Genomic DNA, 281483 nt, shown 5'->3' with positions numbered 1-281483 from the left:
GACAGACTTATTTTTCTTACTGGACATTCAGGAGATCATACCTCCCAGCCCTCTTGCAGTTAGAAGGGGCCACATGACTGGTTCTGGCCAATAAAATGTGAGAAGTGACTTGCGTCAATTAAAGGCCAAGGCAGTGACAAGACTCTGCAATTCTTCAGCCTCTCTCTGCGCTCTCTTGTGCTGCTGAGACAGACAGCTGAGCTGCTGGCAGGCTGGTCCCTGAGCTCCACCAGCACCCGACCCCACGCTCCCTGCCCCACCACTGCCCACTCAAATCGGATGTGCACCTTGAGCAGGAAAGACAGCGTCACGGGGTGGGCCGCTGAGATCTGGGAGCTGTGTGTCACCTCAGCGAGGTGTAGTCTATCCTGACTAACATGGCGTCAGCTGTCTCAGCGAAGTGACATCTGTCTCGGGGGACTTCCTTCCGCGTGTGACTCCTACATCAATGTGTCTCTCAATCCTCCTGGGAAAAGTCTCCTTCACTTACTTATTCCCTCACACTCAAGACTTGAGTTTGACTTTCAAGGATAGATAGGATTTGGGAAGGTGAAGAAAAGGGAGAGAGCATGCCACACCAGAGAAGCACGCTGAGTTATTCTGACTATCGCAGGAAACAGTACGACTTAATAAGCACATTCCTTTGATAAAAAGGAAAGATGCTCAATTTCAGCTCGACCCTGCCGTCGCAGGTGGGGGAGTGAACAGTCACAAACCACAGGCTGAGGTGCTCCACGGAATTACTCATTAGAAGGAATTTCTTCCTTCCCACACTTGACTACATCAACCCAGCTTCTTGAGGATTTGTGCGAATGCCTATCCCCCAAAAGGGACTTGGACTGGACCAAAAGCATCCCCTTCCCGCTTGCATGGACCTATCCCTGTGCCCCACCACAAAGATGCCTGACAACTGTGAAGGTGGAGTACAGACTTTTCAAGGCTGATAGCCTCAGTAACAGTCGCGGGGGAGGGTAGCGTGTTTTTGTGATGCGTGTGTAAGCGGTGGGTGAGTGTGAGCGCGTGTGTCATGAGAAACATCACAGGACAGAGGTGAGAAAGACTGTGTAACTTCTGAATTCTCTTAGGGAAAAAAATTACTCAATATAAGATTTGTTTAAGTGGAAACAGCACTAGATCACATAAAGACAAATATATATATAAAGAAATACAACATCTTTGAGCACTTAGTCTGTGTCTGACACTTTCTAAGCACCTTATATGCATTGGCTCATGGATTCGCTCGTAACACCCGTGTGAGGTGGGAGTTACTATCCTTCTTTTATAAATTTCTACAACTGAGGCACAGAGTGGTTAAATAAGCCACCAAGACCTCACAGTCTCCAAGTGGTGGAGCCAGGACTGGAATACAGCAGTCTGACTCCGGAGCCCACACTGGTGTGGGGCTGAGACAGACAGCATCTGAGTCTGATTGACAGCTACAACAACGGAGTTTCCCTCTGGCAACATCCCAACTCTGGAAACCATCCTACTTGGGCTACAGACAGCTTTTCTCCATCAGGCAAAGGCTGAGTCTTCTGCTTACCAAGGACTTCTGCTATTTCTACCATGTGTATATTTTGGAGGAAAAGTAACATATTTTTTGTAATAAATGGTCTCTAAGCCCTTTTTAAAAAATCTTTATTATGAGATCTTCGAATATCCAAAAAAAAAGAGGAACAGTCAATGAACTCCCACGAAACCACCATCATCTACTTCTTCACAATCCACTGTCCCCCTCCAGTCCCCTCCCCGACTCATTCCAGCTTCCGCCTCCATCAGGCCGTTGAAATGCATCAAGGTCCCCAAAGGCCTCCTTGAACCACAGTCCAGTGGATGTTTCGCAGCCTTTTTCAGTGGCATTCTTCTGATCTGTCTGAATCTCCACTCTTGAGAGGATACTTCTAATATCCTATCAGCAGGTCAGCTACCATTCTCTGAGAACTTCCTCTGTGCCAGGCACAGTCCTGAGCACCTTTTACACATCATTTCATTTAATCTTTAAAACGATATTGAGGTAGGTACTATTATGATCTCCATCTTCAAAATGTAAACAGACTGGTTAAACCTTCCTCACTTTGAGGAAATGAAAGGAGGCACAGACAGATGGAATAAACTTGACTGAGAGGCACAATGACACCACACCAGACCCTGAACCTCTCCCCTCACCGGCTGCCAGGACATCACTCTCCCCTGGAGCCACCTGTCTCTCTCCCCCACCTTCCTTCCGTCTCTTCTGTGGGCTTATCTCCTTCTATCCATCTTCTAAATGCCAGTGTGCCCTGCGGTTCTGCCCTTCAGGCTCTTCTTTCTCACACTCACGCCATCTGAAGGACCTCACCCATGCTCGAGGCTTCAAACGCCGCCTGTATGTCAGTGACCTCCAACTATGATTCCAGCTCAAATATCTTGCAACGTTCTCACTGCCTACTGGACATCACCTCTTGACTGTCCCGTAGGAGCCTCCACGTCAGCATGTCCATCATCTTACCCTCAAAGTCTATTCCTCCTCTTGTGTTGCTGGATTAGAGAAATTGCATCACACGGATGTCCACCAAGTCCTATCAGTTCTGTCCCCCAGATGCGTCTTGAATCAGTCCCTTTCTCTCCACCCTTTTTAGTTCAACTCCACACCACCTTTCCCTTGGATTACGGCAAGTGCTTGATGATTGCCAGCCTGGAGTCCTTTAATCCTGTCTCCAAAGTTTTTCAGATTGATTTTTTAACACAGATTTTTATCACATGTCCTGTCTGTTTAAAATACTTCAACAATGTCACATAACCTTCCAGATAAAACCCAAATTCCTCACTATGACCCTTTGTCGTCTAGACTGATTCCAGAGTACCTGCCAGACGTGCACCTCACCACTACCCGTTTGCACTCAGTTCTCTAGCTATGCTGTCTCTCTCTGAAATTCTTAAGTGCTTATAATATTCCTTATTTTCACGTTCTTCCACATAATGTCACAGTCACACAGTCAGAGCGCCCAGAAGTAGAAGCACCACCCTGCATCCATGAGAATGAAAGCCAGACCCTGAGGATGGAAGAGCAGGAAGTCGGATGGAGCCTGGTGCCCTACGTCTTCCTTCAGCATGTGCCCCAGCCCTGGACTGCCTTCCTCTGGACTTCTTATAACATAAGAAAAGTAAACTTCCATCGGATTAAACCACTCCTGTGGAGTTTCTGTGATACGTAGCCCCACACAGTTCTAGCCGATAAACTCTCCTTTTTTCTTACTACTTATCACATCGTACTGCTTGTAGTTGCCTACGGTCTGCGTCTACCGCTAGACAAACAGATCCACGAGCCCACGGGCTGCTTTACCAGACTCCTCTTCTGCTTCATCTCACACCCCCTTGGCCTACTTTTTGGTTCAGCCCAGGCCACGGCCACCAGCAGATGAAAACTGACGGTGCATCTTCATCGGCCCCTGTATCTCTAGCTTCCTGCCGGGAGCCCTCTGCCTCTGCTAGGGGCCCGCAGGAGCCACTCAGCCGTTCTGAGTCTTACACAGACGTGGACACGGAGGGAGCTGACTTCCCCAAGGACAAGCCTTACCTGAGGGGCTGGACCTTGCCCACTTTCACATCTCGAGTGGGCGATTCGGAGGGGCCTCCTACACGGTTTCTTAGAGGGTCCCCAGGGGAGCTGAACCCTTGCTGCCCACAGTGGTAAGTCAGCTGAGTCACACTTTGCTTCCTTCCTGTTTCATTGTTTCCAGTTTCCACTCTTGTTTATTTTCCAGAACACTCCCTACCAGCAAGCCTCTGCTTTGGGGGGAACCTGAGCCAACACAGCTGTGACTTAGAGTGATACCCAGTTCTTAACAAACATTCGCTTGTTGATACATAACTGAATGAGTGGACTTCTTTTCCAATTACACCATTTCTTTGTGAGAATTGCTTTTTACTTCATCAAAACGTTATAATCATTTGAAAAGACAGGCGTGCTCACAGCGGGGGAGTTTAATAGCTGCTAACTTCCACATAAAATACTGGCCACAGAGGAGACAGAGAATTGCAACAGCAGCGTCTACCCAGATTTCAATCAGTGACATTCCACAATTTATTATTATCAACTAGATGGGGATCCCTGAGATATCAACACGAAATGTATCGTCCTAAATACTATGACACTTAAGCGCTAAGCCTTGGCTTATTGATGATTTGAACATTTACATAAATAAGAGAATTAAAATATTATTTTAAAATTTAAAGATTCAGTTAGGAAATCAATAACATCTATGAATATAAAATCATGTTTTTCTGAAAGATGTGACTCCAGCCCCAAAATAAATCATCAAATCTAAAACAGCTATAATGTTTCAGCCAATAATTTTATATCATCATAAAATCAGAAGTAAGTAGTTTTTAGGATAGTAAGAAAATGCCAGCAATAAAGCATCATGAGAAAGTATGGGACAACATTCTGCTACCACGGGTTTTATTTTTAGATTGATGATTTGATCAAAAATCATGTGTCCCTTTCTATTTATTTTTTTAAAAAGAGATAAAAACGAACCACAGTAAAATGCCTCTAGGTCTGTGCACAGTGCCTTAGAAACAAAAATTTATTATCAAAGGATGGCTACGGCCTCAGACCAGCCAAAGAACTCCTCCTACTGTTTTTTCAAATTATAAAAGGAGTCTGAAGAGAGGCACCTTCACTGAAGAACAAGAGGAGGACAAAATCACGGAGCAGGAGCCAAGAGCGTCAAAGCTCCCGAGGCAGAGACGGTCTCTGACCCCCTGGGCAGGGCAAGTCAGGGGCCAGACTCTGACACGGACGGAGCGTCCCCGGGTCCTCGGGGCCCTCCCTCCCCACGAGCCGCCGTGTCTAGAAACAGGGCTGACCTGCAACTTCACAGGGGCTCTCTGGCAATGATACCTTAACTCTGAGGAATTCAGCTCTAATAAGAAAATAGCATAGGACAGAGTACTGGGAGAGAACTTTTGAACAAGGCACCCCTTTTCAGTGTCTTGAAACACTCCTTCAAGGGCAATCTCTACTCTGCACACAGATCATGTTGAAGAGGAAACAAAAGGTTTAATTCTGGCATAAAGCAATTATTTCTAAAACCATGGTTCGTAATAAGTTTCTAACTTAACTTAGAATTAATTTCTAATTAATTTTAATTGCTTAATTAATCTCTGACATTTTTGGTAAATGAGTAGTCGATTTTGTTTTCCAACCTGTGGGCATGAGGACTCACACCTGGACCATGAAGAGTAAACCATAAATTTGGAAAATAATACAGGAAGGCAGGGCACTGGGGAAGAGAAAGACTAAGAATAGAGATGTTTCTCAACAGAATTCTTCATTTTTTGAATTTTTTACAATAAGAATGTTTTTATGTGTAACTTCTGAAATTTTATTCTGTAAAGGATCATCTAAAATCATATTATCTGTGGCCTGCCTGCCTGTCCAGGTAGTGACCCACGTTCTCTGTTTAGTCACTTCACTCAGTCACTCCACACACTTGAGGCTTTAGGGCAACCATCCCCAGGGGCTTCAAAGAGCACCCGCAATAAGCAAGCGTTTACGGAGCGCTGACGAAGCGCCAGGCACTGTCTCAAGAACTTTATCAGAACTGTTCCATTTAATCCTCACCCAAGTATGTCAGTGCTAGGATACAGCCAGTCCCCAAATGAGGAAACCAGGCACAGAGAGATTAAGGAAATTGCCAAGACTAGTCAGCCGACAAGGATGCAGCTGGAATTCAAACTCAAGCAATCTGGCTTCAAGCTGCACCCCTAATCACTACGCTAGCTCTCCTCCCTAAAAATGAAGACACTTCCCAGTCTCAGGGGGCTTACCATCTAGTTGGGAAGAGATGAACGATGCTATGTGCTAAATAGTACACATGAAGAAAAAAAGGAAGAAAACTTGACTGAGCGTGGTTGGGAGACGTGGGGAGGTTTCCCAGTGGAAGCCCCCGGGGGAGGCTCACCGGGGAGCTAAGGGAGGGGCAGGACGGACACCTGCTGACACCTGCCTCTAACCAGGCACCTGCTGAGTGAGTGACACATCATCTCACTCTACCCCCTTAACAGCCCCATGACACACGTCGTGTGGGCCCCGCTTTACTCATCAAGAGACTGATACCCAAAAAGTAAAACAACTCGCCTAAAATAGGACAGTTAGCAGGTGCCAGAGCCAAGACATCAACCCAGAAAATGCTCTTTCCAGTCCCCACCCTGCCACCCACACACACACACACACAGGAGGAGAAAAGAGAGAAATCATACGTATAGACAATATACAGACATACGTTAAAACATCCTGACACAAGCAAAATGGAGGAAAGGGGTTAACCGCATGGTGATGGAGGGTAACTAGACTCGTGGTGAGGATCACTCTGTGGTGTATACAGATGTCAAATTATATACCTGAAACTTAAATAAAATTTAAAATCCTGGCACAATAAATCACCATGTTCTCAAAAAGACCAAAGCCATGCAACTACAGAATGGACTCTCTTGTAAGATGAATGTCATGAAAGTCTATGCCCAGAAACGTCTGTGCAGATGCTGACATCTGTCCGCTGGTCACGGAAGGCCGAAGGTGAAAATGCAGACTACCGGACCTCCAGGGAGCCTTAAATCTAGAGATGATATTATTCTATAAAGTAATCCGGGTTTCCCTGGTACACAGGTCCTCTGAGAAGTTACACGTAGCCACAAAATGAAGTGCTGCTTACGACGGGCTTTCTCTCCGTGGCTGCACGGTCAGTTCTCTTGGAAGACAAAGATGGAGTCTCATCCTCTTTTTCATCCTGGTCAAGGGCCTCATTCTTCCCAGGGTCACCCAGAACCTGTAAGAGACAACTCTGTGACCATCTCTCTTGCTCTCATCTTACTGTATCTCTCAGCAGCACAGACGCTTCCTCTCTAAAGCACTGTTTTATTTTGGTTTTCCAGCTTTCCACCTGCAGTGCTGGCTCTTCCTTCTCCATTTCTTTTGCTGATTCCTCCTCCTCTTCCCAACCTCTGTGTTGGTGTGACCTAGGATGCAGTTCTGGGACATCTACTCCTGGTTCCATACTCTCTCCTGAGATCAGCTGATCCAGTTCTTGGTCTTCAAACAGCGTCTATATGTAAATTATGCCCAAATTTATATCTGCAGCGCTGACTTATCTGGTCTCAGTGTTTTGATGCCAAATAAACAACTGAAATGAACTACGCTGAAATCAAATTGTTCTTTCCCATCTCAGGAGATTGCTCGGGACAAATACCTTTCCTTCATCACCACATCTACTTTCACCAATATACCCTATAGTTTCTCTCTCCAAAATGTATTTCATTATCAACCACTTCTATTTCCACTATTTCCACTCGAATCCACTTACCTGAAATAGCCCGAGGTGTCTTCCCACTCCCATTCTCGCCACCACAGTCATTCCTCTAGCTAGAACGATTTTTTTTAAGCAGTTAGGCCATTTATTGGCATTACCAGAGCATTCCTTTCAACAAGGGAGGGGACTCTTAACACTAAAATCTCACCTATTTTGTGAAAACTTGAGACTAAACTCTCCATCATCCGTACACAGCTTAATCACGAACGGGAGCAAGAATTCCAGTTAAATAAATTGAGCCGAACTGCCCCGCTACAAAATGATGAAAGGAAAGCTGGGTGCCCCCGAAAAGTTCTTGCTTTCACACTACGGTGTTTCAGGTGCAGGAATCCAACAATTCCCCAGCGCAGCACAAAGTGCTTCCCGCTGCATCTTAAAGCAGTCATTCCATGGTCAGGTGTCCAAAGGCTAAGACAGTTTCGTGCAAAATGGGCACAGCCTTCGGCTCCGTGCGCGGCCTGCAGCTGAGAAGCCAGGTTCTTAAGACCTGAAGGCTGGCTGCCACGCTCTCGGGGAGGGCGCCTCCACAGAGTCTCCGGCTTCAGGTCTCAGCCGCCCCGTCTACTAACTGCAGTCCTGGCGAGGGAAGACCCGCCAGGCTTCCACACTGAAGTCACCAGGCTCCTCACTGCCCTCCAGGACGTGCCGCTTGATCTCGGACGGGTCACTCCAGGTGACCAAGTCCCCAAGCTGCGCGTGACGAGGAAGGCAGGGTCGGCGGCCGCGTCCGGGCCCCCGCGCACGTGGCCCTTGTCCACGAAAGCCACGGCGACCGGGAGGGCGGCGGCGGCGAGGACGAGGCCGAGACGAAGTGGCAGAGCTCCAGCGACCCGCGCGGGCCCTGGGCCGACAGCACGGGGCTGGTCCGGCAGCGCGGCCCGGACGCCGCGGCGCCCGTCTGGCCGGCCAGGTCCGCGCAGGCGCCGTGGTGTCCGTCTGGCCCTGCGGGTCCACGCAGGCGCCGCGGAGCCGTCTCGCCCGGTGGGTCCGCGCAGGCGCCGTGGAGCCCGTCTGGCCCGCCAGGTCCGCGCAGGCGCCGCACCAGCTAACGCAGCGCACAGCTCGGCCCAGCGTTGTGCGCGCGGTCCTCACGCAGCCGCAGCACGCGCACCTCGCGCAGGTCGTGGTCAGTGACCTCCCAGAATTATTTTCGTAACTATTCAACGGCTTCTGACTACACGTAGGATAAAATCCAAACTCCTCAGCAGGCCTTACGAGAACCTCATAGCCGAGTCCCTGCCTGCCTCTCCCTCCCTGTCTTGCTTTCTCCCTCCCTTGCTCGCTAGGCTCTGGCTACAAGGGGTCCTTCCAGAGCCTTGAACTTGCCAGATATGCTGCTGCCTCAGGCCCTTTGCCCTTGCTGTTTCCAATGCTTGGGATGCTCTTCTCCCTCCCTAGCTGACTCCATATCCTTAAAGAGGCCTTTTCTCATTCCTCACCCATCACTCTCAACTACATTCATCCTATTTTATTTTCTCTATAGATTCTATGTTAATTTGATTATTGCCCTTATTCCCACTGGAGAGTAAGCTTTAAGAAAGCTAGGACTTCATCCAACATTTTCACAGTATCTGAGTACCCAGAATGATGCCTGGCCTAAATAGATATTTGTTAAAGAAATGAATAAAAGTATCAAAGAGAGGTTTGGGGTTAACTGAAAGGGTTTGGTTAAGTGATTTCATGTCACAGTTGGAGTCATAGAGGTTAAAAAGCATTGATCTCTGTTATAAACAAGTTCCCCTAACAAGTTTACATCAGGTCTGGGACGGGGAAGTGGTGCTGGCAGAGACTGCAACCAGTGCCTCTCAGGCTCAACTCCTTTTGTTTTGCATTCTCAATTTCTCCAATGTAGGAAACACAGTTTAAATGATGAATTGGCCTGTTTCTTCCAGAACCCCACAGTGTACTGGCATGAAACAAAGAGATACCAAGGCAGAAAGCCTGCTAATGGTGCCAGTTCAGACCAAGACAGGAATCAACCCATTTATACCGTCAGATATGTCTTCTTCCTCTAGGAAACCATCCAAAGTAATGTTATGAGCCACTTCCGATATCATATGAAAAAGGTCCATGAGGACATGATGAGCTTGTAGTGCCATTGCAAGTGCCACTTCCGTTTTCAGGAATGTCCATTATTTTTAGATATTAAAGCAAATCTCATAAGGGGGATTAAGGATTACAGGGTATCAATGTAAAGAGAAAATAATCATTCTAAATCATGACTGCATTATGTGAAAAAATGACTTCCTTTCATTGGATTTGGGTTTAAACTATAATACTGAAGTTGGCTTCTCACAGTTGTCTCAGGTGACTTATTTGTAGTCATGATGTGGAAAAACACAATTTGCCATCAGTATCCTATTATTTCTACATTGCTCAGTGATTTGTGACCTGAATAAATAGGCCTGGTGGTTTAACAGGGTAAGAAGGCTGCTAAGACATGTGGAGGCAAAGATAAAACCTCGTGTCCATTCTCTCCAAGAAGGTGAACTTGATTCAGTGGAGATGCAAGTCATGACACTTCCAAAAGCCTGGCCATCCACTGAGAGCCCTTCCACACGGAGCCTTCTTCCAAGGGACATCCAGGGGACGTGATGGCGCTGGCTGAAATAAGGTGATCCAAGAGGGGAAATCATTTTTGTTGTTATAGGCTTCTGAAGTTCTTAGGAAAACATATTTCAAGATAGAATTATCCGGATAATTTTTCCTCATTTTCCCATTTCCCTTTGCAGGTTTAATCACAGCCGAATATTTCATTGCCAACTCCTCTGTGACTGGTGCAGCCATGAATGGATTTCTTCCCAGTTGGTAGGGTGCCACGTTGCCTGATGAGGCCTTAAAAGAGTCTTCGAGAAAAGGTGCCAGAATCGTGTGAAATAGCACACCTCTGGAGAAGAAAGGCTAGAGATCTCTGGGTTACTGACAACTTGCCAGCCATCAAAATTATTTTAAAACACCCGATTTTTTTTTTTTTTTTTTTTTTTTTTTTTTTTTTTGCTGTTGTTCTTTAAACTCCAAGTCCTTTGGCCAGTCCCCTGATGTCGGTATCTACATCCTTCGTTGGCTTTTGTTCCTCTAACAAATAACATGAAGATGTGATGCACTGAGGAGATGAAATTGAGTGTGTGCGTGTGTGTGCACTTGCATGTGAAAAGGAGAACATCTGTTTTCCCAGGGTGTGTCAAAGATGCATGGTTCTTAATGACTTCTGCCTGGATTTACTCGTAATCAAAGGTTTAAATGTCTCATGCTCCAAACATCTGAGCCATACTAAATTAATGGAAGAGAATGGTAATTGTTCACTTGGGGAACAAAACAGAATGCCACATTAAGAAATCATTGGAAACTCTGTTTTCCCTTAACACTGTCCTACCCTACAAATTGGAGAAATATGATCACAGAAATTCAAGCTACATTCCCAAACTAAAGGCATTTTTGCCTCCTCATCTAAACAAAGTCCTCCATAACAGGGTCTGCGTAGTATCTCTGGGTCCTAACTGAATGCCCTACAAACAGAAGGGGCTGAATACATGTTTTTTGATGATGATGATGATGATGATGATGATGATGATGATGATGATGATGATGATGATGATGATAATGAACCAACTCCCGTTAATTCTTACCACGAGTAATAGTCCATATATTTACTCCTTAGACCCATGCTTCTCAAAACATGTTCCACAAAATGTACCTGTCTTGCAATATTGGTGATTGTTCTATTAAAAATGGAGGGAGAGGAAAGCCTTCTTAGTTCAATTAAGATTGCAAAACCTGAGTTGTACGAAATTAAAGATATTTTCTTGCCACAGAATTTCTTTTAAAACTTTGTAACATTTTTGTGCATTGTGAAACTCTGAGAGAGGGTTAAAGTTTGCAACATTTTCCAAAATTGTTTAAAAAGGGAAACTTAAGAAACCTTGAAGGGCACCAGTGTCTTTCAGAACAAAGTTTGAGAAATGCTACATTAGACAAATGTTAAATGAGTACCCATTGTATGCAAGAAGAGTGTCCATGGAAACACATCCTTTCTGTCAGGCTTGTCTGTTGTTGTTTTGTAATCTGTTAACAGATGATGGTAACACCCACTGCACAGGGCTGTCATGAGAATGAAATGAAATCAAATCTACAAAATGTCAAGCCTAGCACAAAACAGGCACAGAATATATGTGCCTTCTCTGCCTCCATAGACAGTACTTGGGGGCGGTGGTGATGAAATTCGCCTGAATTTAACTAGACCTCAACACACCTTTGAGGTGTGTACATGTGAGGACAGAATTGCAGCATATGACTCATTCTCTGGTTCAGGGAATTCTGACTAGTCAGGCTAGCCATTTCCCACTTCAAACAGATCCTCACGTCCTTCACCTGATAAACCCCAACCTCCATTGCCTTGATTAATTAGAACCATGATCACTCACACAGTCACACACACTTGCAGGGACACGAGCGTTCAAGCCTAAACTAAGGACAAGTGCTTCAAATTGCAAGGATCTTGGCCTAAAGAAATACATTATTTAGGGCAATGGAAGTCTGAACGGTGCACCAGAACTGCATTTAGTTTCTAATCTGTGTTAGCAACACTGCACGGCAAAGTAACCAAAATAAATATTTAAATAAAATGGAAGTAACACAAAGCATTGCAAAAATGAGCCTTTTGTGACTGGAAATTCATCTGTGATACACTGGCGCCCTCTGCTGGCTAGATTTTTCCAACAGCTCAGATTGTTCAGTACTGCTTTTTCTTTAAGACATGTTCAATTTTGGTTCAAATTTTTACACAGATTAGTAAAAAGTATTAGCAGAATGGTACTTATTATAGAATCACAATGCATAGAATTATTTAAAATTATTATCTCAACATTTCAATCCCCACCTCAAGATGTGTCTTGGTCAAAAACAGATTTCCTATTAAGCTGTAACACATGGAGTATATGTATTGCTCTGTAACTTGCACCCTGGTGGCCTATCATATAGGTTTCAATTTTTATTAATTACAGGTATAATTTTTACCTCATTTTATGTGGCCTATTGCTTAGGGCTGCCAAATTTGACAAATAAAAATATGTTCCATGTACCTGAATGACATACTAAAAAACACTAAATTACTGAGTAAAAAAGAATTCATTGTTTAACTGAAATTCAAATTTAATTGGGTTGCCTGTATCTTATCTGGAGACCTTACCTATTTTCATGTGTGCTCTGAATTTTATAATTGAAATTGTTTTCTCTTGTGATATTCAGTGCTTATCCTACCATAATAATAAAAGCAAAACATCTCTCTCTCTGTCTTTTATTTCTTCCCTCACATTTCCTGAGACACTGAACAGGTTTCAACATATCAAAGCTTAAAGCAAAAGACTGAATTAGCAGGGTCAGCTAGGCATGAGATTGAAAACATTTGTTCTTTAAAAAAAAAGTTATTTAACTAATGAATGGACTGAATGAGAGAAATCCTGAATTCTTAGTCTTCTTTTATGTAGCAAGAAAAAATACTATATAAAACATATAAAATGTTTTGTTTTGCTTTGTCTTCAGAATAGTAAATTTGAAAATAAGGGCACCTAGATGCAACATGATTCTAAGGCAGGGGATCTCAAGCCTGCAGAGCAGAAACACCTGTGGAAGCTTTAAAACTCAAGGATACCTGGGCCTTGCCTGCAGACCAATTAAATCAGAGGCTGGGATCCCTAGGAACCATATGGTTTCAAAGCAGCCCAGGCAATTTTAATATGCAGCCAGGGTGGCAAACCACGTCTCCTAGGGCCATCAAGTCGCTTCAGAGGGTGTTTATTACCTTTGATTTGCATGTGAATCAATGCAGATTGATTTAGTAGAATTTGGACGTTTCTAGTTTCCAGCTGATGTAGTTGCTGCCTGGCCAAGGACCACACTTTGAGGAGCAAGATTTTAAGAGAGGCCACAAAAGAAAAGGCAACTTGTTTCAATACAGTATTACAGAAATACCTGTGTGAACTGAAAATGCAGATAACTTACAACCACATTACTGTAATGGTAACTGCCCTAGAAATGAAGGAGGGAGGGAAGCTGAGAGAAAAACTTACCTTAACAGTTCCACATTGGGTTACTGCATCATCTTCAGTCATCTTCCTGTTTTCTGTCACAGTATCTCTTACTGGCCAAAAGGAGTTAATATTTGCTCCCAGGCTACTTTTGCAGAAATGGTATGAGAATTTGCATTAGCTCATTTTATATGCAGCATCACAAATATGCAGTAATTTAAAGCATACAAGTTTAGATCATATTAGAATTTAGTTCATAGTTCACTTCCATCAGACCTTTTTTAACCATTTTAGCCTGTTGGAGCTTAAAGCAATACGCAGATTGTACAACCGTGTGAAGCTGATCAACTCAACCCTTAAAAGTAATTGGTAAAGCTCCTCATATGCTTTTGAAAAATTAATAAAGATAGGTTTGGTGAACCTTGCTGAGAAAGTCTCTTTAGGACACATGACTTGGTTCCCACCGTATTGTCATAAAGGAAAATCAGCTGCAAATCCCAAGGTGACCCATTTACCTCTCTTGGGTGGAGCATAATGACTTCTTAAACACTGCAAATAATTCTGCTGGTTTAGAAATCAATTTGGTGAATACAATTAAATGAAACTATTTGATCCTTCAGGTTCATAAACCTATCCATTTGACTGACACAGTAACATTTTAATATGGAAACAGCTACCGTCATCTTCTAATGCCTTCAAACAATGTTCTAGGGGGATATGCTGTAGAAAGCAGTGCATACAGTGTTGCCTTTAAATCTCTCCAGGATTAGTCATGAGAATTGGTATTAAAATATTTCTTCCTCAAGCACTTATATTTTGCCTTTGACAATGCCTTTATAAGGTCTTCTGCAGGATTCAGCAGAGAAGGCAGAGGCATTACAAATGGTGCCTCCAGTTTCACTGGACAACCAGTCTCCCCCACCCACCGCCTTCAAAGTTGCAGGGCCTGCTTGGAGCACAGGTATGGTCAGTGATGTTTTCAGCTCTCATTTCTTCAGATAAATGCCCAGAAATGGAACTTCTGGCTCATATGGTAGTTCTATTTTTAATTTTTAAAAGAACCTCCATACTGTTTTCCAAAGTGACTGCACCAATTTCCATTCCCACCAACGGTGCACCAAGTTTCCTTTTTCTCCACACTCACCAACATTATTTCTTGTCTTTTTTATAATAGTCATTCTAACAGGTGTGAGGTGATAATTTCACTGTGGTTTTGATTTGCATTTCTGTGATGATTAGTGATGTTGAGCATCTTTTCATGTAGCTGTTGGCCATCCCTATGTCTTTTTTGGAAAAATGTTTTTTCAGATCCTCCTCCCATTTTTTTAATCAGGTTGTTTGGCAAGTTTTTTTGCTATTGAGTTGTATGAGTTCTTGGTATATTTTGGATATTAACCCCTTATCAGATACACGATATTCAGATATTTTCTCCCGTTCGCTAGGTCGCCTTTCATTTTGTTAATGGCTCCCTTTGCTGGCAGAAGCTCTCTAGTTTGACGTATAACACATTTTTGACCTCTGTAAAATTCTTAGGTGAAAACAGTAAGTCACAGTTTACACACTTCTTATTATGAGTAAGGTCACAAGTCATGCTTTCAAAGGCACCTATTTGTATTTTCTGTTCACATTATTTGCTCATTTTTCTGTTATTTTTTATATAGATGTAAAAAAGTCATCACTTCATTATGAATAACATCGTCTTTCATGATACAGTGTTGAAAATAGTTATCTTTTATTTAACTTTTGAAGATTAAAAATGCTGTTAGGTGTATCAATATCATCTTTTATGATTTTGTAATTTTCATGTTACTTTAGGCTATCCCATTCTAAGATTATTTTTAAAAATTCTCCCATGCACTGGTACTTTTATGGCTTTTTCTATTAACATCTTTTATATCTCTGAGACTAACTTTGGTATAGAAATGAGTTAGGGATTCAACTTAATTTTTTCCAGATGTCTCCAGTTTTCTCCAAATCAATTACAGACTATTGTATTCTTTCCCACTGTTTCCCTTTTTCATTTGACCCTCAGCCACAGAGCTCCTCCCCTCCCTGGGAATTGGGTACCAGTTTCCTTGGGAACCAGGTACATTGTTCCACACTGTCCCTGCTCCCTTCTAAGGCCTTCGCACAAAGGGTCTCCTCTTGTCTGGAAGCCTCCTTCTCTACCCCCTTGACTTGCTGGCTCCTCCTCATACTCAGGCCTCAGTTTAAATGTCACTTCCTCTAGGTTGGGTGTGAAATTACATGTCCCCAAATCACCCTCACTTCTTCCTCTTGGTGCAATTATAGCCCACAATAAAGCTCCAGCGCTTGATGGTCATTTCAGTATCCCTAGTGACCGCATCAGTACGTGACAGACAGTATGTGCTTAATAAATATGTATTGAGTTAATGCAGTCTACTTTTTCCCTCAGATTGGTTCTCCGCCTCACGCAGTGGTTGGGAGAATGAGAGGGACCGGTGGTTCCCTAAGTGAGCCCTGAGTCCAGCCACGTGACTATAATAAGGGCCACTCCCGTGGCCAGCCTGGCCCTCCAGACATGACTGGCTTTGACCCTGAAGATCCAGATTTGGAAGGTACATACATACATCTTTGGCCTTTGCTCTGGGACTCTGTAACTTACTAATTTTCAGAAAAAGAAGCATTATGTTAGGGGAGTTTACTTGACCCAGTTTGATTTTTTTTCCCCCTTACTTTACCACCTTGGATGTGAGACAGTATGAATACAGTTAGTACTCAGAGAAGCTGCCACTTGCCACTTAGGATGTCGCATGATTAATTTTTTCAACTTGGCCTTGGTACCTGTTGAATAAATAGTATCCTTGGTAATTTCTGTAGAACCAAATTCTACTCTTGGGAACTCTAACACTGGCGTTAGAATAGTTGGAGGTAAAAATCAGCTGGGAAGAGAAAAAAGGAAGAAAATAATGTGAAAAAATGCAGGTTATTAGCAGAATGCTTAGCTCTTGGTTCTCAAATATTTTAAATTCAGAAAAAGTTTCAAAATTCAAGTGCAATATTATCATCAACATAAATTAACATTTAATTAATTATGCACTCAGGGTATTGCTCTGAAGTGAGTTTAATTAACAAATAACTAGGTTTGGTAATATCTTGGCTGGATATCTCTATCCCCTTGAGAAGAGGAAGTTGAATAGTTGAAATAGCATGGTCTGATTGCAGCAGACCAAGATTATTCTGCTTCGTTCTTCAGTCTGCCCTTCCTTCTCTTTCCCAAGGGCAGATATGAACAAAACAGTAACTTTCTAATTGTTTAGCACTCAATTTTCTGCCTAGCAAAGAATGTGTGGTTATACCAGTCCTCATAAAAACAAGATTATAGCATTTAGAATTCAGTGCATATTAATGTTTACCTCATTTCCCTCAGTTTAAAAAAAAAAAAGATTGTGAAAAATTTCAAACATTTACAAAGTACAGAGTAGTACAATGAATATCCTTGTATCCACCAATCCGTTTTGACAGTTGTCAACACTCTGCCATCTTGTTTAATCTGCACCTCCACCCACTCGCCACCCACCATTCAATTATTTTTTAAGATAGATTTTATATATATTGAGATGCATAAATATTGACTGTACCACTTTGACAATGGATACATGTGTGTAACTCAAATCACAAAGACATACAAATGGACAACAAGCAAGTGAAGAATGCTCAACATCACTGATCATCACAGAAATCCAAATCAAAGCCACAGTGAGACATCACCTCACACCTGTCAGAGTGGCTATCATTCAAAAAACAACAAATGACTAGTGTTGGCAAGGATGTGGAGAAAAGGAACCCTTGTGCACTGGTGGTAGGACTGTCAGCTCAGAGAAACAAGTCAGATGGGGAAAGACAAACACTGTGTGACTTCACTTATATGTGGAATCTAAAAACCAAATGAACAAACATCAAAACAGAGTCATAAATACAGAGAACAAATAGGTGGTTTCCAGGGGGGAGGGAGGAGAGAAATGATGTGGTATGACAGGAACTAACATAATGTTGCAGGTCAACCACAACATTTCAATAAATGTCCTCTCATGAGATCGGTCCATCTGTCTTTACGTGTAAGGTAAACAGTGGTCACCTTGACATCGTACAAAGGGCACACTTCACAGGTTTCAGAATCAAACTTTAAAAGAACCATATGTAATAAAAACAAATCACGATAATAAAAAATAAAACACAAATAAAAAACAAGTACATTGTAGAAAATATTGAAATGCAATTTATTTGCCTTATTTACCAAATGGTTAACTACAAAGATATAATTTTTGCCTTGGAGTTCAAGGCGGTTTCATTTTTCAGCACAGTTACTTTTTCTGATCATGTGCTACAGTCAGCATCTTCTGTGTCTCCTCAGTATTTAACTGACCGTTTACGTTTTACACGTTTGTCCACCGGGGAGCCGTACCTTCCTCATGCTCGCTGAAGCTCTGTGATATAACACGTCGTTGTCTTCATATGTTTGCGTAGTACCGATCCCGGTTCTGAAAGTCTCTGTGAGCGTGTCTTGCATACGTCTTGTTATGTGGGATCCTTCCGAAAGGTTCATGGTCATTGAAACAAGACTCAAAAACTTCATCAACAGCCTTCTGAGCGACTTCTTTGCTGATGTTCCGAACAGCTAGAATAGAAAGAATGGCTCTGTCTCGCACACAAGTCTAAGGAGAAAGAGGAGTGTGTGGCTTTAATTTGATATAAAAACTTAATCATAAAATATAACATTGTATATAATGTCTAAACCACAGTCAAAATTAATTTCCTCTCACACTGTTTTATTAATTTCTGTCATTCCAAAGAAGCAACATTAAATTATGGAGCATGTTCAGCTCAACCTAAAAGTATTTATGTGTAAGGATGACCTCCTCCCTCTCCTCATCTTTCCCAATAATATAAGCGGACGTCATTCTTGGAAGTTCTAGACGCTGTCTGCCAAACAGTAACTCCAAATTTACAAAATTATTTTTTTAAGTCTATAAATAAAGTTCTGGTTGAATTCTTTTTAATTTCAATAAATCTGAAATACACTTTACTCTGTGCCTCTCTCCCCTAACTCTGCGCTGACCAATGCTAGGTAGCTTTTCCTGGGAGGGGAACAGGAAACCACACATACATACACACAAAATTTGAAGGTGTCCTCATTTTTCAGGGAAAAAAAGAAAATCAAACAACTTTTTTCGTCCTGATTGTTCTTTGCATGGGCATTTAATTCTCTACCTAAGAAAATAATTTACTTAATGTTACATAGTGATAGACTAGAAGTTCTCAGTATTCTAATATTTTAAGAAATGTAAGGTTGGCCATTCTAATTCTTGAAGAGCTTTAAATCTGCTTCCTTCTCCACAGGCCCAAACTAAAAATCAAAATGGCATTCAACCTGTTCCTGAAAAACCACCAGACATGGGTTCTGATGGCTGTGCACCCCGTCCATCACGGAGTTTTCTCTGTATGTGCCCAGTTTTACTCCAGCCTGATCAGCACGTTCATGAATACAGGAATATAAATCAGTGCTTCTCAGCCTGAAATCAAATGCCAATTTAAAAAATAAACCCGAGGTTTAGAGGAATAAGAAGGAGAGGAAGAACCGCCTAGAGCCATGACAGCAACTGCCGGAGAGAAGAAAGGTCTCCCCTCCAGGCATTAACACAGTAGTAAACATTTGTCTGCCTGCTGAGCCTCCAAGGTCAGGAGGCACAAGAGTAGATCACAATTCAGATTAACTTATTTCCAGATGAAATAGATTTCTGCTAAAAGTGTGCAGTTTTACAGTGAGTCACTGTAACTGACGTTTGCATTTCTTGGGTACATGCTGCATAAACCCAGGGCCTCTTCTCCCCGCACTGGCTCCCGTCACCCCCATAGATGTTCCATCCAGCGCTAGTTCTGACCGTTTTCTGCTGCTCTATCCAATGTAAGGAGCACAGACTTCTCTTTCAGACTCTGGGCCTCGGACCTCATGCTTTACCTGCCTCAGCCTCTTCTCTGGGATGTGCTGATGGGCACGCTACTTCCACCCTGCCCACTGACAGCCAGAACACACAGCTCATTCAAATGCCGCCCGGGCTGAATTTACCAGATGAGCAGGGACTCGAGGGCACAGAAGACACGCGGCACAAGACAAGCCAGTGACCCTCCGCTGACTTGGCACAGCCTGAACGCCTCACAGCCCAGTCCAAGTAGCCGCCCCTCCCAGGCCCAGGTCTGCCTTCCAGCTCCCATTCGGTAAGCTCACAGTTTCTCCCAATGGTTCGCTGTGGCTGTCAGCCTTCCTTCCCAGAGCTGAGTTCCTTTCTCCTCTAGAGAACCCAGGGCCTCCCTGCTGTTGTTCCAAGCTTGTCCTTTTTGCATCTGGCTGCACCTGCGATCCTGAGGCCCATGCACCTCACAAACTGGCCCGGCAACCTCTGGCCATAGACAGCCTCCGACCAGCCTCTCTCCACGTGTGAACACAGAGCCCCTGGGCTGCTGTGGGCAGGACCGCCCACATTCTCTATCAGTCCATCCATTCTAAACCCCCTCTCCCCCGTCCATCCATCGATCATGGACCTTAAAAGCTTTCTAGCAGGATGATCTTGCCTCTAGTTTTCTTTTGTGTTTCTGTTCTGTGTTGTTTACAAAATGTCTCTCAGCTCAGCTCATTATCAAGTCTGCGCCGAGCCAAAGCTCTGCCGTCACGTCACACAGCCGTAGGAGGCGTGCTACGACACAGCCACAGGCGGAGCTGAGTGCGGTCTGTTCTCAAAGGCATCGCTCTCCTGTCTCGAGAGCGCTGTGCTGGTTTCATGTGTAAGCCCAGGTCTGCTGGGATAAAAGTAAGACCGGCTGTGACTTCACTTCTGTCCTTCATCTGCCCCACCCAGAAGTGTCCCAAGAGCGAGCCCACGCTCTCGTCACTATAAAACCCTCTCACTCAGTCATGGGGCCATGGCCTCGCCTACAATTTGATGGTGGAACTGAACTTCATCTACTTGGCTTAAGCGGTATATATTTTGTACTCCTTTCATAGAAGCAGTTTTGTCAAATTTCAAATACTAAATGTACTTCTCATTTCTCTATTTGTTATTTCTACTCATAGCACTCTTGAGGGGAAATGATTTCAGGTGTTAGGTTTTACCTGGTGGTGTTGTTTTAATCCAAAATGTAACCTGAATATTTCATTGACAAGTGAGCAGTCTCCACTGAGGTTAGCAGCTCGAACCTACCACAAAGACAGAAGAAAAACAAAAAGAAAACAAGCACTTGTTTAATTGTAAAAGAATAAAAAATCGGCATGTTCTTCTGAGAGCAGAGTATCTGTAAGACTTAAATTTTTAACTCTACTGCCTTAAGTAGTTCTTAAGTTAAAAAAAAAAAAAAAGAGCAAATATCCACGAGCTATGCTAGACAACATCAAACATACGAGGGGCAATCACCTACCAAAAGGAATTTTCAGACCTTTACGCTGGAGCCTTACTTCTGGAACCTCAGCTGGACCTCTGAGTCAAAGACTGTGCTCTCTATATGATACAAGCACTTCTAGAAATTACCATGAGGACTTCAAGAAAGTATTCTTCCAAAGATCTACAAATTGAGTTTCAATATGGGCGTAAAACTGAATACAGCAGTGGGGAAGGTATAGCTCAGTGGTAGAGCGTGTGCTTAGCATGCATGAGGTCCTGGGTTCAATCCCCAGTACCTCCATTACAAATAAATAAGTAAGCCCAATTACCACCCCTCACCCCCTAAAAAACTTGAATATATCAGTATCTAAGACACTTTTTAAGCACATGAACCTCCCAGGCCTCCTAGCCCAAATCACTGAAACTGTCTTGGACCTTCCCTTAAACCTGTGTAACTCTGTGACCTTCCGCCAAGGCCTTGATTGGCCTGTGAGAAATTAAGTGGTTCAAAGCACCAAGAACATTCCAGACGGGTCATGCTATGAACACAACAGCCTGAGGTTAGGACATATTTTCTAATTTGATGTATCTTTAAGATAAAAAGCAGCTTTAACTATCACCACTCCTGTTCAACATAGTCTTGGAAGTCCTAGCCACAGCAATCAGGCAAGAGAGAGAAATAAAAGGGATCCACATTTGAAAAGAAGAGGTAAAAGTGTCACTATTTGCAGATGACATGATACTATATATAGAAAACCCTAAAAGGTCCACACAAAAACTACTAGAAATAATTAAAGAATTCAGCAAGGTAGCAGGTTACAAGAATAATGGTCAAAAGTCAGTTGCATTTCTTTACACTAACGATGAATCAACAGGAAACAAAAGTAAAGAAACAATCCCCTTTAAAATAGCACCCAAAGTAATAAAATACCTAGGAGTAAATCTAAGTAAGGAGGTGAAAGACTTATACATGGAAAACTATAAAACACTGATTAAAGAAATTAAAGAAGACTTAAAAATATGGAAAGATATCCCATGCTCCTGGATTGGAAGAATCAATATTGTTAAAATGGTCACACTGCCCAAGGCAATCTACAGATTTAATGCAACCCCTATCAAATTACCCAGGACATATTTCACAGAACTAGAACAAATCATAATAAAATTTATATGGAACCATCAAAGACCTAGAATTGCCGAAGCATTACTGAAGAGAAAGAAACAGGCTGGAGGAATAACTCTCCCAGACTTCAGACAATACTATAGAGCTACAGTCATCAAGACAGCATGGTATTGGTACAAAACCAGGCATATAGACCAAAGGAACACAACAGAGAGCCCAGAAATGAACCCACAAACTTTTGGTCAACTAATCTTTGACAAAGGAGGCAAGAATATACAATGGAATAAAGACAGTCTCTTCAGCAAATGGTGTTGGGAAAACTGGACAGCAGCATGCAAAGCAATGAAGCTAGAACACTCCCTTACACCATATACAAAAATCAACTCAAAATGGATCAAAGACTTAAAAATAAGACAAGATAAAATAAACCTCCTAGAAGAAAACATAGACAAAACATTATCTGACATACGTCTCAAAAATGTTCTCCTAAGGCAGTCTACCCAAGCAATAGAAATAAAAGCAAGAATAAACAAATGGGACCTAATGAAACTTACAAGCTTCTGCACAGCAAAGGAAACCATAAGAAAAACAAAATGACAACCTATGGAATGGGAGAACATTTTTGGAAATGAAACTGACAAAGGCTTGATCTCCAGAATATATAAGCAGCTCATACGACTTAATAAGAAGAAAACAAACAACCCAATCCAAAAATGGGCAGAAGACCTAAACAAGCAATTCTCCAAGGAAGAAATACAAACGATCAAAAGGCACATGAAAAAATGCTCCATGTCACTAATTATCAGAGAAATGCAAATCAAAACTACGATGAGGTATCACCAACACCAGTCAGAATGGCCGTCATTCAAAAGTCCACAAATGACAAATGCTGGAGAGGCTGTGGAGAAAAGGGAAGTCTCCTACACTGCTGGTGGGAATGCAGTTTGGTGCAGCCACTGTGGAAAACAGTATGGAGATTCCTCAAAAGACTAGGAATAGAGAGAAGCAAGATGGTGGAGTAGAAAGACACTTGTAGCTCACCCTCTCCCACAAATACACCAAAACTCACATCTATGGACCCACTCAGCCAACCAGAGCACCTGCCAAACTCCGACAGAACATCGCCCTCTTCAAAAGGCAAAGACGCCAAAAATCTGGTAGGAGAAAAGGAAAAAAGAAAGAAGAAAAAACAAAACAGTGTGGGACCGGTCCCACGGGGAGGGAGTGGCAAAGGAGGAATAGTGCTCATTCGCTGGGTCTCCCCTCTCCAATGGAGAGGCCAAGAGGACAGAGGGGGAGCCTCCAAGGCTCAGATCTGCTCCGAGCACCCCTTGACCAACAGAACTAAGTTAAATGGGCACAGAGGGTCCCCACGACACCCAGCCCAAGACACAAGCCAGCAGCTGGGGGCTGGGACAGGCCACCTGAGCCGGGCGGAGAACTGGGGCGGCTGCACTGAGGCAGCCCTGGGGGACTGCAGGGGGCTGCGTGCCATGGTTGGGAGGAGATACAGAGCTGAACTACCACGGTCCCCCATAAATTGCGAAAAAAGCAAAGCAACAAGGCTAGTGTGCCCTGGGGGGAAGAGCACCGTAGCCTTTGTGTCCTCAGACCTGTGATGCTGTTACTGGAGCTTCGCGTGAGAAGAGAGGTGGGGTGCAGCCACAGCCACCATCTCCTCCCTGTGTGCAATGCCCAGGCAGGGTCGGGGCCGCACCCAGGGGCTCCGCAACCTCCCAGGCAGGACTGAGACTTGTTTACAGCCCAAGGCAGATAGGATCTTTCTGCCCTGGCACCTCAGAGAACTCGTGCCGCCAAGGCAAACAAGGAGCTGAGATTTGGCACAGAGCTGGGGCGGGGCTGTTCCGCGGTCTTCCCCGAGCCCGCCTACGGAGCGCTGACCCGAGGCAGAGCAGGCAGCTGCACAGAGCAGCGGAGCAACAGGTGCCAGGAGAGGGCAGGCAGCCACCCGCCTTCCTGGCAGGAACGCAGCACCTTACCACGGTGCTGGGCAGAGTGCAGCATCTGACTGCAGCATCGGGAGGGGGAGTGACCCGCTTGCCCATCGGCCACAGTGCCAGAGAGATAGGAGCAATATGAAAAAGCAGAGGAACCACTCCCAACCAAAAGATCAAGAGAAATCCCCTGAAAGCACGAGCAAGGAAATAGACATTGATGGTCCACTAGATCAAGATTTCAAAAAAGGAGTGATCAAAGTACTGAAGGAACTAAAAGAAATAGTCTTTAGAGTATAAAATATGTCAAAAATGAAATAGAAGCTATAAAGAAGAACCAAGCAGAATTAGTAAACTCATTTGCTGAGATGAGAGCTGACCTAAAGGCTGTGCAAAGCAGACTACATAATGCAGAGGAACGAATAAGTGACCTAGAAGACAGGACAACAGAAAGCACCCAATCAGAACAGCTGAGAGAAAAACAAATAAAAAAACAATGAAAACAATATAAGAGACCTATGGGATAATATAAAGCGTGCCCATCTATGCATAATAGGGGTTCCAGAAGGGGAAGAAAGAACAAAGGGGATTGAAAAGGTATTTGAAGAAATCGTGACTGCAAACTTCCCAAAGTTAAAGAAGGAATCAGATATCCTAGTACAGGAGGCTCAGAGGGTCCCAAACAGGAAGAACCCAAACAGACCCACACCAAGACACACCATAATCCAGATGGCCAGAGTCAAGGATAAAGAAATGATCCTAAAGGCAGCAAAAGAAAAACAAAGAATGAGTTACAAGGGAACCCCCATAACGCTCTCAGCTGATTTCTCTACACAAACTCTTCAGGCCAGAAGGGAGTGGCAAGATATATTCAAAGTCCTGAATGAAAAAAAGATGCAGCCTAGGATAGTCTATTCAGCAAGGCTGTCCTTTAGAATAGAAGGAGAGATAAAGAACTTCCCAGACAAGCAAAAACTAAGAGTTTAGCAACACTAAACTCATGCTAAAAGAAATATTTCTAAATAGAAAAGAAACAAGATGCTACAAAAATGAGAAACTCGTAACTGGAAAAGAGATAACTACCATGAATTACAAATAGAATAAACACAAAATTGTAAAAGAAGACATCTAAATTATTAAGAGTGGGAGAGGGAAGCAAGGAAAGCCACTGTGGAAAACAGTATGGAGATTTCTCAAAAGCCTAGGAATAGACTTACCATGTGACCCAGGAATCCCGCTCCTGGGCATATATCCAGAAGGAACCCTACTTCAAAAAGACACCTGCACCCCAATGTTCATAGCAGCACAATTTACAATAGCCGAGACATGGAAACAGCCTAAATTTCCATCAACAGATGACTGAATGAAGATGTGGTATATTTATACAATGGAATACTATTCAGCCATAAAAACCAACAACATAACGCCATTTGCAGCAACATGGATGTCCCTGGAGAAATGTCATTCTAAGTGAAGTAAGCCAGAAAGAGAAAGAAAAATACCATATGAGATCACTCATATGTGGAATCTTAAAAAAAAAAAAAAAAAAAAAGAACATAAATACAAAACAGAAACAGACTCATAGACATAGAATACAAACTTATGGTTGCCAAGGGGGCGGGGGGTGGGAAGGGACAGACTAGGAGTTCAAAATCTGTAGGTACTGATAGGCATATGTAGAATAGATAAAGAAGATTATACTGTATAGCACAGGGAAATATATACAAGATCTTGTAGCTCACTGCGCAAAAAAATGTGACAATGAATATATGTATGTTAATGTATAACTGAAAAATTGTGCTCTACACTGGAATTTGACACAACATTGTAAAATGACTATAACTCAATAAAAAAAGTTAAAAAAAAAAAGCAGCTTTAATTGGTAAAAATGTTGTGGAATTACCCACACAGATTCTATAACCAACCCAGCCACGTTTTCACTCATTGACTGCAATCAGAATGGCCCATTTCTTGTTACCTCTATAATAACATGGCTGTGTTCCTCTGAGGAGCTCGAAGGACTTAACACACTTTACCTAGCTAACTGGCATTAATTCTCCTAATACTCAAGAGAGATAAATATTTAAAAAGTCAGGTTTCAGGCTTCTCTACAAATAATGAGTTATAATTAGATGTAGTGGGGCTGCTTATTAATTTCAAGGGAAAGAGAAAATAATCTTAAGTTATAAAATATAAGCCTGGAATTTATATTAGTTTTTTTAACTTCTCAGGACACTGTACTCTTGAATCAATGAAATGCAAATATGAAACACAAATGTCTCTCTAGGAGGATATACACATGTGCACTTTGAGAGCAATCCAAAATGCTTAGTAATGAATAGCTTTCTATGCTGTGTTTTTTGAGACTAAATGTTTTACTCCAGGGAAGGCAAGAAGCTTTACCTACGGAAGGCAGCACAGCAAACCAGTCAAGAACCAGTGGTTGTAATCCTGCCTCTGCCACTTACTGCCTACGGGGAATCGAAACCACCTCACTTGCACATATAACACGGGGATCACAGTGGCCACCTCAATGGGCCATTGTGAGGGTTACATAAAATCCACAAACAGAACAGGTTTGGCACACAGCCCTCAGTAAATGTTAACTATATTTTTTACATTATATGGTTTATTCCATAGGAAAAATAGTTTATTGTTATAATTAAAGTCATCACTACAATTAGGATTTAAAGGTTACATTTAAGACAATCCTAAAGATACTTAAAATGTCTCTTATATCTAAAAAATTGTATGCAATAGTTAAAATGGTTAAAATAGTAAAAATGGAAATTCAAGACTAATGTGGAATTATGACAAGAAAAGGAATGCGTTTAAATGAATCACACTTGAATAAAAAGTTCAAACACACAATGTTCCGGGGGAAAGAAGGTATCTTCCACCACAGAACTTACCTCAGAGCAGGCCAAATGTCGGACGTTGGTGAACCAGTCGACGTGCGCGCGACAATGATCAAACGCGTGAACGAGCTCGTGGGTGACCACTCTGCTCATGTGGGCCTGGTTACGGATATTATTCTGGCACAAAACAATCTAAGAGGCACCAAAACAAGAGAGGTTCCATTATCTCTAAAGTCTCCTCTCATCTCGTGGATTCCACCTTCTCTCTCACCTGAGGGGCTCCTCCACTTGGAGTGCCTCCACCCTCTTGTCTGCAAACCCCACACCAATCCATCCAGCCGGGCCTGGTCCTAACCAAACGGGCCCCGTTGAGCCTTCCCCAGTGCCTCACTTCCCCTTCTCCGCTCTCTGGACTTCCACAGCACTTGGATTAGGGACATTTATTCACATACCATCTTCACTGGGTTCACCGTACCGGTCTGTCCTGGGCTCCACAGCCTTACAATTAAGAGAGTGGACTTTGGAATAAAGCAGGGAGGTTCAGATTCCAGCCCTACCCTTCTCTAATTCAGCGACCTTGGGCAAGTTTCTTAGGCTTTCTGTGCCTCAGTTTCCTCAACTATAAAAAGGAGACAATTAAAGCACCTACCTTATAGAATTATGAGAATTAAATGAGAATACATGTAAAATGCTCCTTATCAAGTATCTGAATGAGGAATGAATCAACAATGAATGACCACTACTGTCCCATTCTACTAGAATCGCCAGGAAAAGTCCTCGGAAAGACCTTCAGAAAGAAGTGCAAAAAGCCAACAGCACATGGGGCAGGACCCTATAAGAATAATACAGACGTGAGGGATCCTAATGATAATAGTTTCCACTTACTGTGAATTTACTGTGTGAAGATGCTAGGATATGTGCCAGATACTTTATAAACATTCATTCAACATTCATTTACTCAACTAATATTTACCCAGACCTATTAGATTTATAATCTGCTAATGGAGATAGACATTAATCAAATGTGTAAACACATGCAATGACAGCTGTCATAAAGAAAAAGCCAGCCTGTCAGGAGTACATACAGTGAGAGTGCCCAACCCGCTCTGGAGGGTTGGGAAAGGTTTCTCTGCAGAAGGAATGTTGGAACTGGGCTCTAGCGGATGAATAGGAGTTACATTTGAGGAGAGGGGAAGAGAACATTCCAGACAGACAGAACAACATGTGCAACAGGGAGGGGGACGGCCGAGGGAACAGAGCATTTGACGAGCTGAAAGCAGGCCTGTAGCGCTGAAGCACAGAGTTGGAGGCGACAGGCAAGACATTAGGCTGGTGAGGTCAGCAGGAGCCAACTCATTCTTCTGACAACAGTGGGAAGTCACTGAAAGGAAGTGGTGAAATGCGGGTGTTTTTGTTTCATTTTGTTTTTACCCTTTTGACCACAGTTGGAAAAATAAGCAAAAGATGATCAAAACTGGATGCAGAGAGACTAGTTGAAGGCAAAGGAACTATTCTAGGCAAGAGATGACAGTACACGAGCTAGGATGGTGGGAGCCTAAAAAGGTATGTAGGAGACAGACTGGACAAAATGTGGTGATGGACAGAATATGGGAAGGGAATCAGAGGTATCAAGGATGACCCCTAAATTTCTGGCTTGGGTTATAAGACGAAGAGTGGCACCATTCACAGAGATACACAAAACTAAAAGACCGGGTTGGGTGGGGATGGAGGATGGTAAAAATCACCAATGTGGACTTGGATATGTCAGGTCTGAGGTGCCTCTAAGACATCCAAGTGTAGGTGTTCAGTGAACACCCTGGCTATGTGGATGCGGCATTCCAGACAGCTCTGACCTAGAAAAGTGACAGAGGTCCCCTTGGCAGAGCACAGAGCAAGAGAAGGGGGTCTAATAGCAAGGGTTACGGGACTTCGACATGTAAGGGCTGGCAGAGGAAGGTGAGCTAGCAGAGGAGCAACCCCGAGAGTGTTGTACACAGGAAACCAAGGCAAGAAACTGGCATCAGCTGTTAAAGTCAGGGGTACGCATGTGATGTGACCCCACAACTCCACTCCAGGTGGACTCCGAGGAGCAGCTCTCACCCACGTGCACCAGGGAAGAAGGTGAAGAACGCTCATGGCAGCGCTGTTCACAATCACAAAGTTGGAAGCAGTTGGTATTAGGCGGGCTAACCTCTAGTACAGACATAGCACGGAATAATACACAACAGTGAAACTAAATAAACCAGAGGGACACACAGTGCAGAAGAACCTCACAATGTTGAACAAAAGAATTAAGCTGAAGACTATATCTTCTGGGATTTCATAAAATGACAAAGTATTATGTATGACTCTAAGTATAAAGCTGAAAAGCAGGCAACTAAATAACACGTTGCCGGACTGTATACAGAGATGCTAAGACCACAGGGAGGCAGGGGATGATTATCACGGAGGTCAGAATCAGGAAGGGAGGACGAATGTGATCCAAGCAGGCAACACAGGCTTCTGAAGTCCTGGCAATGTTCCATTTCTCAAATCTGGGTGGCGCTTACACAGATGTTCATTTTATTATTATGACCGGGAGCGCACATCTAGGTTTTTTTTTACTCTTCTATATGAATGAGATACTTCACAAAATTTTTAATTTAAAAGAGAAGAACAGAGTGTCCAACTGTGTGTAACACTGCTGAGAAGTAAGCTGAAGATTCAAAGCGTCCACTCTATTTAAGCCCAGAAGGGGATGAAGCTACCACGACTCACCCTGGGAGCGGCAGGTGCTGTGATTATCGACTGACAAATGAGGAAGCTGAGAATAAGACAAACCACTTGCCCGAGCCCCACCGCTAACAAGCAGGGGAACCAGGATTTGAACTCACAGTCTGCCTGACTCCAGCACTCAGATGTCCCAGCCCTCTGCTGTAGCGCTCTCTCCCATGCTCACTGGGAAACAGCTACGCACAACCAAAGTGCACATAAAATCCCCCAGCGCGGAGCAGTTAGGTGCAGTCAAACGTCTGTTACATATTCATAACGGAAACAGTTCCTTATAACACTTTCATCTACCCTCATCACGTGACACATCCATCTACCCCTCAAGACTCAATCAAAACCCTCCAGGGACTTAAGACTAGTAATAACATTTATTGAATGCTCACTCTGCTTACTATGGTAAGCACTTTACAAGAGAAATCTCATTTAATTCTCATAACCATTCTGTAAGATAGATACAATTATTACCCACATTTTACGGATGAGAAAACACCCTCCCCTCATCAATAGTCTTCAAAGGTGTATCACTTCTCACCAGGCAAAGGTGAAACTCTTTAGCTTAGCCTTCAGAGCCTCCCAGCATACAGCTATCTTTCTTTCCAATCCTGTCTCTCCCCGCTCCCCTGCATCCCTGCCCTCCAGCTGGACTACACCACACGCCACTCCCCACATACACCCTGTGCGCTCCCAGCACGTCACCTGTGTTCATGCTACCCCTGCTTTGGGCAACAGTCTCTGCCCTCTTTGCCCCTGAAGAGGCTTTACATCCTCTAGCCGAATCTGCTGGCATCTTTCAGTCAATCACGTCACTGTCCCAGATTGGTAACCACACCCATCTAAAAGAGTTTAACCTGCCTCGATTTTTATCACTGTCTGCATTTATGTCTTGGCTCCCCCGTAAGAATGCAAGCGCCTTAAGAGTAAGGATCACAACGACCTCATTTTTTGAATCCCACACAGTCCACTGAACAGAATGCCCAGCTTGTGGAAGGCGCTCAGCAAATATCAGGAGGGAGAACCGGAGGAAAGAAAGCAACTCAAGTAAAGTGCCTACCTGAGACACTGAAGCGTCAAAGCCTCCACTGACATTCCCATTACAATCTTCACAAGAAAAGTGCCTTTCTTTGTTAACAGCACTAGAAGGCAAGAATGGATTAGAGAGACAAAGTCCAGAAGTGGGGTGCACGGGGCACAGGGGACCCGGATCCTACATCCCTCCACCGCTGCCACATATGACACCTTGGGAAAGCAACTTAACACCTTCAGGACTCAGGTCTCTCGTCTGTAAAATGAGGTAACTGTCTCTGCAAACTCTATCCCAGTTCAAATTCTATGCCATGATTCCATAAAGCATTTGGTCGACTAATTAAGACTGTACTGGAAATACACTGGAGTATCTGCCCTCGGGCCAGAATGTTAAGTAGTGGACCTCAGAAGTCACTCTTCTGATGCCCTCGAAGTTAAACACACCTGGAAGGCTCCTGCACATATAACAAACTGAGATTTCTTCCCCACTAAGGACAGTGCTGGGGGTGGCGTGGTGGAAGAGCCAGGTTTGGTAATTACTTACAAGGAAATGTTAAGTCCTGTCTTTCCTAGATACCCGAGGTGAATGGTAGAGCCAGAGACATGGAGTTAGGGCACAAGAGGTCTAGAAAGAACAGGCCTGCCTGGAGAGAGTGCAGCCACTCACTACCACCTACCATATGGCAAGGGCCTGGGGTCTGAAGTAGTTTTAGTTTTTTATTTTTTGTTTTTAGCAGCCAGAATATAGAGCAGTACCTCAAAAAGATTTACTTACCAACCCGAATACTTCATGGCATCAAGCAGAAGTTTGACATATGGATCTAGAAAGATATTGTTTCAATTACATATGCTATTTAGAACAAATAGCACCAATCAAGTTACTCAAATAGCAGTAAAAGATATTATCAAAATGTATCTCACAAATCTTAGTGAAGTAATACTATCTTAAAATTGACAAAAATGAATGTAAAAAGACAAACTTAAATTAACATAAAAGCAAGTCTTTAATGAAATGAGACACTAATACAAATACCAAGATGGGTACCACCGAACATCTTAGATAATATCAAATATACCTTCCAGTTAAATGATCAAACACAATGTATTAAAGTATACACCAAAAGACTAAGGGAATCTGGGCCACAGCCATAGAAATAAGCAGCAGCATAGAATCCAGGTTGTCTGTCCTGGTCCATATGCAGCGTCCCATTCTGAGTACAGTACCACACTCTAAACAGGACCTGCCAACTGCAGCTCTTCCCGGGGGGGAAAGTGACTGGAAGAGCACAGGACTATACTGGAAGCAAGAAAGGGATCTGTGGATTTGGAAAAGAGAAAGAACTAGGAATGGTAGCTTTAAGTATTTGAAAGGGTGCCATAGGGGAACAGAGTCAGTCAGCATTTCTTCAGAGGACAGAACAAGGACCAAAGTGTAGAAGTTACATGGGGCAGATTTCAACTCAGCGTGAGAAAGGGTTTTTCCAACAATTAAAGCTGTCGGTACAACAGCCGGGTAGCCCCAAAGAACCTCAGAGAACAGAACACCTGTTCCAGCAGAGGTGTGCAAACACTCTGGTCAGTGGTGGGGGTGGAAAGGCCTGGACAACTCCCGAGGGTCCTCCATTTCTAAGAGTCTATGAGCCTGGGACAATTACAGCAAACTACGACAAACCCAAATGTCTCTAGTACCAACTTTCATACAGAAGTCTTGTCTGAGAGTACAAATGCACAGCAACTTAAATGACACAAGGGAAAAAATAGGAAAAGAAAGAAATCAAGTTTGTTCGCTTTTTTAAAGTGCTGAAAAGCAACAACAGACGAGGAAAAGGCAGTGCGGGATGAGAAAGCCAGGCATAGTTACTGCTTTACTAGTCTGCCCCCTCTTAAATGATAGTGTTAACAGTAAAACAGGTAGTAGTGGTAAGTATTTTTAGTGTATATGGGGTGTTAGGCACCATATCAAGCACATTATTATTCAAGGAACAAAGTTTTACAAAGTTGAAGTGGCTCCAAAAGTCTACAGTTCCCCGACTCTAAAAAAAAATTTTTTTTCCTCAGGGAGCACAGTCGTTTGGTACTTCAAAAAGGACCTGCAGTATTTAGAACTGATTTGATTTTGAGAAAAAGAAAACAAAGATCTCCCATGAGGCCTGGGTTCTCCCACCATACCCGCCCCAGGGATAGGATTTTAAAGCTGCAGGTTGATGCTTTAATACCAACAGGTTCTCCCAGCAGCCCTCCTCTTGAGAGGATAAGGTGGGTTAATTCCTCCTGAGGCTCAAGTTCAGCCCCTCACCCTCCTCACATCCTGTCTCAGCTCTTCCTCCACTTTGCGGCTCCTCCGCTGTAAGAACAGCTACCCTTTCTTTACGCAGCTCCTGATATGCTGGCACCTAACACTTGTAAATTCTATTCCTCATGACAAGGCTTAAAGAGATATTTTTAGCCTCCCTCCTTCTCCCTTTTTTTGTTTTGTTTTTTGTTTGTTCTGCAGATGAGGATAGAGGAGATCATGGAGTTAAATCACTCTTTCAAACCTAACAAGGAAAGGGACCAGAATTTGAACCCATGTCTAATTCTGCAGCCCATGTTTTCCACTGCATTTCACTTTGAAACATCTTAAAGGCAAGGTCCTAACTCATCTCTGTATTCTCCCATACCAGAACCTACGAGGCGTTCAATACATCCTTCCAAAGTAAATACAATGTCACCATTCCGCTATTTCCTTTCCTCCTCCCACCTCCCTTGATTCCCTAGATGCACAGAGTCGCAGCAAGGCTGGAAAATCTTTGGGTGGTTGATTCTTGAATTGCGACTGGCCCCAGCTATGAAATAGTAACCCTGCTTTGGGACAAATAAGTTTAAGTCTTTGATTTTCTAAATGTATCGAAAGTAAACTTAGGACGTCTATGGCAACGTAAGAGTGTTAAGGAATCTCTGGGACAACGTCCCTGGGACTGGAGAGAAGTTGGTCAGCAGGTGGTATTCCTATTTAACCCACAGCAGTGGTTCTTAACCTTTGGGGGGTCGTGGGCCTCCTTGAGAGTATTACGGAGCTATGGACTCTCTCCCCAGAAAAACGCATTCAGGAGCATACACACACGGTTTTGTAGTCCACGTCAGGAGTTTCTACACTCTGAAGTCCATCCATGTGTGAAGGTTAAGAACTCTTTCCAAGAAGACCACAATTGTAAAACTGTTGCTTTTGCACTGCCGGCAGTCAGTATGCCTTAATGAACGTGGCTCTCTAAAACTCTGCTTCACCTGCACTCAAGTCCCCACACTGCTGCATAATTTACCTAAGAAATCAGAGGATCTGTCAGACCAATGAGTGTCCTCGTTCATTCCACAAACAAGTGTAGTGCTGAAAGGGCCCTCTGCAACTCTTCTGTTAGGGAAACTGAGGCCCAGACGCCCATTCCCGCCCTCACGTGCCCAATCTGCCTAGACTCTACGCCGAGGGGCCCGAACTCAGCCCCCGCCACCCCTGGGGCCGAACCCAGAGCCCCTGGCCGAGGGGCGCCCAGGCCCCTCCCTGCCCACCCGGTCTCAGACACCACCTCCCCAGACGCCCCGCCTCCCGGTCACGGCTCCTACTTGTCTCCAGCGTCTTCAGGAGCATAAGCTGACACTTTTGGTTACTGGTGAAGAAACTGGAGAGGAACCCTTGCTGGGGCATCCCCTGAGCCGGCGGCTCGGAGAAGACTCGGCACCCGACGTGTTGCTGCTGCAGCTGCTCCCTCGCCGCGGGGCCCGGCCCGCGCTCATCTGGAGCTCCTGCCATGCCGCCCGCGGACCTTGCCGCTGCTTCCTCTCGCGTCGGGGGGCTGGGAGTGAAACAGGGAAGGTAACCTCCCTCCAGCCTACCCTCTGCCCATGCCTCCCCTCCGCCGGGCCGACCTGGCGCCAAGGACGTACGGCCGGAAGGGGCTTCAAGCCGGGAGAGGGACTGTGAACAGGGCAAGAGGCGCTGGGCGGAGTGACGGCAACGGGGCGGGGCGACGTCTATGGGGCGGGGTGAAAGGCGCGGGGCGGGGTGAAAGGCGCGGAGCGGGGTGGGGGAAAGAGGCGCGGGGGGCGGGGCGAGACGCGCAGGCGCGGGGCGGGGCGGGACTGAGAGGAGGCGTGGGGCGGGACGCGAGGCGCGGCGTGGGACGAGACGAGAGCGGGGAAGGCGGGAAGGAACGCGTGGGCGAGGCGGGGCGCGCGGGCTGGGCGGGAGGCATGGGGCGAGGCGCGGGGCAGGGCGGGGAGGAACGCGTGGGCGGGGCGGGGCGGGAGGCGTGGAGCGAGGCGGGACGTGAGAGGAGGCGCGGGGCGGGGCGCGCCGAGAGCGGGGCAGGGCGGGAAGGAACGCGTGGGCGGGGCGGGAGGCGTGGGGCGAGGAGCGGGGCGGGGCAGGGCGGGGAGGAACGCGTGGGCGGGGCGAGGTAGGCGTGGAGCGAGGCGGGACGTGAGAGGAGGCGCGGGGTGGGGCGAGACGAGAGCGGGGAAGGCGGGAAGGAACGCGTGGGCGGGGCGGGAGGCGTGGGGCGAGGCGGGACGTGAGAGGAGGCGTGGGGCGAGGCGCGGGGCGGGGCGAGACGAGAGCGGGGAAGGCGGGAAGGAACGCGTGGGCGGGGCGGGCGGGGCGGGAGGCGCGGGGCGGGCCAGGGCGGGGAGGAACGCGTGGGGCGAGGCGCGGGGCGGGGCGAGACGAGAGCGGGGCAGGGTGGGAAGGAGCGCCTGGGCGGGGCGGGAGGCGTGGGGCGAGGCGCGGGGCGGGGCGAGACGAGAGCGGGGCAGGGTGGAAGGAGCACCTGGGCGGGGCGGGAGGCGTGGGGCGAGGCGCGGGGCGGGGCGAGACGAGAGCGGGCCAGGGCGGGGAGGAACGCGTGGGCGGGGCGGGCCGGAGGCGTGGAGCGAGGCGGGGCGGGAGGCGTGGGGCGAGGCGCGGGGCGGGGCGAGACGAGAGCGGGGCGGGGCGAGACGAGAGCGGGGCAGGGCGGGAAGGAACGCGTGGGCGGGGCGCGGCGGGCGGGATGGGAGGCGTGGAGCGAGGCGGGACGTGAGAGGAGGCGTGGGGCGGGGCGCGCGGGCGGGGCGGGGCGGGAGGAGTGGAGCGAGGCGGGACGTGAGAGGAGGCGTGGGGCGAGGCGCGGGGCGGGGCGAGACGAGAGCGGGGCAGGGCGGGAAGGAGCGCCTGGGCGGGGCGGGAGGCGTGGGGCGAGGCGCGGGGCGGGGCGAGACGAGAGCGGGGCAGGGCGGGAAGGAACGCGCGGGTGGGGCGGGGCGGGCCGCGCGGCGTTGAGCGGGGCGAGAGGTCCAGACCCGTAGAGGACTCTGGGTCAGGTGCAGGCTGGCAGAGGTGGGGTTGGCAAGTGCCTTCGCAGGCTACAACCGTCCTGCTGTGGGCTTCGTCCCTCAATGTGGTTGTGTGGTCCCCAAAAGTCTCGTTCCGCAGTCCCGCCTCGTCATGGATACTCCTTCCTTACCTCCTGGCCAATAATGCCTGTTAAATACCCTTCTTCTACTGATGGTTTCCGCCATCTTCCCAGTCCCTACCTTGTCCACCAGCTGGTTAAATGCAGTCTCTGATCCACCTCTCTACTGATGTCCCAAGCCGTATGGGAAAAAATGCTTTTCAGAAACGTTTGAAAGCAACAATTATAAAAACTGGTTATATCAAAAATCTGAGCCCCCAACTACTTTTTTTATGCCTCATCTAGGCCCATTTGCCCACTCTACTCTTTTGCCACCCCCAAATAACTCTCTGATAATTGATGAAATAAAACTCATATTTTATGGCAAGATAATGAAAATTTAAACAAAATTTTTCTCTGCCAGTTTGGGTCTCTTCCCTCCCCCTTAGAGTGTATTGCTCATCTGCATTAATCAGACCTCCCTAGGAGAAAACATTCCTCCTTAATCTCGTAAAGGATCAGGATAATTTACTACTTGCTTTAACCCTGCAGACCTGGTACTTACTGTGTAAGCTGTCAATAAGTCATTTGACTGTATAACCCTTTGTCTCAAAAACATAACTGCGCTATGACCTCTAACCGGTGGAACAGTCCTCAGAGCTTTCTGAAAGACTGCCTCCCAGGTTATAATCCTCAAATTGGCTCAAATAATATTTTCCATTTCTTTCTTAGATAGGCTATGGATTAGCTTTTTTGTCAACGTAACAAAACACAACCTGTTTACTTATACCTCCAACTTTAACTCATACTTCCATCTTTAAGCCCCTTTCCTCAGTCCTTATGATCCAGGTCCTGATTTAATCTGCCTCATCCATAAGGCATTCCAAGACACCTAAATCAAAATTAATCTCTCCTGACCTCCCCCATGTATAAAGTACTCTTTACCTATTATGGCTTCATCACTGCCTGACAGGTTTTAAATAATTTGTGGTCTCTTTGCCCACTAAATTACTCAATTCAGCTCACACATAGCACCTACTATGATGGGCCAGATAGTGGTGGCAGAAACAGGATAATAAGAGAACTGCTGAGGTTGAGAGGAGCGTACGATTTATGTGAGAAATGTGTCTAAATCAGAAAGGCTCAAGAGACGTTGAGGATTAAAGACAGTACCTATATGTCATAGGTGCTCAGTAAATATTGAAATTGAGTGGGATACTAGGATTATTCATTCATTTGAAATATGATAAAATTATGAATATTTCCTATGTACATAGACTGCTAAAGCTATAAGTTTAAAAAAAGCTACTTTTTATTGAGCTCATCTGAGATACATTATTTCTAATCCCTACCACAATGTGCATAGTAAGTATTATTACCACTATATTTTGCAGATAAAGATAGTGGGCTCAGCAAAATTGAATCATTTATCCAGGACCACACAACTAGCTCTCAATCTAGTTAGGGAACCAAAATATACACATATGGAAAGACTAGACCATTACAAATTAGTATAATTAGTCTGGAATTCTCAGAGAAGCCTATTTAGAGAAGATGGGGCCTGAAATGGATCATAGACTGTAAACATTCTTAATATTATTCAGCTACATGAATAAGCAAAGAAATGCAAATTAAAAGCTGTCATTTTCCTCCAACCAAATTAGCAAACATTTTTTCAATGTTCATTGCTTTCATTCAAGGCAACAGAGACAGAAAACTGTACGCCAAAATATGATCAGTAGTTGTCTAGATATTAGAATATTTTTATTATTTTCCTAATGTTCTATAATAAGTATGTATTATCTTTATAATCAAAAAGGTAAACGTTAAAAAATTGAGTAGGCTTTGGATGCCGTATGTTTAACTTCATTTACAGTATAAAAAATAGGAGTGGGATGGGAAGACAGGGGAGAGATAAGGAAGTGCAAATACAAGTGACTACGTTAAAAAGAGAAAAACAATCACCACAAAGAAATGAGAGCATGGTCAAAGATTTTGCTAGAAAGATTTTCATCTCTCCATTGCAGTACTAATTAAGAACAAAAGAGATAGAAACTGTTTAAATGTCCAACAAAAAGTACAATGGAAAACATGCAATCATGTTGGTTTTTTCTTAATGAAACATGTTCATTAAAGTTTTTTAGGTTACAAAACAGCATATGCAACGTGATTACAGTTTGAAATTTGTTATATGCCTAGAGAGGGTCTCGAAGACTGCTTCAAAGTGTTTTCAGTGATTGTTTCTTGGTGGATGAAATTTGGGGTTTCTGTTGTGTAGGTGTGCTCGCCTTCATTTTCTAAAGCAAAAATAGTTGCTTTTTTATAGGAAGTTAAGTTGTTTGAAGTCGCTTAAATATATCACATCAACAAATGAAGTTGCATATAATTGCTTTCTTTGTTTTGTCGCAACTAACCTCTAATCCACTTATAGAGGGCCACCAAAAATTTGGTGAGATTACAGCCTTTCCTTAGGGAGCCAATCATTCTGAATGTTGGAAAAGAAGAAAACAGTCTCCACCGCTCTCCGCAGGAATATGCCACACTCGGTCCAGTAATCCCACACCGCTGGGAATCGCAGCCCGAACCACAGGCATCTACTTCCGGTAGGAGTCAGCCCTCCAAGCCCGGAAGTGAATGAGAGAAGGCGCGAAGCATTCTGGGAAGACTTACGGGAGTGGGGTTGGTTGGGTCGCCGCCTGTTACCAGGGCAACCGGAGGCAGTTGACGGTTATCAGCAGCTTGGCGCCGTTAGCCTGAGCTGAGACGCTCAGAAGTCATTTGGGATGAGCGAAACGGGAAGGAGGGCCTTCTTAAGAGAAAACTGTCCTACCAGGTATCCAGTCGTGGCGGCGGGAGCGCTTGCCCTAGGGAATCTGGGTTACGCCCTCCAGTTCTTTGAGCCTTTCGGTGAAATGAAATGGCCCTGGGGCTCGTGACTGTCATTTCTTAACTTTCCTTCCTCCTCTTAGAAAATGTAAGTTGAGAATTTCTAATTAACGTTGTAATGTGTTCTAATATCAACGTAAATTCTTGTTAAAATTGAAGACATTTTTTAAAAAAGAAACAAGAAAATAAAACTCACCAGTCATCCAACTACCTAGAAGTAACTTAAAATTTTCTTGTATTACAAGTTTTTTTCTCTGCATAAAAATTTCTTACATAGTTGAGTTTACTTGGGGGAAAACTATTTTATGTCCTGCTTTCTCACATAAGTATACATATATAAGATATAATTCTGTTACTAAAATCTTGGCAACAAAGAAGACATTGAAGACCTTAATGTAAATCTGTTTATAGTGAGTTGAAGAAACAGAGAGGAAGTGGACGCAGCATGTGAAGACAATTCTTTCAAGAAGTTTGGCTGTAAAGGGAAAGAGAAAGGTCAGTAGCCAGAGGAGAATGAACTGAAAGAAAAAAGAGCTTCTCTGTAAGGAGAGGAGACTTAGTGATGTATATTAGTACAAGAGAAAAAAAAAAAAAACTGGTGATCAGGAGTTAAAGATACTGCCAAGAAAGAGGATAACTGATTGAATGATTCCCTAAAGAAATAGGAGGAGATGACATCCATAGATTAGGTATATAAATTAGCTTAAATAGGAAGCAGAACTGGGAAGGAGGATGTCAAGGTAGGTATGCATGTTCATAGTTTTAAAACTACTGAAAACCACATTAGTGAAAAATGTAAATCGCATATTAAATGCCTATTAAATTGGTAAAGGTTAAAAAGAAAATAGTACATGTGCTGGGCAAGTGTTCAGTGAAACAGACATTGCAGGTGGGAAAAGAAATGCTACATCTCTCCCTTCCCCAGGCATTTTAGAAACTTCTATCAAAATCCTTAAAGTATACACTCTGAATAAGCCAGGTATACTTCTATGCTGTTCTAAAAAAGGAAATAATCAAAACTGCATATATATGTTAAGCTGAGTGGAGTACATTTCAGTTTGGCCACCAAAAAATATAGGTTAAATATATTACACCTGTACTTCTTAGACATGGATTATATGGTTCACTCATATTAGTGTAAGAGCATCCACAGGATTTCTAGAAAGGGAATGTAGAGCTGCAGTCTGATTGACTACCCTGATGCACAATCAGTGGGATCCTTTGAACCATTTAAAATGACGATGTAGAAGACTATTTAATAATAAGGAAAGATTATGAGAGAAAGTGGGTTATGAAAGCAGCAGTCTGTGATTCTAACCACATGGTGTTTTTGTTTGGTTGTTAGCTATTCTACTTTTTGCTTATCTTTATTCTACATGTTAAATATGTTTTGTAAGGACAAATAAAATGTTGCTCTTTTAAAGATGGGAGTCAGTTTATAAGTGGGGTAGGATGACCTTGGAGGAGATGATAGCTCTCTGTGAAGTAGGAGATCAAAAGAAATAAGATGCTTCAATGAGATTTAAGAATTATTCTTTAAATGTATTTTATAGATGCATATTATATACTGATACCCCACCTCTCACAAAAGACTGTGTGCTCAGAAAGACATATACACTATAATGAGAGAAAGTGATTAGAAGAGGAAACAGGCAAAAGGTAACTGGAAAACAAAGTAAAGGCAGGAGTATGTTAATACCAAAAAAATTTCATACCAAAGGTGCTGTGTAATTGCTAGAGGGGTGCTACCACAAATTAGGCTTAGGGTTACTAGCAACTAAGGCAAAGGAAAACATAGTTAAAAGTTTCACATGGTCTATAAGATTTTTTTAAGTTGCTTAAGTATAGTTTTGGTATAGAAGCCTGAGAAAAATTTCTCCCAAGGTCCTTATAAGGGAATAATATGAGATTCAGCTCTTACTATTGTGTTTATTCTATTTGTAACATCTCAGAAAGGGCTGATTCCCAACTCCCCACCTGCCCCGATTCCTGCGCTTGATCCAGATCTGGCCAATAACATCCATTATCAGTACTTTCACCTACACAGTAAGAAAAAAAGACTCTCCTTCCTCTGCTGTTGCAGGTGCTGAAGACCATATAAGTAAGCATGGAGAGGACAGGCCACCTTTGCTACCACATGGAGTCTTGCCTAAAACTGAAACTGAAAAAGCCAACCTGGGAGACAGAAACCAAGTCCTGGTGACATTATTTGAGCCCAGAGATCCAGACATGCCTAAAGAGAAGCTTTACCACTGAACTTTTTAGTTAAATGAGTCAATAAACTCTCTTTTATGCTTAAATTTGAGTTTTGTCTGGATTTTCATAATTTACTACTCAAAACATCCTAATACAGGTATACGTCATTAAATCAACATTATTTCTGTTTCTATGCCCTTATTTCAAATGTGTTACTCTATAAGGTATTCTACAGTTTCCACTGAATCAATCCAAATTTAGTACAAACCCAATAGCATTTTAAGAGCTTTTTTTTAAATTGATGTTTACTTGTTTTAGAACTAAGCAAAATTACTCCCAAATTCACTAAGAGAAAAAAATTACAATATCAAGAAAATAGAAGGAGAATTCATAAAAGGAATTGAATAATCAGACATTAAAACATAAAGCAAGAATAATAAGCTTAGGATGGTAATGGGGTAGGAATAAACAGTCATGGAACAAAATTCAAAGCCTGAGTAAATATAGGCATATTACCATACTTAATATATGGCAAATCAAGGAAAGACTTGTTCAATAAAGGATTTAAGGACAATGAGTTAGATTTGGAAGAGAAAAATCATTAGATCTTTACCTTATTCACCATCCCAGGATAAATTCCAAGTGGATTTATGATTTAAATGTAAAAATGAAGCCAGGTTTTCAGTATAAATTTGTTGGCATGTAATTGAAAAATCTTGAGCAATATCTGCTAAATTTTTAAGTGTTAATACCTTTTTTAAAATTGAAGTACAGTCAGTTTACAATGTGTCAATTTCTGGTGTACAGCATAATGTTTCAGTCACACATATTCATACATAAACTCCTTTTCCTATTCTTTTTCATTACAGGTTACTACAAGATACTGAATATAGTTCCCTGTGCTCTACAGTATAAACTTGTTTATTAATACCTTTTGACACAGCTTTTTAATTCTAGAAACTTATCCTATAGAAATAAAATATATGTATAAAAATAAATATGGATAATGTAGCATTAGAATATAAAAAATGGTATTCACATGTAGAATAAATCAGAGATGGAATATCTATATCATGCATTTTCAAAGGGTGATATCACAGCCAAGGAGATGAAAATTGGTTCTTGAGGAGACAAAAAAAAATTTATGTATAAAGCACAAATATGCATAAGGTACATATATACATAGTATATATGTGGCATTGAAATTTTATGGGGGTACGATTAAGAAAAAAAATGTCTTAGGAGGATAGTAATGGAAAAAAGACTGCAAAAGATTGATCTATACAATTTGTTACCATGCAGCTGTTGAAAAGAATGAGGTAAATGTGTGTATATTGACAATACAGGACACCCAAGATGCATGAAGTTTTAAATATACATAAAGCATAATATATTTTGATATGCTTATATTTTTATATATATTTTACATATTATATATAAAGTAATGATGGTGTTTATCTTTGGGGTAGAAATTATAAGAAATATTCAATTCTATGTTAAGCATTATGTTTACATTTTCACAACAGCATTTTAATAAAAAGATAAGGTGTAAAAATAAATGACTATCAGAGTGAGTAGTTTTATAATCTTGTGATGATAAAGGACTTTTTAAACATGACTCCAAAGCCCAAAACCATTAAAGCTTAAACTACATGAAATAAAAAACTATTACAGGAAAAAAACCACTGACCCCCCACACACACATACAACCATAATCAAAGTTGAAGCACAACCCAAGATAAAATATTTGCAACATATATGACAAAAGTATGCCATTAATATAAAAAGAGCTCTTACATGTCAATAAAAAGGTTCAACACCCTGACACATAAACCTGATAAAGAACATGAACAAGTAACTCTTCCTCTCCTTCCCTCCCTCTCCCTCTCTCTCCCCAAATGACTAATAAGCATAGGAAAATATTTTTATTCTTACTAGTGAAACACAATCCCAACAACAAGATAATATGTTTTCACTGGATTAGCAAAACTACAAAGGTTGGCGTTAGCAGGGAAGTGAGAGGGTACTGTCAGAATATAAACAGGCTCAGCCTTTCTGAAGAGCAGTTTGGCAACGTGTATCAAAATGTTACATGTGTCTAATCTGAACCAGCAGTGATGCTTCTAGGAATGTATTCAAAGGTGATAATCAGACAAATCAGAAAATGATTTGTTACAATATTAGTTAAAAAGGAAACAAATGCTTTACAAGCAAGAGACCAAATACACTTTTGAATGAAAAGAGCTTGTTACAAAACATGTTCACTGAGATCCTGTTCATATAAATAGGTAAGTAAGTATACATAGAAGTAATATTTAACAAAATGTTAGTAATGGAAATCTCTGGTGGGACTGCAGGTGAATTTCAAGATTATGCAACAAAGAGACCAGAATGAACTCCTGTGTACCGGCATCACTCAGCTTCATCTCATACCCAATCTTGTTTCATCTATTTTCCAACCCACTCCCTCTCCCACCCCAGTTTTTGAAGTGAATAAAAGACATCTTATCTGTAAATATTTTTAAATGTACTTCTAAAAGATAAGGATGCTTTTAAAATAATCTCAATACCATTATCATACCAAAAAACAAACCCTAACAATTTATTCATAAAACCAGTTACATCCAATCAGTGTTCCAGCTTTTTTATTGTCTTATACATTGTTTTATAGTTAGATTGAGGTCCATACACTCCAATTGACTCATGTATTTCCTAATCTATAGATTCTCCCTTCTTCCTCTTTTTTTTTTTTTTCCTGTAATTTATTTGGGGAAGTAACTGGGTTGTTTGACCTTAATTAAGAGTTTGGAGAGCAGGCCTGACCCTAGCATTTACAGACCTGGGACAATAGTACAGATGGAGCCCCAAATACCATATATCTAAATATTTAAATGCTATAACTCCAGCTAACAGTTAAATATGTTCTAAGATCCTTCTTTGACAAAAAACCCTCTTAAGGACCTGGAAGGCCAAGTTAGAATTTAGAATTTTCAGACTTCTTAGAGTTCCTCACTGGACTGTGGTTGTACAGAGGAGCTGGCACACAGTTCACAAGCTTGTCCCATTCTCTTCCCACCCCTGGCTCCATCCCCTGCTCAAGGACACCGAGCCCACATCTCCAAGCTGAATCTACACCTTCTGCAAATAGCCACCACTGGCTGCACAGTCCAACCTCGGGAGGATGAACTAAAGAACAGGCCCAAGCAGGCCCTGAAAACAGGCATGGGTTGCACACACTGGAAGTCCAGGTGCTAGGAAGCCAGGCCATAGGTGGAAGGGGAGGTGGCATATCCCCTTGGCTCCATGGACTTCGCACCCCATCTGGAAGGACACAGCTAGAGAAAGCCCCTTGCCTGAGTCAAAGGATAGCACTGCAGTAAAGCTCCCCATAGTCTGAATTCTGTGGGTCACATCCCTAGGATGTTATTAAATAAGTTGATTTGTTCCCTCTATTTCCTATAAAGTGATACTTAGATCTAGGAGCTTGATCAGACTCAATGTTTTTGTCAAGAATATTTTATAGATGAGTCTTGCATACACTCATTAGGAGGCACATAAAATCTGATTGCCTTTCCTTTCAAGTCGGTTACAATTAAGATAAAATGCAATTAGTTTTAGCAACAGTGTACACTGTCCAATTCGTTTAAGCAACTGTGTACACTCATGTAGTTTACTCCCAAAACAAGATATAGAATATTTCCACCACCCCAGAAAGTTATCCTGTGAATCTTTGCAGTCAATTCCCCTCCACTCACAGAGCCAACCACTTCTCACTTCCATCCCCACAGACAGTTTTGCCTGTTCTCGAACTCCATGTAAATGGAATTGTACTGATGTACTCTTTTCTGTCTTTCTTTAACATTTTAAAAAATTGTATCCATGCTGTGGATGTATCAGCGCACTGGTTCATCCTTTTTACTGCTGAGTAGTATTCCACTATATTAATGTGCCATAAGTTATTCTCCTGTTTGTAGATATTAGGGTTGTTTCCAGCTTGGAGCTATTATGAATAAGGCTGCCATTAATGAATTCTTATACATATTGTCTCGTGGTCATTTCATTTCTTCTGGGCAAATTCTTAGGAGTGAAAATGGTTGTTTACCTTTAAAAGAGACTGCCAAATAGCTCTTAAAAGTGGTTGTGCTATTTTACATTTCCAGCAGCAGTGAATGAGAGTTCCAGTTGCTTCACATCCTCCCCAACATCTGGTGTTAGCAATCTTTTTGGTTCATGGTTGTCTCTCTTTTTGTGTTGTTAGCAACTCTCGATAATCATTACCTTGACACATTAATGTATTGGGGTTTACAAAATGGTGTTACTCTAATTCTATCATTTATTTGTTCGCTGAAATGCTTCTATAAAGAGGAGCTTTCAAAGACAAAGAAATTTCCCTTCAAATCTAATTGGTTTCCCTGAAATGCAGTTCATACAGGAAAGGCAGGATTAGCACAATGCTTTGTTTACCAGTTTTCAGAATTGTGAGTTGGGTTCTCTCACATCCAACAAAGATCAAGTGAGAGGGCTTTTTTTTTTTTTTTTTTTTTAGTATCATTTTAGTATCATTATTTATTTATTTAAACTCATGTATTTAAATAGTTGATGTGTTTAATCCTTCTCAATTATCATCCTTATTGACACTCAAATTGTCCTGTCTTCAGCTGGTGGGATCTCTTCTGATTAGCTCCTGAGTTGACACAACTCTCTAAGTCTCTGATGTCTTCCGTGCCTTCTAAATGACAGGAAGTTCCAGGCTTATCTTCAGCATTTCCTGCCCCAGACATGAAACCAGCCATTTCTCCAAGGAACCCTGGTTCTTTTTAGTAGGAAATGGTAATTTAGAGACCACAATCTTCTAAAGATGTTTATTGCTACCTGGTGGTTCATTATTTCTAGACCTTTCCAGTGGGTGGAGCTAGGAAATGTGTCTAGTTATTTAAATAAATAACACAACATGAGTTTATACTAATATGTTCAATTCAAAATCAGGACTACCCACACCAACCTCACGTCTGTATCTCCTTTTACTCCTGCCTAAAATTCACCATAATTACTCATTTGCTTTAACCCACCAAGTACAAACAGCAGTCTCGGAACAACAGTCTTGGCACTACCAACACATTGTGATTACTGAAAACTGCTGCTGCTGTTTGTCAGCGCGGGGAGGGCCTTTTTGCAGCTCCTTTTGTCATTAGGGTATATTCCAGTAGGGGTGTATAGTCAATTATTGTGCTTTCAAGTCACTTGGAAAGATTCCTCATGTGTGATTATGTCACCAACTCAATACATAGTTAGGTTAATTTGTTTATTCATGATTTTAATTTTTAGGGATGATATTTTTAAATTTAACTTTGTTTTATAACCACATAAAATATTTACATGGTTCTCAAGTCAAGTCTATAAGACAAGTGATATTAGAAAAGTCTAGCTTCTACCCCTGTCCTCTGTGCATATCCCTCCCTTGCTAGATAAATAACCATTCATTGTATTGTTTATCCTTCTATTTTTTACATATATTAGCAATTATATCCTTTCTTATAAAATTAATGATATGCTACTATGCAGTCAATTCACCCACTTAAAATGTACAATTTAATGGTTTTTAGTATATTCACAAAGTTATGCAACCATCACCACAATTTTAAAACACTTTAATTATCCCAAAATGATACCCTGCCTGATGTAGAGCATCTTTTTATGTGCTTATTGGCCATTTGTATATCTGCTTCGGAGAAATGTCTGTTCAAATCCTTCACCCAATTATCTGTTGGGTTATTTGTCTTTCTATTGCTGTTTACAAGAGCTCTTTATCAGGTCTCTTATCAATATGTGATTTGCAAATATTCTCTCCCATTCTGTTGTCTTTTTATTTTCTTGATGATGTCTTTTGAAGCACAAAAGTTTTTTTTTAATTGTTGTTATTTTGATGAAGCCTAATTATCTACTTGTCCTTTTGTTGCTTCGCCTTTGGCATCGTGTCTAGAAAGCTTTGCCTAATCCAAGGTCACAAGATTTACTCTGCTGTTTTATTCTAAGAGATCTATAGTTTTAGTTATTACAATTAGATCTATGATTCATATTTATCAATTAATTTTTATGTATGGTATGAGGTAGGGGTCCAACTTCATTCTTTTGCATGTGAATATTCAATTTTCCTAGTACCACTTATTGAAAAGACTCTTCCATTCTTTCCCCAATTTAATTGTGTTGGCACCATTGTTGAAAGTCAGTGACCATAGATATAATAATGGTTTATTTCTAGTCTGTCAATTTTATTCCACTAATCTACATATCTACCCTCATGCCAGTGCCAAACTGTCTTGATTCCTGTAACTCTGTGGTAAGTTTGAACTCAGGAACTGTGAGTCCTCCAACTGTGTTCTTCTTTTTCAAGATTGTTTAGTTATTCTTGATTCATTGCATTTCCACATAAATTGTCAATTTCTGAAACAATCCCAACTGGGATTTTGATATGCATTGCGTTAAATCTGTAGGTCAATTTGGGGAGTACTGCCATCCATCTTAGCAGTATTAACTCTTCCATTCCACGAATATTGGATGTTGCTCCATTTAGCTGTGTCTTCTTTAATTTCTTTTAAATATTTTATAAATTTCAGAGTACAAGTTTTACACTTTTTCTCAAATTTATTCCTAAATATATTTTATTCTTTTTGGTGCTATTGTGAAGGGAATTGTTTTCTTAATTTCAAATTCCTCCTTGCTTTTTTCTTTCTCTTTGCTTTTTAAACTTACCAGTAGACCTGAAAAATCACTCTATTGTAGTAAATAAACATACTCCTCATTCATCTTTACAACTGCAAATTATTTTCTTAGTTAATGGCTTAAATTTTTCACAAGGGTTATGTATTTGTATAATTTAACAAAAAGTTGTTATTTATTCTGGAATATGTTTTTTAAAACGTACCCATCAGATAATCACCTTCATCACTAGTTAGTAGATGTAGCAAATATTAATGTATGAGAGATACCACTAATTGCCTACCAGCTCACATCTTCCTCTAAGGGAGCTTTTTTCTTGCACAGATTTTCTTTCTCTAAAGGACCATTTACTGCATCATATGGCTACCTACCATCACCATCACTGATTGGGCCAAGGGTTGTGGCACTATATCCAGTATCAGTCCCCCTTTCCCCTTCTTCCATTGTAATGGAAAATTTTTATTTGTGTTAGGTATTTGTTTTATTCATTCAGGCATCTGTGTCCAAATGCATTATGGCATAGTCCTCCTCAGCCTAAGAGAATTAATCTTAATTAGTCTAAATCAGTCATGAGAACTGTCATTTCCCTTGCCAACTCTGCCAATGAGATGCCAAGGGGAAGTCTGCTGCAGGCCTTCTGGGAAAGTTGCTCTTAAAAAGGAATACATGATGGGGGGAGGGTCTAGCTCAGTGGTAGGGGACATGCTTAGCATGCACGAGGTCCTGGGTTCATTCCCCAGTACCTCCATTTAAATAAATAAATAAACCTCATTACCTCCCCCCCCAAAAAACAAACAAACAAAGAATACATGATAGGCACCATTCATTTCCCGTCTCCTGGTGTTGTCAGCCCCTGAAGCTGTGCCGAAAAAAGACTTAGAATCATGAAAAAAGCCAACTTCAGGGGAAAAGCCAACATGCCAAGGAGGACAAAACAGAAAGGTAGAAGGAACCTGGGTCCTTGATGGGTCACGGAGGACAGGCACTATCTCCATGTTATCCTTACATAAGATAATACACGTTTAAACAGCTTGTCATTGGATTTGCTAGTACTTTCAGCCAAGAGCATCACAACTGATAAAAGCATATTTCTGACCCAAGAGCAGCCAATCCCTAGGTTACTGGGACCAGGTGGACACAGAAAAGTACAAGGTGTCACTTAACCACATTAATGACAAGAATGGAGTTAAGCTCCCCACATTTCTGCTTAAATCTTGACCCACTCTTCAGCTCCCGTCTCTCTGAGGCCTAATCCCAGTCTGTGCCCTATTCGTAGCATGCCAGAAGTTTTCCCCCTCAGTGTATTACCACCTTTAGCTCAAGTGTCTACTTCTTGTAACCAGGTGAGTCTGACTAAAGCCATTTGGGAAAATTAGTGCCTTAGAAAATACCCCACTTCCTTAAAGGAAGATATAGACCTTGTCACCTTCAGCCTAAACAGCATAATAGATGCATTACATCGCATTTTACCTGTCTAGCTACCTCTATGACAAACTAAAGAAGGAGTCAAAAAATATACATGTATGGTTCTCAAGTCAAAACGATACGCAATGCTTACCCAGAGAAGTGTCATTTCCTCTTGTATCCCTTCCATCTAATCCCATCCTCCTCCTATAGATAAATTTCATTCGTTTCTGGTTTATTCTTTCAATGTATCTTTTTGTAAAAAAAAAAATGAGCAGATAGATGTATGTTATTTCCCTTTATTTCTTACCCCAAATGTAGCATACTATTTATTCTTTTTCACTCTTGGGTTTTTCCACTGAACAGTAAATCCTGAAAATCACTCCATCAAAGCTGCCTGGCACTGTGCTGTGGGTAGAGTACTCTAAATGTGTATTCAGTCTGCCTCCTGTGTACACACCTTTAGGTTATCTCCAACATTTTGCAATTACAAATACACTGCAACATACACTCTTACGCATGTGTGCTTCTGTATTGTTGGAGATGTTTCTTCAGGATAAATCCCTGCAGAACTGGGCCAGAGAGTAAATTCACATGTAGTTGTCTTAGATACTGCCAAATTCCCTTCTAAAAGACAAGTACTGTGTGATTTCACTTATATGTGGAATCTAAAGAACAAAACAAATGAACAAACATAATAAAACAGAAACAGAGTTACAAAGAGAACAAACAGATGGTTACCGGAGGAGAAGAGGGTGGAGGGAAGAAAGAAATAGGCGAGGGAGCACACAGTTGCAAAATAAATGAGTCACAAGTATGAAATGTACAGTGTGGGGAATATCGTTAATAAATAGGAATTATCTTTGTATATTGTAACCAGACTTACTGTGGTGATCGTTTTGAAATATATAGAAAAAATCACTATGTTGTCTAACAGGAAATAACATGGTGTTGTAGGTCAATTATAGTTCAAAAATAAACATACAAACTTACAGAAAAAGAGATCAGATTCGTGGTTATCGGAGGCAGGAGAAGGGGGAGGGGGAATTGGATGAAGGACATCAAAATGTACTACAAACTTCCAGTTCTAAGCCAAAGAAGAACCAGGGATGTAATGTACAATATGGTAAATATAATTAACACTGCTGAATGTTCATGTGAAAGTTGTTAAGCGAGTACATCCTACAAGTTCTCACAACAACATTTTTTTCCTTTTTTCTATTTCTTTAATTTTGTACCTGTATAAGATGATGGGTGTTCACAAAAATCATTGTGATCATCATCTCATGATATATGTGAGTCAACTCATTAAACTTATATAGTACTGTATGTCAATTATATCTCAATGAAACTGGAAGAAAAAAATTAAAGGTAAAAATAATAACTGATGATTTTTATAAATATTAAAACTTTATAAATACAACAACCACAAACATCATTCATATCTATCTTTATATCCTAAAACTGATACTTTTCCCAAAAGAATTTTAGGTGGAAGTCTGTAGAACTTTAAGCACCTCTTGCATTCATGGTTTTCATTATATAGATTTAAACTGTGTTTGGTTTTCTATTTGGATTTTTCCCTTTTTATTATTTTTTTTTCTTTTGGCAGTTATGCTTTGGAACAGTGTGGTTGAGAACCTGGAAAAAGGCCTGGTGCAGGTCCAAAACTTGCAGTCAGTCTGGCTGTCACTGCAGCAGGCGACAGCAGAAATATGCCCTGAGAATAACCACTCACATTTACACCCACACGTTCACTCCCGTCATTACCATTGTCTCAAAGACGGGGTGTTGTGTTTATTTTCCCTGCAAAGTGTGTCTTAGTTTCATTCACATATTTTCATCCTGTAAGAAAATAATTTTCCACTTTTGGAAACTTTGGCACAAAGAAACAAGGAAATGCTAAGCCTATGGGTGTGAAACTAAATGTCACCAAGAGATACATGCAAGGAGAAGACAGCAGCCAGCAGGCAGCAGCCGTTTCTTGGGTCTGACTGAACGCCTGCTCCAAATCCCAAGCCCAAGCATGCTGAGCGAACAGAATAAGCAGAAGGTACGTTCCTTTAACCCTCGCTGGGTTCTTACCATCCGCAGAATCCCAGGCAGGAAAAACCACATCTGTTAATGCACAAAGACTGTGGAACCAACCGTAAGGCACAGCTCCTCTCTGAAGGAGTCAAGCAAGTCACGAATGTGTCCCTCTTCCATCTCATCAAAGCCCACCTGCCCGGCTGGTGTCAAGGAAGGACCTCCAAGCCACCGACATACGAATAGTGGAAGAAAGCACCCTGCTAACTCCAACCCTTCACAGCCACCTCTCCTCACGTGTACCACATCTCTTCTGTCTGTCCTTTCCTCTTTCTCTCTTACCTTTCACCCCTCCTTCCCTTGGCCGCCTCACCATCCATCCACTGGTACTTCACCAAGCCTACTGTGGTCCCCTCCTTCCCCGGCGGGACAGAGGCTGCGTGGCATACGCAAACAACATAGGCTCTGAACTAAAAAAAAAAAATGGAGGTAGGTTTGACTCTTGGCTCTGCACTTATGATCTTTATGACCTTGGACACATTATAGGAGTCCCTCTAGGTCTCAGCTTCATCATCTGTAAATGGGGATAATAAGATCTACTTTGTAGAGTTGCTGTAGGATTAATAATGATGGTTTTGGTGTCTGACACATTAGTTGCTCCATAAATAACAGCCGATAGTGGTAGTGGTCATGGCAGGAAGGAAGAACTTCAGCTTCCTGCATGAAAGCACCATGGAAGGAAGGCCGGCGAGGTGCCCTTAGACTTCATATGCTTTCCGTCTTTTATCTGTGCTTCTTCACTTTGAACAGGAAATAATTTTAAAGATCTTTTCCAATATTAAAATTATATTTTAATGGCAAACATTGAAATAGATGTATATTTAAGGCCTATTATGTGTAGAGGTCACATAAGATTTCCTTAGGTGAACCAGGTTAAATTAAAATCTGCTGAAAAGCGAATCTTTAGACTTTCATTTTCTTCCTTCCCTCACACATCCTTGCAATGTATCGCTGGGTATACGATCAAAAGGAGCAGCAATGACAGTCATTCCTCTACATAACAAATACTCCAGGCTCTGAGGCTCTTTTCATCTATGTGAACATACAAGGTTCTTTATTTTTATTTTTTTATCGAAGTACAGTTGATTTACAATGTTTCAGGTATACAACAAAGTGATTCAGTTACACATATATATGTAATCTATTCTTTTTAATATTCTTTTTCATTATAGGTTATTACAAGATATTGAATATCATTCCCTGTGCTTTACAAGGGGATCTTGTTGTTTATCTGTTTTATACATAGTAGTCAGTATCTACTCGTCCCAAACTCCTAATTTATCCCTCCCCCACCCCCTTCCCCTTTGGTAACCATAAGTTTGTTTTCTATGTCTGTGAGTCCATTTCTGTTTTGTAAGTTCATTTGTATCATTTTTTTTAGAGTCCACATATAAGTGATATGATATTTGTCTTTCTCTTTCTGATTTACTTCACCTAGTATGATAATTTCTAGGTTCATCCGTGTGGCTGCAAATGGTATTATTTCATTCTTATTTTGTGGCTGAGTAATATTATATATATTACTCACATCTTCTTTATGCAATCATTTGTCATTGGACATTTGAGTTGCTTCCATGTCTTGGCTATGTAAATAGTGCTACTGTGAACACTGGAGTGCATGTATCTTTTCAAGTTAGAGTTTTCTCTGGATACGTGCCCAGGAGTGGGATTGCTGGATCATATGGTAACTCTATTTTTAGTTTTTTAAAGAATCTCCATACTGTCTCCATAGTGGCTGTACAAAATTACATTCCCACCCACAGTGTAGGAGGGCTCCCCTCCCTTTTCTCCACACCCTCTCCAGCATTTACTATTTGTGGACTTTTTGATGATGGCCATTCCAATCAGTGCGAGGTGATACCTCATTGTACTTCTGATTTGCATTTCTCTAATAATTAGCAATGTTGATCATCTTTCCATGTGCCTGTTGGCCAACTGTATGTCTTCTTTGGAGCAATGTCTACTTAGGTCTTCTGCCCATTTTTTGATTGAGTTGTTTGTTTTTTTTGAAACTATTTGAGCTGTTTGTATATTTTGGAAATTAATCCCTTGTTGGTTGCATCATTTGCAAATATCTTCTCCTGGTTTGTAGATTGTCTTTTCATTTTGTTGATGGTTTTCTTAGCTGTGCAAAAGTTTTTAAGTTTAATTAGGTCCCATTTGTTCATTTTTGCTTTTGTTTCCATTACCCTAAGAGACAAATCCAAAAAAATATTGCTGTGAGTTATTGTCAAAGAGTGTCCTGCCTGTGTTTTCCTCTAGTTTTACAGCATTTGGTCTTACATTTAGGTCTTTAATCCATTCTGAGTTTCTTTTTGTACATGGTATTAGAGAATATTCTAATTTCATTCTTTTACAGGTAGCTGTCCAGTTTTCCCAGCACCACTTATTGAAGAGCCTGTCTTTTCTTAGTTGTACATTCTTACCTCCTTTGTCATAGATTAATTGACCATAAGTGCGTGGGTTCATTTCTGGGCTTTCTATCCTGTTTCATGGATATATGTGTCTGTTTTTGTGCCAGTACCATGATGTTTTGATTACTGCAGTTTTGTAGTATAGTCTGAAGTCAGAGATTGTGATTCCTCCAACTCTGTTCTTTCTCGAGATTATTTTGCCTATTCGGGGTCTTTTGTGTTTCCATACAAAATTTAAAATTTTTTTGTTCCAGTTCTGTGAAAACTGTCACTTGTAATTTGATAGGTATAGCATTGGATCCGTAGATTGCCTTGGTTAGTATGGTCATTTTAACAATATTGATTCTTCCAGTTCAAGAACATGATGTATCTTTCCATCTGTCTGTTATCTTCAATTTCTTTCATCAGCATCTTATGGTTTTCAGAGTACAGGTCTTTTTCCTCCTGAGGTAGGTTTATTCTGAGGTATTTTATTTTTGATGTGATGATAAATGGGACTGTTTCCTTAATTTCTCTTTCTGATATTTTGTTGGTGGTACATAGAAATGGAACAGATTTTCATATATTAATTTTGTATCCAGCAACTTTACTGAATTCACTGGAGCTCAAGTAGTTTTCTGGTCGTGCCTTTAGGATTTTCTATGTATAGTATCATGTCATCTGCAAACAGTGACAGTTTTACTTCTTCCTTTCTGATTTGGATTCCTTTTATCTCCCTTTTTTCTCTGATTGCTGTGGCGAGGACTTCCAAAACTATGTTGAATAATAGTGGTGAGAGTGGGCAGCCTTGTCTTGTTCCTTATCTTAGAGGGAGTGCTTTCAGCTTTTGACCTCTGCATATGAGATGTTAGCTGTGGGTTTGTCATACATGGCCTTTATTATGTCGAGGTATGTATGAGTTATTAAATAATGTTGATGCTTCAAAAATTTGATTTTAATGCCTCCTTATTCTGTAACCTTTGGATGGTCCTCAGATCACTAGATGTCAGTGGCTATCTGATGAAGACTGACTGTCACACTCAACAGTGTGGTCTCATTTCCAAGAAGCTCGTCAGTAAAAGATCAGGGCAAGATGGTTTCCTTTTAGCTTCAGTATCTAGGAAATTCATTTCACTGAAACTGAATTAGTTCAGTGCAACCCAGCTAGGCACCCTCCTGGGTGCTGTGACAGCCTACGGTGGGAGTAACAAGGCCATCACTAGGAAGCCTCCTTCTGCCCTGCTTGTCTGCACAGAACACCACCATCTGCAAAGATTTCTAACCTGTTCTATTCGATGTGCTTTGGTGGGTTCATGAGCCTCTTGAAATTGTATTCGTTTCTGTGTGCATATGAATTCTTCTAGAAAGAAGATTCATAGCTATCATCACATTCCCAAGGGTGTCTGTGACCCTCAAAAAAATGGAGGCCCATTGACATAAGAAATTAAGTAGTACCCTGCCTTCTGCACTAGTTCTCTACTGCTTCAGTGACGAATCACCATAGGTTTAGAAACTTAAAACTAATTTATTATCCTACAGTTCTGTAGGTAAGGAGTCTGATACGGTCTTTTCAGGCTAAAAACGAGGTGTGGCCGGGCTGTATTCCTTTCTGGGAGCTCTAGGGGAGAATCTGCTTGCTTGCTCAGTCAGGTTGTTGGCGGATTCCAGCTCCTTGTGGTTGCAGGAACTAAGGTCCCCACTTCCTTGCTGGCTCTCGTCTGGGTGCTGTTCCCAGCTTCCAGAGCCTGCCCTCCACCTTCAAAGGCAGGGTGTGAGTCCTTCCCGGGCTCTGGGTCTCTCCTGCCTCTTCTTCGGTCTCGTCTCTCTGACTTGTTTCCCTGCCTTTCTCTTCCTTTTTTAAAGGCTCATGTGATTACAGTGTGATTACATTGGGCCCATCTGGATAACCCAGGATAATCTCCCTATTTCAGGTTCGTAAACTTAATTCCCTCCTCAAAGTCTCTTTTACCAAATAATTTAACATATTCACAGACACCAGGGATTAGGGAGCCATTATTCTGTCTACCACATCTTTCCACCCACACTTGTGCTGCTTGCTACATTCCAAACACCGGGAAAGAGGCTGGTGACTAGCCCCTGTGCAAGGTGTCCTTCAGCAAGAAGTGTGTGAGGCAACGTTTGTCCTCAACAGCTTCCACGGTCTTCTTTTAGTTACTAGTTGGCGAAGTACCACCCAAGTCCCCCCTTAAAGAATCAATGCGCTGAGGCCCCAACAGCACCCAACTCCTCTTGCTCCTCAGATCAGGCTGTGACCACCATCTCTCTACCTTTCCTCCTTTAAAAAAGTTCCACATTTACTGTCCAGAAGGGATATAATAAAACGTTACTCTAAATTGTTGAAGACTAATAGGCAGTAACCCTTCCCTAATACTCTTACAGCGCAAAAAAAAAAAAAAATTTTTTTAATCACGTAGAAAATGTATCACTAAATATTGGTAAATTGCAATTAAGCTGTGTCCAATGCTTGTTAAGTACTTCTGCTCACCCACATCCTCTTTGCTTTCTTCCTATGATCAGCAGTCAACCCCGTTCACTTGGTTGGCTGCTGGGGGACTAGCATTCATCCCTCTCCTGTCTGGGAGGCGCCTTGCGCACCAGCCCTTCAGCCCCAGCTCAGCCCACAGGTCTCCAAGAGAACGCTGCGGGTCTGCCTATTTATTGTTAAGCTCACAGACAGGCGGGGAAGGCGGCTGCACTGCAGAGGGAAGCAGGTTTCTCGGCCGAGACCACATGCAGCTGTCTCCTTTGTAAAGGAGATCTGCCCTAGATGTTTCCTCATAGCATCCTTGTTTTTCAGAAATCATCAGTGTAAAAAGGTGTTGGGAATAACTGTCTTCATCAGTATAAATGGTCTTTTTTTTTTGATGGTCTTTCTAACATTTAGTTTAAAACAAGATTTAGCAGCCAATCTAAAAAGTTATAAAGGAAAAAAGAAATATTGAGATTGAAGCCTGGTTTGCTTAAAAACTCTCTCCTCTCCTCTCCTCTCCTCTCCCTCGCCCTCACCCTTTCCCTCTCCCACAAGTGCGCGCACACACACACACACCTAAAACATTAAAAATGTTAGGTTGCTGATAGACCATTTCGCTTTCAAAACGTAAAGTTTCCAGCTGTCCCTTTCATTAAACCACGTCCCTGACATGACAGACAAGATAGCGGGCCTCTCCAGCACCACACCTGCTCATCTACGTGGAGCAATTTTTTTTTCAGGGTCTTTAAGACAAAACCTTTCTCCTCACACTGTCTTCCCACCCCCTTCAATTTTTTAACTGGAAACACGTAGTATCCGCCTCCTTCTCCTGATCCCTATAGCCCATCTCTGCTCTCTACCTCGTTTCTCACCCCACACCCCGGTCACCTCCAAAGGTGAGTTATGGTGCGGCTCAGGGAGCTTCAGCCTCAGGGCCCCTCACCCGCAGGTCTCTGGGGGTGCTGGGCACTGCCCAGGGGTCCAGGTGTGGAGGCAAAGCCATCAGAGAGCATTTCGATGTGAGCAATTCCACCAAACTGCCTGAAAAGAAGCAAAAGAAAGCATTCTGAGTCTCCAAAACATCGATAATCTGTTGCAATTTATTTTTTCATCCTAAATAAACATCTAAATAGGCAATTTTATACATACTTTTATATATTTTTTTCTTACGAGCCCCCCCCCCATTGTAAAACCTTCAGACCTTCAGCCTCACAGAACCTGGTTGTGCCGCTGCCCACCTCACCACCATCCCTCACTGCATCCCCAGGTCTCAACCACTCTTCCTTCTTTCCGAGCCCCTATCCCCACCCCCCCTCGACTGTGGGAACTACAAGGGTGAGAAATCAATTTAAATACTGTTTCCAGCACTTAGCTCTGTGGCCCTGAGTGAGATGTCTAAACTCCTTGAGCTTCATATTCCTCACCTGCAAAAGGTGGGTAACAATAATCCCTGTCTTGAAGGGTTATTTTTGAGAGTCAAAAATAATGGATTGAGAGTGTGTGTCATGTTTTGGGGGTGGGCAGGCACTGAATTTATATCACTGAAGACTCTCAACTGTGTGGAGCTGAGGAACACGAACCACTCTCGAGCCAGCTGATTCCATGAATAGCTCTAGTCCTGACACCTGCTTGTTGTGACTTTTACATCCTCACACTCTTAACAGAATGTTGCTTTAGGTTTGGCCCTTGTGTTAACCACCTTGGGGCCCAATCCCGGGTGCCTCCTCCTTTCACAGTCCGCAGACATCAGACTCTCCCTCAGAGGACTGCTCCTCCTCTGCCCCAACCCTTTCTTTCTACAGCTTGGAACACACATTAATTTTGCTGCTCCCTCCACGTCTTAGTTTGTTAGGGCTGCTGTAACAAAATGTCACAGACTGAGCAGATTATTAACAACAGAAACGTGTTGCTCACAGTTCTGGGTGCCGGGAAGCCCAAAGTTAAGGCGCCAGCACGGCTCGCCGAGGGCCCCTCCCTGGCTCACCGTGTCCTCACACGGTGGTAGGGGCTGGGAGCTCCCTGGGGCCCCTGGGCTCCACACCCTCATGGCTTTGGGGCCTCCCAAAGGTCCCACCTACTCGAACCATCACATCAGGCAGTAGAATTTCAACATACGAATTTTGAGGCTGCATTCAGACCATAGCACCTCCCCTTAAGCTACTTCCCAAGGATGTCTATGTGATCCATTATTCCTCTAATAGTCACTGAGAATACAGGCAAACATTTTGTTAGGCTCTTGGGAGAAAACAAGGGAAATAAGACTTTTCTACCTTAATAGGCTTAGAGGAAATAAAATGAATTTGAAGTTACTATGAAAGAATAGAGTATGAAAAAAAAAAAAAAAAACCTGACAGTCAAAGGGACTGAACTGACAATATTTAATGCACCTATGAAAATGTTAAAATAACTCAAGTATACCACCCCTGGAAGATCTCATTTTGAAATAGGATTTTTAATTCCTGGAGGTGAAAATAACTCTAAAGAATCGACTCAAATTTGTAAAGATTGATTTAAAACATGAAATTGTTAAAAAAAAAAAAAAAAAGAACAGAGTCTGTGTTAAGTGCTATAGAAAAGGGGGAGCTGGAAGAATCAAGGAATATGTTGAATGAAAGATTGTTTCATCCTGATCTTACAGGATGGAAGGACTTTTGGCGGCAATACAGACGGAGGGGAGACGTGCTCCAGCGTGTCTAAGGGTCTGGCTTGGTGGAAGCGAGCAGAAGAGGTCTGAGAGACAAAGACGAAAGAGAAGCCGGTCAGAGTTTAGGTGTCCTGAGTGCCAGGCTAGAAAGTTTTTACGTGGGCAGTGGGGAGCCCTGGAGAAGGGGGTGAAGAAAGGGACAATGTGCGCTTGTGATGGGGAAAAGTCGCCAGCCCTGTGCGTTTAACAAGCCAGAGAGATCGCGGCGGCGGCGAGACCGACCGGAAGCGGGTAGGGAACCCATCTCCCCTACAACTGCAGCCCGTCTCTGCTTCTGGAACAGAAACTCTGGGAATCTAGCTCTTGGAAGAAAAATCTTTACTAAATACTAGGATGAGCATTGAATAAATAAATACACAGGCAAGAAAACGCCCGAGTTGTTTTTTTTTTTTTTTTAAATCCAGCCAGCCCAGGCTTCTGATCCTGTAGAGCAGACTCCAGCCCAGAGTTCATCGGCCCTTCCCTTACCCTCCGGGCTGTCTCCTCTCTCTGCTGGTTTCCTTCTGCTTCTCTCCTGCTCCCCTTCCACCCGCTCCCCGCCACTCCTTTGCTAGCACAGTTCTTCCTCAGCTCTCTCCTCCCATCACACACTCCTCCACACACTCTGGGTTACTTTCATTCAGTCTTGTGATCCTAAACCCAGACCCACGCATCTAGGTGTCCACTAGACAACCACCTGGACATCCACAGACACCAGTACGTTCTTACCTTCCTCTCAAAATCTGCTCCTCCCAGAACCCAAGCCATCCTAGGCTCTTCCCTCCCTCTCGTTCCTTCTACCAATTCTATATCCTAAATAGTAAAGAATCGTAAGTGACCACTATGGGCAAAAAAGTCGACAACCTGGAAGAAATGGATAAATTCCTAGAACCAGACAACCTACCAAGACTGCATCATAAAGAAATAGAAAATTTGAACAGACCAATTACTAGTAAGGAGATAAAGTCGGTAATCCAAAACCCCCCAACAAACAGAAGTCCAGGATCAGATGGATTCACTGGTGAACTCGACCAAACATTTAAAGAAGAATTAATACCAATCTTTCTCAAACTCTCTCAAAAAATAAAAGACGAGGGAACACTTCCAAACTCATTTTACGAGGCCAGCATTACCCTGATACCAAAACCAGACAAGGGCATTACAAGAAAACAAAATTACAACCAATATCCCTGATGAACATAGGTGCAAAAATCCTCAACAAAATATTAGCAAAGCAAATCCAACAGCACATTAAAAGGACCGCACTCCGTGATCAAGTGGGATTTATCCCAGGGCTGCGAGGATTGTTTAACATCCACAAGGCAATCAATGTGATACACCACATTAACAGAATGAAGGATAAAGTCATATGATTGTTTCAATAGATAAACAAAAAGCACTTGACAAATTCAAATGCTTTATTCATTGTAAAACTCTCAACCAAACGGGTACAGAGGGAATGAGCGTCGGCCTGTGAAGACCATACACGGTAAGCCCGCAGCTGACATCAGGCTCCACGGCGAGAAGCTGAGAGCTTTTCCTCTGAGATCAGGAATGAGGACATGGATGCCCACACTCTCCACTTTGTTTGTTTTGTTTTGGCGGGGAGGTAGTTAGGTTTATTTATTTTTAATGGAGGGCCTGGGGATTGAACCCAGGACCTTGTGCATGCTAGGCATGCATTTTACCACTGACTTAGACGCTCCCCACAACACCTTCCACTTTGTTTCAACATAGGACGGGAAGTCCCAGCCAGAGCAATTAGGCAGGAAAAAGACTGTAAAAGACATCCAGATCAGAAGGGAAGAAGTAAAACTGCTTCTATTTGAAAATGACATGACATTATATGTAGAAAATCCCAAAGACCCCACCAAAATACTGTTAGAATAAATGAATTAGGTAAAGTTGCAGGATAAAAACATCAATACACAAAAATCAGTTGTGTTTCTATACACTAATAACAAACTATCAGAAAGAGAAATTAAGAAAACAATCCCATTTACAATTGCATCAAAGAGAGTAACACACCTACGAATAAATTTAAGGAGGTGAAGGATCTGTACGCTGAAGACTATAAGACATACAAGACTCAAATAAATGGAAAGATATTCTGTGATCATGGATTGGAAGAATTAATATTGTTAAAATATCTATACTACCCAAAGCAACCTAGAGATTCAATGTAATCCCTATCAAAATTCCAACGGCATTTTTCACAGAAATAGAAAAACAACCCTAAAATTTGTAGGAAACCACAAAAGACCCAAATAGCCAAAGCAATCCTGGGAAAGAATAACAAAGCTGGGCATCACACTTCTTGATTTCAAGCTATGTTATGAAGCTACAATGATCACAACAGTATGGTAACAGCCTAAAAACAGATACATAGATCAATGGACCAGAATAGAGAGCCCAGAAATAAACCCATGCACATACGGCCAATTAATTACAACAAAGGAGCCAAGAATATACAATGGGGAAAGGATAGTCTCTTCGATAAATGGTGTTGGGAAAACAGGACAGCCACATGCCAAAGAATGAAACTGAACCCTCATCTTATACCACACACAAAAATCAATTCAAAATGGATTGATTTTTGATTGATTGATTGATGTTCAAAAGACCTGGCCGTAACACCTGAAACCACAAAAATCCTAGAAGAAAACACAGAGATAAGCTTCTTGACATCAATCTTCACAATGATTTTTTTTGGATAAGACAACAAAAGCAAAACTAAGTGGAACTACATCAAACTAAAGAGTTTCAGCAAAGGAAACCATCACTAAAATCAAAAGGTAACCTATGGAAGGGGAGAAAATATTTGCAACCCATATATCTGATAAGGGATTAATATCCAAAATATACAAAGAACTCATACAACTCAACAGCAAAAAGCAATTCGATTAAAAAATGGGCAGATGAACTGAATACTAAATAGTTTTCCATAGTTCTTGTACATGTACATGAAAAGGTGCTCAACATCATTAATCATCAGAGAAATGCAAATCAAATCCATCAAATCCACAGTGAGATATCACCTCACACCTGTCAGAATGGCAATCATCAAAAAGACGAGATAGCAAGTGGTGGGGAGGATGTGGAGAAAAGGGAACCCTCGTGCACTGTCAGTAGGAGTGTAAAATGGTGCAGCCACTCTGGAGAGCAGTATGGAGGTTCCTTAAAAAAACTGGGAACAGAATTACCATATGACCCAGCAATTCCACTTTTAGGTATGTATATTAAAGGAAACAAAATCGTTATCTAAAAGAGATATATGCACCCCCATGTTCATTGCAGTATTATTTACAATAGCCAAGGCATGGAAACAGCCTACGTGTTCATGGACAATGAATAAAGAAAATGTGGTATACATATACAATGGACTATTATGTAGCTATAAAAAAGAAGGAAATCCTGTTATTCGTGACAACATGGATGAATCTTGAGGGCATTACACTAAGTGAAATAACTCAGATGAAGGCAGATAAACACTACACGATCTCACTTATATGTGAAATCTTAAAAAACCAAACCCATAGAAACAGTAGTCAGATGGATAGTTAGCAGAGATGGGGGTGGTAGGAGGTGGGGGAATTAGGTGAACGTGGTCAAAAGGTACAAACTTCCAGCTGTAACATAAATAAGTCCTGGGGATGTAAGGTACAGCATGGTGACTGTAGTTAACAACACTTTATTATATATTTGAAAGTTGCTAAGAGAGTGAATCTTAGAAGTTCTCGTCACAAGAAAAAAAATTTGTAACTATTGGTGGTGATGGATGTTAACTAAATATATTGTGGCAATCATTTTGAATATACACATATTATCAAATCATTATGTTTATGCTTTAAGCTAATACAAAATTATATGTCAACTGTATTTCAAACTGGAATAAAATTAAAATTAATAAATAGTACTTAAATCTGTTCCTTCCACAATTCCATTTCCACTGTCTTAGGCCCATGTCATTCACTAAATTATTACAGTAGCCTGCTAATTCATTCTCTGCTTCTTACTCACTGCTATCCAAATTATTTTTAAAACATAAACCTGATCCTGTAACTCTGCCGCTTAACAACTTCAATGGTCCTCCACCTCACCCTCCCTCACCTCTTCCAGCATAATGTTCATATCCCTTAGTGTTATGATCTGTCCCCCACATAACCTTTCTTCAACCTCCTCTCCCACCACTCCCACCATCATCCATTCATTCATTCATTCACTCACTCAGCAAGGATTTATGGAGCACCTACAGTGTACCTCCCACCATATGCTACCGCCACATTTGCAGCTCCTGGACGCCCAATGCAATGTCGGCCTCCCTGCACGCGCTTTCCAACTGCCTGGGCCTCACTCTTCTCTCACCCAGCCCACCTGGAGAACTCCCTACTCTGCAAGACACAAATCAGGTGCTACCTCCTCTCTTTCAAGCCTCCCCTGACCTCCAGACAGAGGTGGCCATTCTGCACCCCCGTCCGACAGCACGCATGCTCTTCCACCGTCACCACATACTACATGGCATTTGCTTGCTGGTTTATCTGACTTTACCCCTACACTTTTAACTCTTTAAGGACAGGGCTTATGCGTACCTAATTTATCTCAGGCCCCTAATAGCTCTTAGTACAGAGGTTAATAGTAAAAGTTGAATAAAATTTTGTCTACTAACTTCTAAACTTCTTTTCCAGCGCTAAAATTCTGGCACAGGATTAAGATGAAAAAATAATAATTGAGAATATGTCATATATTCACACCACAGCCACACACAACTGTAAATTTGGATTTTCACATTTGGGATTTTTTTTTTTAATATTCTTTGGACAGCAGGCAGCAACTGCAGGTGCCAAGCCAGTGTTGGCACTCTCCTGGCTCATCACGGAGTCCTATCTGCTTTATGCGTGTTAAGCAAACCTTAGCTGATAATTCACTTCCTTCCTGATCTGTATCTTTACTTCTGTCATCCTACGCAAGGCAGGGAAAGGATTCCTATGGTGTCATACTGCCTTTTGCCACAAGAGGGCAAGAGTCCAGGTTTGTGTCAAAACCTTTCTGGCCACTAGATGGACCCCAAACACCAGTTTAACGGAGGTAAGGATTTCATTTCCTCAGGTGCGTGTCAGAAGCAGCGTTCCTTTATTCCCTCGCCCTGAAAAGTGAGATCTCTCCCACAGGTGACCAGGCAAATACCTGGAAATTGCCCAGAGCTACATACTACTTTGCTTAGGAAGAGGGCAGGTAGGAAGAAAGAGGAGCAACGCTAAGAACTTTATAAAAATTGGTTAGAAAGAGAGGCCCTCTTCAAGGTCAAAAAAAAGACCCAGAAATTCGACTTTGGACTGAGGACATAGGTGAACCCAAAGGATTATCATTCATCTGTTTAGATGTGGTATGTGTTTTGCTCCTGAGGGCAGACTGGGTCTCTAGTCACCATTCTCTCAGTTCTTAGCAAAATTGCACAAAATGTGCATTTAATAAACAGTTGTTGAGCAAACATATGAAAAGAAAGTTTAATGTCATACAGATTCTACATAGACATAACTACAGGCAAAACAAACTAAAAGTCTCCCAGAAAGTCCTGGAAGATGGGTGGTGAATCCTAACCACAACCATCAAATCATACTCTTGGGAGCTTAGTGCTCTTAGCAGGGCTCAAACGACCAACAGGGAAGTGTGTGTGAACTGAGGAAGCGCCTCACTTTGGCAGGGGGTCGAGGGGAGGCAAGAAAACGGTTAAGCCACCACCTGGCCCTTCATAGGCTGGCAGGTAGGCAGGGGTGTGGGACAGAGTGCAGAAAGCAAACCTTCCACACCTCCTGGGAGGAGCTGCTTTCTTGAAGGGCAGCAAACCCAGGAGAGGAAGTTGTCGTGTTGGTTCTGGACAGACCTTCGGAATTTATATTCTCCTTCAATGCCTTCAGGTCCTCCCATTAAGGACGAGTGGGAGTTATTTACCTCAAGTAAGACATTTCCATTAAAAATCATGATTCACACCCAGTTATTAAGAAAAAAAAAGACTGCACCCCCCTAGTGCAGGGGGCTTCCCTTCAGAACTGAGCAGGAGAGGCTGTTGGGGAGCCTGGTCACTCTCAGTCTCGAAGCCCCCAGAAGTGTGCTGAAAGAACACTGTTTATAGGGAGGCTGAATATAGGCGATATTTTTACCCCAAACATAAATGTTAGTACCCGGTCACCCTGTGTATGCGACATTTCCTGACTCCCTGTCGAAAGGCGGCCCCATGTTATTCTGTCACAGCACCTGCACGTGCCCTGCATGGCACTGATGACAGCCGTGAAGTATTTTATTTCTTTTGTTTATTTACTTGTTTTTTGATTATCGTCTCCTCTAGGCTCCAAGAGGGCAGGACCTGAGTCAGTTCGCCACTTCCTCAGCTCTCAGCAAAATGGCACAAAGTGTGCGTTTCGTAAACAGTCGTGCAATGAAAACATGAGTAAAGAGAAAGTTTAGTGTCATCCAAATTCTGCTAAATGCAGGAGGGGAAACGGGTTCCGGGCTGGTTTCGAACATCCTTTCAGGAGTGAACAGGACTATTAAGACTACTACTCTTTTCAGTCGAGTCCAATTATAATTACTGTTCATTTACCTGTGTTCTCCTGGAAGCACTACTTAAGCCAATTGCTACCATTAAAACTCAGAAATGTGAAATTTCACTGTTGAGATGGCAATCTATTTAAACTATGTCCTAATTTTACTCTCTTGTTGGAAGGTTCTTCTGACAAATCTCTTTATAAAAGCTGAGTCCTCCCCTAATTGAGCCTAATCGTGGTGGAACCATTAGCATGCTGCAAAGAGCTCGCCTGGGGAGTGAGCTAGTCCCAGCTGAGACCCAGCTTGGCCACTTATGGCCGTTTGACCTGGAGCAAAGCAGCTTTCTTGAGCTTCCACTTCCCCACCTAGCAACGCCTCCTCTCAGGCTGTGTGCCTGGCACATCCTGGACCCTCAGAAGCATTCGATTCCCCACTCCCGCCGCCAGCCAAGAGGAGTCAAGCACCCCAGGACACCTCAGACTTCCTCCTCTGGGCGTTAGTAACACTCAGCTTAAGAAGTAAGAATGCAGGCCACGTCACCACTGTCCCAACTCAAACTCTCCCTCCAGCCTCCATTTTTAAATCCGTGTCAATATGGGCCCCACAGGACACACACACAATCTGCCAGGCGCCCCCTCCTTACACAGAACCACGCTGCTCCCCCTGCCGCCCCCACAAAGCCTCCAATTCTAACTTTTTTCTTTATCACTCAATACGGCCACGTGGTCAAGGGCCAAAGAGGGTAAATGTGTAATGGGGGCTGTTTCCCTTTCCACACCGTCAGGGGCCGGCAGTGAAGGGCTGTGTACAACACGGAGCCACACTCGTGCCCGAGCAGGACAAATCTCCTTAACATCCAGAAGCCCTTACAGATCAATCAGGACAATCAACTAAGACAAAGCAAACTTCCCAAAAGAAAAATGAAGAATAAAAACAGAAAAAGAATGCAAATGACCAGTAATCCTGTGAAAACATGTTCAGGCTTACTCACAATTAAGACAAATCAAAACCAGGAGGCGACAATTTTCACCTATCAAGATTAATAAAAATTAAAACCAACAGTGCCCAGTGTTGGCAGGACTGTGGAGAAACAGGCACTCTTACTCTATTGACAGACATCTAACCTGGGCAATTAACAAAATCAAAAATTTAAATACAAAACAACTACATTAATTCAGCTTCTGTTCATCAAAAGTCACCCTTTAAAAGGTGAAAAGAATCAACAGATTGGGAAAAGATACTATGGAACCTGTAACAGACCAGCAAGCACAAAATATAATGAAATTCTATAAATCAATAAGGAAAAGACAAAGACTCCAACAGAAAAAAAAAAATGGGCAAAGGCAACTCACATGCACAGAAACACGCATGGCCACAAAATACGTAAAAAGATGCCCAGTCTCACTAGCTATCCGAGAACTAAGAACGGAAACCACAGGTATTTCACATCAAACTGGCAAAATTAGAAGTTGGACAACACCAAGTGTTGGCGAGGATCTGGAGTAACTGACTACAGGTAAGAGTGTAAAACCACTTTGGAGAACAATTTATAATATCATTGAAGATGCTCATATTCCACGAACCAGCCATTCCCTCCCAGGCAAATACCCGAGGGAAATCCCCACACAGGGACAATCAGGAGATGTACACAAGAATGTTCACCATGGCATTTTTCATAGCAGGAAAAAAAAAAAACAACTAGTACAACTTTAATGTTCATTAACCAGGAAATGAATACATAATTTGTGGCATATTCATACAACCTGAAGTTATTCAGTACTGCAGATAAATTAGTTCAAAAATAATTATCAGCATAGAAGAATCTCAGGAATATAATATTGAGGAAAAGATGGAAGTCTCACAAGAGCATATACAGCCAGTACCATTTATGTAAAATGTAACAATGTTCAAGGCATTGCCTGGGGACGATAAATACCAAATTCAGGATCCTGGCATCCTCGGGGTGACACAAGAGAGATGGTGATCAGGGTTGTACAAAGAACACTTACCTGTGCTGACAATGTTTCCTAAGCTGTTTTTATTCTTTATATCTTGTCCTATGTCTTAAGTAGTGCAGGATAAAAGATTTTTAATTTATGTACGTATACACTCACCTCATTCTACTGCTAAGAATTTATCTCACATACGTATTAGCATGTACACAAGTATGCAACAATATATACAAAGATGCTTATTGTAGCAGTTTATAAGGGGAAAAACCAGGAAACAACCTAAATGTGGGAATATTGTATAAAATATTATATAAATACCAGAGCTAGGCAATCATTTAAAAGACTGAGATAGACCTGTATGCCAAGATATATACTTAAGTGGGGGGAAGAAGTCACAGAACTAGACCATTTGTGGAAAAATATTAGATTAGATGTGTACACACACACACACACACACCCCCCGCATGCAACAAAAACTTTCTCGATCATAAGATGGGGGGAAGGTATAGCTCAAGTGGTAGAGTGCATGCTTAGCATGCATGAGGTCCTAGGTTCAATCCCCAGTATTTCTTCTAAGAATAAATAAATAAGCAAAACCTAATTACCTCCCACCACCAAAAAAAAAAAGAAAGAAAGAAACCATTAACTTCCATCATCTCAGGGGAGTAAACTTGGGTAATAAGAGGGGACTTCCACTTTTCATTTTACACCCTTCAGAATGATCTGTGTTTCTGCTTTTATCATTAGTGTGTATTACCTTTCTAATGCAAATAAATACATAGATAGATCAGTGGAAGAATAAATGATAGCATAGGATTAGGATGCTGGTTTACCAAGACTTTATTTTAAAAGCAAAACTCACACGGAATTCTTTTAATCATTTTCTCATACTCATCTCTTTGGGGAATTGATACCACTCAAAGAAACGACTCGTAAACGCGGCTGCCTTGAACAGGATGATAAATAGTACTGCAGATAGAGTATATTACGTGTGGCTCCTTCACAGCTTTATAGAACTATCCACAGGACATGTTACAATATGTGTTTTTATTTCAAAGCACTGTTCTGAAAACTATAAACTGTTTTCTGACCTCAGAGGGTTTGTTTTTCAAGAAACATATTCAAAGAGGAAATAAGAGCCCAAAGCACGTGAGCAGAGCAGGCCAGCACACCCCAGCCTGGGGGGCTCCTGGGACCAGTGACATCAGATGTTACTGTCCATCCGGTCTGCCCTGAGACAGCGCCCCCTAGCCTTCTGCCTGGGAGCCGCGCTGGTTCACACCCCAGGCAGCGGCATCGCCAGAGACAACACTCAGCCCGCACAACGGGTACACCCAGGGGTCTGCGGAGCCTTCGAAGTGAGGAAGTTTGTGGCTGAAAAGGAGAAAGAAGCTGAGTGTAGAAACTGAGACTCTGGCTGCGGGGTTACCCCAGAAGCACAGCCCCACTGCCCAGCCTGGCCTGGGGGCCGGCAGTAGGAGCGGATCCCAGAAATTGAGACTCAGAACCTCCCAGCTCCACTGAAACCAGAACTCCTGCCTGTATCTGACTCCCTGGTAAAATTAATTTCCAAAAATAAAGGGCTAAAAATAAAAGTTTGGAAATCTTTGAACTAGAGGGTACCGACAGACATGTGATTCTCAAACATAATAATCAAACTTTTTACAAACCTTCTTCCATTTTTTCAGCTGTAGTGGGGGGAAGGCCTGATCATACCTGCCCTCCACCCCCAACCTCCGAACCTTGCAGGGCCCCTTTAAGGATCAAATGAGGTAATCGCCATCTCCAACTAAGAGGCCCTTAGGAAACAAATTTATTATTTCCTCCCTTTATAATGGAGGCTATATCCGGTTCAAATAATTAGTCATGCAAGCCAGACTGTGTTTCTTCTAGAAGACGAAGAGGTGGGGTAGGGGGTGGTAAGAAGAAGAAAAGCACCACCAGCAACTGCTCGGTTACAATTTAAGAAGGGAGAAACTGATCCAGTGCCTGTCACTTACATGAAATAGGGGTGGGGGGCGGGAAGGGAGTGTGGAGAGGGAGGACACTGGAATTCAGCACTTGCTTTGTGCCAGGCGCTGTGCAGTGTGCACGATGCTTCAGGTACTTCCCTTCATCCGCACAGAATATGATACAAGTGTGCTTTCCCATTTTACAGATTAGAGAAAATAAACCACCCAGCCGAAGTCGGGCAGGCACTGCTCACCCAGGCCACACATTCCCTCCACAGCCTCGCTGCTGGCTCCTCCCCTAAATGTGAGTGTTCCCAGGCCCTGTGTCTCCTTCTCCCTTTCTGCTGTCTCCCTGTAAATTGGTGGTGTCTTTTTCATCCCTTGGGCTGTTTCCTCCGTGCAGATCCTCTGTTCTGATTTCCAGCCCCCTGGACAGTGCCCAGTTAGGATTCCACAGTCCTTACAAACACCATTATCTCTAAAAGGAACCCTTAACCTCACCACTCACACACACCCTCCTCCTGCCTCCCAAGCTCAAAAATCACCACCCCTTTTGGTCATTTCTCCTCCTTCCCCATACACACACTCACTCAACGATCTCAAGTCTTCCTTCAAAATCTCTCTTACCCCTGGCTTTTTGTTTCTACTTTTTCTCTTCACATCCTAGCACTGTGAACCTCAGGTCTGCCTGGTCCCTGCAGAAGCCTCCAGCCAGTTCCCTAAGGACTTCCAGCTCATGGCTGTACACCGCTGCCAGATACATCACACCACACACGTACCTGCCCTGCACCTCCACTGGCTGGCACCCTGCCTTCATCAAATCAAGTCCACGTTCAGCCCTGTACTCTAGGCTGCCTGCATCTGGCCCCGTGGCTTTCCAGCCTCGCACCCCATCCTCCACTCCTCGGTTCCTCAGTTTAGCAAAAGGACTGCTCGCTGCACACATCCCTCCCAACACCAAGCTCCTTTCCCTCCCTCTCCTACCTACTTGTGGCTCCCAGTGCCCCCAGGAGGCTGTCCCCTCCTCCCTCCTGCCAGCCCTCCCCTCAAAGCCTGCAGGATTCATTATCTGTGCTGTTCATCAGGCAGTAATTATGCACTGCCTTGTAACTCTTCTGTTTAGCCTAGAACAAGCTTTGACACACGCTAGTGCTGTGTAATCTCTCCCAAGTCTGTATCTCATCACTGCAAACAGCATAAACCACTGGAAGGAGAAGACTGTCTCATGGGTCTTAGTTTCTCCCTGCACTAATACTCAGATAGTAGGTGCTTAATATACATGTTGATTTTCTTTTTCTTCCCAGATAGGTTGGCCTCAAACATACAGCCAGACCTGGTCGCAATAGTAAGCATCAGCCTTGGAAGCCTGATTTTGGCCACTACAGATCTCCCACAGGACAAATTCATCTTGAGCTCCACGGCTCTCGGGGGCAGCTGGTCTCCGGAGAGGTCTCTGACACCGACACCAACACCAATACCACCAACCCGGTTGGCTCTGTCTGCTCATCTGGTGATCCTATCTCCATGTTCTTCCCTGGTCTCAAGCTAAAAAGAAAACATTCCCAACTATGAGGGGCAGAGGGCTCCCTAAATTCTGAACCCTGAATCTTGAACCCTGACACTCTCATTGTCCAAGCCACCTCCAGCCAGCTGGCAGGGGAGGTGCGTCAGAAGCACCCCGGGGCACCCCTGCCCTTGGGAGAGAAAGAAGACACTGCACCTTTAAGTCTGCAGCTAGTTGAGAAAAACAAGCTGTGATTTATATAAGCGGGAAAATCATGTGATTTGCAGGAACGCTCCCGCCTCCCCCTCCCCGACCCCCACCCCTCGTCGCCTCCAGTCTTTCCCAGAGGGGCCCCGGCCGCCGGGCTGGGTTGCAGGGGAGGGGGCCCGGCAGGCGGGCCAGGGGTGCCCCGAGCCACCCTTCCCTGAGCGCCAGCGCCGAGCGCCCGAACCCCGCGAGCCGGAGCGCGGCGGGGACGGAGAGGGGCCTCGCTCCACGGTGCCTCATTCCTGCGGCGCTGCCCAGTGGCCCCAGACGCCGGTGGAGGGGAGGCGTTCGGCCTCGGGGCGCTGCGGACTGTTCCTCAGCCGTCTGGCGGGGGGGGGGGGGTCACGTTCAGGAGCGCAGGAGGCGCCCCTGCCTGGCCCCCGCGGTCTGCGCCCCCCCCCACCCCGCTGCTGCCCGCGCTGCTCAAGCATCCCCTCCCCGGGGCCCATCCCCTCCCCTCCCTCCCCTCCCCGGGGCCGCGTCCCCTCCCCGGGGCCAGGGCGCCTGACCTCTTCGGGTCAAAGTGTGCGACGGAGAAACTGAGGCCCTCCTACAACTCCTCGGGGAGAAAAAGCCAGGGACCCCCGCGGACTGGTTTCTGTGTCCTGGAACACCCAACCACCCAACACGGGGAGAGCAATTTAAGAAATAATTTGGTCGAGAAAGGGCATGATGAAAACCAGCCATTTCTAAAGCTTAGGGGCGGTTCTGTTTAGCCCAAAGGACCTAGCTTTCAGGGAAAAAAAGAAAAAAAAAAAAAAAAAAAAACCGATGTGGCCTTTTCAGCCAGAGCCAAGGAAAATAAATACATGATCTGGAGGCCCTAAGAGCCAGCACAGACCTTTCAAATATTGGAGGGAAGGTGTAGCTACAAGGAGCCCACACCCACGCGGAGTTAACTGACAACTTCTGAAGGAGAGGAAGTGCTTAGATCCTCCGGAGACGCAGGAACTGTAGAGTGGGCAAGACTTGGAGAGGTCATCTCAGCCATCCCCCGTCTCTGGGGGAATACTGTACCAAACCCTTACAGGAAGTCCCTACAGCAAAAGAGGATTAACCGTTGCTTCCAAAACCAAGCCCAAAAGAAGTTAGGGGGCTTCCTCAGGGCAAAGAGCTGGGAGGAGAGGAAAGACCTCTCCCAGTGGCATGTCTTTCCATAAACCACAGTGATGGGTCCTGAGATGGTCCAGGAAAGGAAACCCATGGCTTCACAGAGTTACACTTCCAGGAGATAAGGCTTGTCAGAGAGAAGGTTTGAGTTCCATTTTATTTTCCTCCGCCGGTCATCTGCTGGGGCTGAGGCATAAGCCCAGGGCTGTCACGTGGAGAAAAGCATGATGCAATTAACGAAGTTGCTAATGCATCATCTTGCGGTGACCTCGGCCATCTCCAGCACAGCTTGGCGAATTCCGGTCCGCCCTCTGCATCCCACAGAGCCAGCTGGACCCTGAGAGGTCATTCTGGCCCTCTTCCCATTTCCCCTCCACCCCAGATGGAGGGCCTGTATGCTGAGATAGTTTTCAGAACAGCGCTTCAGTGCCCCCTGCCACACCGATGGTAAGAAGACCCTTCCTGAAGGAGGAAGCTCAAGTTAGGCAAATATCCTCAATTATTCTTTAAACCTTGAAGGAGACAAATAGAAGTTAATATAGGGATTCAAGAGAATAGCACTGCATGCATTCGGACAGATAGCGACTTCACTCAGTCAGTCACTCAGTGAGCAACTTGTGTGTGCCTGGTCCTGAGCTGGGCCCTGGGGGGACCGTAGGAACAGGACAGAACAACACTGCTGCCCTGAGCCCCAACTTTCTGCTTCTTCACTCTGCCTCCCAGGACAGGAGACTGTGAGACTTTCCTCCACCAGCATATGTATGTCCCCTCCCCAGCCCACACCCAGCATGTGGGGCCCCCAATTCCAGCCGCGTATGTCCCATTTGTCTGCCAAGAGCTGCTTCGATCAGAAGGCGATAGCTCTCTGGTGATTGGGTGGTGGGTGTAAGAAGTAACCGAAAGGCCTTTCCAGAGAGTGAGCTCAAAGTTGGCAGCCTCTTGGGCCCCACCCAAAACTTGTAATTCAGCTCGGGTCCCTCTTCACTCTGTGCCCCTTGCTTTCTCTCTTTGCTCTTTTTCTGAGGTGCCTGGCTGCCCTCATCCAGGTCTCTTTCCTAAGCTTCCTGGGCCAGGGGCGTGCCCGTTCTCAGAGTCCTCCCTGATGAATCTGGGCACCATCTTTCTCAGGCAGCCCCTGCTCTCCCACAGGGGGGCCAAGCGGCCAGCCCTGCACAGATGTCTCGCCAAGGCATCTTCTGTTGCTGTAAGGCTCCTCACTGAGGGTGCTCAGATGTCTATAGCAAGAGGATGGGCCTGTGGACCTCCACCTCCCAACCCTCCCAGACCACGCCAGCCCCTGCTTCCTTCCAGTCTCTTCCTGAGCTGGATCCTGGCCTCGCTCGGCCATTCACAAGCACAGCCCAGTAACATGCAAAGGAAGACCTGGCAAGAAGCCTGTGGTGAACAAACACTTTTAATGAACAAACAGAAATGATGGCTCCAAACTGAAAACACCCTGGAAGCCACAAACTCTATTACTTTCAAAGAAGCCAGATCTGGACCTCTGAGGGTTTAAAAAAAATTTTCTTTAATGCACCAAGGAGGGCAACGAGTGAGTGGGTGAAATCAGCTCATCTCGGACACTGCTCTTTCAGGTAACGGGGCCTCAGAAGGAAAAAGGCATCGCGGCCCCTGCCAGACTCCACTCTGTTTCAAATTAGCCTCCCAGCAAATGAGGGGTCTGTGCTAGCTGGTCTTCCAGACCCTCCCAGCACCCAGTCTCTGAAGCTCTGCCGTTCCCCGCAACAGCCTGTTTTACAACGCGCCACGTTCTCGGAACGGAGTCGAGAAACGCTTCTGCGCTGTGGGCCTGGGTCCGCAGCTGAGGCTCAGAATTAGGCCTTCACTACAGTGTGTTCAGGCCTGTTTCTCTCTCTCTCCTTTCCCTGAAAGGGCCTCTGGTCTTTCCCAAGCTGCCAGAGTCGAAGGAAACACACAGCTCCCCCAGAGCAGAGGGGCCCGCCAGAGGGAAATCTTGGCCCAGCCCCAGAACAGGCTTGTCTGTGATTCTGCAGGGACATTCCTCCCTCCCAACCTGCAGGGAACTTCTAAACAGCACATCCTCAGGCCAGCCCAGACCCCTTAGCATCCTGCACCCCAGTTTACAAGATTTTAGTGGCAACTAACACATTTGGCAAACCTCCTCACAGTGTGAGCCAAGCCAGGCCCTTTTCCCCAGGACCCAGCTGACGAAGGGATGCTGGGCTGGGATCAAAATGGGGTCCAGCCAGACAAGCCCTGAGTCTTGGTTCTCTGAGCCAAGGCTGGAGAGGACCAGAGGGAAATGTCCTCGGTCGGCCCCACCGCCACCACACAGGCTAGTCCCGAGACCTCAGGATGCATCAGTAATTCCAGGCAGGGCTCCATCCCCAGCCCACACTGGGACCTGATCAGGGAATCTCCAAGCATTCCCAGTAACACACAGCTCGCGTTCCATGCCAGGCTTCTTGGGGGTCTCTGCGTGGGAGCAGCCAGACCCTCTTGCTGGGCTCCTGCTAAGTCTGGGAGGTCCAGAAACATCTGTCTCCGTCAGAGACAGTCACAGCCCCAGGGCTCTGCTTTCAGACGATTTTAAAAAGAGGGATGTTTTGAAAGCTCAAGACGTGTTCTGGGCTTGGCTTTGGTTCTAGCTCCATCTCCATCTCTCAAAAAACAGTTCTCTTCCCTGTGAATCTGGGCCTCTTGGAGGCAGTGAGCTAAGCTGATGGGACCGCAGGGAGCCTCTGCTCCCTAAGTGACCCAGGCTGCATCCTGTCTAGATTTTGCCAGGTCTCTGTGAAGAGAAATCCACATCCACTCCCTCCTTCAGGCTGTCTGACAGGAATGCCTGCCCCTAATATTCAAGAAAAGACTTGAGCCCCATCCCAACTGTGGGGACCCCATATCCGTGTCCCCCCAGCCTCACAGTCCCTCTTGCCCCAACCACCAACTGTGTGCCCAAGACTCTCAGAGGGTTTATGCTTCCTCAGGTGACCTCTGGCTCGATTGCCTGCGTTTCTCCCTCTGCCCTGCTTCTGCATCTCACCTCTCACCTCTCACCTCCTGGAGCTGCCCTCCTCTCCAGCACCCCCATCACCCTCCCTACTGCTCCATTCCTGCATTTCCCCCCAGCCGCCCCCAACTCGCACAAGGCCAGCAGGCACAGTAGCAGACTTTTCCTCAATGTTTGGGGTGATGGAGGGGAATCACAGTAAGCCCTTTACAATCTGCTAACAGATACTACTCTCCTAAACATCCGTCAGCCATTCCCCCGTCTTGAAAAGTCTCTCATTATTTCCTAAGTCCTAGCTTAGACTATCTTCTCCAGCCTCTCTCTTCTCCTCCAGACCCTCCTATCCAAGTTCCTGTGCATGGATTTCTCTTGCGGGACAATCCGTCTAGACTTCAGCATGTCCAGAGGGTCACTCTGTTCTCACTAGACAGAGCAGCTTCCCCATCAGAGGTCATCACAGCTCAGTCCTCAGAATAGAGGCATCTACGTCCAGGGGGGATGCGCCCCTCCCCTGGAATGAGAGCACACAGCAGTTTTTTTCTATGTAACACTTTCTTCCTTTCCACCCCCCACCGCCGCCCCCTTACATCTGGTACCCCTGACAGCTGAGAAATCTACCCCGAATCACTCCTGTTCCCTGTCTCTTTCACTCCTTTTTGGGCATGAAGCAATGCTAATCAGTGTCCCTGTTGTGGTTGAAAATGATGATCCAATTAAAAATAAGTCAGCATAAGACAGACTCCAAAGGACAAATACCGGATGGTTCCATTTCCATGAGGTACCCAAAGTCATCCAGTTCCTAGAGAAAGAAAGTAGAATAGAGGCTGCCAGGGGCTGGGGAGAGGAGAGAATGGGGAGTTGTTGTTCAGCAGGTACGGAGTATTGGTTTGGGAAGATGAACAAGTTTTGGAAGATGGTGGTGATGGTTGCACAACAGTGTGAACAGACTTGAGGCCACTGAACTACACACTTAAAAACGGTTAAAGTGGTAAATTGTATGTAATGGATATCTTACCACGGTAAGAAGTAAAGTCAGTGACATTCACTCTGACCCCAAGAATTGCCGGCAGTTAATTCAACATGAGGGCTGTTCCCGCTGCCACCTGGGATCCCAGCAGCTCTGTGAACACCTGTCATAAGTCCTGGGGCCAAGGAGGGCGCCCTCACCTGCCCCCGGTCATCTCTCTGCTGACCCCGCCCGCCCGCGGGCTGCAGGCTTCTGCTCCCTTCTCAAACTGGCAGAAAGCACAGCCACAGAGAAGCCAGCCTCCAGACCCCGGGTCTAAGCCGAGTCAGTGATGCGCTGTGCACTCTTGGGCAAGTTATTTAATCTCTCTCTGTCAGTATCCTTAAAAGAAAGTAGAGAGGATAATAGCCCGCCCCAAATGAGATAATGGACGTGAACACAGTTTGAGGAGTGTGTGCGAGCTGATTTCATCATCTGATTCCACTTCGTCAAGCTAAAAACATCTCGAACATAAGAAGGAAGTTGGTACCTGAAAATAAGGAGGTAGACAGCAAATCACCCCATAAATACAACCGAAAAATAATACTTTGATCTTCCGTCAACATCCCTAAACCATGATCCTCATCAAAGGTGGAATGAAGCCAAGTCCTTCATAGTCTGTTCTCCACCACAAAAACTCATTTTGTCAAGACACTTATTTTCTCCATGATTAGCTCTTATTCAGAGCCAGGATCCAGCTTTGCCCACAGGCTGCCCATTGATCGCATTGCCTCCAAGAGGCGTGGAGTGGGGCTCCAAGCAGAGGTGCAGGAGGGGGTACGGGCAAGGCCAGGGAGAGGAGCTGTATCCCACAAGCACACATTCACACAGCACCCATGCTACCCATGTTCAAGGCCTCTGATACGCTGACATGGCAAAGGACGGGTGAAAAGGTGCCAACGCAAGTTGAGCAGCTGCAGGACCACAAACCCCATAAGGAAGGTTGTCCAAAGGTAGCTTCAGCAGCCAGAGTTGGCTGCCCCTCAGTCTGACCACTAGCCGGGTTTGCTGCGGTGTGAAGCCCGCCAGCCCTGGCTCCACACAGGAAGTGGAAGGCCACACTTCTCCCCAACAAGCGTCTCTCTGTCCCTTGGCCTATGGAGGATGTTCAGGGCACCCCTGCCCAGGTAAGTCCATACCTGGCCCTCCCCTTTCCTCCCTTTCGCCACCCCTACCTCACCAAGCCCCCTCTGGTCCTCCTCTCAGCTTTCCCTTCCCTCTGACAAGGGACTTGTCGAGGCCCTACCCCACCATGGAACACCCCAGAGGGTGGCGGGGTCCCAGGGTTCCAAGCCCAGGGCCCCCCAGGCCATACCCCTGGCCGCCTCACACACCTCACAGGGGCCCACTTGGCCCAGGCGGAAGTCATCTGGTTAAGGCTTCACACTGATTTCACCAATAATTACGTTATGCTCGTCCACACCCATTCCCACATCCCCTCCTCCCGCGTCCCCTTCCCACTCACTCGGGCCGTGCCAAGAAGTAAAAATGGATGCAAACCTGAAGGAGCCCGGGCAGGCGAGCTGGGGACACAACAGGAGCCCCAGGCTTAGCTCACAAACGCCGCCTCCGGCCCAGGCTCCCGCGCAGCAGCCACTGCAACACCGAGGAGCCAGCTCTGCCCTCAGAGCACAGGCAGGGGTCTGCAGACACATCCCAGGAAGCCGGCTCCCTCTGGGGTGGCCTGTTCCCTTCCCTCCTCTGGGCCTTCTGGGCGCCCGGGGCGGCCCATCCTGACCCCAGAGTCCTCACCCCACAGCCAGCCACATGCGTCCACAGGTCACCACCCCCCAAGTCCAAGGACCCTGAGGGGCAGGAGTGGTTGCAAGGCTCTGAGAATGTCACTGTGAGTTCCAGAATGTCCTTCTTTCCCATTCTGTGGGCTTTTAACTTTACTCAGTGCCCAGGAGGGCAGACCAACGGGACTTTGATCCCATGGGCACCTGACAGTTACTGCAAATGGGGCCTCCTTGCTACCCTCCACCTCCAAGGTGGCCGGTTTAAGAGACCACACTTTCCTAGGAGCTGGGGGGGTGGCCAGGGCAGGAGGGTAGGTGGAGGAGCTCCCTGGAAGGGGGAGGGAGCTTGAGACCCACCCCCCAGCCCCGACGATTCCTTAAAGCGCCAGGGTGGTTCCTCAGAAGAAACAGTGACGTGTCACTAACCAGACACTAGCACAACCTGAAATGTCTGCGCGCCACCTCCCCCACCAGCCAGCTCTCAACTCCTCAATGGAGGCTGGGGGAGGAGGAGGAGGATGGGGGGAGGGGGCTCACCGACCTTGGCCCGCCCACCCCGGCCTCCTCACAGGAGGCTTTGAGGAACTGCAGCTCCAGCTCCAACAGCCTCTGCCCTCACAAAGGCACCCTCTGTCACAGCCTCCCCGGGAACAGGCCTCCCCCTCCCCCTGCCCACTCCCCCCCCACTCCCCCCACCACACACATGCACTTCCTACGGGAGCGGATTCCAAGCCGAGTTCCCGACGACGTGCTGGAACAAAGGCTGCACATGACTCAGTGTGCTGGAGTGCCTGTCAGGGCTCAGGCGAACGTAATTACAGGGGGCAAAGCCACTCTCAGCGGCCACACCTGGCCGTACAGTAAACAGCTCTTCTTCCTGTCGAGGTGGGGGGAGTTGAGAGACAGGGAGGCGACAAAGCACAATTTGAATCATTTGGAGAGAAGCTATAAATATAATAATGAGTCATTTGTAAAATATAATTTCATCCAAAAGCCTGGAAAAAATGGGAAAGAAGTTCTTACGCTATTTCAGGCTAAATCGTTCAAGGGTGTGGGGAGGGGACCCAGCTCCCCACCGAGGGCGCCTGTGGGCGGGGCCTCCCATCTCCTGACACAGCGCATCTTGGACACCCCTTCCCCAGTTCCCTCCTCACATCCTGGGCTCAGAATGTCAGGATCAGAGTTCGCTCTTGGAGAGCTGGTAAGAGTCACCGACCAGCAGCCTGGGTCCCGGCTGTGCAGCTGAGAACGGTTTAGGGCAGGCACGCTGTTGTTTTTGGCAAACACTTCCCCAGCCTTGGGGCCCCCTCAGCCTGTCCGGCACGGGGTGGCCTGTCCAGTGTGGCTCCAGGTTCTCCTCCAGAGCCCTGGGAAGCCTTCATTCCAGCCTTGGGCTGCTCTGGGAGGGAAGGAGGAGCCAGGATGAGCCCCTGCCTAGGGGAGTGCACTGAGGTCACCACCACTGTCAGAGGTGGGAGGGTGGGGAGGGTGTGTGAAGTGCATGGAGTCCTGAACTAGGTTTTTCCAAAGTTCAGTTACAGCAGGGCCACTTACTGTCTGTGTGACCTTAAGTAAGTCACTTAATCTCTCTGAGCCCAGTGACAATCTATCAGATGGGTTTAATAACAGTACCTTCCTCAAAGGGTTGTTGAGAAGATGAAATGAATATGTAAAGCACTTAGAACAGGGTCTGGCCGGGTGAGCACCCAATAATGTTCGCTAATAAGATTCCTGTTATCATTTCTCACTGGGCACTTGGTGCAGCAAGGAACCACAGGACAGAGGCACCAGGCCCTGAGCAATCCTCGATAAACCAGGATCAGCCATTTTCATCATCTCAACTTGCCCGCTGACCTGAGCAAACTCCTTAATCTCTGTGGCCGGAGTGTGCCCTTTATCCCTCCTTACATGCAGCTTTGCTCTCTTCCAGCCTCTCCCACTCTCTTCCCTTTTCTCCACCTTTTCTTCTCTGTCTCTCCTCCCTCTTTTCCTTCCTCTCTTTCAAGCTAGGTCTCTCCTCCCTCCTGGGTCTCTACCCCAGGCAGAGCTGAGAGGATGGATAAGCCTCCGTCTCCCCTACGCTGCTGGGGTCCTTGTCCTCTGTTGCTGAGTGGCCTTGAAAGCCCTCAACAAGACTTCTTCCCCGAGTTGGCCCCTACACCGCAGGAGGCCAGAAGAGGTCAACAGTGGTGTGTGTGTCAGTATTCTGCATTTTCCCTTCTCAGAAACCGGAGTGAGTACCCGAGCAGCCCTAACCACCCTGGCTCCAATGAGGGCACGCCTCTGCCAGTGCTGTCCCCACCCGCCCTGTGACCCTCCTCCTCGCTTGGCCTGGCCGACAATTTGTCCCCAGTAATTCCTTAATATACCTGTCTCTGTTCACATTTCCCCAAATGTCTTATTTTTTTCCCTTTTAATTGTTTGAATTAGTGATCTAAAGATCTGTACATTGTGATCGATTGATACGGCTCTTAAAAGTCTCTTACAGTTTGTAGTTCCCCATCCAGGTAAAGGTCAGTCTTTTCCCTTCTCTCTTACCTCACATTTTTTTTTTAATTTGATGAAAACAATCTGGTTGTGTATCTTACAAAATTTCCCAAGTCTGGATGTTTTTTAAATTAAAACGCAGTGGTGGTGTCGTTTAACATGCTTCTCTGTCCCTTCTATATTCCACAAACTGGTGGTTAGATCTGGAGGCCAGATTCAGGTTTGACTGCTGTTCTCTTTCTGTTTGTTTTCTGTGTCTCTTTTTGTTTCTGTTTGTTCTGTTTCTGTTTCTTCACGCAGATGGTGAAGTCCGCCTCTGCCGTTGTGCATAAGGCCTGGTTGTCTTTGTCGACTGTCAGCCATTGTTCCTCACTGCCTAGATCCATTAACACAGGAGGGGTTTCACAACTGTGATGTGCTAGTTATATTATTCCTTCTTCCTTTATTAGTGGGAACACCTCATTTCTACTGCGCTTAATTGTCTTGTATAGATCCACGCTTCTATCGAGTATAATTTTCCTTCTGTTTGAAGGACTTCTGTCAACATGTCTTGTAGTGACGGTCTGCTGGTGATGAATTTTTTCATATTTTGTCTGAAAAAGTTTTCATTTCACCATAACTTTTGAAAGATGTTTTTGCTGAGTGTCGAATTCAAGGGTGGCAGTTTTTCTCTTTCAGAACTTTAAAGAGGTTGCTCCACTGACTTCTGGCTTTCATTATTTTAAAAAACAAGTCTGCTGTCATTTTTATCTTTGTTCCTTTGTACATTAAATGCCTTTTTTTCCCCCTTCTATATTCTATTTAGCACTGGTTTTAAGCAGTTTAATTATGCTGTCCCTTGGTATAGTTCAGTTTCTTGTACTATGGTTTCATTGAGGTTTTTGGATCTGTGAGTTTATAGCTTTCACCAAATTTGGATATATTTGGCCATTTTTTTCTTCAAATATATTTTCTGCCCTCTCCCTCCTTCTGGGACCCCAGTTGCACATATATTAGGCCCCAAGAAGTTTTCTCACAAATCACTGATACTCTGTTCTTTTTTAATTTGCTCAGTCTTTTTTCTCTGTGTTTTGTTTTGAATAGTCTCAATAATTATATTTTCAAGTTCACTAATGTTTTTCTTCCTCACTGTCTAACCTGATATTAATCCCATCAGGGTATTTTTTTTTATTTCACATTATAATTTTCATCTCTAGAAGACTGATTTGGATCTTTCTTATATCTTCCATGCCTTGACTTGACATACTTAATTTTTTTTCTACTTTCTTGAACATATAGTAACTGTTGTAATGTCTGTCTACTAATATCTTTGTTCTAACATCTGTGTTATTTCTGGGCCTGCTGACATTGATTGATTTCTTTTCCTTGTTACAGGCATATTTTCTTGATTATTTGCATGTCTGGTGATTTTTTTTTAAATTGAAGTATATAGTTGATTTATAATGTTGTGTTAATTTCGAGTATACAGCACGGTGATTCAGTTATACATATGTATTTATATATTCCTTTTCATATTCTTTTTCATTAGAGGCTATTACAAGGTATTGAATATACCTGTGCTATACAGCAGGACCTTCCTGCTTATCTACTTTACGTATAGTAGTATCTGCAAATCCCCAAACTCCCAATTTATCCCTCCACCCCACCCCTTGCCTCCCAGTAACCACAAGTTTGTTTTCTATGTCTCTGAGTCTGTTTCTGTCTTGTAAAAAAAAAGTTCATTTGTCTCATTTTTTTAGATTCCCCATATAAGTGATGCCACATGATATTTTTCTTTCTTTCTGGCTTATTTCACTTAGTATGACAATCTCCAGGTTTCTCCATGTTGCTGTGAATGGCACTATTTTATTCTCTTTATGGCAGAGTAGTATTCCATTGTATATATGTACCACATCTTCATCCAGTCATCTGTTGATGGACATTTAGATTGCTTCCACATCTTGGCTATTGTAAATAGTGCTATGAACATCAGGGTGCATGGATCTTTTCAAATTAAAATTCCCTCCAGATATATAGCCAGAAGTGGAATTGCTGGATCATATGGTAAGTCTATTTTCAGTTTTTTAAAGAAATCTTCATACTGTTTTCCATAATGGCTGCACTGTCTGGTGATTTTGAGCTGAATAGCATACATTATGAATTTTACCTTGTTAGGTGCTGGATGTTTTTATATTTCTATAAATATTCTTGAGCTTTGTTCTGGGACACAGTTAAGTTACTTGGGAACAGTGTCATCCTTTTGAGGCTTGCTTTTAAGCTTTGTTAGTTGGGACCAGAATATCCATTAGCCTAGAGCTAATTTTCCCCCAGTACTGAGGTGATCCCCTCCTGAGCACTCTATCTGATGCCTTGTGATATATGAGGTTTGCCATTCTGGCTAGTGGGAACATAAACTATTCTTTGCCTTGTGTGACCTCCAGGGGTTGCTTCCTCTGCTCCTTTTGAGGGTTGCTTCTCTAGACTCAGCTAGCTTCCTCACACACATGCTCTGATCAGGGCTCAGTTGAAGACTTGGAGGAACCCTCTACAGATTTCTGGCTCTCTCTCCTCCCTCCTCCTTCCTCTTTCCACATCTCACTCCTCTCTGGTACTTGGACCCAAAACTCTGCTGCCTTGGCCTCCCTGGACTCCCTGGCCCAACTCCCCAACTCAGAGAGACCACCGACTCCACCTGTGGCCCTCCTCTTTGTGCCACAGCCTGGAGACTCTCTCAGGGAAGGGGCTGAAGCAATCACAGGGCTCACCTCGTTTGTTCTCCCTCTCTCAAGGATCACTTCCTGTGCTATCTGATGTCCCAAACCATTGCTTCATATTTTTTGTACAACTCTTCCATTGCCTCAGGTGGGAGGGCAAATTCCATCCCTGTTGGTCCATCTAGGCCAGAAGCTGAAACTGACCCCGCTCCCAGAAGATTTCCCCACACCCCACCGTCATCTCCATCTCTCCAAGCTGTATGCCCTTCCTTAGTGAGCTTATAATAAACACCCCGCCTGTAAATATGGTCCCTGTTCATGAGTCTCTCTGCTGGGCCACGGTGTCGCTTCCCAGCCTTTGAGCTCATTTGGGGCAGGGTTGTGTCTATTTATCTTGTATCCTCCCTGGTTTCTGGCACACAGTAGGTACTGAATTAAATATTTAGGAGAATGAATAAAGAGAAATCTGTGATCGCTCGGCCACAACCAACCAGAACAATATGGCCATACTCACGACTGGTATGTGCTACAGACTTGCTGTAAACAGTGGGCACTAACTCTGACAGCTGTCCTCTGGGCACTTCCCTCTTTCTGAGCTGAGCTGGCAGTGTCCAGAACACTCCCAAGAATGTGGCTTTAAATATCCTGACCTTGACAATTCCAAGGCCTTTGATGGAGGGTGTGTGGAGCTGGGACACATGAGTCACCCAAGGTGCCATAAAAGTGTAGCTGCTTCGCAGAGGCTCTCGGGGAGAACACTCCCTGCCCGGAGGTGTGGTGGAGGGAGAAAATAAACACCGGGAAGCCTAGTAAACACCCTCTGACGCTGGGCGCATTCCTCACCCCCACAGAGGTGGCCAGAGTTCTCTGCCTGTACAAGGGCACTGACAGAGAATCCAGGCATATTCGTTGCCAGCTCAGTGTCTGGATAAGGCAGCCCCATAGGTGCAAAGCAGGAAAAGCAGGACCAAGGAGCAGGGGAACGGGGACTCAGGGCAGATCAGCCCCTGGAATCACAGTCTGCATACTTCCTAAATCCACCTTGGCTCTGGAAGCCCATGCTTTTCAGGTCCAGTAGGCAAGGCTCTGCCAGCTCCCATTCTGTGCCCTACACAGTGCTAGATGCTCTGAGGACAAACGAAATCCTCCTGTCCTTAAGGAATTTAATAATTTCCCTAAATGCAGTGTCTCCCAAAGTAGGGTTCCTTAGTCACCTGTGTGTGAACAATCAGGGACATTTATTAGTAATGCAGATGCTTGAGCTCAGTCCCAGACAGAAGGAATCAAATTCTTTAGGAACAAAGACCCCAAATCGATACTTTTAATAAAAATACTTCTTAGGGACAAAAAAGTGTAAGAAATGCTGCTTTAATGTTTGGTCCCTGTGAAGGCTGATTCACTGTGCTTGGAGACCTAAGAAATTGCGTTAGGAGTTGAAAAGTCTGGCTATCGTCATCTGTGCTTCGGGTTCCTTTGGCACTGGAACCCCTCGGTGGGCTTCCAGTCTGCTTGCTTCTGGTGCATTCTGTGAGCTGGTATGCAAAACCAGAGATCTTGCTGACACGACTCTTTGGATCTGGAGTCTGGTTTGGGCACTTCTTTCTCTAAGCCACAGGGTTTAGTGTTCTCCCAGACACTCAGCCTTACATTTAATCTCAAGCTACACCTTAGGACAACTGAGGAGGCACCCCAAGTCTGATCCTTGCCTACAGGCCACATCCCACCTATATATGTCATGGGCCAGATGGCTCCCTTTGTCTTGGAGGGAGTGAAAACCAGGAGGTACTTAGGAAGGTGCTGGGGACCAGGCTGCATGCACACCCCAGTCTTGTCTCGTAATGTACTCCCCCAGCCCTACTTCTGCTTATACTCACATTCCTCGGAGCAAAGTTTTGGGGGTTTTCTGTCCTGCCTGTTTCCAGAACCTCAACCATTTTTTGACCATAGGCAGAAAGAGCTTCTCTTAGCAAAGCTCTGTTTTCTTCCTTTTCAGTTTTTGGAGTTCAAACTTAGTTTGAACATAGGTTTAACTTTGTATAGCACCTCACTAAAAGCAACAAGAAGGAGCCAACCCATCCCAACAGTCTAAATGTCTCTACTAAGCAATGCACTGCTGTAACCACGGCCGCACAGGAGCTGCATCCTGAGATGCGACAGGAAACTGTGTAACCACCTATGTCAGGTCGCCAATTTCCCTACCCACAGGGGTCACTGCTGCCATTCATCTTACCTCCTCGGTTGAATCAGGTCCATTTGGGGGGCCTCCCTCTTGAACCCCGCCCCAACTCATGGTACTAATTTTTATTCTAACTTGGATTCTTCAGGTTGGAAAAAAACAAAAATCCAACTCAACAGGCTTAAACAATAAAGGGAATTTATTGGCTCACATGACTCTAAAGTCCAGAGGAAGAGCTGGCTCTGAGCAAGGCTTGATCTAAGAGTTCATAGAATGTCACCAGCCAAATGTAGAAGGGAGCAGACACCTAAATGGTATAGCCAGAAGGAGGTCAGGACTGTAACAGAACTGAGGACAACGTGAACCAGGGGAATAAAAAAGGGTACACCTAAGTCTTCCTGGGGAAATTTAGAAAGGCTTCTCAAAGGAGTAGAAGCTTTCCAGGTAGATAAGGAGGTGAAAGATGAAGGAGGACATATGAGGTAGAGAAAAAAAGAATGCCTAAGGGCGTGGAGGCTGAGAAAGTCGGGCAAACTCAGGGCACTCTGAGTCCTGCTGGAGAATAAAGAGGATGGGAGAGGCTAGGAGAGAAGGTCCACCAGCAGACGGAACTGGACAGGGAGGTGAGTGCCAAGCCAGGAGAGGCTCCACAGCCACACTGTGGATTCACGAAGCTATCAGGTAGGTGACGGGGAGCTTCTAAAGAGAATGTGAACAGAGGGATGACATGAGACTTTTGTATCAGAATAAGCATTCTGGCCACAGAGGGCAGTGTTGAAGGGGGTGCGAGATCCCAGGCCTGGTCCTACCCATTTCCCCATCTCAGCGATTGGCATTGTCAGTCTCTGTTAGTGCTGTTCACCTAACAGAGTTCTCCCCCCTGCCAGGTCCATGGCAGGGTGGCACTTCCCTGCTCCCTGGAAGTAAGGGGAGGCCACGAAACTTGTTTTGGCTAAAGAACACTGAGTGTTCATTTTCAAGGGTCTGCCGCATCCCCTTTCCCTGCCTCGACTGATGATGGAGGCGTGTACCAAGATGCAGCCTCTATCACACTGGTTCTTGATGACCAGAGGCCCTCCTAATGATCTGTGACAGGCGTCCAGCAAGGATGAGAAGTAAACGCTCGCTGTATTAAGCCACCGAGACGTGGAGCTTGTTTGTTGCTGCAGCATAACATGAGCCATCCTAACTCATGCTTCAGCCATTTGGCGTGCTAGAACCTGGGTTTCATCGCAGACTCCTCCTTTGCTCCCACTCCCCACCTCCATGTCCTTCTGAATCTGCCTCTAAATGTCTCTCCAGTTCATTCATGTCTCTCCATCCCAGCCGCCACTGCCCTCGTCCAGGACGTTATCCTCTCTTGCCTGGTCAGCTGTGACCCCTCAGCTGCTCTCTCTTCCTCTAGCTGCACGTGATCCATTAATTTTTTTTCACGCTTAAGCCAAAGTGATCTTACCACAACTTAGAGTCAGCCCCATCACTTTAGAATGACCCCTGTGGTTCAGGCCTGGGTGACAGAGGGACACCAGAGTCACACAGGAGTTTAGATTCTAAGCAGCTGATGGGAGCGCAGCTGAACTACATGCCCTCGGCCCACGTCCAGTGCGGCTGCAGCAGCCCTCCTTGGTGGCCACCACATCGTTTTCTGAAGCCCGGGGAGCTCCCTCAGCCAGCGTCAGTGCACCCAGGAGTACAGGGAGGTTCATATTCCCAGCACAACCTGCAGAAATGGGGATGGGAGACCCCTGAACAGATGCTCTCACCTCCTGTGCTTCTCAGTGACAATGTGGGGTACATTCTCCCCAGCTCCTCAAGGGCCCAGCCAGATCGAGCCCCACTTGCCCACAGTGGCAACTGGCTCAGTAACTCACTCTTCATGGCTTTTCCTCCTTCCCTGCCTCATTCTCCTTGTCCCCTTCTCCTGTTTCCCAGGATCACCTCCCAGAGAAGCTCCCTGAACTCACATCTGAGTCTCAGCCTCTGCTTTCAGCCCATCCAGAAGCTAATGAAGACAGTCTGACAGAGGAAACAAGAGGAGAAGCAGGTTGAAGGGAAGCTGTTGGGTGAAGCCAGAACCTTAACCACTGTGTTTACGGTGAGGCACCCATGGGACCACACAGACATGACCTCTGCTAAACCTACAGGAAAAGTCTACCAATAATAAATGTTAGAGAGGATGTGGAGAAAGGGGAGCCCTCCTACACTGTTGGAGGATGTAAACCGGTGCAGTCACTATGGAAAACAGTATGGAAATACCTTAAAAACCTATAAATAGAGTTACCATATGATCCAACAATCCTACTCCTGGGCATACATCTGGAAAATATGAAAACTCTAATTCAAAAAGATATACGCATCCCAAAGTTGAGAGCAGCATGATCTATAATGGCCAAGACATGGAAGCAACCCAAGTGCCCATCAACAGACGACTGGATTAAAAAGATACAGTATATATACAATGGAATACTACTCAGCCATAAAAAAGAACAAGATATTGCCATCTGCAGCAACAAGGATGGACCTGGAGAATATTATGCTTAGTGAAATGTCAGACAAAGAACGACAAATACTGTATGATTTCACTTATAAATGGAATCTAAAAAATAATACAAATGAGTGTATGCAAACAGAAAGAGACTCACAGATATAGAAAACAAACCTGTGGTTACAAAGGGGAAAGGGAAGTGGGGAGGGACAAAGTAGGGGTATGGGATTAACAGATACAAATTACTGTGCATAAAATAGATAAGCAACAAGGATACACTGTACAGCAAAGGGAATCATACCCATTATCTTGTAATACCGAGAATGGAGTATAATCTGCAAAGATACTGAGTCACTATGCTACACACCTGAAACTAACACATTATTGTAAGTCAACAATACTTCAATAAAAAGGTCAAAGTAAAAATGAACCTAGAGGACCATGTTACTTTTATTTGTCACTGTTGACCTTTCCCTTGGACATGCCTCATGGGCACAGCGCTTCCCTGGGTTTCCTCCTACGTTCCTGGCCACTACTTTCAGTTTCCTTTCTTACGTTAATGGTGTTGAAGCTGGCGAGGGGCCCTTGGGAGGGTGTGGTCGTGTTATATACTTTCGTGTGTTCTACACTTTCCAAAATACTTTTTAAGAATAACTTGTACGTGAAGGCTCTCTTCTCATCTCTTCCCTTTTCCATCAGCCCCATCTGTTCTCAAAAGCAGGCAAAAGTGCATGTGAGCATCACCTGAGGATCTGGTTAAAGCCTTGCTCGCCCCGGTCTGCTGTCTTCCTGACCTTATCTCATGCCACACTGCCTTGTGCTGACATCGTTCCAGCCACACTGGCCTTCCTGTTTGTCCTCAAACACACTGGTAAGTTCTCTATGACCTTTGCACTTGCACAGCCACAAACAACATGATCCCTGCTCAGATGCCACCTCCTTCAAGCAGTCGCTCTAAAATAGTGCGCACACGCACACAAAGCTCAATCACACAGACCTGGTTTATTGTCTGCATAGCGCATGTCACTATCTAAAATTATCTGGTTAACTTGGATTTCGTCCACTTGCTCCTTATTGTCCAGCACTGCTGGGAGGTGAATTCCTGTTTACTGCTTTATCCCACTTTTTGGCATATTCAAGCTGCTCTATAAATATATGTTCGTTGGCTGAATAGGTATATGCCTGCAGAACTCAGGAGAGAGAGCTGGCGGGGGCGGGGCATGTAGCTTTGGGAGCTGACATCACAACAGTAGCAGTTGGAAGCCGGCATGAATTGGTTTGCCCAGTGAGCGTGGGGAGAAGTAAGGAGGACCAGAAGAGAATGTAGGAGATGTCTACAGAGGGGAAAAAGGGAAAGGAGCCTGGGAAGGAAACCAAGAAGTGGCCAGCGAGGCTGCAGAGATACACTGGAGGGAGACTTGTCCTGGAAACCAAGGCAGAAGAGAGCTCAGGAGCAGGCTGGTGGACAGGCGCAGAAAAGAATCAACTGAACAGAGAGGTGCCCACTGGAGCCCAGTCACCAGGAAGTTATCCGTGAACATCCAGTTCCTGTAAAAAGAAGGGCAACCAGCAACCAACGAATGTTGTTAGTTAAGTGCGTCAGCCTCCCGCCATGTGGAGGGACAATTCTGACGTCCCTCAGAAGGTCTCAAGCAGGACTGAGCCCCAGTGTAACAAGCTGAAAAGAACATCCTTTATTGATCGGTCTTCCTTTCCAGTTTCATTCTCCCTGCTCGACCCTCCCTCTCCTCTGCTTCCTGGGATCCTCTCCCACATAAACCATTAGCATTTGAATCCTTTCTCAGGCTCTGCTTTTAGTGGAATCCAAACTCATACAGACTAGTCGCATTTCTCATCTCTCTTCCTGTTTTTCAAGGAGAGAATGAGATTTTCCTTTACATCTGATTGTCCAGAACTGGTCCACGTGCCCATATGTAAACTAACCATAAGCACAAGGGAAGGGGATGATTATGATCGGCTTAGTCCAGTCGTGACCCATTCCCTGGGACTCAGCGCAGCATCCACTGAGAACATCCAGCTAGATCCTGGCTGTCTCTGAACCATCACAATTCCCATGACTAATTAGTGTGAGGGCCCCTCACAAGGATGGCACATCTTAGCCCCCGTACTTCCCCCCAACCTGCACCAACCACAGCTACAGACCGCTGGGCGTTCAGTTCACACCTCTGCTCTGCAGGGCACCATGCTAAGTGCTGGGGGCCAGAATATAAGCACCACGAAACAGAATTCCAGGTCTGAAAGGCTGACTCATCTAGACATATTACACACACAGGACTGTAATGCAAACATGCAGAGAACAGCACAGTTGGTTCTAAATCAGAGACAGAAGAATTATCAGTCAGAATAGACTGAGTTATGCTGAAGAAACAAACACCCCCTCTGATTTATTTATCCCACACGACGCAGCCCTCCCGGGGACAGCAGGCTCTACTCCGTAGCATCATAGCATCATGCTCACACCAGAACCCAGCCTGACAAAGCAGCCGATGTCTGGATGTTGCTGAGCCAGAGGGAAAGGGAGCTTGGGAGGGGTTTGAATTAGCAATTGAATTCTTGGCCCAGAAGTGAAATGTGTGACTTCCACTTACAACTCATTGGCTAAAACCAGTCACATGGCCCCATCCAACCTCAGAGAGCCAAGGAAGTGAGAGCTTACCATATGCCAGAAGGCAGAGAGGCAGAGATATTTGGTGAACAGTGTAAAGACTTCCAGAAAGCATGAAGGAGGAAAGGCATTTGAACTGAGTTTTGAAAAATAATTTAGTCTTTAATAGATGAAGTTAAGGGGGAGTGGGGAGGACCTGCCAAACAGAGAGCGACATAGGAGAAGGCATGGAGGTCTGAAAGTGCCTGGCTAGTAAGACCAAGGCCAGGCTTCATGAGAGGACGAGGATCTGGCTGGGACTGGGTCTGGACAAGAAGGCTGAGGTTAGACTGTGAAGGACTTTGAGTATCATAATAAGGGTTTTATACTCCTATAGGTTATTGGCAATAGGGAGCTACAGAAAGATTTTTAAGCAGGTAAGTAACATGATCTGATTTGTGCTCTAGGAGGGTAACTTTGGCAGCCGAACGAGAAGGAGATTGGGAGAAAGACCAAAGGCTGAGAGACTGGAGGAGGCTGCTGTGACAGTCCAGGCGAGGGAGGAGGTGGAGCCGAAGCAGAGGCGGGGCTAGGAAGGACGCACAGGGCAGACAGACGGAAGAGACACCTCCCATCTAGAGAGGATCGCTGCCTTTTTTATACAAAAGCAGAGAAAATAACTTAACAACCCCCCCATATACCATCAGCCAGCTTTAATTGTTATCCACACGTGGCCGATTTTGCTTCATCTGTGCCCCAGTCCCCACTCAACCCACTAAATATTGTCTTAAAACAGATCCCAATTACCGTATTATTTAATCTGTAATTTCTTCAATATATGTCCTAAAAGGTAAAGACTTCTTATAAGAGTTGAGGAGCTCATTGGTAGAGCGCGTGCTTAGCATCTACAAGGTCTGGGGCTCGATCCCAGCACCTCCATCAAAATAAGTAAGTAAGCCTAATTGCCTACCCCCTCAAAAAGGACTCTTTATGAGAGTAACCACAATACCATTACCACACCTAAGATATTAGCAATCACTACTTAGCATTATCAAAATCCAGCCAATAGCAAAATGTCCCTGATGATTGCTCTTATTTTTTTCCCAGTCGGTTTGTCCAAATCAGAATCCAAACCAAGTCCACACATTTGGTTCTCCCTCTCTCTCTCTCGTCATTTAGCAATTGAGGATTCTGGGTCATCTGTCCCACAGAATTTCCCAAATTCTGGATTTTGCCAACAGAATCCCCCTGCTGTCATTTAACACGCTTGTCTTCTTCCTGCATTTCCTGTGAGCTGGTGGCCGGATCTAAAACTTCTCCTCTTTGAACAGAAGCAGAGGGAGGAGAAGAGGGTAGGGAAGGGAGCCACGATTTACACAAGCACCTGCTGTGAGCCAGGTGCGGGGCGGACTCTTTATGAAGATGATCTCAGTTAAGCTGCACATGAACACTTCGAGGTGAGCACTCATCATCGCTGCTTTGATAGATGAGGAAACTGGGACTCAGGGAGGTTAAACAACCTGCCCAGCTCACAAAGCCAGAAAACAAAGGAGCCAGGTTAGAACCTGCTTCCGTCTAACTCCAAACCCCTTCTCTTCCCACTGCCCCGGAGTGGGGAAGAGACTCGGCCCGTGAGTGGCAGGCAGGAAGGAAGCCCAGCGATCCTGACTCCTGAGACAACTTTCATATTAACAGTAGACATTGTGGCTTGAGATGTGCCAGGTACCTTACATACATCACAAGGATCTAAATGATAGGTGCATCATTATCTCCATTTTACAGGTGAGGAGACTGAGGCCCAAAAGGGTAGGTGGCTTGCCCGTGGCACTGCAGTTAGTGAGCAGAGCCAGAATTCACCCCCAGGTTGGTCTGACAACCAAAAGAGCCCCCACTTTGCACCCCTGCCTTCCATGACCTCTCCTCCTGGATGGCTCCAGCCATCCTGGTGGCCGTGGCGGGATGGGGCTGCGTGCCAAGACAGAGATCAGCAGGCCGGCTTTCCTGGCTGGAGTCTGGAGAGTGGGCTCTCACTGTTGGCCCAGAGTGGGTCTACTCCTGTCTGCCACATGTCCCGTAGGCTCAGCTCACAGCGATGAGGGGTGGGAAGGGCTGGTGGCGCCCGGCCCCACCAATCTTGCCGGCAGGGATTCCCTCCTAGAGATTTCTCCCGAGGCCCCGCTTCCTGCTGTGGCGGAGCAAGGATCCAGGAGCGGTCCACTCAAAGGGGAGATGGAGGCAATGCTGGGAGGCCCTGGGAGCCCTCTTCTTCCCCAGAGCTGTCACGGACAATTGAGAGAAAAACCGGGACATTCTCCCCCACCAGGATATTTTGTATGCTTTGCACTTGCTGCTGCGTTTCCTTCATCTAAAAGCTCTAAAATTTCAAATAAAAAGGTACAATGAAAGCAGCAGCAGGATAAATAGCCACAGTGATCTGAGCTGAAACCCTGCAAGCTTTATTCACATCTTTAGAAAAACTCTGAAGGCGCCTAGTAGCAGCTGCAGTACAAAGCCTCACACTTTAATTCTAAGGCTGCCAGAAATAGGTCTGTCAGGCCTGAAATATCACTGCATTTCATTACTCTTAAATGTGCATTACCATCTCTGCCTCATTACCAGCTGGGGGGGGATTCTTCAGACCAACTCCGGAGAGAACCGGGAACCTGGGACTTGCGAGGAAGGGGAGGACCGAGCTGGGGCTGGAACATGGGGATGGGAGGGGAGACCCACAGGCTTAAAGCCCCACGAGGACAGAGATCAGACAGAGACCTACAGAAGCGGAGGATCCTGTTATTAACGTGTCCCCATCAGGCAGGCACTTGGGAGAGACTGATGTCACCAACCTGGGCGGTGAAGCCTGGAGGAGACAGGGAAGGGGCAGGACTGCTGGGGTGGCAGTGAGGACAACTGTTGAGCAAAGAATGAGGCCTGGGGAAGTGGTGGGTAAAGGGCAAGGAGGCCCTCATGTCTGGCGGCAGGTAGGAACTAGTCAAAGGCAGATTAGGCCATCACAACCTGGGGAACGTGAAATCACAGGCACAAAGCAGCCAATGAAAACTCCTGGAGGGAGGTGGCTGCTGGAGGTTTGGGAGTTTGCAGCCTGGAGAAATCTGCATGTTTATAATAACACTGACACTCAGGGCGGCTCTGAATAATTCAGTAGGCACTGTGATCTCGTTACAGTGCGTGTCCCTGGGGTACAAAGGGAGAGGGGCTGGCTCGGCCCAGGCCGGCTGCCGACGCCTGGCTCTCTGAAAGGGCATGACAGATGGGCCAGCGCTGGCCACCACCCAGTCACGCTTTGCACAGTGATTGGTTTTCAAAGGAGGACAGGGTTTGTGAATGAAGCCAGCTTGTTGCTTGCTGCCTTCAAATGGACGCTGCTGGGTCGCGTGGCCAGCCGGGCCCCCTTGTGAATGGGGCATCACCGGTGGATGGTGAACAAGCCAGAGGTGACTCCCCATCCCTTCCCCCTGTCCCTGCTGAGGCTGAGGCAGGAGGAAGGGGGGATGTGCCCCAATCTTTCTCTCTGCTTACAAGTTTAACCCTCCATTCGTCCTCCTTTGTGCTAGGCCTGTATCAGTTAGAATCAAGTTCAGATGGACATACAAAAAAAGTTAAGATGGATGTTTCTTTTTCTCTCATGTAAAGAAGTCCAAAGATAATCAAGAGACCCAGGCCCCTTGCAACTGAGGTTCTGCCATCCTTAGTTCTTACATGCCACTCCTGGCCCAACATAGCTGCTCACACTCCAACATCACATCCACATTCCAACCATCAGGAGAAAAGATGGGAAGAAGGGGCTTAGGGCACATGCCAGCCTTTTATTCTTTTCTTTTTGTTTTTTCAATTTCACACAAAAGCTTACGCTTAATAGACCACAACTCAGTTAGATGGTTACATCTAGCTGCAAGAGAGGCTGGGAAATGTTTTCTATGGCCATGTGTTTCCTGGCAGACAATTCTTCATGGTTCTATTCCATTTCTGCACATCTTGCAAGTGAAGCAGTAACTGTCACTTGTTCCAGATTATCATCAGGATATAGTGAACATCCATGGAAGGTATATAGTACCCTCCTCCAGAGCAAAGAGCAGGCAAACTGCCCGTTATAAAAGATCTGGGTTCCCCAAGTTCCAGTTCATCTCCTGAAATGCAACCCACTGTGTGTTCAGGCATCATCACCCAGTCGTCTTTGTAAAGCCCTGTGGGAAGCAGGGCTGATACTCTTCTATTACTATTGCTGTGAGTAATGAACTGTCCATCTCTGACCCAGGAGTCTCAGCTCCCAGCAGCTATCACAGGGAGTAAGTAGAATAAAGTCTCAGACCTTCACAGTTCTTGACAGCGTTCAGCTAAGTGTTCAGCTAAGAATAAGGGTTTCTGCAGGGGTGTTTACTAGAAATCTACCACAGGTCCCTTCCAGCTACATAAACTGTCCACACAGGTGTTTTCAGGTGCCTCTGCCCCTCCCACAACCAAACAAAGGGCACAGCCTTCAGGTGGAACTCCAGCTACTTCCAGACTTCTAGCAGGGCCTGAAATGCCCAAAGACAGGGGTGCTAAGACACCTTTTCGCCTCCTCACCTCTGAGCATTCTCTCAGGGCCCCGTGGACTTCCTTCTTCCCATGTAGTCAGTTCGAAGATTCCAGAAGGGTGTTAAATGCTCTGGCTTCTGCATCTTGAATGACTTGGTGACCTTCTCTCAGTTCCCTGAACCAAACTGCCCCTCTTTCTCCATCCCCCACTCCATCTCCTCCAGCGCGCCCCTCCTCCCCACGCCCCCACCCTCCCACCAACATCTCCCAGGTCAGGTTCCCCTGGAGCTACAACCCTCATTCAGCCTGTTCTGCAGCTGCCTGCCCTGCCTAAGCCAGGTCTCCTCTGGGCAGTGAAGCTGGGGGCCCAGCCAGCCCATCTAAGCACCACTCCGGCCCCAGCCCCGACTCAAGATGCTCACATGTATGAGAAGAGGATCACCTTCAGTTCATTCTGCAGCCCCCTCAGTCTCCCTTCCCTTCCTCCTGCAAGCCAGGAATCCAAAGTCACCCTGAACTCCTCTCACCTCCCCATGACCATCCAGTCACCAAGCCCTGCCTCCTAAGTTTCTCTGGTGTCTGTCCCCTCTGCCCCAAACCTACCTACTGCCCTGGTTCAGACCCCACTGCCTCTGTTCTGGTTTCTCACTGCAGCCGCCCACCAGGTGCCCCGACCTCCTATCCAGGCTCCACAGAGTGCCCAAGTGACCATTCCAAGAAGTAAACTGACCAGCAGCCCTCACCTGCTGCTGAACAAGGTTCGAATGCCTTATCCTGGCACCTAAGACCTGACTGTTCCACCTGTCCCATTCATCTCTCTAGTCACCCTCTCCCAAACCCTCTCACATCAAGCCGCACTGGACTAGCCTGAAAGTCCCCAAAGGTGCCCTGTTCTCAAATGCCCCTGCGCTGTCACACCTGTTCTGAATCCTGCAAATGCCCTTCTCCCCTCTCCCTGCCCTGCTTCCTGGGCACCTACTTCCTGTCCATCTTTCAAGACCCAGCTTAAGCATGCCCTCATTTGAGAAGTGGTCTCCATGCTCCTCCACAACCCCAGCTGGGCTCTGCCCCTTGTGCTGCCACACAACTGTGTACACACATTATCTCCATCAGGACATGTCCCCCATTTATGCAGTTATCTGTTCACATTTTCTCTTCCTCCAGATGGTAAAATCCTGGCAAGCAGGGATCAGCTGTGTTCATCTTTGTGACCCGCCATGCTCAGTAAATCCTGGTTGACCGAATAAATGGATTGTCCCTCACTTTGCTCATCTCCAATTCCAAGGTTCACTCAATGGTGAGCTGTGACCGAAGTAACATAGCTCAAGAGAAAGGTCTCCCCTGAGGGTTTCAGGCTGGAAGATGATTCCGGGATGGAGAAAGAGGAACAGTGAGGCTGGGGAGGGGCAAATGGGAGGTTGCCCCTCATGGAGACCAAGGAATGGCAGCCAAGTGATGAGGGGCACAGAGAAGTCAGCTCCCAAAGGAAAAGCAGAACTGGGGGGGCATAGCCATATTCCTCTGGCAGGTATGTGCACAGTAGAGGGACAGGGACAAGGAGGGGAGACCCAGTAGGGCCAGAATTTAAAACAGATGCTACCAGAGCCAGCAGACAGACCTGGAAGGAACATCTTAAAAGCACTCTCAGGCAATCCAGGGCTCAAGGTGTTTCCTTGGCCCCCAGGACAAGGAGCTCAGTCCAGGGCCAGGGACACTGCCTGCTGCCTCTCTGCCAAGGAGTGAGACCTTATACAGTGAGGTCCACATTGCATACTTAAAGGCTTCACACCCTGAATGCAACGTGAGATCCCTGACTGGGTCTTAGAACAGTAAGAGGACATGAGTGGAAAACATGAATCCAAAAGAAGTCAATCATTCGGTTAATAGTATTGCAGCAATGTTCATTTCTTCATTTTGGCAAACGTACCATGGTTAGGGAAGATGTTAACTTTAGGTGAAGAGAAGTGAAGAGTATTTGGGAACACGCCATATTATCTTGCAACTTTTCTGTAAGTCTAAATTCAGAGAGAAAGCAAAAGTTTAAACGGAAGGTAAAGGAGCAAAAAGAAGGACATACGTTTAATTCTTAGTTAGAAATCTGAAGCCCTTTGCTGTATTCATTTATCCACGCAACAAATATTTACTGAGTATCTACTATGTGCCAAGTGTTGTTTTCAGAGCCAACCCCTGCCACCCTGGAGCTTACATTTTAGTGAGTCTAGAGCTTAATCTGTCTGCCTAGCACCACTCCATCCTACACACTCAGCTCCCAGGCCTGGAAAGCTGGGTCATCTCCTCCCCGGGTCACGTCAGGATCCAGGAAGGGGCTGTGCTTGATCTGCAAGTCAGGAGGCCTGAGGTGGCTCCAGGCTGCGAGCTGAGTTAGACACTGCCTCCAGGCTTCCGAGCGGTCATGGAAGCCCTCGTGCCCGGGCTTTCTCAGTTGTAAAATGAGCAAAGTAGTAAGAAACCAACTTTGGCCCAGAGACATTCTGAAGTTCAGTGGGCATGAGAGTGTGTTCAAAGGATAAAAGTGCTTGTATTAATAGGACGGTTGTAAATATTTAGATTCAGACGAGGAAGTGGTTTAGGACCGCTCTTCTGTAGTTGCTACAAACCCTCCTCTTTCCGTTGTCAAAGAACTGAAGGAAAAAACCGAGGCAAACGTTGTGCGCTCACCCCGTGCAGGGGTCCAGGCTGGGCAGGCAGCCTGGACCAGCTAGATGACCAAGGCCAGGGGCAGGCCCACGCAGCGACTTGGTCCTCCGGGAGCCCCGCCGCCGCCGCCGCCGCGGGCAGGAAGCTCGGAGCGGTCTCCGCCCGCGCCAGCCTCGCTCCCAGGGGAGGGGTCGGCGGCGGTGGCGCCGCGCCCCGGACGGGGACCCGCGGCGAGGCGGGGGAGGGGGGCCGGGCCAGGTACCGGAGGCCCGACCGCACCCCTTAGGAGGCCCACGCTGGCGACGCGGGCCGCGCCCCGCGAGGGGCCCGGCACAGGCGGCCCCGGCTGGCGCGGGCCCAGCCGCCTTCGGAGGGAAAGTTGTTGTTCAACCCTGAGGAATGCGGAGCCACCGCGGCGGCGGGCGGAAGCGGCGGGAGACCACAGCGGCCGCCGGCCGGGGCCGCGCTGGGGCGGCGCGCGGCGCGCTCGGCCCCGACGTAACGCGCGGGTGCGGCGCAGGGAGGGCGGCGGCCCGAGGGCCCGGCCGGCCCACGGCCCGGAGGCGACGGCCACGCTGCCCGCTGCTGCCGCGCAGGCCCCCCGCCTCTGGGCCTCTGGGAAGAGGCAGGGCCAAGGGCAGAGGCAAGAACCGCTCACCGAGAACCCCAGGAAGGCGGGGGGGGGGGTGTCTTTTCTGTCCCACGCCTGCAGAGTGCCTTGAACATAGTAGGCACTCAATAAGCAGTTTTGAAAGCGTGATCTAACGCCTCTTGACCTCAGTTTCCTCCTCGGTGCAACGAACGGTTTGATCTCTGAGGCCCCTAGCAACTCAGAAATTCTAGGATGCTGAGATTAAATCCCATGTGTACTGCTGTGGTTTTGCTTTTAGTTTTTCAGGGACATTTTTAGTGCTACCCTTTATGATGTGCCAGGAGTGAATCTGACACCAGATGGCTTTTTTTTTTTTTTTAAATAAGAAAGAAGACAAAGGGAGGGAGAAAAATATTTTCCAACTGGCAGTGCTGACAGCATTTTGGAAGAGAATCCAGGGAGGCAAAGAGGAGCTGTTTCAGCCTGATTCTTCCTCTTCCCGCACACTCTGCCACGCTGGCCTCCACCAGAAATGGGGTAGATCATATTGGAGCTTTTTATAGATGAGGCGAAGGGAGCATCATCACAGGAAACTCCACCCGGAGTTGGTGTTCCCTTTGTCCTCTCCCGCTCTCACGGAGGACTGGCCCCTTAGCCTCAGGGTTACGGATGCCAGCTATAGGCAGGGCTCTGGCTAAAGGCTGACACTGGTGTTAATTAGAAGAACAGAGACACCTCGCAAGTCAAAAGCTAGCGCTCGCTGCCTGGGGAACATCAAGGAAAAATAGCCAAAATGGCAGTGTGTCGTCTGGAATTCCTCTTCTCCTGGATCCAACTCCCTCTCCTTACACAGGGAGGAAGGGAACTGGTCCTTGCTCAGAATGGCCTCTAGCTCGGTTCGGAGCGTTGTGGCAAGGAGAAGGGAAATTCCTAGAATGAGCCAATTTGGCAGCGTGTACAGTGGTGTCAAAGGGGATGCTCGCAGTCAGGCTGCTTGGGTTCAAGTCCTGACTGCACCACTTACTAGTCATTTGACTAGGACGGCGACTTTACCTCTCTGTGCCTTAGTTTCTTCCACTGTAAAATGGAATAAAGTCCCACACTCCCCCCACCCCTTGTGGTCTGCATCTTCAACAGACCGAAAAGGTAAGCATTTAATATTTTTCTCATTTGTTCAGCTACAGGATCCTCCAAACTAGGACCTCTTGCTTGGGTACAGGATCCTTGAAGAGCCCCACTGTGGCACTGGCACCTCTGGGCAAACGGATCTCAATCCAGCTAACTGGTTCCTCCCTCGTCCTCCTTCACATCCCCAGGAGACTGGAGGAAGGCAGCACAGGATGAGCAGGAATCATGCATCAGGCTCCAACTTGATGAATCACCCAGAAGGAATCTGGGGGTCTCAGTAAGAAAGGGGCCACCCTTAACCCTTGGGGAAGAAGGGAGCAGTGGGTGAGGAGAGGGGTCTGTTGGTGCTAGGTTGGGAAGTTGTGGTCAGTGCAGTAGACAACGAGGAACTTGTGACGGCCACCAAGGTAAATGATCCTATTGCATGTCCTTTTTTCTGCTGATAAACTGTTTTCTAATTGTTTAAGATGCAGAGTTCTTAATCCTTTACCAGCAAGCTCCTTGAGACCAGGTTGTCTTTACACACACACACACACACACACACGCCCAGGAGAGGCTACACAAAAAGTAAGCACTCTGGAAATGCTTATTGATTTGGCTGAGCTGTTTGTTACATAATGAATGTGTGTGTCCCACCCCAAATTCATTTGTTGAGCTCCTACCCCAGTGTTATGGTGTTAGGAGGTGGGACCTCTGGGTGATCAGGTCATGAGCCCTCATGAATGGAATCAGTGCTCTCTTAAAAGACACTGCGTAGAGCTCTCCTGCCTCTTCTGCCGCGTGGGCACCCTGCTAGAAAGCAGCCATCTATGAACTGGGAAGCAGGCCCTCAACAGACACGGACTCTTCCTGCACCTTGATCTGGAAACGGGAACGTGACAAATTTCTGTTGTTTATGACCCACCCGGTCTATGGTATCATGTTGTAGCAGTCTGAACCAAGACATGTTAGAACAGAGGAAAGGGCTAGAACTCCAGACTGGTTGGACAAAGGGAGACAGGAGGTAGCTGGGCACTCAGGGACCAGAGGGTCATCTGCTTGCCCCACGTGTCTTTCCTTCAACCCACAGGCTCTCCCTCCAAATACTCCATTCAAACTTTCCCACCTTCTAGAAAGTCACTGACATCTCAGTTCCCAACCTGTCCTCACAAAGGAGCTAATGTCCATGGCAGACCTGGGAAAATACATGTCTTCAGCTACTCTGTCACTCCTGGCCTGTGTGAGCCCCCAAGGCAAGCTTTGCTGCCACGTCTTTCCCTTCCTGGCACGGGCACTGGACTCCAAGCCAGGACAGAGCCAACTGCTGCTGCCCTGAGGCACTTCCTGGAATCTCCATATGGTTCTTTGGGTGGCTGGCTCACTCCCACCCTTTGGGTCTCCTCTTCAGAGCGGGCTTTCTTGACCACCATCTATCACAATTAACGGCACCCCTAAGACTACCTTCCATTACTTTACCCTGTGACTTTTGTTCACTGTGTCTCCACTCCACCCAGACTGAAAGTTCCCTAAGAGCAGGGGTCTTGGCTCCTGCTCATCACCATATCCTAGCCCCTTTCACAGTGCCTGGTATACAGTCAGTCTCTGCTTAATGGCTGGTGGCCTCCTCCCAGAGTTATTCCCCTTCCTCTAGCATTTTTAGTCAGTTCTTACCTATAAGGTAATTCTTGTATCTCCAAATTATGCATCAGCCTCCTTTATTTTGAAAACTTACTAATCCCACTCTTCAGCTGTCAGCTTATTTTCCCCTCCTTTACCCCACCAGCTATCAAGGAAAGATATCTGGCAGTGTCTTATGTGTTAGGCTCTTTTGGTTGAAAGCAACAGAAGACCAACTAAAAGCGGCTCAAACAATGAACAAGTATATCATTGTTCAGAGGCAGAAAAAGTTAATTCCACCTTCGAAGAAGGCAGGCCTCCAGGTAGCTCCTCATTCTGTGGCGACCCACTGGCCTGGTGGGCTTCCCCTTGCGTCTCATTGGCCAGGGTTGCACCACGTGCCTAGGTCTAAGCCAATCACTGGCAAGGAGGCAGAAGCACCCTGATTGGCTGCTTAGACTTACCAACTTTCATCTCCTGCAGCTGAGGGGGGTTCCCTTCCCTGAGTTCAGGGCAGGTAAATTCTGGAACAAAATCAAGGCTCACCAGCACAGGAAAAAGGTAGGGAGTGGCAGCAGAATCTATGAGCTGCCCAATAAGCTTTCAATAAATTGTTTTTCTGTTTAAGTTAGCCAGAGTTGGTTTCTGTGGCCTGTAACCACAGAATTCTGGCTGATGCAGCTCTGGGGCTGCACAGTGAGGAGTGACAGGAGCGGCATTCATGGCCAGGAGGAGTGAGGTCAGCACACAGCCGTGAGATGGAACAGAAGGGCCACACAAGGAGCAGACGTGAAAGAGCCCCGAGACCCCGGAAACAGTTCGTGAGGCTTTGAGAGCTGGGTTATTAGGGCTTAGAGCCAGAGGCTGTGTATTTCAAGTGACTGTACTGTGATTACACCCCCAGGCTATGTAACCTGGGGAAGGAGGTCATATGGATGTTCAGTAAATACTGAAGTGGACTGAAGTGGCCAGCCTCTCTTTTAAAATCTCTATCCTTCCTTGGTGTCCAAGAGGCCATCCATGTAGATGACTGGCCTTTCCCACCCACTGCCTTTCCTGCAGTAGACGTGAGCAATCACATAGCCATTTCCCCCATGTCTCACCCACCTCAGGGACGTGCTGCTTTGTGGTTCTGCACTTGAGTGGCTCTCCCATCTCTGACCCAAGACTCCACCGTCTCTCAGACCTGCCCCATCCTCAAACCTGCGACTCACACCTTCTGTCTCTGACCTTAAACTCCTTTCCTTCCTCACCTCTTCTCGGCTGCCCACTCCCACTGAGCCTGCTTTGAAGAACTTGGTCCAGTCCCTGGCACGTAATGGACATCCCGTTAGTGGTTACCAGTATTGCCTCATTCTCTTCTGCCTTGTGGCAAATGTGCTGCTCCAAAGCCAGCCACTTTAGCCCTGCCCCATTCTAGAATGTCCCCCACCTGTCTCGCTCTCTCCAAGCTGGGGGTTACTCTCTGCCTCTCAGTACCTCCCACCCGGTTCCCTGTGTCCTCACCACGGATTCTGACTGTCTCACCTCAGCTTGGCCTCACTGGTGCCCAGCAATCCTTGTTATCTCTGGGAGGCGCCAATCACGCCCCCCCAACAGCTCTTCTAAGCTCCTGAAGCTCCTCTCCTCCCCTGCTCACCTTCCTCCTACAGGTGATCCCCCCCCCCCTTTGTCAGCAGGAGCAGGAGTTTCAGGCGCAGACGGCACTTCTGTCCACCTCAGGAGGACATCTCAGACTTCTGGTCACGAGATAGTGGAGTACAGCCCTTTCTGTCCCCTTTTTCTCTCAAAAAATCACTTCCAAAATGACAAGAAGAAGAATCAGAAACAGAAGCCCAAATCCCATCTTCAACTAAACTTGGAGACATTAAGAATCTTGAACCACGTCATACGAAAACAGAGAGTGGATGGGAGAGTGGCAAGTGGCTAGGAAAGGCAGGCCCAGAACATCCAGAGGCATGTGCCCAGGAGAAGCAAGCTGACCCCTCCCTGAGAACCCCAGCAAAGCTAGGAATTAGAAGCAGCAAGGAAACTAGAAGGCGAGGGTCTAAAAACTGGGGGCTTATTTGAAGATCTACTGAAAGAGCAATTTGACAGTCAGGAAACTCAGAGGCCCCAGTGCAATCAAGTGACTTATTGTGTCCCCTTCCCTACTCATGCAGGAGACAGGAAGATCGCTTCTGGAGATACAGCTTTGAAACAGAGAGATGCTGGTCTTTGGGGGTGGGGGGAGGGGGGAATGGAGAAGAGGTGGGATCAAAAGCTCAGTGAGGGGGGAGGGTACAGTCCTAGTGGTAGAGTGGTTGCTTAGCATGCATGAAGTCCTGGGTTCAATCCCCAGTACCTCTATTAAAATAAATCAACAAATCCAATTACTTCCCCCCTAAAAAAAATTTTTTTAAAAAGCAGCTGAGTGAAAGTTGGCATTCTGATTGTGTAACTCGTCCTACTTGCCACATACCTCTCCCCACCCCCCACACTCCACCCACTTGGAGGACCCTGGGCAGTTGGGCTTATAACCTTCAAGCAGGAGGCTAGACTAGAAGATCCTATTCTGGAAAAACAGAACTGTGCCAATGATACTGACAATCAGGGCTCCCCAAGGAAAGAGTCCAGCCAGCTACCCAGTTGCCCTAACTTGAGTCCACAGTGAGTGCTTCCAACTGGCTCTCCAGTGCCTCCTTCTCAAGCGTGAACAGACAGCCAAGGAAGACCAGACAACTAAGGAAATTCTCCTAACTGATACAAATCAAAACAACAGAAAACACAAAATCAGAGGAAACAGAGACAATAAAGGGAGAAGAACATTTCAAATGAATGTCCTCGAAGAGATGACACTGCATGCATCCAGAGATGGAGAACATGAAATCGTTCAGAACAGAAAGAACAAGGAACATGAAAGCACTTCTGAAATTTTTTAAGAAAGAAAGAAAGAAAGAGAAAAAGGGTCGTATTACATACTTAATAAATGGATTGGGATATAACACTGGGGATATCAGAATATAGAAGAAAGAGATGGTTAATAAAAGAGAAATAATAATAAAATTAGAGGATCAGTTCTCTTGTATTGTATCCTTTTATCCAGCATTCTAATAATAAGAGTGATAAAAATTTGAAAGAAATAATAAAGAAATTCCCAGAATTAAAGGACATAAAATGTTATAACAGATTTTAATAGATGTTAAGCTTTAGCATTCATCAGAATATGTGGAGGGCTTGTTAAAGCACAGATTGTTAAAATACACATCCACAAACACACACGGAATATTATTCAGCCGTTAAAATACAGAAGGTAATCTTGCCATTTGTGACATGAATGGACCTCAGAGGCTTTCTGCCAAGTGAAGTAAGTCAGACAGAGAAAGACAAATACCATGATCTCACTTATATGTGGAATTTAAAAAACAAAAACAAAACAATAAAACCAGGCTTATTGCCAGAGGCCGGCAGTGGGGTTGAGAGAAATGGGTGACCAGGGTCAAAAGGTACAAACTTACATTTATAAAATAAGGAAGTCACAAGGATACAATGTACACACGGTGACTATAGTTAACAATACTATATTGCATATCTGAAAGTTGCTGAGGTCAATCTTAAAAGTTCTCATCACAAGAAAAAAGTGTAACTATATATGGTGACTGAAGTGAACTCGACTTATTGTGATCATTTCACAATGTATACAAATATTGAATTACTATGTTGTGCACCTGAAACTAATATAATGTTTTGTGTCAATTACACCTCAATAAAAACAACAACAACAAAGCACAGATTGCTGGGACCTCTCACCAGAGTTTCTGATTCAGTAGATGTGAGGTAGTTGCCCCCTAGGCAGAGGATAAAAATTTGCATTTCTAACATATTCAGGTGATGCTGATGGTGCTGGTTGAGGACCACACTTCGAAAACCACTGTTAGATTAAAAAGACCTATCAAGGACCATGAAAAATGACCCGTGCTGATAAACTGTGACGTTTTAATATATCAGGGATAACAGAGAGTCCTAAAAGGGGCGGGGAGGGGAATTCAAAGTCTCAGGAATCAAAATAGCATGAGATAAATACAAAACAGAAATAGACTCACAGACATAGAATATAAACTTGTGGTTGCCAAGGGGGCGAGGGGTGGGAAGAGATAGACTGGGATTTCAAAATTGTAGAATAGATATACAAGATTATACTGTATAGCATGGGGAAATATACACAAGATCTTATGGTAGCTTACAGAGAAAAAAATGTGACAATGAATTTATACATGTTCATGTATAACTGAAAAATTGTGTTGTACACTGGAATTTGACACAACATTGTAAAATGATTATAAATCAATAAAAAAAAAGTTTAAAAAAAATAGCATGAGACTTCTCAATTCCAATCAGAGTCTGCAAGATAAGGAGGCAATATCTTCAAACTTCTGAAGGAAAATGATATTCAACCTAAAATTCTATACCCAGCCAAAACTAGTCATCAAGAGTGAGGGTAGGATAAAGCAATTTTAGGCAGGTAAAAGTCGCTAAATCTTACCTCCCAGGCATTCTTTCTCAGGAAGCTACTGGAGGATGTGCTTCATCCCAACAAGGAAGTAAACTGAAGAAGAGGAAGATACTGGGTCCCTGAAAGAGGAAAAGGGCAAAGAGAATTCTTAATGATTGGCCATGGAAGTCCAAGGGTGACAGGTGTGCTACAGGCAACACATACAGAGAAAACCGGAAGGATGGAGTGCCCCAGGACAAATGTTTCCTAGGAAAAATAACACAGAACCGATAAGATTATATGACAGGTTTGGTCATATGCAAAACTGTACTGAGAAGGCGTTTTACAGAACTGTTGACGGGTGTGGGAAGACGCCGAGCCAGAGATTCAAAGAAAACCAAGCAAATAAAAAATGAGGCAGTTAACTCCAGGAAAAACAAAAAAAGTTGTACAAGAAAGGAAATGTAAACAGAGCATACAGCAACTAAGTTATATTAGAAGAGGAAATGTAACCAGCATACTTGCCTCAAAAGTAAACACTATTTTCAAAGTCAATAATGAGATCACTGAACATGGATTTGACCATAAATTATGATATAAACATAATGGGGGTGAGGAGAGGGGGAAGAGGCAAGTAAAAGAATCAAAATCCTTATCTACCAAGATGAGAAGTCAACAAATTGGACGGATGAACCCAGAAAAGCAGTACATACACCATTTAGAAATAAGGAAGGAAATACCAGAAGAAACAGCCAAACTGAGTTGAAAGCAGTTGCCCCTGCGGCCTAGGATAAAGGTTGGGAGAAAGGCCAGTGGGACTTCTGTTTTTGTTACAGGCCCTTTATAACTATTTGATTTTTCAGCTATGTGTATGTATTTTCTTGATAAAAATAAATATTAATTTTGTAAAGCAACTATGAAAGAACGTGTCACATCCTCCACTACAGAATGCCTGTGGGGCCTCCTGTGTCCTCAAAGGAGCAGGGGTCTCCCTGCGTTCATCCTCTCCCGGGTGGGCATTACTCATCAGCTCAGCCCATTTCTTCTCCCAAATGCACTCTCTCTGTCTCCTCTTGTTCTGTCAGCCATCAGCAGGGTGGCTGTACTCCAGCCCTACTGAGCTGTCAGTCCCCAGAACGTGCTTCTGGGACTTTGCACGCACTGTGCCCTCTACCCAGAAGACTATTCTTTCCTATTCCACTCTCACCCCAACCCATTAAGGATAGGTTATACTTCAGGCCTCAGCTTAGATAACGCATCCTCCTTCCCAACCTACTCTGGGCTAAGGGCCCCTCCTCTGTGTTTCCTGCGGCTGCGCTTCCCGGCTGTGGCTCTCAGCACACGGTACTGCAAATGCCCCTCACCTGTCTAGCTTTCCCACTAGCCTGTAAGCTCTATGAAGACAGGCATGCTGTCTTAATCACTGTAGCCCCGGGACAAGGCCTGGAGCCTGGTAAAACAGTCAGTACTGGTGCAAATGGCTGAATGCATGACTCATATTAGGAAAGGCTCAAAAAATATTTGAATGAGTAATAAATAGTCTAATGTAGACCTCCCGCTCCATCCAAAATAGGCCTCCTTTCTGTCAGTCTCCATCCTACCCTCTACACTCTCTCTGTCCTACAAGGTCATACTTCCCAGGCAAGTTGGCTGTGGCCAGTGCCTCAACTTCCAATCTACTCACTCCTGCCTTGACCCTACAAAGAAGCCAAAAGGCCCCTTCCTGTGACCAAGTTCAGCTCCAGTACAGGGATTTCTGAGTTCACACTAGACTAGAGTGAGCAGCTTAGGGACTGTCTGCCCAGCCGGGAAGGCAATCAAGCCCCTTTTGGTGCCTTGTCTCCACGCCCAAAGTACAGCTCTCAGAGGTTTGGGGTCCAGGCTAAGCAGCGGGGACACGGCTGGCTCTTGACTTTGGCCTCACAAGGATCCGTCTAGGCATAAACGAAGCTGACTGGCTCTCCCCAGTCTTCTCACCTCCCTGTCCATTTTGCAGAGAGTCTAGCCCTTCGAGCCGGCACGCCTTGGCGACTCCCGGCCGGCGTCTTCCAGTGAGAACGGTATGGCGGGCCCTGCCCGAGGGCCAGGGAGGATGCGAGGTGAGAGACCCGAGTGCTCCGCGGGGGCCAAGCACGCAGTAGGCGCTGAAGGGTAAAACCCTGCCGCGCATCACTCCCAAAATGAAGCTGGCCTCCTCGAGGTCTGAGGAGAAGGCTCCAGAATCTGCAGGACTGGAAAGCCTCTAGGTCGCCAGCCTGGGGCAGGGGCGTCCTGCCGCCCCACCCCCAGCGCGCCACGTGACCTCAAAGGGCCGCCAGGGGGTTGGAATGCGGCGACCTAAGCGGTGCCCCCGGAGGGGCCGGCGGCGCGGCGGCGCGGGGCGGGGGGGTGGGGGAGGAAGGGGCCGCACCCGGGGCCGCGAGGCCGGGAGGGCTGGGGGCGGGGCGCCGAGGGGGCCCTTCTTCCCTTTCCCCACCGCGCGCGCTGGGGGAAGCGAGGGTAGGAGATGGTTTGGCTTCGTCCAGGAAGCCTGTAAATACGGGCCGAGAAACTCGATCTGCTCCTGTCGCTTCCCTATTTAGGAGAAGGGAGGGAGCCAGGCGATTAGTGGCTCCTGGGGGCGCAGGTCACGTGGATGCCCAGGCCTAGCTGGGGGGGAGGGAGAGGCTGTGCTCCTGAGGAACCCGGATCGAGGTAGGCTCGGCGGCTCCCGCCCCATATAGATCCATTTGTCCTCATCTTACAGGCTCGCGCAGTGACCATGGGGTGGGAAAGTCGAGGGTCTGCGCTACTGCGGGTTCGTCCACCCCACCCTCCCTTTCCAAATGCCTGGGCGACGGTGTCCGTCTGTTCCACCAAGCCTCAGTCGGCTCGGCCTCGTTTCCAAAGCCCGGGTGAGAAGTGAAGGACTCCTGAGTCCCACACTCCTGCACCTGTGGTGGCCAGCAGGCGCCGAAGCTCTGCTCCGGGTCTGGGACTCCCCTGTCCTGGGTGGTGGAGAAAGTGTCTAGGAGGCTGGCATCCTGCCTCCCAGCTTCACTGGCTCAGTGGCCCAGGAGATCAGCAGTGCCCAGGAAGGAAAGTGCCTACGGGGACTAGCTTCCAACAGAGCCTACTGTGTGCCAAGCTCTGTGAGGGCACCGGAGTGTGGTGAAAAACAGATTGTGCCTGCCCTCAAGCAGCTTACACTGGAGTGGTGGGAACAGTCAAGCAAACGAGAATGAAAATACAGGAGCAAAGAGGAGCATCTGAGTCAGGCTGGGACCTGGGAGGATCTGAGGAAGAGGTGGCACTTGAATTGTATTTTAAAGGATGAGGAGTCATCACACAGGGGTTGGGGAAGAGGCATCCAGGCAGAAAGAACCGCCTGTGCAGAAGTGTGGAAGCACACACAGTGCCAAAGAATCACAGGTGCCTACTTTCACAGGACAGAAGCCCGGGCGATATGGGGAAGGTGTGTGAGATGGTGCGGGTAAATCACCACGAGCCAGAGCGAGGCATCTGAGCTTGTCCTGCAAGTCATGGGGAACTGCTGAATCATTCTATATAGACAGGATCAGATTTGCATCTTCTAGGAGAGCTGGGGATGGATTTGGATTGGGGCCCTAGAGAAGGAGAGATTAGGTGATTAGGTGCCTGTTGCCAGCCTCCCCTGAGACAGCAGTAGTGGGAATCAGAAGAATGAAAAGGCCTGACAAATACTGGTGAGGCAAAGAGCCACTTGGCTTCAGGATGGATTGGGGATGGGTATGAGTGGGAAGGAAGATTCTTGGGTGACCTCAGGTTTCTGGCTTGGAGAACCAGGCAGATGATGGGTGCAGAAGGCAGGGTTGATGATAATGAGAGTAATATTTATTGAGCATCTCCAGTGTTTCAGGTACTCAGTGCTTCACATATTATCTCATTTAATCCTCATAATAACCTATGAAATAGGTACTATTGTTATCCCCATTTTAGGGTGAAGAAACTAAATCAGGAGGTCCAATAACTAAGTACTAGGGTTGGGATGATGCACATGCCTGCGCCCTGCAGAATTCCTCATCTCCAATCTGAAGCCCCAGGGAGCTTCCCAGGCTACTCTACGAAGAAGCTATAGCCACTGCCACTAACCCTCCCTTCCTCCCCAGCCCCCTGGCATCTGGTAGTCCCCACAACTGTTCAGTCACTGTCACTGGGTCTTTTTCAACCCACCTCATCTCACCCCTAGGACCTTGCCCTGAACAGCCAGGACAGGACCCCACAAGCCTTGTGACAGGAGGGCAGAGGGCTCCGGAACTGCGGTGCTGAGACCCCACCTTCCCAGTTACAATGCGAAACGGAACTGAGACTCTGCAGGAACAATCAGAGAAAGCAAGAAAATGGATGTGTTCCATTTGTAATAAAAAATTGTTTTTAATTTAATGGAAAATTTCAGTGACATCAGAGGGTCATGAAAGGGTCTCCTTGGGCTCAACCCTGTATTTATTTTCTGTGGGGGAAGGGGCAGGGTTCTGGAGCAAGTGTGCACCTCCTGTAAAGGAAGCTCCTCCAGCTCCGTTTCCCTTTCCCAAACCTTGGCTCAGAAACACCCAGTCCAACCCAAGTAACCATGGGAGACAGGCACAGACGGCACTCCTTTGAGCCCCACCCTCACTACCCCACTACTTGACTTGGGGTGGGAGTCGGGGAGAGAAGGTGTGTTGTTTCCAAACTGCCTCTCATCAACCTTCAGGTGGAGGTAAAGTTGAGATAATGGGATGGAACAGGTAGGTGACCAGAGATAGTCCATAAGCTTTCTCTTGGGAGAGTTGTTAGGCCTAGAGAGCCCTGGCCTCAGCTACCACCCTTGAACATAATTAAACAGAGCCTACCCAAAGTCACACAGCCAGCAGCTGGCCCAGGGCCTGGAGGCAGAAGGTTATTTACCAGGCTGCTTGAGGTAGAAGTTAGCCGTTTCACCTCCCCCACCCCCTTAATTGTAGGATAGAGGTCCATCATGACCCCAGAGAGCTTTCTAGGGCAGAGATCTGTAATCTGGGGACAGAGCAGGGAGAAGCCCGTGGCATCATGAGTCCAGGCCCTGCCAGTCTGTGTTCCAGGCTCCAATAAAGCTGCCACTGCCTTTGTAGTTTCTGGAGGCACAAAGGCCCTCACCAGGCCTCTCTGGGACCTTTCTCTCATCTGACCTCTCCACCCTGGGTTATATGTGCACCCTTGTGCCTCTGGCCTTAGAAGGGCTTCTCTATGTTTCCCTGTAAATGAACCTTTCTTTGACATCAGAGCAAGAGGTACTTGAGGGCTATCTCCCGCGTGTCTTTCAGGGATAGCTGGAGCCCTACGCACAGAAGACGTCCACAGCATGCAGAGATGAAAGCAGTATGGTTCCAACGATGGGGTCACAACCTGGTGGTGAGTCGTGAAATCCATTTAGAGAGTCATGGCCAGCATTTAAAACAAATGAAATAGGATGCAATAAATAGAAAGCATCAGAATGCACACACATAGCAGGATAAGTATTGTCCCATGAAACTTGCTTTAGCCATCTCACAATACAAAACGTGTTCCTTTTTTCCTTTAAATTGAAGTATAGTTGATTTACAATGTGTTAGTTTCTAGTGTACAGTAAAGTGATTCAGTTATATGCATATATCTATTCTTTTTTGTATTATTTTCCATTATGGATTATTACAGGATATTGAATATATTTCCCCATGCTACCAAAATTTGTTTATTGCTGTGGGTCACCGAACCCCTCGTTCAGAACACTGGTTAAGACATAGAGTCAAGACTAGTATAGCAAATAGATAAAGAAAGCTTACCTGCTCTGTGTTAGGCATTATGCTAGATTCAAAATGAATTTAATACAGTCTCAATTCATCTTCTGGTTGGGAAGTCAGTAAGCAAACTGTCTGCAAAACATGATGCTAAGTGTTCTGAGAGGAGTATGTAGGAGGCTAGAAAGCTCTGATGTGAGAGTGGGTATCTGGGAGGGCTTCCCAGAGGAGGTGAGGCAGTCAGCCATTCTTAGCAAGAAGTCAATGACTGGGTTCTAATATCTCTTCCATCCTATAGATAAGAAAGGAACTATGGTAAGGTGTCAGATTCAAGTCTTAAAGTTTAAAGACAACTTCTAGCCCTGCCTCCTCTTCTTAACAAGCTGTGAGACCTTAGGTGAGTCAGTTAACCTTTCCAGACCCTGTTTCCTCACCTACAAAATGGGTATATCTGCTCTGTCAACCTCAAAGCAGTAAGAGATCAAATGAGACAGAAAATGTATGTGAAAGTACTTTGTAAGCTATAAAAGGGGGAGGGATTTTCTCTATGGACAAGAAAATGGAAGTGCAGAGAGGTCAAGAGGTTAAGTGCCCAACACTCCAGAGCTGGGAGTAGCAGGCATCCCTCAATCCTCAATCCTCAGTTCCTGCCTTCACTCCTCCTTCTCCCACTGCAGCTGAACTACCCCGCAAGAGGGTGGGGGCAGGGCCCAAAAGGCCCCCTAGCAACCTGCCTATTGAAGATTAACCTTAAGAATCCTTTTGTTTTAATGATTTTTAGATAATGATGGAAGGTAAAGATGTGAGAACTCTTCCTTTTCCCTTCTGTTAATGAATTAGTATCTACCCAAACTCAATGTTTAAAGTTACATAAGCATCATTCAGATCTTCTGTAACAGCTACTTTCATTTTGGAGAAATTAAAGTGGTGTTATATAAAAAGGTTTTGTGTATGTATATGTAGGAACAGAAGGAACAGGTACACATGAGCACTGTTAGGGCACACAGGCACATACACATCACCACCTCACCTGTCCCCATGGGGAGAAGGTATTTGACAGTATCTGTAGAGTTTAGCTGTGACCTGCTTGTCTTCCAACCCCCAGTGAGACCTGGTGCAGGTGGGGCAATGGGAACTATAGTAGGAAGGTCGTCAGCTGCCCCGACCCTCCCAGGGACCAGAGAAGTCCTGACCTTCCTTAAAGTTCCTTCCTTGGCAGGGTTAGTACAGTTGAATCATAGACTATTGGGGTTGGAAGTAGCTCATAAGTCACCCAGTACAATCTCACTGTACATCCCTCTTACCAGCCTTGACTTGAACAAGTCATGGCAGCCTATGGCAGCCCATGTCACCTGTGGACAGCTGTAGCTCACTGGAAAAGACCTGATATTGGGCTGAAAGTTGACTTTCTGGAGCTTCCACTTCTTGGGAACAAATGTATATCCCTCACCTACAATCCTGAGCAGGAGGTTTGTGAGACTCCAGGAGTCAAAGCCAGCGGAGGGTGCCTGGGGCCTAAAAGCAAGGAGGGAGGGCAGCGAGAGTCCACAGAGCGGAAGCTCTACCCTTAGAGACCTCTATCCATCTAAACTGAGGCTGGGACTGTGGGGGAGGGGGGAGGCCTGGATTGGGAGGAGGAGAAGAGGGAAAGCCCTGAACGGGAATAAGTGAGTGGCTTTGAGCAAAGCCTGGCTCTTCATGTCTCATTTCAACTGTGGGGATCAGACCATCCCGACGTCAGTTCTAATTCTGATACTCTGCAGTCCTGAGTCCTTCTACACACACACATCTCTTTCAGGTTTCGATGGTTGTACTCTTATCTGAAACAGTGGGTCGACGATTCGAGAGCCAAGCAGGAAGTAAGGCAACTGCCCAAACCCTCTCTCTCATCCTGGCCAGACCTGGGTTAGGCTTCGCGGCTTGCCCTGGTTACGGAAGGGCGGAACCATTCCACCTTACCCGAGTACTGACGCACGGACGGGAACACTCCTGCACGGAGTAAAGAAACGTGAGCTTTGGAGTGTCCTTTTAAGTAGTTGGGAAGGAGGTGTGGCCGAGGGGACTGGGAGGCCGGAGCCTGGCGAGGGGGGAGTGGCCAGGGGGCGTGGCCGTAGCGTCTGGAATGTTGTTGGGTCCTCGCACCGCATAGTAAGGAGGGGCCACGCCCCCTTTCTCGGAGAGGGCCAATCGGAGCGCCGGAGCAGTTTCAAGTCTCCCCCTCCAGCCTGCCCGCCCGCCACCCCACCCCCATCGGGGATTCGCTTTTTCCGTAACAAAATAGCAAAGCTCCGGATGTTCCACAGCCCGGGCTGCTCACAGGTGGAGGGGCCCAGGGCCTAGGACGGTGCTTCGAGGCGGCAGGCGCCGGCGGGCTATAGAGAGGCCGGGTCCAGAGCCCGGAGGCGCGCGGGGGTGGGCTCTGCAGCCGCGGGTTGTTTATCTGGAGTACGGAGGGGAGGGGGGAGCCTGGAAACCGCCCCGTGTCCCATTTCCTCCTCTTGTTTTCGCTCCGGATTCTCCATGTTGGACCCAAACTGAGGAGCCCGGAGCTGCCGCCGGGGGATCGGGTCCGGGGGCACCCGAGGGAGCCACTGCCCGGGCCGCCCGCTCACCGTACAGGCCGCCTCCCTTCCCGGCCCAGGGAGGGAACAAGAGCAGGGATGTGAACAGCAGTAGGAGTCGGAGTCTCGGGAGCTAGAGCCGGAGCCGGAGCGGGCCCCCGCCCAGGCCCCCCAGCCCAGCCCAGCCCAGCCTGTGCGCCCGCGCGTCCTCCCGCCCAGCCAGCCCGGGCCCGCGGGATTGTTAGATGGAACACGGCTCCATCATCACCCAGGCGCGGAGGGAAGACGCCCTGGTGCTCACCAAGCAAGGTAGGGGCAGCAACTTCCCAAAACTTTGCGTCGCCCCCGGGCGGGGAGGGGGCTAGCACAGCCCCGAACCCGAGTTCCGACTTCTGACCTCCCGAGGCTCAGAGCAGGCGATTCCGACCAGACCCCCTACTCCATCCACCCCTGCGTCCCGGTCCGCACTCAGACCTGGTGAGGGTTGCGCGGGCCCCCGGTTCCCAGCGCGCGAGGGGGAGGGGCATCATCCGCGCAGCTGTCACCGAGTCCTGCACCCCCCCACCCCCGGGCTGAGAGACAGAGGGGTAGGGCTCGAAGTGAGAGTCGCTTCAGTCCCCTCCAGAGTTGGGGGGGTTGGTTCGTCACTTTATCGCACCACATCGCGCAGCTGCCGGACAACGGCGAGGAGAGGGGTGGGGAGGGAAGGGGGACAGAGGGGTCCCGAGCGGTCCTGATCTGGAATGGAGCCGGGACTGGAGTCCATCACTTCCCGGGCTCCCCCAAGCCCGAGGTCGCTCAGGCCGCGGGCGGTGACGGGGTCCGGCGGGACTTGGGACCAAGTTCACCGCCCGGAGGCGGGGGCGGCCGCGGTGGGGGAGGGGCCGAGCCCTGGCGGACCCGACCTGGCCAGCCCGCGGCCCTGCGCTGGGCCCGGGACCTTGGCGCGCGGGGCTCTCGCTGGGCCGCCTCCTGCCGCTGTCGCTGAACAAACAAGCGCGACCCCGAGGCCCGGCCGGAGCCCCTCCCTGTCCCGGTGCGCTTCCCCGGGGCCGCCGCCGCACACACAGAGCCGCGTTTGTTTAGCCCGGGAGCGGTGTCCCTGGTTACATAATTCGCCGGATGGCATCAGACCCGGCGTGTTTCTGAATCGCGCAGCGAAAAAGTGCGAGTTCTCCGTGGGCAGCGGCTCGTGGCCCCCGCCTTCTTGCGAGTCAGGTGGAGACACGAGGGGGGTCTCGGGCCCTCTCTGGGGTGGGCTTGGGGGCGGGAGCGGGAGGAGGCGGAGGCCTCTCCTGGGGACGGGGGGAAGGTTGGGCCCTGAGGGTGGGATCTCTGAGTTTGGTCCGGGTGAAGGCCCCGAAACTCTGTCCCCCTCCCCTATGTTCCTCTTAGGGCCTTGAGGAATGTGTCTAAAATAGCGGACAGAATTTCCGCGGGGAGTAAGGACTAGCGTCTTTTTTTTTTTTTTCTTGGAGAACTTCCAGGACTGGGGCCACCTGGCCCTGAGGCTGAGGAGAGCATGCTATTGGGACCAAATTCAGAGCGTTACTGCCCTCCCCCCGACCCCCTTAGAACGGGGCATGAAAGGCCAGTGCTCAGTAATTGAACATATTGAGGCCTAGAGCCTGGTGGGAGGCCAGCTCTGGGGCTTGCTGTAGCCCCACATGTCCCTATTTGGCATCATTAGTCAGCAGATCACTTATTTCTGGGGTTCGTGGTCCCAAGGAGCTCCCCCAACTTGCCTAGAGATGAAGAAGCTTGGCTGGTGGTTTCAGCCTTTCCCTAATTCTGCTGGTGGAATAGCCGGGAAGGGTAGTGTGTGCTTCCTGCATCACTGGCTTTTCTTTAAATAAGCCTTGCCTGCTCAGATCCCAAACCTTTAAAAAGCCCCTGACTTCCTGCTCTCCTGGCTGCATCACTAACCAGGCTGCAACTTCACCTGTCTGCTGGCTGCTCAGCTGTGCTGAGGTCTTAAGAGAATAGGCTTTCTGTGCTTATAACCTCATTCCTGACTCTTCTCACTCTCTTCCCAACCTCATCCCAGGAAAGGACTCCAAGAGCTAGCCTGAAATGAGCAAATGTGGATGTGGAAGGATTCCAGAGGGAGCACTGTGATGAAAAGAGGAAAGAGCAGCCCTGAGTGTCCCCACTCTGGTCCTCTCTTCCTGTAGGGGCTCAGGAGGGTGCCTTCCTGGACAGGGGGCTACACCAGGACTGAGGGGAAGCTGGACTGCTGAAGGGGCAACTTACAAATCAGGGCTGGAAGTTTCACCCACTAGGGCCGGTGGCGGGGAGCAGAATAGATGACAGCAGAAAGCAAGCAGCTGGCTTGTTGACAGTGCTCAGCTGCTGATGTTGGTTGAATTTTCTTGGAGTTACGGTTTTTTTGTGTATGGTTTGTCCTTCAGACTTATCCCTGGAGGAATCTGAATTCTGAAGCCAATAGCCATGGGACTCTCTCTCCCGCCATGTAATTTGACTGCATTCCAGAGAAGACATACTTTCTTCCTAGGCTGCTTGGGTACCCAGCAACCAGCAGGCCAACTTTCAGAGTCCCTCATCACTTAACAAACAAATCCCACCTCTTAAAAAAAAAAAGAAAAGAAAAGTGGGGGTGGGGAGCAGATGTTTTATTTATCTCCTTAAGAAGCTAATAAATTGCTCCTTGCCCTCCCCACTCTCCACCATGTCCCATCTCTAGGCTTTGCCTCCTTTTAGAAAAAGGGGAGAAAGTATTGAGGCAGTTTATTAAAAAGTAAATTTCTAGAGAGAAAAAAAATTGCCTCTAGCTTGGGTGGTTTTTAGTGAAGTTATTTACCATTGCAAGTTTTTTGGTACTTTTTTATTCTTTTCTTTTTTAGTATTCTATTCTCGGAGCTTTAAGGCTGGCTGGGTGTGTTGATGATTCAAAAGTAATTACAGTAGGGGAAGTAGAGCAAAGTTGCTGAAAGCATTGATGATAAAAGGACCAAAATTGGATCATCTTCCCAGACAGATGAGTGAAATGGCTTCCTGGTACAGCAGGGACAGGGTTATGTGTAATATCAAAAGTTAAAAAAGCTAATGTGGCCCCAAAACGGCCACTTTTTGGAGCCTCGTACAAGGGTGTCACGTCCACAGATGAGAGATTGCGCCCTGGGCTTTGGGGTTAGGTGGGAAGAAGCCAAAGAAACAAACCCACCCTGTCACTTCCCAGTGTGAAGCAAGGTGGAAAGCGGCCTCTTCTAGAGGTTTAGTGAGCCACAGCCCCTCTGGGGGAGCCGGGGCCTTCCTTGTTTTGTGACACCCCTTCCTTTCAGGGAGACAATGCTGATGGCCTGGATTGTCTTCTCGCATGGAGAAATGAACAACAGGTTCCTGTAACTGCCATCCCTAAGAATTAGGGTGGTGACTGGTTTTTCTAGCTCTTGCTTTCTCCCCATAAGGGAGGAATTCTGCATATTCTGCCTGAAAAAGCTCAAACACCTTTCACTGTAGTTGTAACTAGGCCTTTACCATGAGAATCCTAGACTGAGTCTCTCTGGGGCTTTCTTCCCTAGCTTGCTCTGTGGGTGCAGGGTGCACGTCATCGCTCGCTCCTCCTGCCCCACTAGTGCCTCTTCCTTCCTTGCCCAGTCTCAGCCTTGGCCCCTTCATGGCTGCTGAGACTTGCTCCTGTGTCTCCTTTGCAATTGTTCCCCCACCTTCGAGTCAGATAGGGGCCTGTGTGGTGACTTAAGCTTGTGTCTCCTTCCTCTTGAAGGAACCCAAGGGAGCCCCACTAACTGGGCTGCATCGTCTGTGAAATGCCCCCAGTCCGGGCCTGGGAGCGGGCAGTTCTGCTGCTGAGCTTGACTTACTGAGCTCACAGTGGAGCAGGACCTAGGAGTGGCCATGAGAACTCCTCCAGAGACGGCAGAGGCAGGGGTGGCCCTGACTCCTGTCTCCAGGGGTCTTAAACTGGGTGGAAGAGAGGTCCCGTTTCATCCTCTTGGTGGGACCTTCCAAATCCCCAAATCCCTTATGATCACGGACTTTGTTAAAATGGTAAATACAATGGAAGTCACATTTCTGGCCAAGGTGAGTGGATGCTCCCAGCCTTTCTGTGGAGAGTTAATACATGTGTTTGTAACTAAGTATGGGGAAGAAAAGACAATATGGATTTACATACATGTATACATACATACATACATACGTGTGTGTGTGTGTATCCCTTCCTCTTTTTCTCAACTTTTTTCCTCCTAGCTTTCCGGTAAGTTGAGTTACTATCTTTTATTCCCATCTTGGGAAGTTTGGCCCTTGTGATGAAGAAGGGATGACAAGGAGGCAGGGGCAGCAGTTAAAAGTGTTCAGAAAAATTGCTCCAGGAGCAAAATTGGTTGCTTCAGGCCTGGGTGCAAATCCCTGCTTTCCCTGTTCACAGCGAGACTTGAAGAATCACTTTGGTGTGCTGAGTGGCATGTCTGTAAAGTAGGAGTATTGGTCTCTACACTTCTGCAATGCTTGGTACTTGGTAGATAATTGATTAATGTTAACGTCTTTCTTTTTTAGACAGCTAGACCACCGCTGCGGTCCTCTTCCATTCCCCCAAGGACACAGTGCAGACAGCACACTGTCTTGGGGGTTTTATTGTTAAAGACAGGTGGCCAGGGGTCAGAAGGGACACTGATGTGGGGGCTTGGGCCTTCTGGAAGGGTCAGCCTCTGAGGCTTGCAAACAGCCTTGCTGCACAGACCCCTTCTTTGTGTCCCTGTGACTTGGGATGGGGTTTTCTCTGCACTAATGCAAGTAGCACATGCCTTGGGGCTTTTGCCTCTCTGCCCAGCGCCTAGGCATTGGGGGTGGGAGGAGGCCAGGCAGCCACGCGCCTCCTGTGAGGAGTCTGTGAAGTCTAAACCTCTTGCGCAGTTGCTCGGCCCCTCGGAAGTGGGTACAGTGAAGACCTGAGACAACTGCGCTACGTTCTCTGCATTTGCTTTGAGAGTTAATGAACCCGGTGAGAGTCAGTTTTTTTTTTTTAGGGAATTCCAGTAACAAAGAGAAAATGAAACTGGGGTATTGAAGAGAAATAGATGTTCTTAATCTATGTCTTTGCTTCTGTGGTTTTGGGGTACAACCTTGAGAAAGTACAGAAGCAGCATTAAACTGCTTTTCACCCAGTCTCCAGCCAGCCAGTTGGAGAAGCACAGGATTAACTCACTTCTCCTGGGGACATGGGGTTGGGTGTGGCCCTGTCATGATTCCCTCCCTCTTCTGAAATGGAGGAGTAGTTTCCAACTGGAATGCAGAGGAGCTTAGTAACATGCATATCTTATGAAGGAACTAGTAGAAATCAAAATAGAGAAGTTGACTTAGAACTGGAAGCCTCTCTGGACCAGAAGCCAGCTAGAACAGGGCTGCTTTGTCTGCCAAAGTGCCCAGGCCTTCGGGTCTGAGAGTGCCTGCACCAGGTCTGTCATAACGGGATGGGTACTCCGGTGAGCGCACAGCCTCCTGGGTGGGAGGTGCACGTATGTCCTGTTTTACTCGTCAGCTATTCTAGGAGTTAACCTTGAACCTGATCTCTCAGTGGACCTGCTGACATTTCCTTTCCCTTCCCTGGTGCTCCTGGTCCTTCCCTGCCACCCCACCCCCCTACCCCAAACCAGACTTTGCTCTTATTCTCTTTTTATTCAATATCTTCTTTATCTTTTGACATGTAAATAGCTTTGGCATCCTGTAGAATTTGTTCTCTCCCACCTGCACAGTCCTTGGGGAACAAATGTGGCCCCAACCCCAATGAGACCTGGATCTTTTGGCTCGATGATAGAATAGAGCAAGTACCCCTAGAAAGGAAAACCAGACCCTGAGGCGCAAGTCCTTTCCGAGACCTGCGGAGACACTGAGCTGGGGAGATGAGATGGGGAAAAGGGCCAAGGGGATGCTGGCTGACTCACCCTCCAGTCCTGGAAGGGTTAGTCAGGGACCACTGGCAACCTTTAGACATTGGCTTTCAGCCAGGGACACACATCAGAATCTCCTGTGACACTTTCTAAAAATACAGACCCCACCTGGGTCCTACTGAATCAGAGCATGAGCAGGTGGGCCAGGCATACGTGTGTTCCAAATGCTCCCCGTGATTCTGACAGGTGTCCCTGGAGAAGAGCCAGGTGAGTGCAGCAGTGGCCCCAGCTGCCTGTTTAGCCCTGAGCAGGAGGAGTTCCTGGAGGGATCCAGTTTTGCTGTTTAAAGATCCTGTGGTTCCTAAAGGGGAGTCCAAAAGTTTGCTGAACGTGAACGGACAGAGTAATGATTGCCACTTCCCAGTCATGACCACAGACGGTATTGTAGAGCACTTACCGTGGGGCAGGCACTGCCCGAGCGCTTCGTGTCTAGTATCTCACTTAAGCCTCACAGTGACTTTGTGAGATAGGAATGATCCCCACCTGATAGGTAAGGAAACCCCAAGCACCTTATCAGTGGGAACGTGGCTGGTTCCTGTCAGCCAGGCCTGGCTCAGGGTCCCCCTAACCCTGACCTGAACTGCCTCATTTGCATTGTGCATTCCACTTTTTAAAAGTCCTGTTCAGGCTTCAGGTGATCTGAAATCACCTTGTGAGACACCCTGCAGTGTAGACCTTTCCCAGTTGGCCTGTAGGGAAACTGAACCCAGAGTGGTGGTGCCTTAGGCAAGAATACAGGGCTGTTTGAGAGGCTGAAGTGGGGCCAGAGCCAGGCTTCCTGACGTTCAGTCCAGTGCTCTCTCAGTGGACACACCTGTACTGGCTGGCTGGTCCCAGGTGCAGCTGGGATGTGGGCCAAGCTGGTGAGAGACTCTGCAGGCAGGACAGACTCCCGGGCAGACTCCAGTCCTTCTGCAGAGGCCAGCCACGAGAGGAAGGAAGGAAGGAACTGGTTGGCCAACCTCAATGAGAGAAGGAGAGACTGTGTATGTGTGAGAGAGAGACTGTGATTGCTTTTTGTGGAATCCCGGAAACGGCCATTTCCCTGGGTTGGCCCTCCCACTACCTCTGTGTGACCTCTGGGATGAGAAGGAATTTCTATGGTCTGTTTCAATGTGAACATTTTGAGATTGAGACTGAGATAAGGGTAGGAAAGTGCTTTGTACTGAATGACTAGCAGCTGAGACTTACTGAGCATTTGCTAGGGCCAGGACACACCCTGAGCACCTTATAATTCTCACAGCTCTTTGAAACAGGTAATGTTAGTCTTCCCATTTTATGGGTGGTGAAACTAAGGCCCAAGGCTACACTCCTTATATGTGGCTGATTCAGGGTTTAAACCCAAGTCCATGGCACCTGTGTGACCACTGTTCAGTGGTCAGGGGAGAGATGGTTGAGGGTCCCTTGCTTTGTTCTGTGCCTTTGTTCCTCTTGCTCCGTCTCACTCTCACACATGTCACCTAAAGCAGGCTGCATAGCTGGAAGGGAAAGAGGCACTGGATTCTTCAGATCTTTCACCAAATCCAGGCATTCCAGAAATTGGGCAGAAAGCCAAGACAGGGGCTGAAACAGCCACTAAGAGGGTGTTGTGTCCTGCTGGCAGGTTTCTTTTAGCTCCCAGCCTCCCACAGGGGTCTTCTCAGCACCTCCTTGAGGGGAGAGAGGCTCAAGTTGGGCAAGTTTGGCTTCCAGTTCCCCAGGATGACGTCTCTGCCCTAGTGGGAGCTACATAAAATAAAACGGGCAGGGTCCAGTCCTTTGGGTTTCCCTGGATGGCACCTCGGGTCCGTCCCTGCTGCTGCTATAGGGCATCAGATCGCTTCCTGACATCCACCAGGAACATTCTGGCATCGGGCTAGGGGCTGAGCCTGCCGCTAGTGCAGGACCTGCTGCTTTTTCTGGGGGCCCCACCCCTACCCAAGCATGCTTCTAAGGCACGTTAGAGCTGCGCAGGAGGGCGTCCGCCAAAAGGCTGATTCTGAAATCGACAGGTCGTGTTTTAGAAGTTGCCACGAATCCTCTGCTCCCAAAACTGAGTCCTTCTTGAGGGAAGGTCCTTAAAGTTGAGGTCCTATGTTGAGATCAGTGGCAAGATTGCTGAAGAGGGCCCGGAAAAGGCAGGTAGGGTAGTGAGTGGCCTGGGTTCCCCGCCCCCACCCCCCAGGTGGCATTAAGGACACAGAACTGAAGGAAGTCCTCCTTTCTTAGAAGAGAGAGGCAGGGAGCCCTTCTGCCTGGGAAGGGGGACTAATGGAGGTGGCTGCGTAGGTAGGACGACCTGGCCGCGAGGAGGGCACTAGTGTAGAACATGCTGGTGTGAGCCAAACAGCAGGGCTAAAATGACTTTTTAGAAGTCCATGCTTGTCAGCTTCACAGCTGCTCTTTGGGACTTTAGGAACTGGTGGTGAGCGGGGTAAGGCCCCGCCTGCCTTGTCACCTAAAGAGCAGTGTCAGCAGTTAAGCACTGTGGCAGCCGGTGCACCCTCCCTATTGTTTCCAGTCTTTTCGGTGTGGGAGATGTCTAGGCATCTCTCACCTTCTTGTTCCCCTGCCGACTCACCTGCTGGTCCAAGAGCCCTTCCGTCCACCTGGCACTTTAGGGCCTGTCCTTAGCCAAGGCACGGATGCCCCTTGCTGAGGACCTGGGAGGACTCCTCTCCATGGGGAGCCCCAATCAGATGCGTCTTGGCTGCAAGGCCCAGGCAGCTGGCCAAGAAAGGCCGGAAATGCTCCAAATACTCTCCTTCCTCCAATAGCTAAGGGGAGGGAGGCCCCTCCGAGAGGCCATTTTATAGTGATAGCCAGACTAAAGCCTTTGCTGTGGGGGATGGGAGATGGTGGAGAAGGAAGTACTTCTGAGGGCTGAACCAAGAAAGCATCCTTCTACGTGAATGGGCTTGTTGAAACCCGACAGCCATAGATAGAGCTTACCTTCTGCTGAATCCCAGGCGGATGTGTGGAGTTCCTTTGCTGGGACACGAAGCTGTGTTCTTGGCAACAGTGATATCTGAACCTGACCTTCAGAAGAAGGTTAAAAATAGTGTTGTCCTGGCAAAGCCAGTCTTCTTCATCTGTGTGTGTGTGTGTGTGTGCGCGCGTGCGCGCACATATGTGCATGTGTACACACATTCATGTGTGTGCACAAGCTTCTTAAGGGGCAGAGGCAAACGGTGTCCCCACTGGTGCTTCTTGGGGCGGGTGGTGGCGGGGCAAGGGGAGAGGGCACTGTTTATCGCAAATGGAACGGCCTCATTTGCTTTCCTGGTATTTGCAGAATACCAGCTGGGGAGTTTGCAACAGGAAAACAACTTTTGTAGTAAATTTGGGAGAGGGTATAGGGGTGGTTTTGACTTTTTGAAACCTGCTCATGATCAGAGTCCCTGGCACCTTTCTCATCTTCTGTTTTTGAGCTTCAACAACATGCTGGGTACAGGACGGCCCCTGATCTCCTGCTCCTTGCTTCCTGGAACGAGGCCCACAGGGTTGCCAGGCAGTGGTCATCTCCCCTTAGATAGTTCATTAAAGCCAGCACAGCATTTGGCTTTAGTCTGCCCAGCACTGTTACTGTGCAACAGTAAGTTTTGTTTACCCTCTGAGTTAGGAGAGCGAGCGGTCTTGCTGGTATTCACAATTAATGGATGAGGAAACTAAAGCTGTAAGAGGCTGTGTGCCGAGTCAGTAACTGGCAGGGCCTGGACCTCGGCCCAGGTGACCCGTGGAGTGGGGGAGGGGCGGATGCCTCCCACAGGCCCCCTTCTCTGCACACCCTGCCTCGGGAGGAAGCCTCAAGGCAGTGAGCTAGAGGGGTGGCCTGGCTCCCCTGTTCTCGGCTCCCAGTGCACTTTCTCCTTAAGCCAGAGCTCCCCTCATTAGGTGTGCGCTGCTCCTCTCTGACATCCAGCCCCAAACCAGATGTTTGGAGCAGGAAGAGCAGATGCACATCAGCAGCTGAGCAGGAGAGGAGGGCTGAGTGTCCACAAAGCAGGCAGCAGGAGGATGACGGAGCAGGAAGAGCAGTTGACTCTGGGGCCGCATGGCACCCACTGGAATCCTGCCCTCCCTCACTGGGGAAACTGTGCAGTGAAATCCTCACCCGCCTGCAAATCCTCTTGTGCCGGTGTTCCTCTCCTGGGGAGGCGGGGCTGGTGCCCCTTCCCATCACACTCAGAGGGGTGGGGGTGACCTGCACCTGGCTGTCAGGGACACAATGCCAAGCGCTGGCTGAAAGGAGTCCTTTGAAAGGCTTTGACACAAGTCTCAGATCCCATCCCGCTCTGCTGTGTGTTTCCCCTCACCCTTAAACCCACTCTACAAAGTGGATCTTGAACCAAGGCTCCGGGCTTCAGCTCCTCCCCCTCCCCTCCTCCATTGTCCTCTTGGTCTCCCAGAGGTGTGTGCCGGCCAGAGCAGGTGCAGGGCAGGGCTTGGAGGTGGGGGGAAGCCAGCCCCGAGTGCAGTCCCGTCGCCTTGTACTGTTCTACCCTCGCACCTTTCTGGACTGCCTGAGAGGGCAGCACAGGAATGGGGGCTGGACCCGAGCTGATTCTTCACCAGCCCAGCCTAGAGAGGAGTAGAGGAAATGCTCTGAGGGAACTTGAGAGGCCCCGCCATCTCCCAGTTGTTGTAGGAGTAAAGGTACCCGGTGCCCGAGCTGTACTTGTGAAGGGCCCTGGCTCTGGGTTCAGGGAGATCTGGGCTCAAATCCTGGCTCTGCTGTCCTGCTACCTGTGTAGCCTCGAGCAGGTTACTTACCCTTCTGTGCTTCAGTTTCCCGTCTGTAAAATGGGGGATTGGTGCCTGCACATGGGTTTGTAGTGAGGATTAAACGAAGTGATGATGTCAGGTATTTTAACACAGGCTTGGCCCATTATCAGTGCTCAGTTAACAAGCCCAAGGCCCAGAAAGACCAAGTGGCCTTGCCTCAGGTGCTCCGCTCCTCAGAGCCCACCTCCCTCTCATCACAGAGAGGAGCCCTTTCTAACCCTTCTAGGCAGTTGCAAATCTATGAAGGCTTCCATAGGCCCCCGCTCTGTGGAAGTGACAGTTACCGAGCACCTGCTGCTCAGAAGACCAGAAGCCGATTAATGTCCCCAGCTGAGGCCGCTGCAGGCTCTGTCAGGAGGGCGCCGTGTTGGGGGGGAGGCCAGAGAGGCCCTGATGGGTTCTCAGTGGCAGTGTTTGTAAAAGGTAAGGAGGACGGGCAGCCCAGAGAAGGGCTGAGGGCAGCAGGCTCCAATGGCAGGGGCAGTGAGGGACGTCAGGTACCCACCCTGACGTTACAGCTCTGGAGCGCCCTCCCCCATCGCCTGCCCCCGAGGTTAAGGCATTCTTGGTCTCTGAGGCCCAGGGGCTGCCTGGTCACATTGTGTTTTTGAGAAGACCCTCCTCCCCTGCAGAGTCCAAAGCGCGCTGAGGAGCCTGCGCCCCGTCTGCGGCTGAAGTGGGGCCTCCCGCGGTGGGCACTGGCGGGGCCTCTCCGTGGCCCCAGGCAGCTGCCCCTTAACCCTCCTGCCTCTCAGGATTACTCAGCCTTCACAGCGTCTGTCACTAAGATGCTGAGTGCATCTTGATGGCCTCTCTTCAGGAAAGGCTTGGGCTGTGTGGCCTTTTAAGAAAGGCTCGGTGCCTGGGTTAAGCCTCTGATTGTGGTTCTGCGTGAAGAAACCATAAACCAAAGGAAAAGCGATGGTTCAGCTTTGGTCTTGGAGCTTTGTGTCAGCTTCTGCTTGAGTCCCTGAGCTTGGAATTGAATATGGGCTGTACAGGCAGGTGGAGAAGCTGTCCTTTCCCTCCAGTTTCCGCATAGATTATTCAGAGTAGGAAAAAGTCCAAGGAACCGCTCATCTTGCTGTCTCTAAGTGTGGGGCTCTGCTCTCAAGTTTGTCTCCTTGATGTGGAGGCCTGGGGCAGGGTCTCCAATGCAACGTCCTCCTTCAGGACAAACTCCCCAGTCCCTGGAAATCTTGGTTCTACCACCAGGGCCAAGAGCTCCAGAGTGGTATCTAGGTTTTTAGGTTAATTCCTGGAGAAGCCTGATCATTTTCTAAAAGATTTCTGACGGTCATACCAGTGTCGAGGAATCTGGTCTGACCCTAGGAGTGGGGGGAGAGAGCTCTGGACCGAACCGGCCCGGGGTGCCTGGCCTGCACCTGGAGTCAGAGCTGAGTCGGTTGTCCTGGGGCCGTGCTGACTGCCACTTGACTGGATGGTCACTGGCCATTTCCTCACCCTCAGCCAAGGGGAATCGAGTTTGGTTTTCTCTCCTCTCCAGGGGCTCAGGCAGCCAGCAGCTGGGTGTTAAACGGACCCTCCCATCACCTCTTCCACGGGGGCTGCCTCCAGGCGCAGATGCAGCGCATGTTCTGAGGACTGAGCCGAGGGAGCTCAGCCCTGCTCCTGAGGGCCCACCGCGTTGCCTCCCTCTTCCCTTCTCAAACCTAGCAACACAGGGAAGGTTGTCCTCAGCAGGTACGTTGTTTGTCTTACCCCGCCCCGCAAAGACAGAGGCACTTCCGGTGCTGATTTTCCCGCACAGTAGTTCGCCCTGTGCTCTAAGTTGAGCGGGCGGATTTCATCCTTAGGCCTTGCGCCCGCCCTAGCCGGGGCAGAATGAGGACCATCTGGCGGCGGTTGTGCAGCGCCACCTCCTGGCCGCAGTACCCATCCTGTCTTCCTAGTCTTGCTCAACAGATGCCAGAACAGCTCATCTGAAATAAAAGGAACTTGGAAAAGTTATTCCAAAGTCCATTTCTGGTTGATCCTGTAATGCCCATAGCTTTTTGTATCAGCTTGACCTTTCGGGGGCTGCCTTGCTGAGCCTCCCGTTGCAATGGCTTTGTATCTCCAAAGCCCGAATTGTCAAGGCAGGACTTAGCAGCTGTAGTCTAGAAGCAGGGACATCAGCCTAGAACCCAGCGCTGGATGTGTGTGTCCCAAGAGGGTAATCTGCCTGTGGTCTTTGAGGGGAGGGAGTGTTAAGGAAAGTAGCTGGACTGTGGAAAGGAGACAAGGGTGTGGACAAAGCTTGTTGCTTCTTGTTGGGGCCACAGCTGTTCTGTTTTCTAGTCTGTTGTAGTCTGGGCTCAGTGCTGCCACTGACCTGGAGTTGAAGGAAGCTGTCGCAGACGAGGACCGCCCTAACGTGAGGGCTGTTGCTTACTCCCTTCTCCAGGACGGGTAGTCTTCTGGGAACTGGAGTTGGGGAGGATTTTTGTTTCTGTGAATTGATTTTGAGGGTTCCCTCAGTGTGCTGCTTACCAGAGTGGATTCTATACCTCTCCCCATATTTCAGTGCCCCTCCCTGCCATGGAATGCAGAGCAAATTCCCTGCGGCTCATTTCCCAAGCCAGGGACTGGGGGTTCCTGCTGTTTCTGCTTTACAGAGAAGCTGTTGGAATAAGCATGTACATTTCACTCTTGACTATATTTGGTTGTTTGCCAAGCACGTGCCAGGTGCCCTGGCGGAGCTGACAGACCAGAGGGGATATGGTATGGGGGTACATGGGGACCAGTGCCCTGCGGCTGATGCCTTCTGTCTTTCCCTCCACTCTAGGCCTGGTCTCCAGGTCCTCTCCTAAGAAACCTCGTGGACGTAACATCTTCAAGGCCCTTTTCTGCTGTTTTCGTGCCCAGCATGTTGGCCAGTCAAGCTCCTCCACTGAGCTCGCCACGTACAAGGAGGAAGCCAACACCATTGCTAAGGTAGCTGGAGCACAGTGGTGTGATGCCAGCAAGGATGGGACTGCTGGGGGGTGGGGGTGGGGTCCCTGCAACCATGGCAAGTGGGCAAGGCAGCCTTGCCTGAGTCAGATCTTTGGCCCAGAGGAGGCCCTTTTTCCTTCCAGTAGTGGTCCATCCTCTTCCTGTTGATTCGCACTTGTGGTGTGGGCCATCGGATGTCCCTGTGGTTTCTGCGGGTTTCTGCGGGTCCCTGCAGTCCAGATCCTTCCAGCTTCCAGGAATGGTGCAGGCACTTTGCATATATTATCTCCTGAGACCCACAGCAGCCCTGCAGGGAGAGTCAGGATTCCTGCTCACAGACCTGGAAACGGACTCAGAGGGTTTATGCAGCCTCTGAAGGGCTAATGGGTAATAAATGAGTGTCAGGGTTTGAACTCAGATCTCTCTGGCTGTAAGTCCTGTGACTTGTTTTTTCACTTTGCAAAGATACCTTCCAAGTTACTCAACTTTCAGGGAACCAAGGAGTTGAAATTCCGTCACACTCCATAACCCTTTCCGGCATTCTCACCTGTACCTGTGAGGGACATTTGAAAATGTGTGGGTATTTTTGATTCTCATAAAGGCCAGAAGATATGTCTGGCATTTCAAAGGTGGGGACAGAAATCATTCTGCCCCCAGTGCCATTGGTACTTCTTTCCAAAACACAGGTCTAGCTGTCCTTTCTCTGTTTCAAAACCAAGCTAAAGACATATACATTGATGAAAATCACTTCCTTATTCAGTAGGGAAAAATGGTTAAACAAAGTACAACAGTACAGTACTACTAAACGAGTAATTTTACAGAGTTCACAGTAATGTGGAAAAGTATTGAATTATAACATTGAGTCAAAAAGCAGAATGCAAAATTATATATCACGAGGAAAAAAGACTACCAGAATAAGCCTGAAGGAAAGGCACTAAAATGCCAGCATTAAGTTTTTCTAAGTGCCAAGAGTTTAATTTTTCTTCAGGGTTTCCATTAAGATCACTTACTACTTTTTACAACCATAACATTTTTATTATTGGCAAAAGACGAGAAAAGCCTTTCTCTGCACTCCACCTCCCCTCAGACTCCGGGACCCGCAGTGTGGGTTCGGGTTGGCTTACTTAGGTTTTGTAGGGGCCCCACACCCACCCTTCCCCCAGGAAACCCCCCAAAGTAGGACGTAGAAAACACATGTTCTCAAAGAGAAGACTGAGGACTAAGCAAGAGGCTACACCCCCGAGATGAGGAGTTGTGATTTTGGCTCTGCCTCTCCCTCCAGCGCCTCATCAGCTGCCCGAGTTCCCTGTTCCTCAGAGGAACTAGGCGGTGGCAGCTGAGAACATGGGCACTGCCTTCTCCATCCTCCATCAGGCCTCTTGTGGAAAAGAGGCTCTGGTCTTTCCCCTTTCATACCCAGCTCTTAAGGAAAGTCACTTCTGTCATGTCAGGACCTTCCCAGGGGCTGGGGTTTTGGGGAGAAAATTCCCCTCCAGGCCTGAGGCCAACGCAGTGGGCTTTAGACAGACGGGGAAGGTGCTGGCGGGCCGGCGCTGACCCCCCCCCCTCTCTCCCACAGTCGGATCTGCTCCAGTGTCTCCAGTACCAGTTTTACCAGGTATGTGAATCTGACAGGGTATGTGCTCAGAAGCCCCCAAATCCTGTGGTCCCTGCTAACCCCGTTGGTGATGCCCTCATTCCTCGGTGCCTTGTTGGCTACCTCCCAGCCCTGGGAAGCTATTTGTCCCAGATACTTGCTGAGGGCCCGCTGTGTGCAAGGCGTTAGATTGTGGGGGGACAGCTGGTCTCTACCCCAGGACAGCCCCGGCTTCCATCCCCCATCTCCAGATCACTTCACAGTCCCCGAGGGAGGCGGGAGCATGGGGCCAGCTCAGTCTCTTCCCTCTCTACTCTTGGCATTTGAGTGGCCCCTTTCCTGGGCTGAAGTGGGGGTCTTCCTTCTCCTTGGTGAGCCCAGGTCTTCCCAGAGTTCTGCTGAGGGAAATAATTAGTCTTTCTTGGTGGCAGATCTCAGTAGCCTGGCTCTGGTTTTAGATCCCAGGGACCTGTCTGCTTCCAGAGGTGACAGAGGAAGATCAAGGAAGAATCTGCGTGGTCATTGACTTGGATGAAACCCTTGTGCACAGCTCCTTTAAGGTAACTCCACATCTGGAACACTGCCTACACCCATCTTGGGCTGAACTGTGAGCCCGACTCCAGGTGCCGTGAGGCAGCCTGAAGCTGATGGAAGAGTGGTCCGAAGGGGGAGAGCCGGACCCTGGCATCTGGCCACACTGGCATCGCGGATACCTGGAGGCCCCACCAGGCAGTGTTGAGTGGGAGCCCCTACTCTCCCCGGTCTCTGCCAGTAGGCTGCAGCTGACCCTGTCACGCAGCACAGGAGCCACCAGGCTCTGTGCGGGGCAGGCCTCAAAGAGAGGTTAAGTCAGCCTTGGACCTTGCACTTTTATCAGGATGTTTGTTAACTCAGAAAGGCCTGGAAACTCTCAGCTCAGGTAGAATTTGTGGGTGTGGGAAGTAGGGAAAAACCGCAAGGGGTATTGCACCCTGTCCTGGGGTGAGGACCACTTAGTGAGGCGCAGGAGCTTCCTGGAGCCTCTGAGATCTGTCCCTCCCTGCCTTTCCCAGGGGACGGGGTAGTGGATGTGACAGGGACTAGGGTGTGGCCAGGCTTCTTGTCCCTTCCCATGTGCTGACTGACTCCTCTGCCTTCCAGCCGATCAACAACGCTGACTTCATAGTGCCTGTGGAGATCGAGGGGACCACGCACCAGGTGAGCCCCTGGCCGGCGCGCCCAGCCCAGTGGCCCGGGGTCCTCCGCCCCTTGGGCTTGTGTTCCATTGGTTGATTATTTCCTGCAACTTCAGCCTCTCCATTTTTATTGGTACTTTTCGTACTGGAGGCTTTCTCATCTTAAAAAATTCAGCCTCTTATCCCTCGCTAGCTGTCACCTTCTTTCTCTTTGCAGCCAAGCTGTTTAAAATTAAATATTACCTAATAATATTAATAGTTATCGTTCAGTTATCTCCCCTGCCCTGTATGTGGCCAGCACTGTTACATGATGTATTACATTTTCTCTAATCCTAAAAAGTCGGTATCTCTGCCTGCTACAGACAAGGAGGCCAGTGCTAGCGGTCTCCTCTCCTCCCCTGTCCACCCCTGCCATCGAGCTGGTGGATTTGTTCCTCTCGAGCTCAGACATCTCCTTCTCTGTAAAGCTTTCTCCAGTTCCCCTGCCTTGGGGTCCCTACACTGGATTTTGCCCTAGTAGATGGTCAGTTCACATCTATCAAAGAGCACTTGAATCTAAGTAAGAACAGGCATAACCTGCTTGGTCCGGGGTTAAGGATCCTGTGGTGTTGGTAATGAAAAACCATTTCCTCAGACGCTTGCTCAGAAGGCCTGCCAGCTGGCCTGAGAGTCAGGGACCATCAGGAACAATGCCCTGGTAACCCCAATGCTTATTTTCTTGGCCTGATCAAATAGAAGGGTTACTTGTAGGGAAATGGGGTTTGAGGTGTCCATGGGTGGTCATCACTGTCCTGTGTCCATTAGAAGCTTTTTTACATCCCTCCACCCTCCTCCCAGCTCAGGTGCTCCACCATGCGCAGCGCCGGACTCTGCCCAGCAGCCCTTACAGTCTAGGTGAGGGCGTAGAGATGTACAAATCCCACAGGGAAAAGACAAAGGCGTATCTTCGACCAGGCAGATACACACTGTGAGCTCATGTTAACGAGGTGTGAGTGATGGAAAAGGGATGAGATTAAAATAGGGGTGGGGGGCCATCTACCTACTGAAGGTGGGTTTTCAGCAGTGAGTGGTGGGAGGGTGCCAAGCTTGATGAACAGCCAGGCAGAGGGAAGGACTTGTTGAAGGTTGAAGAAATGGCAAGCGAAAGGAGGCCCAGTTGTGGTACCTGGAGCAGAGGGTTCCTGCCTTAGAGCTGGGGGTTCCGGCGGGGCCAGTCCGGGCCACCTCCAGGAGGGAGAGTCACGGCAGGCACGTGCTCTCCGGGCAAGGAGTGGCGGGGGGAAGAGGAACTTTGCGGGGATGGTTCTGGCAGCCGTTGTGTAGGCTGGAAGAGAGGGAAACATGGATGGAGGCAGGGAAGCAATAGACAGCAGACCTGTGAGGGACAGGCAGCCAGGGAACCTTTTAGGCTAAAATGTACAAGATTATGAAAGGTGGACTCGAGTGTTAGGGGTGGCTGCTGGCAGGAGCAAGCACAGAATAGGTGGGGGTCACCAGAGCAAGATACTGCAGGGTGTCTGATCTGTGGTCACTGAGGAAAAAGTCACTTCCCTTGGTGCATTTCAGAGAAGCTCTGTGAGGGTGTGAGGTTTCGGGAAGTATCTGCAACTTTGCCTGATGGGGACCTGGACTGCCTGTCCTGCCAGAGCCAAGGACAGGAAACTCCCACAGAGGCTGTGGCTGGATTCAAGTAATCCAGGATAGGCTGTGTCCATCTGTGAGGCCTATTCTTGATTACTTGTTTCTGGAGGCAGCTGATGGTCCGCCGCCGGAAGCAGAGATGGCTCCTGGGACATAGGCGTTTGCGTTTCCTCCTGCGCTGGGTCGGGGTTGGGCCACGGAGCCGGCAGAGGCCTGGTGAGGAGGCGACGCCCACGCCCCAGTCTAGGGCAGAAGGCTTCCAGCCAGGTGGCCGCAGAGGCTTGGGCTGGGGGGTCTGGACAGAGTAAGGTTAAACCACCTGTTGCTCTTGGTGGTGACAGTGACCGAAGCTGTGGCGCTTCCCCCTCCCAGGGATGAGCAAGCCTCTCTGCTTTTCCTCAGGTGTATGTGCTCAAGAGGCCTTATGTGGATGAGTTCCTGAGACGAATGGGGGAACTCTTTGAATGCGTTCTCTTCACTGCCAGCCTGGCCAAGGTACCTGGGGGCAGGAGGGGAGTAAAGAACCAGGAGCAGGTGTGGCAGCTCCATGCATGGTCCAGCAGCTCCTCGCTGGTCCACAGGATGCCACGGGGAAACCAGGACTGCACCCAAACAAAAAGCATCTTCTCTTCTCCCAGTACGCCGACCCTGTGACAGATCTGCTGGACAGGTGTGGGGTATTCCGGGCCCGCCTGTTCCGTGAGTCCTGTGTGTTCCACCAAGGGTGTTACGTCAAGGACCTCAGCCGCCTAGGAAGGGACCTGAGGAAAACCCTCATTCTGGACAACTCACCTGCTTCTTACATTTTCCACCCAGAGAATGCTGTGAGTGTTGCAGACAAGCCCACCCTGCAGGGGGTGGGAGAGCCACTGCCCTAGGAGGGTGGGGGGTGGGGGAACCGTGGGCTTGATGGCGGAGCGCACCACCCCGGGGGGCGCAGCCGCCCGCCAGGGGCTTGGGGCAGGGGCGGGAAGGAATGGCCGCCAGGAGACGCAGGCCGCCTTCTGCCTGCCCCAGGTGCCAGTGCAGTCTTGGTTTGACGACATGGCGGACACTGAGTTGCTGAACCTGATCCCCATCTTTGAGGAGCTGAGCGGAGCAGAGGATGTCTACACCAGCCTTGGGCAGCTGCGGGCCCCTTAGCCTTCCCTGCTGCCAAGCAACGGCCATCCCAGTAGGGGACTTTCCTACACTGTGCCTTTATGATCAGCCTGACAGAGCGGAAGCTGGAGCATCTCACCAGATGAGGCCTGGAAACAGAAGTGATTGGAAAGAGCTTTAGGACAGGTTAGATGCCAAGTGGGCAGATAATCAGACCAGCGTTACCCAGAGCTGCCGGCTCCCCGAGTTGGGTTTCTGAGATGTAAGAGTGAGAGAGAGACAGAGAGAGTGAGAGTGACAGAGAGAGAGTGTGTGTGTGTGTGTGTGTGTGTGTGTGTGTGTGTGTGTGGCCTTGAACTGTGGCCCCGGGATATAAATGTTTCAGGTTGGGGGAGAAGCTGAGTGATCAAGACTTCCCTAGTCAATCTGTCTCCTCTCTGGTCACCCTGAGAGCCACTGAGCTCAGTGGGGATGAAGACTATTGAAGGCTTCGTTGCCAAACCCACGGCCTTTCCTCAGCGTTGTAAGGCTTACGCCAAGGAGAAAGGAAGGGTCAGAGGCTGCCCCGGGTGTCCACTAGACACCTTCCTGAAACCTTTCTCCGGCCAGCTGCTGCAGACAAAGAGGATGTTTCTGGGAAGATGAAAGCTTGTTTCCAGCCCGCAGGGCCGTCAGGTCCTGTGGCCCGAGGGCTTCCCTCGCCTCTGGCCGAGCGCCTGGCACAGGCCCCTTCCATGTCTCCCCAGGGCTTGGGTGCTGGGCCTGCCTTCCTCAGCACCTGGCCATAGTCTTGAACCTGTGGGGAAGGAGGTCTTCACCCTGCCCTGGAAGAGGACAGATAACTGATTTCCGTTCTTTTGACTCTTTTAAAAATTCTTTCTAGACATGGAGTGTTGGGCCTGTTTTGTTTCTGACAGAGCTTCAGTCCTGGGCCCAAGATGAATGTGGGAAGCCCTGGGGGTGCAGGGACACAGAAAATCCCCAAAGCATGAATGTCTGTGTCCCCTCAGCTTACAGAGCGACTGAGCTCGGGACTGCGTCCCTAAGTCTGCTCTTCAGGGATCCTGCTGGTGCTGGTGCAAGGACTTTGTTCCCAGGTTGGGGAAGGGCGCTGTGTGTCCCACCCTCCTGTTTCTCGGACAGGGCTCTTTCTCTTGCGTCTTCCCGCAGGGCCTGGCCTGTGCCGATCGCGCTCCTCTTCACCCTTCCTGGCTGTGGCTCTTGCGCTCCGGGGCCTCAGGCACTCCTGCGTTTCCTGGCCGAGGGGATGGGTGTTCTCTCCGTTTAGTTTGCCAACCTAACGTGCGTGCCTCTTGCCAATGGTAACAGGTGTGAGTGAGCCCTTCACACACCTGCGCTTTGCGTGTCTCTTTGCTTTCAAAGTTTCTTAATAGTGAATGCTTTAAAAAATAGTCAAAATGGATGTTTCCCCAGGATGGAAAACGAAAGGGGAAGTGCTGCTGTAATTGGGAGCACAAGGGGCCCCCAGAAGGGAGCCCCACCTCAGCATCACTGCCTTAACCGTGGCCTCCCCAGGGCTGGGGGGGGTTGTCTCCTCCCCGCCTTCCCTCTGGGCAGGAGGGAGTTCCTGTCCTCGTCTCTGCTCTCCCTGGAGGCAGGTGTCACAGAGCATTTGCAAATCGCTTCAGGTGCAAGAACACTGCCCACTCAGGACTCATCCCCGTTACCCTTTTCCATTTCCACACACAGGGGCCAGTCTGAGGAACTCGCCGGCTTCATGAAAACCAGGTGTTGGACCGGCAGCAGGTTCTGACTGGCTAGCCTCTCTCTCTAGCTTTGTGGTGTCACCTCCCCACCTTGTCCCAAGGTTGTGAGGCCTTGTCTTTCCCTTTGGTGTCACATGAGCAGAGCAGGGTCCCCAAAGTCCGTGTGGTTGTTTCCTAGCATCATTTCCTGGTGCCTGTGGGATTCTGCTGCTGCGGGCGGAGGAAGAGGGCCCCAGGCCTGGCCAGGAGCGATGTCCCTGGGGGAAAACGGGAGCTTCGGATTCTAAGGCCCTGGCCTAGACCTCTATCCTAATGTCGCGGGAGAGTCCTCTCTCCCAAGCCCCATCCTAAGGGGATAGCTCTTGGGCCAAATCTTTGCCATGGGGTCCAGCCAAGCTTTTCTGACTGAATAAGCAATAAGAGGCTCTAAGCTTACCCAGTTCCTAGGAGCCTTTCTGCCCTCCTTTGGTCTCCACGTTTCTGGATGAAGGAAGAGCCTGTGCCTCCTGCTTCCCTAGCAGGCTTGTCCACGTGCTCTGAGTGACTCGTAGCCAGAGCCCAGGTTAGCTTGGTGGGTGTCCCCGCTGCTTCTGCATGAAGCCCCAGCTCTACAGGCCTCGTTCCCATCAGAACCTGCCCTGCCCACCTGCAGTTCCTCACCAGAAATGCCACATTCTCATTTACCCCCTCCTTCCTCCCCTGGAGAAGCAGCTCGGCCAAATAAGTCTAAACAGGGTCCATCCTATGGACCAGAGCCATCCTGAAGTCATTATTTGCATTCTGGTTTCCAGTTTCACAGTGTGTTAGGGGCAAGTGATGATTGCAAAACTTGCTCTGTAGAGGAATCAGGCCAGACTCATATGGAGGAGGGCAAGACTGGGAGAGAGCTAGTGCACCCAGGATCTGTTCCCGGGTTTCCCACCAACCCTTCCTGTTTGAGGCTGGTCTTCAGGAAGTAATAAGCCAGCGCACCTGGTCAGCCCCAGTTCAAGCCATGCCAGGAATCTGCCCACCTGCCAGGTTCAGTTCTTTAAGGTGCCTCTTCAGGGACACAGTGTGTCTCTCTGATTGGGCTTCTAAATCAAAAGCCTGATGTTCGTGTCCCTCTCATAGGGGGAGCTTTGGACACAGGACCAGTTTGGAAAGGGTCAGGTAAGAGTTTCTACTCTGCACATTGTAGAGGGGACACTCTGTAGGCCCATGGGTCCCTTACTATAGAGATTGAATAAATTTGCTTTCAGTTAACCTGGGACCTTGTCTTTAATTCCCTCCTTCCTCCCAAAGCTTTTGACCATTTTGTAAGTGTATAAATTCACCTCTGAACAGCGGCCCAGAAGCTTCTCTGTGCTAAAAGCATGGGAAGTCTAAAGGCAGTCATTCCTTAGGAGATGGATCCTGTTCTGTTTTGCTGCCCCTGCCCTGTTCCTGAGGCCTCGTTCAGGAAGGCAGCCCCCCCCCACCCCCCCCCGTCAGGCTGTGCCCACATCCCGTGTCCCAGCCAGGTCAACTGTCCGAGGAAGGTCAGCCTGTTTTCCCTTCAGGTCTTCAGGTCTTCAACTTACCACTGTTGTCCCTCAGTCGCCTTTTTTGTAAAATGGAGTTTTATTTTTGTCCTTTGTATTTGTTCAATGCCAGTAAATACTCGCATTCAAGCAGGGGAAGGGAGGCGGAGGTCTGCCACGCTGCCCGTTCCTTTAATGCTGTCGGGCCCGCCCCTGGGGCAGACCCTCCTCTCGGGTGTGAGCTTCTGTGCTCGTCCTTATCTCCAGTTTGACACGTTTCCACGTCGTGCCACTTAACCCCCTTCAAGATGCCGTTCGGAGGGGTGGGGGAGATCTGCTTCCCACTGGGCTGGGCTGTGGGGTTCTGACTACCTTGCTTACAGATTCATGGTTTGATAAATCTGTTGTATTCAAAAACTTGAAATGTAGGACGCCATTAAGTGTCTGTTTATATTTTTGGAATATTTGTATTACTTACAATTAATAAAAGTGGGTTTAAAAAACCCATCTGTGAATGGGAGCTGACCCTTCAGTTGTTCATTCGGGCACTACCCCCTCCTTCCCTCAAAACCCCTTCTGTCAAGACGAAGCTGGAGCGCCTGGGCTGGGAGACCAGCTGCGCACTCAGCACTGGGGTTTTGCTCAGGTAACAGAAGTCGGGCTACGTTAGCCCTTCCCGGCCCCCCTGTGGAATCAAGGCCACTGTCATCCAGGTGCTTAATAAGCATATGCTTGGTGTCCTATTGACTTCTGGGGGCGAACCAGAAGCCCCAAGGGACTTGGAGGCTTCATTCCCCTGTGCCCCTTACTGACTTTCCCAAACCAGGAGGACCCTTGAAACACAGAGCCCAGCATGGTTCTTGGCACATAGTAGGCACTCAGGTACTGATTGGACTGACCTCTTGACTCCAAGAGAGACCCAAAGGGGCAAAACAAGGATGACCTACTAACATGCTCCTAGCATCTCTCAGACTTCCCCTTTGAGAAATGCCCAGAAGCTTCTCAGGGAGGCCCTCGCCAGCCTGGACATGGCAGGCGCTGAGCGGGCAGCCCCTGCCTCCAGTCATCAGTGTAATGCATCCATATCTACAATATGGCAAATTTCATATCCTCCCTCTTTCCTGCATTATTGATGGGCTGTGCACTTTAAAAAAATCAATTAGATCAGGGCGTGGAGCGGGAGTTAAAAGAACAGAAGCTTTTAAAAGTCTGCTCTTACTGTTTTTGCTGTTTTGAATAGGAACAGACAAAGCTTTCCCTCTGGTTTGAATAAGTCAAGCCCAGGGCTAGGTTGGCCGTGATTGGCCAGGACTCGGAAAATGCGGTTAAGATGCAAATCCAAGCAAATATAACCTGGTGTCCATGCAGCCATTACTAAGCTAAGGCAGCAGGGCCTGGAGCCTCCCACCTTGGCGTGGTTCCTCGTCAGCACTGCTGCTTCCCTGCCAGAGAACTGGGACTGCTGGTGAGAGAGAAGGCAAGGTAAGGTCTTTCTGGCTTATGGGTTCACGTCAGTAGAGCAAGTTTACTGAATGAGAAAGAAAAGGAAGAGGAGATGGAAATTTCCTTGACTTTGTCTTCTTGGATGAGGCTTTTAAAGGGTTAAACCAGGACTTTGTGACCAGTTTTGCAGACTTCCTGCTGAGTAGTTGAGGTGTCTTTTAGAGACCACTAAACATAAGGCACATTTTCAAAAGCTGGGGAAGACTCCATTTACCCATCTCAGAAGGAATGGAATGGGGCAAGGCAGAAGTTAAAAGCAGCTTCCTCTGCTTAGGGTCCATTTATAGGACTGTCAGTAGGAATTAAAGGCCACTGGACCCACCCAGGGGCTTGTGCGGTGGTCTCAGGGTGCTGAGTTAAGTTAGGACTTGGGGACTAGGGAGAGACCAAGCTTGGAGGGCTTTGCTGTCACAGATGGAACCGCATTTTCTGGGTGTTCCAGTGTGGCAGTAAGGCCCTTCTTTGAGCATGTCCTCTCCTGCATTTTGGGGGCCCTGGCCCTGCTGGGAAACGGGACTGCTTCTGGCCCCTGGACTCACAGTCCTAGTCAGTGCCTTTGGTTTGGCCATTACCAGGCTGACACTTCTCTGTCTCCAAGGAATGAATTCACTGCCCCTTGGCCCCTTCCCTTAGCTGGGTCACAGCATTTACCTTTAATGACTGAAATCTAGGGTCTGAAGAAAACCTGAACGAATATTTCCTAGCAATTCTGAGCAGCATAGGGCGGGGCAGGGCCAGCTATCAAATTAAGTCCTCAAATACTGGCTGTTACGCGTCACTGCTCAGCTTTAGGCCTACTATGGCAGCGAGTAGACAAAGGGAGGTTTTTGTTTGTCTTTGGTTGTTTTGCCAATGTCCATACTAGGTAATGGCACATATTCTCCAACCCTGGGCTCCCCCACCAAGGCTCAGGGAAAGAATGGCTAGACGTGCCCCTCTTAATAAGCACAGCGTGCCTCCAAACTGCAAAACCTCAGCTAGTCCTTTCTGAGTGTTTTTTCGTCCTATGTAAATCCATCAAATGAATCCTTTTTCCTTTGCCTCTCGGGAGCATTCACAGTACACACTGATGTGTATTATCATCGGACTGCAAGCCCCTTGAGAGCAAGGACCAGGCCAGCATTTTCATTGTCTACAGCCCGTGTGACCACAGATGCGTGTCGGTGCTTGATAACCCTAGACGCACGTTGACTAGAGACCGCACACAGCCCGCAGGGCTTCCCTTCACCTCTCCCCATCCCCGCAGCACCACTGGCTCGGTCAGGGTGGGGTGGCGAGGAGGGCGTCTGCCCACGGGCCTCGCCCGCCTTCCCCTGCTGGCGCCCTGTGCTCTGTGTCCCAGGCCCAGCCTTGCCATTTTACTTTTTCTTCTGTGAGGCACAGGGAACGCGTTAGTCATATGACAAAAGCAAGATGGGTTGAGTTTTAGGATAGTTTACTTAAAAGAAAATAGTCTGGAAAGGAAAAGTCCAAAGAGTTGAGTGTGGAGAGGACCTGGCAAAGCAGGGGATCTGGGAAGAGTTAGAGGGAACGAGAACGAGAAGGAAACCCAGTTTGGAAAGTACATATTCTGACATCAGCTTTTCAGTCCCGTGTGCCACTGACTTTAGATAAATTAGGAAGGGTTGCAGTACATCAAAGTGACTAAAAAAAAGAGCACAGGTTTTAGGATCAGATACGGATTTCAGTCCTAGTGTGTGAACTTGAATAAATTATTTAACCTCTCTGAATCTCGATTTTCCCACAATATAAGGTGAAGAAAATATACTCAGCTTAGGAGAATTAAATGAGACGACATAAAGTGAATCAACACAGGGCTTAACATATTTGTCGTCCCTTCGGTAAATAACTGTGGCTGTTACTAGAGCTCCTAACTAGGGAAGGGGCAAGTGGGGAGCAGAACTTCCGGTGGGGATCCCCGAGCCAGCCAGGCTTGAGACGTGATCTTGGACAAGTCATTTCCCTCAGCTGTGAGACAGTGCAGGGATGCACCACAAGGACGTGGCCGGATGGCTGATAAGCAATTGGGAAGTGACTTAGGAGGAAAGCTGGCTGGATGCCTGCTGTCATCTCCCCGCTTGCTCTGTGATGTTCCAGGCCCAGGAAGACAGCAGCATGTCTCTGAGCAGCGCCTTCAGGGCTGTGGGCAATGACCCCGGGATCATCACCTGGAGAATAGAGGTGAGCTGAGCTGGGTGGGGCATCTCTGGTCTGCTGGATGACGGCCCGCCCACCCTCCTTAGTTTCCTGCCTGCGTTTTGGCAACATTGAGCCAGCACCAGGGTGCATATTTTCCTATCCTTGACCCCTCCCGGGTGCTCAGGAGCAGGTAGGTGACAGGTGGAGGAAATGTCCTTCACTTGCAGTAAATGCCCTGGAGAGATGGCAGGGGCCTGGCCCACCCAGGAGACCCGAGACTCCTGGCCGCTTCTGTTAGGGCAGTGGAACCTGTCTTCCACAGGGCGCTCTGACTCCTGCAAAGTAGTAGGGAGGCCAAGGCCATTGCGGAGACCGGGCCTGCTCATCCGTTCCCGCTCTGGGGCTTAAGCCCCGCTGGCTGACCTCCAGCCCCAGCAGTCTAGCCTCCGGCAGTCTATTGCTGGGAACCACCCAGCCTGGGCAGCTCCACCTGCCAGATGTGAGGTCCCCCCAGCCCCACCCCGACCTCCCTGCTCTGAACCCATGAGCGGCTGCCGCACAGAACGCAGAGGTGACGCCCCACTTCACCACCCTCCGTCAGGAGTGGGAGCCTCAGCTCTCTAGCCAGCTCAGAGCCAGTGAGAGCCCAGCTTACTCCCACTGTTTCAAGGCTCCCAGTTTATTTAAAAATTAATAGGCACTAAGTTACACAAAGTGTGGGCTATTTAACACTTCACATTTAACACACTGTGTTTTACATAGAATACATGCAAATATGACTGCAGGTTTGCTTACTTGGGGAAAGTCCACATTTGCTGCCAGGTGAATGGCCCTCCTGGGACAAGCCAGACATGCGGGTGACAGACACATCGGGGCTCCAACCTAGATTCCAAATATGAAGCCCCACGTACTGCTGACACTCAACCCCCAGAGCTCCTCAGAACCCTGCATCCTGTTCTCTTGGGCCTTGGCCAGCTCTGGGTGGTCGGGGTCAGGAGCAGCGCCGGAGGCGCCCGCGCAGCAGCTCAGAGGCAGCTTTCACTTGATGGCTGGCACCAGCTCTCTTCTCTGCAGAGGACTGAGTGTGAGGTTCACAGCAGTAGCAAGAGGAGACCAAGCAGGCAGTAGGAGGAGGATGGGGGGAGGACAGGCACCCAGACTCAGAGGGAGTTCAGCAGAGGCCAGAGGGGTGGCCCGGCTAATCCTGTGGCTGGCTGCCACACCCTGTGGGGACAGCTCCTGACCTCTCCCTGCAGCCTGTGCCAAATGATGGAGGGAAAGGGGAGGCGTGGGGTCCAAGGCGAGGGGGGGAGAGAATGCAGCCGATACACACCCCTTGTCCTTCCAGAAAATGGAGCTGGCGCTGGTGCCCCTGAGTGCCCACGGCAGCTTCTACGAGGGGGACTGTTACATCATCCTCTCGGTGAGCGCCACCCTCCACTCCCGGAGTCCCTCCTGGAGGGCCGGTCCCGGGGCTCCGCTGTGAGGTCTGTGGATGAGGTTCACCAGGCCCCGGTACACAGCCTGAGCTTCCTCGGTGTTACACCCGACAGGCCTCCAGGTTGACTCTCAGAGGCCACTCTTAGGGGGGGTTTTACACTTTGCACAGAGGGTGGGGGTGCGGCCTGCAGCCTGAACCTCAGCAAGCGGCCCACGGCGGCACTTCCCCGCCTTGGGCCCAGACCCCAGGCGAAAGTGCGACGACGGGGAGAGGCCAGGTAGACCCAAGGCCGTCTCTGGCCTCAGGGCGCCCATTCTCGTGGAGGGAACCACCTCCCACGTGGACAGTGCTGACGGAGCCCCGGCGGACGGACAGCAGACCTGCGCCGGCTGTGTGAGTGCAGGCGCTGAGTCTGCGGTCCAACCTGGAAAAGATCCCCACTGGCCGCCATTTATTTTGAGAAAATAAGCTGTCAACTTTCCCCAAATATGGGGTGGGGGGGGGCGGGATTTGGGCTGCTAGGGCTTGAGTGACATAGCAGGTCTGCATAGGGGCCATTGCAGGGAGGCAGAGGGCCCAGGCCTGCCAAGGGCAGGACACGAGCCACCGTAGGCTGCATCCTTCCCACACCACAGGGGCCGGCAGCGAAGGGGGGGCAAGCTGGCCCCTGACCTGATCTCTCTGGCTACATCCCAGACCCGGAGAGTGGGCAGTCTCCTCTCCCAGGACATCCACTTCTGGATCGGAAAGGACTCCTCCCAGGATGAGCAGAGCTGCGCAGCCATCTACACTACGCAGCTGGATGACTACCTGGGGGGCAGCCCCGTGCAGCACCGGGAGGTCCAGTACCATGAATCCGACACCTTCCGTGGCTACTTCAAGCAGGGCATCATGTGAGTAGCTATGCACAGAGCAAGGACGTAAACGCAGTTTACCAAAGAGGAAACCCAAAGGGCCAGTGAGTACGTGAAGAAAGTAATCAGAAAATGCACATCAAAGCAAAGCTCTCATTTCCACCTATTAGAGCAGCACAAATTAGAGAGCTGGGTGGTGCCAAGTGTTGGCCAGGCGGTGGGAAAATAGGAGCCCTGGTGCCCTGCTGGTGGGAGTGAGGACGGCCGGCATTCTGGGGAGTAGTCTGCTGCCGCTGAGGCAGCTCCCACCTCTGGGTTGTAACCCAAAGGAATTCTCCCGTTCCCAGGTCCACAAGGGCATGTGAACCTGAATGTGCACAGCAGTATCGTTAGTGGTGGTGGGCAGCTGCAGGCAACGCAGAGTGCCCCCTGGAGGGAGACTGGACAGGAAAAACACTCCATGACACCAAGCAGCACTGTGTTACAGCTGGAAGCATCGGATCAGATACACACCAGACACGTGGACGGATCTTAAAAACATGGGGCTTAGTGAACACAGGAAGAAATAGACTTGAGATATAGAACAGAGTGAAAATAAAAAGATAGGTGCTAAACTGTTAGAATGGACGCCTCTGGAGAGAGGAAGGGGGGCAGGGTGTGCAGATAAAAGGGAATACATGAATACAACAGGAGAGGGGTCTCATAGAGGCCAATGATGGAAACGTTCCACGAACTGAGGACTTCGGTCACCTCAAAACTTTGCATGTGAGGAATTCCTCTGGATGAGCTCGAGAGTTCTGAGGCTGGTCCAAAGCCAGCTTCTTGAAGGTCAGCAGTCCCCACTGACTGTGGACCTACTGGGTACACACTGAGTCTCCAGCAAATGCAGGGACAAAGGCCCTCTGTTCCCAGTGGCTGTCTGGGTGCCCGGCACGCGGGATGCCTGGGATGGAGGCTGGGTTGGGTGAGTGCCAGGGGCAGGAGAGCTGACTCCTGGAGGGAGTTCGTCTTAAGGCCATGGTGTCATTAATGCTTCTGCTGCCTTGTGCCCCTCTCCCTGTCACCCGCAATGTTCAGACAATTTATAGTACAAAACAAGCCCTTCCGTGCTGCAGACTTTATCACTGGCGTAGGCTCTGTCTGGAGAACTGGTCCTCTGTTGGTTGGTTCCTACTCTTAATACGTTAGCTCAAATGTCATCCCTTTGGAGCCTGCCCTGACCACTCTGTCAGAAAGCCCATCGCTCAGTCCGCTTCTGTGGCAGTGGCGACCACCATCTATATCTACTTTGCTCATTTACTGTCATCACCCACGTGGGCAGAGGCTACATCTGTGTAATTCATAGCTGTCTCCCCAGTACCCAGCACATAGCAGATGCTCAGTAAATAACCGAATGGTGTTCCCTCAGCTACAAGAAGGGGGGTGTGGCCTCTGGGATGAAGCACGTGGAGACCAACACTTACGACGTGAAGCGGCTGCTACATGTGAAGGGGAAGAGAAACATTAGGGCCACCGAGGTAAGTCCTGACCCTGTCTGTCCTGGTCCCAGGGCCTCTCCACCCAGCACCTCAGAACTCCTCCTAGTAACGTCTCCGTCTCCTCTGCAGGTGGAAATGAGCTGGGACAGTTTTAACCAAGGTGACGTCTTCTTGCTGGACCTCGGGAAGGTCATCATCCAGTGGAACGGCCCAGAGAGCAACAGTGGGGAGCGCCTGAAGGTGCAGCTCACTCCTCCTCCGGGCTCCCCTCTCTTCCTCGGTGCCCTTTCCTTCTTCCTTCCTCACCGGCTCTTCCCTGCCCTTCAAGCCGGGACCCCTGCCTCTGAGTAGCATCTGCTTCAGAGACAAGCCAAGTGCACCAGTCTGGGACTCGCCCGGGCTCCTCAGCATCAGATAATTCCTGTGTCTGGGATCCAGGCTGCTCCTCCAGAAGCTGAGTGCTTCCTCGGTCTTCTTTACAGGCTATGCTTCTGGCAAAGGATATTCGGGACAGGGAGCGAGGAGGCCGAGCTGAAATAGGAGTGATCGAGGGAGACAAGGAGGCAGCCAGCCCGGAGCTGATGAAGGTCCTTCAGGATACCCTCGGCCAACGCTCCGTTATCAAGCCTGCTGTCCCCGACGAGATCATAGATCAGCAGCAGAAATCAAACATCACATTGTATCAGTGAGTAGCTTCTAGCTGCTGGCTAGAAGCTGGAGTAGGGGGATGGGGTCCCCCAGAAACCAGGCACTTCTACTGGGCTCCTCATTTGGGGTGCAGGTGCCTGGCTTCTTTCAGTCTTTTTAAAATGCAGCTTCTGCAAGGAGCTCGGTGTTCCCCACTCAAGGAGGCAGCTACCATCTATTCTTGTTAGCAACTCTTCCTGGTCTCTGGACCTTCCTTTACTTGGGTCTCTACATGCCCAGGGATATGGATGGGATAATGTTCAGGAGAGAGAGACACAAAAGTCTCCTCCAGAGAACGGAGTCCATCACATTTCTGTCTGCATTCAAGCCATGCCCGTCGTAAGATGTCAAGCTCTACCCTGACACGCCATACAAAGACAAAGCTAGGGAAATACCCAGCTGACGACGAGAAGCTTTGTAGAAGAGTTGAGGTAAGCCTGGCGATTCACGTCTCAGGCTAACCTCTCCCCTCTCCAGTGTCTCAGACTCAGCCGGGCAGCTGGCGGCCGTGGAGGTAGCAGCGAGGCCTCTGGCGCAGGACTTACTGAACCACGACGTAAGTAGAGCTTGGGTGGGCGGGGCTTGGTGGGGCCGGACCACGCCTCAGAGGCGGGCCTTGGGGAAGGGCCTTCCTTATGGTCTTGGACAGCTAACCACTTCTCTCCCTGACTGACTGCTTCAGGACTGCTACATCCTGGACCAAAGTGGAACCAAGATCTATGTGTGGAAAGGAAGAGGAGCCTCGAAGGCTGAGAAACAGACAGCCATGTCTAAAGCCCTGGTAGGAGCTACAGATGTGTAGTACTGTCCCCAAAATTGTCAGTAACACTTCACACGTGCTCAGAGGGCCACAAGGCACTAGTGTGTATAACATCGCAGTGACATATGTGGACTTCGAAGTCAGACAGACAAGCTGGGATTCAAGTCCAGGTTTGATGCCATCTCCTGGGGCTCTTGTGAGGATCAAATAACACTTGCAAAGTGCTCTGCACAGTGCCTGGCACACACATCTGCTCGATAAAGGTGGCTTTACTATTGAAGGGGATAGCCCACGTCAAGGTCACTGGCCCTGTCCTCAAGGAGCTTATGCTGTTGTGCAAACCCAGGCAGACGAACAAGCAGGATGCACGTGCAAAGCAAAAATTAGGAAATGAGGGTGATACAAAGTCCGTAGGGAACAGGATTGATGAAGGAACATAGTATAGAGGATCTTGCAAAAAAAAAAAAAATCAGTAACAATCATGACAGGACAACAAAAAGATGCCAAAATGTTCTGCTCAGTCCCTTCCTTGAGCAGGTAACTTGGTCCCTGGACAGAGGTGAGTCAGGATTTGACTCTGACTCCTAGAAGGGAGCAATCCTACCAGCTGGCTTCAAAGGGGTGAGTCAGCAGCCAAGCAAAGAACCCAGTGCGTTCCCTGACTGACCTGCCTCTCGGCGGTGGGGGGGGGGGGTGTCCACAGAACTTCATCAAGATGAAGGGCTACCCTAGCAGCACCAACGTGGAGACCGTCAGCGACGGTGCCGAGTCAGCCATGTTCAAGCAGCTGTTTCAGAAGTGGTCGGTGAAGGACCAGACCGTGGGCCTGGGGAAAACGTTTAGCATCGGTAAAATCGGTACAGTTGCCCCCAGATCGCCTTCTCACTGCTGGGACTCTCCAGAAAGGCAGGCAGACATGCTTTTCACTCACTTGGCTTCTCCTAACCCCTTCTCTGCAGCTAAAGTTTTCCAGGATAAATTTGATGTGACCCTGCTGCACAGCAAACCAGAGGTAGCAGCCCAGGAAAGAATGGTCGACGATGGCCACGGAAAAGCTGAGGTAAGCCCGGTGATTCACTCTCAGGGCAGGCAGGGGGCACTGGCCCTCCTGGCTGCTCCGCCACAGAGGAGGCGGCAGGTGATTCTGTGTCTGCTTTGTCTTCCTTTTCACCCCTGGCACCTCATTCTCTAGGAGTCTGCAGGGTTTCCCCACAATTCTTCAGGGAAGTGAAAGGTAGGTACCCAGTGTGCTACCAGTGACTCACCTGGCAGATATATTCAAATAGTCTCTGAGCCATGATGGGGATGCACCTGACCAGGGACAATCCAGTGCTCAGGATTCAAATCACGCAAATGTGATAAAGCCCTCACCACTGGGAACGCAGCACCAGAGCAGGGGAGGGTACTCTGAGTGGATGTTAGCGCCTCACCCACCTGGATTCTCTGCTAATCATGGCCCAGTTCCCTTCAGGTGCTTCTCTCAGCTCTTGGAAATTGTGTCTCCTTCTATGCTCAGGTGTGGAGGATTGAAAACCTGGAGCTGGTCCCCGTGGAGTGCAAGTGGTACGGCTTCTTTTATGGGGGAGACTGCTATCTGGTTCTCTACACGTACGAGATGAACGGGAAGCCACATTACATCTTGTACATCTGGCAGGTAGGCCTGGGGCAGGCTCTCAGCTTTGGGTCCTGGCGCTTCCTCTGGCCACTGAGCTTGGGCCAGGGATAGCAGGGACCCACGGCACCCCTCTCACCACTGCAGGGCCGCCACGCCTCACAGGATGAGCTGGCAGCCTCGGCATACCAGGCGGTGGAGGTGGATCGGCAGTTTGACGGGGCCCCTGTACAGGTTCGGGTTACCATGGGGAAGGAGCCACGTCACTTCATGGCCATCTTCAAAGGAAAGCTGGTTATCTTTGAGGTGAGAGCCCGTCAGCTAAAATTACAGTAGGGGGCTACAGGAGAGGAGAGGAGGGGTGGGAGCGGGGCTGGGGTAGACGCAGATAAGAAGGGGAATCTCTCTAAGACACTGAAGTGAATCCCAACTGCCTAGGGCTTCAAGTCCAAACTACTGCCTAATTCGTGTTCAAGGTCTTTTATAATCTGATCCATATTACCTGTACAGGGGCATTCCCCTCAGCTCCCTAACCTACACTCACTGCAGTCAGGTGGGTTTCCTCATCAGACCTCACATTTGCCATTTCGTTCCCTGTCCACTGCCCCGACCGAATGTGCCCCTCCAAACTCGAGTCCCACTTCTCCCAGGAAGCCCTGGAGAAGCACTACCAGGGATGTATGATGTCACGTGTTTGATATACACAAGTCTGTGGTCAAGTCCTAGCCTTGTCATTTACCAGCCAGCTTTCTAAGCCTCAGTTTCTCCATCTATACTGTGGGACAATAATACCCACTTCACAGAATAATTGTGAGGGTCCATAGAATGATGTAGGTAAGGCGCCAGCACCCGAGGTCTCAGAATGAAAGCTAATATTGGCACCAGAACTCCAGCTCAGCTCGGCCTCTCCCAGGTAGCCCAGAAGCTCCTCCAGGGCAAAGACGGTGTCAGGCACATCCCTGTTCCCCACAAGGGCTAGCCCAGTGCTCCGCGCACACGGTGCACCTTAGATCCAGGCTCTGCTTTTCTCCCTCTCTCTAGGGCGGGACTTCCAGGAAGGGAAGTGCCGAGCCTGATCCTCCAGTGAGGCTCTTCCAGATTCACGGATATGACAAATCTAACACCAAAGCGGTGGAGGTTCCAGCCTTCACCTCCTCCCTAAACTCCAACGATGTCTTTCTGCTGCGGACCCAGACAGAGCACTACCTGTGGTACGGCAAGGTAGGACAGTGGGGCCCAGCAGTCACACCAGCCCCTCAGAGCCCAGCCCTGAGCCCACCCTCCTGTCAGCAAAGGCAATGGAACTAAGGAGGAAGCTGGAGCAGTCTTCAAAAAGAGCAGCTGTTCCCCAAGGGCCTTCAGAGGGACGGACAGCGCTCCCCACGATCAGGCCTCCACCTAGAAACTCACTAACAGCACCGCTCACACCCAGGAGACACTCCATAAACTTCTAAACGGATGGAGGCTGGACAAGTCCATCTTTCCACACCAGTTTGGTGGATTGCAATAGGATAGGCATTAATAGTGAACAGAAACACTACAAATGTGATTTTTGTCAATTCAAAGTGCATCTGCATTAAAAAGCACTAAAATTGTTTTTACAAAAGAGGTTTGAACAGGAAAAGATACTCAACATCATTAGTCATTAGGGAAATGCAAATGAAAACCACAATGAGATACCACTACACACCTATTAGAATGACTAAACGAAAACTGATCATGTCAAGTGAGGGAGACAGGAGGAACAACGGGAATTCTCACACACTGCTGGTGGGAAAGCAAGTGTGGCCTTTGGGAAACGACTTGACAGTTTCTTACGTGACATACACTTACCGCATGACCCAGCAACCCCACTGCTGGCTATTTACCCATGTGAAATCAAAAACTATCTTCACACAAAACTCTGTACATGAATGTTCATACCACCTTTATTCGTAATCACCAAAAACCGGAAGCAGCTCACTGGGAGAATGGGAAACCAGACAGTGGCGTATCCAGGCAGTGGGATACGACCCAGCCTCACAGAGGAACAAGCTGGGGATGCCCGCGACTGCAAGGGTGAATCTCAGACGCACTATGTTTGGGGAAAGAAGCCAGACTCAAAGGCCACATAGCGTATGACTCCACTAATGGCATTCTGGAAAAGGCAAAGCTATCCTGATGGAGAGCAGATCAGTGGTCGCCAGATGTTAAGGATTCGAGGAGGGTCTGACTACAAAGGGGCAGCCTGAGGGAACTCTTTCCAGGGGTGAGGCAACTGTCCCGTATTTTTGTCGTGGTTGGTGGTAGCATGATTCTGTGCATTTGTCAAGAGTCATAGAACTTATATGGCAAAAAGAGTGACTTTTCCTGTATATAATTTACAAAATAAATTTAAATTTTTTTCTCTAAAAAAAAATAATCAAAAGTAGGTGTTAAAATTCCAACTGAAGGCAGAACAACATCCACTGTGAGTTTCAGAGTCTAGTCCTGTCCTTCGCCACCACGCTGTGTTCTCCCCCGCCTCTCCCTCCGCCCAGCCCTCCCAGCACTAAAACAAACCTATCTGTCTCCTGGTCTTGAGGTACCGTGGCTTGGTAACTGAGCCTGGCAACACTGAGCTGTTAGTTCCAGAAGCTTTTCCCCTACATCATCATGCCTGTGTGTGAGTAACATCTGTGTTCTCCCTGCCCCACGTGCAGGGGTCTGGTGGGGATGAGCGGGCAGCGGCTAAGGCGCTGGCCGGGTTTCTCTGTGATGGCACCGAGAGCACGGTGGCTGAGGGCCAGGAGCCGGCTGAGTTCTGGGACCTGCTGGGAGGGAAAACTCCCTACGCCAATGACAAAAGGTACAGGACCACAGCATCCCTCCTGGCTCCCCCTGCCTCCCAGACTTGTGAACTGCATGTGATTTCTCAACAGCTCGCTTCCTCTAAATGGACTGTATTGCAGACTACAGCAGGAAATCCTAGATGTCCAGCCCCGTCTCTTTGAATGTTCCAATAAGACTGGCCGGTTCATTGTCACTGAGATCACAGACTTCACCCAGGACGACCTGAACCCAGGTGATGTAATGCTCCTGGATACGTGGGACCAGGTAAGACATAGCCAGAAGCTTGGAACAAATGACAAAGACCCTCTTAGTCTATTTTTTGTGTAGTACCCCCACACACCCCGGATAAACCCAGGGTAGCCCCAGACCACCCCCAAGCCAACCAAACGCTTGTCAGTGGTGACTAAAGGAAGGGTCTGCGTTTTGCCAGGGTTGGAGGGAATACAATGTTTTTAAAACTCACCATCCTGGGAATTTTCCCACTCTGCTCTGGGAAAATCAGAGCATCCTGTCTGCATGCACTCCATTCTCCCAGGACCAACCTGCAGCAGGCTCCACACCCAGAGATGTGGGCCTTTTAGGGAACAAAAGGATGTGAAAGAGACGTCTTCAAGGCAACCCCTCTGCCGCGTCCCATTTTCTTCAATTTGGCTCAGCAAGCATACTCAGCACCTCCCCTGTTCTAATCACTGTGCTGGGCGTGGTGTCACCAAGGGAGAGGGCCTTGTCCTATCTCAGAGTTGGGGGTGGGGGGCAGACGCAGATACATCATTTTTTCTATGATGGAGGTACATACAAGGTGCCGTGCAAGCACAAATTAGGGGCACTCAACACAGGTTAGGAACTCAGAGAAGACTTTCTGGAGGAGAGGGCTCCCAGGCTGAATCTCAGAGGATAAGCAGGCATTAATCAGGTAAAGCGGGCATTCTGTGCAAAGGAAAAGCAAGGCCGGAAATAGTCTAGTACACAGGGACTACAAATAATATTTTCAGAGCATAAGACAGAGTTAAAGAGCACCCTAGAGGTGAAGCTACAGAATTGTGTGTGGGCCTTACCTGCCATGTCAAGAAGTTTGAAACTTATCCTGGGAAGCTGCTGAAATTTGAGCAGGTGAGTGACATGGTCAGACTGTGCTTTAGATAGATGACTCCAGCAAGTGTAGGAGAGTGAGATGGGGTGAGAAAAAAGAGAAGACTGTAGGCAGACCATCGTCACAGTCCAGTAAGAGCAGCTGCAGGACCACACAGGGGCAGTGGAGCAAGGATGCAGGGAAGGTGGCAGATTTGATAAAAGCATAGGAGGTAAACTGGCCAAGGGTTGGTGTGTGGAAGGCATGTCGGATGACTCCAACGTTACTGCCTTAGGTAATTAGATAGACACCAAGAATGGGGACACAGACACAAGTTTAGAAAAGAAGAGCTACACTTTGGGGGTGCTGTATTTGTGGTGCTTTGAGGCAGCAAAGGGAAGGTGTTTTGCAAGAAGTTGGATTCGGGAGGCTGATGTTCAGAGAGAGAGAGATCTGTACTGGAGATGCAGATTTGGGAGATCATGTGGATAATGTGGCAATTAAAATCACAAATCAAGATGATTCTGAGAAAACCTTTCTGTGCTGAGGCTGTGAACTGCTGAGGGGGAAGACAGGGCAGCACGTATGATCTACTACTTGGTCCTTGGCCTGAGCGCATTAACAGCATTCAACCTCTCCCACAACAGGTGTTCTTATGGATTGGGGCTGAGGCCAACGCCACAGAGAAGGAGCGAGCGCTCGCTACAGCCCAGGAGTACCTGCTCACTCACCCCGGTGGCCGAGATGCTGGCACGCCAATCCTCATCGTTAAACAGGGCTTCGAGCCTCCCACCTTCACAGGCTGGTTCTTGGCCTGGGACTCTCACATTTGGAGCGTAAGAACCGAGAACGGGGTGGGGGGCGTTCTTACTGCCAGCGCACTCAGCACAAAGCGCTCCGTGGGAAGGCAGGGTACTCTGGGGCTGAGTCAACCCAGGACCACATTGCCCTGCTCCGTCTCCCCTCCCTACTTTTTACTTTCCTTCTCTTTCCCACCCACTACACCACTAAGTCCAGTTAAAGAATTCTCAGCTTGTCTCAGGAACAAGCAGTGGGTAAAGTAACGAAGTTCATGAAGTACATCCACACACATTATTTTGAACTTTACATCCTGATAACTACTGCAAACGTTGTTTCCTGGGTCACAGATGAGGAAGCTTAGAGAAGTTCTTTGTCTAAAGTCACAATTAACCCAGTAGGAAGAAGACGGTTTTTCTGATCCCTAGTCAACTGCTATGTCTTCAGTATGGAGGACTGAGGGGCCACTAGCAAAGAATGAAGATCGTGTTTAAGCAACTTCCAACCCTGCACAGACCCAGAAGGGGGGTTTTCTTGTTTGTTTGCTTGTTTATTGTGGGGGAGGTAGCTAGGTTTGCTTATTTATTTTTTTGATGGAGGTGGTGGGGATTGAACCCAGGACCTCATTCATGCTAGGCATGCACTGTACTACTGAGCTATATACCTTCCCCCTGATTTTCATTTTTGCTTATCCCTGAAATGTCTTCTGATTCCCTGGCTCTTTTGCTTCTCTCGAGACTAGGCTGGAGATGTCCCTCCTCTGTAAGCACCATCTCATCCTGTGTCTTCTATCTCTTCTTCTCAGGCAGGGAAATCATACGAACAGTTAAAAGAAGAGCTGGGAGACGCTGCTGCTATCATAAGAATCACTGCTGTGAGTTTCTTGGAGGAGCAAGTCACTCAGACAACCAGAGCCAGAAAGGAACCGCAAATGCTACCAATGCCACATGGGCGAAGCCCTCTCATGTCCTTCTCAGTATCTCCCTGGTTGTCTAATTTGATATGAAGATTGTTTTAATCAGTAGAAAAGCAGGTCTCAGAGCCAAGTTCCTTATTTTACTGCCTTCCAGAATTTAGAACGCTCTTGCTGTTTAAAAAGAAAACAGCAGAAACAAAAACAAATTTTATTACTCAACTCTGTCATTCAGAGCAGATTAAATTTACTGGCAGTATTTTCAGAAATAAGCTTCTAACCCAAATAATATATTTATCAGTTTCTGACAGTGGCATCCCCAGAAACTCAGGCCGTAACCCCTATTTTAATGGCTAAAAGAACTGGAGCGTCTGGCCAGGAACCTTTAACATCAGGACAAGTGCCTGGTACCACTGTCCAAACCATCAGGCAGTTTTGTCCTTTCTGTTCTACAAACTCAAGATTCCAAAGCTTAAAAAAAAAAATCCGAAGCTAATGGCAATGTAGCATCTTTAAAATGCACTCAAGAGAGTATGACTTCAATTTGAAGTCATTTGAAGGCTGGAAATGTAGAGCCTAAGTACCAAGAGAAAGGATGTGATCACAGTATTTAAATGAGGTTTAAGCACAGCATTTATGCCAAACTGGCTATACAGGATTTACCTTAGACTTGCTGAATCAGCTTCCCAAGAAAGACCCCCATATCTGAGTCATCTAGATTCCCTAGATGATTCTGACATGCAGCCAGTTTTGGGGACTCTTGTTCTAAAAGATGATTATAAAGTGTGAAGTGGTAAAAACCATAATGTTAAATATTATACACACAGAACTTCAACTGCACACACTTAAACAGTCTTTTTTCCTGTGTTTATGCTCTTATCTTCCCTAGGGCATGAAGGACACAACCCTCTCCCTGAATTCTGAGCCAAAATATTACCCCATAGAAGTTCTGCTGAAAAATCAGAATCAGGAGCTGCCTGAGGATGTGAACCCTGCCAAAAAGGAGGTGAGTGACTGAGGGAACTGTCTGATGTAAGTGGAGCTCTCCATGAGCAAAACACCATCCCTGTAAATGGCCAGGACAGACCTGGAACACAGTAAGCACTCAGGAGGTATCTGAACTACCCAGGAGCTCAAGCCCCACACCCAGAGCTCCTTCTTGATCCTTTTTCCTCACCTCTGGCATCAGCCCATCAGCCAGCCTCCATCCACTGCTCTCCATCTTTCTGCTGCCAGCGTGGTCCAGCCGTCATGGACCACTTCAACAGTCTCCCAGCTGGTTTCCACCCCGGTCCCTACAGTCTGTTCCCCATATAACAACCAGTGGGCTTCTAAAACAGAAGACGTTTCTCTATTTAAAACTGCTCAACTGGCTTCCCACTGTACTTAGAAAAGAATCCAAAGGCTTTTTGGTGGCCATCAAAGCCCTGTAGTCTGGCCCTGCCCACCTCTGATTGCACCTCACAGACCACTACACTCTTCACTTACCATCTGCCAGCCAGAGGCTGCCTTTCTGTTCCTTGACCATGCCTGTTTCAGCCTCTGAGCCTTTATACTTCCTATTGCTTCTGCCTGAAAAAACATTTTTCTCCCAGATCATCAGAGAGCCAGTTCCTCCTCATTAGTTAGGTCTCAGCTGCCATGTCACCCCCCTCCCCCAGGAAGGCTTCCCCTGACCACCCTGATACTGCTCCCCTCACCCCTCCAGTCTCTATACTTGGTCACCAGCTACCTGCCCCACTCCAGTGATATCCTTAAAAGCAAGGACCTTGTCTGTTTTGTTCACCATCACAGTCTCAGCTTTTCAGCACCAAAAATGGTGCCTGGTAGATCACAGGCACTCATTAAGTTTTGGTTGATTGAATTAATATATTCATGTTGACTAACTTTTTTCCACCTGGAAGGGGAAGGGTCTCTGGATTTTCCACAATGTCTTATCTAACCAAGTCTTAAGTATCTGGACTACAGCTTTCCTGAAAACAGAGGCCATATCTTAATAATTTTACTTGGACAGAAAATATTCACTAATCAATAAATAAACGTTAGAGTTTATGCTCTCAACAAGATCTACCTGATCTTGCATTTGAAAATGTCTGGATAAGAGTGGCTGATAAGCAAGGAAAACCATCACTCGATTTAGTTCTCCATTCAGCCAAAGTCTAACGTTTAGAATTCATACATAATGTATAACCCATTCCTTGTCCTTCTGGCAAGAAATGGGCACCAGGTGGGACTGTGAGAACAGAGAATCCAGTCAGCGCTTCCACAGGCCAAGGTGGGAGTCCACAGGCTAAGTAATCCTCTAATGAATAATTTAAGTCTATTACAGACTTTCTGGAAAATTCATTCTACTTCGCCTCAAGAAACTCCCTGGGACTCTCTCAGCCCCACTTTCCCCACTCCTTTAGCATTGACAGGTGCCATGTCTCCCTTCTAACTAGAAACTTTGTTTTCGCTCTTAGAATTACCTCTCTGAACAGGACTTTGTTTCTGTGTTTGGCATCACAAGAGGGCAATTTGCTGCTCTGCCTGGCTGGAAGCAGCTCCAGATGAAGAAAGAAAAGGGGCTTTTCTGAGGCAAGAAGGCATCTGCCCATTACAAGACCATAGAAGACAGCAGATAGTGCCAGTATCAGGAAAGAATTTATCTACTAATTTTTCCCTAACATCCAGCTGCTTAATGTAGATGTAGTAGGGTCTGCAAATCACAGCATGGTCTGCATTTCTCTCATTCCTGCAGTCCTTAGTTGTTATATGCCTAGAATGTTAACTACTGACTTTGTGGTTTTTGTGGCCTTCTGGCTCAAGCCTCAGCAGAAAGCACTAAAACTGCATGAATCTGAAGAAGTCAAAAGTAAGAGAACAAAAAAACTAAGTTTTAAGTGTTTAATATTGGGGCAAGAACCTAAGTTTGCTTTAACTTTTAAGATCGATATATTGCCTATTTAACCCACAAATCACTGAAGTTATTCACATATATACCCAAAGTCAAAATCTAAATGCTCAGATCTAAATGTGCCAGAGAGTTTTAAATTTTCAAATAAAAATGCCTGTATTAGCAAATGGAAGTCCTTTCAGTATTTTGGGTCTGCCTGTTATGGTAACTATTTTGTTATGTTGGGAGAAATGTCTCAAACAGGGAAGCAAAGAGGCACTGCTGAATGAGCTCTCTGGATAACTGGAATTCCTGTTTCTGGAACAATAATGCTGAAATCTGCCTTACAGCTGTCCAGGAAACCTCAGACCCCACCCATCCACACCCCACTATCCAGAAGAGAAACAGGGCTATGTGTTATTAATTTCAGTAATGAGGCCAGAACCCGTGTGTGTACCACTACAGAGAGCCCTCAGAGCACGCTACAGACATCAACACATGGACATTTTCCAGGCAACTCCAAGTTTAAGTCAACAATTCCAAAGGAATCCATGTGGCACAAGTAATGTAACCAGGGAAGCTCCAGGATGGAAGCACAGCCCAAAGCATCACAAAGCCAAAGCTGAAGAAGAGAGTTCTATGTCACAGGAGGAGCAGGCTAGAAGGGGCTAGATTGTGTTAGGGGCACGGTCATAAATCTGGGTTGAAGCAGCAGCAGGCAGCTGGTAATGCCCGTTCTCCCAGACGCTCAGGCACTTCAATAAGGCCCACCTGTTGTTTTCTAAAACCCGTCACAAGTCTAGCACAAAAGAGCTGGACCGGCATTACGCAAACAAGGAAAACATGCTACTTTCTTTATTGTATAACAATTCTATTTAATGACTTTACCCACGAAGTATATAATTTCATTACGAACTCAAATGAAAAACAAATTCTGGGTGTGAAGAGGCTTAGGAAATAACTTCTGCTTATAATGATGTCCAGAGTTAAGAATAAACATTTCCTCCTGGGCCTAACATCTCTGGAACCTACTCGGCCTCCGCTGCCTCTTCACCTTCTCCACATTCAAACCGCACAAAGTCTACCACAGACACTCCTTGGGGCTGCACATACTGACCCAGTGTGATGGAGGGGTCCAGCAAGTACGGCTGGGACAGCATCTTGGTTTCTGCCTCTCCCCCAGGCTCATCGTCCAGGGAGCCCACAGAGAGAGGGGCCATGCCCACCACGTGCTGCCCAAGGCGGCGGCCAAGGTCTTCAAGGTTTGCTTTCCGCTCGGACGTCTCACAGACGACCAGGGCCCCGTACTTCCCCAGCACCAGGTTGTGGAGCGAGGGGCTTTGCATTGCCCCATGGACATAAGAGCCAACATAGAACCCAGCTGGCACCTTCACCCATGCAGCTCGTTTAAGAGTCATGTTTTCTCCCAGTTTCCCTATAAAAGAGCAAAAACAAAAAACATGCTTCTAGAATATGATGCTGGCAAGTAGTACCAAAATATGCACAGAGACGGCCAAGTTTGGGACACAGTCCTCCGCACTGACACTGTGGATATGCTATAAGATGGAGAGAGACCATTTTCAGTTTAAAGAGGAAAAGGGGTTTGGGGGAAATGGCAAGTGCTTTATAGAGCACCAACCACGTGCCACGCTGGTACTTAAAAACACAGGCTCCAGGCTCGCACGGACCGTGGACTGCAGTCTCACCAGCCATATGACCTCACGCAAGGAACTTAAGCACATAACCCCATTTACTAATTTATTAAGCCCTCATTTCCTCATCTGTAAAATGGAGATGATACACTTAAAACAACCTGAAAGCAGGATAATTGAGAGAAATAAATAAGGTAAGATATATAAAAGCACTTACTACAGTATCTGGCACATGGGGAGCACTGCCATCTGGCTATCATTACTACATTAAACTCAGGCTTAGAGAGCTTAAGTAACCCGCCCAAGTCTACAGAGCTAATATATGGCAGAGCTGGAATTAAAACTCAGATCTGACTCCAAACCAACTTGTCTTTTCCCACCAAATTACCATCCCTCCCAAAATACCACCATCACTGACACAGGCAACTCCTGATCATCCACTGTATCAGGAAAAAGTTTACCACTAAAAGCCCCAGAAAATCCAAAACCCTACGTCATCTGATGGTTTCAACTTCCCCTCATTAAAAATAAAGATAACATTTAACCAAAAGTGGCTTCCAGCTTCCCGCTTTCTCTCAGGATGCTATCCCCTCTACAGAAGTCCAAATAAGCCAAAACGTAGGGAGGGGTAGGAGAAGAAACAAAGGGTCTGGGTGACGATCCCAGCATTAGCCACGGTTAGCTCTAACAGTCATAAAAGGGGAGTATCAAGGAATCTTGAAACAGCTCAAAGCATCTACGCAGTAGTTAATTCCCAGAAATTCATAAGTTTGAAACACCCAGTTCTTCCAGAATTTCTTAATAAGTCCCATACACAGCTGTCTGCCTGGTTTCTCAACGATGACTCACTGAAACATCATACATACTTCAGATGACCTGATAAACACAGGACTGATGCGGTGACTGGAAGTGCCAGATGAGCAGTTAAGTTCCCAGCAAGCCCCCAGCCCAGCCCTGCTCCCCTCCTTCCATCAGGGACATATACAAAGAAGGCAAAATCCCTGCTACTCCCACCACGATGACCCAGATACGGTTTCTGTAGCCAGCAGGTTCTGAAATGGACTTTCACAAATTTAGGATCAGATTTTTTTATGAGGTCAAAGTCCTAAACGTGATGCCCCAAAATATTCCTGGATCCCTTCATAAAGAAGGTGAAATGACCTGAAATGGACTATTTCCTCCATAGCATATACAGCAGTGGTCAACCAGAAGTCAAAAGGCCAGCGCTGCCTAAAGACATGCTTTTTTTGGTCAGCACAGTGATGCCTGCTAATTTTAGTTAGTTGAAAACGGCTAAAAACTAAGATCTTTCATACAAAGCTAAATTATTTTAAAGGAATTTTAAAATTCTGATGAGCCTGGGATTTTCCGCCAAGGTAACAGGTAGCTTGGTTAACAGTTTCCTTCAGCAGAGTGTGAGCTTCTCAGGGTGCCCACAACTCACTGATATCTGACATACTACCCACTTCTCACATTCATATTATCTGACCCTTAAAGGAACATGAACTTGCAATTCTTGATCTAGTTTGGAGGAACACCAAAGATACCAGGAGATCCAGTTCTTAATTTCCAGTCTCCATATCCTTACAAATACTCACCAATTGCTAAGGCCAGCTGATCCTTGAGAGCACCTTCTCTCTCAGGCCCAGCTGGAAGCTCAGAGAGCTCAGAGGAACTCAAGAAGCCCTAAGTGCACAAAGAAAATGAACATAAGTCAGTTCTGTCTAACTCAAATTATTGAGACTAAGCAAAAATATAGCCTATTTCTCAGAAAATGATTTAAGACAACTAAGTATAAATAGATAATGTTTTCATTAAGCCAAGAACATTAAAAATTGATAACAGTTCCATTTTTATAAATGTTTTATTCCATTACCACACCACCCCCAATTCCATCCCAACCCCAGCCTCCAGCCTAACTTCTTAGAATGCAGTTTCCTAGAAATCAGGAACAATATTTTCACACAATCATAAAATATTAAAGCAAAAGGTCTGTAGATTGTTGGTAGCAAGAACAATGGTGCAAATCCAACGTCAGGGAATTGGACAACAGCTAACAAAACTGCACACACTCTTATCCTTTGACCCTGCAATTCTATTTCTAGGAACTAACCCCAGTACACTTCCAACAATATAAAAGTACACATGCACAAAATTATTCCTTGGGCAATTATTTCTAATCATAGAAAGTATTAGAAAGTCTAAATGCCCAAACATAGGCAGACCGGTTGAAGAAACTATGGTACAGAAACACAATGGAATACCATGCAGCTGGAAGGAAAGAAAAAGATGAGCTCCATGAGCTGCTATGGGGTATTTCCAAGACACATTAAGTGAAAAAAGCAAATTAAAAGGATACATACAGGGAGGTGGGTAGGTAGCACACACTTAGCATGCGCAAGGTCCTGGGTTCAATTCCCAGTACCTCCTCTAAACATAAATAAATCAATCAAATTACCAACCCCCCCCCCAAACAAAAACAATCAAAGAAAAAAAATGGGATACATGCTTATTTTTTTACCACCATTTGGGTAATAAGTATTTGTGTATGTGTACACACACACACACACACACATATATATACTAATTTCTGCAAAAAGGATAACCAGAAACCAATAAAGCTGGTTACCTACAGGGGTGACTAGGAATGGGGCAGAAGGGAGAGAAGAGGAAGTGAGACTTCTGTGTGTGTGTATTAGCTTTAACTTTCAGAACCTTGTGATGTTTTACATATTCAAAAATAAAATTAACAAGGATTTGGGGTGAAAATGAACACTGACTAAACAGAAACAAAGATTCTAATTGTATTTCAAAGAAATAATATAACCTGAGAAGGGAGAAAAAACTAATCCAAGTTACTTTTGATACTGTCCTTTGACCACATAGCTTCTACATACAGACAAAAAGGACATCAAGGAAATCTTAACTCCTTAGCAGGTTTGTTGTTTGCAGTGGTCAGGGACAGCAGCTCTGAAACAAACTGCGTACTATATAGCAAGTAAATAAGTAAACATACTGAAATTGCTAGGAGCCAGTGCACTCACTGTGAGAAGAGGAGAGAAGGAAGATACAAATACAGGATGGGGGAAGGAAAGGAAGAAGGCAGTGGTAGAGGATTAGAACTGAAACACACACACACACAATTTCCCAGCTCTGCTGGAAGAGCAGGCCCCAGTGATATCACAATAGAATCAAGCACACCTAATGCCCAGATCTTGGTTTCTAAAAACCATTCCCTCACTGAAAACAATCAGGACTCCTTGGAGAAGTGACAAATTCCATGATTGGGGCAAGGGAAGTACGACATAAGCCCAGAATATCTTGTTATGCCAAAAAGTAAGGAAATACTCCAAAAATAATGAGGCTGTATCAAAAGGATAATGGAGCCAGCTTGCATAGGCTTGGCTTGTATTGGCCAAATCCAGGGATAATTTAAGCATTACAATGACTAATGGATTACATAATGATTTATAACCTATTGTATAAAATAAGAATCTATGAGTCAATGCAATGCTGCTAGTAAGTAAATCCCTAAATAAAGGGAGAGAAAAAGAGAAGTGTCCTTCTTACAACAGAATGCCAACTAACAGAACGCATGTGAAAGAAACTTCTAAGGGCTAGAAAAACAACCATCATGCAGCTGTCACAGTAAGAACTGATCTGACAAGAAGCATCAAAGGATGCTAACACTTTAAGGGAAAAGTTTCTTGGGGAACTGGATGTCTACATGGTCTCAAAAAAATCTCCTATACAGATAACTTATTAATTACAAAAAGGAATATAGCAAGTTTACAGTGGAGAAACCTGGCAGATACTACCTAAACCGAGAGATCAAAATTAACACTATCAATAACAGGACCAACAGTCCCATCCTCCTCTGCCTCCTGATGGGATGTTCTGAGAAAAATACAGGATAATTTATTTAATATTCCTACGAAAGTCCACATTCTGAATCTAAGTATGAAGAAACATCAAACTCAGAGTGAAGGACATTCTGCAAAACTGTCCTGTACTCTTCAAAAATGTCAATGTAATAACAGACAAAGGCTCAGGAGCAAAGAAAGGAGACTAAACAGACATGACAACTCACTGTATCACATGATACTGGACTAGATCCTGGATCAGAAGAAAAATTGCTAGTTGGCAAAATATGTATATTATATACTATATAAATAAAAATATATCAAGGTAAAAATGTGATCACTGTACTGTGGCTACACAGGAAAATGTCCTTGTTTTTAGGAGAGACATGCTGAAGGGATAAAGGGTCCTAATGTCTGACATATTAACAAAAGAATTTTTAAAAAGTGGTAACAATAATATGTATATAAAAAGTGATAAAGTCAATAAAGCAAAATGTTAACAAATGGTGAATCTAGATAAAAGTACACTGTGGTGCATTATAAAATACTGGCAACTTTTCTGCAAATTTGAATTTTTTTTTCAAAATAAAAGTTAAAAAAAAAAAACAAAAAAAAACTAAAGACCAAAAGGGAAAAAAATTAGTAAAGCTAAAAGGGGCCGATGTCTCTTGTTACAGATAATGAAACAGAGGTACAGTAAAGTAAGTGAATAGCTCAGGATTACAAGTACTAAACACACAAAAAAATTGTAAATAGTTGATTCATTTCTGCCTTGACAATAAGGATGAATCAAAGGCATACTGATATAACTCCTTCCTTGATCCCTCTACGGACAAGAATATGCTTACTCTCCTAAACTGTGCCTTCACTAGTATCTGTATTTAGAAATCTTTTCCCACAGCAAAAAAAAAAAAAAAGTTACAATAAATATATGTATGTTCATGTATAACTGAAAAATTGTGCTCTACACTGGAATTTGACACAACTTTGTAAAATGACTATAACTCAATAAAAAAAAGTTTAGAAAAATTTAAAATTTTTAAAAATTAAAAAAAAAAAAACAAATCTTTTCCTCAGGCCAGTCCAGATTTCTGAATACAAGGCTTCACCTGATTTGATGGACTCTGTCCCACTGGCATTCATTCATTCATGCAACACAGATTTAATGAGACCCAACCAAGTGCTGGATGCACTCCTCTTTCACCAGAGACACACTAGTGAAAAGACAAATTTCCTGCATCACGAAGCTTACATTCTACTGGGGAAGGCAGACAAGACATAAATAAATAAGAATATAATCTATAAATACTGTAACAAAATTTTTTAAATGAAGTAAAATAAGGGGATAGAGCAACAGGAGGAAAGGTACCCCTCTCCAGAGAGATAACACTTAAGCAGAGACACGAAGTAAGGAAGTGAGACATGAGAATGTCTGAAAAAAAGGGAACAGCAAGGACCCTGAAGGGGCGGAACAAACCCAGCATGTTGGAGATAACCCCAAAACTCACTTTACTGTACGTGGAGAGTTGATCCTTTAGGCTCTGACAATGCAAAAGGGTCCCCAGCGCTACTTGCTGGACCAACTGTTGAAATTTTAAATTTCTTGAAACAAAATCTGTCTCACAGTTTACCTGTGGGAACAAATTGATGTTGCTGTAGAAGCTGTTTACTGACAGTTCCAAAAGTGCCTTAAACTAAGGTATTGACAGAAGAAGCAGACTTAACAAAACAGAAATTAAGTGTCTCTAGGATTTTAAAGCTACAGTTCCTCTACTAGCTTGAGGCCAGAAACTGAATGAAGTGATTCCTTCTGTGCAAATGAGTTAACAATGTCCTGCACGTTCAGAGGATGGTTCACTAATGTCCCCAAAGGATGGCTACAAGTTTGCCACTTGCCTGTGGCCGCATGCCATAGCCACCTCATTCTCCAGGCTCCTCCAATGCTTGTTTTGTTACCAGCTTGTTTATCTCCTCTCTCGCTCTCAACTAATCCACATCTGATTCTTCATCAAAAGGGGCCCCTAAACCTCCTCTAAAACAGCTACTCGCTGTCCGTCAACTAATTAGTGTAATTCCTAGCTTTAAAATCTGTTTCAGGAAAGAATCAGTGACAAAGTATAAGGCCACACCAGACTCACATTTAGCAGTAATGTTCTAGGCTACCAGGCCTTTTCTCATCAACAACCTGTGCGTTTCCACATTTAAATGAATCCATAGCTAATACTCGGGGTCTCACGGGTTTAATTCTAACTTCCTTTTATGGTCCTCAAACACTCTTCTTTGCAAAGCACCTACCACAAAGCCTTCCACCCCAGGGACAGCTATTCCTGGTATCTGCAATTCTGACAACTCACCTCTACTAACACACTCGTGTTTCCTTCCTGCAGCAACCCAATCAGGCCTTCTTTAGTCTTCCTCCCACGGAGCTTGGCAGCTTTACTCCAGCCCTCCTTCTGGGCCTGCTTGTGGAGCCAGCTCTCAGCCTATAAATTAAAAAGAAAAAGGGCAGACAACAAAGGCACAGAATTTAGAACTAAACAGGGCTCTAAAATATGCTCAGGTTCCCCAATTCTTTCTCCTTCTCCTCAACCCTACAACAGAAACTAAAGTAATCTATAATTTATTGGCTGGCCTACTACTAAACGCCAAATACAAGACATCGTGCCTGGTGCTTTGGATATGTTTAATCTTCACAACCACCCTCTGGGGCAGACAGCAGATACAAAAAAGAACAATGCAGCTCTGAAAGATTAAGGTGTCCAAGGTCACAGGATCCCTCTGTGGGCACCAAGATCTAAGTCTTGGTGGGTCTGACTCCAAAGCTCCCACAAGCCCTTCCAGCCCCAAGCAGCAGGAAACAGCACAGTGGTCCTGCGTGGAATAGTTAGTTAACCCTGGGATCCTCAGTCAATTACTTCCAAATAGGTCAGAGTCAAAGGATGAGACTGTCACTTAAGTCAGAATAGGATTCTGTCGTTATGGGTCACTGGTCAGCAGGTCTGACTTCTATGCGCCCCAGAGCGACCTCCCGCAGAGACAGGTCGTCGGGCCCTAGGACCCCGCCCCGCTCCCCTGCTCTCCCTTCCCCACACCTGTTTGAGATCCCCGCCACAAGTCTCCAGAGCTTTCTTGCAGTTTACAAAGGAGTAGCCAGTTTTCCGCCGCAGCTTCATGAGGAGCTCCTTGCTGGAGGCCGAGGACGACAGCCAGGGCCCAGCGTGAAACGTGTGCCATGGCTGCGGCGACTGAAGCAGAAGGGGCCCCGCCTGCAGGGGGTAAGAAGAGGGGTGAGAAGCAGGAGGCATCCAGGCGGGGCACGTCGGCCGGGAGGCGACCTTCGGAGAGACTGGGGCTCAGAGAGCGGGGGGAAGGCAGCGGGACCGCGAAGAGATACCGAAGTCGGGGAAAGTGGGGGGAGAGGGTGGGATGGAGCACAACGGACGCGAGGGAAGGGAAGGGCGCGTGCCCGGCGCACGGGAGACCCGCAACAAAGGCAGGACGGGGCCGGGGCCGAGAGCCCTCACCGGGCAGCTCCCGGTCCGCGCGGCCAGGCAGAGGCGCAGCGACCGCAGAAGCGACATCTCTCTGGTGGCGGCACACTGTCGCCGGCCGGCGCGCCGGTGAGGCCAGGGGCCTACGGCGTGGCGGCGAGGCCAAAATTCCCCGCCGGACCGCGCCAAGCGGGGACGGCGCCACCTGCTGACCGGAGGCGGGGCGCGTTTGCCTCCCCAACGTGGTTTATAAGGTGAAATAACACAAACCACTAGACAGAGTTGTCATCAAATAAGCATACAAAACACGTGGTAACACTTTATGTTTATTTCTAATGCGCTTTCGTATTCATTATCCATTTATGACTCACGAAAAACTTGTGAGGTAGGAGGGTGGGTTCAGAAGTTTGGCCAAGCTCACCTAGAAAGGCTGGGGGAGTCCCTCCAACAAACCAAGCAAATATTTGTTGAATGAACAGAAATATTTGTTGAACACCAATTGTGTGCCAGGAACTGTGCTAGGCTTCAGAGAATGAGAGAGAAGTAAACCGTAGCCCTATCCTCCAAGGTCATCTAATGGTGAGAAAATAGGGAGCAGGCACATGATCACACAAGGCAAGTCCCACAAGATGAACAGTTAAAGGATCTCAAGGGAGAAAGAAATCATATTCAAACAGGAGGCTCAGGAAAAGCTTTTTTTCAGGAAAGAGGCTAAGAGTAATAAAGATTTTGACAGGTAGAAATTGCACTTCCAGGCAGGGAATCACCAAAAAGAATGAAGGAAGAAGTCAGGGAATTTTGGTCTGGATTTAGGGAACAAAGAGTAGACCTTTTGTAATTTGGCCAGAGGTTGCAATACATGTAGGAAACCAGTAGGAAATGAAGTCGAAGGGTAATTTGGGATCACATGGGATAGACTGAGTACTAAGCAGGAGAGCTTATTCTTGCTTCTCTTGGCAGCAGCAGAAACTAATCAGAGCTGATTTTGGAAGATCACAAGAATTTATAAAATGGTTTGAAGGGTAGTGAATGGAGGCCAGGAGGCCAGAGGAGGTGATGTGTGGCTCAGGAGCAGGTAAAGAGAGCCCTATCCAGAGGTCCCACAGTGGGAGGAGAAAAGAGGTGCAGGCAAAACACATTAGGAAGGAAGGACTGGTGGAGCTTGGAAACTTAAAGAAAAATCAAAGAGGAGAACCTGGTACTTAGTGATCAGGGCTCCAACTCCAAAAAAAGATGATGGAGCTACTGTTCAAAGGACAGCTCTGCTGTCTATCCCCAACTTCAGGGCTGGGAGGACTTGACCCAGTTAGAGCATGGTCCCACCAGAGTCTACCTCTAGGAGCAAGAGGTTGGCGGCTTGAGGTTTCTTGCTTCAGCCACCCAGCAAAAGCCTGAGTTCTTCGGATGCAGAAGGGATCTTTAATGCTCATTTCTTTCCCTTTAAAAAAAAAAAGTCCAGTACAATCTGGGGGGAAAAAATCCATTCTGTATAAAAAGACAATAGCAGAACTAGAAGGGACTGTGACCATCTTTCTGCAGCCACTGCTCTCACATCCCATTTACCTTCCCCCCTAAAGTCTTGGCTATCATCTCACCTTCCTCCGCTGAGAACAGGAACTGGGAACTTCCTCTGCACTCTAAGCCAGTACAGCTAGGGCTCTCGTATTCCTAGCAAGCAGCTCCTCTCTGCACCTGCCTAAGAGTATCTTGAGAAACAAAGAGGGCAGGAGAAAAGACTGAGGCAAGGGAAATCCATCCTTTTTGATCCTTATGTTTATGGCTTTGGAGATACGGCAGTTCCTTCATTAGAAGAAGGGGTTCAGAGGAATGGAAGGGTGACGTCAGGCAGGCCTTGGTTCCCTGTGCCTGGCCCTATAGATGTTGACATTCTCATCCTCATCCCGCTGGACCAGCTCCAGTTGGAAATGCTGGGGCAGGAGGTGCTGAAAGAAGCTCTCTGTCCCGTGTTCCTCTCTCATCTTGGAAGCCAGATAGATGGTACCGTGGGGCCCGCACAGGTGTTGGAGGGTCCCCAGCAGCAGCGGGAAGGTGGACTCCAGATACACGATATCAGCCCCCAGCACCAGGTCATAGTCTCCAGGGAACATATGCTGGTCAATCCCCCAGGACAAGGCGCGGACCTGGGCCCGGCCTCCAGCTGGCACATTGGCCTGGACGTTGCCCTGGATCTGTTCTAGGGCCTGGGGCAGGTCAGTGATGGTAACATCCCCCCCTGAGAGAGAGGAAGGAGGAGAAATGCAAGTCAGAGGGACAAACCAAGGGTTTTCGGCTCCTTCCCAGAAGGTCCAGAGAACTCGGGACCTACGGGATAATGTTTTGACAGCCCAAAGTCCGCACTTTAGATTTTAGTTGCCCTAACCTCAACCTCATCCACTGCCATCTCATTACTCTACATTCTACAACATCAACATTCTCTCTGAGCTAATCTTCAACCTCTCTGCCCAACACACAACAATCAGATGTCAGCAGAAGCCTGGGCAGGACTAAGCTGGAGTGGGCTGTGCACCCACCCCCTACTGACACTAGCCAGCCTTCATGGGTCTGGAAAGCTTCCCAGAAGACATGACCTCAGCAAGCTGTAAAGGACAAGGAGGAGTTAGTCAGGTGGAGCTTTCCAGGCAGAGAACAGAGAGTACAAAGTCCCGGTGGTGAGAGAGCCCGGCATATTGAAGGAAGGCTGGATCTCAGAGGATGTGGAAGGGAAGAGAGAAGTGTCAAGACAAGAGAAGTAAAGAGGAAAATGACTATGACATGCTAAGGAGACTCAGGCTTGTCCCTGAGGGGGACAATAGGTTTTGCAGGTAGAAGCGGAGAGTGAAAGTGGTTAGATGAGGACCTCAGAAAGCTTCATTCATGCAATAAACATATGTACTGAGCATCAACCAAGTTCTGGGGATACAGTGGTGAGCAAAACAGAACTTTAGCTTTCCTTGAGTTTTTTTTTTAAACAGGTGAAACAGATTTTAATTATTTACTTAACTTAATATATCACAAATAGTATCATTAACATTAAATCAATATAAAAATATAGTCATGATATTAACCCCTGATCAGATACAGGGTTTGCAAAAATGGGAGAAACATTTTGTAGGTTGCCTTTTCTTTTTGTTGATGATTTTCTTTGCTTTGTATATACTTTTTAATTTGACGTAGTCCCACTTGTCTATTTTTGCTTTTGTCGCCTGTGCTCTTCGTGTCATATCTAAGAAATAATTGCCAAGACCAATGTCAAAAAGCTTTCCCTCTTTTTTTCTGGGAGTTTTAGGTCTCACGTATAAGTCTTTGATCCACTTTGAGTTGATTGTGTGTATGGTATAAGGGTCCAATTTCATTTGTTTGCATGTGGATCTAGTTAGCCCAACATCATTTGTTGGAGAGACTATCTTTTCTCACTGTGTGTTCTTGGCATCTTTGTTGAAGACCAGTTACGTGTGAATTTATTTCTAGGCTCTCTAGTCTGTTCCATGGGTCTATACGTCTTTCTTAATGACAGTACCATAGTATTCACTGAGTTTTGTCATAGAGGTAGAGATATACTAGATACTACAAAACTATTTAATCATAATCATGATGATTATTACAGAAATGGAAAATACTAAGAATTCATTCATTTATTAGTATTCATTATGTGCCTGGATGCCAGGTGCTGAGAATACAGCAATGAGCCAATGAGACAAGACTCCCTCCACTCCTGGGGCTTACAGTCTAGTGGCAAGAAACAGACAACAGCAAGTCAGGCGGCAGTAGGTGCTGCGCTGAAGCATTAAGCAGGGAAGGAGAGTGAGAATCGCCTGAGGGACAGGGCCGGGAATGCCATTGTAAATGGGGTGGTTAAGGAAAGCTTCAGAGAGCAGATTACGCCTGGGCAAACACCTGAAGGAAGTGACGGAGCAAACTAAGTGGCTCTCTCAGGTGAAAATGTACCAAATAAGGGACTAGCAACTGTGAAGACCTTGAGGCAGTGCCTGACAGGTCTGAGGACTTGCGGTAAGGCCAGCGGCCAGAGCAGAGTAAGTGAGGGTGACGACAGTCGGAGCCAGATCCTAGCCAGGGCCTTGTCAAGGGACTCTGAGAAATCTGGGACACTATTGGAGAATTTTAAGTGGAAGAATGGCATAAACCCTATGGCTTTGGGAATTTAAGAAAAATGGCTTTAAAGAGATCACTCTGGCTCCTGTGATGGGAAAATACTGCAGAGGGGCAAGGTCAGTTAGGAGGTGGCTACAATGGCCCAGGTGAGCGAAGATGGTGGTTTGAACCAGGGCAGCAGCACTGTCTAAGATGTAGTCAGATCCTGAATCTATTTTGAAAGTAGAAACACTAGGACATGCTGGCAGCTTAGATATGAAATAGGAGATAGAGAGAGCGAGAGAAGTTGAGGATGGATCCAAGATATTTGGCCTGCCCAACTAGAAGACCAAACTGTCATTCACTGAGATGAAAAAGGCTGCAGGAGGAGCAGATTTGGACAGGAAGTTCATGAGTTCGTTTCTGGACACACTGAGTTTGAGATGTCCATCAGAAAACCCCAGGAGGATAGCAAGTAGGTGGCAGATTATATAAACAAGTCTGGAGAGTCATAGAGTCATCAGCATGGAAAGGGCCATTTAAAGCCACGAGGTGATAGGATTGCTTGGGAGTGCAAGTGGACAGAGGGGAGGGATCAAAGGACTGCTCCTGAGCCCTGGTGCACTCAGACCTTTCAGTTGTGAAGCAAGGAACCAACAAAGGAGAAGGGAGAACTGTCACGAGGTGAGTGAAACCCAGAGGTGTGTTGCCCTCGAAGCCAAAGGAAGCGTTTCAAGGAGGAGAGAGTGACGAATGGTACGAAGTCAAGAAAGGTGGGCTCATAACTGACTCCTGTACTTAGCAACAGCATGGAGTCAGAAACGAAGCTCACAACCTTGACTGGAGCGGAGTCTGGAATCGACTGAGGAAAGAATAGGAAGACAGAAATGACCGTATTTACTCTTCTGAGTTTTGTTGTAAAGTGGAGCAGAGAAATGGAGTGGTAACTGGAGGGATATGTAGGATCAAGGATTTTTTTCCAAGATAGGAGAAATTACAGCATATTTATGTGCATAATATACGTGCACACAGAATGATCCAGACAGAAGGGAAAACTGATAATGCAGGAGAGACGGGGGAGCGCGGTGTTTGCTGGAACAGTGTCTTTCAGTAGATGAGAAGGTTTGGAGTCTTCTGATAAGTGCAGGGCTTGACCTTAACTAGGAGCACAGCGCGTTCATTCGTGGTATCAGGAGAGAAGGCAGCACAGACAGACAGACACAGGTGGGTGTGTAGACGTTGTGATCGGAAACTGTGGATGTTTTTCTGTGAGAAGACAGAAGTGATCAGAAGAGACAGGAAACAAAGTCATCAGCTGAGGAGACATTTAGAATTTTGAAGGGCAAAAAGGTAAGAAACAAGATGTCCAGGAGAGCAGAAGATTGTACAGATGAGGGAAGTGTAATAAGCCAGCTGGGCAGCACTTAAGGATGCATCTGAGGTTAGTGACAACAAATTTAAAATGGACAGCAGTCAGCAGTGTATATACTAGGAGGGCCTAAGACAACCTGGGGTTGGGAGTGTCAAGGAGGCCTTTCCGTGCAAGCGATGTTTGAGCTGAGACCTGAAGAAGGCTTAGGCATTAAGCAGGTGGTACAAGGATTTCAGACATGGAGTGCAGCCCATGTGAAGGCAGCAAGGAAGGGGACGTCCACATGGGCTTGAGGACCTGACAGGAGGGCACTAGGGAGCACAGGAGTACAAGAGAGGGAGAAGCACAGAAGGAGCTGGAGGGGGCCTTGGAGAGAGTTCTATCCTGAAGGCAACAGGAAGCCACTGAAAGATGGAGCAGGGGGATTGAAAAGATCCCTCTGACTGCCGGGTGGAGTGGGCAGAGGCCTAGGCAGGGGCAAGGAGAGGAAGCAGGGAGACCAGTTTGACTGTTGTAGCTGTCCAGGCAAGTGATGGTGACAAGGACTGGGGAGCCATCAGTGTGGCTGGAAAAACAGGAGATTCGAAAGATTCTTAGGAGATAAATCAGTAGCACTTGGGTAATGGAGATGGGGGTGAGAAAAAGGGATGTGTCAAAGGTGGGTCCAGATTTCTCACTGGGGGAATGCTGGTTTATTTCACAGAAATGGGGAAACCTAAGGGAAAAGGAGGTTTGGTGGAGGAAGATCACAGATCTAGTTTGAGCATGTCAAACTTCCCCACAGGGAGTGCGAAGACACTTGTGAAAACCCAGGGAAAAGATGGCAGTGGCCTGAACTGATGGAGGGAAGAGGAACAGACAACTGAGGAAGCATTAAGGACACATGACTCACAGGACCCTGCTGATTGCCAGGATGTGAGGGGAGAGGGCAATGGACGAGAATGACACCCAGATTTCTCACTTGGCAGCAGAATAGGGAGCAAAAGAAGGAAAAGCCAGTCTGGGAGCAAGTGAAAGGTGTTTCTGTCCGTATTACATGCCCTTTCTCCCATTTTAGCATAGCTGCCCATTTGTCATCCACCCATCCTTTACAGAAAACTGATGTTGACACTCCCTCACTTCTTTCTAAGCCTGGTGTGTTCACGCTTGTCATCTGACAGAGCTTCTCCTTGATGGAGTCCCAGGGAGTCAGGGCAGACATGGCCAGAGTATGTCCACTGGCTCTGCACATACCTCACCATAGTTCTCATACTGTAACATCCCCCCCCCCCCAGTCTTCGCCACTAGACCATAAGCTCCTGGGGGAGAGGAAATCTGTCTTACTCATTGTTGTATCCCAATACCTAGAATTATTCTTGGCACATATGGGACTCCAAATACGTGTTGATCGAATGAACAGAAGAATGCACGCCTGCCTCTGGGAAGACTTCCCTGAATGTGTTTGCGCTGTGTCCCTACAAACAAGGATGTGTTAATTTGCATTCCTAGGGCAATGGCATCGTAAGTGTTTTTAGAGGAATGCTGTCCAGATGAAGTTTTGTATTACCATTAGATTAAAAAAAAAATTGGGGGGTGGGTGGTATTAGGTTTACTTACTTATTCATTTATTTTTGATGGAGCTATTTGGGATTGAACCCAGGGCCCTAGCCATAGCTAAGCATGCACTCTACCACTTGAGCTATACCTTCCCCTCTATCTTCCCATTAGATTATGAACTAAGGAACTGCTTACTTTGTAGTTTTTGGTTCTTGACAAAAGTGAATCAAAATTTTCCTTCCCTTTTCCTTTCCCAAGTCTGCATTGCCTAACTCCTACCCCACTTCCTACAAAACACACTGTAACCCCCAGAAATGCATAAGCTTGTTCCTCCCAAGCAATCAAAACCTAAAGAATAAAAAATATATTCACAATGAAGTTATAAAGTACTCATGAGGTTTAATACCTGCAGATTGCACCCCCACATGCATCTTGACAGACAATCATATCCAAAGCAAAGGAGATTTTAAGTGACAGCATTTTGCATGAAATCACAAAGAGCAAAAAGGTAGGGAAAAGCTCCTTCTACTAAGGTCTGCTCAGTTTGTATTTCCTGCTCCCAGATCAACCACCTTGGGTGCTCTGACAGCCAGTGAGCGCTGTCTGGCACACAGGAGCAAACAGGGGCCAAAACAAAAAGTTGGTTAAAAAGAAGGGACTGGTCTGATCCCAAACCACTCTCCTCTCCCAAGAATCCTGGAAGTGACAACTTCTCCACATCCCCGTTCTCCCTCCCCCTCCCACTACAAAGCTCACGCACCCTGCAGCGCTGCCAAGATACCCGCGATGCCCGTGCCCGCGCCCAGTTCGATCACTTTCTTGCCTCGGAAATCCACATTTTGTCTCTCGAAATAGTTGCACAAGCTCAGAGCCTATGGGAAAAGAAAAAAGAGACAGAAGACAGACTGTAGCAGGGATGGCTCCATATGGGAGAGCAGGAGTCCGGGGTCTGGACCTCCCGTGGACCCTAGCCCAGAGTCTCCCACTCCTCACCGCGTCCCACACGCGCCCTGCCACCCCGAGGCAGGACCCGAAGTTCTCCGTGATACTCAGCTCGTGCCCACAGAAGCAGAACCGGCTCTTCTCCGAGTAAGAGTCGGCAAAGAGCCCGACCTCCCGCGGGAACACAGACTGGAGCTCTGATTCAGGATCTGGGCGGGGGTCTGCCATCTGGCCGAGAAAGTGCCCGAACGCCAGGGCCAGCGCTCGGATCCCGGATCGCTGCGGGGTGGGGGGCTGGGGGACCGCGGGCCGTCTCTACTGCCCCGTGGCACCGAGCCCCGCCTCTCCGAGTTTGCCCTCCTTCCTCCAGTTTGACTTCCTGGAGGTGGAAAGGGGAACTGCCTCTCCCTCTCACGTCCCCAGAGCACACCCGACGGGACTCACGCTGGACCACGGGGGTCAGACCGAGACGATCGCTCCGAGACCAGGAGAGGGGAGTGGGGCGAGGATTAATTCACGGTAGAAAGCGGGGTCCCTGGGCCCCTAGCACCTGCGGGGTGCACAGGGGCCTGCAACCGTAGTGGTAATCCAGACCAAGCAGAAGCAGGCTAAGGAAAGAGGCTGGCTGAGGGTCTGGCCTTGCCAGCCCAGTTAAAGCGGAGCCGCACGGAGGCGCACTCCCGCGCTGGCCCCCGGTGGTCCTCCCAGCGCAGCCCAGTTCACTCCTGGGGCTTTAAGGGGCGGGCTCTGTTCACAACGTTCCTGACTGCGTCACTATCGTGCGCCCCGAGCCCTCGGTCTCCACGTGGGTTCGGTAGAGGAACCCGGGCTGGGGATCATGGCGGGAGCTGAGACTGGGGACGCGGCTGGAGCCGAGGCCCCGCAGCCCCAGAAGCGCTACTATCGGCAGCGGGCTCACTCCAACCCCATGGCGGACCATACGCTGCGCTAGTGAGTGAGCCAGGCGGCGGGGCAGGAGCAGGGGGAGGGAAAGGAGGGCAGAATTCCCGCAACTGTCCCGAGCAGCCCAGAAGAGCGATTGCGCTTGGGACGGTTGGCGGATTTAGGGTAGACTCGGAAGGACCAGCTGGGTGACGTCAGTTTTGTGGGTGGGTCGGGGAAATTTGGCAGAGGGCGGAGTTGGCGGGTTGGGAGGGGGCGTGGCGTTCTGGATCAAATCTGGGTAGCGGTGCAAGTCTGGGAAGAGAAAGAAATTGTTACTGACACTAGAGTGATGGAGGCAGAATGTCTTTTCCATCTTTCGACTCATTTGTGGGATTTAACAAGAAGACGAACATACACAATCCTGCCCACACCGTACTCCATCCTCTTCCCACAGAGCGCTTGAACAAAGTTCCCAGTGCTTTGGCAGCCAGTCTCTGGGACAAGGGGAACTTGTGCCCCAGAAAGGAGAGCTGCCCAGCCAGAGTCACATCAACCCCTGGAAATGGAGCTGAGCAGAACAGCAATCATGGGCCTCATGATGGGCCTATGATTCACACTGGGGGCTAAGGGTGGTTTCCATTGTGCTTCCTAGAGGTCACAAGGCCCACTCTTACAGGATTTTTGAGAAACTCTCCTCTCACAGACCTCCCACCCTCACCCATCCACCCACACACATGTAGTACCACTTCTGCAATTGTTTGACCAACCTTCTCATGTTTCTCTTGTCTTCTCTCCAATAGCCCTGTGAAGCCAGAGGACATGGACTGGTCTGAGCTATACCCAGAGTTCTTCACTCCACTGACTCAAAATCAGAGCCATGATGATCCAAAAGATAAGAAAGAAAAGAGAGCTCAGGCCCAAGTGGAGTTTGCAGACATAGGCTGTGGCTATGGTGGCCTGTTAGGTAACACTCTGGCCCTTTCTCTGGGGAAAGGAGAGGCAACACCTAGGTTCTGCCACCTCAGCAGATTTGTTGGGGGCCGTAGTTGGCCTTTCCCCTTCAGACCAGACGCTGGTGCTGTGACATCAGTGTGGAGAATCTCCACCTTCCCTCTACTCTGGGTCTCTGGCCTTTGCCCTGGAGAAGGGAGGGGGCTGCCTCAAAGCCTCTTAAAACTGGAATGTCTAGTCTGGCCCACCCCTTGCCCCAGTCCCTACGTGAGCCATTTCACCTGCCAGGTGCCGGGTCAGTGAGCCGGTCAGCACAGCTTCAGAGGTTAGTCCCTGTGGCCACTGATCCTGAACTGTCTTTCTCAGGGATTCCACCCCCTCTCCTTCCTCACCAGAACTCATTCCTTCTCCACACTCATATTTTTGAATTTCCTTTGTATTGTCTGTATTTTCCCAGCCATGCATGCATGCTGGACCCACTTCTCTGTTTTTGGATCTTCCATAGAAATAACAGCATGACAGAGAGGAAGAGCACGGTACTTGGTGGCGGGAAGCCTTGGTTCAAGTTCCGTGTCTGCCTCTTCTTAGCTCTGTGACTTTGGGCATTTCGGATCCTCAGTTTTCTCATCTTTGCAATTTACCACAGAGTGTTAGGAGGATTAGATGAGACAATGTGTGAAAATACTGAAAACTTTAAAGCCCTTGCAAATATACACGTAGTCCCAGGCCCTCCCACTTTCAGCCCTAGTGACAATTTTCAGGTCTCCCCTAGCCTGCTTCTCCAGCACAGAGCCATCCATACAGGTATCTGTCTCTCTGGCCACACTTGCCAGTCCTGATTTTGGTCATTGCAGGTTGAGGTTTCCTTTACTGTGTTGATGCCTTTGCACTTCCTGCAAGTATGAGGTTGATGATTCCATTCCTGTTTCTGTGTCCAGTGGAACTGTCACCGCTGTTCCCAGACACCCTGATTCTGGGTCTGGAGATCCGAGTGAAGGTCTCAGACTATGTACAAGACCGGATTCGGGCCCTACGATCAGCTCCTGGAGGTGGCTTCCAGAACATCGCCTGTCTCCGCAGCAATGCCATGAAACACCTTCCTAACTTCTTCCACAAGGGCCAGGTGGGGAGGGGCTCTGGTGGGTTAGGCTGGCAGGCAGGTGAGGCATGGAGGCCAGGCTCTTACAGCCCTGTTGGTTCACGTCTGTCTCACAGCTGACAAAGATGTTCTTCCTCTTCCCTGACCCACATTTCAAGCGGACCAAGCACAAGTGGCGAATCATCAGTCCCACACTGCTGGCAGAATATGCCTACGTGCTGAGAGTTGGGGTGAGCTGGGAGTGGGAAGGAGAAGGGAGTGAGTGGCCTATTCAGGAACCTTCCACTGAGAATTCAGTGGGGGTGCATTTAGGACTCACATCACCAATCCCATCATCCCACTGCTCAGTTGCATGCAGCCCCCTATCTAGGGTGACTTTGCCTCTGCAGGGGCTGGTATACACCATAACTGATGTGCTGGAGCTACATGACTGGATGTGCACCCATTTTGAAGGGCACCCCCTGTTTGAGCGTGTGCCTCTGGAGGAACTGGTAAGTAGGGGGCCTAAGGGAGGTTAAAAGATTTCTGGAAAGACCCTTTCCAGAGTGGTTCTGTATTCTTGGAGTCCAGCTTAGTGCCCGGAGGATGGGATGGGGCCAGGGACAGTCTGAAAGGTGGGCAAGGACTTATTGGACTCTTCCTTCTCCCAGAGTGAAGACCCCATTGTGGGACATCTTGGCACCTCAACAGAGGAGGGAAAGAAAGTTCTACGCAATGGAGGAAAAAATTTCCCAGCCATCTTCCGAAGAATACAGGATCCCACCCTGCAGGCAGTGACCCCCAGTCCCACCCCTCCTGGTCACTGACTTTGCCTCTGCTGACCTTGCCTTAGCTGGACCCCATCTTCCAAAGACTGGAAAGAAGATCAGGTCCCAGGACCTTCCCAGCTGAACCTGCTAGGGCTGGGAGGCAACAAACCTCTCAGAAATTGAGGAACTGCCCAGGGCAGAACGACTGTCCCTGAGTCCTCTCACCTTCTTGCCCTTTCAGTGCCAGCAGAAAGCAAAAGAAGCTGACTGGAAAAGTCAAAAGACCTTGGACCAGAAGGGATCTTTGGAAGAGCATGGGGTTTTACTCCCCTTAGCACTCCCTTCTTCTGGGATCTCTCCTCAGCTGGAGTGAGGAATGCAGTTCACTGTCCATCTAAACTGCCTGCTAGACTTGAGTCACCTGCCCACTTGTGTTTACTTTGCAGTTCTGGGGTAACATGTCTACGTGTGCACATGCCCATGCTGCTGTTTTGCAGGAAAGGCCAGAATGTGCGTCACTCCTGTCCTCTCCCTGGCTAAGATGTGACCTGGGGAATCTGTAGTGTCTTTATTGTAGTTGTCTCTGGAGAGTCCCTGGGGGGGTGTGGTGGTGGAGACCCTCTCCTTTTTCATGTTGACCTTTGATTCCAGAACTCCAGAGCTGACTGGCTGGCACAGAGCCTAACCTGGGGGTGGGGGTCGGGGTCGGGGGTGAGGATCACAGAGCTGAACTGGGGAGGATTCTGAGGCTAACAGTAGAAAGGGGCTGCTGGCTAGAAAGCCCCCAAAAGGGGACTGAGTCAGCTGGAGATTCAGAGCACTCACTTATCCCTTGCTTTGTCCAGGAGCCCAGATTAATCTCTGAACTTTTCTAATTTGCAAAAAGTTCCTTCATCTTTCTCAAGTTCCAAATTCTCATGGCCAGGTCTTGTGGACCTAAAAGGAAAGAAGATGAAAGCTCCCAGAGCCATTGTAACCCATTAATCCGCCTGCCTGTCTGCCCAGTGTCAGGTGCAGATGGGGAGACGTGGTAGTGCAGGAGAATTCTGCTCACACACAGAAAAGGTGCAGCCAGATGAGCCAGGAGTCAGAGGACAGCTATAGCTTCCTTCCCTGCCTCCCTCCCCGAGGAGCTGGCAGATGGGGAATTCCTGAGGATGGGCCCCAGGGGGCCGAGCTCCTGGGGAAGTGGTGGGAATGCCACGGACCCACTCTGTATCTTGGTCACCTAAGCCTCACCAAATAGCCTTTCCCAGGAAGAGATCTTCAGGCTGCTGGACTAGGGCACCAGCCCAGAAGGGGAAACCGAGGCAAGCCTCCCCTCCCAAGGGGGTCGTTGCAACATGACACCCAAGGGAGCCGCATTGGCAGCTCTGGCTCCGCCTACTGTTCCTGGGTGCTAATCCCCAGCACGGACCACTAAGGAGAGGGGATTGGCTGGGCAGCTTGAAAAGGGGGCGTCGCCACTACTTTGCCCAAGGGTTAAAATAGGGGCTCAGTCAAGCAGGCAAGATGCTCCGGAGAAGCGTGCTTTCGCGGTTTCCCGAGGGAGACCATGGCCCAGACCCTCAAGCTCGCTTCCAGAGTGTTCCACCATATCCGCTGTGCTGCTGGTGTGGACGCCACACTGGGCTCCAAAGTCTCCAAATCAGCGCCGCGAGACTTGGCAGACATCCCGGGCCCCTCCAAGCCCGGCTTCCTTGCCGAACTTTTCTGCAAGGGGGGGCTGTCACGGTTACACGAGCTGCAGGTAGAGGTGGACGCAGTTCCTGGGACTGAATGCTGGGGAAACTGGCTTTCACAACACTAGTGCAGAACGTAGGAGGGAGGGCCAGTGGGAATGGATGCCCATGAATTATGGAAAAGACAAGTTGGGACTGGGGGCAGTGGCTCGCAGAGTTTGTCCAATGGAGGAGTGCGTTCAAAAGCGCCTTCTGGCTGTGTAGAAGTTTGGAGGCCAGGTAGGTCCAGCACAAGTGCACTGGAGGCGGAATACCTTTCCAGAGGGTTGGGTGCATTTGGCTTAAAGCTAGTGCGCTCCTATATATTTAATGGGGGGGGGGGGGTCGTCCTGAGACGGACGGTCCACGTGAGGAACTTTTAGAGATTTCTCCCCCTCAGCCTCCGCCCAGGTGACCAAAGAGAGATCCTGGATGTTGGCTTTCTGCAAAATGCCTACGTTTTGCCCACCACACTCAAACTTCCTAGGGATGGGAAGTGGAGGAAAGAAAAGGAGGGGTTTGCAGCATCAGGGCCATACACTGATTGGGAGCAGAAGTTTCCCCCGTTAAGGGCGTTGGCACGCACCGAGCTGGGAGCCCCCGGCCCGGGTCTCCAGTGTCCTCTGCTTCCATTCTCCCAGGTGCAGGGCGCGGCGCGCTTCGGGCCAGTGTGGTTGGCCAGCTTCGGGACGGTGCGCACGGTGTACGTGGCGGCCCCTACGCTCGTGGAGCAGCTGCTACGACAGGAAGGACCCCTGCCCGAGCGCTGCAGCTTCTCACCCTGGGCGGAGCACCGCCGCCGCCGCCAGCGGGCTTGTGGACTGCTCACCGCGTGAGTCCTCCGGCACGAGCCCCGACGCCCTGCTGCGTTCCTCTCTGGTGGCCAGTCCGGAGACAATCTGGCTGAGGGTGTAGAGGGAGGTCGTTCGTTTCCCTCAAGCTTCTGGAAAATTGGGGTTCCCACCCGTCTCTTTTGCCCACGCCCAGGTAGATCCTGGCTCTCGCCCTCATTCACCTCTTTATCTTTGAAAACCAGAATCCTGGGAACCCGCGGAAAGGGCTAAGGTACCAGAATCTAGATGTAATGTAAGATTCTGTGACTCAGGTTACCCAGGAACCCGGAGCAGGAAATGAGTAACGTGGAAGGGGGATGGAAGGCGGGCTCAAGTAGGGGCAGGTTTCTGTACCCCAGGGGAGCATACGCAATCCCTCTCCTGGCCACCCCAGCCTAACACGCTCCTTCTCCAACGCAACCAGCCCCGTCGGGCCGTCTCTACACTCCACCATCTGCCCTGATGCGCCCCTTCTCCCCACCCCCGCAGGGAAGGCGAAGAATGGCAGAGACTCCGCAGCCTCCTGGCCCCGCTCCTCCTTCGGCCTCAAGCGGCCGCCCGCTATGCCGGGACCCTGCACAACGTGGTCTGTGACCTTGTGCGGCGACTGCGGCGCCAGCGGGGACTGGGCGCTGGGCCGCCTGCCCTGGTTCGGGACGTAGCAGGAGAGTTTTACAAGTTTGGACTGGAAGGTGAGTCCCAAGACGGGCAAGCGTAGGAGGCACCCAGCCGGGGTCTCCTGGTGCCCTGACAGCGCCCCCTCCCGGCTAGGCATTGCGGCGGTGCTCCTGGGTTCCCGCCTGGGCTGCCTGGAGGCCGAGGTGCCACCAGACACAGAGACGTTCATCCGCGCGGTGGGGTCCGTGTTTGTGTCCACGCTGTTGACCATGGCGATGCCCAATTGGCTACATCGCTTCGTGCCCGGACCCTGGGGCCGCCTCTGCCGAGACTGGGACCAAATGTTTGCATTTGGTAAGGCACAGAAATGAAGTGGGGATGGGGAAACAGAAAACAGTTAAGGGTCAGTGGGACATCCCTGTACCTTGTCCCCACAGCCCAGCACCACGTGGAGCGGCGAGAGGCCGAGGTAGCCATGAAGAGGCAGGGAAAGCCTGAGGAAGACAGGGGATCTGGGGCGCACCTGACCTACTTCCTGTTCCAGGAAGAGTTGCCTGCCGCGTCCATCCTGGGGAATGTGACGGAGCTGCTACTGGCTGGAGTGGACACGGTGAGGTTCTCCCTTCGTGTTGTGAGCCCGACTTCCACAGCTTAACCTCCCCAATCTCAGGGGCCATTTTCCTGCTGCAGGGGATCCTCTATGGTTCTCTAGGTCAGCTTGGCTTAGCACCTCCTGGATTCCACACTGCCTCATATGCTGCCCCCTATGCTGATCCCCACTCTCAGCACCTCTGATGCCCTCACCTGTCTCCTCAGGTGTCCAACACGCTCTCCTGGGCTTTGTATGAACTCTCTCGGCACCCGGAAGTCCAGACGGCACTTCACTCCGAGATTATAGCTGCCTTGGGCCCTGGCCCCAGTACCCACCCCTCAGCCACTGCTCTGTCCCAGCTGCCCCTGCTGAAGGCTGTGGTCAAGGAAGTGCTAAGGTGAGGAGACAGGAGAGGAGGAGCCAGAGAAAATGCTGGGGAAGGGCTGGGGAAGCAAACAGTGGATGGGAGCAGGGAGAGACAGCAGAGGAAAATGGTACTTTATGCCTGGCCAAGAATGAGTTTGGAAGATGACAGGCAAGCTACAGCCCCAGCCTCACCTTGTTGTCTCCCTCTTATGCTCTGCAATCCAGACTATACCCTGTGGTACCTGGAAATTCCCGTGTCCCAGACAAAGACATCTGTGTAGGTGACTATGTTATCCCCAAAAATGTGAGTAGAGCCTATGAGCCCCTTTTGCTAAGCCATCCCTCACTATCTTGGGACAGGTCCTATTCTCAAACACTCTCCATAAGCCCTTCAAACCCTCTCCTTGACCTGAATGCCTCTCTAGGATACAATGGGGCAGTGGGAAAATTATTACAAAAATAGCCCCCCAAAACTTCCCCATCACAACCAACCTGCCAACCAGCCTGCCTTCATCCCAGTCCATATACCCTGTTTTCCATGTCTCTCCCTGCATTCCTGGGCTTAAATTTACAAGTGTGTGTTCCTTCCTCACCAGACGCTGGTCACTCTGTGTCACTATGCCACTTCAAGGGACCCTGCCCAGTTCCCAGAGCCAAATTCTTTCCGTCCAGCTCGCTGGCTGGAGAAGGGGACAGCCCCTCATCCATTTGCATCTCTCCCCTTTGGCTTTGGCAAGCGCAGCTGCATGGGGAGACGCCTGGCAGAGCTTGAGCTACAAATGGCTTTGGCCCAGGTGAGTGATCTAGATCTTCTACCTTCCCCACAAGGGAGAGCTCTGAAGGCATGAGCTCCTCTCCTGATAAGCCTAGGAAAACATACAAGACTTGGGAGACGTAATCCTCTGAAATACGTCAGTCCCATCACAGGCCTGGAAGGTGAGCGAGGGTATTTGGACTATCTTTCTCCCCACAGTAATCCCTTACCCTCACTAACCAAGATTTGCCTACTAGCCCCAGGTGCCATTCCAACATTGACTTTCCTATCACTGATAATGCCTGTTATCAATCAGGCCCAGCATTGTAGACCCCTCCATAATGATAGCCTTCTTCCTCCCTTTTTAGCCAGATTTTTTTTAATTATTATTTTTTTATTTGTGGGGGGTAATCAAGTTTTTATTTATTAATCTTCAGTAGACGTACTGTGGATTGAACCCAGGTACTGTGGAGTGCATGCTAGGCGTGCACTCTGCCACTGAGCTATACCCTCCCCACTTCTTTCCAGATCTTGATCCACTTTGAGGTGCAGCCTGAGCCAGGTGCTGCCCCAGTCAAACCCATGACCCGGACTGTCCTGGTACCTGAGAGGAGCATCAACCTACAGTTTGTGGACAGATAGTCTTGTGGAAGGAGGCTGTCATTATCACTGTTTCTTTCATCATAGGGGTTTATTAGGCACAAGACCAAAAGATGTGTATTACCCCCGAGGCCTGTCTGTCTGACCCAACTGGTTAGAATGACCATAGCAAAGTGCTAAGAAGCAGCCTGACCCAAGCATGCACTGGGCCTGAACCAGCAGGCCCAGAGAAAACCATGGTCCCTTTGCCTGCTTAGCCCTTCTGGTCATATCATGGGTTTCCTCCAAGGGCCAGCTCAGATTTTAACTAATAATGCTGGGTGGCCTGAGGAAGAATTCAGCCACTGCCCCTTCAGGAATTCAGTGTTCAACTGCTGCTGGCTAAGCCCTGGTCACGGCATGAGCTAAGTAACTGCATAGGGTCTGCAGCTGGTTGATCCTCACTTCTGGCATGTGAGCTCTTTGAGAGGAAGGATGAAGACTTATTCTGTCTTACATCCGCTGCCAGCACCTCTCCCTGACGGGGTGACACCATACAGGTTCTCAGATTGTATGTGGACCATGTGGCAGAAGGGATAAGCAGCTTACCAGGCTCTGTCTTCCTCACTCCCTTCCCATCTTGCCCCTAGGAAGGTGAGTCTACCCCTGCCTGCTTTATGATTTCTTAAAAACTCTCCTTGGCTCTCTGGTCACTATGAGGTTGGCTTGCCCCACTTGAGTCCTAAGCAGAGACATCTTTGGATCTGTCCCTGCCCAAGCCTTCTTTTTATGTATTGAAGTTTTAAAATATTCGGTTTTTAAATTAAAAATAGTTTGAATGTTCCATCCTTGACTTCTGACTTACTTCTTTCCCACTCTCACTCTCACTTCCTATAAGACCTGGAGGCAAGACCCTCATCCAAATCCTCCACCTTGGTTCCTCAGGTCCTGACAGTGACCTCCATAATGATGAGAGGTCTACACTCATGGAAGAATGGTTTGCATCACAAACCCAGACACACTTCTGTCTGTAGTGGGAACAGCCAAGTCTGGCTCCCTGTAAGAGACTAAGGGGGTGGTGGTGAAAAGTAACTGCCAGGACTAGGCTGTAAAAACGGTGGGGGGGGGGAGCTAGGTTTTGCAGAGCTGGCCAGAGGTGGCTGAGCCTTCAATACGAGAGTGCTTTTAGAACCTGGACTGCCAGGACCGAAGGATGCCACTCTGCCCTCTCTGGAAAAGTTGTTTCAACTAATTTCCTTCAGAGGAAGGCAGGGATACAGGCAGAGAGGTGGAATCAGACAGACAGGATGAAAGCTAAGTGTGGGGGTGGCCAGAAGCCCTGGAGCACCAAGGCAGAAGAGAGGTGGGCAGCGGGAGCCTGTTTCCCTGAGTCAGCACTCTCTGGCCCCCCAGAGGCTGGGCTCAGTTCTCCCCGTGTGATGTATATAGATTAACTCATCTTCCATACGAATAAATCTCTCAGCACACTCCCCGCAGCTCCCTTGTAGCCTAGATTACCCTCCCCATGTCAGGACTTGCCCCCTTCCGTCTGCTTCCCTCCATTCCAATTAGCGGGTAGAGACGGGGATTTCACTTCACACTTCCTCCTCCTCCCACCACCTCAGCCCCTGCCCTAGACATGGCTCCCTGGCCACAGAAACTCCATTAGCCACTAGCCTTCTGGGGTATCTATTTATGCAGGAACCAAGGTTTGCATGCTTTTATTCGCCCCTCCTCTCAACTCCTTCTCTGCTAGATTCTCAGTCTCCACCCCACTCCCCTATCACTAAACTCAACTTGAACCTAAGTGACCTGATTTTTTAGCAGTTTTGAGCTTTGAGAGAGAGTAAAGCCCAGCTTCCTCTCAGACCCTTTCCCCTGGAATCAGTGGTGAGAATTTTGTTTACCCGCATTCCTCACTGGGCAAGTAGGACTGCTCACTGGAGGAGGGCTGCAGTTCCTGTGACCCCGTTTCCTGGACAAGAATCCCTTAAAGGTGGAAAAGGGGAAGGAGAGAGGACCTTGGCTGTCACAACCTCCATACCAAGACCTCCAATGGCTCTGAAGGGGAGGGGGGCTGTACTGTCTCACTTGGCCTGGTTCTAGGACACAGAGTAGAAATGAAGATCATGTGTTTGTGTGCAAGTGTGCCTATGACCTTGAGTATGTCTAAGCCTCCATGTGGGGCCATCATGGGGGACAGCCCAGGCTTGGCACAGGAAACCCTGCCTGTGTCATATCTACCTAAATCCTATCTGCCAGGATAGGTATTACTAGTCACTTGGATTTGCTCTCTCCCTTCTGGTCCCCATCAGCTATTCTTTGAATTGCAAATCAGTGAAGTCTGGCCCTTCTGTCTCCCCATGTGGGGATGGGGAAGGTTCTCTCTCTGGGGAACCAGTTTTCCATGGAAAAGTAGGGGGCTCAGCCTCATGCTCTCTCCACTTTGATCCCCTTTGAGGTTGAAACTGATGCACTTTAACACTTCAAGGTAACTCAAACCCAAGTACAGATTTGGTTCCTATATTCCCAGGCGAGTCTGGGTGCCAGCACCATGGACAGCGGCTGAGACCCTCTTTTGGAGAGGGGCAGAGGAAGACCATTTCCTGGGCAAGGATGTGTGACCGTTAATAAAGAAGCATTGTCCTCAAAATATCCCCAGGGAGGAGGAAGAGCAGACCCTTCCCTAAGAGAAGGACCAATAATAGGAAAGGCCTCTGGGTCTGATTTTAGCAATGTTATGAAGTAATCATTTTAATTACTAATGAATAGTTCACGTAAAAGACGCCATCATTCATATAATACATAGCCCCAAGGCCTCAGGAGAAAGGCACCAGGTTTTAGGCTGACATTTTAACCAGTCCTTCTCAAACCTTTTCTCTATAAACAACAGCCCTATATGCTGTTGCCTCCAAGCACAATATTTTCCAGTTAATATCCCTAGCTTGGTCACACCAGGATCAGACCTGTGACCCTGAACTGCCATAGGAGTAGCTTAAACTGGAGTTGGAGTCTCATAACCCTGGGAGATTCTGTCTGTCTCATTCTAAATAAGTCCAAATTCACTTCATATCACTACTCCAGAACACGTTACCTAGTAGGGATTAAGAGAATCCACAAGATCCCCAGAGCAAGAAAGGTAGCTCCAGCTTTCCCCAGCCCCCAAAGTTTAGGGGGCTGGAGGAGCTCTCATTCTTGCAAATAACCACTCTCCTTCACATTTGCAATGTCTATTTCCCTTCATATTTTCCATATCTATTATGACACTCAACACAAATTTCCAAGACTCTGTGCAACTCCAAATGAAAAACACATTTTGGAATTTGTTAACCAGCTATTTGAAATAAATGGACCATCAACTAGTATAGAAATCTTTTTTATGCCATCACTGATTTTCTTTGCAATGGCATTCAACCTGTCCCTCATTTATCCTCAATCCAACCCTATGAGGTAGACAGGAAAACCACGGTGGAAAGATTTGTTTCTAAATCACACAACACGCAGGTGTCAGGTCCACCCCTCAGATATCTCTGAGCACTGCCACCTAGCAGCCAATGTGAATTATTCACCACCAAGTGTGAGTTACACCTCCAACTCAGAACCCACTGCTGCATTTGGGATTTGCAACCTCTGCAGAGAAACCTCCCCACACCTCCCAACCCTACAGCAAAGCCCCAGATGAGAAAGGAGTCTCCATGTGCATATAAATGATTCTTTATGCCCTCCCCCCATGCAGTGGGGGGCGGAGCAGGGGGAAGTACCCCCGCCCTCATGCAGGGAACGGGAGGTCAATGTATATTAGTCTTATTGCCAGCTGCCCTGTGGCCATGGAGTGGGGAATGGGGGGTCTACAGCCCCTTTCTTCTGGCATTGGTCCCCCTTCACCAAGTCACCGTGGTGGAGCTGGGGGCCTGGAGGCCCTAGGAGCTGAGGTAAGGACGGTTCTCATGGGAAGAAAAGATGCTCTCCCCACAGCCCACTGGCTGCCCCAGGATGACTGTGAGGAGCTGTCAGTGGGGGCTGGAATTTTATCCAGGTGTCTCTACCCAGTGGGCAGTAGAGGCCAATGTCTCCAGGTTGAGGCTGCCCACAGAGATCCTCAGCAGTGAGGGCCGTGAGCCCAAAACACCCTGTCCAGGTGGTACCTCCAGCAGCCATGACAGCGTATCTCTGGCCGATGCACTGACTCAAGATCCCTGCTCCTGGAGTTCACTTCAGACCGTAGTGACCCTCATGACAACCTCGCGGCCAGAATGGGAACTGGAACGGGCATCTGGTGGCCGCAGCTGTCCAAGGAGATGCAGGATTGTGTAACCACAGCGCTGAGGCAAGAGCGTCCGCATGCGCTGGGCAGCCGGGGGGCGGCTGGTGGCCCCAGAGGGGGGGCCCGTCCGTGAGGTCCTGGGGCCCGGCTTCCCTGCCGTCCCTCCCCCTGCATCTCCTCCTATGTCCTTGGTTTTGTCATAATTCAGGACCTTCCACTGCTGGTTCACTGCCTGCCAACGCTTGAAGATACGGTAGACAGAAGAGCCTTCGTGGACGATCAGGCCTGAGCAGAGGAATAAGAAATTCAGGGTCAACTGCTGCCCAGACCTAGGCCAGAGGTACTCAAGAAAGCATTTCTCCAGGGCGAGGGGAGAGGGTTGCAAAGGGCCTAAAGAAGCAGGGAAAGGAGGGGCACCAAGATAGCCCTAAAGGCTCTCAGTGGGAGAGCGTGTGGCCATGAAACTGAAGGAATGGGTAGGGAAAGTTAGGTGTGTGAGCTGGAGGAAGATGCTGAGCAGGGAAGGGGGAGAGAGAGACCCTCACCTATGCAGACGACATCCATGAAGCCGTACATGCCGTAGCAGATCTGAAAGAGCAGATCTTGCCGTTGCCACTTGGCTGAAGGGCTGAGTGAAGACCAGATGAGCCAGGAGATGCTGGCAACGAGGAACAGAGAGCCCAGGACTATGGCTGCAATCTGGACCTTCTCAATGACCGTCAGAGAGATGGCCTGCCACTGTGTGGGAGACAAGGTTCCAAAAAGTCACAGAAAGAGATGGAGGGCCGGGTTATGGGTGACCTTGAATAGGAGGATGCTCCAGGAGCCTTCCTGAAACCCTTCAGGCACGATTGACAATGTCTTCACTGTGCCTTGATCAAACTTAGAATGTGGTACTTCTCACACTGTTTGAGATCACTTTCTGTCTTATTTTAGGAAGGCAGGATCAGGCAAGTGCTCTGAAGCCACCATCTAGGTTGGGATTCCAAATCCTTACTTTTTCACTTACTGACTGAGTAACTTTGGGCAAGTTTTTGAATCTCTTTGTGTATCAATGTCCTCATCTTTAAAATGGGGATAATAATGGTACATAACTGTTAAGATTGTTATGAAGATTACAAGAGCTAATACACACCAAGAGCCTGACACATAGAAAACTCTACATGTTTGTTATCAGCAGTAGCAGCGGCATTACCACTTTTGCTCTTTTGTTGTCCTAGTGCCTGGAACACAGGTGGCACCCAATGAATGTCTTTGTGAACAAATAAAGGAAGGGAGGATTTACAGACAGACAGGAGATTATGGTAATGGAATGGAGAGTGACTTTGAAGCAAGAGTAAATAAATGAAATAGGCTCCCTGGAGGGTCCCTAATTCTGATTGCTGAAGGGTCTTGCCCCAGTCTCAGAGTTCTCCCATTGCACCTCACCTGCAGGGGGTTCTTGGTGCTGATCGCCAGGACCTGGTACTTGAAGTAGCAGAGCTCACAGCTCCAGGAGCCCCTCTCGCTGATCCAGCGGATGAGGCAGGGCTGATGTGTGCAGCGCACTGAGCCGTCACAGCGGCAGGGGCTCAGGAGCTCCCCCTGGAGGAAGAGTGAGGAGAGTCCCTGTCAGCTGTCGCCACCCGAACCCACTCCTCTCGATTCTGGGGAGAGGGAAACTTCCTCTCTAGGTCAGCCTCCTACCTTAGAAACAAAAACAAAAACAAAAACAAAAGAAAACCTGGGGCCTTTCAACCAAGACAGGGCAAGAGTCTAAGGCTGTTACAGCCTAAAAGAAAAAATTCAGAGCTCAACGTAAACTTCCTTGACCAAATAGAAGAAAGATGTAAAGGGACAGGGGGTGGGGGGTTGCTGGGGAGTACTGGGTCTTCTCTGTTCCTAGAATTTGGGGGAGGCTCCTCTTTAAGACCTCCCAAACAGAAGGCTACCCCTTAGGATCTGGAGAGACAGATGGGGAGGGTCAGAGCTTCTGAGCCATGCCTTCCCAACCCACTCCATCACTGTAAAGTATTTCACAGTGGTGCAGACTGGGTTGGTTTACTGTCCTCAGTTTCCACCCAAAAGGTGGGAAAATCCTATGGTTGGGAGTGGAGGGTGTTCCCATTTAATCAAAGAGTAATTTCTCACGACACAGAAACATCCCCCTGGCACTATCCCGGGACAACTTTGTCCATAACATTTAACAAAGAATACTCTTTGGAATGAGAAAGAAAGTTGTGGAATGCGAAGTGAAGAAAAGTGCCCCACGGAGAGGAATACTGAGTAAGGCGAGAGCGGCGGCTGGGCCCCTCCCTTCAAGGTGGGAACAGAAGCATTCTCTTCTCTGCCCAGCTCCTAGAGAATAGGCCCTCTCAGGTTACAGAGACCCTGGGGTGAGAGAAGTGGGGAGAAAGACTGTCCCGGTTAAGGGGTGAGAGGGATTTTGAGCCCTCCCAGGAGAAAGCCGCACCCCTTCTTGGGGAACCCGATCCCCCTCCAGCCCAAACCTACCCGCCGGGAGTCTCCAGACAAGCCCCCCAACCTCACCCTATTTCCACCCCGGGTCCTGAGTCCCGCCCAGCCTTCTCAGGCCCCGCCCCCTGTTCCTGGTCTCCCCGGGCGCCCCAGGTGCGCGCCCCCATCCCTCCCCGCCCCGCCGCGTGCCCAGGCCTGACCTGCTCCGGTCCCTGGAAGCAGATTCTGCACTGGGGAGTTCGGAGCCCGCTGTCCAGGCTGCTGCTGAGAGACAGGGCGTCCAGGGCGCCCGGGGGCGGCAGCGGCGGCGCGGGCGGCGGCGGGGGTCCGGCCCGCGGCTCCTTGTCGCCGGCCAGGCCCCGGACCCGCGGCTCCGACCCGTAGTACTCCTCTTCGTCGCCGTCGCCGTCCCGGGTCGAGCAGCCGGCGAAGGGCGCCCAGCCGCAGCCGCCTCCCCCGCCCCCCCGGGGCTGCGGCTCGGCCCGGGGCCGCCCCCCGCCCGTCAGCACCAGCAGCTTCAGCTCGTTCAGGAACATGCGGAGCCGAGACTTGAGCATCGTCCGGGCGCTGGGGGCAGGGGGCGGCGTGCACGGGGAACTCTCGGGAGGCGGGGGGAAGGGAGAGGACAAGGCCGGGAAGGGGTCGCGCGCTCGAGAGCCAAGCCCAGTCGGGGTCTTCGGGGCCTGCAAGAGCCGTTCACTGCTGCCACCGCCGGAGCTCCGGGGCTTGCGGGGCCGAAAGGGCTGGCGGCCCGGGGGCGGCGGGGCGGGCAGCCATGGTCGGGGCAGGGGGCGGGGAGGGGGGCTTAGGGTGCCGCGCCCCTCGGGTCCGGGTCCGGAGCGGGCCGGGCCCCCGGGGTTACGCGCCCCGGTCCTCCTGCGGCGGGGCCGCCCCCCATCGTCGTCCTCCTGGCCCCAGTCCCGCTCCGGCTCCCGGCTCCGGCTCGGCTCGGCCCGTGCGCTCGGAGGTGGCAAATGGCGGCTCCTTCCGGCGGCGGCGGCGGCGGCGGCGGAGACCCCCCCGGAGCGGCGGGCGGGCGGGCGGGGCGGGAGCCGGGGAGCCGGTGAGGGATGGAGGGATGGGCGGGGCGGGGAGGGGGAAAGGAGGAGAAGTGGCCGCGGCTGCGCATCCCCGCCCTGCCCCGCACGAGCAGGTGTCCCCAGAGGCGGGGGCGAGTGTGCCAGCCCGGGGGACGGTGGGGGGAGGGGAGTGGCCAAGGAAGGGGAGTGTGCACACGGGTAGGAGAATAGGTGTGTCAATGGGGGTGTGGAGGGGTGAGCTCGTGGGGATGGAAGGTGAGTGGTCAAAGACGCAGGTGCACCAGGGAGGGAGAGGCTGTGCAAAATGGGAATGTGAAAGACAGAGCTATGCAACGGTCCGAGGTGATGGAGGTGAGTGAGCAAGAGATGGACTCAAGCAATAAGCATTTTTACACAAAAGATTGAAAAGTGTGCATGGTGTGGGACTGTGGAAAATAGATGAGTATGTAAGGGATGGAACTGGATTGTATGAGAAACAAAAGTGTGTAATGGTCATATGTGAGTAAAGTGAGTGAGCAAGAGAGACTGGAGTGCTAAAGGGATGAGGGTCTTTCCTGGTACTCTCACTGCACTGAAGTGAACAAAACACACACACACACACACACACACGCTTAGCTCTTTGCTTTTACGGGGGGGGGGGGTCTTGACCCTGAGAACCACCTGTACCTCCTCATCACATTATTTCTACCTTACACTTAACATCCTCCCTCACCTTCCCTTTCCAGTGCTGAGGGAAAAAGAATTCCAAGGGAGCCCATTGGGTCAAATACACTGGGAAAAAAATAATTAGTAAAAGAGTAATTAACAGGAGAAGGGAGGATATGGAATCACGGACAGACTGCCAAACTAAGGCTCCTCACTAGAAAGTAATTAGGGAGAGTAATGCTCTTATGAAGCATTCATAAGATACGAAATATCCAAAATATTTTGGATGGGTGAATGAATGAATCAGAAAAAGGGGCTGGAACCCAAGCCAACATAGAGAATGACTTCTATTTTAAATAGATACTGAGTTGTAGTGGGCTTATGTGAATGGTAAGGCTAAAGTGGACCCTGCTGGTTTAAGAAGGAAGTTTGACACACTCAGAAACACAGCCATCCAGAAGGTTTACAAATCAAACAATCCTAGCAAGACAGACAATGAAACATTCTCCTCACAAGCCTCTTAGCCAGTTCAGACCTTAAGATCTTTGTTGCTAGTGTCCCAGCTGCCCTTGCCAGCAAGGGCCCAGAGCTACAACTATCAATCAGAATGCAAAGAGGGGGAATCTGTACTGACATGTCTTCCATTTTGCTCTGGAGCATGGTTCATATCCATCTGAAGCCTGAACTCTTATATTCTCTGCCAGATCGTTAAGGAGAATACAAGTTAGGGTGCAAGGAGAGCAAATAGAGTAATAGCACGATTTCAGATTTTAGATAATTTCTCACAAATGAGACACTGATCCTTTACTCCCATCCCCCAAAGTGTTGGAAGATAAAGTTGGAGCCAGTAAGACAAAGGAAGCCAGCGAAACCTGTCTGTTGTCTACTTAGGTGTCTGTGAGCAGAAACGATTTGGCAAAAGTCTGCATTTCAAGCAAGGGCAAGGGCTAAGAAAGCTTGCACTGGGGGGAAAGAGGGAAGCACAAAGACCCCATATAAGGAGTTACAAGTTTTGTGGAAGGGCACAAGTCATTCTCATGCAATGTTGCAATGTGGTGGTAACCTCCTTGCATATGCTCACTCCTATATCTATTTATCTATATGTGATGTATATAATATCATACCCACATATACATATACGCACACATGTGTATTATAGTATCTTAGTGCTGAAAAGAATCTTAAAGGTCAAGTATTCCTGTTTCTGGCTCGTCAATAACTTCTCTGTCAGAAGGCATCTGGTCTCTGCTTTAAGGCTCCCAAGAAGTGGAAGCTGGGAGGAGGGGGGGCATTACCTTGCCCCTCTTTCCGTTGGATTACTATATTAATCTGTCTTCCATCAGTCCTTGAATCCTACTTTTGCCCTCAGATGCCTACTGTCTACTCTCTATTTTACACGACCACACAGTCAGCTATATCTTTACAGATAGCCTTAATCACTGCTTTAAAGGGCTAGTGCCTGAGACACCAAAAAACCTCACAAAACCCCCACATGCGCACAGGAAGCAAGTACTCAGTAAAAATTTGTTGAATGAGTGAAAGAAACAAAGACACAAATGAGACTGTCTTCCGATTCGGTGAAGCAGAAAGCCACCAGCACCACCTCTCGTCCCCGGACCCCATCACCGCATACTGAGAGTGAGAGACGTGTAGCGAGACTGGAGATGTGCTCAGGCTCAGCCTGAAGCCTAGAGTTGGGATCTGGGTGGCCTTGGTTGCCATGGCACCGCAAAGGTCTCCACCCTCTCTCTTCTTTCTCCCCACCCCCCCGCCAAAGTTACGGCAGCCAGTCACATGCCCTGCCGCGTAACCACACCTCTGCTCCTCCGAGCAAAGTCAAGTGGTCACGTGTGATAGCAACAGATCACGTGGCTGCCATCGCCCCTCCGCCCCTTTCCCCTCCCCGCCCCGTTCCTAGTCAAAGCCGCTCCCGGCTGCCCCTCTGCGCATGAGTAGTCTGGTCACGTGCTCCGAACGTCCGGCGTTCGCCCCGCCCCCCCGGTTTCCGCGCGCCTCTTTGGCAGCTGGTCACATGGTGAGGGTGGGGGAACAGGGGGCCGCTCTAGCCTGCGGCCTGTGTCTATGGTCGGGCCCGTAGCGTCCAGCTGCCCCGGACAGAGCGCGAGTGTATGGCGCCACAAGAACCGGCTCCGGGGCCCCGATAACGGGCCGCCCCCGCAGCTCCTGGAACGGGGCGAGGTAAGTGTAACCCCTTTCTAGGAATGGGGACCATTCTCGTCCTCCACGGTGTCTTGCGCGGGCTGGTTATGAAGGGTCGCTCGAGGGCGGGAAGTGGGGCAGGGCGTAATCTGTCCCTTTGTGGTCGTAGGGAGGTGTAATTTCAGAGGCTGGATGTAGGGTCTTCGATGCAGGGGGTGTGTCGTGTGGGATTTCCTTTGTGCGGGGCTCGATGGTCCCCAAGGAAAAGACACTTTATTCTAGGGTCTCACGTGGCTGGAGGGGTTGGGGTTAGTGTCATTGTGTTACCTGGTGGGGGCCGGCCTCATGGAAGCTCGGGGAAGGGACGAGATGCTGTTGCTGTTGTCTTTGTAATGTCTTTTGTGGGAGTTACTTTGTTGCTGCAGGCTCATACCATCTGAACTCTGAAAGGGAATTTCGATGGTAGGAGTCTCTTGTGATTGTAGGGTCTCCTCTGGTCTGAGAATGACTACCCCTCGATATGAGCCAGTGGCTGAGATTGGTGTTGGTGCCTATGGGACGGTGTACAAAGCCCGTGATCCCCACAGTGGCCACTTTGTGGCCCTCAAGAGCGTTAGAGTTCCCAATGGAGGAGGCTCTGGAGGGGGCCTGCCCATCAGCACAGTTCGTGAGGTGGCCTTACTGCGGCGCCTGGAGGCTTTTGAGCATCCCAATGTTGTACGGTGAGAAGAAGGTGGAGGGTTGGGAGCGGGAGGTAAAAGGGAAAAGACAACCTAGACAAGTGGGCACCCTGAGAAAACGGAGGAGGCCTTGTTGGGTCAAAGATAATAGATCAATGAGTGATCATTTGTTCTGGCCAGGCTGATGGACGTCTGTGCCACAGCCCGAACTGACCGGGAAACCAAAGTGACCCTGGTATTTGAGCATGTGGACCAAGACCTAAGGACATATCTGGACAAGGCACCCCCACCAGGCTTGCCAGTGGAGACCATCAAGGTGAGTAGGGTGGATAGACACTGAGAGGTGGACTGGGACCTTTGTAGTAGCATCTGATGTGATTTTAGGGTTGGTGCCTAGTTTCCAGTTTCTCTGTACCCCCCCTTCCAAACCAGGATCTGATGCGCCAGTTCCTAAGAGGCCTAGATTTCCTTCATGCCAACTGCATTGTTCACCGAGACCTGAAGCCAGAGAACATTCTGGTGACGAGTGGTGGGACAGTCAAGCTGGCTGACTTTGGCCTGGCCAGGATCTACAGCTACCAGATGGCACTTACACCTGTGGTCAGTAGAAAGATGATAGCCAAAATGGGTTCGGATTGCAGGGAGGAGAGTGATGGTGCATAGCAGTTGAGAAGTCACATGTTTTTCATGTGCTTCATGGTAACCCATAGGGCCCTCATCCATTCTTTCTTGTTACAGGTGGTTACACTCTGGTACCGTGCTCCGGAAGTTCTTCTGCAGTCTACGTATGCAACACCTGTGGACATGTGGAGCGTTGGCTGTATCTTTGCAGAGATGTTTCGTCGAAAGTATGGGGCCCGAGTATCCTAAACATTTTTGAATTTCCCCAATCTTATTCATAAACCATATCCATACCCTGCCTGCTCTCCCACTTGAATGCTACTGACCACCTTGTCCATAACTAGAAGCTCTGAAGTGTTCTGGAATTAGGAATTTCATAGCCCTTCATTTTTCATACTCTTAACGTTTTGAGCCACTAAAGCAGTAATCATTCTACCACCGTAACTTTGAAAATGACTGCTACCTTGTGTCTCTCTTCACCTTAGGCCTCTGTTCTGTGGAAACTCTGAAGCTGACCAGTTAGGCAAAATCTTTGAGTAAGTGGCTGGCAAAGGGGAAAAGGGTTTTCCTTTCTGAGTCCTTCTGTTTCTCCTGAGCCCTGGACGGCAATGGGCTCTGCCCCCGGGGATGGGGGCTGGAGAAGGGCCATCCTGACCAGAGTTCTCCTGTTCCCCATAGCCTGATTGGGCTGCCCCCAGAGGATGACTGGCCCCGAGATGTGTCTCTGCCCCGAGGAGCCTTTTCCCCCAGAGGACCGCGCCCAGTGCAGTCAGTGGTTCCTGAGATGGAGGAGTCTGGAGCACAGCTGCTGCTGGTACTGGACTTGGGTGTGGGTATGGGGGTGAGATAGGGGTGAAAATGGAGCAGTATAAAAGGGACCCAAACCAATCGTGGTTACTGAGACTTGATGGATAGGCTAGTTTTTATCCCTGCTTTGAATGACCGTCTGCAAAGAGGGTTGTAGAAAGTAGCCCATTCAAGGTATTGTTGGGGTGAGCAGAAGTCTTTTTTGTTTTCTGACCTTTGCCTCCTTTCTCAGGAGATGCTGACTTTTAACCCACACAAGCGAATCTCTGCCTTCCGAGCCCTGCAGCACTCTTATCTACATAAGGCAGAAGGTAACCCAGAGTGAGCCAAGAAATGGTTGCAACAGAACGAAGAAGAGAAGCCGACATTTCCCTTTGAACACTTGAGTGCAGAGCCCCCCACTGAGAAGGCGACCTCTGCCCTCATCTCGGAGGCTGTGGAGATTCCTCCTCCAACTTTTTACCAAGAATATTTTGCTGCCTTAACGACATTCCCTTCCCACCCCTCCTTTCGAGGCTTATCCTTCTCCTGCCGCCCATTTCCCTACACCAAGGGGTATATCCCCTTCTCTCCCATTTTATACAGGAAAAAACAAAACAAAGAAATACGGTCTTTTTTTTTTTTTAATGTTTCTTCCTCTGATTGGCTTTACCATTTGGGGATCTGACACACCATTTGGAAGATGGAACTTCCCTGCAGAATCTTACAGATTTTCCTTAGATCGCAAGGCCTACACAGTCAGTGGAGCCCCTCAGTTGGCAAAAGGGAAAAAGAGGCACTTAGATTGCTTCCTTGGATGTGGAGTTCAAATGGCTTTTATTTTTATAGTCACTGAGCTTCCCCCAACTGGGTCTTGCTTATTATAAGAGTTCTTGGTGGCTTTCTCTCTGGCTCTGTCCCCGATTTACCCTTGGAGCCAGGATGTGTTGAGGTGGTCCAGCGTGTGGAAGAGAGAAGAGGGAGAAGAGCCAGGGATGATTCCAACCCCCATCCCATCCCATGGACTCCCAGGAGCTTCCCATGTCCACTTAGGGAGAGAGGAAGGAAGGTTTTCTTTACTCTTTATAATCTTGCTCCCACCAAAACATGTCAAGGCATAAAACCTAGCTAGTTATCTTTAGGGAACATGGCGTAGGGCCTTTCCTTTTTCTCAAAAAGGGCTTTAGATCCCAGGTTTTCCCTAAGGGAGAGAGAAAAAGCTTAGGGAGAACAGACAGCAGGAGAGAAGTCAGAAGGATCCAGAGTCTCATAGAAAGGCACTGGGGTTGGCTCGAGGATCTTTCTGATTCCGAAATCTCATCGCTAGCCAAACACCAAGGATCTGTAGAAGCAAAGGAAAAGAGATAAGCACCAACTCTGAATCTCTGGGGCTAAGGCCTGAAGACAGAGGGTATGTATTAGGGAACTGGAGAATGTTACCTCTGTGAAGCTGAAGAAGAGTCCAACACCCCCCAGAATTTTCAGGGCTTCATCTGAGTGCTTAAGAAGCTTTTCGCCACACATCTGGCATGTGGGGCTCCTGCTCTTGCAGATCTGAGGAAAAGATGAACGCGTCTGTTTGGAGGATGCAGGGTTGCTAAGCTACTCTATCCTAATACTTAAGGGGATGGCCCTAGAAATTGTTTTTCCAGTTTCTGATCAGTATGCTACAGACTGGAATCCCACTTGGCTAAATCTCCAGCTTTTGTATCCATCCTCCAACCCCCACCAGCACACCCACCCAAGATAAGTGTGCTGCTGGAGAGAGGCATTCACATTCAAACTCAAACCTGCCAATTTGGGCATTGTCCTTACCCAGTTTTCCTAACCCTCCCCCAGTTTCCCAAATCAACTCACTGCAGTGCAGAAAGCGTAATCTTGTTGATCCAGGGCTGTGAGGTTGAACAAGCCACAGCAATCAAAACTTCTTTCCAGTTCATCCCGGGTCTTATTGCTCATGACCCACCAAGAAGCATTAATGACATCTGTCTGGAGGATACAAGCAGAGGGAAATTATTTGATGCTGCTAACCTTAAGAATCTCCCCTACAAATCCTCCCTAAGAATCCTGATCCCAGGTCAAGTGCCTCAATTTCCCTGTTGGAGCAAAGGGAGTTAACGTCCTTTAGAAGCGAAGGTGCAGGCACTACAACTATCCACCTCCTTCTGGATCATCCTCATGGATGATTAGCCAGACCTCCCAGAGAAGCAAATGGCTCAAGTCTGGACGTAGTGGACCTAAGAATGATCTTTAGGGTCAGACTGAGAGTAAGGAGTTGGGGGGGGGGGGTGGAGTGGGGGGAGAAGCAAGTATTTGAAAGGGCACCTTCTTACCTGTTTACTTAGGTTAATAGCCAGACATGAGCAAGAGATTACAAACTGGAAGACGAAGACCAAACCAAGGATGATCATGTACTGAGAGGAAGAGTTACGGGAAAAAAAATTCCTAGATTCCTTTGTTCCACCTGCAAAAACCATCAGAACTCATCTATTCATACAATTTGTACAACCATGTCCGTTGAAAACAATAAAATCGTCAATTTTTGTTTCATAGACTATAGGGGAGGGCAAGGAGACACCCCCAAGATCCCTGAGGTTTCCTAGCCTCTCTTAATTTCTTCCTCGTTGACTCAGCCCTCCCAAAAGCCCCCATCACTTCAGGTCAGGATACAAAGAATAGCAGTACTTGGTGGTGGTTGATAGCACCCACCAGTCCAGCTACCGCGATGAGAAGAAGGAAGACTCCCACAGCAATGACTCCTCCGACGATGTGTATGCTGGATACGAGACCAAGGCCCTTAGCCCAGGCAGCCACTCCAATGAGCAACAAGCCTACCAGCTAGGGGAAACAAAGAGCAAGATACATCTCAAAGAATTCTATTGTGCAGCACAGCTAAAAATCATGCGCGGGGGGAGTGGGGGAGAGCTTGGGCAAAAATGGAGAACTAGGTTGTGTGTGAATGAGGGAGAGGAGGTGATTTCAGGGCCAGGAGCATCCCTGGGCACCCCCATTGGAGGTCATAATGGCTGGAGTGGGGTGGGAGGTGGCAAAGATAGTGGAGTCTGGGAATATAAAACGGAACATTTGCCTTCATCCATCACTTCTATTTTGGGAGAAACCGAAGTTCACAGGAGGGAGGGCTGGGCCTTTATACCTCAGTTTATTACTGCCACCCCCAGACAAACCCTCTGATCACCGGAAGTCTCCCCTCTTCCCACGGAAGTCCCCAGGAATTCCCTCTTCGCCGGAAGTCCCCAGGAATTTTCCCGGAACCCCCAGTACACCCCTCTCCCCACCGGAAGTCCCCTAGAGATTCTTCCCATTTGCCTTTCGGCCCTGAAGCTTCCCCCACCTCCAAAACCTCACCATGTAGACCACGTTGAGCGCGCACAGCGCATTCTTGGAGCAGGCAAATCCTCCGCAAACCATCTCCCCAGCTTTGGGGACCCAAGTGGTCCCAAGGACTTGGGGGGAGGGTCTTGGGGACTGTCTTCTTGGACCGCGGCAGCTTCTGTCTCTTTAAATCGAGTCCAGCCAAACCTAATCCTCTGCGCCTGCACCGTCCCACCCCTGCTTTTGGATTGGCGAAACTCAGGGCTAATCCAGGACTTCGATGGCTTGAATGCCAATCAATCTGTACTGTGTCACTGACCCGCCTACCGGCTCCTCCTAAAGGTTTTTTTACTGGATGAAACTTAAAACTGGAGGCAGGCCCTCCAGAGATTCTCATAGGGGCCAGAGCCTAAACTTCAAAACCCCAGGTTGAAAACGGAGCTTTCTGTGATCGCAGATGGAGGAAAGCTAATCCGAGGGGAAGAGTCTGGTGAAGAGACAAGGTGTTACTTCGAGAGCAGGGTGAAAGGGCTCCTCTCAAGGGAGCACCCTCCCCGCCCCTTTCCCATTGTCTTGCAGTGACCTCATGATGACGCCCCTGTTTGTTGCTATTGCGTCACACCCGGGAACACCCAGAGAGGCAAAATATTGAACTATTTAGCCCGACCGCAGAGGCCCCGAGTTGGGCACAGCCAACACCCAGCAAATCCTCACGTGTTTGCAAGTGTGTCCACTAGTACACGTAGTTTGTTCCACATCCCCTCCTAACGGGGTCTGGATATGCTAGAAATTCAATGTGAAAAGCAGCAGCCTCGGGCCGGCGCATTGCTGTATGTGACAAAGCCACAGGTACAGACATGAGTGTGCTGGCATCTTTGGAGCACATGCCTGATCCTGGGTTCATAAAAAAAAAAAAAATGACAAAGGGAGGGGTCTTGACTACGTATAAATGTGAGAGGAAGGAGGAGTCTCCACATTTTCACTCTGGGGGCGGGCATTGTGGCTGATCAATATACGTTTATTATTGAATGCTTTGACACACTGCGGATAGGAAAACATACAGTTCCTCTTTCCTCCAGGAAAGAGGCAGTCATAGTAGAAACACAAATGAAAAACCTCCCTTCAATTCCACAGAATGATTTACATTAATGTGTACTTAGATTCCACGACTGCATAAGTGGCATTGTCTTAACTGCGAGAGTCAGACTGCATGGGTTCCAACTTTGCCACTTACTAGCCGTGTAAACTTCAGACAGTTATTTAAGCTCCCTGTGCCTATTTCCTCATCTGTAAAATAGGGATAAATAACAACACACCTACCTTCTGGGTTGCTGTGAAAATTGAATGAGTTAATGCACATAGAATGCTTAGAACAGTCCCTGGCACATAGTAAACACTCATTGTTAGTATTGTTTCGGCTGTTTTCAGGTTCCAATGGGTAATCCCAACCCTAATTCTCTTATCTCCCCTAATTCTCTTATTGCCAACTACACACTCACATATTATAATCCTCTATCCTTTATAAATTTATATCAATAAGATACGCAGGAGAAGAGACATTTGGCAGGGTCAGAAAGGTTTGAGTCCTGAAACAAAGTGATTAGATCAAACTGTCCACTCTTTTCCCCTTCAACTGATCCTGCATCTTCATTCTTTCCCTCAATTCCTCATCCACCCTCTTCTTCCCATTTCCTAAATCAAGGGCAAGACAGTGGTATTAAGGATAAGGGGAACTGGTTGGCAAGCATCTTGGCTGTGTGGTGTAGTGAGAAGGGCATCAGAATTATGATCAGAAAACCTAGATCAATATCTTTGTTTCACCTCTTATTGGCCTCTCTGAGCTTCAGTTTCCTTTTCTGCAGAATAGGGATAAAAATACTGCCCCTTTGGGCCTGTCATGAAGATGATGTACATGAAAATATGTTGTAAACTATTAAGTGTTATAGACAAGTTAATTATTATGAAAGCAATTGAACATGGAGCATAGTGGTTTTGTCTGGTTATAGGTTACTGTCTTCTATAACCTGTTCTCCCTGTAACTACTTGACCCTTTTAAGCAGGAGGCGGTTACAGTGGGTTAGTCAACCAAAGGAGGGTTACCTTGCAAGGTGTAAGTATGCAAGCTCTTTGGATATACAGAGTGGGTGGCGAGTACAACTAAGCTGGAATGCAGGATGTTAAAGGTGCCAGACCAAGTGTGTATGGATTCCTGTAAGAGTTTGAGACTGAACATAAACCCTGGTAGGTCACCAAGAGTTTAGGATTGCACCTGGGACCAGACATGCCACGTTCTCCCAGCAGCAACACCCGTCTTAATTAGCCACCTCCCACAGGAGGCCCTAGGATGCTTGTTAAGGTATCTCCATCCACCTGTCTGGGGAATCGTAGCAGGGGCAGGCTGGCAGAGCCGATAAGCCAACGCTAGAGGGGGTGGGTGGTGCAGGAGGTAGTGCTGACCCAGGCTGTGGGTTTGAAACTCACCAGTCAGGAAGTGAAGTCGACAGACGGAAGGGCGGGCAGGGGCGGGGAGTTCTGGGGCACAGCAGAAGGGGCCTTTTGGAGTTTGGGGGCTGCAGGGACATGGGCCTCGGGACCAGAGGTTGCTGTTAGCCCCCCAGGACAAGTCTGGGCAACATGCATGCCCAGAGGCAGTTGGCCGTAGCTGCAGTGAGAGCAGAAGTCAGACGACATGAGGTGGCCAGGCGGGCTCTAAGCCGCCTCAGGAAGCTGGCAGAGAGGGTGAGCGACTCTGAACTTCGGGACAGCATTCAGGCCTCACTGGAAGTCGTACAAGGTAAGATAAGGGTTAGCTCCCAACTTGGGTGTATTGGGGACCAGTAGGGACATAGAAGGGCTTGCTGGTCATACATCACTTTCCAATCAGCCACTTTCTAGTCTCCAAGATGGAGCTGGGAATCTGGGGAAGAATACATTTGGAAAGGATGGAAACAGACATGGGAGGTGTCATTCTTCCTCTTTTCCCAACTCTGATCCTTCTCTTTTCTCAGAGGATCAAAATACAGGTCATTGCTGAGCTGACCTTGGCAATGGAGAAGTGGGTGAGCATGGGGAGAGCAGGCCATGGCAGACCCATGGTAGTCTTGGACCCTGCTTGGAAAGTCCAGGGTGGGAAGAAGTCTAGGGCAGGAGGTTCTGGGACTGGATAATGTGGTCATTCCCAGGACCCATGAAGGATCAGTGACCTCTTGTTCTCCAGCTGTTCTCCAGAAAACACACAACACACACACACACACACCACATTGAAATACACCACGCAAAGAATCTCAGGCTCCCAGGGACACACCAACACTCAACACATCATGCTCTGTGCAGCCAAAGTGCAGAGAAGTCCCCAGAATTCTTCTTGGCCTCCTTTTGTCCCCGTGCTCCTGTTCCTGTCTTCCCCCCGACACACACCTTCCGCTCTACCTCCTTAGTGCCATTAGAGCAAGTGATGACAACACAGGGAGGAAGTGCTGCCATGGCAACACCATCCGCCACATCCTCCTACCCACCCCTGCCTTCAGTCTTGTGGTGGGGCCCTGGCAGAAACAGCTTCTCTCTATCCACAAGGCCCCACCACTAAGGAACTGGTGGAGCTGGAGGTCTTCTCCAGTCTGCTCTCATCTCATTTGCCTCTGAGGCTATAAAGAGCTATAAAAGCTGGCTACTTTGTTCAGGAAAGGTGTCTGGGAGAAACACATCCTCCATCATATCCTGGTCTCTTCCAGCCTCTCCATTCTTAGTTGCCTACCTGGGGGTGGGGGTGGGGCAAGAAGGCAAGAGACCATTCTTTTCATCAAGGATACCTCCTGATGGCAGAGGCCATCAGAGCATAACTTGAAGGAACAGTTTAGCTCAGGTTCCTAAGGGAACAGCCTGATCCCTTCCTATTGCCCTTCTGTGGCTGGTGCCCCTCTCATCTCCCGTCCCCCACCCTTTGTCAGGAACTACAGCTGATACTTTCCCTGCAGTCTTAGCAGCTGGAACTGCAGACCTGGGGGAGTGGCCCCATGAGGCCTCCCAGAGAGGAACTCCAAGCCCCACCTCTGTGGGGGAAAAAAAAGAGGGGGTAGGAGAGAAGTTCAGGCCAGGTAGAGGAATTCAGCTTAGCTCTGGAGAGGAGCAAGTGAGGAGGGGTGGAGGCTGAGCTCTCTGAAAAGACCACTCTTCATAAGTGATTTGTTCCACTCCTTCCCCAAGAGTCAGCATTCTGTTCCCATTGAACATAAAGGAAAACTGAGGCCACCAAAGGAAGGAAGGAAAATTAAGAAACAACAAATCGTCACCCTCTCTTTTGGAAAAGGTTGCTGAAAGGTCTCCTGTTCTGGGGATGGTGTCATCCTACTGCTGGGGGTGGGGGTGGGGGGCGGGTGGTAGGAGGGGCGCAGCACTGGGGAGGGCTGCTGACCTCCAGACAGGACTGCGGAGGGATTGGGTACGGGTCTCAGGGAGAACAAACGGCATCCAGCATCCTGGTACCACCCCCTTACCCCCTGCCAGGCGGAGCACGCTGCCGCCGGCTCCTGCCTCTGAGAGCCGCCCACGACAGCACTTATTATAGTCTCCGCTGCGTCAGGAGGGTGGAACGCCAAATTAGGGGAACGCTGAGACTCCCCGAGTGTCGGGGAGGGGTCTCCAAGTCTGAGGGGAGGCCTCCTCCAACTCCCGCCCCACAGCGGTTGGTCTCAGTCTCTGCTCCTCATTGCCCTAACCCCTTCAACCTTCGCCTGGGCTGGAGGACAGTGAGCCTTCAACTCCAGGGTCTCTACAGAGGTGGAGGACACAGAGCAGACGTTTCTCGTTCTCTGTCTATCTCCTTTTTAACCTTCTAAAAGAGCCCCACCCCAAAAGCCTCAGGAGACTGAATGGAAACCAGAAGAGGCCTGTTAGCGCTGCCTCAATTGAGAGGGTCTTTATATTCGGGGAGCTAAATACCCCACACGTGGGTAATCAGGTGTGAAGGTGATGCCTTCTTTAACCCCAAATCCCCTGGCAGGTGCCCCCACCCACCATACCCACCGATCCTCCTCTCTGCTTATCCCCGCTGTTTCCGAGGCACTCTTGGAGCTGCGGTTGCTATGGAGACAGGATGCATTTTGGTATTGGGGGGGGGGGGAGTGGCGTCAATCTGTAGACGTATTCCTTCTCCTTCTACCCCGAGCTGGAACATTTTGATTCACTTTTCGGCCTGGGCTCCTCGACCTTGCAGATCTCTCCCCTCCTGAAGCACCCCCCTCCTTTCACCCACCCTGCTAAGTTCCATATTTGTCCCCATCCCTAGGGAACACTTTCCAAGTTCACTTTGGGACAGTTAGGCTCAAGTCGAGGCCGGGTCAATCTGTTGCGTGTGGAGGGTGGAGGTGGTCGAAGGGGCTGGGTCTTGGGGAAAGGAACTGCGTGAGAGTACTTGGAAGAAACAAGGGGTCCTGGGAAAGGGATTTCAGGGCTCCCCACTTTCTCACGTCAGCTTCCCCAGGATTGGCAGTAAACCCGTGTTTGCTCCGTTTTCGCTCAGGACTGTCCACCCATAAATCGATTTTTACTCTTGTCCCTAAATGCCACACCTAACAGTAGATCTCCCTAACCGTGGTGTGCCAGGGGAAGGGGCTAGAGTTTTGGAGGAGGTGAGTCCAGGTTCCAAGAAATCCAGCCCAGGATTTGGGAGGGAAATCCAGTCCTGGATTTTGCACCGCCTTCGCAGACAGCCGTGCTGGTGGAGAGAAGGTGGGGGGGAGGTAGGGTGGGGGGGGGCGGGGGGCCGCCTCCTCCTCACTGTGAGGGGAGCGCCCGGACACAGCGCGCATCCGGACCGAGCCGAGCCCTGGCGAGCCCCCGGACCCTGCGCCCGGATCTCACGCCCCTCCCCTCCCAGACCCCAGACCCGTGGGCTCCCATCCCCTCTGGCTTCCCTCCTTCCTCCCCCGCCGGCGCCTGTATCTCCATCCCCAGCATCCTCCTGGCGCCCCAGCGAATCCCCCGCACGACCAGCTCCATTAGCTTCCTACCTTCCTAAAGACCCCCCTCTCCGACCCCTATCCGCAGCCCCTGTCCCTTGAGTCCCCATTCCCCGCCCCTGCCTCCCCCGCACCAGTTCTTCTCCCTTAGCTTCGGGTTCCTCTTTTCTGCCCCCTTTTCCTCCCTCTCCCCTATTTGCCCCCACTACAGTCCTCCCCGCCCTCCCCCGCCCATCTCAGCGCTCCTACCCAGGCCGGGGTGCAGGGTCCGGCGCGCCTCCCCGGAGCAGCACCAAGGTCCCAGGGCTCCAACGGGGTGGGGGCGCAGGGCGGGGAGCATGGGGAGGGGGCGCCCCGTGTGATGGGAGGGGGGCGCAAGCGGAGGCGGCGGAGGCGGCGGCGACAGCGGAGCCGGGCCGGGGGCTCAGCGGGGTCCAGGGGCTGGGGGCAGCGAGCAGGGCGGCCCCATGGCTGGGCCCCCCTGAGGCAGTCCGGGGGAGTCCCCTCCCCTCCCCAGCTCGGGGGTCTCGGGGCCCCATGAGCCGGGGCGCGGGCGCGCTTCAGCGCCGGACAACGACCTACCTCATCTCGCTGACCCTGGTCAAGCTCGAGTCGGTGCCTCCGCCGCCGCCTTCTCCGTCTGCGGCCGCAGCCAGCGCCCCAGGGACCAGAGGTGCGGAGACCGGGGATCCTGGCAGCCCCCGAGGCGCGGAGGAGCCGGGCAAGAAGCGGCACGAGCGTCTCTTCCACCGGCAGGATGCGCTGTGGATCAGCACGAGCAGCGCGGGCGCCGGGGGCGCGGAGCCCCCCGCCCTGTCCCCGGCTCCGGCCAGTCCGGCCCGCCCCGTCTCTCCCGCTCCCGGCCGCCGCCTCTCCCTTTGGGCCGCCCCTCCGGGGCCCCCTCTCTCCGGGGGGCTGAGTCCAGACCCCAAGCCTGGGGGCGCCCCCACCTCCTCCCGGCGCCCCCTGCTCAGCAGCCCGAGCTGGGGGGGCCCGGAACCCGAAGGCCGGGCGGGCGGCGGCGTCCCCGGCTCGTCCTCCCCGCACCCCGGCACCGGCAGCCGGAGGCTCAAGGTGGCTCCTCCTCCGCCGGCTCCCAAGCCTTGCAAGACCGTGACCACGAGTGGCGCCAAAGCCGGCGGGGGCAAGGGCGCCGGTAGCCGCTTGTCATGGCCGGAAAGCGAGGGCAAGCCCAGGGTCAAGGTGTCAAAGAGCAGCGCGGGGACTGGAGCTTCTGCCGCTGCCGCTGCCGCTGCCGCTGCTGCCACAGCCGCCGCCGGGGGAGGGGGAGCGGCAGCCACGACCTCTGGCGGGGTCGGGGCTGGGCCTGGAGCCCGAGGGAAGCTGTCCCCTCGGAAAGGCAAAAGTAAGACCTTGGACAACAGTGACTTGCACCCAGGACCGCCTGCCGGCTCTCCTCCTCCGCTAACAGTCCCAGCAACCCTGGCTCCAGCCGCTGCTGTCACCGCCACCTCCGGGCTGCCCACTGGGCCTGCACCTCCAATCACTCTGGAGCCTCCAGCTCCGGGGCTGAAGCGGGGCCGGGAGGGGGGCCGAGCATCCACTCGAGATCGCAAGATGCTCAAGTTTATCAGCGGCATCTTTACCAAGAGCACAGGGGGGCCTCCTGGCTCTGGGCCTCCTCCTGGACCCCCGGTCCTGTCTTCTGGCAGTGGGTCCAGGGAGCTGCTGGGTGCAGAGCTCCGCGCCTCCCCTAGTGAGTAGGACGAGGGTCTGAGATAGAGGAGGGGAGGGTACCTGGAATGCTCAGCTTGGGATAGGGGAACGGTGTGCTGGATAGAATCAGAGAAGCTTCTTTCTTGGGTGGGCCAATGAACTAGGCTCCCTCTTCCTTCAAGGATTGGGGCAAAGGATCAGAAGTCTTGGTGTCAGTGAATAGACATTGTGCGACATAAGAGATGACTTGATTTCAGAGGCACTCAGAAAGCCTCAGAGCTTTCTGGAGAAATAATGCCCTTGGTCAGAGTGACTGTAGGAAATTGCTCCCAGAGAAGCCCCAGACCCCTCTTCCAACCTCAGCTGGACTCTGGGAGCATGAAACAGGACTTTGCCTTGCCCAGAGGAACACTGAAGGTGAAAGGGATAAGGAAGCCTCAATTTCTCCTGAGCACTTGGGGTCGGTGGCATGAGAGTGACCTTGCAGGCAGTTCCTCGCCAGGGACAGGTCTTCCCCTGAACTGAGAGCAGGCTAGTGAGGCAACAGGGAGGGGCTGTGTTTCTTTCCAAGCGGTGAAGGCGGACTGGGCCCAACAGGAGTGCGTGGGGGCTGGAACGTGCTGAATACTTGAATGTGAAGTGAGAGGGGGCGGATAGGAAGCCTCACTTCCCCCACAGCCCACCCCGGCCCCAGTGCAGCATTGAAACCCCCAGGCGGCTGACCGGGAGTGACTGGGGGGGGGGGGGCGCAGAATTGCAGCAAAGGCAATTCTTACCCCTGGAGACTTGGGAGGGGGTATGGAGAAAGTAGTGTTTTTTTCCGGGGGATGTCTTTATTTATTATTTATTTTCTGGAAAAGAGAGCCGAGGGACTCTTGGTTGGGCTCACACTCCTGGGAAAGGAGGCGGGTCCAGGAGCGGGGGCGGCCCCCAGGGTTTGGCTCTGGAGCGGGTGGGAGCAGATGGCTCCGGATCCCAGAGTTCCCGCCGCAGCTGCGGCGCCCCGGGAACGTCCGGCCAGTGTCAGGCGCGGGGGATGGACCCGGCGGCGGGCGGAAAGAGCATCCTTCCCTCTCCCGCCCCCCTATCCTTCCCCAGGCTTGTGGCTTCTCTCGGCCAGGGAATGAAGCCCTTCCCCACAGTTCTTTTGGAGGGTGCTTATTGGAAGGGTATGGGAGAGAGAGGCATAGAAAAATCCAAGCTCCATTCCTCAGGCTGTGGGGAGGGGTCACGGCCACTATGCCTTTGACCTTGAATAGAGGGAAGGATATCCCTCACCTCAGTTTCTCACCTGTGAAATGGAGATTGAGGAAGACCCACTCCCTTCTTTGTCCCAGCCACTCTTCTTGGGATCTGCCCTGGGAATCAGGCCAGTGGGGAGGAAACCTTCTATTCTTCCAGAGGGAAGAACCTGCCACTGTTAGAGCCCCGGTCCCCCGGTCTGGGGCAGGGACCTACGTTTTGGGATGTGCTTTAAGGGAGATGCCAACTGAAGTATTTTTGTCTTGCTGGCTCTGTTGCTAAGCAACCACTGAGCGGCAGCAACAACTGTGGGAAGAGCAGCTAGGATGGGAGGCCTGGGGACCACTCTCCAACCTAGCCTTTCCACGCAGCTTTCCAGCCCAGGCAAGGCAGCTGCAAAAGGAGGAGAGGTAGTTGAGGGCTGGAGCCCTTCTGGGCCTGGAGCAGCTCTTCTTCTGACTCTCTTCCCATTACAGAGGCTGTGGTCAATAGCCAAGAATGGACATTGAGCCGCTCCATTCCTGAACTGCGCCTGGTATGTACCCAGTCCCCTCGTCTGTGTGAAGGCTGACCTCCTACCCACTGCACACTCAGCTCTCTCCCCTTCACCTCTTTCCTTTCTCTGTCAGAATGGGCAACAGTTTTCTAGGTCTGAGATTCTACCTTCATAGCACCTTCCTGGGACTTGATACATCCTTACAAGTTTGTCTTCTCTAGTGTCCCTTTTCCTGCTTGTCCATGGTCCTCTTCCAGGCTTCTCCTCATTTCTAACATCTCCCCATTAGCCCTTCATGTTCTGTTGCCTAGAATTGGGTAAAACTTTTCCCTAGAATTCTGACATGCCCCCCACCACACATACATCTAGTATGTTTCCTAAATAACACAACACCGAAAAATGGAACTGAATTGCTCACATTCTTCAGCTTGTGGGCCACTTCAGGATTATTTTTTTTACCACATTCATGGCCTGATCCTCCTGAATGCTCTCTCCTGACTGTCATCCAGGCCGTGTAGGGCCCTGTTTGGATGACTTAACATTGTCAGTCCCTTTGAGTTCTCTGGAGGGTCCAGATCCAAGCATCCTACCTCCCCTTAATTCCCACAATCTCTGCTCTACAACCTTGTCCTCAGGGTGTGCTGGGTGATGCCAGGAGTGGGAAGTCATCGCTCATCCATCGATTCCTGACCGGTTCATACCAGGTGCTGGAGAAGACAGAGAGTGAGTTCTCAGGAGCCATAAATGCTAAGGATTGGGGTCAGGGATCTGGGATCAAGGACTAGGCAGTGTGATCAATGACCATGCAGGTGTGGAGGCCAGAGGGAAGGATGAGGCCATGATAGCTAAAGTACAAGGAACAAGGGGAGGTTTCCTAACCTGTGACCTCTGACCTCCTACCACTTCCAACTCTTCTGGTGGACAGGTGAGCAACACAAGAAAGAAATGTTGGTAGATGGACAGACTCATCTGGTACTGATCCGAGAGGAAGCTGGAGCGCCTGATGCCAAGGTGAGGGGTGAGATGATAGGGTAGGCAGGTGGGCTGGCGTCAGTACTGGCCAAAAGAGAGGGCTCTGGTTTCCCAGGTCTCCCTGGTTATAGCATCCAGAGGAGTGGACTTGTCTGACTGTCCATTTGCTCCCTCACCCTCCGCAAGTTCTCAGGCTGGGCAGATGCTGTGATCTTGGTCTTCAGCCTGGAGGATGAGAGCAGTTTCCAAGCTGTGAGCCGTCTCCATGGGCAGCTGAGCTCGCTTCGCGGGGAGGGACGAGGAGGCCTGGCCCTGGCGCTGGTGGGGACACAAGGTAAGGAGGGGCTGGGGAAGCCATGTTTTCAGGGGAGTCGCGCTGGGTGCTGCCCAGCCTAGGTGAGAGCTTGGTAAGGTGTAGACATGGCCACTTGGGTTTCAGCAGCCTTTTAGAAGAAGACTGATTTCCGAATAAGGGAGTCATTAAACCAAACTTCCCAAGGTCTGAGAGAGAAAAGGGGACTCTCCAGGAAGAAAAGGAGAGTACAGTAGCAATTTTCATTCCTCTGAGATGTCATCTACCGGGTGTTCACACACAGCCCCTCCTTGCCATTTCCCGATGCCACCACCATGGGAAATGCAGAAAGTCTCAGGCCCTAGTGTGGTTAGAAAGCCTTTCCCAGCTTCCCCCTGCTCCAGCAGGGTGAGGCCGACACCTTTCAAAAGAACTTACTTGAAAACAAAGAGAAAACATGAACGAAATGATGGAGAAAATGGGAGTCACTAGGCCCTCTTTTCCACCGGAGCCAAGAAAAGCTTCTCCAGTGCCTGCCTGCATGCAGCTGGCAGGACTTTCTGTCTGGATGCCTGTCCTGCAGGTGCCTGCCTCCACCTGTCGCTGGCCTCCTGGTTTCTTGCTGCAGATGAACAGTCCACCTGTTACCCACGGACATTCAACCTCTTCTTAGTTTATGTGCCAGGTGTCCTCCCACTCAGTTTGGGGTTCATTATTTGCAGGGCAGAGTGATTGTTACTGGTGATTCTCCGCCATTTCAGACCTTAGCAGGAAGCTTTGTTCACCTCTGAAGTATGCTTTGAAGACACACACACACAGAGCTCACCTAGTACTCGTGTGGCAGCTGGGCACGTGAGCTGGGCCCCGCGTTCACAAAAGCGTTACACACTCCCGCTCCAGTGGGTCACAGGACGGATGCTCTCACACACTGTCCCGAGTGAGCCCAGCCTGAGCCTGGAGCCTGAGGGAGAGGAAAGCAGCAGAGTGGGGACGGGACCCCCCTGTCCAATCCTGCTCCTCTCTTGTCCCCTCAGACAGGATCAGTGCTTCCTCCCCTCGGGTTGTGGGCGACGCTCGTGCCAGGGCTCTGTGTGCCGATATGAAGCGCTGCAGCTACTATGAGACTTGTGCCACCTATGGGCTCAACGTGGACCGGGTCTTCCAGGAGGGTGAGTGTGGTGATTCCCTGCATATGTGGGAGTCAGGGAGCTGAGGACAGGCTTTTCTCTGTGAGTGACAGGAAATTAGCCTGCGTGGGAGGGAGGAGGGATCAGGAAGGACAGAGAAGGTTTGCTTAAAAACCACAAGGTCCTTCTGGCAGGAGGAGCTGGCAAGGCCACAGGTGGCATGAAGTCCACAGTGACAAGGAAGTAGGGGCCTATGTTATCTCCTGGGGATTTCTCAGAGCTGGGCATTAAAGGGCGCTCTTGTGTATCTGCTCTGCTCACACCTCCTTCCCCTTCCCCTCCCTCAGTGGCCCAGAAGGTGGTGACCTTGCGCAAACAGCAACAGCTTCTGGCTGCCTGCAAGTCCCTCCCCAGCTCCCCAAGCCACTCAGCTGCTTCCACTCCTGTAGCTGGGCAGGTGAGTTAGGGTTTCAGAGTCCACTGCGGGGGACAGGTAGGAATCAGAGGAGGGGTTGGGGATCCAAGGACAGGTACAGAGAACCCTAGGAGGTTGGGGGTGGGGGCAGATGGAAATAGCAGTGACACCATTTGTAGAAAATGCGTTGGACTAGAAATCAACCAGGTTTAAAACACCATTTGCAGTGTCCTTGAGTAACTCACCTAAAGCTCCCAAGGTTGTCAGGAAAATTGTATGGCATAATACTTGTGAAGTCAACCTTTGCAAAATCTAAAGCACTGTGACAACGCTAGTGAGGAGTTTTATTATTGCTAGTACAAACAAATCGTGATGAGATGAAGGAATGTCTCAAATTCCACATCACTAGGTCTAACTAGCTTGGTAGGGTGGGGGCATCTCAGCTGTTCTGACGCCTCCATCCACCAGCAGGCTAGTAACGGGGGACACACTAGCGACTACTCTTCTTCCCTCCCATCCTCACCCAATGTTGGTCACCGGGAGCTCCGAGCCGAGGCAGCTGCAGTGGCTGGATTGAGCACTCCGGGGTCCCTGCACCGGGCAGCCAAGCGTAGGACCAGCCTTTTTGCGGTATTGGACATTGTGACCACCATCTGCTTGTTCCCTGTTACCTGCCCATCTTCCCTGGCCCCTAGACCTCTTTGTCAGGCCCTTCTTCATCTGTCTTCCCTGTCCCATCCACCAGTATATCCCTCCATCCATCCTCTAACTGATGCTGATAATTATTCCAGAATCGTCGGGGCAGTGACTCTGAGAAGCGGAGCTTGGACAGTCGGGGAGAGACAACGGGGAGTGGACGAGCCATTCCCATCAAACAGGTGGGTGGACCGGGGGCCAAGGGCAGGCTGGAGGTACCTGGTCTTACTGTTTTTTCCCACGTGTCTCTTTCCATTCTCCAGAGCTTCCTACTAAAGCGAAGTGGCAACTCCTTGAACAAAGAATGGAAAAAGAAATATGTGACCCTCTCCAGTAATGGCTTCCTCCTCTACCACCCCAGCATTAACGTGAGTGGCAGAGACTGGCTGGGCCACACTGGCTCTTCCAGTCTGTGCCTCTGACAAACACTAACATTGTTTCTGGGAAGCACTAGTCTTATTCTCTTCAGTCTAGCAAACATCTGTTAGGCACCTACCACATGCCCATACTGGAGATAGGAATGTGAATACACATCCCAAGGACTTACAGTCTAGTGGGAAAGAATGGAGGAAGGACCTCCACCTGGCCTGCCATCCAGGGATGCTTTCTGGAGGAGACAGTGCTGGGCCCAGTCTGTTGGCTCATCCCAACCCAGTCAGCTCCCAGGGCCCCCTCTCCAGTCCTTCTCTAGCCTCTATTGTTCAGTGCTTCCCAGCACCACTGAGCACCCTAACCTTCCCTACACTCTCAACCCTTATACTCCTGCAGGATTACATCCACAGTACACACGGCAAGGAGATGGACTTGCTACGAACAACAGTCAAAGTTCCTGGCAAGCGGCCTCCACGGGCCATCTCTGCTTTTGGTCCCTCAGCCAGCATCAATGGCCTGGTCAAGGACATGAGCACTGTCCAGATGGGGGAAGGCACTGGTGAGTGAGGCTGATGACAAAGGGGCAGGAGAGGGGCCAGGGCTAGGATAAAGGAGGGGTATAAGGGAAGTTGGGGCTAGGACCAGTTAAGCAGGAAGATGGGTGATAAAGAGGGACCACATAAGGAATGGGGCCCAGAGACTGTGTGGCTCACTGAGGATTTATCTTCTTCCCCTCTGACAGAAGCCACCACTCCCACCCCAAGCCCAAGCCCCAGCCCCAGTTCCCTGCAGCCACCACCAGACCAGACATCTAAGCACCTGCTGAAGCCAGACCGGAATTTGGCCCGAGCCCTCAGTACTGGTCAGTGAGGACCCACCCTCTGTCCACTGTCTTCCAGATCCAGATGGGGTGTGGTGGGAAATGAAACTTGGGTGGGAGATTCAAGGTTGGACTCAGTGCATGAGTGGACACCCTGAGCATCAGCTGGGTGCCAGGCACCAAGCTCTGTGTTTAGCATAATGGTTAAGACAAGTGGGTTCTAGAGCTAAGCTGCCTGAACTTGAATCCTGGCTTGCCACTTGGGCAAGTTACTTGACCTCTCCATGCCTCAGTTTCCTCATCTGTAAAGCAGAGATAATAGTTTCTACCTCAGAGGGTTGCTTTGAGGCTTAAACTGAGAACATTGTCCAGCACATAGTCAGCCATCAATGTTTGGAATGTTTGGAAATATGTACTTTTTGAAAAAAGCAAGTAACATTGTAACGAGTGATCCTCACAACAACCTTGTCAGGTCAAGATTATTATCCCCATTTTAGGGATGAAGAAACTGAGGCTCAGAAGATTAAGTGACTTGCTCAAGGTCTCAAGGCCAGTAAGTGGCAGAGCCAGGATCTGAGAGCAGGTCTGACTCTAAACCACTCATCTGCCCTCCTCCCCAGGAATGATCAAGGGGGACCCCCTAGAGAGGGTTGGCTGAGGAGGGGGACCCTAAAATGCCAAAGCTAGTTCAGGGGAGACAGGCTTTGGAGAAATCAGGAAATCTGTGGAGGGGACAACTGAGACAGCTGTGTCCCCCTCCCCAAGACTGTACCCCATCTGGAGACCTGAGCCCACTGAGTCGGGAACCCCCTCCTTCTCCCATGGTGAAGAAGCAGAGGAGGAAAAAGTTGACAACACCGTCTAAGACTGAAGGCTCAGCTGGGCAGGCTGAAGGTGAGGCCCTGGTGGGCAGTTCCACTCCTACCCTGGACCCTCACCCCCAACTCCAGATCCCTGGCCTTACTCCTGCAGGAGGAGGAAAAGTGCCTGAGCTGAGTGCTTGACTATCATTATCACTCCGCACAAAATTTAGCCCCTGTGCTTCCTCCCATCCCCTTGCCAATGCCTTTTACCCCCGTAGTCCCCAGCCCCTGTTCTCAGTGACCTCCATAAGTCTGTAGCTCCTGCTCCCTCTCCTAATGACTCTCCAGTTCCTGTTACTGCCCTCAACTCTGCTTACCACCCTCAGCTCCTGCACCCAGAATGCCCCATGACCCCCAGGGACTCAGCCTCTGGCCTCAATGTCCCCTGCTGACTCTTCAGCTACTGGGCTCTGACCACTCAGCCTCTGTTCCCAATAACTTGCTGTGATTGCCAAGCTCCCCCAACAGCCTTTGACTACAGTGTTTCCCATTCCCTTCCCAGTGACTCTCCCCAGACCCTTGAGACTTTTGAACTCCAGCGACCCCTCACCCCAGGCCTGTTAACTCCTCCTGTCCCCTTTCCCCATGTTCAGTCAGATCCTGACCATCCCTTCCCCTCCCAGAGATCCGGCTCCTCACCGGTCATGATAACTGGCGCCCACTGCCCCTGTTCTCTGCCGGGTGCTCAGACCCAGGTTCCAGATCTGCCTACTCTCATGGCTCTTGGCTTCCGCTCTACTCTGCTCTGGGGCCACTGACTTTAGTTCTGCTTTCTCTCCCCATCTGTCTGTCCTGCTTTGTCTCTGGCACTCTCTGTCACTTTCTGTCTCCATCTCTCCATCTCTCCACCTGCCTCTCCTTTTTCTCCTTTCTTGGTCTCTTTCTCTGTTCTGCTCTCCATTCTATCTCTATCTCCTTCGCTTCGGGAAACCAGCCAAGCGCAAAATGTGGAAACTAAAATCCTTTGGTAGTTTAAGAAATATTTATAAAGCAGGTAACAAGCGGGGGAGCTGGGTGGGGCGCTCAGCTGGGGTGCAGAGGGGTGGGGGTTCCCCTGCCTTCCACTGCATGTGCTCGGGCTTCCTGCTCTCCCCCACCCTCTGCTTTCCCAACCCCTCTGCCCCACTCCTGGGGGCTTGGGATGGATTCCAGGGAGGAATGGTTTGGGAAAGGCAGCTCCTGTTTGAATTCTGTCCCTCATGACCCCATCCCATCCCCCCACCCAGAGGAAAACTTCGAGTTCCTGATCGTGTCCAGCACTGGTCAGACGTGGCACTTTGAGGCAGCCAGTTTTGAGGAGCGGGACGCCTGGGTTCAGGCTATCGAAAGTCAAATCCTAGCCAGCCTGCAATGCTGTGAGAGCAGCAAGGTCAAGGTAATGGGTCGGGGGTGGGCAGAGAGCAGAGGTGAGTGTCTGAGGAGTACGGAGAAGGGCTCACAGGGAGAGTCAACACTAAACCCAACCATTTCTGCAGCTGCGCACAGACAGCCAAAGCGAAGCCGTGGCCATCCAGGCGATCCGGAACGCCAAGGGGAACTCTATCTGCGTGGACTGCGGGGCCCCCAGTGAGCGCAAGGGGGCAGTGGAGGGGCCCGAGAGGGAGCGTGGTTCGCTGGAGTTGGTGAATGCTGGGGCGCCCGTGCGGCTGGGTTGCCATGCTGCTAGGCCAGGAGCTGACCCCTGCACTTCGTCCCCAGATCCCACGTGGGCCAGCCTGAATCTGGGCGCACTCATCTGCATCGAGTGTTCTGGTATTCACCGGAACCTGGGCACACACCTGTCCCGCGTTCGCTCGCTCGACTTGGACGACTGGCCGCGGGAGCTGACCCTGGTGCTGACAGCCATTGGCAACGACATGGCCAATCGCGTGTGGGAGAGCGACACGCGGGGCCGCGCCAAACCCACGCGGGACTCTTCGCGGTACGCGTGAAGGGGAAGAGGGGTGGGCTTAGGCTGTGCGGCTTCCGAGAGGATTCCCTGGGTAGGGAGCTGAGGTCCTAGGTGGGGGTCCCTAGAGCCCTTCCGGTTGATCCCTGGTCCTGCAGGGAGGAGCGCGAGTCATGGATTCGCGCCAAATACGAGCAGCTGCTGTTCCTGGCGCCGCTGGGCACTCCCGAGGAGCCGCTGGGCCTTCAGCTGTGGGCCGCGGTGCAGGCCCAGGACGTGGCAGCCGTTCTCCTGCTTCTGGCCCATGCGCGACACGGGCCGCTGGACACCAGCGTAGAGGACCCGCAGCTTCGCTCCCCACTTCATCTGGCGGCCGAGCTCGCCCACGTCGTCATCACGCAACTGCTGCTGTGGGTACGTGAGAGGGGGATGGTAAAGGGGCCTCCGAGGACTCCGTCTAGTCTGGGAAACAGCCAGGCGCAGAGGAGCCCGAGATCTCCAAAGGGACCCCGGAGGTGGGCCGGGCGACCCCGGGGAACCTGCGGGCGAGGGCAGGTCCGGGGACGTACGGTTACGCGGCTGTCTCCGCCCTCTAGTACGGCGCCGACGTTTCCGCCCGCGACGCGCAGGGCCGCACCGCGCTGTTCTACGCCCGCCAGGCTGGAAGCCAGCTGTGCGCAGACATCCTTCTCCAGCATGGCTGCCCGGGTGAGGGCGGCAGCACAGCCACCACCCCCAGCGCGGCCACCACCCCCAGCATTACCGCCACGCCCAGCCCCCGCCGCCGGAGCAGCGCCGCCAGCGTGGGCCGCGCCGACGCCCCTGTCGCGCTGGTATAGTTGCGCCGCGGGAAAGACACCCCCACCCCACACGGGCCGGGCACGACCACACCGGGTGGACCGCTGGACAGATGCACCCACTCACCTCTCCAATCCGCACCCCGCCCCACGGGAGCACTTCTTCCCCCCATGAGGGCACAGCCCCCACGCCTCCCGGAAGACACAAACTCACTTCCCTCTCCCCAACGAGGCATGGAGACCCCAGCTCGACACGCCCCCTCTCCACCGTTTCCACACTCGGATTGCTCTGGGTCTACCCAGTGGGTGTTTCCGGGAGGGGACACCCCCACCGCAGTCCCTGCCCCTGGCCGTTTGGGTGTGCTCGCTCGCGCCCCCTAGGGGCGAGGGGAGGACATATTCCTGCTTGTGCTCGACAATCCCACGGCAGGAGCATTTACCCAGGCTGGCTCCTGGGGCGACGCCATGCCACAGGGAGGAATTAGTATGTGGGAGGGCTAGCTCTGGGTCTTGGGGCCAATAAGGGGGACCCTACCCCTTCCATGCTAATCTCACTGCCCAGTGAAGGGGGAAGGGCAGCGAGGGGCAGGACCCCTGCTGCCCATGGGGGTAGGGGGTCCCCAACCCTTTCCGTGAAAGGGACCATGAGGAGTGGAAATCAGGACGTCCCCCTACATCCACCCATGGATGGAAGCTAAAGGGTCGGGGGAGCCAAAAGCCTGGATCCCTCCTCACTACTATCTTGGGAGGGAGAAGGGAAGGAGCAGGAGCGGGCTAAGGGGACTGGGGAGGGGCCTTGTAATTTATTGCTTTGTTCCCCTACAAGGGGGCGGGGGGCGGGCAGGGGCTTGGGGAGGGCGGTTCAGGGTAGGGGAAGCCAGGGGTGGGCAGGGGGTGGGGTGGGGGTGCTCTCGGGTTGTGAGTGTCTGTGACCGTGACTGCGTACCTGTGACTGTGCAGCGCCCGTGGTGATCTGGGGTAGGGGGCACCCCTGCAATGGGACCCCTCCCCCACTGTTCTTCCTGTCCAGCCCCTCCCTTCCGCTGGAGCAGCTCAAGACCCATCCCTCAACCCCCTGATCCCTCCCAGCCAGGTTAAGAAGGAGGATATGAGGTGGCTGGGAGGGTTTCCAGGCCCCCGTCTCATCCCTAGAAAGGATATGGTGGGGTGGATTTACCTGGCCCAGCCCCATCTTCCTCAGCCAACCCAGACCTTGGGCCTTCTGTGTCAGTTGTTTCCGGTCTTTTTTTTTTTTTTTTTTTCTGGCTAAATATTTTGCAAAGGACCAGGTAATTGGGGAGAGGTGAAGGGTGGGGGTAGGGGGGCAATACCCCCCTCATCTCCTCCAAGGCAGGTGGTGTGAATCTTCTTCAACAGCAATTAAAGAGGAAGTGATTTTGTCTAGGGGGTGAGCTGCTGGTCTGTTCTTGAAGAGGCGGGTCAGGGAATGGCCTTGGTCAATGTGGGGAACTGGAGGTGGGAGAGGGCCAGGGAGGGTGCCTCCCACTGGGGCTGATGGCAGGGCAGTATCCAAGGATGTGAAGATGGTAGGTCAGATACTCTATCATGTACAACAGTTCTGGGTTCATTTAGTGGAAGGAGACAGGCAGGTCAGAACAACAGTGGGGACCCAAGGAGCAGAGAAGTCACTGACTTCCAGGATGACTCCTATTCTGGGAAGGAGTTGGGGTGTGGGGCTTAGAGGACAAGGACAGGGGAGGGGCCCGCTTGGAGTAAGTGGTGTAGCTTCGGTTAAGAGCAGGAACTTTGGAGTCAGATCTGATTTCAAAACCAGCTAGGCGGTGTTGGGCAGGTTACCTTGGGTACCTCTGTTTATTTGTAATCTGAACAGTGTCTGTTCAGAGGTCACCTGGTAAGGGCTCTCGCGTCAGCCCTGGAGGGCTGCCCCGGGCCAGCCTGCTCACTCTGAGCACCTAGTACCAGAAGTAGATCTTACACTACTCTCCTGGCCTGGAGGGAAGAGGTGAAAGGTCTGGCTGCAGAGGTCCCTGGTGTCACAAACTCCGTGCCCAGCTGACGCAGACAGCTGAAAGCGTTTGACCTGGCAGAGGGGCCAAGTGGGGTGGTGTTGGGCCAGCAGCCTGTGTAGGGTGGGAAAAGCCACATACATATTGTTAGCCACCTTGACACACCAGTTTATGGCCCATTGTCTCCTGGTAGAGTTAGTTCTGGCCCTCTGCACCCCTCAGCCCCACAAAGGATATTCAGTGAAGGTGCGCCACTGAGCTGACAAGCAGTGGTTGCAGGAATGGGCCCAGGTCCCACTCACATGGGAGGCCCTGGTTCTCCAGGGTCCTAGGCTGGGTGACCACCTAACACAGCGGTCTGACCCAGAAAAAGGTGTGGATTCAGGGGTGTGGGTGCAGTGACAGGTGCAGATGCAGGTGTGTGGTCTGGGAAGGCAAAGCTAGAGGAAAAGAGAGAAGTAGCAAAGAAGACTCAACTGGAAGACCCCACCACCTCTCCTCCCTTTCATCGGAGACCCTGGGCTCTCCTCCTCCATCCCCACTTTCCTTCTTGGTGGCAAAATCTCACTGCCTTCCTCAGAAGCTCGAGAGTGTGAGAGGCTGTGGGGAGGAAACAAGGACCCTGGAGAGAGTGAAATAACCACAGGGAATCACGGGCCAGTGGGAAGTGCCTTTCAGTTCCCACCAGTGAAAGGTGGTCAAGGTGTCAGGACCCCCACATCAAATCCCAGCACTCAGTACTCCAGTGGCTTCTTTTCCTCATGTGCTGCATCTTGGCCTGTGGGAAATACAAAGGGTGGTTGTGGATGGGCTGACAGGACACTGAGCCCTCCAGGCTGGCAGAAGAGGACTCTGAAGGGGACTTCCTGGGGGCTGAAGGAGAGCTGCTGCCCCTTAGCGTCCACACCACCTTCTCAGCTGCCCTTGGGGTCCTCACCTGGATTCCTGCTGCCATCTGCCATCCCCCGATTCCTTACCCGCTCCTGGTCACCATCTGCCACACACCCTGCTCCCTGCCTTTTGTTTGCCTTAGCACAGCTGGGACAGAACAACCTTCTCCATGGGAGTTGTACCAGAAGCCAAAGTAAAGTAAAAATGAATTTATTATTGAAAGTACAAAATGACTAAATCTAGTGAGGTTTCTAGAAATTCGTTTTCCTTTTTTTCTTTTTAAAACTTTTTTATTGAAGTATAGTTGATTTACAGTGTTGTTTTTCTGGTATACAGGATAGTGATTCAGTTATACATATAAATATATTCTTTTTCATTATGGCTTATTACAGGATATTGAATATAGTTCCCTGTGCTATACAGTAGTACCTTGTTAATTATCTATTTTATATATAATAATTTGAATCTGCTAGTCTTAAACTCTTAATTTATCTCTCCCCCACCGCCTTTCCCCTTTGGTAACCATAAGTTTGTTTTCTTATGTCTGTGATTCTGTCTGTTTTGTAAATAAGTTCATTTGTATCATTTTTTAGATTCCACATATAAGTGGTACTGTATATTTGTCTTTGTCTGACTTACTTCACTTAGTATGATAATCTGTATGCCCACTCATGTTGCTGCAGATGGCATTGTTTCATTCTATTTTATGGCTGAGTAATATTCCGTTGTGGGTTTGTGTACATATGTGTACGTGTGTATAGATACACACACCACAACTTCTTTATCCAATCATCTGTCAGTGGACATTTCAGCTGCTTCTGTGTCTTGGCTGTTGTGAATAGTGCTGCTGTATGAGCACCGGGGTGCTTGTATCTTTTCAAATTAGAGTTTTCTCTGGATATATGCCCAGGAGTGGGATTGCTGGGTCATATGGCAACTCTATTTTTAGTTTTTTAAGGAATCTCCATCCTGTTTTCCATAGTGGCTACACCAATTTCTACCAGCAGTGTAGGAGGGTTCCCTTTTCGCCATATCTACTCCAGCATTTATTATTTGTGGACTTTTTCATGATGGCCATTCTGACCAGTGTGAGGTGATACCTCATTGTACTTTTGATTTGCATTTTTCTGATAATTAGTGATACTGAGCATCATTTTGTATGCCATCTGTGTCTTCTTTGGAGAAATGTCTATTTAGGTCTTCTGCCCATTTTTTGATTGGATTGTTTGGTTTTTTTGTTATTGAGTTGTATGAGCTGTTTATATTCTGGAGATTAAGCCCTTGTCAGTCACATTATTTGTAAATATTTCCTCCCAGCCTGGTTTATGGTTTCCTTTGCTGTGCAAAAGCTTGTAAGTTTAATTAGGTCCCATTTGTTTATTTCTGCTTTAATTTCTATTGGCTTGGGAGACTGACCTAGGAAAACATTGCTGTGACTTATGTCAGAGAATGTTTTGCCTATGTTCTCTTCTAGGAATTCTATGGTGTCCTGTCTTATGTTTGTTTAAGCCATTTGAGTTTATTTTTGTGTATGGTGAGAGGGGGTGCTCTAACTTCATTGATTTACATGCAGCTGTCCAGCTTTCCCAACACCACTTCCTGAAGAGACTGTCTTTTCTCCATTGTATATTCTTGCCTCCTTTGTTGAAGATTAATTGACTGTAGGTGTGTAGGTTTATTTCTGGGCTCTCTATTCTGTTGCATTGATCCATATGTCTGTTTTTGTGCCAATACCATGCTGTTTTAATAACTGTAGCTTTGTAGTATTGTCTGAAGTCTGGGAGGGGTATGCCTCCAGCTTCATTCTTTTTCCTCAGTATTGTTTTGGCAATTTTGGGTCTTTTGTGATTCCATATAAATTTTAGGATTGTTTGTTTTAGTTCTGTAAAAACTGTCCTAAGTACTTTGATAGGGATCACATTAAATCTGTGGATTGCTTTGGATAGTATGGCCATTTTAACAATGTTAATTCTTCATGGAATATCTTTCCATTTCTTTGAATCATTTTCAGTTTCCTTTATCAGTGTTTTATAGTTCTCTGTGTATAAGTCTTTCACTTCCTTGGTCAAGTTTATTCCTAAGTATTTTAATTTTGTGATGCAACTTTAAAAAGGATTTTTAAAACTATCACTTCCTGATATTTCATTGTTAATGTAAAGAAATGTAACAGATTTCTGTATGTTAATTTTATATCCTGCTAACTGTGCTGAATTTGTTAATCAGCTCTAGTGGTTTTTGAGTGGAGTCTTCAGGGTTTTTATATAAACTATCATGTCATATACGTATAATGACAATTTTACCCCTTCCCTTCCAATTTGGATACTTGTATGTGTGTGGGGGAGGGAGGTAATTAATTTTATTTATTTATTTAAAGTGGTGGTATTGGGGATTGAACCAAGGACCTCATCCATGCTAAGCATGCCCTCTACCACTAAGCTATATCTTTTATTTCTATTTCTTGCCTGAATGCAGTGGCTAGGACTTCCAATACTATGTTGAATAGAAGTGATGAGAGTGGGCATCCTTGTCTTGTTCCAGATTTCAGCAGGAAGACTTTCAACTTTTCACCGTTGAGTATTATGTTGGCTATAGGTTTGTTGTAAATAGCTTTATTATGGTGAGATATGTTCCCTCTATACCCACTTTGGTAAGAGTTTTTATCATGAATGGATGTTGAATTTATCAAATGCTTTTTCTGCATCTATTGAGATGTGGTTTTTGTCTTTTCTTTTGTTGATGTGGCATATCGCATTGATTGATTTGTATATGTTTAACTATCCTTGTGACCTGGCGATAAATCCAACTTGACCTTGGTGTATGATCTTTTTTTTTTATGTGTTGTTGGTTTGCTAATGTTTTGCTGAGAATTTTTGCATCCGTATTCATCAAAGATATTGATCTGCACTTTTTGAGGGGAATAATATCTTTGTCTGGTTTTGGTATCAAGGTGATGGTGGCTTCATAGAATGAGTTTGGGAGCGTTCTGTCCTCTTCAGTCTTTTGGAAGAGTTTGAGAAGGATAAGTATGAGTTTTTGTTGTTTTTTTTTTAATGTATGTTTGGTAGAACTCCCCAGTGAAGCCCATATGGTCCTGGACTTTTGTTTGCAGGGAGGTTTTTTTGTTTGTTTTTTGTTTTTTTAATTTCAGATTCTAGTTTCATTTCTATTAGTAATTGGTCTGTTCAAATTATTTCTTCTTGATTCGGTTTTGGTGGGCTATATGTTTCTAGAAACGTGTGTATTTCTTTTAGGTTGTCCAATTTGTTGGTATTTAATTGTTTATAGTGTTTTCTTATGCTTTTTCAGTATTTCTATGATACTGGTTGTTATTTCTCCTCTCATTTCTTACTTTATTTGGGTCCTGTCTTTTTATTTCTTGGTGAGCTTGGCCAGAGGTTTGTCAATGGTCTTCCCTTTCAAGGAACCAGTTCTTGGTTTTCCTGATTTTTTTTTAAATAAAAAAATCTTTTACTTATTTTCTCTCTGATCTTTATTATTTCCTTCCTTCTGCTGACTTTACATTTTGTTTGTTCTTCTTTTTCTAATTCTTTTAGGTGGTAGGTTGGGTTGATTATTTGAGATTTTTCTTGTTTTTTGAGGAACGCCTGTATCGCTATGAACTTCCCCTAAGGATTGCTTTTGCTGCATCCCATAGATTTTGTATGGTTGTGTTTTCATTGTCATTTGTCTCAGGTATTTTAAAATTTCCTCTTTGATTTTACCATTGCCACACTAGTTTTTAGTAGTATTTTGTTTAGTCTCCATGTAGTTGTTTTTTTCTCATTTCTCTTGACATGACTGATTTCTAGTTGCATGCCATTGTGATTAGAAAAGATGCTTGAAATAATTTCTATCCTCTTAAGTTGCTGAGGCTTGTTTTTGTCCTAGCACGTGGTCTATCCTAGGGAATGTTCCACATGCACTTAAGAAGAACGTGTATTCTGGATTGGTTTTTGGTTTTTTTTCTGATGTAATGTCTTAAAAATATCAATTAAGTCTAACTGTAGAATTCCATTTCTGATAATACTCTATCCCTATCAAATCAAAGATAACCCTCCTATCCCAGCCTCTCGCCACTCTCTCATTCTTAAGGATTCTACTATAGCTTCTGATCAGCTCCTGGGGAATCCTTCTATAGTGCTTGCCTCCAAGTACCATCTAGTCTCTTCAGAACTCAGCAGATGGTTTATTTCGTTATTGGTCACTTCCTGTGGGCCAGACACTTTGCTAAGAGCACAACACACTATATCTCATTCAGTCCTCACGACCACCTTCGGCCAGTACAATTATCCATATTTACCATGAGCAAATAGCACTTGAAAAGTTAAATAACTTGTTCAAGGCCCCACTAATAGTAAGTGGAAGAGTGAGGATTTGAACCCAGCATTCTGACTGCAACTGGACTCGAGGCAGTGCCTTAGATCCCTCCCTTCAATGTACACACATGGATCTGGGGAAGCAGGGTTTTATAAGCCTACCCATTTGCATTTGTAAATAATATAAACATAATACGCTCATTAAGTACATGAGCGCTTTCAGCAGGAAGAGGGTCCGTCTTATACAACTTCCTTTAACAACAACTGAATCCCTCTTTCCACTTTAGGAGACCTGGGAGTTCCATGCCTTCTAGAGATCCCTTATCTCATGAGTCAGCAGACTCTTCAGCAGAAATGCTGCACACCTCAGAGATTTGGAGCAACAGGCGGAGGTGGACAACCCCGATTTGCATTTGGCAATGAGGACGAGGTGGAGACACCTTCCCGTGCCCACCTGCCCTTGGCATACTAGGAACTGGCCTGGGTGGGCGGCAGCCCTCTCTCTGAGCATGGCTAAGGGCAGAGGTCTTTCTGGGGAAATGTTGAAGTGGTATGGCTGGTGGGCGTGGGGATCGCGTCTGCAGCACGCTGCAGGGAGAGAGCTTGGCAGGAGGACCCCTGTGGTGGGGTAACGCAGTGTGTACTGTGTAGCTCTGGGGATATAAAGGGGGAGAAGAGAAGGAACAGAAATGGACAAATGAGGAAAAGGAAGGACCCCAGTACCGCAAGCGTTTCAGTCCTGGCCAGGCCAGCAGGCTTCGCTTCACTGTCCTGGTCTCATACTGCGTCCCCCACCTCCATGGGTGCGGCCCGGACTGTGGAGCACAGAATGGGATCAGAGTGCCCTCTATCCAGAGGAGAACACCAAGTCTCCTCCCTACCTGAGCCCCAACCCCACCCATCGTCCTAAAAGAAAAAAAGGATTGATGGTTTGATGGTCCAGTTCTTTATTTAGAAACCTGATTGTTCCAAGAACATGGATGGTGGCTGGGTCTGTAACCTACCCTTTTCATGGGACTGTGTCAGAGGTGGTGGGCAACTTTCTTCCCATTTTCTCAGCAACAGAGGGAAGGTGCCTCAACTCAGAAGATGTAGGGAACAGCATGGGAAGGGAATGGGGCAGGACAGTCAAAGCCAATCCAAGGGGAGGGGGTAGGAGAGTGCGAAAAGCAGTGGGGTGGGGGCCTGCTGAACTGCCCGGCTCTCCTTGCTCCCCAGCTCTACTCCACTCCAAAAGGCTCACGATGCTCTAGGTGGCGAGGGGAAAGGAACCCACAAGTTGGGGGATTGGGGACAACAACAGGGGAAGCCAGGGAGGAAGGGGAAGCAGGTGTGGGGAGAAGCCTGGGAGAGCACATCTCGAGGGCGGCCCTCAGCAGCAGCAGCAGCAGCCCTCACCCCGCGGCCCCCCACGCCCTCAGCTGGGCCTCAGTTACAGCTCACAGCTCACAGCTCGGCTCTCCTCTGCTGTGTCGCCTTTAGGGCCCTGGGAGATGGGGTGAGGGGTGATGGCAGGGCCAGTCTAGGAAGACTCTGGGATCTTTTGAGAGCCCATGGTGGTGGTCTCAGAAGTCAAACTCGTCCAGGTCCCCCGTGCCCTCCCCACCCCGAGAGCCCCACACCCGGCGGTAATTCCTCTCCAGCTCTTTCTGCCGCTGCCGCTCCTTCTGCGCCTCCTCAGCTCCCTGCACCTGGCAGGAGGGCATGCGGGTGAGTGGGAGCCGAGGGAGGCACTGGGCACTTGGGGGTCTGGAGATCGGCACAGTGTCGGGCAGGCAGGAGTGGGGCCCACATGTGGCCTGCGGGGCTCTGCTGAGGGCCTGGCGCCCAGAGCCACAGTGGCAAGGCCAGGATGGGCGAACCCTCGCTCTTCACACCTCAGTGGGCTGCAGGAGAGGGGAGGCTGGGGGGCCAGGACTCGGGGGTGGGGTGCCTCTCACCAGGATATTGAAGAAAATCTCCTTGAGGTTTTTTGTGTCCTCATCAGTCAGCCAACGAGCATCCTCCTCAGTCCCTTCAGTCCCTGGTCGGACAATCTTGATCTCAATTTTCCCTGGAAAGGAGCAGGACGGGCAGTGAGAGGAGAGGAAGCGGGGGAGCTTCAGTGCAGGTCCTCTGCCCCCGGGTCCCCAGCCGAGGTTCCCAGCCCCTCCACTTCAGGCAGCAAGCCCTTCCAACGGCTCTGCATCCAGCCCCACCCTCCAGGGCCCACCTTCGGCTGTGAGTCCCTCCCTCTCCAGCAGCTCCTTCACCAGCCCCTCGATTTGTTTCAGCTGTGGGTTTTCCCGTTTCATCTCGAGGACAGTCAGATCCTGATTGGGGCCTCCGTGACGGAGCTTGGTGACCCGGACCCGGACTCTGTGCTCAGGATCCTCCTCTTGGAGGGAGAGACACACAGGGAGACACAAAGCAGAGCCGTGACTCCAGGGCTAGGGCTGCAGCGGTCACCTCTCCCTAAGACATCAGTGGGTTTTGGCAGTTATTCCATCTCAAACACAGGATATGAGCCGGGCTCAAAATAAATTAGCACCCATCACCCCCAACCCCATTCCAACCCAAAAAGCTCCCCCCATCAGTGCAGTTTCCCTTCCCCACACCAACCCAGTAATTCTGCCCATCACCTAAACTGACTGTTTTCTAAAGCAAAAATCAGGCCACCTGGGCCTACAGAGAAATTGAAGAAGCAGGCTGGGAAACTGTGGTCTGGCACCCTTGACATGTTGGGACTCAAAAGACAATTTCAATGTTTATAGAGATAAGTGGGATGGAAGGTTTGAAACTAGGACATTCCATTTGTAACACCTGGTCTCCCCGACCCCGGGGCCTGTGGAAGGGACACAAGGGTGCAAGAAGAGGGGAACTTTAAGTCTGTCTAGGCAATTGGCTTATGAGCAGCGGGGCTGCCCGTTCACACCCTGCCAGCTGGGGCCCCCCCCTGTGCAGTCCTGACTGCTGACAGGCAGAGTCCGCCACAGGTGTGTGGTCCGGCACACAGGCTCACTGCCACCCGGTTAATATCTACCAGTCACCCACGAGGGGCCAGGCAGAGTGCTAGGCACTGGATGTACAGGAGTAAGCCGGAAAACCGCCACGGAGGCAAGCCAGATGCTCTAACAGCTGCTTCCCAAAAGGACAACTAGGAGGTTAGCGGGCAAACTGGATGGAGGTGTTGGGAATGGCTGAGAACAATGTTCCAGGAAGAGCGAGAGTGAGCGTTCTCAGAAGGGATAAACGATGGGCCTGGCCGTTTCCTCCCGTCTGGCAGCTCTCACCTGCTGGTTGGGGGGACGGGGGAGGCTTTTTGGGGACAACCCTCCTCTTCTGGTGCTTCTTCACCAGCTCTGGACTCTGTTTTTCCTCCAGCCTTTTGATGAGTTTGTTGAGAGTGGAAGTCAGGGCCAGCATAGCCCGATCACGCTCCGACTCCTTCTTCAGCCCCTCCGGGTCCAGCTCCTTCTCTGTCTGGAAGGCCCAGGGTGGGAGTGAGAGTCAGGGTCTGGGAAGTAATATCTAAGCCTCATTCCTCTCTCTGACCCTCTTGTCCACCGTCCCCCACTTTTTAATTAAGTAAACAATAGCAGTTCAGGGCGCCTGCTCCAGCGCCCCAGGCCAGCGAGGTGCTGTCCTCTGTTCTCTTCCGGGCCCTCGGGCCTGTCCCCCCACAGGCACAGGCAGCGGTGGAAGCCGCGGGAGGAAGCGGGGAGCCCACCTCCTGGATGATGTTCTCCAGCTCCCGCTCCATGCCAGCCTTCACCTCCGCACGGAGCCGGTCTCGGTCCGACGGGAGCAGTATCCCTTCCAGTTCCTTCTCAAATTCTCCCAGCAACTGCCGCTCATCCTCATCTTCGTCTTCATCCTCATCGTCGTCCTCCTCTTCTTCCACCTCGTTCTGATGCTCTGGGTCACCCTTCTCCTTCACCTCTGGTTCCTTGGAAGGGACTTCTGCAGCATAGTCTGCAGGCTGCTCTTGGCCGGAGTTGGGCTTCCCCTGGGTGGGTGGGGATCGGGAGAAAGAGGGAGATGGTTGGGGTTTCATGGTGGGAGGAAGTGGGAGTGGGGACTCAGGAGAAGTAAAGGAAGGGAGTCGGCTCCATCAGCCCCAGTCAGGGGTGCGTCTCTGAATGCTCCCGGCAGGGAGGCAGGTTCTGCCCCTCCCTGGAGCAGGGCCATACCTTTCTTGTTCCACCCTTCAGCTCCTCTATCAATCGAATCAAGTCTGCGGGGCTCCGAATAACTTTGACCTGCACGTTGTTCTGAAAATCTGAGATGAAAGAGTAGGAATGGACCCGTCATGTCTTAAATTCTATTTTGACTTCCTAAGGAGAAGAGTTGAGGAGGCCAAGGAAGGACATAGTCCCTGCCTCCAGGAACTACCTGTCTGGTCTGCAAGACAGGGGCCAACATACCCCTCCAGAGAGTTCTTAGGTGGCCTAAGGTGGCCTCATAGGTGAGAGAGAGAAGGATGCTAACAAGCTGCCAAGACCCCTGCTCTGCCATGCACTGCTGAGGTCCTCCCGGCAGCCACTCCAGTTTCTAGGACTACAGAAGAGATCCCGGGGCCAAGCACGCCTTTTCCCTGGATCCTGTTCTCCTCTTTCCACAAATATAAACCATTTTTTGTCTACTCAGTTCCAGGCATTGTACTGTAAAACGAGATTCATTTAACCCCACAACAGCTCTCTAACGTAGGGTGAGGAAACGGAGGTTAAGGGAAATTGTCCAAGATGCAAAGTCAGCAAGCAGCGGAACCACTGGCTTCTGCTACCGTCCTTGAATAGAACTGTCGTCTACAAAGAGTATTCAGTGTGATAAAAATGAATCTGAACGTCCCTCCCAGTGTTCAGCTCTAGCTCTGCGTTTGCCCAGGAAGGGAGACATGGAGGATTCCCTCACCATCGGGAGAGCCTGGCGCTGGGTCTGCTGCGTCCAGGTTCGGTTCCTGCTCCTGATGAGAGAAGGGCAGAGTCAGGAACGCGAGCTGATGTGTGCCAGCTCCAGGCAACGACTCTGGGTATATGCCTGCGTCACCAGGTGGATGGAGATCATAGCATAATGGCCTCAGTTCAGGCGGCCTTGCAGCCCAAAGCCCAGGTTCAGCCTCATCAAAGCGACAGCCAGGAAGCCGGCTCTCACCTCAGCCTGTACCTCCTCCCCTTCAGCGGCCTGTTCCTCTCGCTCGTGGAGCATCTTCCAGAAATCTGCTTCCTTACTGTCATCCTTGGCTGGGCCTGCACCTGGAATACAGGGAACAGGGAGGAGCCTGAAAGGAGGGGAGAAATGGGAGGAAGCGAACAGAATGGGGTATTTTCCCTCCTCTGTTACTCAGGGATTAGGGCCCACAGTTCTTTTTCACCCCATCCCAACAGTCAGTGGTGTTAAGGACAACGCACCCCTGGGTGTATAGGACAGTGAGGCTGCAGAAGGGAAGAAAGGCAGACAGGTTTCACAGAACAGGTGAAACAAGGGCCTACCCCCTTTCGTCAGGGGCACCACCCCAGGCTTGGTCTCACGCCACGTCTGAGGGTCCAGGCCGTGCAGCTCCCCTGTAGCCCTGTCTCCATGTTGCTTTGAGTCTACTGAAAGACAGCATGCAGGCAGGACAGGGACACATTCCTCTGGGCTCTTCGATACTTTGTCTTCTGCGTGTCCCTCCCCACGTCTCTCCTTCCTCTTTTAATTACTCACCAGCTTGCCTCTGAATGTAGGCCATGTACTCCTCAGGCTGCAGAGCAGGGTGACAGAGAATGGCCTGGGGAGCAGCACTGGGTGGGGGCCGGAGGAGAGGGTGAGGGCAGAGCCGAGGAGTCCGAATGGTCAGCACATACGAGCAGGACAAGGGCTCATCCACGCGATCAATGTAGTCCCCAGAAATACCGGCGCCTTCATCACAGAGGAACTGCCAGGACAGAGAGCGAGAATAAACAGCAGTCGCCACCAACAAGCACCTTCGGGTCTTAGGGGAGCTGCTTTTCACTGAGCACTCACTGTCTGCCAGGTGCTGTGCGTGTATCGTGTGCATACTGTACACACATACATGGTGTATGTGGCACTTCACATGCATTAGTTCATTTAATTCCCACAAAAACCCAGTGAGGGAGGTATCAGTTTCTCAGCTCTGTGGCTCAAGAAACCTAGGTTCGATGCAGTTAAGGGACTTGTTCAGGTTGACCAGCTGATGAGTGGTAAAAATAGGAGTTGAACTCAGGCAGCTTCACTGTAGGTAACCAGCTGATTTCTAGTTCACATTCCTGCTTTATATAAATACAGTATGTACATACTTATACATATTTGATACATATATATTTATATGTACTTGAAACATGCATATTCTTTGTTTGTGTGCATATGCGTATATTTGTATGTATGTGTATGATTTTTAAAAAAGTCAAACAATTCTAAGATCCTTGTATTATTTAGAAAGAGAGTAAAGATAAAATTAAGAAACATCCATTCAAGAAAAACTACTAAATGTTTAACAGTGAAAGTCTGTGGTACTTGGGCCATGACCTGCTCCCTTCCTCTCTTACCCCAACCCCCACGCCCCAGCTCAGTCAGACAGATGCACCACTCCAGGTGAGTGTGGTCCAAAAAGTGGGGCTACCTCTCCCCTTCGCATCCAGTCAAGGGATATGGCATTTCACCAGGCCACCAATGTATCTCAGCCCTCTCCAGTTCCAAGTTGTAGAGAATAAATTCCTGCTGAATGTGGTCAGGAGATTGAGGACACCCAGCCCCACTCACTGGACAGAGGCTGTACCTCAGGTATAGCAGGACAAGAATATTGGGGCCCTGATCATCCTCCCACAGATCACTAAAAAGGTAGAGATCTGACAACAGAGACGCAAACTGAGAGGACCAGAAGCTACGACCCCCGCCCAGCTCCCTGCTCGTAACACAGGAGTGTCACTCTGACAGAACTGGGTCACTGTCCCTGACACCAGCTCTAAAGCAGGGGCTTAGAGATTTTGCCCAGGGAGAAAGGCAATCCACAAGAACAGAAAGCTCCAAAGCTTCTTCCAAACGACTGACTTTATGTGAAACATTGTATAGGGAAGTTTAAGCTTACGGGCACTTTCAAAATAAATGAAAATTTTGGTGGTAAGCAATAAAGAAGAGGCTGATAAGCATAAAAAACAACCTCTGTAAAGGAGTCCACATTTAATTGAATCAGACTAAAAAATACAACAGACAATTAGCTGGCGATTAGTGGAGCCCACCAGCTGGGTGTGATACCAGCAGAGGCAGAGTGCTTAACAGATCAGCAAAAGAGACACGGAGAGCCCTGCTGAAACCACTGTCACCTAGCATGACTGTGTGCATGCCCAAGCCTGCACCCTCAGAGGCTCCATGCTGCAGGGGAAACAGACTTCGCTAAAACAGTCCAGCCAAGTCACTAAAGAAATGAACCCACAAACAACCAAAACAAGTCTTGTGGTAGAGGGTAAGAATCAGTATGCAGAGTTGCTACAGCATATTACCTAAAATGTCCAGTTTTCAACAAAAATTATGAGATATGCAAAGAAACAGTTAAGTGTGACCCATACACAGGACAAAAAGCAGGCAAGAGGAAACACCAGGAGAGGACACAGATGTCGGATTTCACAGAAGTACATTTTAAAGTAGTCATTATAAATATGTTCAAAGAACTAAGAATTTAAATCAAAGTATGTTCTCTAACCACAATGGAATGATATTGAAATTAATGAAATTTGGGAAACTCACTAATGTACAGAAATTAATACACTCCTAAGTAACCAATGGGTCAAAGAAGAAATCACCAGAAAATTAGAAAATACTCTGAGATGAATGAAAATGAAGACATAATATATCAAAACTTATGGGATGCAGCTAAAGCAGTGCTTAGAAGAAAATTTTTACCTGTAAAATATAAAAAAGAAGAAAGATCTCTAATCCATAACCTGACCTCCCACCTTAAGAAACTAGAAAAAGAAAAGTAAACTAAATTCAAAGCAAGTATAGGGAAAGAAAGAATACAGATTAGAATAGAAATAAATGAAATAGAGAATAGAAAAGCAATAGAGAAAAATCAACGAAACTAAAAGTTGGGTTTTGAAAAGATCACTAAAAGTGACAAAATTTTAGCTAGACTGGCCAAGAAAAAAGAGAAGACTCAAATTAGTACAACTGAGAATGAAAGAAGGAACATTACTACCAACCTTACAGATATAAAAAGGATTGTAAAGGAGTACTATGATCACCTACGTGCCAACAAATCAAATAACTCAGATGAGACGGACAAATTTCTAGAAAGACACAAACTACCAAAACTGACTCAAGAAGAAATAGACAATCTGAAGAGATCAGTGACAAGTAAAGAGACTAAATTAGCAATCAGAAAACGACTCCCATAGGAAAGCTTGGGTCACACGGATCTATTGGTGAATTCTACCAAACATTTGAAAAATAAAAATACCAATCTGGGGGGAGGGTATAGCTCAGCAGTAGAGTGCATGCTTAGCACGCACGAGGTCTTGGGTTCAATCCCCAGTATCTCAATTAAAAAAAAAAGAGTAAGTAAATAAATGTAATTACCTTCTCCCCCCGCAAATAAAATAAAAATACCAATCTATCTCAAACTCTTCCGAAAAATAGAAGAGCAGGGAATAATTCCCAACTCGTTCTGTGAGGCCAGTATTACTCTGACACCAAATCTAGACAAAGATACCACAGGAAAAGGAAACCAAAGAGGCCAAATCTCATGAACATAGACCTCAAAGTCCTCAGCCAGTTCACTGGAGTCAGCAACATAAAAAGGGGTACAGATATAAAAAGGATTGCAAAGGAATACCATGACCAAGTGGGACTTATTCCAGGAGTACAAGATTGGGTTAACATAAAAAAAAGATCAATTAATGTAGTTAATACATCTTATCAATAAAATAAAGGACAAAAACGGCATGATCATCTCAGTGGATGCAGAGGAGCATCTGACAAAATACAACACCTCTTCATGACCAAAACATTCAACAAACTAGGACTAGAGGGGAACTTCATCAACCTGATAAGAAGCAGCTATGAAAAATCCACAGCTAATACCATAATTAATGGTGAAAAACTGAATTCCCTGAGATCAGGAAAAAGACAAGGATGTCTGCTCATGTCACTTCTATTCAACATGGTACTAGAGGTTCTGACCAGGGCAATTAGGCAAGAAAATGAAATAAAAGGCCTCTAGATTGGAAAAAGCAAATCTACAGTTTACTACAGTAAACCTACATCTACAGATGGCCTGATCTTGTATATAGAAAATCCTAAGGAATCTACTAAAAAGAACCATTGGAATAAATGAGTTCAATAGGTTACAGGAAACAGTAATCAACTGTATTTCTGTACACTTGCAATGAATAATAAAAAATAAAATTAAGAAAATAATTCCATTTGTAATAGCACCAACAAGAATTAAAAATAACTGGTAATAAATGTAACAAAATAAGTGTAGCACTATTACTCTGAAAACTATAAAACACTGCTGAAAGAAACTAAAGACTTAAATAAACAGAAAGACATCCAAGTTCATAGGTTACAAGACTTAATTCTTGTTAAGACTTAAGACTTAATACTCCCCAAATTGATCTTCAGATTCAATACAATCTCCATCAAAATTTCAGATGCCTTCTTTGCAGAAATTAACAATCTGTTCTGAAAATTCATATGAAAATTCAAGGATCTCCACATAGCCAAAACAATCTTAAAAAAAAAAAACAAACAGGATTGGACTCATTCTTTCAGATTTCAAAACTTACTACAATAATCAAGACATTGTGGTACTGACATAGTATAAATATATGGTCCAATGAAACAGAATTGAGAGTCCAGAAATTAACCTTCACTGTTATCATCATTTGATTTTCAACAAGGTTATCAAGATAATTCAACAGGAACAGTCTTTTCAACACATGATGCTAGGACAACTGGATATCTACAAGCAAAAGAATGAAGAATGTACCTCATGCCATGTACAAAAATTAACCCCAAATGGATCAAAGCCCTACATGTAAAACTATAAAATTCTTAGAAGGAAACATAGGTGTACATCTCCATGGACTTCGATAAGGCAGTGGTGTATTAGATACAACAGTAAAAGCACAAGTAACAAAAGAAAAAATAGATAAATTGGAATTCAGCAAAATTAAAGGTTTCTGTGTTGCAAAGGATACCATCAAGAATGAAATGACAACCCACAGAATGGGAGAAGATATTTGCAAATCATGTATCTGATAAAGGACTTGTATCCAGAATATATTAAGAAATTTTACAACTCAGTAATAAAACGATACGGTCATGGAAGGCTCTGAAGCAGAGCCAAGTAAATGAGGGTTGAGGGCCCAGTGTGGAGGATTCTGCGTGTGGTTAGAAGGCGGCTCCGCCTCCCGCCTCCCCATCACAGGATAAAAACTGTGATCTAGCCCCGTCTCAGGTTGTCAGAGCTCGTCTCCATCTCTGGAGCAGGAAAAGGGAAGCATTTCTCACCGGGTGGGCTGGGCCTCTTACGTCAGAATCCCCTGGAGAGCTTGTTAGAAGCCCCAGGCCTCCCCCATCATGACGGGAGCGGAATCTCAGGGAGCGTGGGGCCGGGGCACTGCCGCCTTTCTACAGGATGCCTGATGCCGGCACACACACACACACGCGGCTGGAGGGCCTCCAGGACACCCCAAAGGGAATCAGCTAACTCCGGAGTGGCCTCCTCCACGCACCTGAGACCATCAGGCGGGAGAGACCCCGGAAGTGAGAGGAACAGCGGGGCCAGGACGGCACGAGAGGCCAGAGCATCAGTGTCTTTGCAGAGAATGGGGAATGAGGGCATAGGTTTGTGAAGCACATTGAATTTCTCTTGCAAAATAAAATTAAAATTGCAGATAAATAAATAAATAAATAAATAAATAAATAAATAAATAAATAAATAAATAAATAAATAAATAAATAAATTGCAACAACGCAATTTAAAAACAGGCAAAAGAGCTGAATAGACATTTCTCCAAAGAAAGTATACAGAGTGCTAATAAGCCTAAGAAAAGATGCTCCACATCGTGAAACAACAGGAAAATGCAAATCAAAGCCACACTGGGACGCCACTTCTTACTCAGTAGGAAGGTTATAGACAAAAAGATAAAAAACAACTGCTGACGTGGAGAAACTGAAACCTTCAGACACTACTTGTGGGATTAGAAAATGGTCCTCGTGCTTTGGGAAGAGTCTGGCAGTTCCTCAAAAGGTTAAACAGAATTACCACATGATCCAGCAGTTCTGCTCCTTAGTATATACCAAAAGAAGTGAAAACATACGTCCACACATGTTCACATATGTTAAAAGCAGCATTGTTCAGAATGGCCAAAAAGTGCAAACAACCCAAATGTTCAGCTGATAAACAAATAGAACGTGGAATATTACTTGGCTATAAAATGTAATGAAGTACTGGTACGTACTACACACAGATGATCCTTGAAAACATGGCAAGTGAAAGAAGCCAGACATAAAAGGCCACACATTCCATGATTCCATCTATATGAAATATCTGGAACAGACAAATCTATAGAGGTAAAAAAGATTACAGGTTGTCTAGAGCAGAGGACGGGGTTACGAGTGGAGGTGGAATAGACAGTAACCGTTAGAGGGTAGGGGATTTCTTTTAGGGTGATGACAATATCCTAAAGTTGATTGTGGTGATGGTTGCACAACTCTATGAACACACTAACAACTACAGAATTGTGTGGTAATGTGAACTGTATCTTGATAAAGCTATTATTTAAAAAAATAAAGAAACATAGAATATAACTTCCCACTGAGATAAGAGGAAAAAGTGGCATGATTAAGACAAAATAAAACAGACCAAAAGCAACAAAGGAGAGAAAAAGAACAAAACAAAGCATAAAGTAAAATATTAGACATAAATCCAAATATATATAAAATTGGTTAAAAATTTTAAAAATACAAGGATATGCCATTTAGAGAACACACTTAAAACATACTATAGAAAAGATAAAAATAAAAGGGTGAGAAAAATCAGCAAACAACCCAATGTAAGCTGTTATTACTACATTATTATTACACAAGAGACTTTAAGTAAAGAAATTACTAAGATAAAGGTCAATTCATAATGTGAAAAAGTTCAATTTATAAAGATAACAATTTAAATTGTATGTAATTCTTTATCTTCCTTATTGTCTGTCTCTCCCAGCTAAAGCAGGAATTTTTGTCTGTTGTCTTCACTTAAATACCCTTAGCAACTAGAACAGTGCCTGGCACGTAGAAGCATTTAATACTAACATTTGCTGAATAAATTAATACATAGCCCCAAGATGAAAAAAGCAACAACTGACAGAATAATAATGAATAAACTGGAAAAATAATAAGGAATAACAGGCAAATCCATAATCATAGCGGGAGACAAGTCAGTAAGGACACAAAAGATTTGAACAGCATGAGTAACAATCATGACCAAAAAGACATACAGAAAACTAGACATACAGACGTACATTGTAACTAACAGCAGAGGACATGTTCTTTTCAAGCACAAAGAAACATTCATAGAAACTGACATACACTGGACCACACAACAAGTCTCAACAAATTTAAAAGGCACAACCATTAAAGTCTATATAATTACAAGATCCATAAGATAACCAGGAAAACTTGAAATTATTAAATATTCAATGATAAGAAATTACGGTTAATTTTTAAGTGTGATGTGGTATTGTGGTTATATTTAAAAAGCGCTCTAGTCTTTTAGGGATAATACAGAAATACTCTTGAATGAAATTATATGATGTCTGTAATTTGATAACAAATACTCTGGGAGTGGAGGTGGAAGTGCAGGGAGGTGGGCAAGGGGATAGAGGAACTGAGACTGGCCATATTTGTTGAAACTAGATGTTACACAGGGGGTCACTGGACAATTAGCTCTGATTTTCTGTTTCTAATTTTCCATAACAATTTTAAAAAGACCATCTTTAAATAGACATAACCTAAATCTAGCAACTATACTTTCAAGATATAGTTACACATATACATATGCAAAATGGAATAATCTTCTGTAGTAACAATAAGTTGGAGGGAAACTATTTTAATCAGTACAATATTGGTGACAAAATAATAGAAGACTTATACAACGGAATATTATGCAAATGTGAAAACAAAGAATAAAGCTCTAGAATGTACTGCCATTGAAAGGGCTCTAAGAATATTGTCAAGATACATAAAAACAAGGTGCTGAACGTGTGTTTAGTATACTGCATATTATGTGTTAAAAAAAATGGGGGGGAAGGAAAGAAGCACCTCTAGTCATAATTGCTTTTAAACACACGAAGAAAGTCTGGAAGGACACACAAAAAACCAAGTGGAGGGTTATTTGCACAGGACACGATGGGAACTGAGCAGGTGGGAGGTAAGCTTGGGAGGGAGAATCCTCACTGTACACCTTTTTATAACTTTCTGGGTTTTGAATCATGGGAATGTATTATCCACTTGAAAATTAGACAAAGAAATTTAAAATAGCCTTAGGAAACTTGTGAAACATATCTAAAGTCATACCTGAAGAGAAATTTATATGAGATACATTATAAATGAGGAAAAGCTGAAAATGAGCTAAGCATTCATTTCAAGAAGTTGAAAAAAGAACAGCAAATTAAAGTCGAAAAAAGTAGAAGGAAGGAAAACAAAGATTACGTGGAATTAATCAAATGGAAAACAAATACAATATAGAAGCTCAACAGAGCCAAGAACTGGTTCTTTGAAAAGTCTCATAAAACCGACCAACCTCTGGAGAGACTGAGTAACAGAAGAGCAGGGCAAAAATAACCCATGAGGAATGAAAAGAGGAACTTAATTACAGATGCAACAGAGATTACAAAGATAATAGAAGGATATCGTGAACAACTTTGTACCAAATAAATCTGAAAAATCAGAGACTAGAAAAATTCCTAAAAAATATAAACTTACTAAAACTGACCCAACTAGAAACAGAAAACTGAATATTCCTAAAACTACTTCTTAAAAAAATCCAAGTTTAAAATCTTCCCACAAAGAAAACCTGGACCAACATGATTTTCCAGGTGAATTCTAGCAAACGTTTAAGGAATAAAAAATTGCAACCTTACACACATTTTAAAACTCATTTTTTGAGGCCAGCATAACCTTGTCACTAAGGCATGATAAAGACAACACTAGAAAGAAAACTACAGTCAGTATCTCTCAGGAGATACACGTAAGATCCTTTAAAACATCAGCAAACTGAGGTCAGCAAGATACAGGATAGTCACGGATAATGCCTATGACTGAACTGGGTTCGCCGCAGGAATGCAAAGTTGGTTTAACATTAAAAGATTCATAAATCACTTAATTTCAAATCAAAGTTTGGCTTAATATTAGGACATCAAGTTCACTAGTGTAAACAGCTTCACATTAATAAATACTTAAAAAGATGACTGTTAGGAATCAGTGAAATGAAAATTAAATGAGGCATCATGACACACTCATTAAATTAGTCAACGTTTAAAAGTCTAGATAGTATCAAATATTGGCCAGGATATGGAACGTTGGTAACCTATATACTGCAATAAGAATGTAAATGGGAACAAAAATTTTGGAAAATATTCTGCATTACCAAATAAAGTAGCACCTGGGCTCACCTTCATATCCATTACCCAGCAGTGTACTCCCAGATGAAATTCTTCCTGAAGAAGTTCTTGTACATAATATTAGGAGGTACTTAAAATAATGTTGTTCATAATAGCTTTTGAAAGCATAAGAACAGAAAAATGGAAACAATCCAAATTCCATGAAAGGTAATCTGGGTGAATAGGTGACAATGAACTACACACAGGAGGACTATACAGGCAGGTAAGTGAGCACACTGCGGCCACAGCAGCCCCAGACAGGTATGCATCTCATCAACACAGCGCTGAGCAAGGGAAACAGGCGCCGAGGGGAGGGTAGAGCTCAGTGGCAGAGTGTGTGCTTAGCATGCAAGAGGTCCTGGGTTCAATCCCCAGCACCTCCATTTAAACAAACCAACCAACCAACCTAATTACAACTCCCCCCTGAGCTCCCCCTAAAAAAGAAAAGAAACAAGTGTCAGAACACTTGTGTATATATACTCTGGGTGTTTTCATATAGTATGATGCCATTTGTATAAAGTTCAGAAGAAAAGTCTAAATTCACCGAGATGCACACATAGATGGTAAAACTCTATAGAGAAAAGCAGAGCAATTACCCTCACAAACCCAGGACAGCGGTTACCTCTGTGGTAAGGGGGGAGAGAGGGGCGGGGTGTACAGGGCACGGAGGAGCTTTTAAGGTCCTGCCCATGTTCTTCCATAACCTGAGGCGTTTAGATCAGTATTTCCTTTATTATTCCTTAGTTTATTATATATACACCTTCTCACAGTATGTGTATGTTTTATACAGTTTTATGTATTGTGATATATTTCACAATAATTTTTTTAAATGTGATTAGGAAAAAATGGTTACAATATTAAGGTATAAGAGGAATATGAGAGGAATAATTTACTGTGAAGATATCACTATTCTAAATTTATAAGCACCTAACACAGCTTCAAAATTATATTATAAAGGAAAAATGAACAAAAGTGCCAAATCCACCATCAGAGTACACATTTTAATACAACCCTTTCAACAACTGATTGGGCAACTGGACAAAAATTAGTAGAAAATTTGAAATACGATTAGAATCTTGAACTGAATTAGAGAAAACACATGCTTTCAAGCACATCCAGACCATTTTTTTAAAGTTTACCACAGAGAAAGTCTCAACAATTACCGAAGGAATCACTGGCACAATGGCACAGAACTAGAGATCAATGGCAATCATATAAAAACACAGCAATAAAACACAGTTGTTTAGAAATATGATAAGCATAATTCTAAATAAGTTCTGAAGCAAAGTACAAACCATAATGAAAATGGAAACACTGCATATCAAAACTTGAGGAACGCAACCAACACAGTCCTCAGAGTGAAGAGGGCAGCTTTAAACGCATGACTAGGAAAGGAGAAAGGGAGGAAGCGGCCCACCAAGAAGTTAGAAGAATAGTCGCAACTCCTATCACAAAGAGTATAATCTATTATATGAAAAGCTTTCATAAATTGAGAAGAAAAATATCAATAACCCATTAGGAAAATGAGCAAAGAATTGGGATGGTTGAAAGAAAAGAGTAAAGGAGGAAAGAGACCAACAGCTCTTTTATGAGTTATAGATGTTCCTGTATGACTGAAGCGTCGTGCTGTGCACCAGATACTGGCACAACATTGTCAACTGACTATACTTCAATTATCTCTCTATCTCTATCTATCTATCTATCTATCTATCTATCTATCTATCTATCTATCTATCTATCATCTATCTCTATATAGAATAGCTTCAATTCTATCTTAGCAAACTGTTTCAGAGAACAGAAAAAGAGGGAAGTTTCTCAAGACATTTTATGAAGCTAACATAACCTGATACCAAAACAAGATAAGAATAATACAAAAAAAATTATAGACCAATTCACACATAAAGTAACTGTAAATATAATTAACATACTAGGAGACTGAACATAGCAACATATTAAGAATAGTTCATGACCATGGATTATCCCAGAAATGCGAGGGCAAAAAACCTTAGAAAATTAATTTAATTCACCATATCAAACAAATAGAGATGAAAAACCATATGCCCATCTCAATAGATATAGAAAAAGCATGTGTTAAAATTCCACACCTATCCATGATGAAAATATTTAGCAAACTACGAACAGAATGGATCTTCATTCACCTGATAAAGGGTGTCTACAAAAAGCCTACAGGAAAACATCATGTTAATAGTGTAACCTCAGGAGCACTCTCTTTAAAGTCAGGAACAAGTCAAAGATGCCATCATCACCACTTCTATTGCACTGTAGGTATAAGAAAAATGAACTGTATGTGAATTAGAAAGGAAGAAACCAAAATTGTCCCTATTTGAAGGTGACATGATTACTTACACAGAAAATCCATGAGAATCTGCAAACTACTAGAAATGAGAGTTCAGCAAAGTTGCTGACTACAAGATCAATACATAAAATCAATAATGTGACCATACACCAGCAACAATCAACAGAAGATGTAATTTTTAAAAAATGCCATTTACAATTGCATCAAAAACTATAAGGTAAGCTTGAAACGTGCATATAAACAAAAGACACAAACAAAAGCTACAAGGTGTCTAGGACTAATCTCACATGAGATACACAAGAGCTTCACAGAGAAAATTTAAATCTTACTAAAGTGCAAGACAATAAAAAGTAAATATCATGTTCATAGTATACGAAGACTTAATATCATAATCAATTCTTGCCAAATTAATCTAAAATTCAGTGTAATTCCAATTAAAATTCCCAAAAGAGTTTTCCACAGAACTTGTCCAGTAATAGCCCAGACAGTTTTGAAGAACAAAGGAAAATGCATATTATCAGATATCAAGACTTAGTAATTGACAGGCTATTGAAACAAAAGAGAGGTCAAGAATAAAATGCACATATACATGGGAACTTGATAAATGACTGTGGTGGTGCTACAAATCAGAGAGAAAAGTATAGACTACTCAATAAATGATGCTGGGACAACTGGTTATCCAGATGAAAAATAGGTCCCAAGGCTTACACCATACATTAAATTAAAATTTTTATTGAATTAAAGTCTGAAATATGATAAGAAATCTAAAACTTTAAAAATACAGGTGAATAGGAAAGTATTTAATGAAACAGACACAAGAAGTACAAACTATAAAGAAAAAGATGGAAAATTTTAATCATACTGGAATTAAAAAATTTTTTTAATTAAGAGGACATCTAAGACACCAAACACAAAAGGAAAAGACAACTAGAGATAGAGAAAATGTAGGTAACTGAAGAATTAAATCTGGATTATATAAAGAATGTCTTCCTAACTCATTCTATGAGGTCAGAATTACCCTGATACCAAAGCTAGACAAAGATATTAACGAGAAAAGAAAATTATAGACCAAAATCTCTTGTGAATACAAGATGCAAAATTTCTCAACAAAATACTTGCAAAACAAATTCAGCAGCATAGTGAAAGCATTATACATCATGATTTATGTGGGATTTATTCCAGGAATGCAAAGATGGTTCAACATATTAAAAAAATCAATCTGTATAATATAATACATCACATTAATAGAATGCAGAAAAAAAGCCACATGATCATCTCAATTCATGCAAAAAAGCACTTTACAAAATTCAACATCCTTTCATGATAAAATTACTTGATAAACTAGGAATAGAAGAGACTGTCTCAACATGATAAAGGCCATTAGTGAAAATCCCACTGCTAATGTCATATTCAATGGTGAAAGAATGAAGCCTTTTCTCCTAATATTAGGAACAGAATAAGGATGCCTGCTTTACTGTTACTTTTATTTAACATAGTACTGAAGTTCTAACCAGAGTAATTAAGCAAGAAAAAGAAATAAAGGGCACCCAAATTGGAAAGGAAGAAGTAAAATTACCTGTTTCAGAGCTGACATGATTACACATAGAAAAAGGAACCCACACAAAAGAACTGTTAGAGCTAATAAATGAATTCAGCAAAGGTGCAGGATATAAAATCAACCTGCAAATATTAGTTGTATTTCTATACACTTGCAATGAACAATCCAAAAAGGAAATTTTTTAAAAATTTCATTTACAATAGCATCAAAAATAAAATACTTAGGATATATTTATCCAAGGAGGTGAAAAACTTGTACACTGAAAACTACAAAACATTACTAAAAGAAATTATAGAAGACACAAATAAATGGAAAGACATCCCATGTTCATGGACTGGAAAATGCAATATTGTTAAGATGGCCATACTACATAAAGTGACATACATTTTCAATGTAATCCCTATTAAAATCTCAATGGAATATTTTACAGATACAGAAAAACCCATCTTAAAATTCATGTGGAATCTCAAGGGCCCTCAAATAGTCAGAACAATCTTTAAAAAACAACAAAGTTAAAGGACCCACGCTTCCTAATTTCAAATCTTCAAAACTTACTAAAGCTAAAGTGATCAAAACAGTGGTACTGGCACAAGGATAGACATACAGGCCAACACACTAGAGAGCTCAGTTGATTTGTTCATTTGATTTTCAAGGGGCACCAACACCATTCAAAGGGAAAAAGACACTATTTTCAACAAATAGTGCAAGAAAAACTAGGTATTTTATATGCATAAAGGATGAAACTGGATCTTTATTTCACACCATATACAAAAATTAACTCAAAATGGATCAAAGACCTAAATCTAAGCTAAAACTATAATATACATATATGTTTCTTGAGAAGAAAACATAGGTGAAAATCTTCATGACCGTGGAATAGGCAATGAGTTCTTAAATATGATACCCAAAGCACAGACAATAAAACAAAAAATTGGACTTCATCAGAATTAAAAACTTTTTGTGCATCAAAGAACACTATTAAGAGAAAAAGCAACCCACAGAATGGGAGAAAATATTTGCAAATCCTGTATCTGATAAGTGATTAACATCCAGAATATGTAAAGAATTCCTACAACTCAACAACAACAACAAAACAAATAACCCAATTCAAAAATGGGCAAAGAATTTGAATAGACATTTCTCCAAAGATAAACAAATGGCCAATAAACACATGAAAAGATGCTCATCATCATTAGTCATCAGGAAAATGCAAATCAAAACCCCAATGGGACACCACTTCATACCCATTAGGACGGTTATTATTTGGAAAAAAAAAAAAGAAAAAGGGAAAGTAACAAGTGTTGGAGAGGGTGTGGAGAATTCAGAATCCTTGAGCATTGCTAGTGGGAATGTATAGTGTAGTTGCTATGGAAAACAGTTTGGGAATTCCTAAAAAGGCTAAACATAGAAATTACCATAAGATATATTCTGCTCCTAAGTATACACCCCCAAAGAACTGAAAACAGGGATTCAAACTGACACTTATTCACCAATGTTCACTACAGCATTATTCACAACAGCCAAAAAGGTGGGGACGCCAGAGTGTCCATCCATCAAGAGATGAATAGATTAACAAAATATGGTATGTACATGTAATGGAATAGTATTAAATATTCCATAACATGAATAAGCTATAAAATATGCCATAAAACGGAATAAAATTCTGATATATGCTTCAACATGGATTAACCTTGAAAACATTATGCCAGACACAAAAGGACAGGTGTTGTATGATTCCACTTATATGAGGTACCTAGAGCAGGCAGTTATAGAGACAGAAAGCAGAACGGAGGCGGGGGGCAGGGAAATGGGACTTACTCCTTAATGGGTACAGAGTTTCTGTTTGTGATAATGAAAAAGTTCTGGAAATAGACGGGGGTAATGATTATACAACATTGTTAATGTACTTACTGTCACTGAATTGTACACTTAAAAATTATTAAAATGGTAAGTTTTATGTTACATCTATTTTACTATAACTTAAAAAATACTTTAAAAAATAAATGAAGAACGCCTTTATGTTAAATAGAAGAAACTGAAAAAATTGGCAACGCATCAAATTCCCCAATAGAATATGCATTCCCCGTAACCCAGTGATTCTCCTTCTAGGTATTTCTCTGGAGAAGCCCGGGCCCATTTGCAACGAGACCTACATTGCAGCACCGTGTGTAAGGGCGTTAGAGTTGAAATCCAACTGTTCCTCAGTAGAGGAATGGGTAAGCAAACAATGAAACCCATGCAGCCACTGAAATCATTGAACTAGATCCCTGTGTCATGCCACAGAACGGTAAAAACTTCGATTAGTGAAAAAGCAGAAGTATACTGATGTATAATTTTAAAACACAAAATACACTTATTGCCTATGATATATGTATCACTAATAAAAGTACAAAGCAAGCACAGAGATGTGGTGGCTTCTGGAGAGGAGGGGGAGGGGAGAAATGAGAGGGTGGGCTTCAACTGTATCATTAGCATTTTAGTCCTTTTATTAAAAAGAACAGATCTGAAGCAAATATGGCAAAATGTTAACATCTGTTTAACTTGGCATGAATTTATGGGTCTCTATGACATTTTCTGTATGTTTGAAAAGTTTCATACTTAAACATTTTAAAAGGAAAAAAATCTTAGAGCTCTCTGAAATCTTACGTAAGAATCGAGATAGAGATCCAAATTTATTAACTTCAGATGGCTAACCAGTTGCTCCAAACCCCACAGACACTGCACTTTTACGTCTTCCCACCACCGAGGCGTCAGGAACATGGACCTTCAGCAGGCCTGCCCCGGACTGGAGGGCTCATTGAGGCACGCAGGCTACAAACCTGGGTGCCTCATCGGAATATAAAAACTAAAAATGAGAAGCAGCCAAACAGGAATCCCTTCAGCCTTCTGCCACTAAAACCTCCAGGCCCCCTAGTAAACAGGCCACCTTTTTGTTCTAGTTACAACCCACAGCCCCCTCCTCAGGATCACTGCTCTCCCAGGTTCTGCATCCCAGCCCCTGCCCACGTTCTCTACCCATTCCTTCTCCTGTACCTCAGTGTCGCCTTCTTCCTAAGAGTTCTACCAAGCATTTCAGCACGCTCCCATCTTCAAACACGGAAGGACCACCACAAAGGCCCACATTCCCAACCCGAGAGCCCACCTAGCTAGTGTTTGTCTTTTCTCTCCCCCTTCATATCCAGACTTCCTCAAACATTTCTACTTCTTCACCTCGTCCCTCAACACCTCACCGTCACCACCCCACTGAAACTGCTCTTGAGAAAACTGCCAATGACCTCATGGCGCTGAGTCCAATGGCTGGTCAGGGGAGACTGGGAGCAGAGCACTGACCATTTTCATCTGATTCCCATCCCTACCACCTGAATATTTGTTTCCATGTGCATGTTTTGCTTTTCTTAAAATAACTCCTGTGATCACTAATAAGCAGTTATTAACTCTCTCCTTTGAAGGCTGAGAGGCAGCCAGCACCGTGGACCAGTCCCTCCCTGAGACATGTCCTTCTTGGGTTCCAGGTCACCATAGTCTCCTTCCTGGCCCCTTCTTCTTGGCAGAGTCCCCTTCCGCTCAGGCTTTATATGATGGCTTCCTCAAAGTTCTGTCCCACAGTTGTCACTATATGCTGTTTCTTTGGGGGGATTTCATCTGCACCATGGCTTCGATTATAACCGATATGTGGATGGCTCCAGCACTCTGGGTTCCATTTAGGTGTCTCTCCTGAGCTCCAGACCCAGAGATCCCACAGCCTCCTCAGATAGCTCGACTTGGATGCCTACAGCCACTAATACCATCCCATTCAAAACCAAAATCACCATCTGCCTTAACCAAACTTACTCCTCTTCCCACTGTACACATCTCAGCAACAGAAACCACTATGTATCCAGTGGCTCAAGCCAGAAACCCAGGATCTTACTCTATTGACTTTGCCCCTTAAATTTCTCCAATAATTCACATCTTCATCCTGGAGTCACCTTGTTTTCTCCCCTGGATTACTGCAACTACCTCCTAACTGGTCTCCCAATCACTTGCTATGCTCCAGCCGGAGGGAGCCTTCAAAACCGACACTGAATATGTCAGCATCCTGCTTAAATACTTCATTGCCCCCCAACTCGTTCCTCAGATAGTCCAAACTCCCCAACACAGCTACAGAGCTTTGTGGCCCATGACCTGCCCCCTCACAGCCACCCAGCCTCACCTCCCACAGTTCTCCCCAGTCACTGGGAACAGCTATCCACCCCTCTTGCCTCCAGGCCTTTTGCACTCCCTGGACCTTCCGCCTGAAATGCCTCCTGCCCACGCCTCCACAGCGGCCAGACTAATGCCTCATCCTCCAACTGTCAGCTCAAAGGTCCCCTTTCTCCCTAGGCCCCTCCCCTTGGCCTGGACTCGGTTAGTTCCTTTCTTGTGTGCTCCCCCGTGACATGTGCCTCACCCGTCAGAGCATCTGTCCTGCTTGCTGTGGCTGTTTATTTAACGTCTGTCTCCTGAGAGCAGGACTAGGTCTCTCAGCCACCATTTCATCTCCGGTTTTTTTTACACTGCTTGGCACAGGGCATAGGCTCAACAGACATGAGGAAAACGCTGTCCTGGCCTCCAGTTCCTGGCCTACTGAAGGTAAAAACAAGTAAAGGAATAAACACAACGAAGGAAGGGCTATGATAGATCATAGACGTGTGTGGATGCTTGTGGGGTGCCATGGTCTGCATGTCTGTGTCTCCCTAAAATTTGTATGTTGAAATCCTAATGCCCTCTCTGATGGTGATGGTGTTAGGAGGTGGAGCCACTGGGAGATGCTTGGGTCAGGAGAATCGAACCCTCATGCAGGAGCTTAATGCTCTTATAAAGAGACCCCACGAGCTCCTTTGTGAGGATACAAGGAGTCTGCGACCTGGAAGAGGGCCCTCACCCAGCCACTGCTGGCACCCTGATCGCCTACTCCTAGCTTCCAGAATTGTCAGAGATCAATTTGTGTTTTTAATAAGCTGTCCAGCCTGTGGTATTGTGTTATAGGGCCCCAAACAGACTAAAAGATGGATATATGTGGATGAGGACGTATGTATATGAAGTGCCGAAGGAACCCAACAACCTTTCTGGGCTAGCCAAGGAAGATCATACAAAATAAGTGACATCTAAACTGGCTTATTGTTCATTCCATTCATTCAGTGCATAATTTCTGGGCACCTACTTGGTGCTAGGCACTGTCCGAGGCACTGAGTATATAGCAGAAAATAAGACAGACATTGTCCCTGACGTCCTTGTGCTTATTCTAGTGGGGACAGAGAGAGATTAAACTCGAAAAATAAAATAAATTTTGGGGGTGGGGGGATGGTGAAGGTATAGTTCAGTAGTCCAATCCCCAGTACCTCCATTAAAATAAACAAACAAATAAACAACAAACCAATAAACCTAATTACCACCACCCCATCAAAAAAAAAAGATACTGTCATTCAAAGACCTCTGGCTTTAGGCAGAAGGAACAATGAGACTCACTGGTTCAAAGAACAGAAAGAAGGGTAGTGGGACAGAAACACAGTAAGTATTCATCTCTCTAACCCAGACTTTGTACTGGAACTCCAGAATTACAGAGCCAGCTACCAACTGGACATCACCACTGGGATGTCTAACGGGTATCCTGGCCTTCAGCTGTCCAACACCACACTAGTTTCCTCCTCCAAACCCATTCCTTCCCACTTTAGTAAATGACAATTCCATTCCTCCACTTGCTCAAACTAAAAACCCTGGAGTCACACCCAACTCCACTTCACAAGCAATCCATCAACAAATCTCACCGGCGGTCCCTTCAAACACATCCAGAACCCGACAACTTCCCTGCCTCACTGCTGCCACCTCAGTTTGTGCTGAAGTATTTGGATCTTATCCTTTGTGCAAAGCACAATATCGAAGGTTTTCTAGAACCCGATAGAGAAGTGGCATGTGCTCAAAGTGCTGTGCTGGAGCTGGCTGAGGCCAGTTCACAAGAGCCAAGTGGTACATTTTCAAGAATGTTGCAAGGTGATTGCCATCACGGTGATAGCATGCATTTGGCCACGGTGGGGGTATTTACACCACGGATATGGGCAAACATTACATCTGGGCTCCTCTCTCCACCACCCTACCCTAGCCTGGCAATCTGGCTGTTTCACATTTACCAGCACCCAACTGAATGTGCAAATCTGTGTTACAGAAAGATAATTCTTACAGCAATCAGGCAAGAGAGAGAAATAAAAGGGATCCAAATTGGAAAAGAAGAGGTAAAAGTGTCACTATATGCCAACGACATGTTACTATATATAGAAAACCCTAAAAGGTCCACACAAAAGCTACTAGAGCTGATCAAAGAATTCAGCAAGGTAGCAGGTTACAAGATTAATGTTCAAAAATCAGTTGCATTTCTTTACACTACCAACAAATCAACAGAAAAAGAAAGTAAAGAAACAATCCCCTTTAAAATAGCACCCAAAGTAATAAAATACCTAGGAATAAATCTAACCAAGGAGGTGAGAGAATTATACACAGAAAACTATAAACCACTGATGAAGGAAATTAAAGAAGACTTTAAAAAATGGAAAGATATCCCATGCTCTTGGATTGGAAGAATCAATATTGTTAAAATGGTCACACTGCCCAAGGCAATCTACGTATTTAATGCAACCCCTATCAAATTACCCAGGACATATTTCACAGAACTAGAACAAATCATAATAAAATTTATATGGAACCATCAAAGACCTAGAATTGCCACAGCATGACTGAAGAGAAAGAAAGAGGCTGGAGGAATAACTCTCCCAGACTTCAGACAATACTACAGAGCTACAGTCATCAAGACAGCATGGTATTGGTACAAAAACAGACATATAGACCAATGGAATAGAATAGAGAGCCCAGAAATGAACCCACAAACTTTTGGTCAACTAATCTTCAACAAAGGAGGCAAGAACATACAATGGAATAAAGACCGTCTCTTCAGCAAATGGTGTTGGGAAAACTGGACAGCAGCATGTAAATCAGTGAAGCTAGAACATTCCCTTACACCATACACAAAAATCAACTCAAAATGGATCAAAGACTTAAACATAAGACAAGATACAATAAACCTCCTAGAAGAAAATATAGGCAAAACATTATCTGACATACATCTCAAAAATGTTCTCCTAGAACAGTCTCCTCAAGCAATAGAAACAAAAGCAAGAATAAACAAATGGGACCTAATGAAACTTACAAGCTTCTGAACAGCAAAGGAAACCTTAAGTAAAACAAAAAGACAATCTACGTCTGGGAGAAAATTTTTACAAGTGAAACCGACAAAGGCTTGATCTCCAGAATATATAAGCAGCTCATACGACTTAATAAGGAACAACCAAACAACCCAATCCAAAAATGGGCAAAAGACCTAAACAAGCAATTCTCCAAGGAAGACATACAAATGATCAATAGGCACATGAAAAATGCTCAGTATCACTAATTATCAGAGAAATGCAAATCAAAACTACAATGAGGTATCACCTCACACCAGCCAGAATGGCCATCATTCAAAAATCCACAAACGACAAATGCTGGAGAGGCTGTGGAGAAAGGGGAACCCTCCTACACTGCTGGTGGGAATGTGGTTTGGTGCAGCCACTGTGGAAAACAGTATGGAGATTCCTCAAAAGACTAGGAATAGACTTACCGTATGACCCAGGAATCCCACTCCTGGGCATATATCCAGAAGGAACCCTACTTCAGGATGACACCTGCACCCCAATGTTCATAGCAGCACTATTTACAATAGCCAAGACACGGAGACAGCCTAAATGTTCATCAATGGATGACTGGATAAAGAAGATGTGGTATATTTATACAATGGAATACTACTCGGCCATAAAAACTGACAACATAACACCATTTGCAGCAACATGGATGTTCCTGGAGAATGTCATTCTAAGTGAAGTAAGCCAGAAAGAGAAAGAAAAATACCATATGAGATCACTCATATGTGGAATCTAAACAAAAACAAAGAAAGAAAGCATAAATACAGAAACAGACTCATAGACATAGAATACAAACTTGTAGTTGCCAAGGGGGCGGAGGGTGGGAAGGGATAGACGGGATTTCAAAATTGTAGAATAGATAAACAAGATTATACTGTATAGCACAGAGAAATATACACAAGATCTTATGGTAACTCACAGAGAAAAAAATGTGACAATGAACATATATATATGTTCATGTATAACTGAAAAATTGTGCTCTACACTGGAATTTGACACAACATTGTAAAATGATTATAAATCAATAAAAAAAAAAAAGATAATTCTTGTGTTGTGTGGTTCTCTGCAGGGGTGTGTGCTTGTGAATACACATTAGAATCACCTGAGGAACTTATCCCCCCATCCATCTGCCTGCCTGACCTCAGTTAAGGACCACTAGATCAGGAACACTTAAGAGGCTGCTGGCAGTGATGGAGGTGAGAGAGGAAAGTACCAAACAAAGGAAGGAAGAGTTGTGCGAGAAATCCAGAAGTAGAATCAATGGGCTTTGTTATTTACTCTGGGAAAACTAGGTTATGTTCCTCCATATCATTTCTGTTTGTAATCGCAGGCTCCCTTCTGTGACTCTTTTCACATCTGTCTCCCTCTCCAGACTGCAGGCCATGAGGGCAGGGCTGCATGCCTGCCCACCACTGTATCCCCAGGACAGAGCCCAATAACTACATCAGCACCACCCCACTGAAGAGTCATTAAATGAAGAAAGGAGGACAAAGTGAAGGAGAAGGAAGAGTCAATAATGACACCCAGGTTTCCAGCTTAGGTGACAGAAAGGAGAAACATGGAAAAAGGTGTGACTCTGGGTTCGGACGGGAGGATTTGAGAAATGTTGACCTGAAATGCCTCTGAAAATCCAGGCAGTGATGGGAAGTTGGAAATACGAGTATTAAACCTAGGATTTAGAATCTGGGAGAGACACTCTTGACTATAAAAGCAACCCTGCCCTCTTCCCTTAGAATCTGAGTTACCACCGGGGAGTGTCAACTTCCCTCTCCCAAGACTCACCCTAACTTCGGCCTCCCGGGGCCTCCCATTGAGGTCGCACTTGGACCCATTGCCATAGGTCTGGCTGTGGTAGCGTTTCAGGCGATGCTGCTTGGAGGCCTAGGGAGGACATCAGGCAGGAGGGAGGGGCATGAGAAAGACAGCAAGGAGGACACAGAGCACTTTGTTCTAACGGCCGCCAAGCCCCAAGAAGCACGTGAGCTACTCCTGACCCTCCCCTTCTGGTCAGGGCTTTAAGTCTGCAGCCTGGACCCCTTTCTCTACCGATCCCACACTTCTGCCACCTTGGCTGTTTCATCGTCCCAGTCGAAGGCCGATTGGTAGTAGCCAAGATAGAGGACTTCACCTTTGATCTCTGAATCTGCAAGAGAAAGTGCAGCAAAGCATCGTTACCCTGTTTTCAGAGGGCCAGGAGGGAAGGGGACTTGGGGCAGGGGGCAGGTCACCTTCCATGACAGGTTGCTGAGGGCTTAGGGAAAATGTAGATGGGAGTCACCTTCCATGTGGTACTGCTGGATGTGGCGTCCATAACAGAATTCATATGTCCACCAGTCCTTGGTCTGACAATTAGAAAATGAACAATCGGGGGGGTGCAGTGCAGATGTCTCTTCTTGGAACCAGAAATCCCCGCTGGCTCCAAGACCCACAACCTCTCATCTGCTTCTCATCAGCCTCGGCTTCCACACTCAATCCTCCAGACTCTCTGTGAGGAGGGAGGGCTGTTTGCCTTCTGTGACTTGAGGAGACACCTCTACAACCTAACTGATTTCCATCTGTGGGCTTTCCACTCCTCTTTTTTCAAAGACTTTTAAATAAATCCTTCTTTGTTGTCCACAGAGATACAAAATCATGATATCCCTGAAACACTCAGACCAGGGAAACATAGAATACTGAAAATATCAATTGGAATTCCTTGGACTGTTCTAGCCACTGAGGATACAGCTATGAACAAGGTAAATTCTCTGACCTCACGGATTACCATTCTAGTGCTAGGAGTCAAACCAAAAATAAATAAACTGATGACTCAGTTAATAAGATGATTTCAGATCACGAAAAGCGCCATGATGAAAACAAAATAGTATACTGTGCAGCGTGTGAGAGGGGAGTGGGTGACGACCAGGAAGGCTTCTCTAGGGGAGTGTCCCTCCTGACCCACACTGACCCTCTTTAGGCACCTCAATCTTAGCTTAACCTTCGTTCTGAGATTTCTTATCATAACCTTCCTCTACATTCAGCAAAGTGTCATCAGCGGTTACAAGATTCTTTGCTTCTTTCCTGTCTGTACAATATGCCTACTCCAACAGCCTTCTTAACTCCCACAGGTCCTCCCAACCACTCCTCACTCACAGGCACTCTGATTCCCAGATAGAAAGGTACTTCCCAAACCCTCATTCCCTCCAGCCCATTCCCTTTCACCTTCAGCAAGCAGGGGGCATCTTTCATTGGGCTCAACAGTTCAGGGATCCCAGGCCCTTGATAAGCAGGTGCCTCCTCCTCCCTTTCACGCTGGAAGTGAATAGCTCCAGCTGGCAGGCGACATTCATAGCGCTGTTTGTACTTAGAGGAGACAATCACCACGTCCGAAGCTTGGCTCTGGGAAAGAAGTGGGGTCGGGGGCAGGGAGGCAAAGAGAAGCTGGGACCAGGGAGAACAACGAGATCCCTCTTCACATTCTGGGGAAGAGCCCAGTCAAGACAGAGTGAGCCAGAAGTCCTTCAGCTGTGTTTGGTGGGTGAGGGGAGAGGGCACTTCTACTTCTCCACGGAGGAGGAGTCTGGGTGTTTCGATCAGGAACTGGAACCCGAAGCTGACAGCGGGAAACCCCACCCCTCCCAGTCCCTGGCCCCAAGGGAATGGGTCTCAGTCTGCGACCCTCAGGAGTCCTCATAACACCCCTGCTTACTCTTTCTGATTCCCCTTAGGCTCCCGCCAGACTCCACAGCTGCTCTTCTTCCTCTGCCTTCCCCTCCTTCCCCTTCGGCCCCGGACCCTTGCCCCTCTACGCCTCCTCACCTGCCCTCCCATGACAGGCAACGGCAGGATCTCGATCCCATAACGCATCTCGCTCAGCTCCTCTAGGTTCAGGCTCCCGACACCGCCGGTCAGACTCGCGGGTAGCAGGAGCCCCAGGAGCAGCAGCCCCAGCAGACTGGACAGCAGCGTTTCCGCCGCCATCTTTCGTTCCCCTTCTAACCAGAACAACTTCTTCCGCCCTAAACCTGGCGGCGGCCTCACCCCGCCCATTAACGCCCCAAGGTCTCATTGGCTAAATGTCTGTCTCTTTCACGTACCCTATTCCCATTTGCCAACATGGCTCCGAAGCCCACGAGGAGGTAGATCACAACGGTTAGCAAAACCACTCGCTGCTCGTGATTGGCCAGAGGGGCCGACCAATCAGCAGCGAGGTTGGACCCCCTCCCACCCTCTCCCAGTTCCAGAGAGGCGCGGTCTAGGCGCTGGGCCTTGTTATGCAGTTCCCTTCGGTTTTAGACCGGCAGTTGCGCGCATCTCTTCTAATTACTTTTTAAGTCATTTCTTGTATTATATCCGGCCGCCGCCAGGAGGAGGGTTGAGGCCAATGGGTGCGTGCACGCAGTACTCCTAAGAGCTGCTTAATATTTGTTGCAAAACAAACAATTATTCTATAATAGCATTCCTCTTTTCATATGTACATACAACTTTAAGGCAGTCTTGTCATTTGTGTCATAACCTTTCTACACGATCCTGCAGTTATCTTTCAATAAAATTATCCTCAAGAAGTAATGGGAGCTTCCAGTGAAAGACTGGGGACTTGGCGGGCAAGAGAGAGTGGCGAATGCCCCTATTATCCACCAGGCCACATAAGAACAAAGGGAAAGGGAAAGGAGACAACAGCGGCAACGTTGAAGGAGCTATTAAGCCCTTGGCCTATGTGCCCCAGCCTCACACAATATTTCCAATCAGCTTTTTACTGTCCTCACTCTAAAATATAAGCAGATAGACAAAGATCATTAGACATTTAAGGAAAGTCTTTAGTATACAAGGAAGAAACCAAAACAAGCAAAAAGAACAAAAGCAAAAGCAATTTAGAGGAAACTAATTGCAAGGGAGAAACAACAGCTTAAAAATAAAATCAAAAAGCCATCATTAATATCCTCAGAGAGAAAATATATTGTGTGCATAAAATAGCAACAGGAAACTATTTAAAAAGTATCTATTATTCAGAAAAGAAAAAAGAGCTCTTGGAAATCAAAACCATGATAGCAGAAATAAAAATTCAATAGAAAGACTGGAGGATAAAGTTGAAAATCAAATTTGCCCTTCTTTAGGAGAAAATTAATAAAAAGCAAAGGGTCAGTCCAGAAGGTTGAACATCTGAATAATGAGAGTTCCAGGAAAGAACAGAGACTCAGAAGGGAAGAAATATTATGGAAATTAGTTTGAAGTATTACTTTGAAATGAAGAACTGAATCTCCAAATTGAAAGGGCACCCTGGGAGGAGGGTATAGCTCAGTGGTGTAGTGTGTGTTTAGCATGCATGAGGTCCTGGGCTCAATCCCCAGTACCTCCATGAAAAAGGAAGTAAATAAATAAACCTAATTACTACTCCTCCAAATAAAGGCATATTCATAGAAAGAAAGAAAGGGCACACCGATAGCAAAACAAATCAGGCCCACAAGACCCATGATTATAGAATTTCAGAACACTGGACGTAGATGAACAATTCTAAAAGCTTCCAGAGAAAAAGAACCAGTTGCAGTCACGGATCAAAAATCAGAACAGCATTAGGCTTATCAATCCATCAACACCGTAAGGTAGACAATAAAGAAATGAATGGCTTCCAAATTTTTTTCATACATATTCCTTTTCATATTCTTTTTCATTATAGGCTATTACAAGGTATTGAATATAGTTCACTATGCTATACAGAAGGACCTTGTTGTTTATTTTATATATAGAAGTTAGTATCTACAAATCCTGAACTCCCAATTTATCCCTCCACCCCGTCCCTCCATTCCCTGCTGGTAACCATAAGTTTGTTTTCTACGTCTGTGAGTCTATTTCTGGTTTGTAAATAAGTTCATTTGTGTCATTATTTTAGATTCCACATATAAGTGATATCATATGGTATTTGTCTTTCTCTGGCTTACTTCACTTAGTATGACAATTTTCAGTTCCATCCATGTTGCTGCAAATGGCATTATTTTATTCTTTTTTTTATGACCGAAGAGTGTTCCATTGTGTATATATACCGCAACTTCTTTATCCAATCATCTGTCAGTGGACATTTAGGCTGTTTCCATGTCTTGGCTATTGTATATAGTGCTGCTATGAACATTGGGGGGCAAGGATTTTTTCAAATTAGAGTTTCCTCCGGATATATGCCCAGGAGGGGAATTGCTGGATCATATGGTAAGTCTGTATTTAGTTTTTTAAGGAATCTCCATACTGTTTTCCATAATGGCTGCACCAAACTGCATTCCCACCAACAGTGTAGGAGGGTTCCCTTTTCTCCACACCCTTTCCAGCTTTTATCATTTGTGGACATTTTAATGAAGGCTATTCTGATCCATGTGAGGTGATACATCATTGTAGTTTTGATTTGCATTTCTCTGATAATTTGTGATATTGAGCAGTTTTTCATGTGCCTATTGGCCATTTGTATTTCTTCATTGGAGAAATGTTTGTTTAGGTCTTCTGCCCATTTTTTGATTTAAAAAAGGATAAAATAATGCCATTTGCAGCAACATGGATGGACATACAGATGGTCATTCTAAGTGAAGTAAGCCAGAAAGAGAAAGACAAATACCATATGATATCACTCATATGTGGAATCTAAAAAAAAAAAAAAGAAAAGAAAAGAAAAAAGAAAAAAAGGACACTCTGAATTCATCTACAAAACAGAAACAGACTTGCAGACATAGTAAACAGCTTATGGTTACTGGGGGAAAAGGGTGGGAAGGGATAAATTTGGGAGTTTGAGATTTACAAATGTTAGTCACTATATATAGAAATAGATTAAAAAGATTTCTTCTGTATGCCACAGGAAACTATGTTCAATATCTTGTAATAACCTTTAATGACAAAGAATACGAAAACAAGTATATGTATGTACATGCATGACTGGGACATTGTGCTGCACACCAGAAATAGACACATTGTAACTGACTGTACTTCAATAAAAAGTTTTTTTAAAGAAACGATAGACCAATATCTAAATGAAGTCAGAAACCTAGAGAGGTATTCAAAACCTTGTAGTCACTTCTGCTTGGAGGGCATTTACAAAACTTACAGAACTGAGCCTCAGGTTTTTAAAAAATGTACTTTTGATCTCTTTTTTTAAAATTGAAGTATAGTTGATGCACAATATTATATAAGTTACAGGTGTAAAATATAGCGATTCACAATTTTTAAACGTTATACTCCACTCATAGTTATTATAAAATATGCGCTATATTCCCCAAGTTGTATAATACATCCTTATAGCTTATTTTATACCTAACAGTTTGTACCTCTTAATCTCCTACCCCTATATCATCCCTCCCCACTTCCCTCTCCCCACTGGTAACCACTAGTTTGTTCTCTGTATCTGTGAGTCTGCTTCTTTTTTGCTATATTCACTAGCTTGTTGTAATTTTTAGATTCCACATGTAAGTGATCTCACACAGTATTTGTCTTTTTCTGTCTGACTTATTTCGCTTAGCATAATACCCTTCACGTCTATCCGTGTTGCTGCAAATGGCAGAATTTCATTCTATTTTATGGCTGAGTAGCAATCCATGGTGTGTGTATATGATATATATATAAACTAGTAGTATATATATACTAGCCCATTGTGTGTGTGTGTATATATAAACACTACTATATATATACACTACTAAAGAAGATACATATATACATACACACACCACATCTTTATCTAGTCATCTGGGTTTTTTTTTGTTTTATTTAATTTTTTTAAAAATGTCTTATATATATTCATTTATTTATTTATATTGGTGGGGGGGAGGTATTTATTTATCATTTATTTATTTATTTATAGAGGAGGTACTGGGGATTGAACCCAGTACCTTTTGTATGCTAAGCTTGTGCTCTACCACCTGAGCTATACCCTCCCCGGTCATCTGTTGTTTGCATATCTTGGTAATTGTAAATAATGTTGCTATGAACATTGGGGTGCACGCATCTTTTCGAATTATTGTTTTTGGGGTTTTTTTTTTTTTTTTGGATATATACCTAGAAGCAGGATTGCAGGATCATAAATGTAGTTCTGTTTTTAGTTTCTTGGGAAACCTCCACACTGTTTTCCACAGCAGCTATACCAATTTACATTCCCACCAACAGTTTACAGATCTGAGCTTTGTTGATGTGTTTTTGTTTTTGTTACTTTTTCTCAAGAAAGGGACAGAAGGTCCACTGGAGGCGGAGAGTCTGAAAGAAGATCGTCCCAGCAGCGAGCCTGCCTCCGGCTCCCCAGCTCCCCAGCTCCAGGGAGCTGCGAGGAAGGTTGCCCCAGTGCCAAACAGAGGAAGAGAATTTGTGATCACAAGGAGGCCCTTAAAGGATCTTGCAGACCAATTTCACAAACTTTAAATGGTTAAAAAATAATTCAAGCTGTAAATTTAGATTTAAGCAGTCAGGAGGGAGAGTGAATAATGCCCCAGGCATTTGGCAGAAGCAAATGCAGATCTACTCTGGAAAGCTGTCCCCTTCATCCCAGCACCAAAGAGCTCCTACAAGTCATTCTCCAAGAAAAGTTTGTTAACTCGTAATGAAAAATAACTAAACACAAAGGAGATAAGACACCATGAATGAGAACCAGAAGAAACAATAGCAGAAACCGAGCCAAGAAGACTTCAGATAGTGTCATTACCTGATACAGATTATAAAATAATTATGCTTACTATACTTAAAGAATAAAAGTTTAATAAAAGAATAAAGTTTTAAGTTAAAAACTGAATAAAGAAACTAGTTTAAGAAGTAATTTTCTTCACTGAAGAGTTTGAGCTAACAAGAGCAGAAGAAATAATAAGATGAATACACTCATCATTTTACAATCCCAGTGAGATAATTGATCTAGGCAACAGTCATCAATGACTATCAGAAATAGTAGGTAAGGGGGAAGGTATAGCTCAAATGGTAGAGCGCATGCTTAGCGTGCACAAGGTCCTGGGTTCAACCCCCAGTACCTCCATTAAAAAAAAAAAATAATAATAATAATAAATAAATAGACCTAATGATCTTAGTTCCAAAAATTAAAAGAAAAATTAAAAAACTTATAAAAAGAAACATTAAGAGGCTTATAGGTAAATCAAGCTGAAACCATGTGCACACACTGATAAAACTTAATATCATGAAAAGAGGAACAACCAGACATCGTGTGCTTCTTGATAGGATACAATAGGAAGTACAGAGCTTTATCTACAAAGGATTTTTGCCAAAAAAAAAACCCTCTAAAAACAAACAAAAGAACAATACTCTAAATATAACTACCAGTTTACAGGAAATATGAGAAACGGGACCATGTGTTAAACACCACTATTGGAATATAATCAAAAATAAAATAAGATAAAAGAAAAAGAATAAAACAGGATCAATTCTCCAGTTTCTTCAACAAATACATTGCAAGAAAAAAAGGGGGAGACAACTGTTATACGTTACAAGAGATTTAAGAAACCTATCAGTAAATTGCAATGCATAGCTCTTGTTTACATCCTGAATCAAACTATCTATAAAAAGACTTTTATGAGTCAATTAGGGAGATTTGCACACTGACTGGATATTATATGATATTAAGATATTATTAATTTTGCTGGATGTAATAATGGTATTATGGTTATGTTAAAAAATTCGTCCTATCTCTCAGAGATACATACTTGTATATTTACCAATGAAGCAGTATAATGACTGGCATTTGTATTAAAATAATTCTGTGGGAGTCTGGGAGAAGTGGTGGGAGTACAGATGAAACAAAATTGACCATATTTTTAGTTGAAGCAGCATGATAAGTACGTGGAAATTCATTATACTTTACTTTTGATAATATTTGAAATTTTCTATTTAAATTCTCTCTTAAAAAACTCAAAGAGAGGTTTTAAATTTAGCTGAAGATAGGATTACTGAACTAGCAAATACTTTGGAAGAAATTACCCAAAATGAAACACAGAGCAACAAAGAGAGAAATATGAAAGAGAAAAGAAGGCATATAGAGAGTAAAGTGAGAAATCTCATTAGAGTTCTGAAAGGAGAAGGAAAGGATGAAACAAAGATAATGGTTGAGCATATCTTAGAACTAATGAGAGTTACAAAATCCACAGATTCAAAATGTCCCCCAGATTTAAAGCAGAATAAATGAAAAGAAGTCTACACTTAGACTTATCACAATGAAACTGAGTTACATTAAAGAAAAACAGCAGATCTTAAAAGCATCCAGAGTTTGGACTGGATGGGTGGAGGCATTTGTCAAAACTCATTGACCTACAACATATAAGGCCTATGAATTTAACTGCATGTACATTTTACTGCAATAAAAATAAAGGTAAAACAGTCAGCGAAACAGATCACCTTCAAAGGAGCAGCAGTTAGACTGAGAACTGACTTCTCAAATGACAGCAGTGGAAGCCAGAAGACAACAGATGATCTCTCCACTGAGATTAAAGAAAATAACTTCCATCGGGAATTTTACTGCTAGTGAAAATCTCTTTCAATGATAAGGGCAAAATACAGATATTTCCAGACCAAACAAAAACAAAACCCCCCAGGGGAGAGTTTGCAACCAGCAGACTCTCACTAAGGAAAATTCTAAAAGATATACTTCAGAGGAAAGGCAGGAATACTAGATGGAAGGTCAGAGATACAAGAAGGAACGAAGTGGAAAAATAGGTAAAAATACTACATGATCATTGACAGTAAAAAAACAAAAAAACAATAATGCTAATATCTTCTGGGGTTTAACTATTAAGATGGAATTAAAACATACCAAAGCAGTAACATATATTGGTTTTTTGATGAATAAAATTAAGTGGTTCAAAGTTTCTTGTATTGTGTGCAAGTAGAGTGTGCTGATTATCAAACTATGTCTTTCAGCCTCAAATCCACCCTTCTGTATACTACTACGATGCTGGAGCTGGTATTCTGAAAATCACATTTCATTTTTCCTCTTTACACGGACTTTATTTTTTACAGCAGTTTTAGGTTCACAGAAAAATTGAGAATAAAGTACAGAGGGTTCCCATATAACCCCTCACACATGCAGAGCCTCCCCTATGATCAACTTCCCACCCCAGAGCGATACATTCCTTATAATCAATGAACCTATGTTGACACATCATTACCCAAAGTCCACAATTTACGGTCTTTGTGTTGTACCTTCTATGAGGGTTATTTTTCCTTTCCTTCGCCCATGTTTGCTGTGCACTGACCCCACCAAGAAGCTCCCACTCCACTACGTGCTGGCGGAGGGCCTCTCACTGGTGTCAGTGTGTGCGCGGCCCACTTGGAGGGCCAGCAAAGACACAGCTGCAGTCCATCCCAAGTGTGGACGCTTGGCTTTGGCAATGGCGCTAGAACCTCACTGGGGACCTTCTTGTGGTCCATGGGGATCTTGAGTTTCACCACCTCATACTTCTCACCCTCACCTCCTCACCCTTCACCAGCAGCACCATCTCCTCTGGCACTTCTTCTTCTTCCTCCCTGTCTCCTCCCTCCTAACCCTTCCCTCCTCCTCCCCTATACTTTTGTTGGTTTAGGTCTTATATGTTGGTTCTTGATCCATTTTGAGTTAATTTTTGTACATGATGGATGTTAGGTAAGGGTCTAACTTCATTCTTTTGCATGTAGATGTCCAGTTTCCCCAGCATCATTGGTTGAAAAGACTGTCCATTCTCCATTGAATGGACAGTGGCAACCTTGTCAAAACTCATTTGACCAGCTTTGTGAGGGTGTATTTCTATTCCATTGGTCTATATATCAGTCTTTATTCAAATACCACACTGTTTTGATTACTGTAGCTTTGTAATACGTTTTTGAAATCAGAAAGTATTAAGTCTTCCAATTTTGCTATTCTCTTTCAAGATTGTTTTCACCATTTGGGGTCCCCTGAGATTCCACACAAATTTTAGGATAGGTTTTCCTATCCCTACAAAAAATGTCATGGGGATTCCGATAGGGACTGCACTGAATCTGTAGACTGCTTTAGATACTACGGACATTTTAAGAATATTGTCTTCTAATTCATGAACGTGAGATGTATTTCTATTTACTTACTTACGTCTTCTTTAATTTCTTTCAGTGATGTCTTGTAGTCTTCATTGTACAAGTCTTTCACCTCCTTGGTTATGTTAATTTCTGAGTATTTTATTCCTTTTGATGCTATTGTAAATGGACTTGATTTTGCAATTTCTTTTTCAGATTGTTCATTGTTCATACACAGAAATAATGTTTGTGTATTTTCTTTGTATCCTGCTACTGTGCTGAATTCATTCATTAGCTCTAAAACTTTTTTTGTGGCGTCTTTAGGATTTTCTACATATTAGATCATATCGTCTACAGAGATAATTTTACTTCTTCCTTATCAATTTGGTTGCCTTTTATATCTTTTTATTGCCTAATTTCTCTGGCTAGAACTTCCAGTACAATGTTGAATAGAAGTGCTGAAAGCAGGCATACTTGCCTTGTTCCTGATCATAGAGGAAAAGCCTTCAGTCTTTCACCATTCAGTATGATGTTTGCTGTGGGTCATATATGGCTTTTACTATGTGGAGGACGTTTCCTTCTGTTCTTACTTTGTTGAGGTTTTACCATGGAAGGGTGTTGAATTCTGTCGAATGCTTATTCTGTAGCAATGGAGATGATCACGGGGTATTTCCCCTTCATTTGGTAATGTGGCGTATTACTCTGATGGGTTTTTGTGGTTGAATCATCCTTGCATTCCAGGAATAAATCCCACTTGGTCATGTACAATCCTTTTTAATATGTTGCTGAATTGTGTTTGCTAGTGTTTTGTTGAGGATTTTTACATTATGTTCATACAAGATACTTCTCTGTAGTTTCCTTTTATTGTAGTTTTTTGGTCCAGCTTTGGTTTCAGAATTATGATAGCAGAAGTGGAGTGGTCCTGAAACAAAACCCAAAATATAAGGCATTGACAAAGCAGGTGGTAGGCACTGAGAAAATTATACTGGAGTCTCAAAGGATGGAAATCCATTTGTCTTAGTAAAGAAGACAGTAAACACTGTTCTGTTAAGGAAAAAAGAGACAGTTCTGAGTATTTCAAACAGGGAATTTTAATACAGATAATCATTTACAAAAATGTTACAAGCAGATGGATTAGACAAAAGGGGAAGATAAGATTACTCAATCATTAGTAAATGCAGGAAGTCACTAACTCTAGGGTCAATGGAGCAAAAAGGGAAACTGTGTTACCTAGAGTCTGCCATTTCTGGATACTGAGGCTGCTGCTGTTGAAACTGAGCTGCCTGAACAGGAACTCAGGATCCCACCACTACCACTGTCACCACTGAACTCCCTTTAGCTGTCGTCAGAACCTAACAGGAAACCAGATGATTAGGAAAGTATTCCTACTTGACATTAGAAAAGATGTTCCAAAAGGGTAAGTGTGGAGCTGAGAGACCTAAGACTCTATCTGGAACATCATGTATACAATGACAAAATACTTGGTAAAAATGATGCTTATACTTATAATAATGTGGAAAGCATACTACATGCTATTGAACTCAAGGGGAGGGGACTGGAAAAAAAAATCAAATGGCCAGTATGCACTGGAAAATGTTGGCTGCATTACAAAAAGAGATGAGCACAGGGGAGAACTGGCTGGCAAATAAATATTAAAGAGAATCACATGTATAGAAACATTAGACCTTAAAGTATTGGAAAACTCTAAAGACTCAAAATAGTGGGAAATAAAACTAAGAAGGATAAAACTGTCAAATGTAAAACTACGATAGGGTTTCCAAATTTCTACATAAAGGAAGTGGGCTCTAAAACTTGTAGAGCCAAATAGCGCATACAACTCAAGAAGAAAAAACCAAACAACCCAATCCAAAAATGGGCAGAAGACCTAAACAAACATCTCTCCAATGAAGACATACAAATGGCCAATAGGCAAATGAAAAAAGCGAATCAAAACTACAATGAGGTATCACCACACATCAGTCAGAATGGCCGTCATTCAAAAGTCCACAGATGATAAATGCTGGAAAGAGAAAGGGAGCCCTCCTACACTGCTGGTGGGAATGTAGTTTGGTAGAGCTAGTATGGAAAACAGCATGGAGATTCCTTAAAAAACTAAAAGTAGACTTACCATATGATCCAGTAATACCCCTCCTAGGTATATATCTGAAGGAATCTCTAATTCAAAAAGATCCATGCACCCCAATGTTCATAGCAGCACTATTTACAATAGTCAAGACATGGAAGCAACCATAATATCCATCAACAGAAGACTGGATCAAGAAGTTGTGAGATATATACATATATGTGTGTATGTGTATACACACACACACACACACACACACACACACACACACACAATGGAATACTACTCAGCCATAAAAAAGAATAAAACAATCCCATCTGCGGCAGCATCAATGGAACTGGAGATTGTCATACTAAGTGAAGTCAGCCAGAAAGAGAAAGAAAAATACCATATGATATCACTCATATGTGGAATCTTAAAAAAAAAAAAAGAGACACAAATGAACTTATTTATAAATCAGAAATAGACTCACAGACATAGAAAAAAAATTTATGGTTACCCTGGGGGAAAGAGGGGAGTGGAGGGATAAACTGGTAGTTCAAGATTTGCAGACACTAACTACTATATATAAAATAGACGCACAACAAGGTCCTACTGTGAACATAACCAATACCTTGTAATGGCCTATAATTAAAAAAATATGAAAAGGAATATATATACATGCAACCAAACCACTATGCTGTACACCAGAAACTAACACATTGTAAACTGACTATACTTCAATAAAAACAAAAACCCACCACAAAATAAATACATACTTACATACATACATACATAAAAAATCTTGTGTAGCCCCAAGGAGGGAATATGCTCGAAAGCCCACTTGAGATGTAATCATGGAGGACAGAGACTAAGCAAGCCCCCATCCATGCCAAAATTGGATCCAGGGGTCATGAAGGCTGTAGACAACAATGTCTACATCGGCGGGAAACTTCACTACAACTGCCGTATCACTGAGAGCCATTGACCGCAGCTGGTCTTCCTTCCATTCTTTCCTTTTCTGAGTGTGAGTGTTTATTTGTAGCTATTGGGCACCCACTGTACTGTGTCTGGTGGGGAGGGGGCAAGGCAGAGAAGAGCCACATCTGGAACTGAGGAAGAGGACTTAAAATCCCCCTGAGGTTTTGGCTTGAACTTGACGCAAGAACCACATGGGGAATTTGGGTTCTCTCCCTTGGGGGTGAGTGTGCTATACATGTGTGAGTAAAAATAAAATGGATATTTGGTGACAAAAAGGGGAGACACTGGTAAAAGCCACATCATGTGTTCACAGACTCATTTCATTCTCCTCCTGATCCTACGGCTAAATTATGCTTCCTAGTCTTTGCTGTGGCACTGTGCGACTGAGTTGTGTCCAATTGTTGGTGAAGTGCTGTACACCATTTTCAGTCCTGGCCCTGTAAATACCCTGTGTGATCATCCATGTGCTCTTCTGTCATTTGTTTGTGAACCATTGGTTCAAAGTAGAAATGATAACTTAACTAGAAAACATTTCCAATTGATTGATAATGAAAATATTGTTACAGTAAAACCTGTGAGATCAACAAAAAAGAAGAGGAAATCTGAGTCTGATTGATATCTAACTACCAATTTACAGAAAACAGAGGACTGAGGAAAACATTACAAGACACACTGGGGGTGCAATCAGCAAAAGCAGACTATGGAAAACAAGGAGGTAAACACATAGTTTCTTTAACAAATAAACTGCAGGAAATAAAAAATGGTGGCCAGACTATCTGTAGAGTCAAGGAGACATAAAGAGCCATAAAAATCTAGTGGAGTATATGGGCCTTATTTGGATTGTGAGTCAAAGAAGCCAAGCATGGTTTTCTCATTTAAATAAAGCTGAGTTAATCAGGAAAATTTGAAAATACTAAATATTTTCTTATATTAAAGAATTATTATTAATATTTTATTGTGATATGGTATATAATTATATTTTTAAAGGGTCTTTATCTTTTACAGATAAATATGGAAATACATTTTATTTATGGATAAAATGAGATGAGGTCTAGGATTTGCTCCACCATAATCTGTGAGTGGTGGATGGTGGTGCAAGGAGGTGGGCAGTGGCTAAATGAAATGAAATAATTGTTGAAGCTAGGTGATACACAGGGAGTCATTATAATACTTCTAATTTTATGTATGTTTTGAATTTTCCATAATAAAATGTTATTAAAATGCAATCTTTAAGTAAACATCCCTTTTGCCCAGTAATTATACTTTTATGGATGTGTTTACGCATGTACGTATGTAGAATGTAGTAATGTTTCATAATAACAAAAGATCGGTGGGAAAAAATTTTAATCAGGATAGTAATAGCACCAAAGTGATGGTACATTCCTAAATGAAATAATATGCAACCATAAAAACAAAGGAGGAAGCTCTACATGTATTGCCTTTGAAAAGTCTTTGAGGGGAACACAATTCCTTTTTATTAAGGGGAATAAAACAAGTTGTAGAGCACTGCATTTAATAGCCTATATTTGCGAGTGAGTAAAGGGAACAGGAAATAAGAACCTCTAGTCCTAATTGCTTGTAAATACGAAGAATGGCTGGAAGGGTGCACGAAGAGCTAAGAGCAGGGTTACCTTGGGGGAGGGGGAGGCACGATGGGAACTGAGCAGCTGGGAGAGAAGTTTGGGAAGTATCTATACTGTACACTTGTTTCTGCTTTCTGGGTTTTGAATCATAGAAAAGTATTATTCATTTTAAAATTATGTAAGAAAATTAAAATAGTCATAAAAAACTTGTGAGAGATACTCAAGTAGCACTTGGTGAGAAATTTATAAGAGATAAACCAATTAGAAAAGAGGAAAAGCTGGGAATGAATGAGCTAAGCATTTGTTTTAAGAAGTTGATTCCAACTTTTAAATAAATTTAAGTCTTGGGGATATAATGCACAGCATGGTGAATATAATAATATATAATAATGCTGTATTATATATTTGAAAGTTAAGAGAGTAGATCTGAGAAGTTCTCATCACAAGGAAAAAAATTGTAACTACGTGTGGTGATGGATGTTAGCTAAGCTTCTATTTTGCAATATATACAAAAATCCAAACAACAAGTTTCTACTGGATAGCACAGGGAACTATATTCAATATCTTGTAGTAACCTATACTGAAAAAGAATATATGTATGTATATGTATGACTGAAACATTATGCTGTATACCAGAAATTAACACAATTTTGTAAATTGACTATACTTCAATAAAATTTTTTTAATCCAATCATTGTTATACATCTGAAACTAATATGTCATGTCAATTATATCTCAGTTTTTTAAAAAAGAAGTTGAAAAAAAGAATAGGAAACTAATCCCCACAAAAGGTAGAAGGGAAATAAAAAGTGAAAACTAATAAACTAGAAAATAAAAAGACTATAGAAGCCAAAAATTGGTTCTTTGAAAAGAATAATAAACTGATCAACCTCTGCAGAAATTGGCCAATAACAAAAGAGGAAGTCAAAAGTAATCCATGAATAATGAAAAGAGGAACCTAACTACAGGTGCCACAGAGATTAAAAAGATAATTGAAGGATATCGTGAACAATTTTATGACAATAAATATGAAAAATCACATAAACTAGATAAATTTCTAAGAAATATAACTTACTAAGACTGACCCAACTAGAAATAGAAAACTTGGAATTTTTCTAAAACTACTAAAGGAAATGAATTATAGTTTAAAAATCTTCCCACAAAGAAAACGTAGACCAAGATGGTTTTATAAGTGCATTCTATAAAAAACTGAATAAAAGATTACAATCTTACATGCTCCTCTGAGTATAGAAGAAAAAGTGAGACCATTTGGAACTAGTGTTTTGAGGCTAGTATACCCTTGTTCCCAAGCATGACAAGGACAGGAACAGTACTAAGAGGAAAGACTACAGGTGAGTGTCTCTCAGCAGCATGTATATACAAGAGTCCTTCAAAAAATCAACAAATTAGAAAACATAGGTGGTGGGCTCCTTGACATTGGCCTTGGCAAAGAGTTTTTGGGTATGACACCAAACCAAGGCAACAAAAGCAAAATAAACAAGTGGGACTACATCAAACTAAAAACCTCCCACACAGTAAAGGAAACTACCAACAAAATGAAAAGGCAACCTACTGAATGGAAGAAAATATTTGCCAGTCATATATCTGATAAGGGCTTGATATCCAAAACTTATAAAGAATTCATATAACTCAATAGCAAAAAATATACAATCTGATTTTAAAATGGGCAGAAGATCCGAATACATATTTTTCCAAAGAAAACATGGCTCCCAGCCAGGCACATGAATATCATGTACTAATCACTAATCATCAGCAAAACGCAGTCAAAAGCACAAAGAGATGTCACCTCACATCTGTTAGCATGATTATTACCAAAAAGACAAGAAATAACAAACTGAAGAGGATGTGGAGAAAAGGGGAACTTTGTGCGCTGTTGGTAGGACTGTAAGCTGGAGCAGCCATTGTAGACAACAGTATGGAGGTTCCCCCGAAATCTAAAAACAGAGTTTCCATATGATCCAGCAACTCACTTCATTTCTGGGTACTTATCAGAAGAAAATGAAAACACTAATTCAAGGATATATGTACCCCAATGTTCACTGCAGTATTATTTACAATACCCAAGAGATGGAAACAGCCTAAGTGTCCACTGATGGATGAATAGATAAAGAAAATGTGGTGTATATATATATAATGGAATATTATTCAGCTACAGAAGAGAATGAAATCTTGCTATTTATGACAACATGGATGGAGCTTGAGGGCATTACGTGACAGGCAGAGAAAGACAAATACTGCATGATCTCACTCATGTGGAGTCTAAAATTAAAGACAGAAACTGAGTTCATGGATACAGAGAACAGACTTGGTGGCTCTCAGAGGTGGGGGGGTGAGGGGCGGGCAAAGTGGGTGAAGGGGGTCCGAAGGTATAAACTTCTAGTTATGAAATAAGTAAGTCATGGGGATGTAATGTACAGCATGGTGACCACAGTTAATAATACTGTACTGCAAGTGTGAAAGTTGCTAGGAGAATAAATCTTAAAAGTTATCACCACAAGAAAAACTTTCACATGACACAACATTGTAAACTGACTATAACTCAATAAAATAAAATAAAAAAAAAAAAGAAAAAGTTTCACAGCTATGTTGGTGACAGACATTAACTAGATTTACTGTGGTGATTATTTTACAAATATCAAATTGTTATATTGTATACCTGGAACTAATAAAGCGTTATAAGTTAGTCATACCTCAATTTAAAAAATAGCACACACAAATACACGCGCAAATGAACAAACTGAATCCAGCAAGATGGAAAAAGGATAGTCAAGGATAACACCTAATGACCAAATTGGGTTCATTTCAGGAATGCAAAATTGGTTTAACGTTAAAATAAATAAATCATTGTATTTCATATGAAAGTTGGCTTAATAATAAGTTATCAATTAAGTACATTAGCTTAAATCAGTTTCATACTAATCAATAAAAACTTGAAATATGATCAATTGTTAGGAGTCAGTGAAATGCAAATTAAATTCATAATGAGATACCATTAAGCACCCAATAAATTAATTTAAAAAATTAAGAGTCTGTCAGTACCAAGTATTGGCCAGGATATGAAACACTAGAAACTTTTATACACCATACGTGGAGTACAATTTTGGAAAATGATCAGCAGTGCCAAATAAAGTGGGCATTACACTAAAATAGAACATGGCCTCACCTTCACATCCTATACCCAGCAGTGCACTCCAGGATGACATTCTTCCTGAAGAAGTTTTTGTACATAATATTAGGAGGTACTTAAAATAATGTTGCTTCATGGCAATAATTTTTGGTAATAGCAGAAAAAATGGAAACAATCCAAGTGTCCATGAAAGGTAATTTGAGTGAATAAATGATGATGAACTACACAAAGGAATACTATACGGGCAGGTAAGTGAATGCACTGCAGCTATGGCCGTTGACACGTATGAATCTCACTGACACAGTAAAGAAACAAGTGTCAGAAGGACTTCGGTATCTGCTCTAGGTGTTTTTATATAGTATGATGCCATTTGTATAAATTTCAAGATGCACACACAGATGGTAAAACTCTAGAGAAAAGCAGAGCAATTATCCTCACAAAGTCAGGACAACGGTTACCTCTGCAGTAAGGAGGGGAGAGGGATGGGGTGTGCAGGGCACAGAGGAGCTTTTAAGGTCCTGTCCATGATCTTCCATAACCTGAGGTGATTAGATCAAGTTTATTATTTATTATTATTCCTTAGTTTATTATATATACACTTTTATTATTCCTTAGTTTATTATATATACTCCTTATTATAGTATGTGTATGTTTTATACAGTTTCATGTATTGTGCCATATTTCACAATAATTTTAAAAAATGTGATTAGGAGAAAATCATCACAACATTAAGGTATAAGAGGAATAATTTACCACGAAGATACCACAATTCTGAATTTTTATGCCCCCAACACAGTTTCAAAATTTCTAAAGGAAAAAATTAACAAAATTGCCAAATGCGCCACTGCAGTGAGAATTTTAATGCACCCTTTCAATAATTGGTACCTAGACAAAAAATTAGCAAAAAATTTGAACAATACAACTAGAATCTTGAACTGAATTGTTCGCGAAAGCACACGCTGTTGAGCACACCTAGACTATTTCTCACAGTTCACTGCAAAGGAAGGCTCCACAATCACCAAAACAATCACAGCACAACGCCACAAAATTAAATAATCAATAGCAATCACACAAGGACAATGGAAATAAAATACATCTGTTTAGAAATATAATACATGTAATTCTAAATAAGTTCTGAAGCAAAGTATAAATCACAATGAAAATGGAAACACCGCGTATCAAAACTTGAGAGACGCAAACAACACAGTCCTCAGAGTGAAGAGGGCAGCTTTAAATGCATGACTAGGAAAGGAGAAAGGGAGGAAGCGGCCCACCAAGAAGTTAGAAGCATAGCTGCAACTCCTATCATGGACAAAGGGATAAACTATTACATGAAGGGCTCTTATAAACTGAGAGCGGAAAAAAAAATCAACACCCCATTAGGAAAACAAGTAAAGAATTGAATGGTTGAAAGAAAAAAGTAAAGGAGGAAGAAAAGACAGCCACTCTTATGGAATTACATCTCTTTTCCTAAGAGGAATGCAAATTAAAGCCGAGCTGAGACACCATTCTTTATCTGATGCCCATCTGATGATTGTCCCAAATCCAAAAGTTTAAAAGTAAACTGAGTTGGCATGGCTGTAGGGAAACCAGCATTCTTACGCATTTCTGGAGGGAGAGTGCATTCATCAGGGTTCCTGAGAAACAGAATGAATAACATACATATATATGGAGATTTATTATAAGGAATTCATTTACGTGATCAGGGAACCTAAGTCCCATGATCTGCAGTCAGCAAGTTGGAGGCCCATGCGAGCCAGTGGTGTATCTTCAGTCCACATTTGAAGGCCTGAGAACCAGGAGAGCCAACGGTGTAAGTCCCAGCCAGTTGGAAGGAGAAGACTCATGCATCAGTGGTAAGGCAGAGAGAGATCAAATTCTCCCTTCTTTCACCCTTTTGTTCTATTCAGGGCCTCAACACTTTGGATGATGCCCATCCGCACTGCGGAGGTGGGTGATCTGCTTTACCTAGTCTACTGATTCAGATGTGAATCTCATCTAGACAGAGACACATCTAGAAATAATGTTCAACCATATATCTGGGTAGTCCATGGCCAGTCAAGGTGTCACATAAAATTTAACCACCACAGAGAATAAATTACTAACACAGGGCAATTTGGCAGTACATATCAAAATCACACAAGTGCATTTCTAGGAACTTAATCTACATATATTCTATAGGTACAAGATTATTCACTATAGCACTTCTGTCTTAATAAAACGTTTAAAATAACTTAAATGTCTGTCAACAGGAAACTATGTAGGTAAATGATGGTACAGATATAGAACAGAATAAATGCAGCCATAAAAAAAGAATAAGAAATGGATCAACAACCTAAATATAAGAGCTAAAATGAAAAACTCAGAAGAAAACAGGAGTCAATCTTCATGACTTTGGATTTGGTAAATTTTTAGCTATGACACCAAAAACACAGTAACAAAAGGGAAAAAGTAGATAAAGTGGCCTTAATTAAAATTAAAGCTTTTGTGCATCAAAAGGCATTATCAAGAAAGTGAGAAGACAACCAACAGAGTGGGAGAAAATACTTGGAAATCATATATCGGCAAAGAGATTAATCTCCAGAATATATGAAGAACTTTTGCAGCTCAACAACAAGGACCCCCTCCCAAAATTTTTAATGGGCAAAAATCTGAATAGACATCACTCCAAAGAGATATACAAACGGCCAACGTGCACATGAAAGGTGTTTAATATATGCAAACGAAAATTACCGTGAAATACCACTTCACACACACTAGGATGGCTATAATTTGAAAAATCGTATATTAAACAACACTATGTTATAAACTTTAAAGTTGCTAAGACACTATATCTTAATTGTTTTCACCACAAAAAGAAACGATAATTGACATGATAAGAGGTGTTAGCTAACACTGTGGTGTTAATTATAGAGCAATATATAAATGCATCAAATCAGCATGTTACACACCTTAAGCTTACACAATGTTATATATCAATTATATCTCAATTTTTAAAAAAAATCACACCTGTTAGAATAGAAAATAAATGTTGGCAAGAATGTGAAGACACTGGGGGGAGGGGATAGCTCAGTGGTAGGGTCCATGCTTAGCATGCACAAGGTTCTGGGTTCAATCCCCAGTACCTCTGTTAAATACAAAACAAAAAAGAAATACATAATAAAATAAGTAAAGAATGTGGAGAAATTGGAACCCTCATACATTGCTGGTGGAATGTAAAATGTTGCAGCCACTATGAAGTATAGTTTGGCAGTTCTTCAGAAAGTTACAAATAGAATTACTGTATAACCCAGCAATTCCATTCCTAGGTATATATCTGAATTATTGAAAACAGCTACTTAAAACATGTTTGTACCTGAATGTTCATATTCCACTATTCACAATAGCCCAAAGGTAGAAACAACCCAAACTGTCCACCAATGGATAAATGTATAAACAAAGTATGGTATACACATGTAGTAGAATATTATTCAGCCATTAAAAGAATGAAGTACTAGTTGACTTAAAGTGTTGTATTAGTTTCTGGTGTACAGCATGTATGGACTTGGAAGGCATTACGCTAAGTGAAATAAGTCAGAGAAAGACAAATACTGTAAGATATCACTTACATATGGGAATCTTAAAAAATACAACAAACTAGTGAATATAACAAAAGAAACAGACTCACAGATACAGAGAGGGAACTAGTGGTTAGTTACCAGTGGGGAGAGGGAAGTGGGAGGGGCAAGATGGAGACTTAAAAATGAATGTTCATAGCAGCATTACTCATAACAGCTGAAGCCTGGAAAGAATTCAGATGTCCATCGACTGATGAATGGATAAACAAAGTGTAATATATCCAAACAATGGAATATCATCCAACACTAAAAAGGAAAGAGCTCCTGACACATGCTTCAACATGAATGAATCTCAGAAACATTCTGTGAAATGAAAGAAGTCAGATGCAAAAGAGTATGTATTTTATTATTTTATTTACATGAAATGCCAGAAAAAACAAATCTTAGAGAAAGAAAGCAGATCAAGGGGTACTTGGGCTGAGGACTGGGAGTGGGGATTGCCCGCAAATGGACACTGCGGACTTTCTGGGTGATGCAAATGTTCTAAAACTGGATTGCTGTGATGCTTGCACAACTATAACTTAAATAAAAGTTGTAACATTGTACACATATCAAGGATGAATTTTACAGCGTGTAAATGATATCTCAATGTAACTGTTTAAAAATGTTTGCCTATTTAAAAGTGAAATACGCGGGGAGGGTATAGCTCAGTGGTACAGCATGTGCTTAGCATGCATGAGGTCCTGGGTTCAATCCCCAGTACCTCCATTAAAATAAATAAACCTAATTACCTCCCTCCCCCCACATAAATAAATAAATAAAGTGAAATAAAAGAAGGCTAAGACTAGGTCTTAAGCAAGTCTATAGTGTCTAGGGAGTCACGTTTGGAAACTTAAACCATAGAGAGATTAGCATAAAAGTCAGGATAATGTTTACTTTTAGTGGAGAACGAGGATTGGAACAGGGCACATGGATGCAATTACGTAATAGCTGGTAAACTTCTATTTCTTTACTTGGATGGTGTTTACAAAGGTTTTCACCTTTGAAGTACTCGTGAAATTGCACATTTGCTTTGTGGAGATGCTTATATTTTATTTCATAGCAAATTAAATGAGACTTGAGAGAGGCTACTAAACACATCGGTGTACAAAAATCAATCAAATTTCTATATACCAGTAAAAAGTTATAAAATTAAATGTCTAAAAAGATGCTATTTACAAAGACATAGAAATACAAAGTGCCTAGTAAATTTAACAAAATAGTACAAGATCTCTGGAGAGATAACTATAAAAACCTCTTTTTCAACCGTTAACAAGATCTACTAAAAGAAAAAAGATACTCATTCCTCTTTGACTTTTGAGTTACTAAGAATTATTTCTTTAATTTGCAAAAGTATGGTGTTTTATGAAGCTCTTTTGTTATTGATTATAACAATTGTTGGTTAGAGAACTTGGCTTTCTATGATAATAATCATTTGCCTATGTCTGTAAATATGGCAAATATATTAGTTCCTCTTAAATGGATCTGCAGATTAACATGAAATCTCAGTTACATCTCTACTTCATACCATGCACAAAAGTATATGCCGGGAGGATTAAACACGCACATGCACACACACACGTGAACAGCTGTTTAAAAGCATGAAGAAGATACAAAAAATTATTTCAAAACCTTAGAGCAGGAAAAAACCTAACTCAACACTCCCCCAAAACTAGAAGCCATAAAGGGAAAGGCAGCATGTGCCAGTGAGGAACACAATGACTAGCACAGTTTGGTTCCATCACCTTGATTAGTGCTAAGGGGCCAGCAGTTTTACCCACCATTGATTTTGCACCCTCAGTGCAAATGTCAACCCAGAAAAAAAGGCAAATAACATCTTAGTGTATTATGAAAACAGCCTTGATCTCATGGACCCCCAGAAAGGGTCCTGGGGATCCTTGGAAGTACACAGACCATACTTTGAGGACAGCTGCTTGAAAGGAACAGCTGTTTTATTTCTTAAACCAAACAGTAGGTACACAGGGGTTACTTTTGTAATTCTTGTTTAAACTATAGTTTGTACTATGTGTGTATTTCTTTATGTTTATTTATTTATAATAAAAAAGAAAATGGCTCAACAAAGTGGAAATAAAGAAAACATACCTCAACATAATAAAGGCTTTATATGACAAGCCCACAGATAACATCATATTCAATGGTAAAAAGCTGAAAGCATCTCCTTTAAGATCAGGAACAAGACAAGGATGCCCACTCTAGCCACTTTCATTCAATATAGTATTGGAAGTCTTAACCAAGGCAACTGGGCAAGAAAAATAAATTAGAGCCATCCAAATTGGAAAGGAAGAAATAAGACTGTCACTGTGCAGATGACATGATATTGTATATAGAAAGTCTTTAAAAATGCCACCAAAAAACTATTAGAACTCATTAATGAATTCAGTAAAGTTGCAGGATACAAAATTAATATACAGAAATCTGTTACATTTCTATACACTATCAATGAACTATCAGAAAGAGAAATTAAGTAAACAATCCCATTTACAACTGCACCAAAAAAAAAAAAATCTAGAAATAAATCTAACTAAAGAGGTAAAAGACTTGTACTCAGAAAACTATAAGACACTGATAAAAGAAATTGAAGCTGACACAAATGGAGAGATATACTGTGCTCATGAGTTGAAAAAGTTAATATTATTAAAATGACCATACTACCCAAGGTAATCTAAGGATTTAATGCAATCCCTATCAAAATACTGACAGTATTTTTTCACAGATCTAGAACAAATAAGTCTAAAATTTGTGTGGAAACACAAATGATCCTGAATAGCCAAAACAATATTGAGAAAGAAGAACAAAGCTAGAAGTATCATGCATTCTGACTTCAAACTATATTACAAAGCTACAGTAGTCAAAACAGTATGGTACTGGTACAAAACAAACACATGGATCAAGGGAACAGAATAGAGAGCCCAGAAATGAACCCACATTTATATGGGCAACTAATCTATGCCAAAGGAGGCAAGAATATACATTGGGTGAAAGACAGTTTCTGCAATAAATGGTGTTGGGGAAACTGGACAGCTACATGCAAAAAAAAAAAAAATCAGACTGGACTACTTTCTCATACCATGCACAAAAATAAATTCAAAATAGATTAAAGACTTAAACATAAGACCTGAAACCATAAAACTTCTAGAAGAAAACATAGGCAGTAAAATCCTTAACATCAATCTTAGAACTTTTTGTTTGGATATGTCTCCTCAGGCAAGGGAAACAGAAACAAAAATTAAGAAATAGGACTACATCAAACTAAAAAGCTTTTGCACAGCAAAGGAAACCATCAACAAAATGAAAAGGCTGTCTACTGAATGGGAGAAGATATTTACAAACAATATATCGGATAAGGGGTTAATATCCAAAATAGGGGGAGAGGGTATATATCTCAGTGGTACAGCACATGCTTATCATGCAAGAGGTCCTGGGTTCAGTCCCCAATACCTCTGTAAACAGACAAACAAACAAACAAACCTAATTACCCCTCCAAAAGACCTGATAAAATAAAATAAAATATACAAAGAATTGATACAACTCAACATCGAAAAACAAAGTTATATTTAAAATGGGCGGAGGATCTGAATAGACATTTCTCCAAAGAAGACATACAGATGCTCAACATCACTGATCATCAGAGAAATGCAAATCAAAACCACAATGAGATTTGCACTTCAGACCTGTCAGAATGGTTATTATCGAAAAGACAAATAAGAAGTGTTGATGAGGATGTGGAAAAAGTGAATCCTCCTACACTGTTGGAGGGAATGTAAATTGGTGCAGCCACGACGGAAAACAGAATGGCCGTTCTTCAAAAAAATTAAAAGTAGAACTACCATATAATCCACCAATTCAACTCCTGGGTATTTATCTGAAGAAAACAGAAACACTAATTTGAAAAGATATATGCACCCCTATGTTCATTTCAGCATCAGCATTATTTACAATAACCAAGATATGGAAGCAACCTAAGTGCCCATCAATAGGTGAATAGATAAAGAAGATGTGGCATATATATATATATAATGGAATGGTATTCAGCCATAAAAAGGAATGAAATCTTGCCATTTGCAACAACATGTATGGATCTAGAGAGAATTGTCTTAAGTGAAATAAGTCAGACAGAGGAAGACAAATACCGCATGATTTCACTTATCTAAATCTAATCTAAAAATCTAAATCTAAAAATCTGAAAAACAAGACAAAGAAACAAACATAATAAAAGAGAAACAGAGTCATAGATACAGAGAACAAACAGGTGGTTACCAGAGGGGAGGAGGCTAGGGGAATGAGAAAAATAGGTGAGAGAGATTAAGAGGTAGAAACTTCCAGTTACAAATAAATGAGTCATGGGTGTGAAACGTGCAGTGTGGGGAATATAGTCAATAACAACATAAGATCTTTGTATGGTGACAGATGGTACCGACTTATCACGGTGATCATTTTGTAATATATAGAAATATTGAATCACCATGTCATGGACGAGGAAATAATGTAGTATTGTAGGTCAGTTATGCTTCAAACAAACAAACAAACTCAGAGAGATCAGATTTGTGGTTATCAGAGGTGAGGGTTAGGGAGAAAGGGAATTGAATGAAGGTGGTCGAAAGGGACAAACTTCCAGCTATAAGATAAATATGTACTAAGGATGTAATGTACAACATGATAAATGTAATTAACAATGCCATATGTTATATATGAAAGTTAAGAGAGTAAATCCTGAGAATTCTCATCATAAGGAAAATATGCTTTTTCCATTTTCTTTTATATTGTATCTGTATGAGATGATGGATGTTCACTAAACTTATTGTGGCAATCATTTCATAATGTATGTTAGTCAAATCATTATGCTGTTGACTTTAAACTTTACAGCACTGTATGTAAAATATATCTCAATACAACTGGAAGGAATGAATAAAGTCAGTTGATAAAAACAGAGAAAGAAAATGGCAAAAGTGCCAAGAATATGTCAATAATACAATACCATAATATTAGCACAAAAAGGTGAAAATGTCCACTAATAAGAGTAATCGTAACAGTTAACACTCCCTATACCTGGCACTCTTCGAAGCATTTTAACTATGGTACTTCCACAGGGTGGAGTACTAGGCAGCCTCAAAAACAGTGATGTACTTGGAGGGAGTTTAACTTGGTATAAACTTTCAAGAGAACAATTTGGTACTAATTATCCAAATTTAACACGTACCTAATTCTTTCACTTAAAAATTCTATTACTAGGAATTTATCCTAGGGCTAGTGTGATATGTGTAATTTTATAAATACAGGGTGATATGATAAATAAATTCAGAGTGATGTTTTATATTCTCCCACCCTGAATTATTTTCTGTGATGTTTTGGATGGAGGAAACCTGTAAATACATTTATAAGTCCACTAGACCACCACGCTCAAAGATAAGCCACTAGCATAGCTTATCCCTGCCTGCCACTAAACACTGGAGCACAACAGTATTAGTCTCCCTGAGTCTCTCTGAAGTGCACTGGACCATTTCATGTATACCATGATATTGCCATGACTCCTTTGTTGCAGAAAAGTGTGTTACAGCTCAGTGTTGTAGATCAGTTGTGACAGCAACCTGGACCTGGGCGAGAGACCAAGCAGCACTGGGAGAGTTGGAGAACTCAGGTTTATTACGCCAGCTGGCCCAGAGGAGGTAACACTCTAACCTCTAGAACCCGTCTGTAGGTTTACACAGGCTTTTAAAGGCTACCAGTCTAGACTTTGCGACGTTTTGTAACATCATACGCAAATAAGGTATAATAAAGGTGACTAATCGGGAACAAGCTTTGTAGAAATGGACCAATCAGGAGTGAGGGAAATGTACCTATCAGGAGTGAGGGAAATGGACCAAACAGGAGTGAGCTCCATGCAAATGAAGCACTATAAATGGACCAATCAGGAGTTAGCTCAGGGAACCAATAGAATCTTAGGGGTAAGTTCCACTTTCCTAGAAGTAAGTCATTTCAGAGTTTAAAAAGTGAATTAATGCCACTGGGCCAGGGAACCGAATGGTGCTGGCAAGAGGGTAGTGGCCCTGTTGGAGGGTCCTACTGTCTTTTTTACGGGGCTTCCCACCTCACCTTACACTGCTTAGTGTAAAAAGCATCCATGAGCAAAGGATGGCTTTGATGTATCAGTTGGGAGCAAACAGTGCCTAAAGGCCAAGAGACACTGATCAAATCCTGGGAAGAAGGTAGCACAGGGCTTTGGTTAGCTCTCGTTGCTGCTTAATGGATCAAGTCGCCGACTGTTCATTACTTGTCAAATGAGAATAATTGTGTGTATGACAAGCAACAACTGGCTCACAATTTTCTTGGTTGCCTCTTCAGACTGACATTTTTGGACTGGCTTTTTGCTGTAACCCACGCCAAAAATCTGAGATAAGAGCATTCTCACATATAATAACTGGCATTTGGCTTAAATAGAACAGACATATTCACAAAAGTTCACCAAGTATGTTTATTGCATCACTGTTTGTAAAGGAAACAAAGTGTCAGTCAGTTAGGACTGTTTAAATAATTTATGATATATTCACATAATGGAATAAATAATATGCAGTCAATTTTTAAAATGAGATATATTTTCATATGCTCTTATAAAAAGGTGTCTGAGATATACATATTGTGAAAAAAAAGCAATGCATAGTTCAATGAGTATAGCATAATCCCTTTCCTGCTAAAAAAAAATTTATAAGTAGACAAATTTTATAGGGTCTCTTCCCATCAAAAGAACTGAGTGAATTCTAGAGAAAATCCTCTCTTCATTCCAAACAGATAAAATAACAGATAATATATTCCAAAAATATATTTAAAAGGCAACCCATGATAAAACAAAAACAAAAAACAAAATAAGCATTTCCTTGAACTGGAAATGGACATGTCATGGCTGAGGGCCAAACCATGGGGGTAATATTAATTGCCTGGAACCAGCTCCTTTGGAGAGTCCCCTAGATGTTCTGCTGCATGACAGGTATGATGTTGTGAGCCCTGACTGGGTTCTATCTGTTAAAAGCTGCTTGCATGGAGTGACTGCAAAGAGCAGTAAGGACCAGGCAGCCAGCCCTCTAGGCCACCATGCTGAATAGACTACACCTGCAGCTGGCCAAGGATGGGATCAGTGACGGCACCCCTAGATCAGATCTCTGCATGTTCAATGTCAACTCTGGTTCTGGACTGGGGAGATGGTCATGAAACCACTTAGCAGGGAGGGATGCAGGCAACAGAGGGAAACATATAGCTCCAAAGTGGACTGGCATCGTTAGCACCTTTTTCTAATGTATCTGGCTCTGTGGCAGAGCTGGAGTACTAAAAACTACATTTCCCCAAATCTCTTGCATCTAGACATTCCTTTATCAATTAACTGCATGCCTAAGAAACCTGAGTTGAGGTAAGCCTTATACTGGGGAAGGATGGATGACCCCGAGGGGAAATTGTCCACTTGGAGAGATACGAATTGTGGTAAAGGCTGAGGGGTCCTGCAACTAGCAGCTTCCTGTTTTCGGAAGCTTGTTGCAGTTGTGACCTCAGTTTTGCCTGATAGGAAGAGTCGTGTGATTCTGGAGGCTGAGAGCTGTTCCTAAAGATTCTGCCTGAAGCAGTGTTTTCTGGAGACAGATTCACAGACATAGAAAACAAACTTATGGTTACCAGGGAGGGAAGGTGGGGGGTGGAGAGATAAACTGGGAGTTTGGGATTTGTAGATACTAACCACTATACACTAAATAAACAAGGTCCTACTGTATAGCACGGGGAACTATATGCAATATCTTGTAATAGCTTATAATGAAAAAGAATATGAAAAATAATATATATGTATGACTGAATCACTATGTTGTACACCAAAAATTAACACAACATTGCAAATTGACTACACATGTGTGTATATATATGGCAGTGTTTTCTGTTGAGTTTCTGCTGGCATCTAGGGAAGGGCAAGTCTTCATTGCATGGGCTTGTTCTATTCGTTTAGCTTAGCTGACACTAGCTCACCAATTGCCAGTGGCTTCACCCATCAATGTCACCACCAAAAATGCCCCCACATATTTCCAAAAGCCTATCAGCCATGCAAATACCAACCCCAGAACCACACTGTAAGCCACCTGATGGTGAGCAATGAACAGCTAGAGTGGTCTCTGACATCTGCAGTGAACCTTAAAGGACACACATGTGAGAAGAAAATGCTCACAAAACCCCGCAAACTAAGATTTCAAAGCTCATCGTGAAAGGGAACACCATCACAGATAGTCAACAAGCTCCAAAAACAGGAGAACTCACTCTACACTAAAGGGAAACAACAGAGCGCCTTGGGAAATACTTTAAATAAGTATGTTTAATATCCTCAAAGATAAGGAAACCAACCAGACATGATGAATAAATACAATAACCACTCCTGGATTGGAATTCTTTCAAAAGCATCATTGAGACAACTAAAGAAACTGTACTATGGACTGTATATTAGATAATGGTTTTGTATCAGTGATAAATCTGAGTTTGATCATCAGATTGCTTCTTTAGGAGAACACCCTTGTTGCTAGGAGATAGATACTGAAGCATTTAGGAATTTAGGAGTAAAAAGTCACAACTAACTCACATGGTTCAGCAAAAAGAATGTGTGTGTGTGTGTGTGTGTGTGTATACAGAGAGAGAGATAAAATCAGTATTTAGCTGAAGCTAAACATCACTATCAAAGAATGAAATGCTGAGATAACGAAAATGAATATGAATTTATATTAGAATTTTAAAATTATTATTATTTCATTAGTAAAAGTTTTTACTTGTCAGCTTTTGTAAGTGTGAGAATAATATGCTGAAACAACTTTCAGCACCATCACTAAATTACTAAATGGATGCTCACCTTCAACTAAAGCAGGGGAGGGGCAAAACTTTTTCTTTTAAAATTTTTACTTTGAAATAGTTTCAAACTTAGACATTTGGAGAGAAAATACAGAATATTCTCACATATGTATTTTTTTCCTCTCTTTAAAATTTTTTTTACTTTGACCAACTTCATCCAATGCAATTCCACATATCTTTTATTCAGCTTCACCAATTTTCAACATTTTGTCGAATTTGTTGTATCATTCTCTCTGTATAGATATAATTTTTATAGTTCATGATGAATCATGTAATTCATAAGTATTAAATTAACAAAGAATAATTATATAATATATATACCATATGTAGACATACATACAACACATACACATTGTAATACTTATTTTTTCAGAGCAAATTGAAAGTAGACTGCATATATTATGCCACTTTATCTCAACACTTCAGAGTATGTTTCCTAAGAACAAGGATTTTTTTAGGTAATCGCAGTTATTAACTTCAGGCCATTTGCCATTTACCATTTATCTCTTAACAAAGATAAAACATTGACTTTAAACTCCCAGCCATAATGAGTTTTGTCATTTGTCCCCAAAATGTCTGCCAAAGCATTTTTTCCCCTCAAGGACAGGATCCAATATAGGACCACATATTGCATTTAGTTGTTTCTTTAGTCTCCTTTTATTTGGAACAGTTACTCAGCCTGTCTTTCTTTCATGATGTTGAGATTTAAAAATAAAATACTGTTTTGGGGTGGAATGCTCTATAGATATCAGTTAGGTCCATCTGGTCTGATGTGTTATTTGGGGCCTGTATTTCCTTACTGATTTTCTGTCTGGATGATCTGTCCATTGGTGTAAGTGGCGTGTTAAGGTCCCCCACTATTATTGTGTTATTGTCCATTTCTCCTTTTATGTCTGTTAAAAGTTGCTGTATATATTGAGGTGCTCCTACGTTGGGTGCATATATATTTACAATTGTTATATCCTCTTCTTGGATTGATCCCTTGAGCATTATGTAGTGCCCTGCTTTGTCTCTTGTAACAGTCTTTATTTTGAAATCTATTTTGTCTGATATAAGTATTGCTACTTCAGCTTTCTTCTGGTTTCCTTTTGCATGGAATATCTTTTTCCTGTCCCCTTACTTTCAACCTGCATGTGACTCTAGCTCGAAAGTGGGTCTCTTGTAGACAGCATACATGTGGATCTTGTTTTTGTATCCACTCAGCCAGTCTATGTCTTTTGGTTGGAGCATTTAATCCATTTACGTTAAAGGTAATTATTGATAGGTTTGTTCTTCTCAGATGCACATGGAACATTCTCCAGAATAGACCACATGCTGGCCCACAAAGCTAGCCTCAGCAAATTTAAGAAAACTGAAATTGTACCAAGCACCTTTTCAGACCACAATGCTATTAGGTTAGTAATCAACTACAAGAAAAAAACTGCAAAAACTGCAAATATGTGGAGGCTAAACAATATGCTACTACACAGCCAGTGGATCATGGAAGAAATCAAAGAGGAAATCAAAAAATACTTTGAGACAAATGAAAATGAAAACACAACAATCCAGAATCTCTGGGACACAGCAAAAGCACTTCTCAGAGGGAAGTTTATAGCAACACAAGCATATCTTAGGAAACAAGAAAAATCTCAAGTAAACAACCTAACCTTACACCTTAAGCAGCTGGAGAAAGAAGAACAAACACATCCCAAAGTTAGTAGAAGAAAAGAAATCATAAAGATTAGAGCAAAAGTAAATGAAATAGAGACTAAAAAAAAAAAAA

General features: G+C 46.7%; 12 protein-coding genes and 2 long non-coding RNA genes across 40 annotated transcripts; 7 read left to right on the top strand and 7 right to left on the bottom strand.

Moving 5' to 3' along the window:
- Nucleotides 1-17588: 17588 nt before the first annotated feature.
- Nucleotides 17589-34710, bottom strand: ATP23 (ATP23 metallopeptidase and ATP synthase assembly factor homolog). Of its 2 annotated transcripts, none has more exons than XM_032493248.1 (6): nucleotides 34095-34710; nucleotides 31273-31318; nucleotides 30526-30607; nucleotides 26760-26897; nucleotides 20505-20588; nucleotides 17589-18014 (listed from the first exon to the last, which is right to left on the bottom strand). In XM_032493248.1, exons 1-6 carry the CDS (start codon nucleotides 34279-34281, stop codon nucleotides 17766-17768), a joined length of 786 nt encoding a protein of 261 aa, XP_032349139.1. In that variant the 5' UTR covers nucleotides 34282-34710; the 3' UTR covers nucleotides 17589-17765. The 2 variants fall into 2 exon arrangements, with proteins under 2 accessions (XP_032349139.1, XP_032349141.1); XM_032493250.1 differs by having other exon boundaries at nucleotides 17589-18051; nucleotides 34095-34701.
- A 3812-nt stretch (nucleotides 34711-38522) lies between these two features.
- On the top strand, nucleotides 38523-41085 carry LOC106729321. 3 transcript variants are annotated; one of them, XR_004324560.1, is made up of 3 exons: nucleotides 38523-38873; nucleotides 39197-39280; nucleotides 40869-41085. It is a non-coding gene; the product is annotated as an uncharacterized LOC106729321 (long non-coding RNA). The 3 variants fall into 3 exon arrangements; XR_001365708.2 differs by having other exon boundaries at nucleotides 38528-38732; XR_004324559.1 differs by lacking the exon at nucleotides 39197-39280 and having other exon boundaries at nucleotides 38532-38873.
- Nucleotides 41086-107903: 66818 nt separating this feature from the next.
- On the top strand, nucleotides 107904-136446 carry CTDSP2 (CTD small phosphatase 2). Its single transcript, XM_032493242.1, has 10 exons — nucleotides 107904-107943; nucleotides 110550-110637; nucleotides 112801-113872; nucleotides 127040-127188; nucleotides 128768-128806; nucleotides 129244-129345; nucleotides 129926-129982; nucleotides 132004-132096; nucleotides 132240-132425; nucleotides 132619-136446. The coding sequence occupies exons 3-10, from the start codon at nucleotides 113809-113811 to the stop codon at nucleotides 132742-132744; spliced, it is 816 nt and encodes a 271-aa protein (XP_032349133.1). The 5' UTR covers nucleotides 107904-107943; nucleotides 110550-110637; nucleotides 112801-113808; the 3' UTR covers nucleotides 132745-136446.
- Nucleotides 136447-136557: 111 nt separating this feature from the next.
- AVIL (advillin) lies at nucleotides 136558-155511 on the top strand. 6 transcript variants are annotated; one of them, XM_032493235.1, is made up of 19 exons: nucleotides 136558-137413; nucleotides 139532-139615; nucleotides 140922-140996; nucleotides 141711-141907; nucleotides 143277-143385; nucleotides 143476-143586; nucleotides 143829-144031; nucleotides 144511-144589; nucleotides 144716-144814; nucleotides 145497-145853; nucleotides 146310-146447; nucleotides 146553-146711; nucleotides 147447-147626; nucleotides 149087-149232; nucleotides 149336-149480; nucleotides 150933-151121; nucleotides 151889-151957; nucleotides 152886-153002; nucleotides 154459-155511. In XM_032493235.1, exons 2-19 carry the CDS (start codon nucleotides 139550-139552, stop codon nucleotides 154570-154572), a joined length of 2553 nt encoding a protein of 850 aa, XP_032349126.1. In that variant the 5' UTR covers nucleotides 136558-137413; nucleotides 139532-139549; the 3' UTR covers nucleotides 154573-155511. The 6 variants fall into 6 exon arrangements, with proteins under 6 accessions (XP_032349126.1, XP_032349129.1, XP_006182593.2 ...); XM_032493238.1 differs by having other exon boundaries at nucleotides 136558-139615; nucleotides 145497-145641; nucleotides 145753-145853; nucleotides 154459-155510; XM_006182531.3 differs by having other exon boundaries at nucleotides 136558-139615; nucleotides 145497-145650; nucleotides 145753-145853; nucleotides 154459-155510.
- A 214-nt stretch (nucleotides 155512-155725) lies between these two features.
- Nucleotides 155726-164064, bottom strand: TSFM (Ts translation elongation factor, mitochondrial). Its single transcript, XM_032493239.1, has 6 exons — nucleotides 163911-164064; nucleotides 163479-163652; nucleotides 162741-162869; nucleotides 161895-162017; nucleotides 158122-158209; nucleotides 155726-156306 (listed from the first exon to the last, which is right to left on the bottom strand). Exons 1-6 carry the CDS (start codon nucleotides 163965-163967, stop codon nucleotides 155900-155902), a joined length of 978 nt encoding a protein of 325 aa, XP_032349130.1. The 5' UTR covers nucleotides 163968-164064; the 3' UTR covers nucleotides 155726-155899.
- Nucleotides 164065-165470: 1406 nt separating this feature from the next.
- Nucleotides 165471-172215, bottom strand: EEF1AKMT3 (EEF1A lysine methyltransferase 3). The gene is made up of 3 exons (XM_032493244.1): nucleotides 171868-172215; nucleotides 171635-171746; nucleotides 165471-166110 (listed from the first exon to the last, which is right to left on the bottom strand). The coding sequence occupies exons 1-3, from the start codon at nucleotides 172042-172044 to the stop codon at nucleotides 165719-165721; spliced, it is 681 nt and encodes a 226-aa protein (XP_032349135.1). The 5' UTR covers nucleotides 172045-172215; the 3' UTR covers nucleotides 165471-165718.
- Nucleotides 172216-172559: 344 nt separating this feature from the next.
- METTL1 (methyltransferase like 1) lies at nucleotides 172560-176484 on the top strand. The gene is made up of 6 exons (XM_006182529.3): nucleotides 172560-172767; nucleotides 173502-173665; nucleotides 174591-174775; nucleotides 174868-174981; nucleotides 175141-175242; nucleotides 175402-176484. The coding sequence occupies exons 1-6, from the start codon at nucleotides 172655-172657 to the stop codon at nucleotides 175555-175557; spliced, it is 834 nt and encodes a 277-aa protein (XP_006182591.2). The 5' UTR covers nucleotides 172560-172654; the 3' UTR covers nucleotides 175558-176484.
- A 155-nt stretch (nucleotides 176485-176639) lies between these two features.
- LOC102522811 (25-hydroxyvitamin D-1 alpha hydroxylase, mitochondrial) lies at nucleotides 176640-181809 on the top strand. Its single transcript, XM_006182528.3, has 9 exons — nucleotides 176640-177250; nucleotides 177863-178053; nucleotides 178544-178746; nucleotides 178826-179026; nucleotides 179110-179282; nucleotides 179489-179661; nucleotides 179856-179934; nucleotides 180227-180424; nucleotides 180913-181809. The coding sequence occupies exons 1-9, from the start codon at nucleotides 177056-177058 to the stop codon at nucleotides 181024-181026; spliced, it is 1527 nt and encodes a 508-aa protein (XP_006182590.2). The 5' UTR covers nucleotides 176640-177055; the 3' UTR covers nucleotides 181027-181809.
- A 1878-nt stretch (nucleotides 181810-183687) lies between these two features.
- Nucleotides 183688-189482, bottom strand: MARCHF9 (membrane associated ring-CH-type finger 9). Its single transcript, XM_032493804.1, has 5 exons — nucleotides 189437-189482; nucleotides 187885-189095; nucleotides 186656-186811; nucleotides 185773-185965; nucleotides 183688-185512 (listed from the first exon to the last, which is right to left on the bottom strand). The coding sequence occupies exons 1-5, from the start codon at nucleotides 189480-189482 to the stop codon at nucleotides 185178-185180; spliced, it is 1941 nt and encodes a 646-aa protein (XP_032349695.1). The 3' UTR covers nucleotides 183688-185177.
- Nucleotides 189483-191361: 1879 nt separating this feature from the next.
- CDK4 (cyclin dependent kinase 4) lies at nucleotides 191362-194246 on the top strand. 2 transcript variants are annotated; one of them, XM_032493241.1, is made up of 8 exons: nucleotides 191362-191568; nucleotides 191996-192251; nucleotides 192390-192525; nucleotides 192642-192809; nucleotides 192948-193057; nucleotides 193316-193366; nucleotides 193509-193644; nucleotides 193870-194246. In XM_032493241.1, the coding sequence occupies exons 2-8, from the start codon at nucleotides 192034-192036 to the stop codon at nucleotides 193960-193962; spliced, it is 912 nt and encodes a 303-aa protein (XP_032349132.1). In that variant the 5' UTR covers nucleotides 191362-191568; nucleotides 191996-192033; the 3' UTR covers nucleotides 193963-194246. The 2 variants fall into 2 exon arrangements, with proteins under 2 accessions (XP_032349132.1, XP_006182588.2); XM_006182526.3 differs by having other exon boundaries at nucleotides 191364-191568; nucleotides 192015-192251.
- Nucleotides 194247-194429: 183 nt separating this feature from the next.
- On the bottom strand, nucleotides 194430-203621 carry TSPAN31 (tetraspanin 31). Of its 4 annotated transcripts, none has more exons than XM_032493245.1 (6): nucleotides 203489-203621; nucleotides 196287-196454; nucleotides 195950-196030; nucleotides 195474-195605; nucleotides 195057-195170; nucleotides 194430-194958 (listed from the first exon to the last, which is right to left on the bottom strand). In XM_032493245.1, exons 3-6 carry the CDS (start codon nucleotides 196025-196027, stop codon nucleotides 194884-194886), a joined length of 399 nt encoding a protein of 132 aa, XP_032349136.1. In that variant the 5' UTR covers nucleotides 196028-196030; nucleotides 196287-196454; nucleotides 203489-203621; the 3' UTR covers nucleotides 194430-194883. The 4 variants fall into 4 exon arrangements, with proteins under 4 accessions (XP_032349136.1, XP_006182586.1, XP_032349137.1 ...); XM_006182524.3 differs by lacking the exon at nucleotides 203489-203621 and adding an exon at nucleotides 196983-197412; XM_032493246.1 differs by lacking the exons at nucleotides 195950-196030; nucleotides 203489-203621 and adding an exon at nucleotides 196983-197483 and having other exon boundaries at nucleotides 196326-196454.
- AGAP2 (ArfGAP with GTPase domain, ankyrin repeat and PH domain 2) lies at nucleotides 199500-215967 on the top strand. Of its 7 annotated transcripts, XM_032493233.1 has the most exons (19): nucleotides 203319-204623; nucleotides 206302-206360; nucleotides 206957-207044; nucleotides 207247-207332; nucleotides 207480-207627; nucleotides 208620-208754; nucleotides 209060-209169; nucleotides 209599-209757; nucleotides 209919-210005; nucleotides 210087-210191; nucleotides 210592-210754; nucleotides 210938-211057; nucleotides 211781-211909; nucleotides 212813-212872; nucleotides 213105-213253; nucleotides 213354-213444; nucleotides 213577-213799; nucleotides 213925-214180; nucleotides 214363-215967. In XM_032493233.1, the coding sequence occupies exons 1-19, from the start codon at nucleotides 203444-203446 to the stop codon at nucleotides 214603-214605; spliced, it is 3591 nt and encodes a 1196-aa protein (XP_032349124.1). In that variant the 5' UTR covers nucleotides 203319-203443; the 3' UTR covers nucleotides 214606-215967. The 7 variants fall into 7 exon arrangements, with proteins under 7 accessions (XP_032349123.1, XP_032349124.1, XP_032349121.1 ...); XM_032493232.1 differs by lacking the exons at nucleotides 203319-204623; nucleotides 212813-212872 and adding an exon at nucleotides 199500-199743; XM_032493230.1 differs by lacking the exon at nucleotides 212813-212872 and having other exon boundaries at nucleotides 213354-213799.
- Nucleotides 212842-214829, bottom strand: LOC116667637. Its single transcript, XR_004324558.1, has 2 exons — nucleotides 214691-214829; nucleotides 212842-214174 (listed from the first exon to the last, which is right to left on the bottom strand). It is a non-coding gene; the product is annotated as an uncharacterized LOC116667637 (long non-coding RNA).
- Nucleotides 215968-222692: 6725 nt separating the features above from the next.
- OS9 (OS9 endoplasmic reticulum lectin) lies at nucleotides 222693-251506 on the bottom strand. 9 transcript variants are annotated; one of them, XM_014557451.2, is made up of 15 exons: nucleotides 251309-251503; nucleotides 250712-250888; nucleotides 249792-249855; nucleotides 249580-249656; nucleotides 249296-249394; nucleotides 227444-227654; nucleotides 227230-227334; nucleotides 226892-226992; nucleotides 226652-226703; nucleotides 225931-226019; nucleotides 225468-225746; nucleotides 225031-225220; nucleotides 223971-224135; nucleotides 223699-223811; nucleotides 222693-223449 (listed from the first exon to the last, which is right to left on the bottom strand). In XM_014557451.2, the coding sequence occupies exons 1-15, from the start codon at nucleotides 251468-251470 to the stop codon at nucleotides 223324-223326; spliced, it is 2010 nt and encodes a 669-aa protein (XP_014412937.2). In that variant the 5' UTR covers nucleotides 251471-251503; the 3' UTR covers nucleotides 222693-223323. The 9 variants fall into 9 exon arrangements, 8 of the variants coding, with proteins under 8 accessions (XP_014412937.2, XP_014412938.2, XP_032349114.1 ...); XM_014557452.2 differs by having other exon boundaries at nucleotides 222693-223443; XM_032493223.1 differs by having other exon boundaries at nucleotides 226655-226703.
- Nucleotides 251507-281483: the final 29977 nt, after the last annotated feature.

Source organism: Camelus ferus, chromosome 12 (assembly GCF_009834535.1).
Source record: "Camelus ferus isolate YT-003-E chromosome 12, BCGSAC_Cfer_1.0, whole genome shotgun sequence".
NCBI lineage: Eukaryota > Metazoa > Chordata > Mammalia > Artiodactyla > Camelidae > Camelus > Camelus ferus.
Note: the sequence above shows the minus strand (reverse complement) of the source record. Positions and strands in the feature narration are given on the sequence as shown.

What these genes read in the sequence shown, in the direction of transcription:
- ATP23 (XM_032493248.1), bottom strand. Translation starts at nt 34,281, where the DNA reads ATGGCAGGAGCTCCAGATGAGCGCGGGCCGGGCCCCGCGGCGAGGGAG. An exon ending in TTGACGCTTCAGTGTCTCAG is followed by an intron (nt 26,898 to 30,525) that starts GTAGGCACTTTA and finishes GGTGCCTCTTAG; the next exon opens with ATTGTTTTGTGCCAGAATAA. An exon ending in GACATTTGGCCTGCTCTGAG is followed by an intron (nt 20,589 to 26,759) that starts GTAAGTTCTGTG and finishes TCTTTGTGGTAG; the next exon opens with GTTCGAGCTGCTAACCTCAG.
- CTDSP2 (XM_032493242.1), top strand. Translation starts at nt 113,809, where the DNA reads ATGGAACACGGCTCCATCATCACCCAGGCGCGGAGGGAAGACGCCCTG. An exon ending in TCCAGTACCAGTTTTACCAG is followed by an intron (nt 128,807 to 129,243) that starts GTATGTGAATCT and finishes CTCTGGTTTTAG; the next exon opens with ATCCCAGGGACCTGTCTGCT. An exon ending in TTTTCCACCCAGAGAATGCT is followed by an intron (nt 132,426 to 132,618) that starts GTGAGTGTTGCA and finishes TGCCTGCCCCAG; the next exon opens with GTGCCAGTGCAGTCTTGGTT.
- AVIL (XM_032493234.1), top strand. Translation starts at nt 139,523, where the DNA reads ATGTTCCAGGCCCAGGAAGACAGCAGCATGTCTCTGAGCAGCGCCTTC. An exon ending in TCATCACCTGGAGAATAGAG is followed by an intron (nt 139,616 to 140,921) that starts GTGAGCTGAGCT and finishes TTGTCCTTCCAG; the next exon opens with AAAATGGAGCTGGCGCTGGT. An exon ending in AGGACTTACTGAACCACGAC is followed by an intron (nt 144,590 to 144,715) that starts GTAAGTAGAGCT and finishes TGACTGCTTCAG; the next exon opens with GACTGCTACATCCTGGACCA.
- TSFM (XM_032493239.1), bottom strand. Translation starts at nt 163,967, where the DNA reads ATGTCGCTTCTGCGGTCGCTGCGCCTCTGCCTGGCCGCGCGGACCGGG. An exon ending in CGCGGACCGGGAGCTGCCCG is followed by an intron (nt 163,653 to 163,910) that starts GTGAGGGCTCTC and finishes TACCCCCTGCAG; the next exon opens with GCGGGGCCCCTTCTGCTTCA. An exon ending in GTGGCGGGGATCTCAAACAG is followed by an intron (nt 162,870 to 163,478) that starts GTGTGGGGAAGG and finishes TTTAATTTATAG; the next exon opens with GCTGAGAGCTGGCTCCACAA.
- EEF1AKMT3 (XM_032493244.1), bottom strand. Translation starts at nt 172,044, where the DNA reads ATGGCAGACCCCCGCCCAGATCCTGAATCAGAGCTCCAGTCTGTGTTC. An exon ending in CAGGGCGCGTGTGGGACGCG is followed by an intron (nt 171,747 to 171,867) that starts GTGAGGAGTGGG and finishes CTTTTCCCATAG; the next exon opens with GCTCTGAGCTTGTGCAACTA. An exon ending in TATCTTGGCAGCGCTGCAGG is followed by an intron (nt 166,111 to 171,634) that starts GTGCGTGAGCTT and finishes CCTCTCTCTCAG; the next exon opens with GGGGGGATGTTACCATCACT.
- METTL1 (XM_006182529.3), top strand. Translation starts at nt 172,655, where the DNA reads ATGGCGGGAGCTGAGACTGGGGACGCGGCTGGAGCCGAGGCCCCGCAG. An exon ending in GCGGACCATACGCTGCGCTA is followed by an intron (nt 172,768 to 173,501) that starts GTGAGTGAGCCA and finishes TCTCTCCAATAG; the next exon opens with CCCTGTGAAGCCAGAGGACA. An exon ending in TGGCTATGGTGGCCTGTTAG is followed by an intron (nt 173,666 to 174,590) that starts GTAACACTCTGG and finishes TTCTGTGTCCAG; the next exon opens with TGGAACTGTCACCGCTGTTC.
- LOC102522811 (XM_006182528.3), top strand. Translation starts at nt 177,056, where the DNA reads ATGGCCCAGACCCTCAAGCTCGCTTCCAGAGTGTTCCACCATATCCGC. An exon ending in TTACAAGTTTGGACTGGAAG is followed by an intron (nt 178,747 to 178,825) that starts GTGAGTCCCAAG and finishes CCTCCCGGCTAG; the next exon opens with GCATTGCGGCGGTGCTCCTG. An exon ending in TACTGGCTGGAGTGGACACG is followed by an intron (nt 179,283 to 179,488) that starts GTGAGGTTCTCC and finishes CTGTCTCCTCAG; the next exon opens with GTGTCCAACACGCTCTCCTG.
- MARCHF9 (XM_032493804.1), bottom strand. Translation starts at nt 189,482, where the DNA reads ATGGGCTCCCTTGGAATTCTTTTTCCCTCAGCACTGGAAAGGGAAG. An exon ending in GCACCAAGAACCCCCTGCAG is followed by an intron (nt 185,966 to 186,655) that starts GTGAGGTGCAAT and finishes TCTCCCACACAG; the next exon opens with TGGCAGGCCATCTCTCTGAC. An exon ending in CATGGATGTCGTCTGCATAG is followed by an intron (nt 185,513 to 185,772) that starts GTGAGGGTCTCT and finishes TCCTCTGCTCAG; the next exon opens with GCCTGATCGTCCACGAAGGC.
- CDK4 (XM_032493241.1), top strand. Translation starts at nt 192,034, where the DNA reads ATGACTACCCCTCGATATGAGCCAGTGGCTGAGATTGGTGTTGGTGCC. An exon ending in AGATGGCACTTACACCTGTG is followed by an intron (nt 192,810 to 192,947) that starts GTCAGTAGAAAG and finishes TTCTTGTTACAG; the next exon opens with GTGGTTACACTCTGGTACCG. An exon ending in CTGGAGCACAGCTGCTGCTG is followed by an intron (nt 193,645 to 193,869) that starts GTACTGGACTTG and finishes CTCCTTTCTCAG; the next exon opens with GAGATGCTGACTTTTAACCC.
- TSPAN31 (XM_006182524.3), bottom strand. Translation starts at nt 197,045, where the DNA reads ATGGTTTGCGGAGGATTTGCCTGCTCCAAGAATGCGCTGTGCGCGCTC. An exon ending in CGCTCAACGTGGTCTACATG is followed by an intron (nt 196,455 to 196,982) that starts GTGAGGTTTTGG and finishes TGTTTCCCCTAG; the next exon opens with CTGGTAGGCTTGTTGCTCAT. An exon ending in ATTACGCTTTCTGCACTGCA is followed by an intron (nt 195,171 to 195,473) that starts GTGAGTTGATTT and finishes TCTTTTCCTCAG; the next exon opens with ATCTGCAAGAGCAGGAGCCC.
- AGAP2 (XM_032493226.1), top strand. Translation starts at nt 203,444, where the DNA reads ATGAGCCGGGGCGCGGGCGCGCTTCAGCGCCGGACAACGACCTACCTC. An exon ending in GTAGGACCAGCCTTTTTGCG is followed by an intron (nt 209,758 to 209,918) that starts GTATTGGACATT and finishes TAATTATTCCAG; the next exon opens with AATCGTCGGGGCAGTGACTC. An exon ending in CCAGATGGGGGAAGGCACTG is followed by an intron (nt 210,755 to 210,937) that starts GTGAGTGAGGCT and finishes CCCCTCTGACAG; the next exon opens with AAGCCACCACTCCCACCCCA.
- OS9 (XM_014557451.2), bottom strand. Translation starts at nt 251,470, where the DNA reads ATGGCGGCGGAAACGCTGCTGTCCAGTCTGCTGGGGCTGCTGCTCCTG. An exon ending in ATGCCCCCTGCTTGCTGAAG is followed by an intron (nt 249,856 to 250,711) that starts GTGAAAGGGAAT and finishes TCTAATTGTCAG; the next exon opens with ACCAAGGACTGGTGGACATA. An exon ending in CCCGGGAGGCCGAAGTTAGG is followed by an intron (nt 227,655 to 249,295) that starts GTGAGTCTTGGG and finishes CTGTCCTGGCAG; the next exon opens with TTCCTCTGTGATGAAGGCGC.